This window comes from Ranitomeya imitator, chromosome 7 (assembly GCF_032444005.1).
Source record: "Ranitomeya imitator isolate aRanImi1 chromosome 7, aRanImi1.pri, whole genome shotgun sequence".
Lineage (NCBI taxonomy): Eukaryota > Metazoa > Chordata > Amphibia > Anura > Dendrobatidae > Ranitomeya > Ranitomeya imitator.
Window position 1 is genome coordinate 17,388,967 of NC_091288.1, and position 275,436 is coordinate 17,664,402.

At 45.3% G+C, this 275,436-nt stretch overlaps 5 protein-coding genes across 8 annotated transcripts in view; 2 read left to right on the forward strand and 3 right to left on the reverse strand.

Annotated features, from left to right (window-relative positions):
• Window positions 1–6,909: 6,909 nt before the first annotated feature.
• LOC138644457 (uncharacterized) lies at window positions 6,910–12,777 on the reverse strand. Of its 2 annotated transcripts, none has more exons than XM_069732847.1 (7): window positions 12,635–12,777; window positions 10,555–10,714; window positions 9,943–10,020; window positions 9,651–9,734; window positions 9,456–9,569; window positions 9,299–9,379; window positions 6,910–7,148 (listed from the first exon to the last, which is right to left on the reverse strand). In XM_069732847.1, exons 2-7 carry the CDS (start codon window positions 10,670–10,672, stop codon window positions 7,015–7,017), a joined length of 609 nt encoding a protein of 202 aa, XP_069588948.1. In that variant the 5' UTR covers window positions 10,673–10,714; window positions 12,635–12,777; the 3' UTR covers window positions 6,910–7,014. The 2 variants fall into 2 exon arrangements, with proteins under 2 accessions (XP_069588948.1, XP_069588949.1); XM_069732848.1 differs by lacking the exon at window positions 12,635–12,777 and adding an exon at window positions 12,370–12,567.
• Window positions 12,778–12,906: 129 nt separating this feature from the next.
• On the forward strand, window positions 12,907–52,931 carry CCNT2 (cyclin T2). Of its 3 annotated transcripts, XM_069732845.1 has the most exons (11): window positions 12,907–13,064; window positions 17,062–17,143; window positions 19,435–19,563; window positions 21,386–21,446; window positions 21,714–21,776; window positions 21,858–21,903; window positions 26,003–26,166; window positions 27,123–27,193; window positions 28,117–29,245; window positions 47,758–47,816; window positions 52,451–52,931. In XM_069732845.1, exons 1-11 carry the CDS (start codon window positions 12,907–12,909, stop codon window positions 52,577–52,579), a joined length of 2,091 nt encoding a protein of 696 aa, XP_069588946.1. In that variant the 3' UTR covers window positions 52,580–52,931. The 3 variants fall into 3 exon arrangements, with proteins under 3 accessions (XP_069588946.1, XP_069588947.1, XP_069588944.1); XM_069732846.1 differs by lacking the exons at window positions 47,758–47,816; window positions 52,451–52,931 and adding an exon at window positions 29,338–29,540; XM_069732843.1 differs by lacking the exons at window positions 47,758–47,816; window positions 52,451–52,931 and having other exon boundaries at window positions 28,117–30,528.
• On the reverse strand, window positions 40,581–79,731 carry MAP3K19 (mitogen-activated protein kinase kinase kinase 19). Its single transcript, XM_069732842.1, has 14 exons — window positions 79,555–79,731; window positions 76,826–77,017; window positions 73,814–74,005; window positions 73,183–73,337; window positions 69,178–69,293; window positions 68,978–69,090; window positions 64,230–64,287; window positions 63,138–63,195; window positions 62,634–62,878; window positions 57,911–57,945; window positions 54,129–56,189; window positions 51,768–51,908; window positions 50,639–51,336; window positions 40,581–40,721 (listed from the first exon to the last, which is right to left on the reverse strand). Exons 2-14 carry the CDS (start codon window positions 77,006–77,008, stop codon window positions 40,655–40,657), a joined length of 4,122 nt encoding a protein of 1,373 aa, XP_069588943.1. The 5' UTR covers window positions 77,009–77,017; window positions 79,555–79,731; the 3' UTR covers window positions 40,581–40,654.
• A 16,551-nt stretch (window positions 79,732–96,282) lies between these two features.
• RAB3GAP1 (RAB3 GTPase activating protein catalytic subunit 1) lies at window positions 96,283–222,578 on the forward strand. The gene is made up of 24 exons (XM_069732849.1): window positions 96,283–96,341; window positions 99,426–99,481; window positions 101,611–101,686; window positions 104,636–104,768; window positions 106,165–106,243; window positions 124,007–124,123; window positions 143,922–144,087; window positions 145,306–145,405; window positions 153,297–153,378; window positions 157,211–157,279; window positions 157,784–157,857; window positions 158,658–158,750; window positions 160,333–160,502; window positions 164,627–164,722; window positions 168,122–168,294; window positions 169,756–169,810; window positions 169,888–170,247; window positions 199,615–199,752; window positions 201,462–201,689; window positions 213,556–213,652; window positions 213,742–213,845; window positions 213,933–214,048; window positions 216,496–216,598; window positions 220,701–222,578. The coding sequence occupies exons 1-24, from the start codon at window positions 96,324–96,326 to the stop codon at window positions 220,935–220,937; spliced, it is 2,940 nt and encodes a 979-aa protein (XP_069588950.1). The 5' UTR covers window positions 96,283–96,323; the 3' UTR covers window positions 220,938–222,578.
• A 7,854-nt stretch (window positions 222,579–230,432) lies between these two features.
• ZRANB3 (zinc finger RANBP2-type containing 3) overlaps window positions 230,433–275,436 on the reverse strand; it is a 182,395-nt gene continuing 137,391 nt past the window's right edge. Inside the window, exons 13-21 of the mRNA XM_069732850.1 lie at window positions 271,155–271,638; window positions 256,274–256,486; window positions 252,487–252,578; window positions 251,001–251,102; window positions 244,813–244,955; window positions 242,814–242,957; window positions 235,959–236,298; window positions 233,886–234,017; window positions 230,433–230,616 (exon numbers count right to left, since the gene is read on the reverse strand). Coding sequence (XP_069588951.1) covers window positions 230,518–230,616; window positions 233,886–234,017; window positions 235,959–236,298; window positions 242,814–242,957; window positions 244,813–244,955; window positions 251,001–251,102; window positions 252,487–252,578; window positions 256,274–256,486; window positions 271,155–271,638 — 1,749 coding nt within the window. The 3' untranslated portion in view covers window positions 230,433–230,517. The remainder of the gene's footprint in view (window positions 230,617–233,885; window positions 234,018–235,958; window positions 236,299–242,813; window positions 242,958–244,812; window positions 244,956–251,000; window positions 251,103–252,486; window positions 252,579–256,273; window positions 256,487–271,154; window positions 271,639–275,436) is intronic.

A 275,436-nucleotide genomic window follows, 5' to 3' on the forward strand; every position in this document is an offset into this window, starting at 1 on the left:
TGCCAGCAGCTCTCTCACGGTGGGCGGTTCTGTGGATAGAAGAGGTTGGAGAACGGACGGTGATTACGCTGCAAATACAGCATGTGTGAACATGCCCTGAGATTTACTACACACTCAATTTGGTCCTGTCCCAGAGGGCGAGAACGTTTTTTTTGACATCCCAACGATAACCATTCCCACTGTCTGTATACTTACGGAGAAGGGACGCCGATTCATCATCGCCGGAACAAGAGCTACTTAGTTCCCTGTCCCTCGCTCGGGCCACAGCTGCCGCAGCTAAAAGGAAACAAATACATATCTGGTTAACAATTGAACACGCCGTTGGGAAGCGCTCGCAGTTTTGTTCACTTACGAATGGTTGCCTCTGGGGAGAAGGCCGCCGACCCGGGGGAGGAAGATGAGTGGCGGAAGGGAGGTGTTGAGGATGGTGGAGGGGTGCTAGGGCGCCTGGTCCTTACCGCGCCTGTAATGTATACAATATTTCAGCTCCCCTCTAATGTCCCGTATGCATTAATTAAATTGCAATGAATGATGGTTAACTTACGTGACGTCCCGGGCTGTGGGCTGCCGCTGGCGGTGGAAGAAGGTGTGCTGGCAGGTGCTGGTGGGTGTTTTCGGCGCCGTTGTCTCCCTACACAAACATTAAAGAACTGCAATGTTTAGACAGCAAAAGTACAGGGCTCCATACTAAAAAAAATTAAATACCTAGGCCATTGGCGGCAAGGAGTAAAATAAAATTTTGAGTCGCCAAATGGATGTACATATATAGAAAATAGAGATCACACTTCCCAGTGATGCTATACTCTGCATTGTCTGTGGGCTCTGGTGTTCAATGGTCTGCCTGGCCTGGGACACGTATTGCATCACTACGAAGCGCCTCACGGCAGCGCGCCTCTCCTGATTCCCCCCTCCCGGCAATTGCAGACATCCCAAAATTGTATATGTTGGTGGAGATTCTGGAACTCCTGACCTGACCATTTTTCACATTCCCCCCTCCCAGCAGCGTGCGTCACCCGATTCCCCCATACTGGTACTTGCCTTGACTGGTATCCGCCCGTAACTCTGCCAGAAACTGTGGGGTTTTAAACTTTAGGTCCGCCCACTTTTTGCGCAGTTGGAGTGCACTGCGGCGGATGCCAAACCGCCTCTCCATGTGGAAAGCAATGCGGCGCAGCACCTCCTGCTTGTGCAGGTTGATGTGGGCAGGTGACGTCTGTTGACCTTCATAATCCCAGGCCATCATTTTATGGACGAAAAACCGCAACTCCGCCTGGCCTAATGGAGCGCAACGCTGTCTCGCCACCATTTTGCCTGAAATGACGCTGAAAGGCACCGCCTAACCACGCCCAGAGGAGCACCGCGATCCGCAACGCTATAGCGTCTCCCTTTTATGCACAGCGTCGCGGTTGTGACGCCGGCTCCTGAAATCACACTTGGGCATTCCCGGTTTCAAGCCGCAGCGCTTTTCGTCCTGGTATCAACGTTTCTACTGTGATTTTAGAGTATCTATGGGGTACGGCCGTTGCGTCAACGCAGCTTATTACGCAGGCCATAATCAACATTTGTGCAGCATTATATAGGCCACATATTTCTAATCCAAGCTGCTTGAGGTCAAATGTGAAGTTTCCACAATCAGTGATGGTTTGGGGAGCCATGTCATCTGCTGGTGTAGGTCCACTGTGTTTTATCAAGACCAAAGTCAGTGCAGTCGTCTACCAGGAAATTTTAGAGCACTTCATGCTTTTTTCTGCCGATAAATTTTTTGGAGATGGAATAACCGGATTACTTACGGTAATGCTCTTTTAATGAGTCCATGACAGCACCCACTGGAGAGATAGGGATCCGACCCAAGGAACAGGAAACCTACAGAGAAATAAAAGGGGGCGGTCCCCCTCTCCTCCTCAGTTTAATTTCAGAGTACCCGGAGGACCGCCAGTATTAGTTAAATATTACAATATATCATCAGGTTATAAACTTCATAGAAGTAATTACATTGGCTTTTATTTATTAGGGAGGGATGTGACTGGGTGCTGTCATGGACTCATTAAGAGCGTTATCGTAAGTAATCCGGTTATTTACCCTTCGCCATGACAGCACCCACTGGAGAGATTTCCAGAGACCAACACCTAGGGGGGGACCACCGTGCTGAGGATAGTCCTGCCAAAGTGTAGGTCAGAGTCTGATGAAAGATTAAAAGGTACCGTCACACTGAACGATATCGCTAGCGATCCGTGACGTTGCAGCGTCCTGGCTAGCGATATCGTCAGTTTGACACGCAGCAGCGATCTGGATCCTGCTGGGCCATCGTTGGTCGGAGCAGAAAGTCCAGAACTTTATTTCGTCGCTGGACCTCCTGCAGACATCGCTGAATCGGCGTGTGTGACGCCGATTCAGCGATGTCTTCATTGGTAACCAGGGTAAACATCGGGTTACTAAGCGCAGGGCCGCGCTTAGTAACCCGATGTTTACTCTGGTTACCAGCGTAAACGTAAAAAAACAAACACTACATACTTACCTTCCGCTGTCTGTTCTCCGGCGCTGTGCTCTCTGCACTGTGAGCGCCAGCCAGCCGTAAAGCATAGCACAGCGGTGACGTCACCGCTGTGCTTTCCGAGTTTGCATCTTGGCTTCAGGAAAATGGCCGCCTCGATCTCGATCTGCGCACGCGCGGCATCCCGCGGCCATTTTCCTGAAACCTGGTGCAGCAGAGCACTCCATCTGCGCACGCGCGGCCCCAGGAAGATGGCCTCCCCACCGATGACAAGGGTAATAGCGCAGATCGCGCGCTGTTTCTTCACGTGCGCGCAGTGGATTCGGCACTTGGACATGCGCACACCACCAACGGAAAGCTGGGGAAGAAACAGCGATGTCACCACGCCCACCTGACCTGACCAGCCTGATTGACAGGCGAAAACAGCGACTTTGGTAATGTATTTCGCAGCATAGGTGGGGAATCAGGGTACACTACATACACTATTGTAACGCACAGCGCAGGCCCTATTTAACAGTATTTTTATCTCAATCTGAAAAAACGGGGTGACAGGTTCCCTTTAAGGATGAGACAGTGTCAGCTAACCGTTCAGCACACTGAAGGGACGAATTTCCTACAACTAAAAAAATCATTAAATAGGGGATGATTAAGGTGTCCTTTTGGCGAAGGTAGGCCATCACCTCTAACATTACTTTGGTAAAGATCCTCGGTGCTGTGGAGAGACCAAAGGGCATGGTTGTGTACTGGAAATGATGAATCTCCCCCTCAAGAGTTACCGCCACTCTTCGGTATTTTTGATATGTTATGAATAGGGAGATGGTAGCAGGCATCCTTTAAATCAATGCCGCCCATTTTACAATTTGGATAAAGGAGCTTAATGGCAGATCTAATAGATTCCATTTTAAACGTATAATTTTTAATAAACGTATTGAGTTTTTTAAGATTTATAATTGTTCGAAATGAACCATCGGGTTTAGGGATTAAAAATAACGGAGAGTAGAACCCCTCTACCCTCTTGTCCCTTCGGCACCCTAACTAAGACATTTTTAACTATGAGACTTTGGATTTCCAGTTCAAGGGCCCTTTGTTGTATTGGTGAGGAAAGGGCTGTTAAAACAAAAGAATCATGGGGAATTTGGAGGAATTCTATTTTCATTCCTTCTTTAATAATATTTAGAATCCAGGAATTTGACGTAATTTTTTGCCATTGGGGAAAGAAAAATTTTAACCTACCCCCTACTGGGGTGACTGGTGCTTTAATATTTATTGTCTCTACGGAAGGGGGGCCCTTTAAACATAGTGCCATTCTGTTTTCCCTCTCTTATTGCCCACCGCGACGGTCTTTCATTTTGTGTTCTTTTCCCGAACGGTCTCCTCCTAGAGGTCTTCCTATAGAAAGGAATTGAGGGGTCAGGGAAGGCTTTTTTCCTCTTTTGCTTTTCTGAGGATCTCATCCAATGCTTTCCCGAATAGAAACTCACCCTGACACGGAATAGCACAGATCTTAGCTTTCGAATGTGTATCCCCCTTCCAGCTCTTCATCCACAACGCACGTCTGGCATTATTTACTAGGCCTGCCGACCTTGCTGCGAGGCGTAGCGAGTCAGCTGACGCATCGGCCATGAATGCTGCTGCTCCTCTAATTAATGGTATTGCATCCTGCAATTTTTGTCTGGAGACCCACTGTTCGATCTGTTGATCTAACTGATCAATCCAAACAAGCATGGATCTAGCTGTGCACGTGCTGGCAATTGTTGGTTTAAATATGCCCGTGGAAGGTTCCCATGATCTTTTCAGTGACGATTCCGCTTTCCGATCTAGAGGATCAGAAAGTAGGCCTGCATCCTCGACTGGTAAAGTTGACTGTTTTAAAGTGGAGGCCACTGCTGCGTCCACTTTAGTAATTTTAGTCCATGAAATTAATTCCTCGTCACTAAAGGGGTACTTCCTTTTGGAGGCTGATGGGAGAAAACCTCTCTGGTCCTGTTTTTCCCACTCCCTCTTTATCAATGCCTTAACGGCAGGAATTACTGGAAAGGCTCTTCTCTCTGCCAACATGATGTCTTGTGCAGTTTGGTCGTCTTTCGTATCCTCACAACCTATTGTATTCCTGATGGACTTTACTAGGTTGTTAACCCCATCAAGGGGAAAACAAGCCCGACCTTCAATGTCAGATTGTGCCGAGGAAGAGGATGATGTATGTGAGGAGTCTGAGTGGATGACACCTTCCTCATCGGACTCAGAGCTGGATACTGCCTTCTCTTTACTGGACTTCTTAGGGGGTGCACTGGCTTGTGTAATGGCCTGTAACTCTTCCCTAATTATGGCCCGTATATCTGTAACTGACATAGATGGACTCTGCATTGTTTCGGTAATACATTGGTTGCAGAGCTTTTTGGGGTGGGAATTTGGGAGAGGTTCGTCACACAATGCACACTGTGCTTAGGCTTTTGTCTCTTTTTGGCCTGGGTGAAGAAGATATTGTGGAAAAGAGTGTCAGCTTTATAGGCAGAGGGATTTTACACTCACCCAGTGAAGCTGTACAGTACCGAATCAGGTGGTTGAAGCGTCTTCCTGGATCTTGAATCCGTGGCATCGCTCCTGCGGCTGGCATCTGAGGACCTCCTGCTGGTTGGCTCACCTGCTGGGTCCACCGTCTTGCCTGGGGACGACATGTTGCATCGCCTGTGCGCTTGCAACCATCCCCCTTTTTATAAGCAAAGATCCGGTTCCTGTTTTTTTTTTCTTTTTTACTCTCACACAGCGGTGTACTGCGCATGCGCGAAATCGCGCTTTCCCTCACCGCTGTGTGAGTGACCCGGAAGTGCTCCAACACCTCCAGGTCAGTATGGGGAATCTTAGACAGCTCCCCCGCATGCGCGGCCGCCATTACCCCGGCCTGCGTCAAGGAGCGGTGTGCCGGCTGCCGCTGTGCCACAGATCGTGGACCCTTTACTTGCCGGTCCGCGTCCGGAGCCTTTCTCGGCTGCACCTCCGCAGCGTTGCTCCAAGGAATCGGGCGGCCCCCTTTGGACCCAGCCATCCCACATGCCGGACAGACGAGGGGGGAGCCGTCTAACGGAGTCTCCCCCGACGCTGCTTCTGGATCGCATCCCCTGCCGTTCCCACAGAGACGGATGCTTGTGGCCCAGGTATGCTGTTCTGTGGTTTCGGAGAATCCAGAGATCCTGTCCCCTGTGAACAGGAAACCTAAACTGAGGAGGAGAGGGGGACTGCCCCCTTTTATTTCTCTGTAGGTTTCCTGTTCCTTGGGGCGGATCCCTATCTCTCCAGTTGGTGCTGTCATGGCGAAGGGTAAAATTTCATTCTCAAGCAGGACTTGGCATCTGTTCACACTGCCAAAAGCACCAATACCTGATTTTAAAACATTATCACTGTGCTTGATTGGCCAGCAAACTCTCCTGACCTTAACCCATAGAGAATCTATGGGGTATTGTCAAGTGTAGAGACACCAGACCCAACAATACAGATGATCTGAAGGCTGCTATCAAAGCAACCTGGGCTTCCATAACACCTCAGCATTGCCACTGGCTGATCGCCTCCATGCCACGCCGCATTGATATAGCAATTTATGCAAAAGGATGCCTGACCAAGTATTGAGTGCATTTACTGAACATACATTTCAGTAAGCCAGCATTTTGAATTTTAAAATCATTTTTTCAAGCTGGTGTTATAAAGTATTCTAATTTACTGAGATAACTTTTGTGTTTTCATTGACTGTAAGCCATAATATTCAACATTAACAGAAATCAACACTTTAAATAGATGACTCTGTTTTTAAAGACTTTAAATAATATGTGAGATTCACTTTTTGTATTGAAGAATGGAAATAAATTTTTATGTGCCCCCTCCCCGCAGTCCCATAGTTCCACCCCCTACATTAAAAAAAAAAATGCCATTAAGCCACCCCTCATATTCCGATTAACCCTTACCTCTGTACCCCTTCTAAACTGCTCCAGCTCCCCCGGTCCCACATAACCCCATCATGGTGGCCTCCCCTTAAGTGCCGTGGGCCCCCCAGGATGGCCTTTCTGGGAGATGCTTGTTTTTTTCACATTCTGGAGTTTACTGGAAGTCAGGGATGGAAACAACACTGACCTCCAGGTAGTACATTGACTCATGTAGCCTGTGTGTAGTCATAGATATGGCATCACGTGATGCAGCAGCATGGAAGTAGGTGGACTTAAAGACAACTGGAAAAAAGTATAGTGATGCTTTAAACAGTGTGACTGTTTAAAGCATGAAAGGCTCCTTTAAGCTATGGAGGCACTTTAGGATGCGGTTGGCAAACTCTTTTGCGCTGGCTGCTTTTTTGTGCGCACACTATATGGAAAGCTAAACCAATACTCTTGGGTCAGCCTTGGCTGGCCCTGGCCTGTAAGTTAATTAAAACAGCACACACTTTTTTTCAAAAAACCTTTTCTTTTTTGAAAACTGGTAATATAAAGATGTATAACCTTATATATACTTTTTTTGTATTCCCCCCCCAACAACAAAACATTTTAATTCCTCCCACGGCGGTGGGCTAAGAGGTGTCGCAGCGTGCGGCCCTGCTGCTTCACTTGCTCCAGCAGGAGCGCAGCTGTCCTTTCCATTCTTCGCTGCTGGGCCAGCAGCTCTCTCAAGGTGGGTGATTCTGTGGATAGAAGAGGTCGGAGAACGGACGGTGATTAAGCTGCAAATACGGCATGTGTTAACATACCCTGAGATTTAAGGTACCGTCACAATGATTTCTGTAACAATATCGTTGCTTTTTGTGATGTAGAAACGAAATCGTTATGTGTGACAGCGACCAACGATCAGGCCCCTGCTGGGAGATCGTTGGTCGCTGAGAATGATCAGGACCTTTTTTTGGTCGCTGATCACCCGCTGTCATCGCTGAATCGGCATGTGTGACAAAAAAAATTAAACAGTACATACTCACATTCTGGTGTCGGTCAAGTCCTTCACCGTCAGCTTCCCGCACTGACTGAGCGCCGGCCGTAAAGCACAGCGGTGACGTCACCGCTGTGCTTTACGGCCAGCGCTCACCGTCAGTGCAGGAAGCTGACGGCGAGGGACGTGACAGACACCGGAATGTGAGTATGTACTGTTTTTATTTATTTATTTAATTTATTTAACATTTACAATGGTAACCAGGGCAAATATTGGGTTACTAAGCGCAGCCCTGCACTTAGTAACCCGATGTTTACCCTGGTTACCCGGGGACTTCGGCATCATTGGTCGCTGGAGAGCTGTGTGTGACAGCTCTCCAGCAACCACACAACATAGTTACATAGTTATTAAGGTTGAAGGAAGACTATATGTCCATCTAGTTCAACCCATAGCCTAACCTAACATGCCCTAACATGTTGATCCAGAGGAAGGCAAAAAAAACCCATGTGCAAAGAGTAAGCGCCACATTGGGGAAAAAAATTCCTTCCCGACTCCACATACGGCAATCAGACTAGTTCCCTGGATCAACGCCCTATCGAGGAATCTAGTGTATATACCCTGTAACATTATACTTTTCCAGAAAGGTATCCAGTCCCCTCTTAAATTTAAGTAATGAATCACTCATTACAACATCATACGGCAGAGAGTTCCATAGTCTCACTGCTCTTACAGTAAAGAATCCGCGTCTGTTCTTATGCTTAAACCTTTTTTCCTCCAACCGCAGAGGATGCCCCCTTGTCCCTGTTTCAGGTCTATGATTAAAAAGATCATCAGAAAGGTCTTTGTACTGTCCCCTCATATATTTATACATTAAAATAAGATCACCCCTTAGTCTTCGTTTTTCCAAACTAAATAGCCCCAAGTGTAATAACCTATCTTGGTATTGCAGACCCCCCAGTCCTCTAATAACCTTGGTCGCTCTTCTCTGCACCCGCTCCAGTTCAGCTATGTCTTTCTTAAACACCGGAGACCAGAACTGTGCACAGTATTCTAAGTGTGGTCGAACTAGTGACTTGTATAGAGGTAAAATTATGTTCTCCTCATGAGCATCTATGCCTCTTTTAATGCATCCCATTATTTTATTTGCCTTTGTAGCAGCTGCCTGACACTGGCCACTGAATTTAAGTTTGTCATCCACCCATACACCCAGGTCTTTTTCATTGACGGTTTTGCCCAGAGTTTTAGAATTAAGCACATAATTATACATCTTATTACTTCTACCCAAGTGCATGACCTTACATTTATCCCCATTAAAGCTCATTTGCCATTTATCAGCCCAAGCTTCTAGTTTACATAAATCATCCTGTAATATAAAATTGTCCTCCTCTGTATTGATTACCCTGCAGAGTTTAGTGTCATCTGCAAATATTGAAATTCTACTCTGAATGCCCCCTACAAGGTCATTAATAAATATGTTAAAAAGAAGAGGGCCCAATACTGACCCCTGTGGTACCCCACTGCTAACCGCTACCCAGTCCGAGTGTGCTCCATTAATAACCACCCTTTGTTTCCTATCCCTGAGCCAGCTCTCAACCCACTTGCACATATTTTCCCCTATCCCCATTATTCTCATTTTATGTATCAACCTTTTGTGTGGCACCGTATCAAAAGCTTTTGAAAAGTCCATATACACTACATCCACTGGGTTCCCTTGGTCCAACGACTTACCAATGATCACGGCCAGGTCATATCGCTGGTCCTGATCGTTGGTAAATCGTTTAGTGTAACAGTACCTTTACTACACACTCAATTTGGTCCTGTCCCAGAGGGCAAGAGCTTTTTTTTGGTTGTTTTTGTCGTTGTCAAATGTGACATCCCACCGATAACCCCTCCCACTGTCTGTATACTTACGGAGAAGGGACGCCTGTTGGTCATCCCCGGAGTAAGAGCTGCTGACCACCCATCCCCTCGCTCGGGCCACAGCTGCCGCAGCTAAAAGGAGGCAAATACATATCTGGTTAACAATTGAACTCGCTGTGGGGAAGCGCTTGCAGTTTTGGTCACTTACGAATGCTCGCCTCTGGGGAGAATGCCACCGACCCGAGGGAGGAAGATGGGTGGCGGAAGGGCGGTGTTGTGGCCTGCGGTGGGGTGCTAATGCTCCTGGCCCTTATTACTGCGTCTGTAATGTATACAATATTTCAGCTCCCCTCTTATGTCCCGTATGCAGTAATAAAATTGCAGTGACTGATGGTTAACTTACGTGACGTCCCGGGATGTGGGCTGCCGCTGTTGTCTGACGAAGCGCTACTGGCAATGGCAGGTGGCTGTTCTCGCCGCAGTCTCTCTACACAAAAATTAAAGAACCGCAATGTTTAGACAGCAAAAGAACAGGGATCCAGACTATAAAAAAAAAAAAATACCTAGGCGCCATTGGCGGAAAAAGTTTTGAGCCAATTGAAATTTGACTGCATCAATAACGTATTCAATATTTCAGCTCCCCTCTTCTGTCCCGTATGCAGTAATAAAATTGCAATGAATGATGGATAACATACGTGACATCCGAGGCTGTGGGCGGCTGCTGGTGGCGGATGAACCGGTGGCTGGAGCTGGTGGTGCCCGTTGCCGTCTCTCTACACAAACATTAAAGAACCGCAATGTTTACACAGCAAAAGTACAGGGCTCCAGACTAAAAAAAAAATAAAAATACCTAGGCCATTGGCGGCAAATGAAATTTTGAGTCACCAAATGTACGTACATATATAGAAAATAGAGATCACACTTCCCAGTGATGCTATACTCTGCATTGTCTGGGGGCTCTGGTGTTCAATGGTCTGCCTGGCACGTGACATGTATTTTTGCATCACTAGGAAGTGCCTCACGGCAGCGCGCGTCTCCTGATTCCCCCCTCCTGGCAGTGCGCAGAGGGTTGCCAACCACCTCCTAAATGATTTCTGGACAATTTGGATAAAAATTGCGGACATCCCAAAATTGTATATGTTGGTGTAGATTCTGGAACCCCTGACCTGACCATTTATCACGGACACCGCATTTTCCTCTTGGACAATACGGACATGAGAAAAAAAGTGACATGTTTTTCTGGGAATTCTAGGACAAGTTGGCAACCACGAGCGCGAGTCTCACGATTCCCCCATACTGGTACTTGCCTCGCCTTGTCTCCGCCCGCAACTCTGCCAGCTGCTGTGGCTTCTTGTAGCGGAGGTTGGCCCATTTTTTCCGAAGCTGCAGCGCACTGCAGCGGATGCCGGACCTCCTCTCCATCATGTGCCCGATGCGGTGCAGCACCTCCCGCTTGTGGATGTTCGGCTTTTAAGAAAAAAAAAAAAAAAAAAAAAACTGAGCATCAAACTTTATTTTTTTTTTTTTGGGGGGGGGGGGGGGTGGAGTGGGGAGGTTAAAAGTTTAAGAATTTTTTAACTAAATAAAACAGGAAAAGCAAAAAAATAAATACTCTGGGCTCCAGAGCAGCGCTGCTGAGAATCAAAGGTGGAAAAGCTACAAAAGTGTTTTCTTTATTGAAGCTATGAGTTTCAGCCCTGGTCTAGCTCCTTCCTCAGGCGAATAATACGCACTACATTTTTACGTAACCCACATTGATGTCACAAATCCGGTTAATTAGTTGCAGTGTGTAATACAATATACCGAAGAATAAAAAAAATAAAAATCAATGTTCTATTTATGTATCAAAAGAAATATAAAATACTTAAAGCTTATAGTAAAAAAAAAAAAAAAAAAAAAAAAAGTTGTCTGAAGAAATTCCCAAAATAATAACCCTGCACATGTTCCGGATTTTTTGTGGTTTGTTCGCTATAAAAACACTTAGGCTGTGTGCAGACGTTGCTGATTTTTAGTGCTTTTCTCGCTATAAAAACGCAAAAAACAGCATACATTATGCATCCCATCATTTAGAATGAATTCCGCAATTTTTGTGCACTTGATGGGCTTTTTATCCGTGAAAAAAAAGCATCGTGGTAAAAGACGCAGCATGTTCATTAATTATGTGGATTTTTGTGGATTTCCCACTATATAATGCATTGGGAAATGTCTGGAAAATCTGCAAAAAAAAAAAAAAAAAAGTAAAAACGTGCAAAAAAAAAAAAAGCATGCAGATTTCTTGCAGAAAATGTTTTTCCCCAGGAACTTTCTGAAATCCTGAACGTGCGCACATAGCCTTACACTATGCATACATATGCATCCCATCATTTATACTGCATTCCGCAATTTTCGTGCATATATTGCGTTTTTTCTGCAGGAAAAAAAAAACAACGCAGCATGTTCATTAATTGTGCGGATTTCCCGCTCTATTATTGCATCCTAGAACCTCCGGAAAAAAAACAAAAAAAAAAAAAAGAAAACGCAAAAAATCCACACAAAAAACGCGAAAAATCAGCATGCGGATTTCTTGCAGAAAATGTCCGGCTGTTACCTGCGGTGTGCACACCGCCATCAGTGATGTCTACCAGTGATCACCACCACTGAGAACATCACACCAGTCATCGCTTATCTGCAGCCGCTCATGATGGAGCCATCAGACGATTACAGCGCTATTCACGAGGTGTCACAGGCGTTATTCCGGGGGATTGCTTCCTTCAGACGAATTGATTTTTTTTTTTTTTTTTAGGAAGTTGTACTATAGGTGGCAGCTAATTAACCTGATTTGTGAAGTCACTGAGTAGAAAAGTTTAATGCCCCCCCCCCCTCCCCCAAGAAAAACAAACAACAGTGCAAGCTCCGGTTTTCCGCACCAAAATCCGATCTCTGGGGTTTTTTTTTTTTTTTTGCTAATTACTTTCTATGGGTGGAAAAAAACCCCGCTGAAAGTGACAGGAAAGTCCCACTAATGTGTGTGCAGGAGGTTTATGAAATAAACAGTGACAAATCTCATCCCTCAAAAAAAAAAACCTCCTAAGGGAAAGTAGCCAGAAAATTAATAACAATTAAAAAAAAAAAAAGATTCTGACTCTGGGAAGGAAGAGAACCCGGATGTGCCAGGACAGGACTTATTAGTCGGCAGGACACATAGGAGCCGGTGAGCAGAGATCACTCCGCCGCCGCCGGGACCTCCGGGGATGCAGCCGTCCCTGAGCAGGGGCATCCGAGGACACGCCGACGCCCCGCTGGGAGCGCGTGCAGCCGTGGCCGCTCAGTCACCGGCGTCCGCCCCCTCAGCGGTGACACAATGGCTTCACACCCGCCCGGCGCCATCTCCGCCACCTATCACCTCACCTTGATCCCTGAGACGATGGCGGCTGCGGCCGGAAGTCTTTTCTTATGTAAATGCTGAGGCGTGACTCCTCCCCGAGTGGGCGTGTTTTACTCCCCGTTGCTAGAGAGCGTTGCTATGTATCGGCCGGGCCGCACTGTCACTCACACAGTCGGCCGCAGACAGCGGAGCGGAGCACAGCAGCCATCCGAGTCACGTGAGGAGAAGCGGTTCCGGCTCAGGCGGACGTCAGTTCCGGTGATTGTGACGCACTGGGGTTCAGCGGCAGACGGTGATGGCGGACTGCCGAGAGCCGAATCCTTGCTGGTTCTTCACCCGGGAGCAGCTGGAGAGCAGCCCGTCCAGGCGCAGCGGAGTGGAGGCCGATAAGGAGCTGTCGTACCGGCAACAAGCTGCCAACCTCATCCAGGACATGGGGCAGCGACTCAACGTGTATCCTTTCCGTCAGTCACCTGCGGCCTAGTGCCGGCCGGGAAGCCTGCCATGCCGAGTGCTGAGGCGGCGGCTGGGGGAGGGAGGTTGGCGGCGGCGGCGGCCTGGTGAGGCCTCCGTGCTGCTCCTCGGCCCCGGCTCCTGCCGCTGGGAGTCCGGCCGAGAGTACCAGCAGCTGCGGCCTCCTCCCGGTCCTCAGCCTGCGCCACGTCCTGCCGTAAAGCGCGCCGGTCGTCTCTGCACGGTATTTCCGCTCTTATCTCCTCTTCCTTTTTAGTTCAGAAATGTGATTTATCAAATAGATTTTTATTATTTTAGTGTTTTTTTTGCTTAATATTTTCGTCTGATCCTGTATACGATACGATACACTTTATTGATCCCGTGGGAAATTATGGTATCACAGCAGCACAACTTAAATCATAAAAATCATAAAGGAATTACATAGTTGACATGACAGTTTGTTGACAGAAGAACATTATACATTAGAATAGGACATACACAACGAGTGAACTGAAATGTAGAGAAATAAGTAGACATTCACCTTGGTGGTTTAACCCTAATGTTATTGTTGTACATCCCCATAGCAGTTGGCACAAACGATTTCCTATATTTTTCCTTCTTACACCTCAGAAGTATTAGCCGGTTACTGAATATGGGGGGAGCTGCTGTGAATAGAGGGGGCACGGCTGCTTCCCCCCATTGTTTTGTGTGGACCCTGCTGTGTTTTTCCTGCAGTGTTTGGGGGTCTCGGAGTCTCCCCCGGTGGGTGATGGAGGTTGTGGCTCTTCCTGATCTCATTTTGCAGATTAGTTTTTTCTGTGTGTGAGGACGTACATGGTGGTCGTCTTTCACATCTGGTGTTTCTCATTTGTGCCCCCTTTTGCTGCTGTCCTATCTTTCTGGTTGGATGTAGGTAATTAACCTGTGAAGGGGTCTCCCACTGCCCCTCGCTTCAGATGAGTCGTGTCAGTGGCCACATAGCGGTTACGTGGGGCCTTTTTATGTGGCAGGCGGCCATTGACGCAACCTCTGCAGCACCTCCTGCGGAAGTGACAGGCGTGGGGGACCCCATTATGTTGCCCCTATATAGTGAAATGTGATGAGTAACAAGCTGCCGTCACACTGTCAGTATTTGGTCAGTATTGTACATCAGTATTTGTAGCCAAAACCAGGAGTGGGTGATAAATGCAGAAGTGGTGCAGATGTTTCTATTATACTTTTCCTCGAATTGTTCCACTCCTGGTTTTGGCTACAAATACTGATGTAAAATACTGACCACATACTGCTAGTGTGACGGCAGCCACAATGTGTGTGTAGCTCGCCTGTGATTCACCAACATGCTTATTCTAGAGCTGTGATTTTAGGATTTCATTAGATAAAATGTGATGTATGTCGCTCTGTAGCCCTAGACTAAATGGTGTGTTATTCTATGTATCCCTCCTGCACGGAGAAGAGGTAAAAATCCTGCTTTGTACATAGATGTTTTAGGTGGCTAAAAATGGAGTTTTCTTTTGGAAGTTGCTTCAGGGAACACTCCTTCTTTGGGGAGTCCATTTTATATATGCGTTATGCGTTTTTTGTTTCTTGAAATGGCATAGGAAACTTTTTCATGCTTTTTTTTTCTTTTTCCGTTTTTATTTTTTAATTTTTTTTGTGATGGACATTACCTGGTTGAGAGTGTTGTTGTTTTTTTATCAGGAGCGACATGCACTTTTTCTTCAGGCATTTTTCAAAACCTGAAGAAAAACACTCAAAATCCAAATTATCAAACAGCAAAGTGGTTTTATGATAGGATAACTTGCAAAAGTCTTTCAAGCGTTTGGGGGTGTATTTAGCTTTTTTTTTTTTTTAGTCTTCCACTACTGTGTTTTATGTATGAGATATTTTGAAAGTTTCTTTCCATAAACTCTGCCCGTCTTGTTCATAGTATGTGTCTAGTTCAAGGTCAGTGAGTATTGCACATGGACACAAGCCCTGATCTTATTGTAAAAGGATTTTTTTTTCTCTTAGTAAATTCTTAAGGGTTATTTTTGGTGTCTCAAAATGAATCCAATGAATATTTAGTAGTCTGATGGTAGAAATAAAGAGGCTGGCACTTGGATTTTTGCTGCAGGTCCTCACTAGAAATAGTCCACTTTGGTGGTTCCTATCTTTTGGTGCCTTAGCTGTGTAATAGCTAAGACACCAAAAGATAGGAACCACCGAAGTGGACTATTTCTAGTCATGGTTGCAAAGGCATGCTGGGGTTAGTAGTCAACACTCCATAGATATGTTCCCTGCCTGGCAGTTGTGGTCTATGTAGATTCTGTTAATTCTCATGTGAACGTTTCTAGGTTCCCTGGTTATGATTTCAGACTACAGTAGGTGGTTTCAGTGGGTTGTTGTTCCGGTAAGGCTCAGTTCAGACTGCTGTTCGGATACTTTGTGAGAAGGCATGTCACATTTGACTGGGAGTACTCAGTCAAAACTGAAATGTGAAGTTGTTCTGATATAAATGATATTAAACAGGTATATAAGGGCATATTCACACTGCGTTTTTGGTTCGTGTTGGCGCTATATTGCTGTAGGGTTACCCAACGGATTCTTCCAACATCAGTATATAAGTGTGAATCATCCCCTCTAAGGGCTCATGCAGACGTCCGTGGATTTCTGTGAGGCTGTAACGGTTTGGGTGACCCTCAGACAGTCCGTTCATTGCGGTCCCTGATCAGACCATAACCTGTGGACGTCTGCATGAGCTCTTAGTTTTATTGTCTGGTGTGGTTTTCAGGCCCAAGAAAGTTGTGCATCCACTCGTCTAAACTGTTAGTTATGGCTCATAAGGGTCTGTGCACACGTTGCGGATTCTACTCTGTGGATTCGCAGCAGTTTTCCATGCAGTGTACAGTGCCATGTAAACCTATGGAAAACCAAATCCGCAGTGCACATGATGCAGAAAATACAGCACGGAAACGCTGCGGTGTATTTTCTGCAGCATGTAAATTCTTTGTGCGGGTTCCGCAGCGTTTTACACCTGCTCCATAATAGGAATCCTCCACAGGTGTAAAAACGTAGGTGAAATCCGCACAAAAAACACGGAAAATCCGCAGGTAAAACGCAGGGTGTTTTACCTGCGAATTTTTCAGAATCTGCGCGGAAAAATCCACACACGAATCCGCAACGTGTGCACATACCCTAAGTTTGTGCGACCTATGCGTAATGGGGTTCCTTTTTAAAAGGGGTGCAATAATAGTCAGAAATACCCACAGGCTGTGATGTAGTGTCCTTTTGCTCTAGCTGCTCTGAGATGCCAGGGTGAGGCAGGAATCTGCGTGCACAGCTTACAGGAAAATTATCACGCTGTCACGTCTCTCCTACAATATGTGGAAATGCTGTGATTGACTTGTAATTTAAGGGGGCTTTTCCGTTTCTGAAAATCTCCGCCACCCGGCTGAAGTTTCTTAAAGAATAGTAAAAAAAAAGCATTTACTCCCCCTCCCCTGGTCCAACACTGAGTCTCCACTGCAGTTCCCGGTATCCGTTATTGTTTGCAGCGCTGACGTCACATCGCCAGCTCTTCACCCAATATCTGAGGTCTGCAGCACTAGCCGGTCTGAGCTCCATGATTGATTGTAGTGCTGATATCAGTGCTGCAGACAATATCAGACACTGGTCGATCAATGTTGGACCTGGGGAGGGTGAGTAAAGCCCTGTGTTTTTTTTTTTAGATTAACGGGGGTTTACAAAAACCTTTAATATTCAGTACTTTAATCAGTTCCCAATGTATTCTCTTCACTCATTGAATTAATTCAGTGTGCACTTTGTCTAAAGTGGTTATTTTGTATCCTGCAGTATCTGTGTGTGTGTTTGTATATATACATAATGTGTAAATAGTGATGTCTGGCTGCATTGAGGTCATCACTGGTCGTCTCATGCACCCTGCAGAGCGGGGTGTCCTTTATTATAATTGCTTTATTCCTTCCAAGTTGCTGTTAATTTCCTTAATCAGATTTCACAGATCCCAGCTCACCATCAACACTGCCATTGTTTACATGCACCGCTTCTATATGCATCATTCTTTTACCAAATACCACAGAAATGTAAGTACTCCTTGACTGTCTGCCTGCCTTTGTGTTGATGTAAATGTTTATTTGATTTTAATGTTAAAGAGATTATCTGGGGGAAGCATAAAGTGTGTGATCAGTAGGGGGCAGCTGCTAGAGAGGACATTATACCTGGGTTATCTCATCTTACACCTGTCCCCACTAGATTCACATTAATACAATGATCTTCTCGGAAAAAAAAAAACTGAATTCCGACAATAGCCTCGACATAGCCATTCAGCAGGATGAAGCCAGTGGAGTCGCTGTGGACATTATCTGCCCTCAGTCTTGCCAATATCCTTCTTTTTCACATATGCACAAAAAGGTGCCCGGCTGAGAGCATTGTATTAAGGCGAACATTTCCAAACAAATAGTTTCATAACCTTAGTGGAGGGTGAGGTGCAGTGATGTCCTCTAAATTTATAATGACCCTGGACCAAGCACTGTTAATTTACCAGTGTTTACCCTACCCACCTGCATCTGTGTAGGCTTTGTTAGGCAATGATCTAGACAATGTATGTAAATGCCCTACACTTTTCTTTTAGCTGCAGTGGAGCTCTACAATAGGGGTTTTCTGCTAAGAGGCGGAGAGATGACTGTATACCCCCCCAAAAAAAGACACCTGCAATATAAAGGGCGCCTCGGGTGTGAGCACATAATGTAACACTTGCACAAACTTTTTTTTTAATGTGTTTTGATTATTTTCCTTTAACATTTAAATCATTTGCTTCTTTCATTTGCCACCCTAGAAAAATAAAAAACCTAAGCTCATTAGATCATAAAGAGAAAGAAGAAAAAACATCACCAATTTTTAGGTTTTGTATGTAAGGCCATTTTTTGCACTACCACATTTCATAGTCTGTGTCCCTTCTGATCTGAACAAACAGCCTCATGGACGTTGATGATAACGTTAGGAAGAACAAATGGTGGTTTCCGGCACAACCATCCAGATAAAAAAAAAAGGATTTTATTTCAAAGGTTAAGAATCATAGGAAGCATTTTAAGGGCTTTTTGGTACCCTTAAAATGAGAGAGTACAAAGGAGGGCAACAAAATTAATAAAGGGGATGGGAGAACTACAATACCCCGATAGATTAGCGAAATTAGGATTATTTAGTCTAGAAAAAAGACGACTGAGGGGCGATCTAATAACCATGTATAAGTGTATAAGGGGACAATACAAATATCTCGCTGAGGATCTGTTTATACCAAGGAAGGTGACGGGCACAAGGGGGCATTCTTTGCGTCTGGAGGAGAGAAGGTTTTTCCACCAACATAGAAGAGGATTCTTTACTGTTAGGGCAGTGAGAATCTGGAATTGCTTGCCTGAGGAGGTGGTGATGGCGAACTCAGTCGAGGGGTTCAAGAGAGGCCTGGATGTCTTCCTGGAGCAGAACAATATTGTATCATACAATTAGGTTCTGTAGAAGGACGTAGATCTGGGGATTTATTATGATGGAATATAGGCTGAACTGGATGGACAAATGTCTTTTTTCGGCCTTACTAACTATGTTACTATGTTCCCCTAGAAACGCGTCAGGCTCTGAGGTTTCTGTTTTCAAACATTTTTTAACCTTTTGAAATAAAATCCATATTTTTTTATATGAATGGTTGTGCCATAAACTACCCTTTTGTTCCTCATATTAATAACACTTATTAATGCAACGGCTCTTCTTCCAACGTTTGAAGCATATCTTCCCTTACAAAGTGTGCTGGCTCTCCTGCCTGAAGTATGAGACCCAATTCGGACACCGGTGAAAAACTGTTTCTGTATGGACTGTGATTTATATACTTTTCGTGATTCTCCTAACCCAAACTCAACAGCCTCATATATGCCAGTGGTATAGTTCAGGTCAGGAGATCTGCAGCCCGTCCGTACACGCATCTGTGAGAGAAATGGACCGATGTTTTCTCAGGTGTCCTCCTAGTTGCTTCTGAAACAGACTGGGTGGAACACGGAAGTGCAAAGTCTGTATTCTGCATTCCTTCTGTGTTACACGCAACTCCATAGACTTCACAGGGGTGTTCTCAAGTTTTAAAGTCATCCTCTAGTCACAGCATAGGGGGCAACTTTCTAATCGCTGGGTGTCCGACTGCGATGGTCCACACTAATCCTGAGAACATAGGTTCTCTGCAATTCCCCAGACACGTGGCGAGGATACAGTGCACAATATTCAATGATTTCCTCTCTATTTTTTGTCTTCTTCATGCATGAATGACCTAAGTAATCACTTTATATCTTCTGATTTGCTTGCGTGTATATCATTTTATTTATTTTTTTCTTCTTAGATAATATCTCCTACTGCATTGTTCCTGGCTGCTAAAGTGGAGGAACAGCCACGAAAACTTGAACATGTCATTAAAGTATGTCATGCTTGTCTTAATCCAAACGATCCACAGCTGGATGCAAAAAGTGATGTAAGTGAGACCCTCTATATGATTGTTTGTGGTGTTAACCTCTGCCATGGAAAGCCCACTGAATGGGTTTGCTTTAATAAAATAGAAGTTTTGAATAATTTGGCATCTTATTTCTAAAATTATGGAAACGCCATCTTCTGTTTGCCTAGATACAATAATAGTCATTCAAATCCCTCTCAAGGGGTCATCATTTGAGGGGCTTTCCTGGGGTGACTCCCTATGCAAGTGGTGTAGTAAGGTTGGTTGTGTACTGATGTAAGCCGGCCTCGCGGTCTGCCTAGCTGCTGGTGTTTTCCGCTGCTCGGGTGACGCTCTGGACACACGGTTATGTCCCCTTCCATTGTCCTTATACTTTTATGCAGTTACATATGCCGCTATGTTTTTTTTTTTCTATATATTTTTTTTATTATAAGAAATTAAGACATTTGGAAAGTAGTAGAAAATTACTCAAAAACTTAGATGACATTGCGGACTCCTTGGCCTTGTCCTGCCCGGTGGGTTGTAGTTAGTGGATACTGAGGGTAAGCGGCTTTGTTCTGCAGACCAGATTTGCACAAGGCTGGTAATGCTCACTGACATCTTAGGAGTGCCCAGGAGCGCTTGCCAAAAGTCAGCCAAGGGACCCTTTAGGGTATGTGCACAAGTCAGGATTTCTGGCAGAACTTTTCCTGACAAAAACCTGACATTTCTGCCAGAAATCCGCATGCGTTTTTTTTCGCGTTTTTTGTGCGTTTTTTTCCCAAATGCATAGAATTGCGGGAAAAAACGCAGAAAATCAGCAAAAATAATGAACATGCTCATTTTTTTTTTACCGCGATGCGTTTTTTTCACGGAAAAAAACGCATCCATGTGCACAAAACATGCAGAATGCATTCTAAATGATAGAATGCATAATGTATGCGTTTTTAATACGTTTTTATAGCGTTTTTAGCATGAAAAAACCTGAACGTGTGCACATAGCCTGACTGCTCGTATGTACGAGACGGCCACCATCTGTGAGGGATTTTCCAACCTCACAATCTGCAACCAGTAATGAGATAATACAACACAGTTAAGTAGAAAAATAAATGAATACATGGTCCACAAAGATATCCATTGAGAAGTATTGATAAATCTTAGGCTCAGGCTTTGACTCTTAATTCAGTTTTATAGGGGGAAAAAAACACATTATTGGCCATTTAAATGTGTTGTCTGGTGAAAAGTGATAACTTTCTGAGCGGTGGGAGTCTGACCATTGGGATCCTCACCTAGCGAAAGAGCAAACAACTTTTACTTTGTCACAAAATGGAGAGTCAGGTTAAATATCCGATAGCCACTCCATTCGTTTCCCATGGGGCTGCTGGAGAATCAGAGTGCCCGGCTCCGCAGCCAAATGGGGAAGCAATGGAGCAGCAGTCAAGCGCACAGAACTGCTCCGCTTTAATGGGTATAAGTGTCCAAATCTGCTGATCATTGCAGGTTGGATACTGGACAACCCTTTCAATAAAACCACACTCCTATTCATTTTAAGTACATCAAGGCTCATTTTCTGCTGTATATTTTAGCGTTCTGTGCTCATACTGATAACAAAATCAGTACTGTCCTTGAGGAGCCTCGTCCTACATGCGAGAGAGCCAAACAACGATTCCAAAATTTGCCTTCTAGGTCATTCTAAGAAAACTATCTTTACCATGCAAAATGGAGAAAAGCACAATCATTAATTGAGTGGAGCAGTGTGACCAATTTATTAGTTTCCCCATTTGTGCTTTTTGAGTAATTTTTTTTTCCCCCTTCATTATTTGCTGAATAGTTGGTAAATTCTGTCTTTTTTTTTCTTTTCTAGATTTATCTACAGCAAGCTCAAGAGCTGGTTATACTTGAAACTGTTCTGCTACAGACCTTAGGTATTTATTATCCTCCCCGGTATTGATTTATGTGACACTCATATCATGTGCATTGCACCTCAATCTGACCATACGCCACCTGAAGATACTGCCCAGAGAATATCAACGGCGGTTTTAGTGAATGATTGTTGAAGTGCATAATAGTTGCTATTTCTGCATGACAGCGTCCTAGTAATGTCCGAGTGATAGACCTCTGGTTATGATAGGGCTCTTCCGTGTCAGTGTTCCGCCTATTCTTTCCTAATGTCCACCTTGTTGTCTCCACAGGCTTCGAGATCACTATCGAACATCCGCATACAGATGTCGTTAAATGCACCCAATTAGTGAGAGGTTTGTAATCCTGATTAACTCTGGTAGCACTGGATTATTTAATCATCAGATATGTAACTTTTCTTTTCTTTTGTTTTTCAGCAAGCAAGGATTTGGCACAGACATCCTATTTCATGGCTACCAACAGGTGGTTATCCGAACCTTTGTTGCACTGTCATAGCACACTATACCTTTCTTTACTGCAGGGTCCCCTTCCTGTGTCTTACTAGCCTATGTGCACGGGGGCCTAAGCCAGTGTTCCCAAACTCCAGTCCTCAAGGCCCACCAACAGGTCATGTTTTCAGGATTTCCTTTGTATTGCACAGGTGATGGAGTTATTGCCTGTGCAGGTGATGCAATTATCATCTGGGCAATACTAAGGAAATCCTGAAAACATGACCTGTTGGTGGGCCTTGAGGACTGGAGTTGGGGAGCACTGGTCTAGGCTGCCTCCATGGCCTGGTCTCTTTCCCTGTGTCTTAACGCTCTGTACTGTTTTTTGGCCTCTGACACACAGGGGAGAATTGCACAAGAAAATGTAGTGTTGCTTTCTGATCAGTTTCTTGATTCTGAGTGCATTTACTAAAACTGGTAGCCCCGAATAGCATCTAAAGAACTAAACTTACCTTAGCGCACCTTGGTAAGTATACACTAAAATTTCTTACCTAAAACCTAAAAAAAAAACCAACAAAAAACCCATCACTATAAATTCTCTACATTTATCCGATAATTTCTAAAGATGCAATATTTCATATAATACTGCACTTTTCAAACCAACTATACAGCGAAGATGAATCTTTTAAAATAGATCTGGTCATCTTTCACATATTTCACCTTGTGCTTGTAAAACAAGAGACTCAGAATCCAGATTCGGGAAAAGCAAAATTGATCCATAAAAAATAAATTGCAGAATGTTTTCATTGAGTTTGATAATGAGTCTTTGTGTTTCCAGGAGATTGGCTTTATGTTAAACAGCAGCCATTTTTCTTGTGTTCTTTTGTTTGTTTTTTATTTATTTGTCTTTAGCGGTGACTGATTCGTTTTCTCATTAGATGATATAGCCATTTTGTTCAGAGCTCGCAGAGGACAATAGTCTCCCTTTCGTGCTCAATGGGCACGGAGTCGTATTCACACACCGTGCCTATCCTGCAGCAGTTCGGGCACAGTTTTTTTTTTTTTGTTCTTTTTTTTTTTAAGCCCAGAGTTAATAATCATTGTCTACTCTTTGTTTATTAAGGCACCCCATCTACATCTGCGTTCTGTTCTCTTTGGGCTTTTTTTTTTAATATATATGTTTATGTCCTGAAATATGTTGGCTAATAGTGTTGGTTTAGTTGGTTTGAAAGGGTTTAATGTGTGTGTATATGTATATATGTGTGTATATATATATGTGTGTATATATATATATTGTTTTTGTACTTTTGATTCCATGTGATTTTAGCAGGACATCTGATTTAGAAAAGAGAAATTGTTTGTTATAATTCATACATTTATTTTCACGTAGGTCTTTTGAATGGGGTATTCTACCCAGGGGGATGTATCGTTTATCTGTTGGATTAGTGCTAAATCCTAGATCAGTACAGGACCAACCATCGTGACCCCCATTGAGTGGTGGGACCCCTGGTCTCCTGTGTACCCAAACAGCCCACAAGCCCTAGTGCTGAGAGAGTATGACAAGTAGGCGGTTTATTCAGAGTCTCTGGGTCTGAGCCCACCAGTTCTGTCTCCGCTTTGAGGCCTGGTGGACCCTGCTTTTTGCACTGGGTGACTATCCCCCAATGATCCAGCGTTTATTACCAATCCTCTGAATTAGTGATTAATGCTCCTGGCTGGAAAAAAAACCTTGTCTACTCACAGGCCATCCATTAGATACAGTTAGGTCCAGACCAAAACCAAATCTTTGTGATCTGAGCTCTGCAGGCCACTATTTTTTTTATTTATAATGAAACCACTGAAATGCTATTGAAGTGGAGACTTTTAGGTTTAATTAAATCAAAAATATCCTGTGAAAGGAATCGGGACCATTTCTCTGCAAAGCCTCTTCATGTCAGGAGCTCAGAAGTAATTGGATAAATTAACGTTATCAGAAATAAAATGCTCATTTTTAATAATCTGTAGAAAATGCTTTGCCAAATGACTACCTGAACAGTTACACGAGTATGATCAGAAACGATCTCCAAATCTGAATTTTCTATGTTTTCTATGTTCGTGCCATTTTTGTACCCTATGCATTCTGAGTCAGTCGATCGGTTCCGAACATATTCGCTTAACTCTAGTTCCATTGACTCCAATGACGTTCGTCTGTGTTGGGCAAATATTACAAATACAATATTCACCAGTGATCGTAATCCGAAGCGAATTTTGCAAAATTCGCTCAACTCTATAACTGAAGACTGCAAGTCATGGATGTCACCAGACGCTGGGTTTCGTCCTCTGAGGCTTTGCTTGTCTTTACCGGCTGATATAATTTGTTGCTGGTTTGTGGGTCTGTCTGCCTTTAAAGGGGTTGTTCTGTCTAAAATTAAAAGTCTGCAGTTACTCTGTGTGACTGCAGACTTTTGAAGCCCTGTCCCAACCCCCAGCACATACAACATACACTGCGAGAATTCGTCGGTTTATGCCCAGTTTATGCATACTCCTGGGCAGAAGCAGTCTAGTGGGCACAACCTCGCTCCATACAAGTGTTTTCTGCGGATGTCCAGGTCTTTTTGCGTTCCAAACTCTTAGGTACTTTTTTTTTTTTTTTTTTTTTTTGTACCAATCTGTTGATTTGGCCACCCGTAACATTTCTGCTATATCTGTGATGGATTTCTTCTATTTTTTTCAGCCTAATGATTATCTGTTTCTCTTCCATTGAGAGCTCCTTTGACCCGCATGTTGTGAGTTCACAGCAACAGTTTCCAAATGCAAATACCAGACCTGAAATCGGCTCCAGACCTTTTACCTGCTCAACTGATCATGGATTAAGGAGTGAATAGCCCATGCCTCCCAATGGAACAGCTTTTGAGATCATTGTCTAATTACTTTTGGTCCCTTGAAAAAGAGGCAGCTCCATAATAAAGAACTGTGTAATTCCTAAACCCTTACTAGAATAAGGATGTGGATCCCCCTCAAATTAAAGCTAAGAGTCGGCACTTTAAGCCCATATTGATCGTATAACTAACTATCTTGAACATCTTTTGGTAGACGGCTAAAACGTCATAACTTGTGTAAGCGTCGGGGACATAAAACTTCATCCATTGTGTAAACATAACAGTTTATTCTTCTCAACTTTGATCATGTCATAAATCACCTGAGAGTACTTGGAAAAAAAACAGATAAGTTTTACCACAAACTAAAGAAGACATATGGTGCAAAATTTGTAATGAAACCCAATTGCAAAAAATATATATATTTTTTTATTTAAGGGGAAAATGTATGCATTTAAGTAAAAAAAACCTGAAAATGTCCATATCCTTTAGAAGTCACAGAGCAAAACAAATGGACATATCCTTTACAAAATAGTTTTCCTGCAACAATAAACCCTCATATAACTATGTTATATGTCTGAGAATCTGGAATTGCTTGCCTGAGGAGGTGGTGATGGCGAACTCAGTCGAGGGGTTCAAGAGAGGCCTGGATGTCTTCCTGGAGCAGAACAATATTGTATCATACAATTATTAGGTTCTGTAGAGGGACGTAGATCTGGGTATTTATTATAATGGAATATAGGCTGAACTGGATGGACAAATGTCTTTTTTCGGCCTTACTAACTATGTTACTATGTTACTATGTTATGTTAAAAAACAAAACAAAAAAAAACAAAAAACGTTATGACTCTCAAAATGTCCAAAATGGACCTTTTAAATCCCTTTTTTCTAAATACTAAATAGAATTTGGCAAAAAAAGCCTCGATTCACTACAGATTTCTCTCACAGATGCAGATGGCTTTCCACTTGTGTTTGTGTTCTTGGATAGACATTTTAGGATCTCATTTGGCAATAATTTTGTTTATGTAATTTTGAGATTTTGCAGCTCTGTCTGATCTCTGATCATTCAGCATGTTACGTCTGTCGATAATTCACTCCCTTCTAACAGAATGCCAATAATTATCGATTTTTTTGCAAATATAACAGTTATAATGTCCCTTTAAATATTTTAACTTTTTTTTATGTATTTGCATTTAAGGGTCATGTTCACTAATGTTACCTTCTCTTTTATTTTTTTTCTCTCTTTCTATCCACCTTTCCTGTATTTGTTATTTGCAGCCTTCACCTCACAACGTTCTGCCTTCAGCATAAGCCTACAGTAATCGCCTGTGTGTGCATCCACCTTGCCTGCAAGTGGTCAAACTGGGAGATACCAGTATCTACAGACGGGAAGAACTGGTGGGAATATGTGGACCAGACGGTGACCCTGGAATTGTTGGATGGTAAGAATGCAGATTATTAGAAAGATACCTGATTGATTTGATAGGGTTTTTTTTTTGATAATATATGAAGTATTAACTTCACATAAACATTGAAAGTACAAAGTGTTTTAGCACCTTTCTCAGATCACTATACCCAATTTGCTATGGTGCTTTTAAAGAGAATTTGTCTTCAGAAATTGGCCTATCGTTTATATGTTGTCTGCGTTTTATTTTTTTGCCATATCACACTCAGAAATCTTACAATTTTCTTACTGGTTACTTAGTCTAATACGAGACTCCTATTTGCTCATTCTATTACTGCCAATCTGCACATGGCAGCTGAAAAGAACAGGAAGTTAGAGCCAAATATTAGGCCTAGCAGCCAGTGTGATAACTGCAAGGTTTCTGAATTTATTTTCTAAAAAAAAAAAAATGTATGTGCGATGTGAAAAATAAAGAAAAAAATCCTTTTATAATATTGAACATAAAAACTGATTTAAATAACAAGTTATTTTCTGATGACCTATTCCCTTTAAAGGGACCTCTCCACTTTCCTGACCTGTCTGTGTTGCTTCATATTTGTATCTCCACTGAAAATAATTTTGATAACTTTGGTAGGTTTATTGTACTGTTGATCTTTTATTTCTTATGTAAGTGTATGGAAATATAGATAACTGGGTCTTTCCTGCCTCCTTGTCAAGTCTCTACACACTAACACCCACTATTCGGATTTGGCTTGATGACCAGGAGGTATACAAATAGTCATCAGTTTATTAATACATTTCCAGGAGAGATGGCAGAGTAACAGCAAAATGCAGAGTTGTAAGATCCGATGTTCCAGAATTGACATTTTGTGGTGAATACATTGATTTAGTAAATTGTGCAAAAACAGACAAGTCGACAACTTGTCAAACAGATGAGCGTTTTTTTGTAATATCTGGCAGCATCTTTCATACAAGTGTGTTTACTCTTTCCAGAACTGACACATGAATTTCTGCAAATTCTTGAGAAGACGCCCAGTCGATTGAAGAAGATTCGAAACTGGAGGGTAAAGATGTTAAATAACGCTGCTAAGTGCATCCACTATGGCAGATGTTCCTTCATCCCAGTTATCCCAAGGCTTAAAGATTTAATTTATACATTTTGCATGTTTATTTGTCAAATCCTCTTAGATATATGACTGCATTGATCTACCTGCCTGGTTACCCATGGCTGACCGCGCTGATCTGCCTGGTTACCCATGGCTGACCGTGCTGATCTGCCTGGTTACCCATGGCTGACCGTGCTGATCTGCCTGGTTACCCATGGCTGACCGTGCTGATCTGCCTGGTTGCCCATGGCTGACCGCGCTGATCTGCCTGGTTGCCCATGGCTGACCGCGCTGATCTGCCTGGTTGCCCATGGCTGACCGCGCTGAACTGCCTGGTTGCCCATGGCTGACCGCGCTGAACTGCCTGATTGCCCATGGCTGACCGCGCTGAACTGCCTGGTTGCACATGGCTGACCGCGCTGAACTGCCTGGTTGCCCATGGCTGACCGCGCTGAACTGCCTCATTTCACCCTGTGTTTCAATACTATATTGAAAGTGGATTGTAGCACTTAATTGGCAGGAGCACCGCTCACTTGGCATATGTGGGCTTTATACACAAATATGTGCTTCATAGCAGCTTGTAAATAGAAGTAGAAACCAGCAAGACAAATCCCACAAAATGTGAGAATTCCTTGGCAAATAGTTGAAATCCCAAACAAATGCTGATAAATTGCCAGCTAACGCATTTCAGGCCTATGCGCTTATGAATGAAGGCTCAGAAATGTGCCATATTGGGCAGAAAAGTCTGGAAACCCCTCCATTTTTTTAAAAAGGGAGTCGGGAGGGTTGTACATGTGTTTGAGCGTACTGAAATCACATGTGACTCCAGATTGCCAGTTTTGTATGTGTAACTGGGGTATTTATTTATTTTTTTTATTTAGGCCAGTCAGGCGGCTAGTAGGAAATCCAAGTCTGACGGTCAGCTTGATGGCGCTCTACTGAATTCTTCGCTCAGCCACAACTCGATTTTGGTGGACCCCGTAGCTGGTATCCCTGCAAGTGCCAGTTTTCCAAAGGCTTCATCGTCTGCATTTCCTGCACCGGTAGCTCTGAACTCAGGAAGCATGCCAATCCAGGCATCCCACAACGCAGAGGAGCTGGCCATGTTGGCAATGCCTGGTACATCCTACACAATCGCATCTCATCACGAATGGCCTCAACATCCGGAGCAGCCTAGGACAGACCAAGTGTATGGCCATAAACAAGAGAGCTCCCTGCCATCTGCTCAGTACAATATGACGGCTCTCCAGCTCCACCCTGGCTTACAACATCGGCCCGAAAAGGGTTCTGAGCATTCGCTTAAGCCAGAACATGCTCATAAGTCATCTAGCGGCAAACATCACGGACAGATCTATGCCCCCCCTATGAACATGTCTCATAAAATGTCTTTGGACAAATATCGGGAAAAGCGCAAACTTGAAACTGTCGACGTGGATATTCGAGATCCAATTTCAACAGTCCACATAGACCATCAGCAACAGCATAAAAGGCATACCCAAGCGTCTGGCAGCGTTGCATCTCCTATCAAAATGAAAATTCCGCTTTCCAGCGGCGAAAAGACCGAAAAACTTTACTCGGAGAAAAAAGATAAGAGCGGTTCCCTGAAGCTGCGGATACCCATCCCTCCCACGGAGAGAACGTCCTGCAAAGATGACTTGAAAATGAAAATTAAGGTTTCTTCGGACAGACACAGCTCATCCGACGAGGGCAGCGGAAAGAGTAAGCACTCAAGTCCGCACGTGAGCAAAGAACACAAGGACAAGCACAATTCTTCCAATCGACACCACGGTAGCAGCCACAAGTATTCGCATTCACACTACAGCAGTGCGAGCAGCAACAACAGCAATAAGCTCTGTATGGACGGACTGCCTACAACTGTTTTACGGAGTCCCGTTAGGGTGCCCAACGATGGTGGTGCCCCGAGCTCCAGCTCTTCAAGAAAGAGGCCGCATTCCAATGACGCCTCTTACAACCACCACTCCAAAATGAGCAAAAGTTCCAAAAGTTCAGGTACTAGTTCTTCCTCTGTTAAGCAGTATATATCCTCTCACAACACTGTTCTTAACCATCCCTTACTCCCTCCTCCCCCTGTCACATACCAGGTGGGCTACGGGCATCTCAGCACCCTCGTGAAACTGGACAAGAAGCCAGTGGAGAGCAACGGCCCTGATGCCAGTCACGAGTACGGTGCAAACAGCCAGCATATGGACTACAAAGATACTTTTGACATGCTCGATTCGCTGTTAAGTGCCCAAGGAATGAACATGTGATTAGTGCTCTTAATTTTATGCCCCCCACACCCTCACACCTTTTCCCTCATCTCCCACCCTTTTAACTTGTATATATATTATATTTATATATTTTTTATTTAAAACAAGAGAAAAAAAGTTAGTATGGGGAAAAAACAAAGAAAAAACTTCCTTATCTAACCATGGTAACGCCCGTTGCCACAGTTTCAATACATTTATAAGTGCTGCTTTTATCCCTCGCTCTGAAAAAGAAGAGGTTTTCGTGAAATGTCTCTCTCCACATAATGATAGTGTTACGAAAAAAGAGAAAAAAAAAATACTGTCAATCGCATGGAAGGTGCAAAATCACAGTATATTGACCAATCTATGAACATAAAGAACGGATGTTTTGCTTTTAAACTTTTAGAGCCTCGGAAAGAGAGGTTGTTTGACGATTAGGTTTCCTGACAAGTGTCAATTTTTATTTCTAATTTTTTTTTTTTTGTATATTTAAGCTGTATGTATGATATGCATGTCTCATAGATAAAGGGATGAAAACGAATTCTACAGACAACTGTTTACATGACGGTGGAGAAGAAAATGTACATACATTTTTGTATGTTTAGATATAACCATACAATACTCAGGTTTGGAGCTGCTTGTAAAAATAACAATATACAGATTAACTTTATTTTATCTTCGGCAAAGCTCATCGATGTACTAAGCGAAAGCAAGGATGGCTTTGCCCACGTCTCCTTTCTGTGCTGCAGCGGTCTGCATGTCGTTTGCTGGGCTTATGTCGCACTAGAACGGTGAAACTGTAGGCCTTAATAGAGGAACAGCTGAAAAACCACTAAAAAAAACAAATTTGCAAAGAGGACATTTTATTGCTGACACCGTGGCAGGAAAATCCCCGTACTGGTCGTCCTGAATGGCAAAAGAGGGGAGTCTGTGCCTCCGAGTTTTAATTTGGCGACCACCTGCCCTCGTTAGTTTTGGTCCTCAGGCTTGCGAAAGGAAATGCGAAAGTAGTAGAAAAAAAAATGTTAGAAAAAAAAATACAAAGTTTACATAATCTTTTTGCTGTGAAGTGCATTTAAGTGTTCATTGGCTTGATGCAGTAATAGACAGAAAGTTGCTACTTAATAATGGTAATTGTAGATTCATGTAATTTAAAAAAACAAACAAACAAAAAAAAGCATTTAGATTTGTGAAAGGTAAAAGTATGAAAAACCATAAAAAAACACGTTTTTGAGTAGTGAACTTTTAAGTTAGTCTCTCTAATTTGTATTTTTTTTTTTTTGTTTGAGAACACCAGAAGTTATTTTGCTATCTGACGGGGATCACTGTTTCTATTAGTGTCAGAATGTACATGTCTATATGCCAATTTTATTTTTCCCTTTTTCAAATAAATGCAGTCTTCACACGAAGAGAACGAAATGGGCACCCTCTTTATTCCAACAGGGAAAAAATAAAATGTCGATGTTTTACTAAATGGAGAAAGCGCCCTCCGCTCCTCTCATGATGTCGCCTTTACGTTGTATGTGCCGCCTTTCCTCTCTACTGACACAACTGTAGCATTTTAATTTTTTTTTTCTATGAAAATCCTATTGCATCCTGAGCGTTCTCTCATGTTCACTGTAACCAGTCCTGTACCTGTACTCAGGGCTGAGCGAGCAGAAAATAAAGGGGCTATTTTTTATTCATGACTGTATACTGTATGCACTATTGTAAGTCACTTTTTACGGGACAGGGGAGAAACTGGAATATTTGGGCTCATATTTATGTCCTGGGTATGATCCTGGCTTCCTATTTGGGGTTGAGCAATATCAAAATTTTGCCATTGTATTGCCCAAGTAAGGTTTTGATCAAATGAAATTTATAGCCAGGGCGATCTCCTGACTTATATTCCCCCCCCCCCCATCCCCCCAATATTACTAGTCTGTTCTGCCCTATAATTCTCAGGTCGGTCAAGTCCACGAATTGTGGCTGCGTGCCCCCCTTGCCTGTATTTTGATGGAAAATCACTTACCTTAATTGTTTTTTTCCCCTTTCATGTGCATCTAGAGTAAAATTGTGCATTTCTGAATTGATCCATAAAATATATATGCATAATTTATATATAGCTATACCGGCCAAAAGAACAACTTATTTTTTTCTTTCTTTTGTATCCGTTGGTTAATTCATGTATATATCAGGATCTTTGCAGAAAATGAAAAAATGGTAATCTGCTCCCTTCCAGGTAGGACAATGCAGTGAGAAACAACCTGTCCTCACCTAGGGACCCTGGTAGACCGTGTTCGATCACAGTTTGGTGCAGGGAGCTTAGGAACACACCAGACTCATATCCAGGTCAGGAATGGAAGAAGGGTCCATAAGGAGTGGGCTCTAGCATTAATGACAATGATTAAGAAAAAAAACATTTTTACTGTACAAGATAAAAAATTAAGGATCCATAAAATCACGCGTTTTGGTTCACAGCTATGAATAAGTGTTGCTAACCTGAAATGTGTAAGCGTATGGATCCTTAATCATTTATTTAGCTTTTTCTCACCATGTTTGAATTTGTAAAGGAAGTTGCATTTTACACTTTCTCATCAGTGCTGGAGCCCAGTCCCTCATAGATCCTTCTTCCATCAGGGATTTGTACCATATAATACACTGCCTAACTGCCCGAAAATGGGAACGCCACTTTATGCCAGTTCTCGAGAGCTTTTGGCTGTGTCCCTTCTCACCGTCTACCCTGGGAGACTGGGCACAGCAGCCTCCATGTTGCTTTCCTGAAAAAGCTGCATCTGTCACGTGGGAATATTATTATTTTTATATAATGTTTTTTTAAACATTTAAAGTTCTCAAAGTTCCTGGACTGTAAACGAAAAAAAATTGTACTCTGGACCTACTCGTGCTCCACTTTAATGCTGTATTCCTGGACATTAATTTTTATTATTTGTGACTGTTGAACAGATGGAAAAGTATATCTATACACATAGAAAGATTTTACTGCGATTTGTTTTAATATTCAATTCCTGACGGTTTTTAGCCATCTCATCATTTCCCTCTTTTTGGCATTGTAGCTATGAACTAATGACTACTCTTGCCTTACAGTGTATACATAGATTATTCATATTGTAAGCCACATTAACAAATAAATGCAACATTGCGCGATAACCATGGAGCTGCGCTGTATGTGTTGATGCATTATTTCTGTTGACTTTTGTATAACGCAATCACTGACTGTATATTTTTAATTTGGGGTATTTCTTGTGTGTATGTATGTATGTGTGTGTGTGTATATATATGTATATATATATATATATATATATATATATATATATATATATATATATATATATATATATACACACATCTAGAAAAGTTGTATTAGAAAATCATGGCCATTTTCTTTCTAACCTGTCCACTGGTTGTATGAAGTATTACTTCTCCGTTCACTTCAATAAGACTGGCCCGCAATATTGATCACGGCTCGTAGACAAAGGCAGCCTCGTGTTTGTGAGCAAACCCTTAGGGTATGTGCACACGTAGGATGGATCTCTGTGGATTTTTCCGCTCTTGTTTTTGTAAATCCGCAAGTAAACCGCACTGCGGATTTACCGTGGATTTACTGCGTTTTTTGTGCGGATTCCACCTGCGGTTTTACACCTGTGGATCCCTATTGAGCAGGTTTAAACCGCTGCGGAATCCACACAAAGAATTGACATGCTGAGGAATAAACAACGCAGCGTTTCCGCGCATTTTTTTTTTTCCGCAGCATGTGCACTGCAGATTTTGTTTTCCATAGGGTTACATGGTACTGTAAACTCATGGAAAACTGCTGTGAATCCGCAGCGTCAAAACTGCGGATCTGCAGCAAAATCCGCAGCGTGTGCACATAGCCTTATAGGCTATAGCTGCCTTTTTATCCAATGCATCTAAAAAAAAATAAAAAATATAGAAACTTTGCAAATTGTTTAAAAAAAAATAAAAATCCTTTTTTTTTGTTTTTGTTTGCGTCGACAGATCTTTGTACCTCCAATGAGGCCAGCCCGTCTTTTGTCAAACCTGCCAGGGTCATGCTCCTTTTTGCATTAAATAGTTTAGAAAGAAAAGGGGTGCAGATGGAAAGGCAAAGGAGGATCAGACTACATCAGGCTTATTTGTAGTCTGTTACCTTTGAGATGCATAGATCTGCATAGAAGCTCTAGAGACAGTTTGTGTTTTTATTTTTTTTGTAACCATTTGCAAAGTTGTTCCACTTTTTTTTATTTTTGCATTCATTGGAGTAACAAAAATTGGTGGCAACAGGCAAGTGGCTGATTTTGAGACTTACGAGTAATTTCCTTATTCTAACAATGAATACCTTTCCCAAGAAAGGATACAGCAGCTGTGATTCAGTTATGCCCCAAACTCTCATTTTTGATTTCATGTTTAAGATCCAAAGGTAACTTGCCAATACACCTATAATACAGTTCTCATAGAATTCCACAGGGCTCTGAGACACATGGCCGCCTTTCCTATTAGATTCCGTATGAATCTTTAAAAAAACATGCCATGTCTTATTAGCCTCCTTGAGAATAATTCTTTGCACGGCCTTATAGCACCACCATATGGCGGCACACTGTGTACAGTGTGAATCGGGTCTGAATCTGTAAAGCTGTAAAAACATTCACATCCAGGAATTGAAAAAAAAACAAAAAACTTTCAAATTCTATGTACGGTATTTACTTCCTGCTTTGCACTTTTTAGTTTTGACTTGGTTTATCAGATCATGATGGATACTGGATGGCGGTAGTAATTGTTTGAAATATTGTAATTATTTGCTTTCTGTAAGGTGGTTTTTTTTTTTTTTTTTTTGTGCATGTCCTTATGTAGAGTCTATAGAAAGTGCTGGTCGTTGTATGTGTTTATACGAAGCAACAAATGGTTAATGTGCTTCTGGAGAAATGTAATAAGACGCAAAAAAAAAAAAAAATGATGACCCTTTACATGGCACAACATCAGTCTTTCTGGTGCCAAAGTTTAAGACCATGGGTTCCCACAGTGATGGGAATGGTGTGTGAGCACAAGATGTCGATCTCATGGATAGATATATATATATATATAATAATAATAATTTTTTTATACAATTGGTATATTCTTGGCGCCATTGTGTCCTTAGAGTATATTACACCCTAAATTTAAATCTCTGATTATGATTTTGATTTCTCTCCCTCTAGAAAAAAAACAAACAGATTTATAGTACATTTTTATGATTTTTACTTTTGCAGTCTGCAAGGTGATTTCGTACTGTATTTAAAAAAAAAAAGTGTGTGTGTGCGTATATATATATATATATATATATATATATATATATATATATATATATATATATATATATATATATATATATATATATATATATATATATATATATATATATATATATATAATATATCTATCTCTCCAATATCAAATCCCCTTATAGATTGCTACGGAGAAATGAAAAAAAAATGAACAGTTATAGTACATTTTAATTTTTTTTTTTTTTAAATAGAAAAATGGAAACTATAGTCTCAAACTGTGGCACCAGAATGTCTGATGTTAGAGAGGCCTGTGTTTTTTTTTTTTTTTTTGCAATTTTTTCTTTTTTTTCCGGAAGCACATTAATATTCCCCACCCCCTGTATATTTATTTATTGAGGCAGATGAGCCGCTTTTAAGATTGTGTTTTGTTTGTTTTTTTATATGTGTTTTCTAGTGGGTTTTTTCTTATTGCTACACTCGAGAGTATTAGTTTATTTTACAACCCATTTAAAGGTTTGGTTTTTTTTGTTTGTTTTTTTAATATATTTACTTTGTGGGGTGTCACACTAAAACACTAAATGGCAGCGAAAGATGCAGTACCACTTGGTGCCACCATACAATGTATGGCGCGGTGCCATTGCTGCATGCTAATACAATCTGCTGGTGGAGGTGATGGGCATTGGATCCCCATCAATCTGATATTGACGACCTATCGTCGTCTTCTGTTTCGTTTTAAAGTCCTGGAATATCGCTTTTAGGGATAAGTTGCCTCAATACAATTGTTGACTTTCACAGTGACAATTTAGCATAGATTTGGGACTTTCTACAACAATTGTTAAATGAAGAAAATTCTTTGAAGAATATTTGCAAAATGGTTTTGTATGTCAGGTATTATTAGGTTATCGTGCAGAAACCAAAAAAAGAAAGAATTAAAAAAAAAATTGCAAGTCGCTTTTTCTAAAAAAATTTTGCTTATTTTCGCATTTCAGCTTTTTAAACCTCCCAAACAAAGGAAATTTTGCATCTTAATTTTCAATTTTATTCTTTTTTTTTATGTAAAAGTTTTTTTAGTTTTTTTTTTTTTTGTTTAGTTTTCTAACCGCGTTATTCTTAATTTTTCCACTTTCGGTTTTGAAAAATGCCTGGTGGGGTGGTGTAAATGTAAATTTGTAAAGTCTGCTCAGAGCCGTACAATGTCGATACAAAGGGAGGGTGGGTGAAATGAGGGACCTCCTTACCTGCCATGTGTCTGATAGGTATTTGGGAGATCGTTTTTGTCTAAAACCACGCCATGTTCTGTGTTTTTTGTTTTTTTTTTATTTTGTAATTCAATTTTCAGATGTTTTTGTTTGGGTTTTTTTGCAATAAAAAGTTATATTTTTAAAAAATGACTTGTGAAATTACATTACTTTTCTGTTTTACTCCTTTTTATAGTGGTTCCTTGTCTTTTAGTAGATTATTATTATTTATTTATTTTTTTTGAAAGGCACGGTTCTGAGAAACCAAATTCCCAAATACATGATGGGAAAACACGCCTTTATAAATATTTATATGGGAATGGCCGCTTTTAAACATGTTTTATCTAAATAAAACTACGATACATTTTTGTTCTTATTTTGACAATATAGAATTATAGTAATGGATGTTTCTCTCGTTATTTTAATAATAATAATAATAATAATAAAAAAATAGCCCTAAACCGAGATGAAGTTCTAATTGCCAGCATGCAGCCACTATAGGGTGCTTACACATTGCGCTCAGTAGGTAAAGGGGGTTGCAACATTCTAATAAATCTTTGAATATTAGAAATATAGTTTAGCCATATGTTGCATTCACGTTTTACCCGATATCTGCACTGGCCATGAAAGTCTGGCCTTTCAGTGCTATAGTCTGCCCTCTTAACACAGCACTGATGACTTGTGAGAAATAACACTACTGGTCACATGACTTGTAACCTCTAATTTCACCAGTTTTCCCCTTTGCAAACACTTTAATTTTCAGTCGTCTCTGAGCTGGTGTGTATATACCAGCTGCTATTATGTCGCCCATACACACCGCACACAGACATGAGGGATTCCTGCTCTCTTGTCTCTATATAGAACATATTCAGAAGTAACATGGAGGACGTTATATAGCAGTACTGAGCAGTATAGCTGTGAATCCAGCTCTGAAGTGAGTTAGGCTATGTTCACACTTTGCGTTTTTTGCTGCAGGCGAAACCTGCTCTCTTGGCAGTAAAGAAACTGCTTACAAAAATTTTGGGGTGCATTTATGCTGCTGTTTTTGGGTGCAGATTACTTGTCATTTGTCTATAGTATATGTTTAATAAAGTTAGTTTTATTCACCAAAAACTGGGTTGCAGTTTTTCCAACGTTTTTGCACCGTCTCATTGATTTCCATGGTGAATAAATGCTGGGGGAAAAAAAATTGAAGTGCTGCAGATTTTAAATAAAGCTGCAGTTTTCCAATTCAGTCAAGCAAAAAAAGTAGGTGTGTGCATGACATTTCTACAATCTTTTAGCTTTTACTGGTACTGTAAAAAGTAGCTTTTAATTTGCATAAAAAAAAACACCCAAAAACGAAACGTGTATACATAGCATTAACAGACAGACTAAAAAGGGGCATCAGACATTATAGAGCAGCGCTGTAGCTGTGAATCCAGCTCAGAGGTAAGTAAATAAGAAAGCTGCAGCAGATCTGCCTCTATCACTCCTCTCCGTTGACTTTTAATAGGCAATATGTAGTGCAATATTTTACTTGTATTTTGAAGTGAATTATTACTTCAGAGAGGTGACTCATAAGTGGAGAAAGATGCAAATTTCTGTGATTTATTATGTTTGCTTGTATCACTGATTGATGCAGTTGGTTGACACATCGCTGTTTAATTGTTTATATGTGTTGAGGTGAGTGCAAAGTAAGTGTCAAGGATAAAGTTGGGAGCATGTAACGCTTTCAGTAACTCCTAATGGTATTTTTTAGAACTCAGACAAAAACTTGTGGTGGAAAATATTTCTTAGGGATTTTTTTTACCTTTTATTTCAAAATCCGCTCCAGCCTAATATGTGTTGATGAAGCTCATCCAGGGTGCTGCAGCTTTGCTTGAAGGTGTGTTCTTGATTCTTGCCTGCAGGAAGCCTGTGTGCTAATGAATGATTGACAGTTCGGCCCAGCAGCATTGGCTACAAGCAGAGGCCGCTTGGTCTCTGCAGCAATAGTGGAGCGCTGGGGCCAGATCTGCTGCTTTCCTTGCTTAGGAGACTGGCATCAGATCAGTTGCATCAGTGGCTGGAAAACCTAAGCAATGAGCGCAAACTAAAATACAAAATTCCTTCATTCTGGAGTCCAGAGAAGATATTAATTAATTGCAAAGGGTTTTTTTTGTTTGTTTTTTTCACAAGCACTTTTCAATTTTTCCAATAAAAAAAAAAACTTGAGCTTAAAGAATATCAATGCATTTTTTTTCTTAAGACTTTTGCCTTACAAGTTGCATCAAGTTGTTCGTTCTAGACGGGTGCTTTGCTACATAACAATCCTAATGTTCTACACAATTTTTTTTTTGCACTAAGAAATTCACTTTGCTGAAACTGCGTTATTTGGTAGTAAATAATGTGTTTTATTTTGTTTTTAAATGTTCCTTGTTAAATTTGTGTCCCGCTTACAGAAGAGTCGGGCAGCCGCGGCTAGCTTCTCTCTCCGTGAGTGCTAATGTGTATGGCATGGTTGCGAATAGATTGCTGAATGCCAAACAGACATTTGGCTGATTGCAATCTCGTGAATGACCAGTTTTACTTGCCGTCTGCCATGATGTTGAGCGGTACAATGAGTAGGACTCTTCCCTGCAGCTTTGTACCCCTCACCTCCCTTCCCTCTCCATCAACTGCTTAGAATGAAATGTCCTCTTCCCACCTCCCTGCTGGTGTGGAGTATCTCAGACCCACAATATGTGGAGTCCTCTGTTAATCCAATATTCGATGATCCGTTGTGGTAATTCGCTGATACTACAACCCCTGACAAAAATTATGGAATCACCGGCCTTGGAGGATGTTCATTCAATTGTTTAATTTTGTAGGAAAAAAGCAGATCACAGACATGGCACAAAACTAAAGTCATTTAAAATGGCAACTTTATGGCTTTAAGAAACACTAAAAATGGGGTAGTCAGTAATGGTTACTTTTTTTGACCAAGCATAGGGGAAAAATTATGGAATCACCCTGTAAGACTTGGATGAGTCTCACACGGCGATCCGGCACTCAGATCGGAGCGTGCGGCCGCATAGGAATACATGCAGCCACATGCTCCGCTCCTGAGTGCCGGGTGCAGTGCCGGATATTGCCGTGCGAGACTTTTCAGAGTCTCGCGCAAGTGAGTATGAGGAGTGATCACACCTTGGAGAGCTGTTGCACCAAGTGGACTGACATGAATCATGGCTCCAACACGAGATGTCAATTGAAACAAAGGAGAGGATTATCAAACTCTTAAAAGAGGGGAAATCATCACACAATGTTGCAAAAGATGTTGATTGTTCCCAGTCAGCTGTGTCTAAAATCTGGACCAAATACAAACAACATGGGAAGGTTGTTAAAGGCAAACATACTGGTAGACCAAGGAAGAAATCAAAGCGTCAAGACCGGAAACTTAAAGCAATATGTCTCCAAAACAGGAAATGCACAAGAAAACAAATGAGGAACGAATGGGTGGAAACTGGAGTCAATGTCTGTGACCGAACTGTAAGAAACCACCTAAAGGAAATGGGATTTACATACAGAAAAGCTAAACCAAAGCCATCATTAACACCTAAACAGATAAAAACTAAGTTACAATGGGCTAAGGAAAAGCAATCGTGGACTGTGGCTGACTGGATGAAAGTCATATTCAGTGATGAATCGCGAATCTGCATTGGGCAAGGTGATGATACCGGAACTTTTGTTTGGTGCCGTTCCAATGAGATTTATAAAGATGACTGCCTGAAGAGAACATGCAAATTTCCACAGTCATTGATGATATGGGGCTGCATGTCAGGTAAAGGCATCGGGGAGATGGCTGTCATTACATCTTCAATAAATGCACAAGTTTATGTTGATATTTTGGACACACTTCTTATCCCATCAATTGAAAGGATGTTTGGGGATGATGAAATCATTTTTCAAGATGATAATGCCTCCTGCCACAGAGCAAAAACTGTGCAAACATTCCTTGAAAAAAGACATATAAGGTCAATGTCATGGTCTGCAAATAGTCCGGACCTCAATCCAATTGAAAATCTTTGGTGGAAGTTGAAGAAAATGGTTGATGACAAGAATCCAACCTGCAAAGCTGATCTGGGGACAGTAATCAGAGGAAGTTGGAGCCAGAGTGATGAAGAGTCCTGTGTGACCCTCATTAAGTCCAGGCCTCAGAGACTGCAAGCTGTTATAAAAGCCAGTACTAGTGATGTTTTGGAGGGTTTTATTTTTTTTGTTTGGTCTTTCATGATTCCATAATCTTTTACTCAGAATTGAGTGATTCCATGTTTCCCCTATGCTTGGTTAAAAAACGTAACCATTACTGACTACCACATTTTCTCTTCTTGATTTCTTGTAGTGTTTCAAAGCAAGAAAGTTGCCATTTGAAATTACTTGGTGCCATGTCTGATTTTTTTATTTTTTTTTTCTCTACAAAATTAAACAACTGAATGAATGAACATACTCCAAGGCCGTTGATTCCATAATTTTTGCCAGGGGTTGTAATGAACGACTTGTGGTCGTCATTTCCATCTTGTTGCACGGTAACACTGGTGATAATGGTTGTTAATCTGTGATTCGGGTGCATAGGGACAAAGTACAAGCAGGAAACACATTTGTCAATGTCATTAATAATTTTATTTTCTATTTTTACACTTTATTTTGGTTGTGTTGATTCACATGGCACAAAAATTATGATGTCCAGCTAACAAAAGAGTGCTGACGGAGCTGCTCCGCTGATGGTCGCTTCTCCTGATCCCTGCCAAAAAAAAAACCAAATGCATAATTTTAGCTTTGATCTCAGAGTAAAGTATAATTCCAGTCTACAAGGCGACTTCCCTGGATGACTGCGATGGTCGAGGTTGCGTTGCAGCACTTCCCCCATTTACACTTTTCATGTGACCCCCCCCCCCCCAAGTTGCTTTGCATTTACTTCCTGAGTATTTTTTTTTTTTCTTGTAGTGGTATTGTTTATTTTTTTATTTTTATTTTTTTAAAGCTCCTATACAATGTAGCCTCATTGTACTACATATTGCTCTTGTACCACGTCATCACTGGTAATGATCGGCGAAGCTGAATGCTCTTTGCCCTACGCAGCCGAGAGATGGTCAAGCAAGTGGCTTCTACCAACCAGTACCACGGACAGTGTATTTATTCTGAAGGCTCCTGTATTCATGCACAGGTTTTTGTGTTTTGCAGTGCATGTCCAGGATATTTACATTAATAGGCTATCCTTTAGTATCGGATCGGTAGCGGTGCGACACCTGATACCCCCCTGCGGGGTCAGCTGTTTTCATCCCTTCCGGAAGTGATGGGTTGTAGAGCAGACCTGCAAAGCTCCGTCAACTGTATAGTGGCTGCAGGGGGGTACTACAAAGCTCCTTCAACTGTATAGTGGCTGCAGCGGGGTATTACAAAGCTCCTTCAACTGTATAGTGGCTGCAGCGGGGTATTACAAAGCTCCTTCAACTGTATAGTGGCTGCAGCGGGGTATTGCAAAGCTCCGTCAACTGTAGTGGCTGCAGCGGGGTATTGCAAAGCTCCGTCAACTGTAGTGGCCTCAGCAGGGTACTACAAAGCTCCGTCAACTGTTTAGTGGCTGCAGTGGGGTATTACAAAGCTCCGTCAACTATATAGTGGCTGCAGCGGGGTACTACAAAGCTCCGTCTACTGTACAGTGGCCGCAGCGGAGTATTACAAAGCTCCGTCAACTGTATAGAGGCTGCAGCGGGGTACTACAAAGCTCCGTCAACTGTATAGTGGCTGCAGCGGGGTACTGCAGACTAGAGTTGAGCGAATTTGTTCAGATTCGGACGCCGAATCTGAATTTGCCATATTTGTACCCTATTCGTGCTGAATGTGTTTTTGTTGATCGGTTCCGAACAGATTCGGTAATTTCTATTCCCATTGTTTCTAATGGTGTTCGGTTGTGTTCGATGAATATTGCAAAAATAATATTCGCTGCTGATCGTATTCAGAACAAATTCGAACAAATTTGCTCAACTCTACTGCAGACCCACCCATGGTTATTCCAATAGAGCCGGATGTGCAGTTCCCCAGTTGATTGAGCCCTGCAGTTCCACTCTGCAACCTATTCAGGATGGAATGAGAACAGTTCGTCCGTGGGGTGCCACCTGCTGCGCCCCACTGATCTGATATTGATAACCTATTTTAAAAGTAGGCCATCAATACAAAGTACTTTCTAATGTTCACCAAATCGGTCACTAATATTTTTACTGTTTTGCTTATGCCATAAGTTTGGAGGTAGTCCTACTGCCAGGACCTCCGCGAATAAAACAGTGCTGCTTTAACCTGCAGAGCAGCGCTCCTGGTCTCCTAGCTAGAGGGTATCTAAGCTAAGCCCATATTGAGAGCCCTATATGTTCAGGATCAGTTATGCTCCTTGAGGTCGGACCCCCATCTGTTATTTATGTTTAGGTTTTTTTTTTTTTAAGTTCCTATACAATGTAGCCTCACTGTACTACTTATTGCTCTTGTACCACGTCATCACTGGTAATGATCGGCGAAGCTGAATGCTCTTTGCGCTACACAGCGGAGAGATGGTCAGGTGAGTGGCTTCTACCAACCAGTACCACGGACAGCGTATGTATTCTGAAGGCTCCTGTATTCATGCACAGGTTTTTGTGTTTTGCAGTGCATGTCCAGGATATTTATATTAATGGGCTATCCTTTAATATCATATCGGTAGCATTGCGACACCCTGTACCCCCTGCGGGGTCAGCTGTTCTCCTCCCTTCCAGAAGTGATGGGTTGTGGAGCAGAACTGCAGAGCTCCGTCAACTGTATAGTGGCCGCAGCGGGGTACTACAAAGCTCCGTCAACTGTATAGTGCCTGCAGCGGGGTACTACAAAGCTCCGTCAACTGCAGCTGTATAGTGGCTGCAGCGGAGTACTACAAAGCTCTGTCAACTGTATAGTGGCCGCAGCGGAGTACTACAAAGCTCTGTACTGTATAGTGGTCGCAGTGGAGTACTACAAAGCTCCGGCAACTGTATAGTGGCTGCAGCGGAGTACTACAAAGCTCCGTCAACTGTATAGTGGCCGCAGCGGGGTACTACAAAGCTCCGTCAACTGTATAGTGGCTGCAGCGGAGTACTACAAAGCTCCGTCAACTGTATAGTGGCTGCAGCGGAGTACTACAAAGCTCCGTCAACTGTATAGTGGCTGCAGCGGGGTACTACAAAGCTCCGTCAACTGCAGCTGTTTAGTGGCTGCAGCGGAGTACTACAAAGCTCTGTCAACTGTATAGTGGCCGCAGCGGAGTACTACAAAGCTCTGTACTGTATAGTGGTCGCAGCGGAGTACTACAAAGCTCCGTCAACTGTATAGTCGCAGCGAAGTACTGCAAAGCTCCGTCAACTGTATAGTGGCTGCAGCGGGGTACTGCAAAACTCCCATCAACTGTATAGTGGCCGCAGTGGGGTATTACAAAGCTCCGTCAACTATAGTGGTGGCTGCAGCGGGTTACTACAAAGCTCCGACAACTGTACAGAGGCTGCAGCGGAGTACTGCAAAGCTCCGTAAACTGTACAGAGGCTGCAGCGGGGTACTACAAAGCTCCGTAAACTGTATAGTGGCTGCAGCGGGGTATTACAAAGCTCTGTCAGCTATATAGTGGCTGCAGCAGGATATTACAAAGCTCCGTCAACTGTATAGTGGCTGGAGCGGGGTACTGCAGACTAGAGTTGAACGAATTTGTTCGGATTCGGACGCCGAATCTGAATTTGCCATATTTGTACCCTATTCATGCTGAATGTGTTTTTGTTGATCGGTTCTGAACATTTTCGGTAATTTCTATTCCCATTGATTCTAATGATGATCGGCTGTGTTCGATGAATATTGCAAAAACAATATTCGCTGCCAATCGTATTCGGAACAAATTCGCTCAACTCTACTGCGGACCCACCCATAGTCATTCCAATAGAGCCTGATGTGCAGTTCTCCAGTTGATTGAGCCCTGCAGTTCTACTCTGCAACCTATTCAGGATGGAATGAGAACAGTTCGTCCGTGGGGTGCCACCTGCTGCGCCCCACTGATCTGATATTGATAACCTATTTTAAAAGTAGGCCATCAATACAAAGTACTTTCTAATGTTCACCAAATCGGTCAGTAATATTTTTACTGTTTTGCTTATGCCATAACTTTGGAGGTAGTCCTACTGCCAAGACCTCCGCCAATACGGAGAATACAACAGTGCTGCTTTAACCTGCAGAGCAGCGCTCCTGGTCTCCTAGCTAGAGGGTATCTAAGCTAAGCCCATATTGAGAGCCCTATATGTTCAGGATCAGTTATGCTCCTTGAGGTCGGACCCCCATCTATGTTATCACAAATCCTATTGATTAATGGAGCAATGACCGCTTAGACCTCTACGGTTTGGAGCGTCTCCTCAAGGGGGAATATTAGTGTGGATAAACCATTCTCCATAACTTAGGGCATGCTCAGTAATGGCACAAATAAAAAAGAAAATTGACTCTAGCAAATTTTTAATGTGGGCAATATTGGGTGCTAACATGAATACTGATTGACCTGGGGCGCAGGCCACGGAAGAGGAAAAAGATCAAAATTGACTTATTAATTTTCTTTCTAGTTGCATGTAGTCATAAATCCTCCCACAGAAACTGTGCAGGGTAGCTATCGGAAAATGACATACACATTTTTTACAATTTTCTGGCATTTTTTCTCTTTAAAAAAAAATAAAATAGAAATCTTGCAATTCTCAGATCGACCACTGGGGCATCTTTAGCACATTAGCCACAATGAACAGCCTCTGACCCTAAACTGCGCCACTCATGTCCAAGGAGAGCCTATCCTTAATTATGTGAATGGGGCTAAGCTGCAATAACAGATAAAGACCATGGGGAAAAATGCTGATTATATATTTAAAAAAAAATAATACAATATTCCCCCCCCCAATTTGGGACCCCTAGTTATATTAGCCTGAAGGACATACATTTTTGGATTCGCTGTGTGTGTCTTATTGGTAATACTTTTACTAATGATTATTCCAAAATCTCAACATTTTAATTTTTTTTTTTTTTTTTTTTTTTTAAATAATGCCAATTTAATAACTAAAAAAATCTGTAGTTTTCGCTGGTATCATTTTTGGGCAAATACAACTTTTTTTAATCATGTTTTGTTCAATCTTTTTGTACCAAGGATGCATTAAAAATTATTAAATCTGGAATTATTTTCTATTTATATTTTTCTTATGTTCAATCCGCAGCATAGTGAACGTGTTAACTTTTTATTCTACAGTTTGATACATTAACGGTGATACTAAATATACATAAATATTTCTCTTTAGAGTTTTTCTTATTTTTTTTCCCCCAGGTACGAGGGCTTGTTTTGTGTATCAAGCTTTTATTTTTAATATGTACCATTCTGAAGTCTTTTAAATCACTTTTTACTTATATTTTGTTTGTACATGATAAACCTAAAAAGTAATCTAGCCATTGCTCTATTTATTAATTTTTGCGCCATTCATTGCTCGGGTAAAATAAGGAACTAGTTTTATAATGTGAGTCCTTACGGATAAGGCAATAACAACATTTTTTTTTTTTTTTTAGTTAAGACATTGTTTTTGTTTTCCAAACAAAGTTTTTAATTGCTTTTACATTTGGGATTTTATTTTCTTTTTTACTTTACTTTTGGCATTTTTTGTTTTAATATTTTGTTTTCTTTATGATCCTTAATTTTTGCTGAACAACTTATGCTAAGTAAATATTTTATCCAGCCTGTCAGTGTTCGACTGACCGCTATCCTACCTGAATTTTTCAGCAGACCCGGAGGCCACTGATAAGTCTCAGGCTGACATGGTAGCCAGCGTTCTTATGGAGGAAATAATCGGACGTGTGCATGGCCGATAGTGCAATTCGATGTTTTGTCGGATCACACTCGGACCGATAATACGGTTGTCTGCGCTGGCCCTTATCCTGTATTTTTCACCAGTTTTCCCCTCTGAAGGCCCTATCTCTATAATTTTCAGTTGTCTCTGAGCTAGTGGGATGAGACAAGCTGCTATGATGATATCTCCCATAGACAGACATAAGGGATCCTGCTCCCCTGTCTCTCTAGCACATGTTCAGAATAAGCTGTCCCTTGTGTATAGGAGGAATATCCCTATTTCCGGACTTTATTATATGATCTGTATCCTGCAGTTTTCCGGGCTCCAGTTAAGTCTCTGCTTCTGTCTCCCTGCAGCTCCTTCCCTCTGCTTTTTGCATAGACCTCAGTAGGCAGCAGCAGTAATCTAATCCCTCAGTAAAGGCGGATCTGAGGAGGTTTTGAGCGTTGTGTGAGTGGAGGAAAGAAGCTGATTTCTTACGATATATTCCAAAGTTTCTCTTAAGCACTCATACTATTGATTTTATTAAAAGAAAAATTTACTAAAAAAAAAAAAAGTTTTATGTTTGCAGCGAATGTGAAATACTCTCAGCCGCAAGACATGCAGAGATTGCCTGTTTGTTAGGACAGCCGCGAGACATGCAGGGATTGCCTGTTAGGACAGCCGTGAGACATGCAGGGATTGCCTGTTTATTAGGACAGCCGCGAGACATGCAGAGATTGCCTGTTTGTTAGGACAGCCACGAGACATGCAGGGATTGCCTGTTTGTTAGGACAGCCGCGAGACATGCAGGGATTGCCTGTTTGTTAGGACAGCCGCGAGACATGCAGGGATTGCCTGTTTGTTAGGACAGCCGCGAGACATGCAGGGATTGCCTGTTTGTTAGGACAGCCGCGAGACATGCAGAGATTGCCTGTTTGTTAGGACAGCCGCGAGACATGCAGAGATTGCCTGTTTGTTAGGACAGCCGCGAGACATGCAGGGATTGCCTGTTTGTTAGGACAGCCGCGAGACATGCAGGGATTGCCTGTTTGTTAGGACAGCCGCGAGAAATGCAGGGATTGCCTGTTTGTTAGGACAGCCGCGAGACATGCAGAGATTGCCTGTTTGTTAGGACAGCCGCGAGACATGCAGGGATTGCCTGTTAGGACAGCCGCGAGACATGCAGGGATTGCCTGTTTGTTAGGACAGCCGCGAGACATGCAGAGATTGCCTGTTTGTTAGGACAGCCGCGAGACATGCAGGGATTGCCTGTTTGTTAGGACAGCCGCGAGACATGCAGGGATTGTCTGTTAGGACAGCCGCGAGACATGCAGGGATTGCCTGTTTGTTAGGACAGCCGCGAGACATGCAGGGATTGTCTGTTAGGACAGCCGCGAGACATGCAGGGATTGTCTGTTTGTTAGGACAGCCGCGAGACATGAAGCTGTGGGGAATTGAACCTAGTATTCGAGCACGCCGACGATACTTTACCACCCGAGCATGCTCGCTCATTGCTATTAATTAAACCTCTGAAATGGGTGGAATAAGACTGTGAGCCCCTCTGGGGTCAGGGACCTGATTTGCAGACTGTTTGGTGTGTCACTCGCTCTCTTGTACACTTTTCGCAGCCCAGCGCGTTTCCATCACTTTCTCTGGTGGTATAGGAATATAGAAGTCCAAGCTGTGACTTTACGCTGGTGTATACCTTGCCGAGCTAAAAAATAAATGATCTATAAGAAGTGACTGTCTAATGCTGCACTTACTTAAGGGTAATAATGTGCGGGCTGGCTGTATGTCCCGGCCGCCAACTCTGGCTCTTGGGGTAAAGTCTCTGCTCTGATCTTTACTGAAATCACTATGGGAAACGTTTTTTGGGGGGAAATTGTTCATCTCCACTGATCGTCTGGTCAACGGCTTTAATAATCCCTAATATTTTTTTCCCCTTAGATTATCTTGAAGTGTTTGATCCCCTGTCCTCCATGATGCTTCCTCCGCCATTACTCCCGGTAAGTATTGCCCCTCCATAGGATGATTAAACGTTGCACAGAAGTTGAAGCTTAATGTGAACACTCACGTTTAAAAAAAAAAAATATATATATATATATATATATACATACATACATACATACATACATACATACATACATACATACAGTGGGGCAAAAAAGTATTTAGTCAGTCAGCAATAGTGCAAGTTCCACCACTTAAAAAGATGAGAGGCGTCTGTAATTTACATCATAGGTAGACCTCAACTATGGGAGACAAACTGAGAGAAAAAAATCCAGAAAATCACATTGTCTGTTTTTTTTATCATTTTATTTGCATAGTATGGTGGAAAATAAGTATTTGGTCAGAAACAAAATTTCATCTCAATACTTTGTAATATATCCTTTGTTGGCAATGACAGAGGTCAAACGTTTTCTGTAAGTCTTCACAAGGTTGCCACACACTGTTGTTGGTATGTTGGCCCATTCCTCCATGCAGATCTCCTCTAGAGCAGTGATGTTTTCGGCTTTTCGCTTGGCAACACGTGCTTTCAACTCCCTCCAAAGGTTTTCTATAGGGTTGAGATCTGGAGACTGGCTAGGCCACTCCAGGACCTTGAAATGCTTCTTACGAAGCCACTCCTTCGTTGCCCTGGCGGTGTGCTTTGGATCATTGTCATGTTGAAAGACCCAGCCACGTTTCATCTTCAATGCCCTTGCTGATGGAAGGAGGTTTGCACTCAAAATCTCACGATACATGGCCCCATTCATTCTTTCATGTACCCGGATCAGTCGTCCTGGCCCCTTTGCAGAGAAACAGCCCCAAAGCATGATGTTTCCACCACCATGCTTTACAGTAGGTATGGTGTTTGATGGATGCAACTCAGTATTCTTTTTCCTCCAAACACGACAAGTTGTGTTTCTACCAAACAGTTCCAGTTTGGTTTCATCAGACCATAGGACATTCTCCCAAAACTCCTCTGGATCATCCAAATGCTCTCTAGCAAACTTCAGACGGGCCCGGACATGTACTGGCTTAAGCAGTGGGACACGTCTGGCACTGCAGGATCTGAGTCCATGGTGGCGTAGTGTGTTACTTATGGTAGGCCTTGTTACATTGGTCCCAGCTCTCTGCAGTTCATTCACTAGGTCCCCCCGCGTGGTTCTGTGATTTTTGCTCACCGTTCTTGTGATCATTCTGACCCCACGGGGTGGGATTTTGCGTGGAGCCCCAGATCGAGGGAGATTATCAGTGGTCTTGTATGTCTTCCATTTTCTAATTATTGCTCCCACTGTTGATTTCTTCACTCCAAGCTGGTTGGCTATTGCAGATTCAGTCTTCCCAGCCTGGTGCAGGGCTACAATTTTGTTTCTGGTGTCCTTTGACAGCTCTTTGGTCTTCACCATAGTGGAGTTTGGAGTCAGACTGTTTGAGGGTGTGCACAGGTGTCTTTTTATACTGATAACAAGTTTAAACAGGTGCCATTACTACAGGTAATGAGTGGAGGAAAGAGGAGACTCTTAAAGAAGAAGTTACAGGTCTGTGAGAGCCAGAAATCTTGATTGTTTGTTTCTGACCAAATACTTATTTTCCACTATAATATGCAAATAAAATGATAAAAAAACAGACAATGTGATTTTCTGGATTTTTTTTTCTCAGTTTGTCTCCCATAGTTGAGGTCTACCTATGATGTAAATTACAGACGCCTCTCATCTTTTTAAGTGGTGGAACTTGCACTATTGCTGACTGACTAAATACTTTTTTGCCCCACTGTATTTTTTTTATTTTTTTTTGGGGGGGGGCATAAATAAAACCAAATCACCCATAAGGGATCGTGAGGCCAACTAAAAATTAGTTTAGATGTTTTATACTGAAATTAAATCAATGTACTAATTTACTGCTGATTTTGAAAGCCGCATTGACTTCCGGATTGGGGCCACTACCTTTTGGGGCCACTTCTCCTCCACTGCCCTCTCTGCTGGTGATGTGGGGGCTTCTTCTGCGCCATGGCCAAATTACAAAAGCCGAATCGGGCTGATCTAGCTAATAAATGGAGCCAGACAGCCCTCTTCATACACAAGATCGGGGGAGGCTTTCTTCTGTATCACATGGAGCTGGATAAAATGTGGGAGCGATGTTGAAATTTGGATTTAAGGGCAGATATAATAGGTACAGTATAGTAACAAGTTAATTTCACACCAAAACCCCTCTTTATTTCACTGGACAATGCCCATTAGATCTAACACACAAAAGGTTTAGGCTGTCTTGATATCACGTTTTACCCTTGTCATCAGCGGCTCTGTCGGGGGCTTACGTCTGAAGCCCTTGAAAACTGAATTCTGACGTTTGCACTCTTGGGACTGTTGACTGTAATGATGTAGTGGCGGAGCCACTGTGTGCACTGTCGGACATCATTTTCAGCTGTATCCGCCTCTTAGAGGCAGGCTTGAAGATGTGGCAGACACAGCCGAAAATAATGTCTGACAGCACACGGTGACTCCATCTCCATCATTACAGTCAATGGCCCTTCAGTACAAATGTCCGATTCCTGTTTTCAGTTTTCCAGGACTTGACGTAAGCCCCGATGGAGCAGCTGATGTGAAGGGAAGCCACAATATGAACACAGCCTAATCCAACACCATTCACTGCTGCATCAGTAGGGGAGAGGCGTCAATCGGCCACTTGCCCGGTCTCTCACATGTCCTTCAGGCATTTTGCACCAGTCTTAATACGAGTGCACAATGCGGGTGAAGGCGACAAGGCTACCAAGTGGTAGGTTGCTCCTCTCCAAGGACATCGATCAGCCGCATGCTCTGCCTTGAAATCTAATCGTCTTACGTACCTGGTTAAGCACAGGTTGACAAACGCTCTTGCTCTCCTAGAGAAGTGATCTGGCAGGGTTGGCATAAGTCCCTTCTCTACACCAATATAGAACATGGCCGCCATCCTCTCCATGTGAGCCAGGGGTGGTTTTCCAGTCGCCATTTCAAATACTGTGCATCCAATACTCCAAATATCTGACTTCTCCCCATGTCCAGACTCGCTAATCACTTCTGGTGCCATCCAGTATGGCGTACCATGCATGGACTGGAGCAACTCTCCATGGGTCCCATTTATGCTGAGGCCATTGAGCCGTTTTGCACAACCAAAATCGATGAGTTTTATGACCCCGTTTGGCATCAGCATGACGTTGTTCCCTTTGATGTCTCTGTGCACCACTCTGTTCTTGTGCAAGTAGGCGATGCCCTGCAAGATGTGGCTTGTGTATCTGCTGATCACCACTTCTTGCAGCGGACCGAAATGACGTAAAATGCTGGATATAGAGCCTCCGGGGACATATTCCATGAAGATTGTCACCACCGTCTCGTCAAAGGATGTTCCCAAGTATCCGACTATATTGATGTGCTTCAGTGTTTTTAACAAGTCCACCTCCTCTTGCAACTTCTTATATTCCTTTTCGGCCACCGCGGGTTCTGAGCCATGTAACGTCACCTGCTTTGCAGCAATGAGCTCTCCTTGACTTGTGAGACCACGGTAGACCTAGAGCCAAACCATAAAACACTAGTTACACCCTGCACCTGGTATTTGGACCTCTGTCATGGCACAAGTCATGGGCGTGATTACTGGGGTAGCCGACAAAGCAGCTGCTGTATGGTCCGACATTTAAGTGGGACCCATTCCCAATGAGATAAATGGTGCAGATAATGATGGATGATGCAAATGGCCCCCATAGTTGCTCTGCGGGTGCAATACATTTTGCATTATTCCTGTGCCAAGGCATCATTGTGATGGCTATTATTTGGAAATTATAGCTCACGGGGGCTTCTAACATTTCTTCCCATACGATGAGTCTGGAGCTGAATTTGGCTCTCGGGGTAAGGTTGGGACCCCTAGATAAAAGCAATACTATAACTTCTAGTAAGATTTTCCTAGTAATTGCATACACTCCACAGTCGCGTGTCAGACATTACCGTGCCGTACGCCCCTCTCCCCAGCACTTCTCCTTTGATCCAGTGGATTGAGCGCTCGTGGTGCAGTCCTGAGTGATTGGCAGTCGGGTGGGAGTTGTTGAGGTCTGATTTTTGGTCCTTCAGACTTGGATTTGTAATAACCTAAAAGTAGAATATTATCTTGTCAATCAATATCCCACAACAAAGAGGAGGATAAAAATAATGTAACATTTCGATGCAGTTCTCGCCGTTTGGTGTATGCAGCTCTTTTCCAGACCTATGTATCTGCATGGCAACAGGACAAGGAGTAATGACTGCAGGATCAGATTGCTGTAGAGTTTGTAGTTTTACTATTGGTCTACAGACCCTGCAAGACTAATACAATTATATTGTCTTTCAATGATCTCCTGGTTTTCTCTTCTGGCGGGGAACGTCCGGTGACTGCGCAGACTTCTGTCCGAGCCAATCAGTAGCCTCTGATTGGCTGCATCGGTCACAAAATGTCCCTTGCCGGAAGAGGATGTCGGGAGAACCTCAGTGGCGACACAGGCAGCAGTGTGGTGGTCTGGTTGATCTTTTTTTTGTTGTTGTTAATTCATAGTTTTTATATTATGTCGATGTCTGTGGTTGTAGATCTTTTAAAGATTTTTTTGTTTTCATTGATTTTACATTTTTACTTATTTGTTTGTTCCTCTTTTTTTTAGCTGATTTGCACAGAAAGTTTCGATGGTAGCGAATCGCTTGCCATCCCAATGGAAGGACACAAATCAAACCTGGAACACTACCTCAGCATGGAAAGCCATAATTACTCCCACCAGCATGGACTACACTGATCAGAGTTTTGGATTTTATTTTAATTTTTTGCTTTTTTTTTTTTTATCCATTTATTAAGTCCAAAGAAAGACATTTGTGCGGCTAATTTATTTTTTTATATGCTTTCGACAGTCCTTGGAAGAAATAGAAGAAAAAAAAAAGAAGTACCGTTCAGTTACATTGCAGGTCGGACTGGGGGGGGGGAAATGCAAGAAACTGTATGTTTGTCTCAGGTTTTTTTCGGAACTGGTAACTTAAGGTACATATAATGTATATCCGTACTGGCGCAAGGGCCAGGATATGTGATCTAATATGTAAAATATCGCTGAGAAAATAATAACTGAAAAAAATAAATAAGATTCAGGGTACGGTCATCTTGCTTGTATTGGTCTGCTAGTGCACTCCTTGAAATAGCCTTTTTTGTGATTTATTTTTGTTTGTTTGTTTTCCATTAACCCTTTAATTCATCCACATCCAATTAATTCCGCTTGGTGACTACTGGATCTTTCTTATAATAAAAGATGACAAATTGCAGACCTATTCATTTTACCCCTCATTCCTTTGAATCATCACAGCATCGACATTATCTCATTTGTTTTGTTCCGCACGTTATTGTAGTCCACCACGTTAGCTAATGGCATGGGGAGGTAAAAAACAAAAACAAAAAAAAAACAATCATGCACCATCACAATCTGTTGCACGGATCCAAATTGAATAGCTTGAATTCTGCCAGACTGCGCAAAGCCATCTCCTTCCTCTGGACCATGGACACGTTAGTACAAGCTCAGGTGGTGGTGGGTTGTAGACCCCAGACTGTGACATTCAGAAATCCAGTATCGGCAACATTTTCGCATCCATACTCCTCCCTCGCACGGCTTCTAAACTAGGGTTCTATTATATTCTATGTTTTGGTTTAGTCTGACGCTTGCAATGAGCCTACGTGGGGTGCGTGTGTAATCCCTGGAGCCACAGGCACTGGGTGTACCGCCAAATGGTGCCTTCCTACAATATGATTTTATGTAGTCCTCCTCTAAAAAGCAATACTTTGAAATCCGGTATCTATTACACCTTGCCACAAATGGTTTTTCTGTAGGTTTCTTACAAAATTCGACAGGGAAAAAAAATCAGTCATATGGCAGTACAGGTGATAGGCGAGGGTGCTTGGATATATCGTATTATCCAAGCATGCCCGGGTGTCATTCGAGTGTCTTCGGTGTGCCGAGTAATATGTTCAAGTTCCCGCGGCTGCATCTTTTGCGGCTGTTAGGCAATCCTTGCATGTGTTGCGTCTGTCTAATGGGCAATCCCGGCATTTGTTGCACAGGAGAACAGCCACGAATTAAGTCGCTGCGGGGACTCGATCATATTACTTGAGCACGCGCGCTCATGCTCTATATCCGGGCATAGTCTCTCATCATTAATTTTTGTGGTTGCTGTATAGCAGTTACACTCAAGCCTGTATTATGGTAAGATGCATGAGAATGTGAGACTCTGTACTCAAATTTTAAGTACGGTATTTATTCTAAGTCTTTGACTATAAACTCTGACTCTAAAAAAACAACCACTTACCTGCGATTGATCGGTGTGCCCATCATCAGCTTGGTGCTCACGAAAGGTTGTACTATGGTCGCCATCTTTTCTGTCATCCACGACTGAACCAGTGAATTCTTCACTAATAATTAAGTTTTCCAGACAAGAAATAAGTTCGGCAGTTAGATGTTCACTGCCTACATAACTATGACACTCTTGGGTAGAATATGTAAAATCTGCATTGTTTTTAGTCTCCGTTGATGATCCTTTTTTACAACGGTCATCATGAACCCAATCCTCCAAGGCTTCAACTTTTGGGGTTCTCAACATCTCTACAGCTCGTGGTGAACTTCCAGTTTTCGGATCCTCTCCTTGGCAGCTGTTGTCGATGAGACTATTGTGCTGTTGAACACTGATCTCTTTTAGAAGACCTTGAACTACATTTTCAGGTTTATTGGATTCCATATTGATAGACCTTCTCTCCAGTTCTCTCAACATTTTAAGGTTTTCTTTGATGGTTTCATGAATGGTGATCGAGTTTTCTAAAGTGGCTTCCTTGATTGTGGGTAACTCAAAGATCGGATGCTTGGAGTCCATCTCATACGAAGGAAGTACAACATGGTCTTCCTCTTGTTTTTCAGTCTTAATTTCCCAGTCCACACCAGAAATTATGATAATGTTCTCTGTTTTGCTTTCTACTTTCTCCAACTTTGATGCTGATTTTTGGCGGCGATGGCTCGCAGCGGATGGACTCTTCTTGCCCTTTGCTTTAGTTCTTTTGGATCTTGCACTGTTGTCTCTTGAGGAACTTGAACGAGAACTTTTTGAGGAACAACTCCTAGTGGAAGAAGCGGAGTTGGTTTCTCTACCAGAGTTGGAAGCATTGACAAAGACAGAAGGTGGGAACATTTGATACATGACCGGACCAGCGCCTTGTTGTGATGTTATCTCCAAAAACATATCACTGTATTTTATATCTTGGAAATCATGGGAAGACTTTGATCTTGGCAAAATAGAAGTATTACTTGGAGAGTTTATTTGCTTCTGTGAGTAAATCGAGAGTTGGGTTTGAGATCGTTCGATATTTCTGTTTGAACTTCCTTGTGCAGAACCGACAACTCTTTTGGACACTTTCGAAGATGATGGCACCGATGAATATACCAGAGTTGGTAAAGGAACGCTTTTCCCATTGCATCGATTGCTGTTGGACAGAGGTCTTTGTTGTTTTGTGTTATCGGGAGCAGACATGATTCTGGTCTTTCTGCTTTTTTTAGTCTTTTCGTTCTCCTTTTGGGCAAGAATATTAAAACTGTGGTTCACGTTATGCAGTAGAGAGCCAGGCTTTGTTTTTCGTTTTGTAAAAAGAGGTTTGCTTGGGGAAGAGGAAATCTCTATCTCGGGCTCCTGCTCAGAAAATGTGATGTGAACAAACGGTATGAGACTTGTTCTGGGTGTCCTTGAGAGGTCGATGGTTTTGAGCTTGGATTTCTTCTTGGTGTCATCAGTGGTTGGTGTAGCTGTTCCCAAATTTTCTTCAGTTGTCTTGTTTTTGCCGTGTTTCTCCAGTTCTGTTTCTTCTCTTGTGCATGGCGGATCGTCCATCGCGCTCGCTTGGTTTTTCCTGAAGCTTTCATGTAATTGTAAGTGCTCAATGTGTAGAGATCCATCTGCCTCTACGCAGTTTGATTGTGCTTTGTCATTAGTATGCAGCAACGTTTTCGAGCCTCGGCAGCTTATGTGTATTCTTGCTATTTCCCCATTCTCCGTAGCCTCTCCTCTTCCAGATCCAGTCCTGCCTCTGTCCTCTGCATTTTTTGATGTGTGATCTTCCCTAGAACTTTGCTGATTTTCAGAACTAATGCAACTCTCCAAACTTATCTGCACCATCTCTCTGGACAAGACTAGGTCTTCTGCGTCTTGCATCGATTTCTGAAGCTTCAGCTCATTAGGAATCTTTTCACTTCTCAAATCTGCAAGGTGGTCAGAAGGTAGAGCTGTACTTGATCTAGTGGCTTCTTTGTGCCTTGAAATGATCTTTGACAAAGGTCTGAGTTTGGCAGGGATTGGAGATCGAAAGGAAGGTGTCAGTGGTGGAAAAGTCTAAAGTAGAAGAAAAATTCAGAACATTTCAAACGGTCTCAGAAAATAAGTCTTTAAATATAAATGCATCAGAACCTCCTTTCTTTTACAGCTCACTGTTCAGCTTTACTGTGTAAACCGATACATGGTCAGCAGAGTTATCTCGTTAAAAGCTAGAAATTTAATGACCGCTTAATTCTGCAGCTCTATAAAGTATATTAACACAATCGTCATAGACAGCTCCCATGTCACTTCTTAGTCTTTGTGCTCAATATTTCTTCTGTATATTAATCTGAAGTTTGCAGCTGCCTTAAACCCTTCACGACATATGCCGTATATGTATGGCGCAAGTCTCAAGTGGATGTATGGAGCAAGCTGTGAATTGCGCTAACAATCGTGGTGGAGCCGTTCTACTCCCACGATTGTTAACCTGTCAATCTGACAGCTGCATTTAACACAGGCCAGCATGGGTGTGCATCTTCCCTCTCCCCATCAGCGTGTCGGTTATGTGCTCACGGGTCGCCGATGGGTTGCTTATGATATCCTGGGGTCAGCTGTTGACCCCTGTGCCTGTTATTATGGATCTCGCTTGTAACCCTACCTGTGGCCAGGCTCCAAAGGAAACCGTGATTTCTGCTATATGCAGCGATGCTGTCACATCTCTGTATATAACACAACCGATTAGACAATCGCATCTTCAAGTTCCGTAAGGAGGCTAACAACAACAGTGAAAAGTATAAAAAAAATAAAAGTAAAAATAAATTTTAAAAGTTCAAATTGTCCACCTTTTCCCCCATTGAAAATAAATACATTTTTTTTATATATGTGGTACTGCCACATTCAGAAAAGTACTATCTATCAAAATATAAAAACTACTAACCCGATCAGTAAACACTTTAAACAGAAAAAATTCAAGAACGACAAAAATTACTTTTTCTTTTTTTGGTTGCCGCAATTCCACAAAAAAAACACTATAACAAGCGATCAAAAAGTCGCATCTGTTCCAAAATGATATTACTAAAAATGTCGTCTAGCCCTGCAAAAAATAAGCTATCATACAGCTTTATCAGCAGAAAAATAAAAATGTTAAGAGTCTCGGAAAATTGTGACAACCCCAAAAAATTTGGGGGCAAATTTCAGCTTGTGTTTGTTTTTTACCCTCACCACTAAAACAATAAAATTGGACATGTTCAGTACACTATGTGGCTAAATGAAATGCTGTCATTCAAAAGTACAACTCGTCCCGCAAAAAAACAAAACAAAAAAACAAGCCCTCAAAGGTCTACGTGAACAGAAAAATAAATGAGTTATGGCTCTGGGAGGAAGAAACGGAAACGCAAAAATGGAATTTGGCCCCGTCGTGAAGGGGTTGAAACATACAACCATTGTCGGTATCTGTGCAGGTAAACCATAAAGGAAGTGTATGCCTCCAGTATGGCCGCCCTATAAACAATATTTATAGAGGCAAAAATGCTTTTTTCTTTGACAGATTCCATTATAAAGAGATCGGTTTTCTTTCAGGAATAATCTGTTACCTTGAACGAACAACGTAACGTGTCTGACCTGTTGATAACCCAACATCTACTGGATGGAACACTGAAGGGTCTCCATACATACAAGGTCACAGGGAACTACCGGTATGTAATGTTTGGCAACTTTACAGTGTAAACGTGTACAAACATCGTACGAGACTTAGATGTGGCGTCCGCAGTCAACACATCGCTGTATGTAAGGAAACTTACCTTGCTCTCCCTAGAAGTTTCTGCTGAACCCAACCCTTAAAGACAAAAGAAAAGCATTAAGATTGGAAGTATAACCTGTCAAGTGAAGGCTGCCATGTGGCTTTCTGTATCTCGGCGCAGGGTTGCTCTCGCTTTTTCCTTTTCTGCTGTACCGTGTTAATAATAATATAATAATAATAATTTTTATTTATATAGCGCCAACATATTCCGCAGCGCTTTACAAATTATAGAGGGGACTTGTACATACAATAGACATTACAGCATAACAGAAATACAGTTCAAAACAGATACCAAGAGGAGTGAGGGCCCTGCTCGTAAGCTTACAAACTATGAGGAAAAGGGGAGACACGAGAGGTGGATGGTAACAATTGCTATAGTTATTCGGACCAGGCTTGGGTGTTCATGTAAAGCTGCATGAACCAGTTAATTAATTTTTTTTTTTTTTTTAATATAGGCCACACAGGGATCGTTAGGTTAATGCATTGAGGCGGTAGGCCAGTCTGAACAAAAGAGTTTTTAGGGCACGCTTAAAACTGTGGGGATTGGGGATTAATCGTATTATCCTAGGTAGTGCATTCCAAAGAATCGGCGCAGCACGTGTAAAGTCTTGGAGACGGGAGTGGGAGGTTCTGATTATTGAGGATGCTAACCTGAGGTCATCAGCGGAGCGGAGGGCACGGGTAGGGTGGTAGACTGAGACCAGAGAGGAGATGTAGGGTGGTGCTGAGCCATGGAGTGCTTTGTGGATGAGGGTAGTAGTTTTGTACTGGATTCTTGAGTGGATGGGTAACCAGTGTAATGACTGGCACAAGGTAGAGGCATCGGTGTAACGGTTGGTGAGGAATATGATCCTGGCAGCAGCATTCAGGACAGATTGGAGCGGGGAGAGTTTGGTAAGAGGGAGGCCGATTAGTAGAGAGTTACAATAGTCCAGACGAGAATGAATAAGTGAAACAGTAAGAGTTTTTGCAGAGTCGAAAGTAAGAAAAGGGCGAATTCTAGAAATGTTTTTGAGATGCAGGTAAGAAGAGCGAGCCAGTGATCGGATGTGGGGGGTGAATGAAAGGTCAGAATCAAGGATGACCCCAAGGCAGCGGGCATGTTGCTTTGGAGTAATGGTGGAACCGCAAACGGAGATGGCAATGTCAGGCAAAGGTAGGTTAGTAGAGGGAGAAAACACGAGGAGTTCAGTTTTTGACAGGTTTAGTTTCAGATAGAGGGAGGACATGATGCTAGAGACAGCGGTAAGACAATCACTGGTGTTTTCTAATAAGGCAGGCGTGAGATCAGGAGAAGAAGTGTATAGTTGGGTGTCGTCAGCATAGAGATGGTACTGGAAGCCAAATCTACTGATTGTTTGTCCAATAGGGGCAGTATACAAAGAGAAGAGGAGGGGGCCTAGGACTGATCCTTGAGGAACCCCAACAGTAAGGGGAAGGTGAGAGGAGGAGGAACCAGCGAAACATACAGTGAAGGATCGGTCAGAGAGATAGGAGGAGAACCAGGAGAGAACGGTGTCCTTGAGGCCGATGGAGCGGAGCATAGTGAGGAGGAGCTGATGATCCACAGTATCAAATGCTGCAGAGAGATCCAAGAGAATTAGCATGGAGTAGTGACCATTAGATTTAGCTGTTAGTAGGTCATTAGAGACTTTAGTGAGGGCAGTTTCAGTAGAGTGTAAAGAGCGGAAACCAGATTGAAGAGGGTCGAGAAGAGAGTTATCTGAGAGATAGCGGGTAAGACGGGAGTGGACCAGGCGTTCGAGGAGTTTAGAGATGAAGGGAAGATTAGAGACAGGTCTATAATTAGCGGCACAGTTTTGGTCGAGGGATGGTTTTTTAAGTAATGGATGTATGATGGCATGCTTAAATGAGGAGGGAAAAATACCGGAAGTGAGGGAAAGGTTGAATATTTTAGTTAGGTGAGAGGTGACAGCCGGGGAAAGGGACTGGAGGAAATGTGACGGAATGGGGTCACTGGTGCAAGTGGTCGGGCGAGAAGATGCAAGGAGCCTGCTTACTTCTTCTTCTGTAACTGGTTCAAAGTCAGAGAGTGAACTAGATGCAGTGGGGGAGGGAGGACAGTGCATGGTATGAAGAGATTGGGAGATGATTTCCTGTCGAATATGGTCAATTTTTTCTTTGAAGTAATTGGCCAGATTGTCAGCACGGAGATCCGTGGTTGGGGCCTGCGCTCTTGGGTTGAGTAGGGACTGGAACGTGTCAAAGAGACGTTTAGGGTTATTGGACAGGGAGGTGATGAGGGTGTTGAAGTAGGTTTGTTTGGAGAGGTGAAGGGCAGAATTGTATGTCTTTAGCATGAACTTATAATGGATGAAATCTTCGGGTAGATTAGATTTTCTCCACAGACGTTCTGCGCACCTGGAGCACCGCTGCAGGAAACGTGTTTGCAGCGTGTGCCACGGTTGTTGCCGTCTGTGCCGAGTTGTTTTATGTATAGGAGGAGCAGCTTCATCCAGGGCACTTTGCAGGGTTTCATTGTAATGCTTCAGAGCAGAATCAGGACATGAGATGGAGGAGATTGGGGCCAATGAGGACTGCAAGTTCTTCATAAGTTCCTGGGTGTTAATGGCCTGTATGTTTCTATAAGTGTGGAAAGTGGGGGTGACCTGAGCGGGATGGCAGTTCTTGATAGAGAATGAAAGAAGGTGGTGGTCAGAGAGTGGGAGAGGGGAGTTTGTGAAATCATCCACTGAGCAAAGCCGGGAGAAGACCAAGTCAAGGGAGTTTCCATCTTCATGTGTTGGCGAGTTAGTATGCTGCGAGAGGCCGAAAGAGGAGGTTAGAGCCAAAAGGTGAGAAGCAGATGGGGAGAGGGGAGAGGCAATAGGGATGTTGAAATCACCCATGATAAGGGTGGGGGTGTCACAGGAAAGAAAGTGTGGAAGCCAGGTGGCAAAATGATCCAGGAACTGATGAGAGGGGCCGGGAGGACGATACACCACCACCACTCGCATGGAGAAGGGGACGTAGAGTCTGACCACATGGACCTCAAAGGAAGGGAAGACAAGTGAGGGTACTTGGGGGATAACTTGGAAAGTACATTTTGGTGAAAGGAGCAGACCAACGCCTCCACCTGCTCTGTTGTCCGATCTTGGGGTATGAGAAAAGTGTAGTGCACCATATGAAAGAGCAGCAGCAGCGGTGGTGTCTGACTGCTGGATCCAGGTTTCAGTAAGAGCCAGGAGGTTAAGAGAATTAGAAAGGAAGAAGTCATGGATGAAGGAGAGTTTATTACACACAGAGCGAGAATTCCAAAGGGCACAATTCAAAGAGACAGAAGGCATGCAGGGAATATTAATAAGGTTAGAGGGGTTTCTGGGTGTAGCAATTGGGAGGTTTGACTGGCTATAACATGGGGGGCCGGGGTTTGGAGAGATGTCTCCAGCAACTAGGAGGAGGAGGATCGAAAGAGTGAGCAGATGGTTAAGTGATTTGTGAGAGCGTCTCTTGTGTTGGATGGTGGGACTGAATGGATCTGCGCTGCTAAGCAATGTGAACAGAGCATGAGTGCTATACATAGGAGAGGCAAGGACAGAGGGGCCGATATGGATGGAGTGTAGAGAGTTAATGCAAGGGCGGTGAATGTGAGTGAATGCGGCAGCCAGGATATAGAATATGCAAATAAATATGGTGAGTATTTGTGTTGTTTCAAGTGAATAGGGAATAGATTTAGTTTTTCTTACCTGTCTCCTGCCCTGTCTAACTGCCATGTTATAACTGCCGAGTACTTAGAAAAAAAAAGTACTTTGAATAAAAATACACGAATACAAGTGCACGAATGCACCCCTGCATGAATGCTTCCCCAAGCTAAGTCTACATTTATAGAAGGCTAGCCCTTAGATCTTCCTTTTTTTTTTTTTTTTTTTTTTTTTTGTGTTAAACTTTTTTTTCCTGTTTTTTCATCCTGTTTTCTGGTCCATTTCCTATCAAAATCTGCTCTTTGAAAGAGTTATCTAAAGCCCGTAGTTAGCCAGTAGATAGAAAAATATTGAGACATGAGAGTGGCTATCAACCACTGAGGACTCTCACGTCTAAATATTTTTGTATACCGTACGTACTGTCTTTTAAAAAACAAAACAAAACATTTAAACAGTATTTCTGAAGACTGAGATTGTGCGTCATTAGCTGCAATATCTTCACGCTATGGTGGCTACACAAGGTAAGGAGGCTTGTGTGGATTGGGGAAATAAAACGCTAAACTGTCTGGAGCTCCTGATACGGACTAACCATGTTACCCAAGACCTAGTCTGTGCACACGTTTGGGTTTTTGTAGCAGAAAAAATGCTGCATAAAATGTAAATTTTTATGTGGTTTTCAGACTCTGAAGAACAGATTCGAAACTACCATGGATACAGAGTACAAGGCGTACAGGGTTGTATCTGTGTTCCTGGACTATTTTATCCTCTGATGGATTCTTTTATGAGCCTTTTGGTTTCCATGTAATAACAGTTCTTGAGACTGTTCACTCATCTCTCGCTCTGTTGATTTTGTGACACTGGGAATAGCCTTATAACTCATAAGTCACTGAGAAATTTAAAAGGCTTATCAAGTTTAGAAAACCTATATTCCTAACTCCGCTAAACATTTTTTTTTTTTGCCTACACTATGGAAGGGGAATAGCGACCATATTATTCTTTAATCTTCATCATAACGCCACACAAGCCATTTACAGACAGTTGTATATCATGGTAAACACTTACTATGCCAAATTTGCCCCTTTATGTATTTGATGTCTCGGAGAGGGTTTGGACTTAGGTGATGCTGCAAGATGTTGGGTTCACAATAAGACTCCGGCACTAGGTAGCCGAGCCCCAGTCTTTCCAGCTTGCTGGCGTCTTTCCCCAGAAGCGGTGGAAGGTTTGGGAGCCTTGCAGTGGTTGATTGCTGAGGCTGGAGCTTGGCGGCAGGATCAGTGAGCCATTGTCTTGAGAAGGAAGGTCTTTTCCTGTAATACAGATTAATAATGTCAGCCTCATATTCTGTAGTCAGCAGGGTGCGCGGTAATCGTATTGGCCATTCTCTGTAGATTTAGGGCAGAATCTTACTAGATACTTTACACATCATTTTCATGAGCCTGAAAAAGCAGCGTACAGCGCTCAGCATCATATACTCGACCTCCACAATATTCAGTCTAATCTCTGTATCGGTGGAGGTCCCAACAATAAGTCTATTTACGTATCCCCATGGGCCGACTTTATTCTCACCGTTCTTGCGTTTGATAAAAGTTTTCCATTTCTTGGAAAGTAACTTCTTCTGCAAGATCTAGAACAAAGGAAAACGATGGGTGACATTGGTGGTAGTGCCCACACATACTGCAGTAGATGCCAGCGAGAGTGGGCACCGTATGGTATAAAAAACGGATGCAACTAAGGAAAAGGACATCCAACAGGGCTGCAACAAACGTTATAAGAAAGACGCAGATTAACTGCTGAAGATACGAGAAGAATCAGATGTGAAGCCACCAGCAGCCATTATCCTCCAGTGCTGCCATATTCCAGAATTATTACCTCCCTGGAGGCCAGGAGTACAAGGTATTCAATGTCCAGAGACACGGCCGAGGTGAGGAGGCCGAGCTCGACCACCACTGAGCAAGACACAAGCACAAGGTGTTCAGTGCTCAGAGACATGGCCAAAGTGAGGAGGGTGAGCCCGACCCCCACTGAGCAAAATACAGAAGAGAAATGTCAGGACTGTGACAAGAAATATCTGATAATTACAACAGTAATAAGGCAATAGAGAAAGAAATATGTGCAAAAAAATCCAGGTAATTTGCACTAAATCAGCAAAAAAATACAAAATCAGCAAATTTACAGTATGTACGGTCAAGTAAAAAATAAATAAAAAGGTAGCGCATACACAACCATATCGGAAAGATTAGCATGAGGGTCATAGCTTCTATTGGGCTACTATTAGAATGGCAGCATACAGAACAAAGTGGCAACACTCACCAGTCCAGGTGTGGTCTGAATCCTTTATTTAGACAATACAAAAAGACACCGTCATCTTCACGGCTCGGGAAACAAGCAGGGAAGGAGGTGAGCAGGATGTGACGACGGCCGTTTCGCGCCTACGATAGCGCTTCCACGGGTTCAGACCACACCTGGACCGGTAAGTGTTGCCGCTTTGTTTTGTATGCTGCCATTGGTTGTTAACCTCTTTTCTTTCGGGCACCACTACTTGGATATCGGGCTCCTGTGTAATATGCGTGGTACAGACCGCGGCTGATCTTGGTGAAAACAGCTGTGCGGCTCTACTATTTCTTCATGGACTTGTACGCTACTATTAGAATTCATTACCTGCTGCAGGATTCGGGGGCTCCTCTAAAATCTCTTGGAAAATCCCGTCACTGCTCAACTGGAATACAAACCGGAATACTAGTAAGTTATGGAAATAAAAAATGTCTTCTCAATTAAGGTGAGCAAAAAGATTCATGCTGCCCTGGTCCGATGTTCAATGCGGTTCTCCATTGCAGCCAGTCTTCATGTCTGTGGCATCCTGGGTTAGTAGACCCCAAAAACGCTCAAGATGCAAGACGCAGAATTGAAGACTGTGCTCAATTGACCAGTTTTCATTGGAAATAAGCACCTGCAAGAAATACTTGGTGCTGCTTATCTTCACGCCAAGACAGGGATCTAAATCTAGCTTCAGATGTTGAAGAACTGTTGCCATAGTACAAAAGACTTTGGCCTCAACTCAAATTTTTTTTTAAGGTTTTTTTTTGTCTCTTTTATGTTGCTGAATTTTATGACAAATTCTTCAATCTTGGTGCACAATATTTGATGAATTGGCTCAAATTCAAAAATTCTTATTTTTTGTCTCTAAAGGTCACACGATCCTTTCAATAAGCTTGAAAATATCATACTAGTCTTGAACTGTTAAAAAAAATATGCAAAATAGATCAGTAGGGTACTGAATTACAATTGCACAAAAGTGTGCGATAATTCGAAAAGTTGCAAATGATTTATTAGGTTAAAGCATCTGAGTAACCAAAACCACAGCCATGGTGGTAAAAAAAAAAAGAATAAGACAAAACAAAGTAAAGTTAAGGTATTAAAAGGCGCAAATTAAATGAACAAGGCGTGAATAAAAAATGTGAAAAATGTTTCCTACAGAGAAAAGGGCAAAAGCAATGATGATCCACCCAGTTTACAATAAAGGGATTGGCTGATGATCCAGTGAGATCTGCCATCTCCGCCGGCTCTAGCCATCGTTACCTTCCAGCAGTTCCCCAGTCCCAGCCTGCGGCTCTCGTCTTATCTCGTTACACAATTAGCCATTTTGTCATTGTAGTGAGAAAAATGTGAGGGAATGGTGCCAACCATCTGGTCACACATGATACGGCTGAGTGATTATTAGCCAAGAGGCAGGTGGTTCACCGTGATGGTGCTAACCGTGAAATACACACCAATGGTGGACAAAGGCGGCGCAATCCTACACCGCGTGGCTGCAGGCACACACAGGGCTTCATGTACTAAAACGAGTGCAAGAGCCCATGGTGCGGGAGCTTATGGTGTCATTAAATATTCTCTATGGTCGTCCATGACATCTGGATTCTCTCCGCACACGGCAGGCTGCTGTAAACTAACGTTTGTCGAAGGACAGAAGGAAAACTATTAACGGGACTTTGCAGATCTCTTGGACAGAATTGTGGTTTTACCTTAAGCAAAACCTGCTAACTGCTGCTTTAAACTTCCATGCTTTACACTACAGCTCTTTTTTTTCTTTTTCTCATTATAAATAAAGATTTAGGCTCCGATACATCATTTGCTGTTTTTTTTTTTTTTAATTACATTTTTTTTTTTATTTTGTGGTATTTGGTGATATTTTTTGCACCAAATTCACTAAAATGGTGCATGCGGGTTATGAATTTGGCCCAAAGTAAAAAAAAATAATGTTTTCTTTGCCTTTTAACCATTGTTGCAATTTTTTTAAATCAAAACCTCAAATGTTCTACAAAATGTTGTAAAGATTGCTTAATAAAAATCTGGCCTATGTAAAAAATCTTTTGGAGTGCATTTGCAACAAATTTTGAGATTTCTGATAATTTCTGTTTTCAAATGCAACGCCCATAGCGGAGAACAAAAAGAAAAAAAAAACACAGGTGATCGCATAGAACAGACTTCAGAAAAGGCACAAACGGAAAGATAAATTTGGCACAAATGACAAAAAAAGCTGTAAAAACAAACAAACAGAAACTTGACAGAAATAAGATTCCAATGCAATAATAAATTGGACCCTTAATACCTGGTATGGAGGAACTGTCATGACAGGCAATTTTCAGGCTCACTGTCCATTTTTAAATAGGGGGTAAAAAAGGAAATTTTCCAAATTTTCTACTAACCATTAAACAATAAATAACAGACAGTACTCAGATCACACATGGACTTATTCGCAAATTGGATCGAAATAAAAAAGTCTCTTTTTTTTTAGGACTATAGGTCACATCATGGACACGTATAAATGGCCATAGAATATAACGGGAACTTGTTCTATCTGTGAAAACCAGACGTCTGAATGAGGCCTAGCAGCGATATTGGCATATTTCTGATTTACCATGGTGGCGATCTTTTAATTTATTTTTTTTATAAAGCCGTTCTAGTTGTCACCTTTTCATGAACTGATGGTAAAACTTTCACTTTATTGAGAGAAATTACGGTTTTACTATCACTAGAGAGGAGATAAATTAAAGGTGACAGCCAATATGGCTGCAGTTCTTCTTGTCACTTTAAAAAAAAGTTTTAAAAAAAGGCCACTTCACGAAACATAAAAATAGTAATATTTCACCAGACATTAGGTATTGCGCAAATTTAACATTTTAGATGCAATTTTTTATTTAAGCCCTTCCAAGCAATCAGCCGCCTTCACCTGCATCAAAGTTCTGACTGACATCAAGTTCCAAAACAATGGCCGCCCATGGACACATTGATGGTCTGTCAGAGCAAGGGGTGACATTTCCTCGCTGTTTTCCACCCATATGGACAAATTCATCAAGCCTGTCATTTCATGACCCAATCTTGATGAAAAGCTTGCTGAAATAAGATTTAATGAATTTGTCGTGTCTTTAAGCCAAGAATCCGAAATCCATGCCAGCTAAGAGATGGGGTAGATTTCTGTTATAATTTAGGCACCTTTTTTGGCATAAAGTTAATCTGGCGGGCTGTAATAGGCCGGGACCACTTTCTAGACAAATGGAGACTCCCTCAGTGTAAAAACACCAAAGGCGGTAAGCGCCTTGATGAATTTCCACAACGTAGGGTGGTGTCATGCTGGAGTTTTATCTAATGAACTTAAGTATTTTTTTTGTTTAATGAAGAAACCACTTTAGGATAAGTAAAACAAGTAAAAGCCTAGTAGGCCTCATTTCTAAGAACTGTCCTTGTTGTCCATAGCAACCAATCAGAGCTCAGCTTTCATTTCCTAAACCGCTCTGATAAAATGAAAGCTGCTATGTGATTGGTTGCTATGGACAGCAAAAACAGCTATTCTTTTAGATAAGTTTTCCTAGAGTTGCTGCAGTATGGGCTCAATTCATGAGGCAAATTACACCAGAATTTTAGAGTAAAACTGCTCTAAATGTGGTTTCTGTTTGTTTTCGCAACTCGAAGTTATGCAAAAAAAAATTGTGACTTTGGCTATTTTTACGCCATCGACGGCCAATTCCTCCAACTTTTTATAAAAGTGGATGGCTCCATCGCAGCCCCCAGCCTAGTGTATACTTCAGGCGGCGGCACACAGCAATTGAAAAGATGTGCCAAATTCACTAAGAGGCCCCTGCATCTTCCTCCAGCGCGCCGTTCATTAAGACTGGCATTCAAAATGACACAACCATTTCCTACTCAGAAACACTATGGCCGCTAGTCTTTTTTTTTTTTTTAAAGTCACCTTTCTGTTTTGCCTTTTTTTTTTTTTTTTACCCAGGTGGATTTTCTACTAAAATTTGTGTGGATTCTTAGGCTACGTTCACATTTGCGTTGTGCGATGTTGCGTCGGAGATGCAACGCACAACGCAAACAAAAACGCACGCTAAAACGCAGCGTTTTGCGACGCATGCATCCTTTTTTGCCGAATTTTGGACGCAAAAAAAATGCAACTTGCTGCGTCCTCTGCGCCCTACGCTTGCGGCAAAAAAAATGCATGTGTCGCAAAATGCAGCACAACGCATGTCCATGCGCCCCCCATGTTAAATATAGGGGCGCATGACGCATGCGTCGCCGCGGCTGCACCCGACGCAACCCCGCAAAACACTAATGTGAACGTAGCCTTAGTTGTTTTGGTTTTATTGCTATTTTGTGTGATTTTGCACTTTTTTTTAGATTTATACGTTGCACAGTTCTTCTGTATGTTTCACATTAATCTTTAAATTAGTGAAAAACAAAAATACACCAGGAGTAGTGGAATAGATTTGCTTAAAAAAAAGATAGTGACTTGTTAAAAAGTTGCAATTCATGAATTTGTTGAACATAACTGGAACTCTTGCCGAGAAAAAAAGGAAAGCGGCAAAAAGCTTCAAAATGGATAATAAGGTAAAAATGCAAAAATCACTCCTAGAAAAAAGGCGCAAATTCAATGACCCATAAATGTACAAGGGTTCGTGTTTTTAAGGCATTGTCCATGATTTAAAAAAATAAATAAATAAAAAAAGGTTTGCTTTTTCTTCAGGAATTCGCACCACCAATATCCACGGATTGCACTTGATATTGCAGTTAATTTCCACTGGAGATAATTGGTTTGAGCTGCACTACCGCTTACAACCTGGGAATACATGTGGCGCTGTTTAAGAAACAAAGAAGTCATGTTTGCACAATCCTGTTGAGCCCCTTTAAGAAAAGCGCACAATGAATGCCCCATAAACGCCTAGGAGAGCTGTCGCAATACTTCAACTCCCAATGTGAGCTAACAGGATATCAGGATGTGCTGGGAGTTGCAGTTTTGCAAAAGCAGGAAAAACAGAGCTTGGAAAACATTGATGTAACCTAAATGTGGCTAAAAAGGAGCAATTTTGAAAATAAGAGGTAAAAGGAGGAGACGGCCGGGGGCATCTTACCTCCTCAGCGCTCTGGTCCTGAGTGGCAGCGCTCGGGAATCCATCTGGTGGACTGTCACATAAGGAAGGCTTTGTCCCAGGACACAAGTCACATGAGGCTTCATCATATGCGCCTGTGAACGGAAGAACAGACCTGTGAATGGTTTAGTCACTCAATGGTCTTGTCCCTCCTGCCCACACATCAGAACACAGATTTTTACCTGCCGGGGGCCCACACCTCTCCAGGGCATCTATCAGCTGCTGTCCCAGGGGACTCCTCACTTTTGACACATAGCTGACTGCTGACCGTCCTCCGTTATCCAAGAGCTCAGTGTCTCTGCAGAAAAAGACCTACGTAAACTAAAGGCTTTTCTCATAGCAATCACATTACATTACTGATCCTGAGTTACATCCTGTATTATACCCCAGAGCTGCACTCACTATTCTGCTGGTGCAGTCACTGTGTACATACATTACATTACTGATCCTGAGTTACATCGTGTATTATACTCCAGAGCTGCACTCACTATTCTGCTGGTGCAGTCACTGTGTACATACATTACATTACTGATCCTGAGTTACATCCTGTATCATACTCCAGAGCTGCACTCACTATTCTGCTGGTGCAGTCACTGTGTACATACATTACATTACTAATCCTGAGTTACATCCTGTATTATACTCCAGAGCTGCACTCACTATTCTGCTGGTGCAGTCACAGTGTACATACATTACATTACTGATCCTGAGTTACATCCTGTACTATACCCCAGAGCTGCACTCACTATTCTGCTGGTGCAGTCACTGTGTACATACATTACATTACTGATCCTGAGTTACATCCTGTATCATACTCCAGAGCTGCACTCACTATTCTGCTGGTGCAATCACTGTGTACATACATTACATTACTGATCCTGAGTTACATCCTGTATTATACTCCAGAGCTGCACTCACTATTCTGCTGGTGCAGTCACTGTGTACATACATTACATTACTGATCCTGAGTTACATCCTGTATTATACCCCAGAGCTGCACTCACTATTCTGCTGGTGCAGTCACTGTGTACATACATTACATTACTGATCCTGAGTTACATCCTGAATTATACCCCAGAGCTGCACTCACTATTCTGCTGGTGCAGTCACTGTGTACATACATTACATTACTGATCCTGAGTTACATCCTGTATCATACTCCAGAGCTGCACTCACTATTCTGCTGGTGCAGTCACTGTGTACATACATTACATTACTGATCCTGAGTTACCTCCTGTATTATACTCCAGAGCGGCACTCACTATTCTGCTGGTGCAGTCACTGTGTACATACATTACATTACTGATCCTGAGTTACATCCTGAATTATACCCCAGAGCTGCACTCACTATTCTGCTGGTGCAGTCACTGTGTACATACATTACATTACTGATCCTGAGTTACATCCTGTATCATACTCCAGAGCTGCACTCACTATTCTGCTGGTGCAGTCACTGTGTACATACATTAGATTACTGATCCTGAGTTACCTCCTGTATTATACTCCAGAGCGGCACTCACTATTCTGCTGGCGCAGTCACTGTGTACATACATTACATTACTGATCCTGGCTGAGTTACATCCTGTATTATACTCCAGAGCGGCACTCACTATTCTGCTGGTGCAGTCATTGTGTACATATATCACATTACTGATCCTGTACTGATCCTGAGTTACATCCTGTATTATACTCCAGAGCAGCACTCACTATTCTGCTGGTGCAGTCACTGTGTACATACATTACATTACTGATCCTGAGTTACATCCTGTATTATACTCCAGAGCTGCACTCACTATTCTGCTGGTGCAGTCACTGTGTACATACATTACATTACTGATCCCCAGTTACATCCTGTATTATACTCCAGAGCTGCACTCACTATTCTGCTGGTGCAGTCACTGTGTACATACATTACATTACTGATTCTGAGTTACATCCTGTATTATACTCCAGAGCTGCACTCACTATTCTGCTGGTGCAGTCACTGTGTACATACATTACTGGTCCTGAGTTACATCCTGTATTATACTCCAGAGCGGCACTCACTATTCTGCTGGTGCAGTCATTGTGTACATATATCACATTACTGATCCTGTACTGATCCTGAGTTACATCCTGTATTATACTCCAGAGCAGCACTCACTATTCTGCTGGTGCAGTCACTGTGTACATACATTACATTACTGATCCTGAGTTACATCCTGTATTATACTCCAGAGCTGCACTCACTATTCTGCTGGTGCAGTCACTGTGTACATACATTACATTACTGATCCCCAGTTACATCCTGTATTATACTCCAGAGCTGCACTCACTATTCTGCTGGTGCAGTCACTGTGTACATACATTACATTACTGATTCTGAGTTACATCCTGTATTATACTCCAGAGCTGCACTCACTATTCTGCTGGTGCAGTCACTGTGTACATACATTACTGGTCCTGAGTTACATCCTGTATTATACTCCAGAGCGGCACTCACTATTCTGCTGGTGCAGTCATTGTGTACATATATCACATTACTGATCCTGTACTGATCCTGAGTTACATCCTGTATTATACTCCAGAGCAGCACTCACTATTCTGCTGGTGCAGTCACTGTGTACATACATTACATTACTGATCCTGAGTTACATCCTGTATTATACCCTAGAGCTGCACTCACTATTCTGCTGGTGCAGTCACTGTGTACATACATTACATTACTGATCCTGAGTTACATCCTGTATTATACCCCAGAGCTGCACTCACTATTCTGCTGGTGCAGTCACTGTGTACATACATTACATTACTGATCCTGAGTTACCTCCTGTATTATACTCCAGAGCGGCACTCACTATTCTGCTGGCGCAGTCACTGTGTACATACATTACATTACTGATCCTGGCTGAGTTACATCCTGTATTATACTCCAGAGCGGCACTTACTATTCTGCTGGTGCAGTCATTGTGTACATATATCACATTACTGATCCTGTACTGATCCTGAGTTACATCCTGTATTATACTCCAGAGCAGCACTCACTATTCTGCTGGTGCAGTCACTGTGTACATACATTACATTACTGATCCTGAGTTACATCCTGTATTATACTCCAGAGCTGCACTCACTATTCTGCTGGTGCAGTCACTGTGTACATACATTACATTACTGATCCCCAGTTACATCCTGTATTATACTCCAGAGCTGCACTCACTATTCTGCTGGTGCAGTCACTGTGTACATACATTACATTACTGATCCCCAGTTACATCCTGTATTATACTCCAGAGCTGCACTCACTATTCTGCTGGTGCAGTCACTGTGTACATACATTACATTACTGATCCCCAGTTACATCCTGTATTATACTCCAGAGCTGCACTCACTATTCTGCTGGTGCAGTCACTGTGTACATACATTACATTACTGATTCTGAGTTACATCCTGTATTATACTCCAGAGCTGCACTCACTATTCTGCTGGTGCAGTCACTGTGTACATACATTACTGGTCCTGAGTTACATCCTGTATTATACTCCAGAGCGGCACTCACTATTCTGCTGGTGCAGTCATTGTGTACATATATCACATTACTGATCCTGTACTGATCCTGAGTTACATCCTGTATTATACTCCAGAGCAGCACTCACTATTCTGCTGGTGCAGTCACTGTGTACATACATTACATTACTGATCCTGAGTTACATCCTGTATTATACTCCAGAGCTGCACTCACTATTCTGCTGGTGCAGTCACTGTGTACATACATTACTGGTCCTGAGTTACATCCTGTATTATACTCCAGAGCGGCACTCACTATTCTGCTGGTGCAGTCATTGTGTACATATATCACATTACTGATCCTGTACTGATCCTGAGTTACATCCTGTATTATACTCCAGAGCAGCACTCACTATTCTGCTGGTGCAGTCACTGTGTACATACATTACATTACTGATCCTGAGTTACATCCTGTATTATACTCCAGAGCGGCACTCACTATTCTGCTGGTGGAGTCACCGTGTACCTGGTTGTTTAGTGGCCCCATTATGAGCAGCGAGGTTCTGACATAATCCCTTTCCTATAAACACTGGCAGAGAACGTATTTCCCCACTCTAGGCCTGTAAGTCTATGGGGAGTCCTGTGCGCTCCGCAGACATGATCACATTTTCCTTTTTTGCGTATTTATAGCTTAGTGAACTCACACATGGTGGTTGAGCAGTTCTTGCAGCACGGCGTCAGGTCTATAGTCAGATCCCATATTCAGGCTGTCAAACAGGTCTACGTCCCGCAGCACCAACATGACCGGGGTCAGGCCTTGTCCATTCCTGGAGTGCATATAACGAGCATGGCCTGCGGACTGGAAGAGAAAGCATCGATGTAAGGAAACAATGCAAACCTGGAGAGCAATGTGTTCAGATCATGAGAAGAATCCCGGTTCTGGAGCACATGTTCTCTTATGGTTGTGCTGTTCCCATTATTCCTCCTGGAAGCTATCACTGGGTTTTTCCTTCTCCGATCATCATAGGGCTGTGTGTCCTTCTACAATCAGCACCGAGTGAACGCCGTCAGTGCATTTAGTGATTATTTATACATTTCCAAGAGGAATAACAGAGGATCAGTACAGTGGGAATAACAAGAAATTATGCTTCATTGTTATTTTATGGGACATTATCATACAATTATTAACTAAAGTAGGCAGAGAAGAGGGGCCCGATCTAAGACAGCGGGTCTCCAGCCAACTGGGAAACCACAACTCCCAGCAAGCTCTAACAGCTAGGACATGCTTGGGGTTATTCCAGCCTGGATGCTATGTATCTCTAGTAGGTCACTGACCAATAGGTGCTGAATTCTCTCCAGATCTCCTTGCCATGCGGCCTGCATCATCGATAGCTGCGGAAATGAGATCCGTGTGACCGCGGCCAGCAGCTGCGCCCGGGTGTCAGCGTCAGCCACATGCACAGCCGTCTGGTTCGCAAAATTGCAGAAGGTGACGTCAGCCCCATGTTCCAGAAGAATCGCAATCACCTGCAGGACAGAGCAATGATGAAGAGCGATTTCCCTCAACTCCATGAGTCACCAATGTCTGTCCTCCTTATTGACGATGTTACCTGACTGTCGGCCAACGTGGACAATACCACCCAACAATGGTCATCAGATGTAGCAGAGCTGAACAGGTCATTTAGCTTTTAGGGGATGACCCCCTGAGTCAAGCACTATGCAAAACCACAAGCACGGTAAAACATGCTAATATAGAAATTTTGACAAATTTCAGACTCAACCCTGCTATATATACACTATATGGAGAAAAGTATGTGCCCCCTCCACATCCGTACTCCAGGGGTCCCATTCTACATCCATAGACATTTATATTGAGTCGCCACTCTCCAGATATAATGACTCCCGCTCTTCTGGGAGGGATTTTGAAGGCGTCCGTGGGAATTTTTTCCCTTCCATTTATGAGGTCGGACCCTGATGTTGGGGAGAGGCCGGGCTCATAACCTTCATTATAGGTGTTGGATGGGGCTGAGGTCATGTTCCAAACTCCCCCCCTCCATGTCTGTATGGAGCTTGTGCCCTGGGCACAGTCATGGGGGGGCAGATAAGGGTCTTCCCCAAACTGTTCCTACAAAGATGGCAGCTACAATTGTCCACAATGTCTTATGCTGAAGATTAAGATTTCCCATCACTGGAGTTGAGGGTCCGAGGCCGCCCCCTGATAACAGCACATAGCATTATTATTATTATTTATTTATATAGCACCATTAATTCCATGGTGCTGTACATGAGAAGGGGTTACATCAAAATACAAATATCACTTACAATAAACAAAACTAACAATGACAGACTGGTAGAGAGAGGCGAGGACCCTGCCCCCGCGGGCTTACATTCTACAGTATTATGGGGAAGGAGACAGTAGGTCGGGGGTTGCAGTAGCTCCGATGGTGTTGAGGTGGCCGTGTGGTCTTTACAGGCTGTAAGCTTCCTTGAAGAGGTGGGTATTCAGGTTTCTTTTGAAGGATCCAAAAGTAGTGGATAACAGGATATTTTGGGGCACAGAATTCCAGAGGATGGGGGGATATTCGGGAGAAATCTTGGAGGCGATTGAGTGAGGAGCGAATAAGCGTGGAGGAGAGGAGGAGGTCTTGGGGGACCGGAGATTACGTGAGGGAAGATATTAAGAGATTAGTGTGGAAATATACGGAGGAGAAAGGTTATGGATGGCTTTGTAGGTCAGTACTAGTAGTTTGAACTGGATAAGCTGGGAAATTGGGAGCCAGTGAAGGGATTTGCAAAGAGGTGAAGCAGGAGTGTAGCGAGGAGAGAGATTAATTAGTCGGGCAGCAGAGTTAAGGATGGACTGGAGAGGTGCGAGAGTGTTAGAAGGTAGGCCACAGAGGAGGATGTTGCAGTAGTCGAGGCGGGAGATGATTAGGACATGCACAAGCATTTTGATAGAGTGAGGGTTGAGGAAAGGACGGATTCTGGAAATATTTTTGAGCTGGAGGCGACAGGAGGTGGCGAGAGCTTGGATGTGCGGTTTGAAGGACAGGGCAGAGTCAAGGGTTACTCCGAGGCAGCGGATTTTGGGGACAGGGGAAAGTGTGATTTCATTTATTTTGATAGATAGATCAGGTAGGGAAGATATGCGAGATGGAGGAAAGATAATGAGTTCAGATTTGTCCACATTGAGCTTGAGGAAGCGAGAGGAGAAGAAGGAGGATATGGCAGATAGACACTCAGGGATTCTGGAGAGCAGAGAGGTGACATCTGGGCCAGAGAGGTAGATCTGAGTGTCATCAGCATATAGGTGGTACTGGAAGCCATAGGACCTTATGAGTTGAGTGTATAGATTGAGAAGAGTAAGGGTCCTAGGACAGAGCCTTGGGGGACTCCAACAGAGAGGGGGTGAGATGAGGAGGTAGTATGGGAGTAGGAAACGCTAAATGTGCGGTTAGCAAGGTATGAGGAGATCCAAGATAGGGCAACGTCTTTGACACCAAAAGAAGAGAGGATTTGTAGTAGGAGGCAGTGGTCAACTGTGTCGAAGGCAGAGGACCGGTCTAGGAGGAGGAGTATAGAGAAGCCAGATTGTAGGTTGTCGAAGAGAGAGTTAGATGCAAAGTGAGAGGAAAGTTCAGCATGGATATGCATTATCCTCCTCCACCCTCTGTACAGGGGGCACAATGCAGTCAGGGGGTTACCGTAACGTCCTCCTGGAATCACCAAACCTAGAGTCCTCCATCAGATGCAGATAGAGAAGTGTGATCCGTCACTGCACAGAACACGTCTCCTCCAGAGTCCAGTGGTGGCGGCTTCACACCACTCCATCCGACGCTCGGCATTGTGTTTGGTGATCTATGGCTGCATGCAGCTGCTCGGCCATGAAGCTCCCAGCGGAGGAACAGTCTTTGTGCTGATACCAGGGGAAGACTGCACTCTGCCGTTTTGGGGTCAGTAGAGCACTGGTGACTTTTCTGCCCTCTGCTTTCTTAACACTCAGCCCCCGCTCTGTAACGTTACGGGGTCTCCATTTCATTTTTGTGGCTGAGTTGCTGCGGTTCCTTCCACTTCTCAATAATATCGCTGACAAGTAATGGGGGAAGAGTCAGGAAGACGAAATGTCATGGACGGACGTGTTACCCCAATGGCCGGGAGCACTGCACCACCGGCCACCCTGCCACAAGTTAGTATAGGCTGATGGCATGGTGGGGGGCCGGAGGTTATAACCTTGGTGGTCAGATGTTATACACCGGGGGGCAATAGGTCTGAATGAGGACCAAGAATGCAATGATTACGACGTCTGGCTCAGGACACTAGCAGGATATACCGTATATACAGACTCACCTCTGTGCGGTTTTCTCCTGCAGCCGCTATTAGTGCCGTGTTCCCAGTCTGTGGATGGGGAGTATTTATAAGTCTGGGGTCATTACTGAGACTTGTGGTGATTACTTGCATGTCGCCCCTTGCTGCAGCCTCCAGGAATAGCAAAATCGATTCTCCATTGTGTCCGTCCTCCTCCTCCATCATCAGCAGCTTCTAGGGAATAATAAGACGTGAACCTTCCATTTTCTTTTGGCGCCTTTGGACAGGAAACATAAACTGAGCTTATGGCAGCCGGGGTCTGATACCGAGCTTTCTGAATGTAACACTTGCCACGCAGTAAGATTTTGATAATCTGATTCCTTTTTTTTTTTTTTTTTTATTTAGCTCATCAGAGGTTTCATTACGACCGATCCTAATCCTCAGCTAGACGGTCAGTGGGTCACCGATGAGACATCTCCAGGCTCTTCATACACATGGCCCTTGCTGCCGACATACCCTGCAGACACACCATACAGGTCCTTCTCAAAAAATTAGCATATAGTGTTAAATTTCATTATTTACCATAATGTAATGATTACAATTAAACTTTCATATATTATAGATTCATTATCTACCAACTGAAATTTGTCAGGTCTTTTATTGTTTTAATACTGATGATTTTGGCATACAACTCCTGATAACCCAAAAAACCTGTCTCAATAAATTAGCATATTTCACCCATCCAATCAAATAAAAGTGTTTTTTAATAACAAACAAAAAACCCATCAAATAATAATGTTCAGTTATGCAGTCAATACTTGGTGGGGAATCCTTTGGCAGAAATGACTGCTTCAATGCGGCGTGGCATGGAGGCAATCAGCCTGTGACACTGCTGAGATGTTATGGAGGCCCAGGATGCTTCAATAGCGGCCTTAAGCTCATCCAGAGTGTTGGGTCTTGCGTCTCTCAACTTTCTCTTCACAATATCCCACAGATTCTCTATGGGGTTCAGGTCAGGAGAGTTGGCAGGCCAATTGAGCACAGTAATACCATGGTCAGTAAACCATTTACCAGTGGTTTTGGCACTGTGAGCAGGTGCCAGGTCGTGCTGAAAAATGAAATCTTCATCTCCATAAAGCATTTCAGCCGATGGAAGCATGAAGTGCTCCAAAATCTCCTGATAGCTAGCTGCATTGACCCTGCCCTTGATGAAACACAGTGGACCAACACCAGCAGCTGACATGGCACCCCACACCATCACTGACTGTGGGTACTTGACACTGGACTTCAGGCATTTTGGCATTTCCTTCTCCCCAGTCTTCCTCCAGACTCTGGCACCTTGATTTCCGAATGACATGCAAAATTTGCTTTCATCAGAAAAAAGTACTTGGGACCACTTAGCAACAGTCCAGTGCTGCTTCTCTGTAGCCCAGGTCAGGCGCCTCTGCCGCTGTTTATGGTTCAAAAGTGGCTTTACCTGGGGAATGCGGCACCTGTAGCCCATTTCCTGCACACGCCTGTGCACGGTGGCTCTGGATGTTTCCACACCAGACTCAGTCCACTGCTTCCTCAGGTTCCCCAAGGTCTGGAATCGGTCCTTCTCCACAATCTTCCTCAGGGTCCGGTCTCCTCTTCTCGTTGTACAGCGTTTTCTGCCACATTGTTTCCTTCCAACAGACTTACCATTGAGGTGCCTTGATACAGCACTCTGGGAACAGCCTATTTGTTGAGAAATTTCTTTCTGGGTCTTACCCTCTTGCTTGAGGGTGTCAATGATGGCCTTCTTGACATCTGTCAGGTCGCTAGTCTTACCCATGATGGGGGTTTTGAGTAATGAACCAGGCAGGGAGTTTATAAAAGCCTCAGGTATCTTTTGCATGTGTTTAGAGTTAATTAGTTGATTCAGAAGATTAGGGTAATAGGTCGTTTAGAGAACCTTTTCTTGATATGCTAATTTATTGAGACAGGTTTTTTGGGTTATCAGGAGTTGTATGCCAAAATCATCAGTATTAAAACAATAAAAGACCTGACAAATTTCAGTTGGTGGATAATGAATCTATAATATATGAAAGTTTAATTGTAATCATTACATTATGGTAAATAATGAAATTTAACACTATATGCTAATTTTTTGAGAAGGACCTGTAACTCCTCGCCAAATCATGAGATTTGGGGGAAAGAACCTTTAACCTATGTTTTTCCCAGCTTGCCAGGCGATGCCTCAAGAAAATATTAGGGTGGAATTTTGACAACAGCGCCAACTGCAAGGATTCTACGTCGGTGCCAGTCACAGTGCGGCCGAACAATATCAACCTGTTTACCCATGACAGTGCCAATCGCAGTGTTCCCGGTACCAGTGCCTGGTGATTGCCCAGGTCCCCGGGCAACCACTTACACACCTCCTCCGGTTATCTATGCCGCTGACCAGTCCAGATTGCTGCCATGATGGCGGTTGTCACTGACAGCTTGACCTGTCACCTGATTCCCAACATCCCATCTTGGAAGACCACGAAGACTTATACTGTCCAGCTTCTTCCTCCACCATTCCAAAAACGTGCACATTTATTAAGAATTTAGATTGTGCGTCCCCCGGTGTAAGTGCCGGCAATATGAGTACTGCGCTACGGAATATGTAATCGCCATTCAAATACAATGAATGACTTGTGACCAATGGAGGAGACCTGGAAGCCGTCCTGACTACTTCACACGTCTGCGTAATGTGACCCGACTGTGAAACCCAAGAACAGTGCGAGAAAAGAGCGAGCAGTCACCTGCGTGTGATCACAGCGGAGCGGACGTGGCCGACCATGGCAGGTGCGAGGGTCTTCTCCAGATGGCACCCTCTCTCAGAGCCGGGCGTTAGACGTGGTCCATGTTCAGTGGAAGCCGACAGCGGGAGCCTGCGGCCAGTGAATGGAAGCCTTCAGTTTACAGATCGCTGCTAAGACAACCAGCAGTCAGCAGAGTGTTTGGGATTGTCCCCTCGGAGAGGAGGAGGAGGGTGGTGGAGGAAGCAGGCTGCGACTCCATTGTACACACCAACAGGCACGCATCATGTATGCAATCCATGACATGTCAGCATGTTGGGAGTTGTAGTTTCCCACCTGACACTAAGGCTATGTGCACACATTGCAGATTAGGCTTAGGAATTTCTGGTGTGGATTCTGCCTAAAATACTAACTGAAAAATAAAGTTATGGTTGAGTTATCAGTTATAAGATCTCTGCTGGCTGTCAGTGAATGGGGACAGAGTTCTTTACATCAGGCTGTGATCCTGTGCTGCTGACACCAGTGCACGGGGCGTCACAGTGTACCAGAGGCCTTTCTTGTAAAAAAAACACCAGAGAACTGGAGCACCGAGAATTTAGGAAGTTGTGGACCTTTATTGAAGGCTGCGCTGCCCGTCCCCTGAGAAGAGTCCCCAGATGATGAACTGACTATGGGGCCTACTGTTTCTGAGACTACAGTGATCAGATGTGATCTGATGAGGAGCCTGGCAGTGTTCATCCTTCCTGCAGCGCCTCCACAGGAGACATGAAGCATTACATGACGTGTGTTGATGCTGGTGGGCTATGTGTCTAATATAGCAGCATGCCGGGTCCTCCAGAGCCAATGAAGAGCTGTTTGGATGAGTGTTCAGTGGGGAGAGCGTCCCAGTGCCTGACTGTAATTAAGCTGCCTGATTTCCCACCCGCCATCATCCATCTCGGGAGATTCAGCAGATGGTTGGTTAATCCCCCTGAAATTGGTGGTTTATGGCCCATTAATAGTACGAAAAAAAGAAATCTAAATACAGAGCAGAAATCAGAGGGTTAATAAATACATTTTAATATTTTTGTTGGTGGGACAAAACCAGGAAATGAGATCAAAAGACACGGCACTCATACAGTATGGCTATGTGCCCACGTTGCGTTTTTTAAGCATTTTTACTGCGATTTTCCGAGGCGGAAATACTTAAAAAACACTTACAAAGAGTATCCCATTATTTTCCAATGCATTCCGCAATTTATGTGCCCATGATGCGTTTTTTTCCGCAGCGAAACGCATCTCGGTAAAAAAACGCAGCATGTTCGTTATTTTTGCGGAATCGCAGCAATTCCGCACCCATAGACATGTATTAGAAAATCGATTGTAAAACACGTCTAAAATGCGAATGAATCCGCATGCGTTTTTCAAGCGAAGGGTATGCAGAATTGAAGCAGAAAATTCTGCATCAATACTGCAACGTGGGCACATAGCCTTAATGTTAAAGGTGCTCAAGTAGGGTGTCCAACCCGTAATGTCCAATATAGAAAAAACGTGGCTCTCAAAGAAGCAAATCGGAGTGAAAAGAAAAGCCCTTTTATTGCACATCCAATGATCAAATAGTTAAACGTTTTCAGTCCACACTCGGACCTTCATCAGAACTGGTTCTGTAGAGAAAATTCTATGTCCCAATACAGATGTCCCGTCCTCTTTTGATATCCCAGGGAGGGTTTCAGGACCCATGGATACCGGAAGGAGCCCACGCCGAACAGCGCGTTGAGGTATGCGATCGTGTCAATTGTCTCAGCTGTCAGTGGTAATCCATGGTAAACACATCACAGTCACTGCTGACATCTCTGTGTTATTGTTTTGTTTCCTGGAAAAGACTCTGTACCTTGTTACTATGACAAACGGCAATTCTAGAAAAGTGTTCTCTCTCCTCACTGCAGGAAGGATCTTATCCTCTATCTGTATATACAGGGAGCTCCCCCTAGTGGTGTCTGCAGCCAGGATCTTACCATGTATCTCTGTATACAGGGAGCTCCCCCTAGTGGTGGCTGCAGACAGGATATTATCATGTATCTCTGTATACAGGGAGCTCCCCCTAGTGGTGTCTGCAGCCAGGATCTTATCATGTATCTCTGTATACAGGGAGCTCCCCCTAGTGGTGTCTGCAGCCAGGATCTTACCATGTATCTCTGTATACAGGGAGCTCCCCCTAGTGGTGGCTGCAGACAGGATATTATCATGTATCTGTGTATACAGGGAGCTCCCCCTAGTGATGGCTGCAGACAGGATCTTATCATGTATCTCTGTATACAGGGAGCTCCCCCTAGTGGTGGCTGCAGACAGGATCTTATCATGTATCTCTGTATACAAGGAGCTCCCCCTAGTGGTGGCTGCAGACAGGATCTTATCATGTATCTCTGTATACAGGGAGCTCCCCCTAGTGGTGACTGCAGACAGAATCTTATCATGTATCTGTGTATACAGGGAGCTCTCCCTAGTGGTGGCTGCAGACAGAATCTTATCATGTATCTCTGTATACAGGGAGCTCCCCCTAGTGGTGACTGCAGACAGGATCTCATCATGTATCTCTGTATACAGGGAGCTCCCCCTAGTGGTGGCTGCACATAGGATCTTATCATGTATCTATGTATACAGGGAGCTCCCCCTAGTGGTGGCTGCAGACAGAATCTTATCATGTATCTCTGTATACAGGGAGCTCTCCCTAGTGGTGGCTGCAGACAGGATCTTATCATGTATCTCTGTATACAGGGAGCTCTCCCTAGTGGTGGCTGCAGACAGGATTTTATCATGTATCTCTGTATACAGGGAGCTCCCCCTAGTGGTGACTGCAGACAGGATCTCATCATGTATCTGTATACAGGGAGCTCCCCCTAGTGGTGGGTGCAGACAGGATCTTATCATGTATCTCTGTATACAGGGAGCTCCCCCTAGTGGTGGCTGCAGACAGGATCTTATCATGTATCTCTGTATATAGGGAGCTCCCCCTAGTGGTGGCTCCAGACAGAATCTTATCATGTATCTCTGTATACAGGGAGCTCCCCCTAGTGGTGGCTGCAGACAGAATCTTATCATGTATCTCTGTATACAGGGAGCTCCCCCTAGTGGCGGCTGCAGACAGAATCTTATGTTTCTCTGTATACAGGGAGCTCCCCCTAGTGGTGGCTGCAGACAGGATTTTATCATGTATCTCTGTATACAGGGAGCTCCCCCTAGTGGTGACTGCAGACAGGATCTTATCATGTATCTCTGTATACAGGGAGCTCCCCCTAGTGGTGGCTGCAGACAGGATTTTATCATGTATCTCTGTGTACAGGTAGCTCCCCCTAGTGGTGGCTGCAGACAGGATCTTATCATGTATCTCTGTATACAGGGAGCTCCCCCTAGTGGTGGCTGCAGACAGGATCTTATCATGTATCTCTCTATACAGGGAGATCCCCCTAGTGGTGGCTGCAGACAGGATCTTATCATGTATCTCTGTATACAGGGAGCTCCCCCTAGTGGTGGCTGCAGACAGGATCTTATCATGTATCTCTGTATACAGGGAGCTCTCCCTAGTGGTGGCTGGAGACAGGATCTTATCATGTATCTGTGTATACAGGGAGCTCCCCCTAGTGGTGGCTGCAGACAGGATCTTATCATGTATCTCTGTATACAGGGAGCTCCCCCTAGTGGTGGCTGCAGACAGGACCTTATCATGTATCTCTGTATACAGGGAGCTCCCCCTAGTGGTGGCTGCAGACAGGATTTTATCATGTATCTCTGTATACAGGGAGCTCCCCCTAGTGGTGGCTGCAGACAGGATCTTATCATGTATCTGTGTATACAGGGAGCTCTCCCTAGTGGTGGCTGCAGACAGGATCTTATCATGTATCTGTGTATACAGGGAGCTCCCCCTAGTGGTGGCTGCAGACAGGATCTTATCGTGTATCTCTGTATACAGGGGGCTCCCCCTAGTGGTGGCTGCAGACAGGATCTTATCATGTATCTCTGTATACAGGGAGCTCTCCCTAGTGGTGGCTGGAGACAGGATCTTATCATGTATCTGTGTATACAGGGAGCTCCCCCTAGTGGTGGCTGCAGACAGGATCTTATCATGTATCTCTGTATACAGGGAGCTCCCCCTAGTGGTGGCTGCAGACAGGACCTTATCATGTATCTCTGTATACAGGGAGCTCCCCCTAGTGGTGGCTGCAGACAGGATCTTATCATGTCAGAGAAACGTAGAAAGAACAGCGCTCCATCCGGGTGTAGAATTTCTTAGAACAAATTTATTAAAGCCATAATCAAGCAACGTTTCGACCGGTATACGGTCTTTGTCAAGCATAAAACACAACAGGGGCAGCCATCTTAAATAGCAAGGGTGCCACACAGTGCACCAATCACCATCGATCACCTCCCCCACATATAATACATAACATCTAGAAAAAAACAGACATCAATATTCAATATCTACATGTATCACAAATGAACCATCTTATAATATAAAAAACACCACAAAACGCCGTACAGATGCAGAGTTACTCCCATATTCATCCTGGATTCATACGGTGTTCTTTCCTGTATATCCGTTTCCATAGGGACACTCAGCCAATCATAGGATCCGTTGTCGATGTGTCCATGTCTCCAGGGGCGATCAACCAATAATGTCCTCCGATCTATGCAGTCTCACAGAGGTCACCCAACCCAGCGCCAGTCATTGGGGCAATATCCTATCCAGGTCAATCAACTCACCAAACAGAGCGCATAGATCCGCGCAGCCGCACAGGCAATGAATAGGACACCGCTCACGGCCGTGACCGCGATCCGCCCACCACGCATACCGCGCGTGCGCAACACAGGCACCCAGAACCCAAGTGCCGCATGTATGCGCAGGCGCGCCACACCGATGTTCGGACACCGCCACAGATCCGAAGACGCCGCCCCCTCATATGTCCTGAGAGCGCAACGGCCACCAAGTGTGCGGACTGCCAGCAGGAACATAGAAGGCACTAGTAGTGATGCACTAACGCATCACTATCAGGGTGATCTACACACGAGTCCTCGATCTGTAAATCAAATACAAAAAGCACAACCCACATATAGGACACTAAAAAAGCCCCCCTCATATATAACGATCAAAACAGAGGTAACATATGAACAACACTACCACAGAACATATGGAGAACCCCATCCGTCCCATCACATAAAAGCATCATACCAATAGATTTGCACGGCTACACATGTGAAAAAAACCACCAAACCATATAGACACTGAGGCAATCAAATAGCACAACGAAGACAGGAATAGCTATAAATATCCATTCATTCATATTTCTCACAAAGGAAATCCTTCCGATACTAGAAGATCCATCTCCATCACCCTATGATCGTCCCAGTGTCTACAAAATATAAATAAAATCATAACATAAAAAATGTCAAATGAACAAATGTCTATTAAAAGCAAACATCTACTGACGAATACCCTGCACAAGGGAATAGAACCAGATTAAACACAAGATAACAGATTGAAATCCAAATTTAAACCCTTAGGCTGTAACGTACCCAATGTGTAAATCCATCTCATCTCTTTTTTCTTTAATATTTGCACCCTATCACCACCTCTCCTTAACACGGGGACACTATCAATGACCCGGAAGCGAAGTTGATTCACAGAGTGTCTCATTTCCATAAAATGCTTAGGGATTGGTAAGTCTGTTAGGCCTGTTCTGATCGTACTTTTATGCTTGCTAATACGAATTTTGACTGCTGTAGTTGTCTCGCCTATATACGCCAGGCCACATGGGCAAACAATCATGTATATTACATAACTGGACAAGCAAGTATACCTTTCTTTCAAACTGATTTTTCTACCAGTATGAGGGTGATGAAAAACATCACCTTTCAGCATGTTGTTGCAACAGGCACAACCCAGACACGGAAAATTACCGAGCCTGGTTGTGCCCAAAAGTTGTTGTACCGGGGTTCTCTCAGATCCGACATCAGACCTTACTAATTTGTCCTTTAGATTCCGCCCCCTTCTGAACGACATCATCGGTGGTGACCTAAAGCCATCAATGGCCGGCAGGCCACGTTGGAGAAACGACCAGTGTTTTTTCAAGACCCATCCAATCTGGTTACTGGCAGAGTTATAAGTAGACACAAAGGGGATGCGCACATCAGGTGGTCTACTAAGTGGTTTCTTACCGATCCCGTCTCGTGCTATACCGCGGGCCTTAATCCTAAACCCATCCACCACCGTCCTTGGGTATCCCCTTTGTAAAAATTTTTTACACATCTCCTCCAGTCTTTGGTCGACTTTCTCCTCATCAGACACGATGCGTCTAACACGTATGAGTTGACTCCATGGCAGAGAACCCACCATTCTCCTAGGGTGATTACTATCAAACAATAAAAGGCTATTCCTATCAGTCCCCTTGATGTAAATGTCAGTCCTCAACATGCCTCCCTCTTTATAGACCAAGGTGTCCAAAAACTGTATCTGAGTGACAGAATGGGTAAGGGTAAACTGCAATTCGGGGTACACACTGTTGATCTCCCCCCAAAATTCCTCCAGTTCTTTCAACTCCCCATCCCATACAACAAAAATATCATCAATGTACCGCCACCAGGCTCTGACGTGGCGCCAGAAGATGGAATTGTACACGAACCTGTCCTCGAATACCGCCATATAGATGTTAGCATAAGTAGGGGCCACATTGGACCCCATGGCGGTACCCCTCAGCTGCTGGAAATGTGAATGAATATGAATATGAATATGAATGAATGGATATTTATAGCTATTCCTGTCTCCGTTGTGCTATTTGATTGCCTCAGTGTCTATATGGTTTGGTGGTTTTTTTCACATGTGTAGCCGTGCAAATCTATTGGTATGATGCTTTTATGTGATGGGACGGATGGGGTTCTCCATATGTTCTGTGGTAGTGTTGTTCATATGTTACCTCTGTTTTGATCGTTATATATGAGGGGGGCTTTTTTAGTGTCCTATATGTGGGTTGTGCTTTTTGTATTTGATTTACAGATCGAGGACTCGTGTGTAGATCACCCTGATAGTGATGCGTTAGTGCATCACTACTAGTGCCTTCTATGTTCCTGCTGGCAGTCCGCACACTTGGTGGCCGTTGCGCTCTCAGGACATATGAGGGGGCGGCGTCTTCGGATCTGTGGCGGTGTCCGAACATCGGTGTGGCGCGCCTGCGCATACATGCGGCACTTGGGTTCTGGGTGCCTGTGTTGCGCACGCGCGGTATGCGTGGTGGGCGGATCGCGGTCACGGCCGTGAGCGGTGTCCTATTCATTGCCTGTGCGGCTGCGCGGATCTATGCGCTCTGTTTGGTGAGTTGATTGACCTGGATAGGATATTGCCCCAATGACTGGCGCTGGGTTGGGTGACCTCTGTGAGACTGCATAGATCGGAGGACATTATTGGTTGATCGCCCCTGGAGACATGGACACATCGACAACGGATCCTATGATTGGTTGAGTGTCCCTATGGAAACGGATATACAGGAAAGAACACCGTATGAATCCAGGATGAATATGGGAGTAACTCTGCATCTGTACGGCGTTTTGTGGTGTTTTTTATATTATAAGATGGTTCATTTGTGATACATGTAGATATTGAATATTGATGTCTGTTTTTTTCTAGATGTTATGTATTATATGTGGGGGAGGTGATCGATGGTGATTGGTGCACTGTGTGGCACCCTTGCTATTTAAGATGGCTGCCCCTGTTGTGTTTTATGCTTGACAAAGACCGTATACCGGTCGAAACGTTGCTTGATTATGGCTTTAATAAATTTGTTCTAAGAAATTCTACACCCGGATGGAGCGCTGTTCTTTCTACGTTTCTCTGACTACATTGGATCCGGGACGGTTCCCTGGATGGTGAACGGGCGCTCCGATGTAGAGTGCTGTCAGCCGCTATTTACTCTTTAGGATCTTATCATGTATCTCTGTATACAGGGAGCTCCCCCTAGTGGTGGCTGCAGACAGGATTTTATCATGTATCTCTATACAGGGAGCTCCCCCTAGTGGTGGCTGCAGACAGGATCTTATCATGTATCTCTGTATACAGGGAGCTCCCCCTAGTGGTGGCTGCAGACAGGATCTTATCATGTATCTGTGTATACAGGGAGCTCCCCCTAGTGGTGGCTGGAGACAGGATCTTATCATGTATCTGTGTATACAGGGAGCTCCCCCTAGTGGTGGCTGGAGACAGGATCTTATCATGTATCTGTGTATACAGGGAGCTCCCCCTACTGGTGACTGCAGAAAGGATCTTATCCTCTATCTGTGTATACAGGGAGCTCCCCCTAGTGGTGGCTGCAGACAGGATCTTATCATGTATCTCTGTATACAGGGAGCTCCCCCTAGTGGTGGCTGCAGACAGGATCTTATCATGTATCTCTGTATACAGGGAGCTCCCACTAGTGGTGACTGCAGACAGGATCTTATCATGTATCTCTGTATACAGGGAGCTCCCCCTAGTGGTGGCTGCAGACAGGATCTTATCATGTATCTCTGTATACAGGGAGCTCCCCCTAGTGGTGGCTGCAGACAGGATCTTATCATGTATCTCTGTATACAGGGAGCTCCCCCTAGTGGTGGCTGCAGACAGGATCTTATCATGTATCTCTGTATACAGGGAGCTCCCCCTAGTGGTGACTGCAGACAAGATCTTATCATGTATCTCTGTATACAGGGAGCTCCCCCTAGTGGTGACTGCAGACAGGATGTTATCATGTATCTCTGTATACAGGGAGCTCCCCCTAGTGGTGGCTGCAGACAGGATCTTATCATGTATCTCTGTATACAGGGAGCTCCCCCTAGTGGTGGCTGCAGACAGGATCTTATCATGTATCTCTACAGGGAGCTCCCCCCAGTGGTGGCTGCAGACAGAATCTTATCATGTATCTCTGTATACAGAGAGCTCCCCCTAGTGGTGGCTGCAGACAGGATCTTATCATGTATCTCTGTATACAGGGAGCTCCCCCTAGTGGTGACTGCAGACAGGATCTTATCATGTATCTCTGTATACAGGGAGCTCCCCCTAGTGGTGACTGCAGACAGGATCTTATCATGTATCTCTGTATACAGGGAGCTCCCCCTAGTGGTGGCTGCAGACAGGATCTTATCATGTATCTCTGTATACAGGGAGCTCCCCCTAGTGGTGACTGCAGACAGGATCTTATCATGTGTCTCTGTATACAGGGAGCTCCCCCTAGTGGTGGCTGCAGACAGGATCTTATCATGTATCTCTGTATACAGGGAGCTCCCCCTAGTGGTGACTGCAGACAGGATCTTATCATGTATCTCTGTATACAGGGAGCTCCCCCTAGTGGTGACTGCAGACAGGATCTTATCATGTATCTCTGTATACAGGGAGCTCCCCCTAGTGGTGGCTGCAGACAGGCTCTTATCATGTATCTCTGTATACAGGGAGCTCCCCCTAGTGGTGACTGCAGACAGGATCTTATGTATCTCTGTATACAGGGAGCTCCCCCTAGTGGTGGCTGCAGACAGGATCTTATGTATCTCTGTATACAGGGAGCTCCCCCTAGTGGTGGCTGCAGACAGGATCTTATCATGTATCTGTGTATACAGGGAGCTCCCCCTAGTGGTGGCTGGAGACAGGATCTTATCATGTATCTGTGTATACAGGGAGCTCCCCCTAGTGGTGGCTGGAGACAGGATCTTATCATGTATCTGTGTATACAGGGAGCTCCCCCTACTGGTGACTGCAGAAAGGATCTTATCCTCTATCTGTGTATACAGGGAGCTCCCCCTAGTGGTGGCTGCAGACAGGATCTTATCATGTATCTCTATACAAGGAGCTCCCCCTAGTGGTGGCTGCAGACAGGATCTTATCATGTATCTCTGTATACAGGGAGCTCCCCCTAGTGGTGGCTGCAGACAGGATCTTATCATGTATCTCTGTATACAGGGAGCTCCCCCTAGTGGTGGCTGCAGACAGGATCTTATCATGTATCTCTGTATACAGGGAGCTCCCACTAGTGGTGGCTGCAGACAGGATAGTATCATGTATCTCTGTATACAGGGAGCTCCCCCTAGTGGTGGCTGCAGACAGGACTTTATCATGTATCTCTGTATACAGGGAGCTCCCCCTAGTGGTGGCTGCAGACAGGATCTTATCATATATCTCTGTATACAGGGAGCTCCCCCTAGTGGTGGCTGCAGACAGGATCTTATCATGTATCTCTGTATACAGGGAGCTCCCACTAGTGGTGACTGCAGACAGGATCTTATCATGTATCTCTGTATACAGGGAGCTCCCCCTAGTGGTGGCTGCAGACAGGATCTTATCATGTATCTCTGTATACAGGGAGCTCCCCCTAGTGGTGGCTGCAGACAGGATCTTATCATGTATCTCTGTATACAGGGAGCTTCCCCTAGTGGTGACTGCAGACAGGATCTTATCATGTATCTCTGTATACAGGGAGCTCCCCCTAGTGGTGACTGCAGACAGGATGTTATCATGTATCTCTGTATACAGGGAGCTCCCCCTAGTGGTGGCTGCAGACAGGATCTTATCATGTATCTCTGTATACAGGGAGCTCCCCCTAGTGGTGGCTGCAGACAGGATCTTATCATGTATCTCTACAGGGAGCTCCCCCCAGTGGTGGCTGCAGACAGAATCTTATCATGTATCTCTGTATACAGAGAGCTCCCCCTAGTGGTGGCTGCAGACAGGATCTTATCATGTATCTCTGTATACAGGGAGCTCCCCCTAGTGGTGACTGCAGACAGGATCTTATCATGTATCTCTGTATACAGGGAGCTCCCCCTAGTGGTGACTGCAGACAGGATCTTATCATGTATCTCTGTATACAGGGAGCTCCCCCTAGTGGTGGCTGCAGACAGGATCTTATCATGTATCTCTGTATACAGGGAGCTCCCCCTAGTGGTGACTGCAGACAGGATCTTATCATGTGTCTCTGTATACAGGGAGCTCCCCCTAGTGGTGGCTGCAGACAGGATCTTATCATGTATCTCTGTATACAGGGAGCTCCCCCTAGTGGTGACTGCAGACAGGATCTTATCATGTATCTCTGTATACAGGGAGCTCCCCCTAGTGGTGACTGCAGACAGGATCTTATCATGTATCTCTGTATACAGGGAGCTCCCCCTAGTGGTGGCTGCAGACAGGCTCTTATCATGTATCTCTGTATACAGGGAGCTCCCCCTAGTGGTGACTGCAGACAGGATCTTATGTATCTCTGTATACAGGGAGCTCCCCCTAGTGGTGGCTGCAGACAGGATCTTATGTATCTCTGTATACAGGGAGCTCCCCCTAGTGGTGGCTGCAGACAGGATCTTATCGTGTATCTCTGTATACAGGGGGCTCCCCCTAGTGGTGGCTGCAGACAGGATCTTATCATGTATCTCTGTATACAGGGAGCTCTCCCTAGTGGTGGCTGGAGACAGGATCTTATCATGTATCTGTGTATACAGGGAGCTCCCCCTAGTGGTGGCTGCAGACAGGATCTTATCATGTATCTCTGTATACAGGGAGCTCCCCCTAGTGGTGGCTGCAGACAGGACCTTATCATGTATCTCTGTATACAGGGAGCTCCCCCTAGTGGTGGCTGCAGACAGGATCTTATCATGTATCTCTGTATACAGGGAGCTCCCCCTAGTGGTGGCTGCAGACAGGATCTTATCATGTATCTCTATACAGGGAGCTCCCCCTAGTGGTGGCTGCAGACAGGATCTTATCATGTATCTCTGTATACAGGGAGCTCCCCCTAGTGATGGCTGCAGACAGGATCTTATCATGTATCTGTGTATACAGGGAGCTCCCCCTAGTGGTGGCTGGAGACAGGATCTTATCATGTATCTGTGTATACAGGGAGCTCCCCCTAGTGGTGGCTGGAGACAGGATCTTATCATGTATCTGTGTATACAGGGAGCTCCCCCTACTGGTGACTGCAGAAAGGATCTTATCCTCTATCTGTGTATACAGGGAGCTCCCCCTAGTGGTGGCTGCAGACAGGATCTTATCATGTATCTCTATACAAGGAGCTCCCCCTAGTGGTGGCTGCAGACAGGATCTTATCATGTATCTCTGTATACAGGGAGCTCCCCCTAGTGGTGGCTGCAGACAGGATCTTATCATGTATCTCTGTATACAGGGAGCTCCCCCTAGTGGTGGCTGCAGACAGGATCTTATCATGTATCTCTGTATACAGGGAGCTCCCACTAGTGGTGGCTGCAGACAGGATAGTATCATGTATCTCTGTATACAGGGAGCTCCCCCTAGTGGTGGCTGCAGACAGGACCTTATCATGTATCTCTGTATACAGGGAGCTCCCCCTAGTGGTGGCTGCAGACAGGATCTTATCATGTATCTCTGTATACAGGGAGCTCCCCCTAGTGGTGGCTGCAGACAGGATCTTATCATGTATCTCTGTATACAGGGAGCTCCCACTAGTGGTGACTGCAGACAGGATCTTATCATGTATCTCTGTATACAGGGAGCTCCCCCTAGTGGTGGCTGCAGACAGGATCTTATCATGTATCTCTGTATACAGGGAGCTCCCCCTAGTGGTGGCTGCAGACAGGATCTTATCATGTATCTCTGTATACAGGGAGCTCCCCCTAGTGGTGACTGCAGACAGGATCTTATCATGTATCTCTGTATACAGGGAGCTCCCCCTAGTGGTGACTGCAGACAGGATGTTATCATGTATCTCTGTATACAGGGAGCTCCCCCTAGTGGTGGCTGCAGACAGGATCTTATCATGTATCTCTGTATACAGGGAGCTCCCCCTAGTGGTGACTGCAGACAGGATCTTATCATGTATCTCTGTATACAGGGAGCTCCCCCTAGTGGTGGCTGCAGACAGGATCTTATCATGTATCTCTGTATACAGGGAGCTCCCCCTAGTGGTGACTGCAGACAGGATCTTATCATGTATTTCTACAGGGAGCTCCCCCCAGTGGTGGCTGCAGACAGAATCTTATCATGTATCTCTGTATACAGGGAGCTCCCCCTAGTGGTGACTGCAGACAGGATCTTATCATGTATCTCTGTATACAGGGAGCTCCCCCTAGTGGTGGCTGCAGACAGGATCTTATCATGTATCTCTGTATACAGGGAGCTCCCCCTAGTGGTGGCTGCAGACAGGATCTTATCATGTATCTCTGTATACAGGGAGCTCCCCCTAGTGGTGACTGCAGACAGGATCTTATCATGTATCTCTGTATACAGGGAGCTCCCCCTAGTGGTGACTGCAGACAGGATCTTATCATGTATCTCTGTATACAGGGAGCTCCCCCTAGTGGTGACTGCAGACAGGATCTTATCATGTATCTCTGTATACAGGGAGCTCCCCCTAGTGGTGGCTGCAGACAGGATCTTATCATGTATCTCTGTATACAGGGAGCTCCCCCTAGTGGTGGCTGCAGACAGGATCTTATCATGTATCTCTGTATACAGGGAGCTCCCCCTAGTGGTGGCTGCAGACAGGATCTTATCATGTATCTCTACAGGGAGCTCCCCCCAGTGGTGGCTGCAGACAGAATCTTATCATGTATCTCTGTATACAGGGAGCTCCCCCTAGTGGTGACTGCAGACAGGATCTTATCATGTATCTCTGTATACAGGGAGCTCCCCCTAGTGGTGGCTGCAGACAGGATCTTATCATGTATCTCTGTATACAGGGAGCTCCCCCTAGTGGTGGCTGCAGACAGGATCTTATCATGTATCTCTGTATACAGGGAGCTCCCCCTAGTGGTGGCTGGAGACAGGATCTTATCATGTATCTGTGTATACAGGGAGCTCCCCCTAGTGGTGGCTGCAGACAGGATCTTATCCTCTATCTGTGTATACAGGGAGCTCCCCCTAGTGGTGGCTGCAGACAGGATCTTATCATGTATCTCTGTATACAGGGAGCTCCCCCTAGTGGTGACTGCAGACAGGATCTTATCATGTATCTCTGTATACAGGGAGCTCCCCCTAGTGGTGGCTGCAGACAGGATCTTATCATGTATCTCTGTATACAGGGAGCTCCCCCTAGTGGTGGCTGCAGACAGGATCTTATCATGTATCTCTGTATACAGGGAGCTCCCCCTAGTGGTGGCTGCAGACAGGATCTTATCATGTATCTCTACAGGGAGCTCCCCCCAGTGGTGGCTGCAGACAGAATCTTATCATGTATCTCTGTATACAGGGAGCTCCCCCTAGTGGTGACTGCAGACAGGATCTTATCATGTATCTCTGTATACAGGGAGCTCCCCCTAGTGGTGGCTGCAGACAGGATCTTATCATGTATCTCTGTATACAGGGAGCTCCCCCTAGTGGTGGCTGCAGACAGGATCTTATCATGTATCTCTGTATACAGGGAGCTCCCCCTAGTGGTGGCTGCAGACAGGATCTTATCATGTATCTGTGTATACAGGGAGCTCCCCCTAGTGGTGGCTGCAGACAGGATCTTATCCTCTATCTGTGTATACAGGGAGCTCCCCCTAGTGGTGGCTGCAGACAGGATCTTATCATGTATCTCTGTATACAGGGAGCTCCCACTAGTGGTGGCTGCAGACAGGATCTTATCATGTATCTCTGTATACAGGGAGCTCCCACTAGTGGTGACTGCAGACAGGATCTTATCATGTATCTCTGTATACAGGGAGCTCCCACTAGTGGGGCTGCAGACAGGATGTTATCATGTATCTCTGTATACAGGGAGCTCCCCCTAGTGGTGGCTGCAGACAGGACCTTATCATGTATCTCTGTATACAGGGAGCTCCCTCTAGTGGTGACTGCAGACAGGATCTTATCATGTATCTCTGTATACAGGGAGCTCCCCCTAGTGGTGGCTGCAGACAGGATCTTATCATGTATCTCTGTATACAGGGAGCTCCCACTAGTGGTGGCTGCAGACAGGATAGTATCATGTATCTCTGTATACAGGGAGCTCCCCCTAGTGGTGGCTGCAGACAGGACCTTATCATGTATCTCTGTATACAGGGAGCTCCCCCTAGTGGTGGCTGCAGACAGGATCTTATCATGTATCTCTGTATACAGGGAGCTCCCCCTAGTGGTGGCTGCAGACAGGATCTTATCATGTATCTCTGTATACAGGGAGCTCCCCCTAGTGGTGGCTGCAGACAGGATCTTATCATGTATCTCTGTATACAGGGAGCTCCCCCTAGTGGTGGCTGCAGACAGGATCTTATCATGTATCTCTGTATACAGGGAGCTCCCCCTAGTGGTGACTGCAGACAGGATCTTATCATGTATCTCTGTATACAGGGAGCTCCCCCTAGTGGTGACTGCAGACAGGATGTTATCATGTATCTCTGTATACAGGGAGCTCCCCCTAGTGGTGGCTGCAGACAGGATCTTATCATGTATCTCTGTATACAGGGAGCTCCCCCTAGTGGTGGCTGCAGACAGGATCTTATCATGTATCTCTACAGGGAGCTCCCCCTAGTGGTGACTGCAGACAGGATCTTATCATGTATCTCTGTATACAGGGAGCTCCCCCTAGTGGTGACTGCAGACAGGATCTTATCATGTATCTCTGTATACAGGGAGCTCCCCCTAGTGGTGGCTGCAGACAGGATCTTATCATGTATCTCTGTATACAGGGAGCTCCCCCTAGTGGTGGTTGCAGACAGGATCTTATCATGTATCTCTGTATACAGGGAGCTCCCCCTAGTGGTGACTGCAGACAGGATCTTATCATGTATCTCTGTATACAGGGAGCTCCCCCTAGTGGTGACTGCAGACAGGATCTTATCATGTATCTCTGTATACAGGGAGCTCCCCCTAGTGGTGGCTGCAGACAGGATCTTATCATGTATCTCTGTATACAGGGAGCTCCCCCTAGTGGTGACTGCAGACAGGATCTTATCATGTATCTCTGTATACAGGGAGCTCCCCCTAGTGGTGGCTGCAGACAGGATCTTATCATGTATCTCTGTATACAGGGAGCTCCCCCTAGTGGTGGCTGCAGACAGGATCTTATCATGTATCTCTGTATACAGGGAGCTCCCCCTAGTGGTGGCTGCAGACAGGATCTTATCATGTATCTCTGTATACAGGGAGCTCCCCCTAGTGGTGGCTGCAGACAGAATCTTATCATGTATCTCTGTATACAGGGAGCTCCCCCTAGTGGTGGCTGCAGACAGGATCTTATCATGTATCTCTGTATACAGGGAGCTCCCCCTAGTGGTGGCTGCAGACAGGATCTTATCATGTATCTCTGTATACAGGGAGCTCCCCCTAGTGGTGACTGCAGACAGGATCTTATCATGTATCTCTGTATACAGGGAGCTCCCCCTAGTGGTGGCTGCAGACAGGATCTTATCATGTATCTCTGTACACAGGGAGCTCCCCCTAGTGGTGGCTGCAGACAGGATCTTATGTATCTCTGTATACAGGGAGCTCCCCCTAGTGGTGGACCCCATGACTTCTATGTACGCCCATGAAGCTCCTTCTCGCAGCTTCGTCTTTATTGTTTACAAAAGGTAATAGTTCCCAATCCCCTGTAGTGTGAAGGGTTAACAACTGTCTATGTCACCGGTCACTCTCGTTGCTGTGTGACATTTAGCCGGTTACAGCCGATAATTACAGAGCCCTAATGATGGTCTATTCCGCACACAGACCCCGGGCCGCAGTCTCCCCGCCGTCCCCGGTGTCCGCTCCCCGCCGTCCTGCGGCCGCTCTCAGGGTTACAGCTGTTTCGCTCCGTCCACTTCCGGCTTCCCGGCATGCATCGCTGACGTCACCAGTTTCCACGATGGCGGCGGACAGTGATGTGAGTACAGCGGATCCTGTCATCTGTCATTGCCGGTGTGAGTGTGTTGTGTTGTGTTGTGAGTGTGGTGTGTTCAGTCACTAGTGCGGCCCGTGTATGCAAAACGTGTATAATGTATCCACTAAATATGTATACACCGTGCACCCTGTATACACCGTACACCCTGTATATATACACCGTGCACCCTGTATGTATACACCGTGCACCCTGTATATATACACCGTGCACCCTGTATGTATACACCGTACACCCTGTATGTATACACCGTACATCCTGTATACACCGTACACCCTGTATACACCGTTCACCCTGTATGTATACACCGTACACCCTGTATGTATACACCGTACACCCTGTATATATACACCGTACACCCTGTATGTATACACCGTACACCCTGTATGTATACACCGTACACCCTGTATATACCTTACACCCTGTATGTATACACCGTACACCCTGTATGTATACACCGCACACCCTTTATATATACACCGTACACCCTGTATGTATACACCGTACACCCTGTATATACCTTACACCCTGTATGTATACACCGCACACCCTGTATGTATACACCGTACACCCTGTATGTATACACCGTACACCCTGTATGTATACACCGTACACCCTGTATGTATACACCGTACACCCTGTATGTATACACCGTACACCCTGTATGTATACACCGTACACCCTGTATGTATACACCGTACACCCTGTATGTATACACCGTACACCCTGTATGTATACACCGTACACCCTGTATGTATACACCGTACACCCTGTATATACCTTACACCCTGTATGTATACACCGCACACCCTGTATGTATACACCGTACACCCTGTATGTATACACCGTACACCCTGTATGTATACACCGTACACCCTGTATGTATACACCGTACACCCTGTATGTATACACCGTACACCCTGTATGTATACACCGTACACCCTGTATGTATACACCGTACACCCTGTATGTATACACCGTACACCCTGTATGTATACACCGTACACCCTGTATGTATACACCGTACACCCTGTATGTATACACCGTACACCCTGTATGTATACACCGTACACCCTGTATGTATACACCGTACACCCTGTATATACCTTACACCCTGTATGTATACACCGCACACCCTGTATGTATACACCGTACACCCTGTATGTATACACCGTACACCCTGTATATACCTTACACCCTGTATGTATACACCGCACACCCTGTATGTATACACCGTACACCCTGTATGTATACACCGTACACCCTGTATGTATACACCGTGCACCCTGTATGTATACACCGTACTCCCTGTATATATACACCGTACTCCCTGTATATATACACCGTGCACCCTGTATATACCTTACACCCTGTATGTATATACCGTACACCCTGTATATATACACCGTACACCCTGTAGATACCGTACACCCTGTATGTATACACCGTACACCCTGTATGTATACACCGTACTCCCTGTATATATACACCGTGCACCCTGTATATACCTTACACCCTGTATGTATATACCGTACACCCTGTACATATATATACACCGTACACCCTGTATGTATACACCGTACTCCCTGTATATATACACCGTACTCCCTGTATATATACACCGTGCACCCTGTATATATACACCGTACACCCTGTATGTATACACCGTACACTCTGTAGATACCGTACACCCTGTATGTATACACCGTACACCCTGTATGTATACACCGTACAGCCTGTATGTATACACCGTACACCCTGTATATATACACCGTGCACCCTGTATATATACACCGTGCACCCTGTATGTATACACCGTACTCCCTGTATATATACACCGTGCACCCTGTATATACCTTACACCCTGTATGTATACACCGTACACCCTGTATATATACACCGTACACCCTGTAGATACCGTACACCCTGTATGTATACACCGTACACCCTGTATGTATACACCGTACTCCCTGTATATATACAAGGGCACCCTGTATATACCTTACACCCTGTATGTATATACCGTACACCCTGTATATATACACCGTACACCCTGTATGTATACACCGTACACCCCTTATACACTGTACGCCCTGTATGAATACACCGTACACCCTGTATATATACACTGTACACCCTGTATGTATATACCGTGCACCCTGTATGTATATACTGTGCACCCTGTATGTATATACCGTAACCCTGTATGTATATACCGAACACCCTGTATGTATATACCGTACACCCTGTATGTATATACCGTACACCCTGTGTGTATATACCGTACACCCTGTGTGTATATACCGTACACCCTGTGTGTATATACCGTACACCCTGTGTGTATATACCGTACACCCTGTGTGTATATACCGTACACCCTGTGTGTATATACCGTACACCCTGTGTGTATATACCGTACACCCTGTGTGTATATACCGTACACCCTGTGTGTATATACCGTACACCCTGTGTGTATATACCGTACACCCTGTGTGTATATACCGTACACCCTGTGTGTATATACCGTACACCCTGTGTGTATATACCGTACACCCTGTGTGTATATACCGTACACCCTGTGTGTATATACCGTACACCCTGTATGTATATACCGTACACCCTGTATATACCGTACACCCTGTATACACAGTACATCCTGTATGTATTGTCATGATTAAGGGAGCTTAGTCTCCAGAAACACGTAGAGATTCTTACCCATATGGTTAGTGCTGAAGTCTGTATCCTCTATGCTTAAAGTTTGTGAATAAAGAAAACTCTTTTTTACGGATTCAGTGAAGCTGGACATTCTCTTCTTGTTTTACCCTGTATGTATACCCCGCACACCCTGTATGTATACGTCGTACACCCTGTATGTATATGCTGTACACCATGTATGTATGCGCCATACACCCTGTATGTATGTTGTACACCCTGTATATACTGTATCCCTGTATGTATATACTTATCTGTGCAGTATATACCCTGGGTATGGATGCTGGACACTTTTCTGTTCTCCAGTCTCTTTTTCCTGCCTCTGTACTATAACATTACAGTCTCTTTCTATTACAGCCCGAGTCCGAGGTCTTTGAGATCACCGACTTCACGACGGCCTCTGAGTGGGAGAGGTGAGTCCTCACTGCAGACTTCACCCTTGTACATAGTGGAAGCTTATCTGCATATACAAATATGGGAGCACTACAACTCCCAGCATGGCCTGATGTGATGAAATAGACAAACATCCTAGTATATGTGTTTCCGCTTCTAGTTCCAGGATTTCTGCTTTGTCATGTTTCTTACAGCTGATGATTTGTTACAATTGCATCCAGCGTGGTCAACACTGGGTCAGATAACCACATCAACAGCACAAGCCTCACTATGGTTTACATACTTTGTTACAATGTATCAGTGCAGGTGGAATCTATCTGCCTGGAGTCAAGACTATTAGTTACAAAGCTTGGTTGAGACTGGATACAATTGATGCAAACCCTCAGCTGCAGACATGCTAAACCAGATTTTCTAGAATCATGGGTCTTGTCACATTGTCAGCCACCCGGTCTCCAACTGTGCAATGATGAGGGACAAGAAACCCCGAAACAGGTGTCTGCAAGTGGAGATTCGGATTTAGCTGTATATCCTCGGTCACTTGATTAGGCCCTTTAACCCCTTAAGAGCTGGACTAGTTTTAATTTTTGTGACTCCATTTTTCTCTCATTGTCTTCTGAGACCCATAACTTTATTTTTCCGTCGCTGGTGCTGTTAGGGCTTCTTTTCTGCGTGGTAAGCTGTCATTTTTAATTGCAAAACATACAACGCCCCCCTATGGCATACATACATTATTTTCATTACTTTTTATTGAGAGTTTTTTTTTTTGTTGTTGGGAAAATGTTGCAATAAAAAAAATTGCAATTTTGTTACTTTGATTTTTTTTTGTTGCTTTCATCAGTATAGGATAGAAAATGTTCAATTTTTGTACATCGGACTTTTACAGACACAGGGATGCTGAATATATTTAATTTTTTATTTTAAATGGGGATACAGAGGGGTGATTCAAATTTTAATTTTTTATATTTTTGAAAACTTAAAAAAAAAAAAAATAGTAAAAAATTGCATCTCTACTTTCATAAGGGATCTGATTCTGCAATCGTTTGATCACAGTATTGCAGTATATAGTCTCCTAAAATACGAGCAGTAGCCAAGGGCGCCTTTAGCAAGCCCCTTGCTGCAAAGGCAACCCATCAGCACCCCATAATTGCGACACAGTGAGGGCCAGGCCCCATCTTTCTCGCACCACTTCAGTGCAGCTGCCGGCCAGTGACATTTATGGGGTTATCAGAGCTTGCTCCAGTTTTTCCTTTTAGAGGTAGGTGATGGCTGTATAAAACAGCCAGCAGCTGCACAGTTATGAAGCGCCGAGCGGCCTCAGCTCCTGAGCCCGCTCTATACACCTGCACCCACTCTATGAAATAATGAGGCGTCATGGATCGGAGAGAGGTTAAAGGGTCAATATTGGCTTTTAGGATTGTGATTTTTACTAGGTGGCACCATTCTCTTCCTCTCTAAAGAGGGTTTTTGTATTGTCACACTGCTTGTGTGGTTAGTGCAGCATAGTTTTGCAGACAGGTTTTTTAACCCTTTATTGACTTCCATCCTACATCTATGGCGGGTGTGCACACTCACAGCACGGCTTTTAGGTGTTGTTATTCAGTCGGCACCTGAGAGTAACGGCTGCGATTGAACTACAACAGGAACCAAAAAAAAAAAACATGTCGGAATTGCGCTATTTTTATCAGTTTCACCCCACCTGGACTTTTTCCTCTGTTTTTTAGTACAATAAATATGAAGTGAATGGAGTCATTCAATACTGCTGCTCATCCCACGAAAAAAGAAAAAAAATGGAACAATAATAACTAAAATATTTCTGGCTCTTGGTAGACTAGGAAGAAGGGACAAAAATGTAAAAATGAAGACTGATTGTGTCTCCAAGAGTGTAAATAGTAATTATTATCAGGCGTGAGTGTTCTCAGTATCTGCATGAATAATCCAAACAAATAAAAGTTTAGGTTCCCCTAAATTAGTCTGAATAAACCTCGCACTACATTTCATGTTTTTCTGTGCACTTTTCCCCCTTATTTCATCCATTATTGGGGGTCTTGGCTCTCAGAACGTAAACTTGGATCTAATCTTCTGACAGCTTATAAGTTTTCTGAATATTTAGGTAGGCTTTATTTTCTCTTAACTTTCTCTGTAATCTCAGGTTTATTTCAAAAGTCGAAGAAGTTCTGAATGACTGGAAGCTGATAGGAGTGTCCACCAAAAAGACCCCAGAGAAGGTGAGTCCAAGGTCCATAGCATGAAATATAGCGCAAGCATACAGGGGAAAACCGCTGCATGTGGTCAGAGGGCGCAGAAGCCAAGCTCCCATCACACACGGTGCATATGCGCTACATATTACATAGCCAGCATCTATGTCTAACAGCAGCGGCGGGAGCCCAGCTCTGATCGCTGTTATTTATTTAGATGGGCAATCTCTGAGCTGCATTAGTTCCCATCGCCCTCTCCCCTACCATGTGATATATACCGTACACCCAGGGGTTCCAATGGATTAGCATGGCGTCCGGACCCTTCTGAAAGCCCCCATATCTGCCATCTTGGTACTCCTGTGATAATAAGCCACAGATGAGCTTCTTAAGAGACCGAGATTTACACTATATGCTGCAATACTATCAGAGAATCACATAAAAAAATAAAGTAAAAAAAGTTTGTTTGTTTTTTATGTGAAAATATTAACAAACAATAAACTGCTCAAAAAAATAAAAGGGAGAAAGAAAATCCCACATCCTAGATATCACTGAATTAAATATTCCAGTTGCAAATCTTTATTCATTACATAGTGGAATGAATTGAGAACAATAAAACATAAAAATTATCAGTGTAAATCAAAATTAATATCCCACGGAGATCTGGAGTTGCAATCAAAATCAAAGTGGAAAATCAAATTGCAGGCTGATCCAACATCAGTGGAAATTCCTCAAGACAAGGAAATGATGCTCAGTAGTGTGTGTGGCCTCCACGTGCCTGTATAACCTCCCTACAATGCCTGGGCATGCTCCTGATAAGGCGGCAGATGGTCTCCTGAGGGATCTCCTCCCAGACCTGGACTAAAGCATTAGACAGCTCCTGGACAGTCTGTGGTCCAGCGTGGTGTATGTGGATGGAGCGAGACATGATGTCCCAGATGTGCTCGATTGGATTCATGTCTGGGGAACGGGCGGGCCAGTCCATAGCTTCAATGGCTTCATTCTGCAGGAACTGCTGACACACCCCAGCCACATGAGGTCTGGCATTGTCCTGCATTAGGAGGAACCTAGGACCCAGTCACCTGCATATGGTCTCACAAGAGGTCTGAGGGTCTCATCCTGGTATCTACTAGCAGTCAGGCTACCTCTGGTGAGCACATGGAGGGCTGTGCGACCCTCCGAAGAAATACCTTCACACACCATTACTGACCCACTGCCAAACCGGTCATTCTGGAGGATGTTGCAGGCAGCATAACGTTCTCCACGGCGTCTCCAGACTCTGTCACGTCTGTCACATGTGTCTCCGTGTGAACCTGCTTTCATCCGTGAAGAGCACAGGGCGCCAGTGGTAAATCTGCTAATAGTGGTGTTCTCTGGCAAATGCCAATCGCCCTGCACGGTGTTGGGCTGTAATTACAATACCCACTTCTGGACATTGGGGCCTCAGTCCATCCTCATGGAGTCTGTTTCTGACAGTTTGAATAGACACATTAGTGCTAGTGGCCTGCTGGAGGTCATTTTGCAGGGCTCTGGCAGTTCTCCTCCTGTTCCTCCTTGCACAAAGGCTGAGGTAGCGATCCTGCTGCTGGGTTGTTGCCCTCCTACGGCCCCCTCCACGTCTCCTGGTGTACTGGCCTGTCTCCTAGTATCTGCTCCATGCTCTGGACACTGTATTGACAGGCACAGCTACCCTTCATGCCACATTGATGTACCATTCTGGATGAGTTGATGTACCTGAGCAACTTCTGTGGGTTGTAGACATCGCCTCATGCTACTGTACAGTACCTAAGATGTGGAAAATTGCTACAGAATGGGAATGCTGTCAAAAATAGACGTTATTATTTATTTTATCAATTAACATAATGCAGAGTGAATTAACAAAAGATAAATCTAAATCGCCAGTATTTGGTGGCCGCCCGTCACCTTCATCGAGTCATTTAGGTCACTTGCACAAAGTCAGGGATTTTGTAGGATTATAGTTGGGAGTATGAGTAACCAGTTATACCAAACAGGTGATAATAATCATCATTTTTATATGGAGGGTGAAACAGAAGCAAGTGTTTTGGAGGCTTTAAACTGGGTGAGGAACAACCAAACTCTGCTGCAAAGGTGAGGTTGTTGAAGACAGTTTCATGTCACCAGACATAAGGTAGTTACACTGCATCACCAAGGGCTGTCCCACGGAAAGACTTCACAGCAGACTGGGGGATTCATGATGTGCTGATCAAGCTCTTTTGAAGAAGCACAAGAAATGGGCAACATTGTGGACCATGGAGGTAGTAGTCTTCTGTAGAAACTTAGTGCATCAGATGAAAGACATGTTCTGATTACTTCCCTTCGAATTCGGAAGATGTCCAGCAGTGCCATCACCTCAGAACTGGCAACAACCAATGGGACCCAGTTACACCCATCTAGTGTATGGAGGAGTCTGGTGAGAAGTAGTCTTTGTGAACAAGGTGCAACCAAAAGCCAGACCTTCCACACGGAAGCAAGGTCAAGTGACCCAACTCTGCATTAAAGCATAGGAACTGGGGTGCAGAAAAATGGCAGCAGGTCTCTGGACCAAGGAGTCACAATGTGAACTGTTTGGCTGTAGCAGAAGCAGAATGTTCCCAGGGGCTGGAGAGCGGCACAATAATGAGGGTCTGCAGGAGCAGTGACGCCCGGTGCAGGGTCCGGCAAGATCGTGGCTGCATTGTCAGCACGTGGAGTTGTGGATTTGGTCAGGATTAGTGGGGTCCTCAATGCTGAGAAATCCAGGAGATACTTTTCCATCATGCAAACTATTAACACTTCTATTTCTGAAAGCGTTTTTACATTGCAGACTGTTCTTTCACTCCTGCCTAACACTTTAGCACAGTACAGTATACTTAGATCTAAGCAGTTTAAAAATAAATCCCAATGCATCACAAAAACTACATATATATATATATATATATATATATATATATACATACATATATATTGTGCTCTGTCTTCTAGGGAGAGTACACAAGCGGCGTCTGGGAAGAGAAAGGAGATGAAGTTTTATTTGCCGACTTCAAGTTCTGCATAAAACACCATTATTTTGTGCAAGACTCCGGCGAAAGAGAAGAAAAGGACGATGAAGTGGAAGGTATGGTGTATATAATGTATGTATACTGACCTATGAAATAAGTTGTTTTTCTGATATATATGTGGGTGCTTAAAAGTGCTGCCTCCATTGCCCTGAATGCAGCCCGCTGGTATGGTCTCGTCAGTGCTGGGCGCCATCTGGTGGTTATTGCAGTGATAACACGCAGCCTATGTAATCTTTGGGTTGAGCTGCAACAAAGGAGTGTATCCAGTAGGGGGCGACCTGTAATGACAGAGAGTTACCTGGACGTCATTATATTCTGCCGCTCCCATCCTGGCATCAGAAATGAAGAGGTTATGCAACATATGAAATTCCAGTGTAGGTAGTGATAAACAATGCCTGAGAGCCTGCGGCTGTGCTTCTGCTATTACACCTGCTCTGGATAGTAAGATGGTCTTCCTTTTGGCACCTACTTTCTATCGTTCAACCACCCACTTTGCGTCATGCCCATTTTCAGACACCAATTTGGTTTGTTATGGGAGACCTTAAAGAAATACTGAACTCCCTGATTGTCAGTTTTTTGTGTGCACTGTGCATAGGCAGAAATCTGCCAATCAGTAATGATCGGGCGGGGTTATACAGAGCTCATGAATATGGAGGACTACATGGCAGCGGTCTACTAGTCCTCCAGTGATAATCTGCTGCTCTTAGACCACACCACCAGCACAAGAGACTACAAAAATGTCTAAAACACATGGATGGCATAAGAGACTATTTTTGGGGCACAAATTGTGGCTTTTTCCCATAACCTGAATCCTTATCTTCTACATCCGTATACATGTTCTGCCCGGCTTGTATAGCGGTAGCCATTGCTTTGTATAAATGTGATATCAGAGCAGGAGGTGTTGACATGGGATCACCCCAGCACGGCAGCCTTGGCATAGAAGTAAGAGTCATTTTTCTTATTTTTTTTACATCTGCGGTCTCCAACTTTTCCAGCTGTTGCAGAACTACTGCTCCCAGCATCACCTGGACGGGCATGCTGGCTTTTGCGGTTTTGCAAAAATCTAGAAAGTCACAGAATTAAGTATTTTCAACTCCCTGAGGATGCAGATATTTTGCATTTTTATTTTTTAACTTTATTTTGTGGGACATACAATGTATTGGAAAACTTATTTTTTTAGAGGTTTGGGAGGCAGAAGGTGGAAAAATCAGCAGTTTCACAACTTAGTTTTTTTTTTTTTTTAAGGATTTTACATTGTTCACAATAGAATGGTTCAGGGTTCTTTTTGTCTTTTTTTTCCTAGAATAAATCATTTATATTTTTAGCCCTACTTTCATTTCATTTTTAGTGCAGTGTGTAATTCCCCCTCCTTCAGTTTATCCACTTAGACGTTGATCTGTCCTATTCTTGTGTATTCTTTTTTTCTGATTTTCTTACTTTTTTTCTTCCCAGACTCACTCCCTGTCTGCATGCAAGATTTACTGTGCACCAACAATGACTTCCCTCCAATCGCCCACTGCCTCGTCCGATGGTAAGTACCAAATATCTATCTATCTATCTATCTATCTATCTATCTATCTATCTATCTATCTATCTATCTATCTATCTATCTATCTATCTATCTATCTATCCACCTGCTATCTATCCACCTGCTATAGGGACTGGACTTTTAATAGAAAATATTCAGTAATAGTAGAGATTAAAGAAGCCTCTGATCTCTACATTTAACCCCCTTAAGTGCCACGATTAACCCTGATTGAGGCATACAAAGGGGAAAGCAAAATCAGATCATTACTTTTTTTGTTTTATTTTTAGATAAAATTTTTGAAAAATTAAAAATAACTCTAACGAGGTTGAAGGAGTTGGTCAGTGGTCACTTTTTGGTAAAATGTATAATAAGCCATGAATGATTGTGTTGCCTGCTATGAAACTCTATGCCAGGTCAGTGCCGCCCATGTAGGATGCAGACTGCAGGTAGTGGCAGCCATGTGATGGGACCGCTTTCTGGGCCATTTCCTCAACCTTGTCCCTATTTAGCTCATGAACAGATACAGGCAGCAACTTCTCTTGTATCAGCGCCTGTTCAGAGGTGAACCTAGTCGGTGAAATGCTCATTAAGGGGACACATGACGTGATGGCCGCCATCTTTTGTGAATTTCCCACTTTAGAACTGTATTCAGAGACGACCTGAACTTTTTTTTGTAGTCGGAGTTTTGAGTTTCTGATACAGAACGCCAAATTCAAAGACATAAAGCTTTTAACTTATAGAGAAACTGTCACCAGGCTTTTGCCACCTAATCTGAGAGCATGATAATGTAGAGACGGAGACCCTGATCCCAGCGATGTGTCACTTATTGGGCTGCTTGCGGTAGTTTTGATAAAATCACTGTTTTATCAGCAGGAGATTATTACTGGAGGACTAGTAGGAAATACGGTTTTATTGAGGTTTAAACATAACATTATAGTAATGTAGTGGAGGGGGAACTCCAATATCTCCCACACACCCTGAACATAAGATTTGGCATTCAGAGGCAGTCGAATATTATATACCTCTCCGACCAGCCTACCCACATTGTCCCATAGTTCCCCAAGTCTGGGACATGACCAGAACATATGGACTAAATCTCTCCATTCTTCACTAGATCTTAGACATTGATCATCCAATCTGAGGTTAATTTTTTGGCATAATTTTTGGAGTTCTATGAGTAAGAAATAATTGGGATCTTCTCTGTGCCACATTGATAGACACCATTCCAGGGGATTCCAAAATATCTTCCCATTTTTCCGGGGAAATGTTTCTTATATCTTTTACTAGATGGTAGCCCGATTTTAACGCATTGGGTATTCTAGAATATGTATGTAGTTTGTTTATGAAGATTTTAGAATAATACATTGAATACACAGGATTCGGCCAACCGCGACCAATTAGAGAAGCGTGGTTCAAATCCCGCGCCAATTCGCGGCCGGACTGCGCCTGTCGCTGATTGTTCGCGGCCGGCCACGTAGTTTATAGCACCGCCACGTAGTATATAACAGCCCAAGTAGTAAATAGCACAGCCACGTAGTATATTGCACAGCCCACATAGTATATTGCACAGTTCACATAGTATATTGCACAGCCCACGTAGTATATTGCACAGCCCACGTAGTATATAGCAATGTGGGCATCATATCCCTGTTAAAAAAAGAATTAAAATAAAAAATAGTTATATACTCACCTTCCGTTGGCACCCGGATCCAGGCGAAGCGGTTACCGATGCTCCTCGCGCGCTCCGGTCCCAAGAGTGCATTGCGGTCTCACGAGATGATGACGTAGTGGTCTTGCGAGACCGCTACGTCATCATCTCGCGAGATCGCAATGCATGGAGCGGTCACCGGCGCGTCGCGAGGAGCGGTAAAGGCCTGTTCTGGATCCAAGAGGCCGATGGACGGTGAGTATATAACTATGCATAGGCAGCATCAATAGTAAAAAGTTGGTCACACAGGGTTAATAGCAGCCGTAACGGAGTGCGTTACACCGCGGCATAACACGGTCTGTTAACGCTGCCATTAACCCTGTGTGAGCGCTGACTGGAGGGGAGTATGGAGCGGGCACTGACTGCGAGGAGTAAGGAGTGGCCATTTTGCCGCCGGACTGTGCCCGTCGCTGATTGGTCGTGGCTGTTTTGCCGCGACCAATCAGCGACTTGGGATTTCCATTACAGACAGACGGAAGTGACCCTTAGACAATTATATAGTAGATATCTTTTTCCCATCCACACTTGGTCAAAACCATAGGATTCCCTAAAATATTAGATAGCAAAGATTTGTACAGGGGCTTGCGAAACTATTCAACCTCTTGTTATTTTTTTGTGTTTTGCTACACCACAACCTGGAATTTCACTGTGTTTTTTTTTTGTTGAGGATTTGCATCAGTTCATGTAAAGAACGTGTCTACCACTGTGAACATTTGGTTTTCTTTTTACTGTGTTCTTTGGAGATCTCCTTGGTCTTCTTGGTGGTGTTTGGAGATCTCCTTGGTCTTCATGGTGGTGTTTGGAGATCTCCTTGGTCTTCATGGTGGTGTTTGGAGATCTCCTTGGTCTTCATGGTGGTGTTTGGAGATCTCCTTTGTCTTCATGGTGGTGTTTGGAGATCTCCTTTGTCTTCATGGTGGTGTTTGGAGATCCCCTTGGTCTTCTTGGTGGTGTTTGGAGATCTCCTTGGTCTTCATGGTGGTGTTTGGAGATCTCCTTGGTCTTCATGGTGGTGTTTGGAGATCTCCTTAGTCTTCATGGTATTGTTTGGAGGTCTCCTTGGTCTTCATGGTGGTGTTTGGAGCTCTCCTTAGTCTTCATGGTGGCGTTTGGAGATCTCCTTGGTCTTCATGGTGGCGTTTAGAGCTCTCCTTGGTCTTCATGGTGGTGTTTGGAGATCTCCTTGGTCTTCATTGTGGTGTTTGGAGATCTCCTTGGTCTTCATGGTATTTGATTAGTGGTGCCTCTTGTCAATGGTGTTGCAGCCTCTGTGACCTTTCAGAAAAGGTAAAGTGTATATAGTGACAGACATGTGACCCTTAGGGTACCGTCACACTATACGATTTACCTACGATCACGACCAGCGATATGACCTGGCCGTGATCGTAGGTAAATCGTAGTGTGGTCGCTGGGGAGCTGTCACACAGACCGCTCTCCAGCGACCAAGATGCCGAGGTCCCTGGGTAACCAGGGTAAACATCGGGTAACTAAGCGCAGGACCGCGCTTAGTTACCCGATGTTTACCCTGGTTACAAGCGTTAAACTAAAAAAAAACAAACAGCACATACTTACATTCTGGTGTCCGTCAGGTCCCTTGCAGTCTCTGCTTCCCGCACTCACTGACTGCTGGCCGTAAAGTGAAAGTGAAAGCACAGCCGCTGTGCTCTGCTTTCACTTTACGGCCGGCAGTCACAGTGCTGGAAGCAGACTGCAAGGGACCTGACGGACACCAGAATGTAAGTATGTGCTGTTTGTTTTTTTTTTAGTTTAACGCTTGTAACCAGGGTAAACATCGGGTAACTAAGCGCGGTCCTGCACTTAGTTACCCGATGTTTACCCTGGTTACAAGCGAACGCATCGCTAGATCGCATCGCTAGATCGCTAGATCGGTGTCACACACACCGATCTAGCGATGACAGCGGGAGATCCAGCGATGAAAGAAAGTTCTAAACGATCTGCTACGACGTACGATTCTCAGCAGGATCCCTGATCGCTGCTGCGTGTCAGACACAGCGATATCGTAACGATATCGCTGGAACGTCACGAATCGTACCGTCGTAGCGATCGAAATGTTATAGTGTGACGGTACCCTTAGATTGCACACAGGTGGGCGTCCTGTCACTAAGCATGGGACTTGTGAAGGGAATTGCTTACACCAGGGGCTTCATAGGGTGAATACATATGCACATGCCAATTTTTAGTTATTTGATCCCATAAATGTAATTTATGCCTATATTTTTCACACTCCACTTCACCAACTTAGATTATTTAGTGCTGATGCATCACACACATCGGATTACAAAAATATTTACACACAGGTTGTAATGTAACAAATTAGGTAAAAAGGCAGGGGGTGAATACTTTCACAAGCCATTGTACATTAATGTTCGTAGTACAACATAGTCCAGATGCGGTTGGAAGAAATGGTGACATCGGAGGCGTCTTCACTGTAGATACTTGTAGAGTTCCGTAGCTGGAACGTCTATATTAGGTGATCAAACCCACAAATATAACTGGTATAAATATTTCAGCCCTTGTTTCCTCCATCCTCCAAACCCTTCCACATGACAGAGCCCCCTCAAGCCTGGATAATTCCATGTAGGAGTATATTTAGTATGGGCCCCAATACCCCACAGCTTTTTACAGGACCACCACACTTTATGTATCAGCGCCAAGGTCATTATTAAATTATTTAACTCTTGGAGTTTCAAAATATTATCCCCCCCCCCCAGATATTTCAGTACCACGTCCATAGTCTTCTCCAAAGCCAATCCCCTGAAATCAACCCCATGCTAAACGGCCCTGATCCTTGGACAACTGTCATTTTTCCAGCTTTATTCTAGGAACGCCATTTTTCCAGACCAGGTCCCGGGGGATATTGTAGGGTATGGAGGGCATGGAGCACATTTTATAATAAAAATATTATTTAGTCCAGAAGAGATCCTTTATTAACGGGAGGGAGGTATTCAAGTTATCAACAAATGACAACAAATCATCCGCCTTCCACGGCGATCCGTTCCTCTTTCCCACCATATTTAAAGCCCCTGTTGTCTAATGCTCCCCTAAAAAGATTAAACGTATCCCTGACGACTCTTATTTTAGCTGTCGGGGTTTTACAGTAGCATTACCCATTTGATAAAATTAGTCCCAAATCCCATTTTCCTCAGCACTGCCCACTCCACACTATCCAAACTCTTGTGACATGCAAGGAGAGATTGGCTTTATTTTTGGGATCAGGCTATACCACCTGCAAATGCAAAAACGACCTTTGTAGGTTAATGTCTGACGACTTGGATAGCGTGATCCGGTGACGTTATCACAGAGCGCAACCTATTTGCCAGGATTTTTGCCAGAATCTTGACCTCTGATGTTAGTAGTGAGATGGGTCTGTAGGATTCTGATAATTCCTTATCAATCTCTTCCTTGGGTAAGACGACTATTATAGCCCCAAGTAGCGATGCTAGCAGTGTTCCCTCGGAGAATTCACCATTAACCATGTACAAATAGTGCGAGAAAAACTCCTCCTCAGATATCTTCTAGATCTCTACTGAGAGGCCGTCAGACAAAGGGCTTTACCATTTCGCATTTCCCCTACCGCTCGGTGAATCTCCTCTAGGTAAATCGGCGAATCTAAAACTCATCACTTTCACCCAAAGTTGGAAGTTTAATCCTAGTTGGGTAATCTGCTAATTGTTCTCACGAGTAATTCACCCCAGATGAATACAAATTGGTATAAAAACTATATAAAGTCTGTTGAATTGCAGGAGTTTGGGTGTTAATCCTTCCCTCTCTATAAAGGCACTAGATGGTGGCCCCATGCTAACGCATCGGGTATTCTGGAATATGTATGTAGTTTATTTATGAAGTTTTCAGAATAATGCAATTTATACACAGGATTCGGCAGGCCGGGCGTGACCAATTAGCGAAGCATGGTTTAAATTCCGTGCCAATTTGCGGCCGGACTGCTTCTGTTGCTGATTGTTCGCGGCCGGCCGAGCGTGATCAATCAGTGAAGCTAGGGCCTGCTCCAGGTTTTTGAGGGCCCCGGGCGAAAGAGTCTCAGTGGGCCCCCTTCTTTAACACATACCACGATTCATGATGCACAGATACAGCAGAGAAATATAGCACAGCCACGTAGCATATAACACAGCCCACGTAGCATATAACACAGCCCACGTAGCATATAACAGCCCACGTAGCATATAACAGCCCACGTAGCACATAGCACAGCCCACGTAGTATATAGCACAGCCCACGTAGTATATAGCACAGCGCATGCAGTATATAGCACAGCCCACGCAGTGTATAACACAGCCCACACAGTATATAACACAGGCCACGTAGTATATAACGCTGCCCACGTAGTATATAGCACAGCCACATAGTATATAACACAGCCCACGTAGTATATAACACAGCCACGTAGTATATAGCACAGCCCACATAGTATATAACACAGCCCATGTAGTATATAACACAGCTCACGCAGTATATAACACAGCCACGTAGTATATTGCCCAGCCACGTATATTGCACAGCTGCGTAGTATATAGCACAGCCCATGTAGTATATAGCACAGCTCACGCAGTATATAACACAGCCACATAGTATATTGCCCAGCCACGTAGTATATAGCACAGCCCACGTAGTTTATAACACAGTCCACGTAGTATATAACACAGTCCACGTAGTATATAGCACAGTCACGTAGTATATAGCACAGCCCACGTAGTATATAACATAGAGACGTAGTGTATAGCACAGCCCACGTAGTATATAGCAATGTGAGCACCATATTCCTGTTAAAAAAAATAATTAAAATAAAAAATAGTTATATACTCACCTTCCGGCGGCCCCCGGATCGAGGTCAGGCGCAGTGCGTTTTACCTGCGGATTTTTAAAAAACGGTGCTGAAAAATTCGCACATGAATCCGCAACGTGGGCATATAGCCTTAGGGTTAGGGTTGGAATTAGAGTTAGGGTTGGGGTTGGAATTAGGGATAAGATTAGGATTAGTGGTGTGTTGGGGTTATGGTTAAGGTTGGGATTAGGGTTATGGTTAGGGTTGGGATTAGGGTTATGGTTAGGGTTGGGATTAGGGTTAGGGGTGTGTTGGGGTTAATGTTTGAGTTAGAATTGAGGGGTTTCTACTGTTTAGGCACATCAGGGATCTCCAAACGTGACATGGCGCCACCATTGATTCCAGCCAATCATGTGTTCAAAAAGTCAAATGGTGCTCCCTCCCTTCCGAGCCACGACGTGTGCCCAAACAGTGGTTTACCCCCACATATGGGGTACCAGCGTACTCAGGACAAATTGGACAACAACTTTCGCAGTCCACTTTCTCCTTTTACCATTGGGAAAATAAATAAATTGTTGCTAAAATATCAGTTTTGTAACTAAAAAGTTAAATGTTCATTTTTTCCTTCCATGTTGCTTCTGCTGTTTTGAAACGCCTGAAGGGTTAATAAACTTCTTGAATGTGGTTTTGAGCACCTTGAGGGGTGCAGTTTTTAGAATGGTGTCACTTTTGGGTATTTTCAGCCATACAGACCCCTCAAAGTGACTTCAAATGTGAGGTGGTCCCTAAAAAAATGGTTTTGTAAATTTTGTTGTAAAAATGAGAAATCGCTGGTCAAATGTTAACCCTTAAAACTTCCTAGCAAAAAAAAATGTTGTTTCCAAAATTGTGCTGATGTAAAATAGAAATGTGGGAAATGTTATTCATTAACTATTTTGTGTCACATAACTCTCTGGTTTAACAGAATAAAAATTCAAAATTTGAAAATTGCTAAATTTTTGCCAAATTTCCGTTTTTTTTTTTTAACAAATAAACACAAATTATTGACCTAAATTTACCACTAACATGAAGCCCAATATGTCACAAAAAAAAATCTCAGAATCGCTAGGATCCGTTGAAGCGTTCCTGAGTTATTAGCTCATAGAGGAACACTGGTCAGAATTGCAAAAAATGGCCAGGTCATTAAGGTCAAAATAGGCTGGGTCATGAAGGGGTTAAGAAATGAAGGTCAGTCAGTCCGAAAAATTGGGAAAACTTTGAAAGTGTCCCCAAGTGCAGTGGCAAAAACCATCAAGCGCTACAAAGAAACTGGCTCACATGAGGACCACCACAGGAAAGGAAGACCAAGAGTCACCTCTGCTTCTGAGGATAAGTTTATCCGAGTCACCAGCCTCAGAAATCGCAGGTTAACAGCAGCTCAGATTAGAGACCAGGTCAATGCCACACAGAGTTCTAGCAGCAGACACATCTCTACAACAGCTGTTAAGAGGAGACTTTGTGCAGCAGGCCTTCATGGTAAAATAGCTGCTAGGAAACCACTGCTAAGGACAGGCAACAAGCAGAAGAGACTTGTTTGGGCTAAAGAACACAAGGAATGGACATCAGACCAGTGGAAATCTGTGCTTTGGTCCGATGAGTACAAATTTGAGATCTTTGGTTCCAACCTCCATGTCTTTGTGCGAAGCAGAAAAGGTGAACGGATGGACTCTACATGCCTGGTTCCCACCGTGAAGCATGGAGGAGGAGGTGTGATGGTGTGGGGGGGCTTTGCTGGTGACACTGTTGGGGATTTATTCAAAATTGAAGGCATACTGAACCAGCATGGCTACCACTGCATCTTGCAGCGGCATGCTATTCCATCCGGTTTGCGTTTAGTTGGACCATCATTTATTTTTCAACAGGACAGTGACCCCAAACACACCTCCAGGCTGTGTGAGGGCTATTTGACCAAGAAGGAGAGTGATGGGGGGCTACGCCAGATGACCTGGCCTCCACAGTCACCAGACCTGAACCCAATCGAGATGGTTTGGGGTGAGCTGGACCGCAGAGTGAAGGCAAAAGGGCCAACAAGTGCTAAGCATCTCTGGGAATTCCTTCAAGATTGTTGGAAGACCATTCCCGGTGACTACCTCTTGAAGCTCATCAAGAGAATGCCAAGAGTGTGCAAAGCAGTCATCAAAGCAAAAGGTGGCTACTTTGAAGAACCTAGAATATAAGACATATTTTCAGTTGTTTCGCACTTTTTTGTTAAGTATATATATATACTAGATGGTGGCCCGATTCTAACGCATCGGGTATTCTAGAATATGCATGTCCACGTAGTATATTGCCCAGCCACGTAGTATATTGCCCAGCCACGTAGTATATTGCCCAGCTATGTAGTATATTGCCCAGTCACGTAGTATATTACCCAGTCACGTAGTATATTACCCAGTCACGTAGTATATTGCCCAGTTACGTAGTATATTGCGCAGCCACGTAGTATATTGCGCAGCCACGTAGTATATTGCCCTGTGACGTAGTATATTGCCCAGTGACATAGTATACAGCACAGAGTCACATAGTATATTGCCCAGTCACATAGTATATTGCCCAGTCACATAGTATATTGTCCAGAGTCACGTAGTATATTGCCCAGAGTCACGTAGTATATTGCCCAGTCACGTATATTGCCCAGTCACGTAGTATATTGCCCAGTCACGTAGTATATTGCCCAGTCATGTAGTATATTGCCCAGACACGTAGTATATTGCCCAGTGACGTAGTATATTGCCCAGTCATGTAGTATATTGCCCAGACACGTAGTATATTGCCCAGTCACGTAGTATATTGCCCAGTCACGTAGTATATTGCCCAGCCACGTAGTATATTGTGCAGCCACGTATTATATAGCAGAGCCACGTAGTATATTGTCCAGCCACATAGTATATACCAGAGCCAAGTAGTATATTGCCCAGGCACGTAGTATATTGCCCAGCACAGAGCCACGTAGTATAGAGACAAAAAATAAACATATACTCACCTTCCGAAGGCCTGTTGGAAGTCCTGCTATACTCACCATCCGCCGCCTTTGCCGCTCCTCGCCACGCTCCCAGGACCGCTCCATTGCATGCGGCAGCTTCCGCTCCCAGGGCTGGTGTGAGCAGGACCTATGATGACGTCGCGGTCACATGCCCTGGGAGCGGAAGATGCCGCTTGCAATGGAGCGGTCCTGGGAGCGTGGCGAGGAGCAAGAAAGGCGGCGGAGGGTGAGTATAGCAGGTTTTTTGTTTTTTTTATAATTTTTAACATGACCTATTTTTACTATTGATGCTGCATAGGCAGCATCAATAGTAAATAGTTGGGGACACACAGGGTTAATAGCAGCGGTAATGGAGTGCGTTACACCGCGGGCCGTTACCGCTGCCATTAACCCTGTGTGAGCGGTGAGTGGAGGGGATTACGGAGCGGGCGCCGGGCAGTGAGTGCAGGGGAGTAGGGGAGGGACTAATCGGACTGTGCCCGTCGCTGATTGGTCGCGGCAGCCATGACAGGCAGCTGCCGAGACCAATCAGCAAACGAATAACCGTGACAGAAGGACAGACAGACAGACGGAAGTGACCCTTAGACAATTATGTATATAGATATAGATATATATATATATATATATATATATACAAGCCCATGTACTTTTCTCCCCCACCTCATTGTAGATTGTAAGCTCTCACGAGCAGGGGCGTCATTATTTTGCTTTAATTATTGTATTATCTTTAATGTTGTTACTTATGACTTGTATATGAACTATTGAATTGTAAAACGCTGCGGAATATGTTGGCGCTATATAAATAAAGATTATTGTTATTATTTATGTACAATTATTCTAACTCCTCTTGAAAAATTTAAGGAATGTAAGGTAAACCCCATCCAGCACCCGTGTATCTGATTGATGGTGGTGTTTGTTACGTGATTCTCCTGCAGCTCTGTCATTGCGGGTTTGAATCTTTTTATATAGTCGAGGATTGCAAATCTTTTGTAATCATTACTAAACCCAAGAATATTCCTAGAAATAAAATCAATCATAGTATCCCTCTTTAAGAACGTCCATGAAAGAAGATTAACCATGTGAGTTTACCGTTCTCCTGGCTGTGCTAAGTATGTAGGGAACTGATGATAAATTAATCAGATTTGCAGATGATGCAAAGCTAGGATGGATAGTTAACACTAAAGAAGACAGAGAAAGGATGCAGAAGGATCCAAATAAGCTTCAACAATAAACAGCGACTAATAGAATGATAGTTAACAGATAGAAATGCAAGATTCTACATCTGGGCAAGAAAAACCAAAATTACATCTACAGAATGAGAGGAACAGCACGTGTGAGAAGCAACAGCACGTGTGCACATGAGTCAACAGTGTGATGTAGCAGCAAAAAAGGCAAACACAGTTCTTGGATTTATTAAGAGAAGCAATGAGTCTAGATCACGTGAAGTAATTATCCCCCTCTACTCCTCCTTGGTCAGACCTCACCTGGAATACTGTGTCCAGTTCTGGGCATCACATGTTAAAAAAGACATTGAAAAACTGGAGCAAGTTAAGAGAAGAGCTATCAGGATGGTGAGCGGACTGCAAAGTATGTCCTACGAGGAACTGTTAAAGGATCTGGGAATGTTTAGATGCAAAAAAGAAGGCTAAAAGGAGGCTAGCTGTCTACAAATATCTGAAGGGCTGTCACAGTGTAGAGGGATCATCCTTATTCTCATTTGCACATGGAAACACGAGAACTAATGGAATGAAACTAAAAGGGAGAAGATACAGATTAGATATTAGGAAAAACTTCTTGACAGTGAGGGAAATTAATGAGTGAAACAGGCGGCCCCGAGAGGCGGTGAGTTCTCCATCAGTGGAAGTCTTCAGAGGCTGGACAGACATCTGTCTGAGATGGTTTAGTGACTCCTGCATTGAGCAGGGGGTTGGACACGATGACCCTGGAGGTCCCTTCCAACTCTAACATTCTAGGATTCTATAAGTATCCAAATTTTTATTCAGAAGCATTCCACCCCTCCCTTCCCCGTCTCCATCTACCCCCAGGTCATGGAGACCCCTGTGAGCTCTCTCCAAAAAAAAAAAGGAGTCAGGGTATCTTTGGCAAAGATATCCAGTAGATGTTTTTCAAAGAAGTCATCTGGGTCGTTCCCCTCAGCTTTTTAAGGGACCCCACCAGTCTAATATTATTGTGTCTCTGATGATTTTCCAGTTCATCAGCTTATGTTTATCTCTGTGGCCTGTCGAGGAGACTCTATATATCTCTGCGGACTAGCAGGAGATTCCGTATATCTCTGCGGACTGGCAGGAGACTCTGTATATCTCTGCGAACTGGCAGGAGACTCTGTATATCTCTTCGGACCGGCAGGAGACTCTGTATATCTCTGCGGACTGGCAGGAGACTCTGTATATCTCTGCGGACTAGCAGGAGACTCCGTTTATCTCTGCGGCTGGCAGGAGACTCTGTATATCTCTGCGGACTGGCAGGAGACTCTGCATATCTCTGCGGACTGGCAGGAGACTCTGTATATCTCTGCGGACTGGCAGGAGACTCTGTATATCTCTGTGGACTGGCAGGAGACTCTGTATATCTCTGCGGACTGGCAGGAGACTCTGTATATCTCTGCGGACTGGCAGGAGACTCTGTATATCTCTGCAGACTGGCAGGAGACTCTGCATATCTCTGCAGACTGGCAGGAGACTGTATGTCTCTGCGGATTGGAGGGAGACTCTGTATATCTCTGCGGACTGGCAGGAGACTGTATATCTCTGCAGACTGGCAGGAGACTCTGTATATCTCTGCAGACTGGCAGGAGACTCTGCATATCTCTGCAGACTGGCAGGAGACTGTATGTCTCTGCGGATTGGCGGGAGACTCTGTATATCTCTGCGGACTGGCAGGAGACTCTGTATATCTCTGCGGGCTGGCAGGAGACTCTGTATATCACTGCGGACTGGCAGGAGACTGTATGTCTCTGCAGATTGGTCGGAGACTCTGTATATCTCTGCGGACTGGAAGGAGACTCTGTATATCTCTGCGGGCTGGCAGGAGACTCTGTATATCTCTGCGGACTTGCAGGAGACTCTGTATATCTCTGCGGACTTGCAGGAGACTCTATATCTCTGCGGACTGGCAGGAGACTCTGTATATCTCTGCAGACTGGCAGGAGACTCTGTATATCTCTGCAGACTGGCAGGAGACTCTGTATATCTCTGCAGACTGGCAGGAGACTCTGCATATCTCTGCGGGCTGGCAGGAGACTCTGTATATCTCTACGGACTGGCGGGAGACTGTATATCTCTGCGGATTGGTGTGAGACTCTGTATGTCTCTGCGGACTGGCGGGAGAGCATCCTCCAACTCATTAACTCTGCTTTCAAGTCGTGTGGTGTGTTCTTCCCCTTTCTTCACTTCAGGACGTATTATAGGAACAGATTCCTGTATATGTCTGACTTGTCCCATCAGAGTAAGGTTCCATTTATTAACTGCATTGAGGACATCTTGCAGGGAAGGGGGGACCCCTGAGAAATCTCTTCAAGGATACAATTTTTTAGGAGCTCGAGTGGATCCATTATGCCCATGAGGGGTTACTCCTCGCTCAGGGGTCTCCATCTCCTCCCCCTCCAATTCCATAAATCGGGACCCTTCACCATGTGTTCCTCTCTTACCCTGTGTGGCAGACTCTGACCTCTGGAGCGGGATACTAAAGGATGGAGGCCTGTGGGCAAACTGCTCCACCCCTGCAGCCACATCTCCGGTCACATCTCTCTTCCTCCACCCGCCAGCAGTGACCACACCGTCTTGGATTTTGGCCAACACTGCTTCTTCGCCTCTCCCTCTCTACTTGGAGCGCATCATGAGACCTTGACAGCCCAGTGATCGCCGGGAAAAAAAATATTGCCCTCCAAGGTGTCTATACCTGTTAGTAATAAAACTATTCAGTGCGCTCTCCCTGATTAAGTGATTACATATCGCTAACATAGGCCATTTATTTGTGGTCTGTAGGCATCCGGCCTCTGAGACCCCCCCAACATCCTTATAGGGGGCGCGTGCATTCTGGGCAGGGAAGAGGGCTGAAGAAGACACAGCAGTGGGCTCCCATCTAACTCGGGAGTGTTGGGGGATGCAGTCGTCGGACCCCAAAGCTCGTCCTTTACCAGCCTCAGTTACTGGTTCCAGCGGTGAGTAGTTAAACTGCGCGGCAACATTCTGATTTTACTCCACGAACCTGGCGTCCTCGCCGAATCCTACAGAGAGGAGTCAGTGAAATTGTTCCATATGCCTGGTGTCTATTCCTAAAAGGAACATCCTGACATCTCACCCTGATCCTAAGTGCAATACTACCCGAGGCGATCGGTTACCAGCGCCTGCAGCAGTGCGCTATAATGAGTCTGGACAGGAGCGCAGGTTCTGCATCAGGTCATTTGGCAAATTACGTCTCATTAATGCTGCACTTGACAGTCGTTGGCTCGTCTCCTCGTTACTCTGCAGCCGGAATAGGAAAAGTGTCCTTTTTTCCTTTGCTTCTTTGCATTTTCAGATAGACCCGCCATCTGCACCCCTCAATGCCGCAACTAATGTGCTTTGCATTGTGGCACGGGCCGGCTGAGCACCTTGTGCCATGTGCTGCCACCTCTTACTCTGCTCCTTGCAGATTGTGGCGCGAGACACATGGGATCCGGGACTAATGTATGCAGTATACACAACTCCGGGGCAATATGAGGTGACAGAGGGCACAACTGGATCAGCCATGAAGATTGGGACCAGCCCGGCATAGTGGGACCAGCGAATTAACTCCTTAACGTCCAGAATGTGTTGGTTCTAAGAGACTTTTTGCACACACGGGCCAAAATTAATCTAGACGTGTGTGTTGCACGCCCGTCTTGAAGAAAATAGCGCCGGAGCAAGATGCACCAAATTTATTAAGCATTTGCCTACTAAAGAATTTGGTGCATCCCCCCAAAAATCTAGTAGAGACAGGGGCTGGCATATTTTGTGTGGACTAAATTATAATGATTTTGTCACACCAAGTTCTGCCCACTTGTCCAAAAAGTTGGCGTAATTGGCCAGGACTGGCGTAAAAATGGCACTAAAGTTTCACTAAACTTTTGAGTTGCATACATTTTTTTTTCAAGGTTTCAATCAGTTTTTCTTCAGAATTCTGACTCATACTGTTTGATGAACGGGGACTATGGTGTTTCTATTTCCTTAACGTTTTATTTATTGCGTCACCAAGAAAATATTTCCTCTTTTATTTCCTTTCGGGATATTTTAAAAATATAATTATACTTTTTCTTATACTTTATTTTAGTTTTAAAAGTGCACTAAATGTAAAATAAAGAAGAAAAAGAGTTATAGTTCTTATATAAATGTATTTGCAAATTCACATAAGAATATACACTAGCATTAGAATATTAGTATATGTATAGTCTTGAGTAAATGTAGCATCCACATATACATAAATTATTACTTTTACTAATATATGGGTAATTTATTTATTTTTTAACATACTGTAATATTCCTCCACAAGGTCATAAAACACCTCTAGGGGCATTCACTCTTCAAAGAGTCTATAAACTGATCAGTGGGCACCCGACCTGCTCTTGCCAGATTGCGGGAGCCTTAAACGGAATGTATCATCAGAAAATGATCTATTTACTTCGGTTTTTGTGTTATATTAATTTTTTTTTTTTTTTTACAAATTTGGGACTTTTTTTTTCATACCAAAGATTTTTTATTAAAATACACAATTACTAATCTTGCCATTTCTATATACAGCGATAACACAGGATCCACCATTCACAGTAGGTGATGTCACAGCTCACAACCTCCTCCTGTACAATGACTGATAACACCTCTATATACAGTAGATAACACAGGATCCACCATTCACAATAGGTGTTGTCACAGCTCACCTCCTCCTGTACAATGACTGATAACACCTCTATATACAGTAGATAACACAGGATCCACCATTCACAATAGGTGATGTCACAGCTCACCTCTTCCTCCTGTACAAGGACTGATAACACCTCTATATACAGTAGATAACACAGGATCCACCATTCACAATTATGTCACAGCTCACCTCTTCCTCCTGTACAATGACTGGTAACACCTCTATATACAGTAGATAACACAGGATCCACCATTCACAGTAGGTGATGTCACAGCTCACCTCCTCCTGTACAATGACTGATAACACCTCTATATACAGTAGATAACACAGAATCCACCATTCATAATGGGTGATATCACAGCTCACCTCCTCCTCCTGTACAATGACTGATAACACCTCTATATACAGTAGATAACACAGGATCCACCATTCACAATAGATGATGTCACAGCTCACCTCCTCCTGTACAATGACTGATAACACCTCTATATACAGTAGATAACACATGATCCACCATTCACAATAGGAGATATCACAGCTCACCTCCTCCTCCTGTATAATGACTGATAACACCTCTATATACAGTAGATAACACAGAATCCACCATTCACAATAGATGATATCACAGCTCACCTCCTCCTCCTGTACAATGACTGATAACACCTCTATATACAGTAGATAACACAGGATCCACCATTCACAATAGATGATGTCACAGCTCACCTCCTCCTCCTGTACAATGACTGATAACACCTCTATATACAGTAGATAACACAGGATCCACCATTCACAATAGGAGATATCACAGCTCACCTCCTCCTCCTGTATAATGACTGATAACACCTCTATATACAGTAGATAACACAGGATCCACCATTCACAATAGGTGATGTCACAGCTCACCTCCTCCTCCTGTGCAATGTCTGATAACACCTCTATATACAGTAGATGACACAGGATCCACCATTCACAATAGATGTCACAGCTCACCCCCTCCACCTCATGTTCAATGTCTGATAACACCTCTATATACAGTAGATAACACAGGATCCACCATTCACAATAGGTGATGTCACAGCTCACTTCCTCCTGTACAATGACTGATAACACCTCTATATACAGTAGATAACACAGGATCCACCATTCACAATAGGTGATATCACAGTTCACCTCCTCCTCCTGTACAATGACTGATATCACCTATAGTGAATGATGGATCCTGTGTTACCTCCTGTATATAGAGGTGTTATCAGTCATTGTACAGGAGGAGGTGAGCTGTGACATCACCTATTGTGAATGGTGGATCCTGTGTTATCTACTGTATATAGAGGTGTTATCAGTCATTGTACAGGAGGAGGTGAGCTGTGACATCACCTATTGTGAATGGTGGATCCTGTGTTATCTACTGTATATAGAGGTGTTATCAGTCATTGTATAGGAGGAGGAGGTGAGCTGTGACATCACCTATAGTGAATGATGGATCCTGTGTTACCTCCTGTATATAGAGGTGTTGTCACAATGCTTATCCTCCTCCCTTCACAATGAGGTTTGCACACGCTGATTAGATGCTTCAGTACAAATGTTGGGGTCAGCAAAAAAGTGTTTGAGTTAGCAAACAAAACCCAACTTTTTTATATTGCAAGTTTCAACAAATGTTTTTTTTATCTTTGCCTAACCCCGTCATCCCTTTTCCTTGCATTGGCCTTGCTGTGAAATATATTGGTGTTGAATGCGGTCTCTACATTGAAATTCAGTCACCCGCAAGTCGCCCAAATAACTATTCTGACACGGTCACCTGCAGGGTTGTCTCTTCAAAGGAAAATGTTGAGGTTGAGTCGATGCCACAATTTTAATGCACATTAGGGGTGACCCAATGTTACTGTGGAGCCCTAATCTGCAGAGCCGGGTGCTGAACGCTCCACTGGCCTGTAGGGGGCAGTGTTAATATAATTTTTATTTCTTCTGTCCACTTTAATGGCCGGGATTATCAGCAGCCGCTGGGACGCTTTATGACAACTCATTGATCTTTTTACATAACGCTTCCGCCATTATTACCATTGTAAGTGGTACAGGTGATGCGTATAACATGTATGTGATTGTCAAAAGCCGATAATTTCCGCATGAGATCACAAACCAGCGCAGGGAAACAGGGAGAGAAAAAAAAAATCACTATTCATGAAATCCAATGCTGTAATGATCTAATCACTCGACATTTTACTGGAGAGAGAGAAAAAACTGGGCCAGTATGATTAATGAGCCCTGATGCCGCGGAGCTGCCTCCGAGGCATAAGAATGACACGGATCCTGTCGTTAATTAGTATTATGCATCTTTTCCAGGTACGGGCTGCGTGAGTTTGTAGTCATTTCTCCAGCTGCTAATGATGCCGTTATCAGTGAATCCAAGTGCAATCTGCTCCTCAGCTCCGTGTCTATTGCTCTCGGAAATACCGGCTGGTGAGTACTAATACTAGCCAAATTAATAAGCCTGCTAGCCGCCATCACACATTGAATTATTTTAGTTGTACGTGACTGATCTTACCTGCTGGTCGGCAGCTTTGAGTTATACAGGTCTGTATAAGATCCACACTATAAGGATGAAAACTTAGGAATTACAGACATGGCCGAAAGTGCAGAAGCCCTTGAAATTGTATTTCTCCTAGGAAATTATTGAAATTACATGTTTTGTTATACACGTGTTTATTTCATTTGTGTGTATTGTAACAATACAAAAAAAATGAGAGAAAAAAAAGGAAAATTGGACATAATTTCACACAAAACTCAAAAGAATTGACTGGACAAAATTGTTGGCACCTTCCCAAAATTGTGGCTAAACAACTTTGTTTCATGCATGTGATGCTCATTCAATCTCGCCTGTGGCAAGTAACAGGTGTGGGCGATATGAAAATCACACCTGAAACCAGAAAATAGGGGGAGACTCCGTCTTTGCATCGTGTGTCTGTGTGTGCCACGCTAAGCTTGGAGAACAGAAAGAGGAGAAGAGCACTGTATGAAGACTTGAGAATCAAAATTGTTGAACGATATCAACAATTTCAAAGTTACAAGTCCATCTCCAGGGATCTTGATGTTCCTCTGTCCTTGATGTGCATCATAATCAATACGTTTACAACCCATGGAACTGTAATCTCACTGGATGTGGATGGCAGAGAAAAATTAATGAAAAGTTGCAACGCTTCGTAGTCTGGATGGAGGCTCAGGGTGCATCAGCGCGAGCTATCCGTCAACAATTGAATTAAATTAAGCACAATGGCAGGAGACCCAGGAGGACCCAACTTCTGACACAGAGCTATAAAAACGCTAGACTGCAGTTTCAGTAAACCAAAATCCTTCTTGTAGATAGATGAGCCCAAGATAGAGCTTTGTGGTAAAGCACATAGTAACATAGTTAGTAAGGCCGAAAAAAGACATTTGTCCATCCAGTTCAGCCTATATTCCATCATAATAAATACCCAGATCTACGTCCTTCTACAGAACCTAATAATTGTATGATACAATATTGTTCTGCTCCAGGAAGACATCCAGGCCTCTCTTGAACCCCTCGACTGAGTTCGCCATCACCACCTCCTCAGGCAAGCAATTCCAGATTCTCACTGCCCTAACAGTAAAGAATCCTCTTCTATGTTGGTGGAAAAACCTTCTCTCCTCCAGACGCAAAGAATGCCCCCTTGTGCCCGTCACCTTCCTTGGTATAAACAGATCCTCAGCGAGATATTTGTATTGTCCCCTTATATACTTATACATGGTTATTAGATCGCCCCTCAGTCGTCTTTTTTCTAGACTAAATAATCCTAATTTCGCTAATCTATCTGGGTATTGTAGTTCTCCCATCCCCTTTATTAATTTTGTTGCCCTCCTTTGTACTCTCTCTAGTTCCATTATATCCTTCCTGAGCACCGGTGCCCAAAACTGGACACAGTACTCCATGTGCGGTCTAACTAGGGATTTGTACAGAGGCAGTATAATGCTCTCATCATGTGTATCCAGACCTCTTTTAATGCACCCCATGATCCTGTTTGCCTTGGCAGCTGCTGCCTGGCACTGGCTGCTCCAGGTAAGTTTATCATTAACTAGGATCCCCAAGTCCTTCTCCCTGTCAGATTTACCCAGTGGTTTCCCGTTCAGTGTGTAATGGTGATATTGATTCCCTCTTCCCATGTGTATAACCTTACATTTATCATTGTTAAACCTCATCTGCCACCTTTCAGCCCAAGTTTCCAACTTATCCAGATCCATCTGTAGCAGAATACTATCTTCTCTTGTATTAACTGCTTTACATAGTTTTGTATCATCTGCAAATATCGATATTTTACTGTGTAAACCTTCTACCAGATCATTAATGAATATGTTGAAGAGAACAGGTCCCAATACTGACCCCTGTGGTACCCCACTGGTCACAGCGACCCAGTTAGAGACTATACCATTTATAACCACCCTCTGCTTTCTATCACTAAGCCAGTTACTAACCCATTTACACACATTTTCCCCCAGACCAAGCATTCTCATTTTGTGTACCAACCTCTTGTGCGGCACGGTATCAAACGCTTTGGAAAAATCGAGATATACCACGTCCAATGACTCACCGTGGTCCAGCCTATAGCTTACCTCTTCATAAAAACTGATTAGATTGGTTTGACAGGAGCGATTTCTCATAAACCCATGCTGATATGGAGTTAAACAGTTATTCTCATTGAGATAATCCAGAATAACATCCCTCAGAAACCCTTCAAATATTTTACCAACAATAGAGGTTAGACTTACTGGCCTATAATTTCCAGGTTCACTTTTAGAGCCCTTTTTGAATATTGGCACCACATTTGCTATGCGCCAGTCCTGCGGAACAGACCCTGTCGCTATAGAGTCACTAAAAATAAGAAATAATGGTTTATCTATTACATTACTTAGTTCTCTTAGTACTCGTGGGTGTATGCCATCCGGACCCGGAGATTTATCTATTTTAATCTTATTTAGCCGGTTTCGCACCTCTTCTTGGGTTAGATTGGTGACCCTTAATATAGGGTTTTCATTGTTTCTTGGGATTTCACCTAGCATTTCATTTTCCACCGTGAATACCGTGGAGAAGAAGGTGTTTAATATGTTAGCTTTTTCCTCGTCATCTACAACCATTCTTTCCTCACTATTTTTTAAGGGGCCTACATTTTCAGTTTTTATTCTTTTACTATTGATATAGTTGAAGAACAGTTTGGGATTAGTTTTACTCTCCTTAGCAATGTGCTTCTCTGTTTCCTTTTTGGCAGCTTTAATTAGTTTTTTAGATAAAGTATTTTTCTCCCTATAGTTTTTTAGAGCTTCAATGGTGCCATCCTGCTTTAGTAGTGCAAATGCTTTCTTTTTACTGTTAATTGCCTGTCTTACTTCTTTGTTTAGCCACATTGGGTTTTTCCTATTTCTAGTCCTTTTATTCCCACAAGGTATAAACCGCTTACACTGCCTATTTAGGATGTTCTTAAACATTTCCCATTTATTATCTGTATTCTCATTTTTGAGGATATTGTCCCAGTCTACCAGATTAAGGGCATCTCTAAGCTGTTCAAACTTTGCCTTCCTAAAGTTCAATGTTTTTGTGACTCCCTGACAAGTCCCCCTAGTGAAAGACAGGTGAAACTGCACAATATTGTGGTCGCTATTTCCTAAATGCCCAACCACCTGCAGATTTGTTATTCTGTCAGGTCTATTAGATAGTATTAGGTCTAAAAGTGCTGCTCCTCTGGTTGGATTCTGCACCAATTGTGAAAGATAATTTTTCTTGGTTATTAGCAGAAACCTGTTGCCTTTATGGGTTTCACAGGTTTCTGTTTCCCAGTTAATATCCGGGTAGTTAAAGTCCCCCATAACCAGGACCTCATTATGGGTTGCAGCTTCATCTATCTGCTTTAGAAGTAGACTTTCCATGCTTTCTGTTATATTTGGGGGTTTGTAACAGACCCCAATGAGAATTTTGTTACCATTTTTCCCTCCATGAATTTCAACCCATATGGACTCGACATCCTCATTCCCTTCGCTAATATCCTCCCTTAAAGTGGACTTTAGACAAGACTTTACATAGAGACAAACCCCTCCTCCTCTCCGATTTTTACGATCCTTTCTAAACAGACTGTAACCCTGTAAGTTAACTGCCCAGTCATAGCTTTCATCTAACCATGTCTCGGTTATTCCCACTATGTCAGTTACCTGTAGATATTTCTGCTTCTAGTTCTTCCATCTTGTTTGTCAGGCTTCTGGCGTTTGCGAGCATGCAGTTTAGAGGATTTTGTTTTGTTCCAATCTCCTCACTGTGGATTGTTTTAGAAATGTTCTTACCTCCCTTCTGAGTATGTTTTCCTGGGTCGTCTTTGTTCGAGTCTAATGTTTTTCTTCCCGTCCCCTCTTCTTCTAGTTTAACGCCCTCCTGATGAGTGTAGCGAGTCTTCTGGCGAATGTGTGTTTCCCAGGTTTGTTGAGGTGTAGTCCGTCTCTGGCGAGGAGTCCATCATACCAGTAATTCACACCGTGGTCCAGGAATCCAAATCCTTGTTGTCTGCACCATCGTCTTAGCCAGTTGTTTGCATCAAGGATCCTGTTCCATCTCCTGGTGCCATGCCCGTCTACTGGAAGGATAGAAGAAAAAACTACCTGTGCATCCAGTTCCTTTACTTTCTTCCCCAACTCTTCAAAGTCCTTGCAGATTGTCGGTAGGTCCTTCCTTGCCGTGTCATTGGTGCCAACATGTATCAGAAGAAATGGGTGGACGTCCTTGGAGCTGAAGAGCTTTGGTATCCTATCGGTCACATCCTTGATCATCGCACCTGGAAGGCAGCATACTTCTCTTGCAGTTATGTCCGGTCTGCAGATGGCTGCTTCGGTGCCTCTCAGTAGTGAGTCTCCCACCACCACCACTCTTCGTTGCTTCTTGGCTGTACTTTTTGCTGTCACTTGTTGCTGTGTGCCCTTTTCTTTTTTGCTTGCTGGTATTGCTTCATTCTTAGGTGTGCCATCTTCATCCTCTACAAAGATTTGATATCGGTTCTTCAGTTGTGTGGTTGGTGATTTCTCCATGGTCTTCTTGCTTCTTTTGGTCACATGCTTCCACTCATCTGCTTTTGGAGGTTCTCTGACACTTTTTGCACCTTCTGTGACCAGTAGAGATGCTTCTGTTCTGTCTAGAAAGTCTTCATTCTCTTTGATGAGTTTCAAAGTTGCTATTCTTTCTTCCAGACCCCGCACCTTTTCTTCTAAAAGGGCCACTAGTCTACACTTCTGACAGGTGAAATTGGATTCTTCTTCTGGTCGATCTGTGAACATGTAGCACATGCTGCAGCTCACCATGTAGGTTGTCACATCTGCCATGTTGCTCCTAGATCCTGCTGACTTGCTGTGTGTTTTCCTTCTTGTGTAATCTACTCAGCCAAGCTCTCTTGCAATAATGTCCTACAGGCAAAAATTCGGTTTGGTGATGCTTTCGAAGCAGCTGGTCCCGGCTGTACCCAACGATCTTCTAGCTTAGGGAGACTTCGCTTCTCCCAGAAGGCACCTGGAATATGCAAATTAGCCTCCTGAAGCTTGAATCCCTGGTTTGGTGATGCTTTCGAAGCAGCTGGTCCCGGCTGTACCCAACGATCTTCTAGCTTAGGGAGACTTCGCTTCTCCCAGAAGGCACCTGGAATATGCAAATTAGCCTCCTGAAGCTTGAATCCCTGGTTTGGTGATGCTTTCGAAGCAGCTGGTCCCGGCTGTACCCAACGATCTTCTAGCTTAGGGAGACTTCGCTTCTCCCAGAAGGCACCTGGAATATGCAAATTAGCCTCCTGAAGCTTGAATCCCTGGTTTGGTGATGCTTTCGAAGCAGCTGGTCCCGGCTGTACCCAACGATCTTCTAGCTTAGGGAGACTTCGCTTCTCCCAGAAGGCACCTGGAATATGCAAATTAGCCTCCTGAAGCTTGAATCCCTGGTTTGGTGATGCTTTCGAAGCAGCTGGTCCCGGCTGTACCCAACGATCTTCTAGCTTAGGGAGACTTCGCTTCTCCCAGAAGGCACCTGGAATATGCAAATTAGCCTCCTGAAGCTTGAATCCCTGGTTTGGTGATGCTTTCGAAGCAGCTGGTCCCGGCTGTACCCAACGATCTTCTAGCTTAGGGAGACTTCGCTTCTCCCAGAAGGCACCTGGAATATGCAAATTAGCCTCCTGAAGCTTGAATCCCTGGTTTGGTGATGCTTTCGAAGCAGCTGGTCCCGGCTGTACCCAACGATCTTCTAGCTTAGGGAGACTTCGCTTCTCCCAGAAGGCACCTGGAATATGCAAATTAGCCTCCTGAAGCTTGAATCCCTGGTTTGGTGATGCTTTCGAAGCAGCTGGTCCCGGCTGTACCCAACGATCTTCTAGCTTAGGGAGACTTCGCTTCTCCCAGAAGGCACCTGGAATATGCAAATTAGCCTCCTGAAGCTTGAATCCCTGGTTTGGTGATGCTTTCGAAGCAGCTGGTCCCGGCTGTACCCAACGATCTTCTAGCTTAGGGAGACTTCGCTTCTCCCAGAAGGCACCTGGAATATGCAAATTAGCCTCCTGAAGCTTGAATCCCTGGTTTGGTGATGCTTTCGAAGCAGCTGGTCCCGGCTGTACCCAACGATCTTCTAGCTTAGGGAGACTTCGCTTCTCCCAGAAGGCACCTGGAATATGCAAATTAGCCTCCTGAAGCTTGAATCCCTGGTTTGGTGATGCTTTCGAAGCAGCTGGTCCCGGCTGTACCCAACGATCTTCTAGCTTAGGGAGACTTCGCTTCTCCCAGAAGGCACCTGGAATATGCAAATTAGCCTCCTGAAGCTTGAATCCCTGGTTTGGTGATGCTTTCGAAGCAGCTGGTCCCGGCTGTACCCAACGATCTTCTAGCTTAGGGAGACTTCGCTTCTCCCAGAAGGCACCTGGAATATGCAAATTAGCCTCCTGAAGCTTGAATCCCTGGTTTGGTGATGCTTTCGAAGCAGCTGGTCCCGGCTGTACCCAACGATCTTCTAGCTTAGGGAGACTTCGCTTCTCCCAGAAGGCACCTGGAATATGCAAATTAGCCTCCTGAAGCTTGAATCCCTGGTTTGGTGATGCTTTCGAAGCAGCTGGTCCCGGCTGTACCCAACGATCTTCTAGCTTAGGGAGACTTCGCTTCTCCCAGAAGGCACCTGGAATATGCAAATTAGCCTCCTGAAGCTTGAATCCCTGGTTTGGTGATGCTTTCGAAGCAGCTGGTCCCGGCTGTACCCAACGATCTTCTAGCTTAGGGAGACTTCGCTTCTCCCAGAAGGCACCTGGAATATGCAAATTAGCCTCCTGAAGCTTGAATCCCTGGTTTGGTGATGCTTTCGAAGCAGCTGGTCCCGGCTGTACCCAACGATCTTCTAGCTTAGGGAGACTTCGCTTCTCCCAGAAGGCACCTGGAATATGCAAATTAGCCTCCTGAAGCTTGAATCCCTGGTTTGGTGATGCTTTCGAAGCAGCTGGTCCCGGCTGTACCCAACGATCTTCTAGCTTAGGGAGACTTCGCTTCTCCCAGAAGGCACCTGGAATATGCAAATTAGCCTCCTGAAGCTTGAATCCCTGGTTTGGTGATGCTTTCGAAGCAGCTGGTCCCGGCTGTACCCAACGATCTTCTAGCTTAGGGAGACTTCGCTTCTCCCAGAAGGCACCTGGAATATGCAAATTAGCCTCCTGAAGCTTGAATCCCTGGTTTGGTGATGCTTTCGAAGCAGCTGGTCCCGGCTGTACCCAACGATCTTCTAGCTTAGGGAGACTTCGCTTCTCCCAGAAGGCACCTGGAATATGCAAATTAGCCTCCTGAAGCTTGAATCCCTGGTTTGGTGATGCTTTCGAAGCAGCTGGTCCCGGCTGTACCCAACGATCTTCTAGCTTAGGGAGACTTCGCTTCTCCCAGAAGGCACCTGGAATATGCAAATTAGCCTCCTGAAGCTTGAATCCCTGGTTTGGTGATGCTTTCGAAGCAGCTGGTCCCGGCTGTACCCAACGATCTTCTAGCTTAGGGAGACTTCGCTTCTCCCAGAAGGCACCTGGAATATGCAAATTAGCCTCCTGAAGCTTGAATCCCTGGTTTGGTGATGCTTTCGAAGCAGCTGGTCCCGGCTGTACCCAACGATCTTCTAGCTTAGGGAGACTTCGCTTCTCCCAGAAGGCACCTGGAATATGCAAATTAGCCTCCTGAAGCTTGAATCCCTGGTTTGGTGATGCTTTCGAAGCAGCTGGTCCCGGCTGTACCCAACGATCTTCTAGCTTAGGGAGACTTCGCTTCTCCCAGAAGGCACCTGGAATATGCAAATTAGCCTCCTGAAGCTTGAATCCCTGGTTTGGTGATGCTTTCGAAGCAGCTGGTCCCGGCTGTACCCAACGATCTTCTAGCTTAGGGAGACTTCGCTTCTCCCAGAAGGCACCTGGAATATGCAAATTAGCCTCCTGAAGCTTGAATCCCTGGTTTGGTGATGCTTTCGAAGCAGCTGGTCCCGGCTGTACCCAACGATCTTCTAGCTTAGGGAGACTTCGCTTCTCCCAGAAGGCACCTGGAATATGCAAATTAGCCTCCTGAAGCTTGAATCCCTGGTTTGGTGATGCTTTCGAAGCAGCTGGTCCCGGCTGTACCCAACGATCTTCTAGCTTAGGGAGACTTCGCTTCTCCCAGAAGGCACCTGGAATATGCAAATTAGCCTCCTGAAGCTTGAATCCCTGGTTTGGTGATGCTTTCGAAGCAGCTGGTCCCGGCTGTACCCAACGATCTTCTAGCTTAGGGAGACTTCGCTTCTCCCAGAAGGCACCTGGAATATGCAAATTAGCCTCCTGAAGCTTGAATCCCTGGTTTGGTGATGCTTTCGAAGCAGCTGGTCCCGGCTGTACCCAACGATCTTCTAGCTTAGGGAGACTTCGCTTCTCCCAGAAGGCACCTGGAATATGCAAATTAGCCTCCTGAAGCTTGAATCCCTGGTTTGGTGATGCTTTCGAAGCAGCTGGTCCCGGCTGTACCCAACGATCTTCTAGCTTAGGGAGACTTCGCTTCTCCCAGAAGGCACCTGGAATATGCAAATTAGCCTCCTGAAGCTTGAATCCCTGGTTTGGTGATGCTTTCGAAGCAGCTGGTCCCGGCTGTACCCAACGATCTTCTAGCTTAGGGAGACTTCGCTTCTCCCAGAAGGCACCTGGAATATGCAAATTAGCCTCCTGAAGCTTGAATCCCTGGTTTGGTGATGCTTTCGAAGCAGCTGGTCCCGGCTGTACCCAACGATCTTCTAGCTTAGGGAGACTTCGCTTCTCCCAGAAGGCACCTGGAATATGCAAATTAGCCTCCTGAAGCTTGAATCCCTGGTTTGGTGATGCTTTCGAAGCAGCTGGTCCCGGCTGTACCCAACGATCTTCTAGCTTAGGGAGACTTCGCTTCTCCCAGAAGGCACCTGGAATATGCAAATTAGCCTCCTGAAGCTTGAATCCCTGGTTTGGTGATGCTTTCGAAGCAGCTGGTCCCGGCTGTACCCAACGATCTTCTAGCTTAGGGAGACTTCGCTTCTCCCAGAAGGCACCTGGAATATGCAAATTAGCCTCCTGAAGCTTGAATCCCTGGTTTGGTGATGCTTTCGAAGCAGCTGGTCCCGGCTGTACCCAACGATCTTCTAGCTTAGGGAGACTTCGCTTCTCCCAGAAGGCACCTGGAATATGCAAATTAGCCTCCTGAAGCTTGAATCCCTGGTTTGGTGATGCTTTCGAAGCAGCTGGTCCCGGCTGTACCCAACGATCTTCTAGCTTAGGGAGACTTCGCTTCTCCCAGAAGGCACCTGGAATATGCAAATTAGCCTCCTGAAGCTTGAATCCCTGGTTTGGTGATGCTTTCGAAGCAGCTGGTCCCGGCTGTACCCAACGATCTTCTAGCTTAGGGAGACTTCGCTTCTCCCAGAAGGCACCTGGAATATGCAAATTAGCCTCCTGAAGCTTGAATCCCTGGTTTGGTGATGCTTTCGAAGCAGCTGGTCCCGGCTGTACCCAACGATCTTCTAGCTTAGGGAGACTTCGCTTCTCCCAGAAGGCACCTGGAATATGCAAATTAGCCTCCTGAAGCTTGAATCCCTGGTTTGGTGATGCTTTCGAAGCAGCTGGTCCCGGCTGTACCCAACGATCTTCTAGCTTAGGGAGACTTCGCTTCTCCCAGAAGGCACCTGGAATATGCAAATTAGCCTCCTGAAGCTTGAATCCCTGGTTTGGTGATGCTTTCGAAGCAGCTGGTCCCGGCTGTACCCAACGATCTTCTAGCTTAGGGAGACTTCGCTTCTCCCAGAAGGCACCTGGAATATGCAAATTAGCCTCCTGAAGCTTGAATCCCTGGTTTGGTGATGCTTTCGAAGCAGCTGGTCCCGGCTGTACCCAACGATCTTCTAGCTTAGGGAGACTTCGCTTCTCCCAGAAGGCACCTGGAATATGCAAATTAGCCTCCTGAAGCTTGAATCCCTGGTTTGGTGATGCTTTCGAAGCAGCTGGTCCCGGCTGTACCCAACGATCTTCTAGCTTAGGGAGACTTCGCTTCTCCCAGAAGGCACCTGGAATATGCAAATTAGCCTCCTGAAGCTTGAATCCCTGGTTTGGTGATGCTTTCGAAGCAGCTGGTCCCGGCTGTACCCAACGATCTTCTAGCTTAGGGAGACTTCGCTTCTCCCAGAAGGCACCTGGAATATGCAAATTAGCCTCCTGAAGCTTGAATCCCTGGTTTGGTGATGCTTTCGAAGCAGCTGGTCCCGGCTGTACCCAACGATCTTCTAGCTTAGGGAGACTTCGCTTCTCCCAGAAGGCACCTGGAATATGCAAATTAGCCTCCTGAAGCTTGAATCCCTGGTTTGGTGATGCTTTCGAAGCAGCTGGTCCCGGCTGTACCCAACGATCTTCTAGCTTAGGGAGACTTCGCTTCTCCCAGAAGGCACCTGGAATATGCAAATTAGCCTCCTGAAGCTTGAATCCCTGGTTTGGTGATGCTTTCGAAGCAGCTGGTCCCGGCTGTACCCAACGATCTTCTAGCTTAGGGAGACTTCGCTTCTCCCAGAAGGCACCTGGAATATGCAAATTAGCCTCCTGAAGCTTGAATCCCTGGTTTGGTGATGCTTTCGAAGCAGCTGGTCCCGGCTGTACCCAACGATCTTCTAGCTTAGGGAGACTTCGCTTCTCCCAGAAGGCACCTGGAATATGCAAATTAGCCTCCTGAAGCTTGAATCCCTGGTTTGGTGATGCTTTCGAAGCAGCTGGTCCCGGCTGTACCCAACGATCTTCTAGCTTAGGGAGACTTCGCTTCTCCCAGAAGGCACCTGGAATATGCAAATTAGCCTCCTGAAGCTTGAATCCCTGGTTTGGTGATGCTTTCGAAGCAGCTGGTCCCGGCTGTACCCAACGATCTTCTAGCTTAGGGAGACTTCGCTTCTCCCAGAAGGCACCTGGAATATGCAAATTAGCCTCCTGAAGCTTGAATCCCTGGTTTGGTGATGCTTTCGAAGCAGCTGGTCCCGGCTGTACCCAACGATCTTCTAGCTTAGGGAGACTTCGCTTCTCCCAGAAGGCACCTGGAATATGCAAATTAGCCTCCTGAAGCTTGAATCCCTGGTTTGGTGATGCTTTCGAAGCAGCTGGTCCCGGCTGTACCCAACGATCTTCTAGCTTAGGGAGACTTCGCTTCTCCCAGAAGGCACCTGGAATATGCAAATTAGCCTCCTGAAGCTTGAATCCCTGGTTTGGTGATGCTTTCGAAGCAGCTGGTCCCGGCTGTACCCAACGATCTTCTAGCTTAGGGAGACTTCGCTTCTCCCAGAAGGCACCTGGAATATGCAAATTAGCCTCCTGAAGCTTGAATCCCTGGTTTGGTGATGCTTTCGAAGCAGCTGGTCCCGGCTGTACCCAACGATCTTCTAGCTTAGGGAGACTTCGCTTCTCCCAGAAGGCACCTGGAATATGCAAATTAGCCTCCTGAAGCTTGAATCCCTGGTTTGGTGATGCTTTCGAAGCAGCTGGTCCCGGCTGTACCCAACGATCTTCTAGCTTAGGGAGACTTCGCTTCTCCCAGAAGGCACCTGGAATATGCAAATTAGCCTCCTGAAGCTTGAATCCCTGGTTTGGTGATGCTTTCGAAGCAGCTGGTCCCGGCTGTACCCAACGATCTTCTAGCTTAGGGAGACTTCGCTTCTCCCAGAAGGCACCTGGAATATGCAAATTAGCCTCCTGAAGCTTGAATCCCTGGTTTGGTGATGCTTTCGAAGCAGCTGGTCCCGGCTGTACCCAACGATCTTCTAGCTTAGGGAGACTTCGCTTCTCCCAGAAGGCACCTGGAATATGCAAATTAGCCTCCTGAAGCTTGAATCCCTGGTTTGGTGATGCTTTCGAAGCAGCTGGTCCCGGCTGTACCCAACGATCTTCTAGCTTAGGGAGACTTCGCTTCTCCCAGAAGGCACCTGGAATATGCAAATTAGCCTCCTGAAGCTTGAATCCCTGGTTTGGTGATGCTTTCGAAGCAGCTGGTCCCGGCTGTACCCAACGATCTTCTAGCTTAGGGAGACTTCGCTTCTCCCAGAAGGCACCTGGAATATGCAAATTAGCCTCCTGAAGCTTGAATCCCTGGTTTGGTGATGCTTTCGAAGCAGCTGGTCCCGGCTGTACCCAACGATCTTCTAGCTTAGGGAGACTTCGCTTCTCCCAGAAGGCACCTGGAATATGCAAATTAGCCTCCTGAAGCTTGAATCCCTGGTTTGGTGATGCTTTCGAAGCAGCTGGTCCCGGCTGTACCCAACGATCTTCTAGCTTAGGGAGACTTCGCTTCTCCCAGAAGGCACCTGGAATATGCAAATTAGCCTCCTGAAGCTTGAATCCCTGGTTTGGTGATGCTTTCGAAGCAGCTGGTCCCGGCTGTACCCAACGATCTTCTAGCTTAGGGAGACTTCGCTTCTCCCAGAAGGCACCTGGAATATGCAAATTAGCCTCCTGAAGCTTGAATCCCTGGTTTGGTGATGCTTTCGAAGCAGCTGGTCCCGGCTGTACCCAACGATCTTCTAGCTTAGGGAGACTTCGCTTCTCCCAGAAGGCACCTGGAATATGCAAATTAGCCTCCTGAAGCTTGAATCCCTGGTTTGGTGATGCTTTCGAAGCAGCTGGTCCCGGCTGTACCCAACGATCTTCTAGCTTAGGGAGACTTCGCTTCTCCCAGAAGGCACCTGGAATATGCAAATTAGCCTCCTGAAGCTTGAATCCCTGGTTTGGTGATGCTTTCGAAGCAGCTGGTCCCGGCTGTACCCAACGATCTTCTAGCTTAGGGAGACTTCGCTTCTCCCAGAAGGCACCTGGAATATGCAAATTAGCCTCCTGAAGCTTGAATCCCTGGTTTGGTGATGCTTTCGAAGCAGCTGGTCCCGGCTGTACCCAACGATCTTCTAGCTTAGGGAGACTTCGCTTCTCCCAGAAGGCACCTGGAATATGCAAATTAGCCTCCTGAAGCTTGAATCCCTGGTTTGGTGATGCTTTCGAAGCAGCTGGTCCCGGCTGTACCCAACGATCTTCTAGCTTAGGGAGACTTCGCTTCTCCCAGAAGGCACCTGGAATATGCAAATTAGCCTCCTGAAGCTTGAATCCCTGGTTTGGTGATGCTTTCGAAGCAGCTGGTCCCGGCTGTACCCAACGATCTTCTAGCTTAGGGAGACTTCGCTTCTCCCAGAAGGCACCTGGAATATGCAAATTAGCCTCCTGAAGCTTGAATCCCTGGTTTGGTGATGCTTTCGAAGCAGCTGGTCCCGGCTGTACCCAACGATCTTCTAGCTTAGGGAGACTTCGCTTCTCCCAGAAGGCACCTGGAATATGCAAATTAGCCTCCTGAAGCTTGAATCCCTGGTTTGGTGATGCTTTCGAAGCAGCTGGTCCCGGCTGTACCCAACGATCTTCTAGCTTAGGGAGACTTCGCTTCTCCCAGAAGGCACCTGGAATATGCAAATTAGCCTCCTGAAGCTTGAATCCCTGGTTTGGTGATGCTTTCGAAGCAGCTGGTCCCGGCTGTACCCAACGATCTTCTAGCTTAGGGAGACTTCGCTTCTCCCAGAAGGCACCTGGAATATGCAAATTAGCCTCCTGAAGCTTGAATCCCTGGTTTGGTGATGCTTTCGAAGCAGCTGGTCCCGGCTGTACCCAACGATCTTCTAGCTTAGGGAGACTTCGCTTCTCCCAGAAGGCACCTGGAATATGCAAATTAGCCTCCTGAAGCTTGAATCCCTGGTTTGGTGATGCTTTCGAAGCAGCTGGTCCCGGCTGTACCCAACGATCTTCTAGCTTAGGGAGACTTCGCTTCTCCCAGAAGGCACCTGGAATATGCAAATTAGCCTCCTGAAGCTTGAATCCCTGGTTTGGTGATGCTTTCGAAGCAGCTGGTCCCGGCTGTACCCAACGATCTTCTAGCTTAGGGAGACTTCGCTTCTCCCAGAAGGCACCTGGAATATGCAAATTAGCCTCCTGAAGCTTGAATCCCTGGTTTGGTGATGCTTTCGAAGCAGCTGGTCCCGGCTGTACCCAACGATCTTCTAGCTTAGGGAGACTTCGCTTCTCCCAGAAGGCACCTGGAATATGCAAATTAGCCTCCTGAAGCTTGAATCCCTGGTTTGGTGATGTTTTCGAAGCAGCTGGTCCCGGCTGTACCCAACGATCTTCTAGCTTAGGGAGACTTCGCTTCTCCCAGAAGGCACCTGGAATATGCAAATTAGCCTCCTGAAGCTTGAATCCCTGGTTTGGTGATGCTTTCGAAGCAGCTGGTCCCGGCTGTACCCAACGATCTTCTAGCTTAGGGAGACTTCGCTTCTCCCAGAAGGCACCTGGAATATGCAAATTAGCCTCCTGAAGCTTGAATTCCTGGTTTACCGAAAATGGAATGAGGCCTACAAAGGAAAAAACACAGAACCTACAGTCAAATATGGTGGAGGCTCAGAGATGTTTGGGGGTTGTTTTGCTGCCTCTGGCACTGGACTCCTTGAGTGTATGCAAGGCTTCATGAAATCTGAAGATTTCCAAAGATTATTGGGTCACAATGTAGTGCTCAGTGTCAGAAAGCTGGGTTTGCGTCCTATGTCTTGGTTCTTCTGGAACAATGACCTGAAACCTAATTCAAGAAGCCCCCAGAAATGGATGAAAACAAAGCACTGGAGAGTTTTGAAGTGGCAGAGAGATCTTAAAATTGCTGTTGGAAGAAAGTGAAATATGAGAGACCTGGAGTAGTTTACAAAAGAAGAGTCCTCCAAAATTCCAGGCGAGAGGTGTAAGAAGCTTGTGGATGGTTACAGGACGCGATTGATTGCAGTTATTTATTCCCATGGGTGTGTAAGCAAATATTAAGTTGAGGGTGTCTGGCCCATTTTGGGGGTTTTGTGTGAAATTATGTCCAATATGTCTTTTTTTTTTCTCTGTTTTCGTGTTGCTCCAACAAACGACAAAGGAAATAAACAAGTGTATAACAAAACATGTGTAATTGGAATAATTTTCTGGGAGAAATAATTCATTTTCTGGAACAATTTCAAGGGTGCCAACACTTTCAGCCATAACACTTTCAGCCAACACTTTCAGCCCTCACTTTTCCACTTTTCAGGCTGGCTCCCGCTTCTTCACAATTTTATTAATGTTTTACTGTGGTATGACTATCTGGATTAAAGGGATAATCATTCAAGTATTGAAAATTTGCTGATTTTTTTTTAACATTTTTCTCAAATTTCTGATAGGTTTTGTGTTTATTTATAAAAAAAATATCGACCTAAATTTACCGTTATCATAAAGTATAATATGTCTCAAAATCACTGGGATTTGTTGAAGCGTTCCAGAGTTATTAACATATAAAGTGACAGACACTGGTCAGATTTAAAAAATTTGGCTCAGTCACTAAGGGGTTAAAGTATAAAATAATCTCTACCTCCAGCCACCACTAGAGGGAGCAGTGTATACAATGAGCTCCGTATGAAGACCGTGCAGTGAGCTCCCTCTAGTGGTGGCTACAGGCAGCCAAAATCTTATCACTTAAGGCACTGTTCACATGTCCGTTTGTAATGGATCCAGTAGGAAAATAAAAACATTAAAAAAATGATCATACCTGGCCTAGTAATAAACTGTCATGAGAAATCTAATGTAAAACCCATGCAAATCAGGGGCGATTCAGACTGCTTCTTCCACACCCACAGTGCACTCCCAGACTGATTTGCACATGGCTTCTTCATTGGATTTCTTAGGACTAACACATCGGATCTTGACAAAAACGGTATAATTTTTATAGGGACATCATCGCCACTCCATATGCAAAAAAACGGCTTACAGGTTCCCCTTTAATATGATAAGAATGACAGAAGTAGAGATCCCTTTTAAGATAGAATCGAAGAAAGGTTGTAATTTGTTAGTCTCCAGTCGTTTGTGATAACTACAACCCCCAGCATGCCTTTGTAGGACTGTAGTCCATACGTACGTCATTACTATAGGGCTCCCGCCTGATCTCTGTAATATTGACCTTCCCACGTGTTCCACCTGCCCGGATGGGCGTCCGCTCGCTGGTACGACATAACCGCAGCGGAGCCTGATGGTGATTTGTGGATGAACTAAATACCGTACGCAGATCCCGGGGACTATAAATAACGCGGATACATTATTCTTTATTACGACAGCCTCTTGAATACCCCCGGGATCTGTGCGGATGGCTGTCGCCCAGGGGCTGCTCCGTGTCCAAGTTAAATATGCACATATATTATGGTGTGAAAAGTTCCAGTATGGCGATGTCACAGGCAATTGTCACGCAATGCATCACTTTACTTCCCTTAGTTTCCAAATTTACCGCATCCTCGCTCCACGTTTATTAACCCTCCGAGCAATCCGTGAATTTTAATTCTGATGGAACGGAAGTGGTTAACACATTTTACTTTTAAATAGTTTCCAATTCAAAGCTTTAAACCCTTTCCCAAAATGTTCTGTACGTGTTCTCAAGATGTGGGGTGAGGATGTAAAAAACGGGGGCTCAGGAGCTGAGCACACACCATTCGTGGCGGTTGTTGGCTGCGGCATACAGCTAGCACCTGCCTGTGATAGCTGCTATCGCTGCAGCATAATTCCCTGACTGCTACATTTCAGGGAATGTGTATCAGTAAGGGTTCCTATTGTTTAATTTGGGTTTTTAATCTTGAATGGGATTTTTATTTATTTTTTGACATTTTTTATTTTTTTTACCGTATCACAATCATAATTAAAAATGAGAAATCTTGCAATTTTACACACTGGCCAATGGGGATATTTAAACTTCTAACTTCGTGATATTTCAGGCAATGCACATGTACATTAGCAGCAATGGTCAGCTCCCGACCCTATATTTTGCACCGAAGCATCTGAGCATGTGCAAAAGTCTTTGTGAAGGGAGGGAGAGCAGGTGAGCTGTGACATTGACTGTTGCAATTGGTTTACCCGGAATTATCGGCTGTGTATGGAGCTGTTACCAGTCATTGTAATCCTGCCTCTGCTGATAAGGAAACTGCTGAAAATTCTCTCTGAAAGTAAGAGTCTAAAATAGCTCCAGTGACCACTGTGAAAACTGCAAGATTACTCATTTTATTTTTTTAATTAAGAATTGTGATGTGGGAAAAAAAATATTGCCAAATTAGAAAAATAAACTATTGAGCAATAGGTCATTTTCTGATGACACATTCCCTTTAAGGCTCCTGTTGCTGATGTGCACTTCTCACGTGTGGGAGAAATCATTACACCTGTTCATCCTGAGCCTCCTGGTTCACGATTAGACTCCCAGAATCGTAGATAGAGAAGTAGGATAAATGTATCTGTGGAAGTTGAGAAAAGTTATAAACTTTGTGACAAACCCCCTGTGGGCACTAATGGTTGTCAGCGAGGGTTTTCTCCCTGCAGTGAAGGGACCTTCATAAGTCAAACACAAATGATCGGGATAATGAGAGATTCTGGTTATTTTGAGGATTTTATTTCCAGGTAATCTGTATATTTTTAGGGTAAATTGCTCTTTAATCTCTAAAATGTTATCTTCCACAAAGCGGAATGATTATCTCCTGTAGAAATTGATGTAAAGTGCTCGGGCTGCGCTGACGTCTCGCCACTGACACGTTCTATTCTTTAAAGACCGGGGGTTTTAGGAGCCACCAGAGCATGGGAATGTGCCTGACAGTGAAATTACAGCGTGCCCATCGCTACTGCTCAGCTTCTAATGAGGCAGCATTTCCACTTAAGCTTTACATTGCAATGTTCAAAGCTCTGCAGATTTACATTTTACCCCCCTAGAAGTGACGTCATCACATGCCGATCAACTAACACTTCTCATAATTAATCATTAAAGGGATTTTCATTCAATAAGAAGTGATGATTTAATTCTAGGTTTGCTATCACTTCCTAATTAGTGGGAATCCCATTGACAAAATTGTTGATGATCCTCAGACTGAAGGGGACCCAGGGCTGGTTAACGGGGTTGTCAACCCCTGTATATATGCCATATTAGGGTGAAAGGAGCTCTCTAAGGGGGGGCACCTTTGCTCGGGAATGCTAGTTTCCCCACCTTCTCCTTTCCTAACTTAACATGAGACCCACATAGAACCTGAGAGAGAGATCCTGCTGCAGCTTCCCTCCCTCCTTCACTCACAGCATGAGTCTCACAGAAACTGAGAGAGAGATCCTGCTGCAGCTTCCCTCCCTCCTTCACTCACAGCATGAGTCTCACAGAAACTGAGAGAGAGATCCTGCTGCAGCTTCCCTCCCTCCTTCACTCACAGCATGAGTCTCACAGAAACTGAGAGAGAGATCCTGCTGCAGCTTCCCTCCCTCCTTCACTCACAGCATGAGTCTCACAGAAACTGAGAGAGAGATCCTGCTGCAGCTTCCCTCCCTCCTTCACTCACAGCATGAGTCTCACAGAAACTGAGAGAGAGATCCTGCTGCAGCTTCCCTCCCTCCTTCACTCACAGCATGAGTCTCGCAGAAACAGATAGAGATCCTGCTGCAGCTTCCCTCCCTCCTTCACTCACAGCATGAGTCTCACAGAAACTGAGGAAGAGATTCTGCTGCAGCTTCCCACCCTCCTTCTCTCACAACATGAGTCTCACAGAAACTGAGAGAGAGATCCTGCTGCAGCTTCCCTCCCTCCTTCACTCACAGCATGAGTCTCGCAGAAACAGAGAGAGATCCTGCTGCAGCTTCCCTCCCTCCTTCACTCACAGCATGAGTCTCACAGAAACTGAGGAAGAGATTCTGCTGCAGCTTCCCACCCTCCTTCTCTCACAACATGAGTCTTGCAGTAACTAACGGAGAGATCCTGCTGTAGCTTCCCACCCTCCTCTGGCAGCATGAGTCTCACATAAACTGAGGAAGAGATTCTGCTGCAACGTCACTCCCTCTTCTTCTCACAGCATGAGTCTCATAGAAGCTGAGGAAGAGATTCTGCTGCTGCTTCCTCTCTTTTCCATGGCGTGAGTCTCATAGAAACAGGAAAGGATTCTGCTGCAGCTTCCCTCTCTTCTTCTCACAGCATGAGTCTCTCCGAAACCGAGGGAGAGATTCTGCTGCAGCTTCTCTTCTCTCCTTCACTCAGCATAAGTCTCATAGAACTGAGGAAGACGTTCTGCTGCAGCTTCTCTCCTCTCCCTTTCACATCACGAGTCTCACACAGAAGGGGGAGATTCTGCTGCAAATATAACAACTCAAAAATTAGTGTTTTCTTGCGGCTTTTTGGTTTTCTAGGTGAATTGCTCTTTCAATTGCTAACCCTCTTTCCTTATGCTGTGGTTTTTTGGCAGTGAGATTTCTGGACACCTGAATATTACCTCTTTATTGCAACCCAAGGAGCTGCCCTTTTCTCCTAGATGCTGCATTGCCCTACCATAATATTTGCAGAATAAGCGTCTAGTTATTTTTTCATCGCCTGCTGGGCTCTTTTGCTGCAATATTCTGCTTCATTCCCAACACGAGTGAGATCGTAGTACCTGGTGCTTCCACCTCGTATTGAGAAATCAAGAAAACTGACGAGGGGACCTGGGGGACATCGCTTATAGAAGTGACAGTAGTGGGCTGTCATTGCTATTCTGTGATGAGAGGCAGCTGCAAGCGAGACCCCTCTACTGAAAATAGCAGCGCGGCCCGGGGGGAGTCACCCGTATCTATTATATCCTGCAAAACGTCATGGTTCAGAATGCAGAATAATTAGAGCAATGTTGTTTTTACAGCCAGGTCCCAATCTTTGTGCAAATTCATCAGAAATGGAGGAAACTTTACGTGGGCGAGTGCCAAGGACCGAGTGTACGCACCGACTTTGAGACGGTGCATCTACGGAAAGTGCCGAATCAGTACACCCATCTATCAGGACTTCTGGACATCTTCAAATCCAAAATTGTATGTATGGGGTTGATCCCTCTCATCTGAAAGAAAATGAATAAAGCCTCGCCTTGTACTCAGGAGAGTTGCAGCAGTTTGTGCTCCAGTGCTGCGCTTCCTACAGCAAATAAGGACTGGAAGGTGCAGCTATTATCAGCCATTTGGTCACCCGGTCACAGGTTTCATTGCTGTATACTGACTCCTGTATATGACCACTTGGATTAATACATAAGAGATAGACGCCCCCTACTCTGCAAGAGACGTTTGTCCAGTGTCCCCCGTTCTTGGCCAGTGGAGAGAACAGTTATAGAGAGCGTCTCTGTCTGGAGGACTCATCTTGTCCTCTATGTCACAGAATAGCCCATTGATTGGAATGGGTCATGTGTAATTGTTAATTTCCCCTGGGGTGGCGCTGCGTGAATATTGAACACTTTTTGTTAAGCTTCCACCACAGATTACAGCTGATCGCTGAGGGTCCCTATAGGGGGACACTTTGGGATCTGCGTTTTGTCAAGGGACTTCTCTAGTAACTATGGAGTAGAGAACTGCTTGAAAAATGTTTTCTCAATAGATTCCACTAGTTATGTGTTGGGGGATGACTGATGCCATCATCACTGCTGTCTTAAAAAATTAGCATTTTTGGACAATAGATGACCCTCCCAGTAACAGGCACAACTACTGAAAATAGCACAGGATTGATCTGTTAGCTAATGGCCATTTTATTAAATTGTTATCACATGTCCTTGCTTTGAAGGGGACCGGCGACCAGGATAAAAGTGGCCAGATTTTGCTCTTATTTTATTCCCACTTTTCCTCTTAGTAATCTATTCTTTGTTTGTTTGTTTTTTGTAGATGCGCCATACGGTTCCAGAGATATGGGCAGTTTTATTTAGTGCTAATTTTTCGTGGCTCACAGAGTCCTCTGGGGCGTTGCTCAGACTCCTCTGGGGCGTGTCTTTAGGCTACTCTGCATAATTACTTTGAGAGCCACGCCCTTTTTGGTAGAGAACCGAAAAGTTGGCCCTAAATAAAAAGGCCCATATCTCTGTAACCGTATAGCGGATTTACAAAAAACAAAGTATAGAATACTCAGGGGAACAGTGTGAATAAAATAAGCGCAGAATCTGGTCACTTTTGACCTCAGGACAGGTCCTTTTTAAGTTATGCTGGACTTATATGTAATCAGTGTATCCGCTTCTCCTAAGGGAATCCCATGTATGTCTCTTTTATTTGTAGGGATGTCCACTTACGGCATTGCCACCCGTAAACATCGCCATCCGCTTCACATACGTCCTGCAGGACTGGCAGCAGCATTTCTGGCCCCAGCAGCCCCCAGGTAAGAGAACCTCCAGCGTCGCGGCTGAACAGTCTCTTCCTGTACCTTTTTAAACATGTTAAAGGGGTCCTCCCATCTAGGATGTATATGCCCTTGTCCTCTCCGCCTGTGAGAAGAGCAGAGGTTCCGCTATCTCCGACCTATGCGCCATAAGATACTTAAAATCCAAAGTTTTTAGAAATGTACGGTACTTGTTTGAGCTCGTTAGTAAAGTAAGAATAGCCTGGACCTCTGCTCCCTCATTTTCTCTTATTACGGAGTGTTCTTTTCTTTTTGTCTTTTTCTTTGTTTGCGTGATCTGAGTAGACATTTCATCTGCAAAGAAATAAAAAAAACAAACAAAGAAACTGATTAGCATCATTACTAAACTTGCTGGCTGTCAGGTTGTATGAGTTTTGTTAAGTGGGTTGTCAGGTTGCATGCTGCCTATCTTAATTATTAGTGGGCTTTTTTTTGCGGTAATAGTAGAAGTAGTCGTTGTCGTGTGTTTTTAAAACTGAATCTTTGTTACCGCATATTTCTTTCTAGAAGTAAGTGTCATTTTCCTCATTTACCAGCAGCCTGCAGTGCTTTCCTTGTCTGCACACTCCTCTATAGTGAAAAAAAAGTTAATTCTATATGTTTTGGATGGGTATGAAGCTGCAGCAGTAAGCTCTTCCTCAGTGTCTGTTGTAAGAAAGCTGGGGGAGGAGGGGGATGCAACTGCAACAGTATCTCTCCCTCAGTGTCTGTGTGGTGTAAAAATGTAGAGGCAGAGGGCATACATCTGTAGCATTATCTCTTCCTCAGTGTCTGGTGTAAGAAAGCTGGGGGAGGAAGGGGATGCAGCTGCAGCAGTATCTCTTCCTCAGTGTCTGGTGTAAGAAAGCTGGGGGAGGAAGGGGATGCAACTGAAGCAGTATCTCTTGCTCAGTGTCTGTGTTGTGTGGTGTAAGAAAGCTGGGGGAGGAGGGGTATGCAGCTGCAGCAGTATCTCTTCCTCAGTGTCTGTGTGGTGTAAGAAAGCTGGGGGAGGAGGGGGATGCAGCTGCAGCAGTTTCTTTTCCTCAGTGTCTGTGTAGTGTAAGAAAGCTGGGGGAGGAAGGGGATGCAGCTGCAGCAGTATCTCTTCCTCAGTGTCTTTGTGGTGTAAGAAAGCGGGGGGAGGAAGGGGATGCAACTGCAGCAGTATCTCTTGCTCAGTGTCTGTGTGGTGTAAGACAGCTGGGGGAGGAAGGGGATGCAACTGCAGCAGTATCTCTTGCTCAGTGTCTGTGTGGTGTAAGACAGCTGGGGGAGGAAGGGGATGCAACTGCAGCAGTATCTCTTGCTCAGTGTCTGTGTGGTGTAAGACAGCTGGGGGAGGAAGGGGATGCAACTGCAGCAGTATCTCTTGCTCAGTGTCTGTGTGGTGTAAGAAAGCTGGGGGAGGAGGGGGATGCAGCTGCAGCAGTATCTCTTCCTCAGTGACTGTGTGGTGTAAGACAGCTGGGGGAGGAAGGGGATGCAACTGCAGCAGTATCTCTTCCTCAGTGTCTGTGTGGTGTAAGAAAGCTGGGGGAGGAGGGGGATGCAACTGCAGCAGCATCTTTCCCTCAGTGTCTGTGCTGTAAGGAAGATGGGGGCTGTAGATTCAGCAGTATAACTCACTAAGTGTCACTTTACTGTAAGAATGATTGACCTGGTGAAAGATCCTCTTCAAGCTTGCTTTGCTTCCCTGCGCATAATCATTCTCCTTCTCCCTCTGGCAGCCAACAGTATAGTCCCTCCTATTGGTCTCTCTTGGATTTTAGTAGGTGTTACCTGTAATAAAACCACCCTGTGGGACATAGCATTGACTATCTTGTCGTCGATATTCCTTCAGCTCGAGATTCTTTTGCTGCTGAATCAGTATTTTACATGGGAATACATTATTTATAGTGGATTCCTATGTTGCTATTGTGCAGCTTTTGCTTTTTACCTGTTAACTTTTTTCTGGACTTGTAGCTGATTCAACACATCACAGAATTTTTCAGGCATTTCACAAACAATACATTAACAAGACACGAGTTTACCAAGGTCTCACTTTTCTTCAGTGTAGGTGACAGCTTGGAGCAGAGGTGATATCTGGTTTTATCAGCAGCGGAATTGTATTTTTATGGTAACTGCAGAGAAAATAAATAAATATATACGGTATATATGCTCCAACTATATATGATGACCTAAACCCACTAGGCGTCACCTCCACAGTGCGCTGAAGGTCAGAGCATAGGTCTTGTGAAGCGTGGTCGCCATATATGTGGTCATACCGTCATCTATGTCTTGAGGTTTCTGCTTCGGATACTCACTTTTTATTATAAGGTTCCTTAGTTCATAGTGTTTCCCGCTGCGGATCGATCCCAGCGATTAAAATGACCCTTTTCTGCAGCGCCCCCACAGGAGATCTGCAGAGTTGTTCTCAGCACAAGCTGTAAGACAAGGGAAATCACTATCTACTAACATACTAGAACATTACATTAATGAGTTTATGAGCCCCCAGATTGTGATAGGATCCCCTAGATGAGAAATTGCAGCCGCAAGTTTCAAGATCCATATACTATAGATTGGACATCACTTCCCACGAGACAGGAGATCACCGCTCACAGGTTGAAAATAACACCCTTCAGAGTGGAAATCGCCCCTTCCCCAGGGTGGAGATCGCCCCTTCGCCAGGGTGGAGATCGCCCCTTCGCCAGGGTGGAGAGCGCCCCTTCGCCAGGACGGAGATCGCCCCTTCGCCAGGGTGGAGATCGCTCCTTCGCCAGGACGGAGATTGCCCGCCCCTTCGCCAGGGCGGGCAGCACCCGCCCCTTCGCCAGGGCAGGCAGCACCCGCCCCTTCGCCAGGGCGGGCAGCACCCGCCCCTTCGCCAGGGCGGGCAGCACCCGCCCCTTCGCCAGGGCGGGCAGCACCCGCCCCTTCGCCAGGGCGGACAGGGCCTTTTCCCCAGGGCGGACAGCGCCCCTTCCCCAGGGCGGACAGCGCCCCTTCCCCAGGGCGGACAGCGCCCCTTCCCCAGGGCGGACAGCGCCCCTTCCCCAGGGCGGACAGCGCCCCTTCCCCAGGGCGGACAGCGCCCCTTCCCCAGGGCGGACAGCGCCCCTTCCCCAGGGCGGACAGCGCCCCTTCCCCAGGGCGGACAGCGCCCCTTCCCCAGGGCGGACAGCGCCTTTTCCCCAGGGCGGACAGCGCCCCTTCCCCAGGGCGGACAGCGCCCCTTCCCCAGGGCGGACAGCGCCCCTTCCCCAGGGCGGACAGCGCCCCTTCCCCAGGGCGGACAGCGCCCCTTCCCCAGGGCGGACAGCGCCCCTTCCCCAGGGCGGACAGCGCCCCTTCCCCAGGGCGGACAGCGCCCCTTCCCCAGGGCGGACAGCGCCCCTTCCCCAGGGCGGACAGCGCCCCTTCCCCAGGGCGGACAGCGCCCCTTCGCCAGGGCGGACAGCGCCCCTTCGCCAGGGCGGACAGCGCCCCTTTCCCAGGGCGGAGAGCGCCCCTTCCCCAGGGCGAGATCGCCCCTTCCCCAGGGCGGAGAGCCCCCTTTTCTCCTCGATATCTGCATTCTCCAACCAGTGGGGTGGCAGTGGGGTAAGGCAATCTCCATCCCGGGGGCCAGGTGATCTCCACCCCGGGGGCCAGGTGATCTCCACCTCGGGGGCCAGGTGATCTCCACCCCGGGGGCCAGGTGATCTCCACCCCGGGGGCCAGGTGATCTCCACCCCGGGGGCCAGGTGATCTCCACCCCGGGGGCCAGGTGATCTCCACCCCGGGGGCCAGGTGATCTCCACCCCGGGGGCCAGGTGATCTCCACCCCGGGGGCCAGGTGATCTCCACCCCGGGGGCCAGGTGATCTCCACCCCGGGGGCCAGGTGATCTCCACCCCGGGGGCCAGGTGATCTCCACCCCGGGGGCCAGGTGATCTCCACCCCGGGGGGGAAGGCGATTCCCACCATGGGGCCGGTCGATTTCCACCACGGGGGCCGGTCGATTTCCACCCCGGGGGCCAGGTGATCTCCACCCCGGGGGCCAGGTGATCTCCACCCCGGGGGCCAGGTGATCTCCACCCCGGGGGCCAGGTGATCTCCACCTCGGGGGGGAAGGCGATTCCCACCATGGGGCCGGTCGATTTCCACCACGGGGGCGGGGCAGTCTCCACCTCGAGGATGGGGCGACCTCCCCATACTATAGATCTCCCTACTCCACACATCGGAGAATTTGCCCTTCCATTCGCCTCCTACCCTATAGGTTGGAGATCAAACCTCCCAGTTTAGAAGCCACAGCCCCCAGATTGCAGCTCACTACCCTTCCCACTGTGTCGAAACTACAATCATCAACATGTTAAAAGTTGTAGTTTTGCTATAGCTGAAGGGTCACGGGTTTGGAGACCACTGGGATAGTGCCCAAATTTATTGGACAGAAAGGGATCATTGGAGAACTACATGCTCTCAAGTGAGAAAAGTAAATTCTAAAAAAAAAGCAAAAAACCCGATACAATTGGAAATTAAAATAAAATAATGCAATATTAATTGGATGAGAGGAATGTGAGAACTAGCTTTTCATTTTTTATTACCGTAGCAGTGAACTCGTGCGTCCTGTTAATCAGCCAGTATCAGACTGTGATTATATTTTAAATAGATTTAATAAAACCATATTGCTAAGTGCAAAAATACTTATTGGAATTAGACACTACCTGCACTGTATATCGGTATGGTGGGAGTTGTAGTTTCACAACAGCTGGGGAGCCGCAGCATTTAGAACACCGCGGTAATGTAGCAAAGTGGGGACAGTCCTGCACCCCAAATATGAAAATACCATTCCTAACCTGTAAACAAAACTGTGCTACATCTACAACAAAAATCATATACAGAGCAGACTGTGGTGTCGAAATTTGCTGTTCAAGCTCTTTTAAGAAAACACCAAGAAGTGGACAGCGTGGAAGACCATAGACGCAGGGGTCAGCCAGGAAAACTTAGTGCAGCAGATGAAAGACGCTTTATATTTACCGTACTTGTTATTGAAATGGGCAGATGTCCAGCAGTGCCATCAGCTCAGGACTGGCGGCCACCAGTGACACCCAGCTGCATCCATCTACTGATCGGAGAACTGTGGCCAAAAGTCATCTTCATGGAAGAATTACGGACAGAAAATAATACTTTCCACAAGGAAACAAAGCCAAGTGACTCGACTGTACACGAAAACACAGGAGCTGGGTACAGAAAGATGGCAGCAGGTGCTCTGGCCTGAGGAGTCACAATGTGAAATATTTGGATGTAACAGAAGCAGTTTGTATCTGAAAGTCTGGAGAGCGGCACAATAATGAGCGTCGGCAGGAGCAGTGACGCCCGGCAGAGGGTCCCGCAAGTGTGGGGCTGCATTTAATTAATAAGAGATTGGGAGTTGGTCAGGAATAATGCTGAGAAATCCAGGCAGACACTTATCCACCATGTAATACCATCAGGAGGCGTCTGATTGGCTCCAAATTTATTCTCCAGCCGGACAATGACCCCCAACATCCAGCCAGTGTCATTAAGAACGAGGAGTCCTGGAGGTGATCTAGTCCCAACAGATCCCTGATCTCTCATCATCCCTCTGTCTGGGATCACATAAAGAGACAGAAGGATCCGCACAAGCCTCATACACAGAAGATCTGTGGTCAGGTCTCCAAGATGTTTAGAACAAACTTCTGCCGAGATCCTCCATAACCTGTGTGACGAGACGAAGTGATGGAGGCGACGAGTGGTCACCAGACACTGGTGATGGAGGCGACGGGAAGTCACCAGATATTGATGATGAAGGCGACAGGCGGTCACCAGATACTGATGATGGAGGCTACGGGCAGTCACCAGATACTGATGATGGAGGTGATGGGCGGTCACCAGATGCTGATGATGGAGGCGACGGGCAGTCACCAGATGCTGATGATGGAGGAGACAGTCAGTCACCAGATACTGATGACGGAGGCTACAGGCAGTCACCAGATACTGATGACGGAGGCTACGGGCGGTCACCAGATACTGATGACGGAGGCTACGGGCAGTCACCAGATACTGATGACGGAGGCTACGGGCGGTCACCAGATACTGATGATGGAGGCTACACTCAGTCACCAGATACTGATGATGGAGGCTACACTCAGTCACCAGATACTGATGACGGAGGCTACGGGCAGTCACCAGATACTGATGACGGAGGCTACGGGTGGTCACCAGATACTGATGATGGAGGTGATGAGCAGTCACCAGATACTGATGACGGAGGCTACGGGCAGTCACCAGATACTGATGATGGAGGTGATGAGCAGTCACCAGATACTGATGACGGAGGCTACGGGCAGTCACCAGATACTGATGAAGGAGGCTACACTCAGTCACCAGATACTGATGATGGAGGCTACACTCAGTCACCAGATACTGATGACGGAGGCTACGGGCAGTCACCAGATACTGATGACGGAGGCTACGGGTGGTCACCAGATACTGATGATGGAGGTGATGAGCAGTCACCAGATACTGATGACGGAGGCTACGGGCAGTCACCAGATACTGATGATGGAGGTGATGAGCAGTCACCAGATACTGATGACGGAGGCTACGGGCAGTCACCAGATACTGATGAAGGAGGCTACACTCAGTCACCAGATACTGATGATGGAGGCTACACTCAGTCACCAGATACTGATGACGGAGGCTACGGGCAGTCACCAGATACTGATGACGGAGGCTACGGGTGGTCACCAGATACTGATGATGGAGGTGATGAGCAGTCACCAGATACTGATGACGGAGGCTACGGGTGGTCACCAGATACTGATGATGGAGGTGATGAGCAGTCACCAGATACTGATGATGGAGGCTACACTCAGTCACCAGATACTGATGATGGAGGCTACGGGCAGTCACCAGATACTGATGAAGGAGGCTACGGGCAGTCACCAGATACTGATGATGGAGGCTACAGGCAGTCACCAGATACTGATGATGGAGGTGATGGGCAGTCACCAGATACTGATGATGAAGGTGACAGGCAGTCACCAGATACTGATGACGGAGGCTACAGGCAGTCACCAGATACTGATGATGGAGGTGATGGGCAGTCACCAGATACTGATGACGGAGGCTACAGGCAGTCACCAGATACTGATGATGGAGGTGATGGGCAGTCACCAGATACTGATGACTGAGGCGACGGGCAGTCACCAGATACTGATGACGGAGGCTACGGGCAATCACCAAATATTGATGATGGAGGTGATGGGCAGTCACCAGATACTGATGACGGAGGCGACGGGCAGTCACCAGATACTGATGACGGAGGCTACAGGCAGTCACCAGATACTGATGACGGAGGCGACGGGAAGTCACCAGATACTGATGATGGAGGCGACAGGCAGTCACCAGATATTGATGATGGAGGTGATGGGCAGTCACCAGATACTGATGACGGAGGTGACGGGCAGTCATCAGATACTGATAGGATTTAGATTTCTTTTTTTGACAATAACCTATTAACATTTCTGTTACTCAGGGCTTCTTACTCTGCAGCATTTTTTCCACCCCTGCCTATCACTTTTGCACAATCCTGTATGTGTCTTAGTAAAAAAAAATTGGAGAGCCCCCACTTTCCTCTGTATAAATTAGATCAGCTCTGTTTTCGGTATGTTATCTGACTGAAGCAGGAGCCTCCCCCCACTACATTCTAAACCCCACCCTCAACTGTCTGTATGACACTTGTGTTACATGCAAGATTTCAGTTTTTTTCCTTCTGTCTGCTTCTATCATTTATTTCTAGGTTAACTGTTACTTTTAAGACAAGTCAGCTCCATTTTCCTGTATATTCAACAGTTTTGATGAACTTCTGTGTACCAAATGTTGTTATTGTCTTTTTATTTTTCTTATAGACATCGATGCTGTGGTGGGAGGAGAAGTGGGGGGTCTGGAGTTTGGAAAACTTCCTTTTGGCGCCTGTGAAGATCCAATAAGGTTAGAATCTGAATCGTGTATTATTACAATAGGAGATCTTATATGTGTTGTATGGGAATAGATAATGGGGTCTTTCTTTTAGTCTTCCCACCCAAAGTGAGTGCAGCTCTGGAGTATAATACAGGATTTAACTCAGGATCAGTAATGTAATGTATGTACACAGTGACTGCACCAGCAGAATAGTGAGTGCAGCTCTGGGGTATAATACAGGAGGTAATTCAGGATCAGTAATGTAATGTATGTACACAGTGACTGCACCAGCAGAATAGTGAGTGCAGCTCTGGGGTATAATACAAGATGTAACTCAGGAGCAGTAATGTAATGTATGTACACAGTGACTGCACCAGCAGAATAGTGAGTGCAGCTCTGGGGTATAATACAGAAGGTAACTCAGGATCAGTAATGTAATGTATGTACACAGTGACTGCACCAGCAGAATAGTGAGTGCAGCTCTGGGGTATAATACAGAAGGTAACTCAGGATCAGTAATGTAATGTATGTACACAGTGACTGCACCAGCAGAATAGTGAGTGCAGCTCTGGGGTATAATACAGGATGTAACTCAGGATCAGTAATGTAATGTATGTGCACAGTGACTGCACCAGCAGAATAGTGAGTGCCGCTCTGGGGTATAATACAGGATGTAACTCAGGATCAGTAATGTAATGTATGTACACAGTGACTGCACCAGCAGAATAGTGAGTGCAGCTCTGGAGTATAATACAGGACATAACTGAGGATCAGTAATGTAATGTATGTACACAGTGACTGCACCAGCAGAATAGTGAGTGCAGCTCTGGGGTATAATACAGGATGTAACTCAGGATCAGTAATGTAATGTATGTACACAGTGACTGCACCAGCAGAATAGTGAGTGCAGCTCTGGAGTATAATACATGATGTAACTCAGAATCAGTAATGTAATGTATGTACACAGTGACTGCACCAGCAGAATAGTGAGTGCCGCTCTGGGGTATAATACAGGATGTAACTCAGGATCAGTAATGTAATGTATGTACACAGTGACTGCACCAGCAGAATAGTGAGTGCAGCTCTGGGGTATAATACATGATGTAACTCAGGATCAGTAATGTAATGTATGTACACAGTGATCGGACCAGCAGAATAGTGAGTGCTGCTCTGAGGTATAATATAGGAGGTAATTCTAGATTGTATGCTAACATTCATCATCTGACATTATTAATATTTATGCACAGAACGTTGTGTTGGTGATCCATCTTGTCACTCCTCTCTCTTATTTATCTTACAAAGAATCTCTCAGTAACATTTGCTGTAGGCAAACTGAATTACTGCAGTAAAGGGCAGTATAAATTATTTCCATAAATGCCTGTGTCTCTGCTCTCCTTTTCTCTGAAATTCGTCTTTTCTTTGTATGCAAATAAGCTTCCCAAGTAGTGGGCGTATCGGCGCTGTTGCGGTCCTCCGCTCCACTTGAGTTCTCCTCGCCAGCGCTGCCTTCCATTTCTTGAGTGACAGTAGAGACAGAGTCTTGTGCATAACATCACCTGTGCTGTCCGCTGTCAATCAACAAGTGGGGAAATGAAGACGACCCGAGGATTCTGGAAGATATGAAGATGTGTTCTATGTCTTGGCTCAGTGCTGCCCTCTGTTGGCAGCTGCAGATATACTACATACATGGATGGATAGAAGGATAAATAGATTGATAGAAATCTGCTAGATGTAATGTAATGTGGCGTTGATATCTGAGATGAGATAGACCCTTCAATGTATATCCCATGAGATATTGCAGATGCTGCAATTTAATGGCTTTTATTCTGAAACTCTTAAACGTTCGTTGAGGAAATGACACGGTTGCACTCGCCGGGGGTAATCATGCAGTATAAGTGCACAATTTCATAGAACACTGACCTTTTTTACAGCTTAAATTGCTCATTTCTGCTCATAAGATGAAATGACACGGTGTACGCAGTAAATTGTGCAATCTACAGGTGAGCTTCCAGCGCAGAATGACAGGGTAGGCTCCCGAATGGACGATTGAGGCTCGGGGAAAAAGCAGAAATGACTGCGCTTTACAAGAATCACCGGCGGCTTCAGCTTTAGCTTAACTATTATGGATACACAGACTAATATTCAAAGCAGTTCTGGATGTAGATCGAGATTTGGGACCACGCATTGTCCCTATGTCAGGAAGTGTTGTCATGGGGCAAAGCAAAAAGTTCATAGGGAAAAAAGTGTTTCTTTTTAGTGATGAGCGAATAGTGAAATATTCGGATTCGGGAAAATCGACACAAATACTCTCTAATTTCCGTGTATTAGTACCGAATAACCAATCCAATGCAAGTCAATGGGAAAACTGAATATTTTTTCTGCTGGACCCAACAAACAGGTCTGGGGGCCTGAGAAAAAAAGCTGAAATGGATGGGATAGATATAGATGAAAAGCCTTCAATTCATCTGCTGCGTACAGTAAAATCACAGAGTGACAGGTTAGAATAGATAGAATAGACATATATATATATATATTACATCGATAGAAGAATAGCCTGTAATTCATCTGCCATGTACAGAAATATGACAGTGTGACAGGTTAGAATAGAACAGATAGCATATATACACATAAAATACATAGATATATAGATGTCAGTGACACACACACACACACACACACACACACACACACATATATATATATACACATATATATATATATATATATATATATATATATACATATATATGTTACATCTATCTATCTAAGAAATGCCAGCAATTCAGCAGCCGCTTAGTGTAAAATCACAGCAGGAACCAACAGCATAGAATAAATGTATTACATACAGTATATACACAAAGAATAGATAGATATACAGATGTCAGTGACAATTACAATTAGTGCAGTATGTGAGCAGCTTACTGTACATGTATTTAATTATTAAAAGATTATTTTTCAGAAAAAAATGTTGTGGGCTCTCGCGTAATTTTCTTAACCAGCAGAGGGAAAGCGGGGGCAGATGTGTATAGCCTGGGAAGGGGGTAGTACCCATGGAGCTTCTCAGGCTATTAATATCAGCTCACAACTGTATACTTAGCCTTTACTGGCTATTAAAATGTGGGACCGCCCCCCCCCCAAAAAAAAAATGACATAGGGTCCCCTATAAATAACCACCAGCAAAGGCTATGCTGACAGCTGTGGGCTGATAGTAATAGCCTAGGAAGGGCCATGGATACTGCCCCACCTCCAGGCTAAAAACATCAGCTCTCATCTCCCCCAGAAAAGGAATTTTTTTTTCTCCACTTAAATAAAAGTAAACTATCCATGTTTGCGTACTTGTACTGACTTGGAAGACCATATTGTCAGATCAGTTTTACCCTATATTGAACATAGTAAATAAAAAACAAAGAAAAAAACAATTGTGGAATTGCACTTTTTTATGCTATTTCACGTCACTTGGAATTGGAATTTTTTGCCCATTTTCCAGTAACACTATGTGGCTGAATGAATAGTGTCACTCAAAAGTACCACTCATCATGCAAAAAACAAGTCCTAGTACAGCTATGTGGCTGGAAAAATAAAAAAAAAGTTATGGTTCTTGGAAAAAGGGGAGGAAAATAACGAAAAACTGAAATTGATTGACTTTAATTAATAATTAAACAGCAGCGATGAGAGCGATGTGGGCAATGTAACACAGCCCCTAAGAGGACCCGATGGAGGATGTGCTGCTATGTCCTATGCTGGTAAGGGGTTAATATCAAGTGTAGGAATTGTCTTTCAAATGAATGCATGTGTTCCGAAGCTTTCCTCCCTTTTATGTCATTTTGCTCGCTCTCCCGGTAACTCCATTCTCTGCTCCTAGTGAGTTGCACTTGGCCACCACTTGGCCTTGTCTGACTGAGGGCATCATCGTGGACAACGACGTGTACTCGTAAGTAACATCCACAGGGCGGGGTATAGCCGATCCACAATATCACTGAAAGTAATCAATGCAGAATAAGCAAACTGAGGATCGGTCAGTGAGCTCATTCTAACGGGGAGCTTGTAACTGTTTTATTTGTATTTATTTTAGCAGATTTGTGACCACAGACCACATCAAAGTTGAGCTGCACTTTCATATGGTCATACATTAGTGAGAGGAGTTCAGAAAAAAAAGCCAAATAAAAAAAGCTGCAAATTTACAGTTGGACCGAGCTCGCTGACTGCTTCTCATTCTGCAGCCACCAAGCGTGTAGCAGCCAAATAATGCAAACTGTTTAATGAAACCCAATTCCAAAATACAAATATTTATATAAAAAAAAAAATATAAAAAAGTTCCTGAAAGTGTCCAGATGTTTTAATTGGATCTTTTAATATCCCCTCTTTAGCATTGTACGTATAGTTGACTACCTTTTCCATTTATGGTGAGAAAGTTGAGTTTTGCTGTGATTTTCAGGGATTTGGATCCATTACAAGCTCCGCAGTGGTCGGTCCGGGTGAGAAAAGCGGATAACCCTCAGTGTATGTTAGGTAAGCGCTAGGTGAAAGGTTTTCATTAAGTTTCTTTCCTAAGTGACACGGAAACTGGATAATTACTTAAATTGCTCCATTGCATCTAAAATGGCAAAATAAGAAAGGTTTTCATAATTCTTCACTGTTTTGTGTCTACATCTCCAATACAAACCTATGTGTCTCCATGGCAACAGACTACAATAAAACCTCTGTGCAGTCTGATCCTACAGTCATACTCCCATCCACATCTCCTCTCCTGTCAGTAGTTTAGTAGAAGGTAGGAGACCGAGGGAGTCTGCTTGCAGGTTTGTTTGTACTCTGTAACCATGGAGACGCATAGTTCCGTATTGGAGCTGTAAACATTAAACCATTGAAGTTGTTTTAAAATGAACGCTATTTCTAAAGCTTCTGTCTTGTAGGAGGGCACGGCTTTCTGATCCTTTGTTTTTGCTTTCTGGGGGTATCTCAGAACCTGGACCCCCAACATTCAATTTCAGGATCAGTGAGGGCCCAATGATCTCTAACCTCCACTGATCATTAAGGGTTGGCATATCCCAGCAGTTACTTTTATAAAGTGTTTTCCGGGACATGATTTCATCCTTTGCTCAATATTCTGTAAAGGCAGTTTCCTACATAAACTATAGGGGGCGCTATTCTATCCTGCAGTTGGATTGGAAATACCCAGGGTGTTTTCCATCTACTCAATAGTTTTTTTTTTTTTGCTCATTACGATTTGCTGCTCGTTTTCCGCAGACATTGTCCAGGATAACCAGGGCGTCCCGATGCTTCACAACTAATACATTATCTCTTCTTTCTAGGGGATTTTATTTCAGAGTTTTTTAGACTTTGCCGTCGTAAAGAATCCACAGACGAACTTCTCGGCAAATCTGCCTTCGATGAGAATGGAAAAGGTAATCATTGGCAAATTAATGGGCGCTCAACGACCCTGGTGCCACATGGGCCATTCTCCGTAAGATGATTCTCAGCGTGATATTTTTATTACATTTTATTATTCTATAATTTACTGCTCGTTGCTTTGGTTGCCGGTTACCTCTGCAGTCTATCAGTGGTGGCCGGTCTCCTAGGTAATGAGAGCATCACTGGCACGTTCTCTGGATTTGGACAGCTGCGGTGCCGCTGTACTCCTCCAAGGCTGCAGAGGTGAAGCTGCTTCCATGGCTTCATGGGAGAGCGCACAATTTCGTGACTATCTGGCTGTTCGAAGCTGTCCATCTTCAGGAGCACACCGCCACTAGAAAGCAGGAAGCAGTGAGGAAGAGGAGCAGTGCGCTCCTGAAGAAAGGTCTTGAGATAACCCCTTGAAAAAGGGTGCTTATAATAGGCTGAGTGACCATTAGCCCTGGGCTACCACATGAGTTGGCCCTATGCAAATAATGATCTGAAGAGCTTAAAGAGGCAATTTAATTTTTTTATTTCTTTACTTAAATGCATGTATTTGGGGGTAAAAATCATTTTTGCAATTGGGTTTCAGCAAAAAAATACTTTCATTTAAGTAAGAAAAAAAAATGTTACTAAAGGTGGACAACCCCTTTAAGGCTTGTATACCATTGAAAGGCAAGAATGAGGATATTGGCAGATATTTCAGATTCTTTGCAGTGCCTCTGCAGGTGGAAAGAGGAATTGCAATTCTTATGGATCACTGGGCTGACCCTTGGAGGTCTTCTCTTTGCTCGTGTTAAAGGGAATCTGTTACCCCCAAAATCGAGGGTGAAGTAAGCCCACCGGCATCAGGGGCTTATCGACAGCATTCTTTAATGCATTCTGGAATGATGTAGATAAGCCCCGTTGTATCCTGAAAGATGAGAAAAGGAGGTTAGATTATACTCACCCAGGGTCGGTCCCGGTATGATGGTCGTCGGGGTCCGGGGCCTCCCATCTTACGATGAAGTGATGATGAGGGCAGAGCAAAGTACTGCAGTGCGCAGGTGCTGGGCCTCTCTGACCTTTCCCAGCGCCTGTGCACTGCAGTACTTTACTCTGCCCTCAACAGGGCAGACAAAGTACGGCTGTGCCGGAGCCGCAGCGTGCAGACCAGAAGAGGACGTCATCTGATGAAGATAGGAGGCACCGGACCGGACCAGCAGCAGGACCGCCCCTGGGTGAGTATAATCTAACCTCTTTTTCTCATCTTTCAGGATACATCGGGGGCTTATCTACAGCATTACAGAATGCATTACAGAATACTGTAGATAAGCCCCTGATGCCGGTGGGCTTAGCTCATCTTCGATTTTGGGGGTGACAGGTTCCCTTTAATAGATAGATGAGGAAGTGGGTTTTCTAGGCTGCACACTTTTCCGGTCAGGCTATTTATGTATATTTTTACCCCCGGTCACTGGAGGAATTGTATTAAATGTGATAAAAAAAAATATTAGTGAGATGTCAGGATTTAGTGTCAGGCAGAATGATCGGGTTGCTAAACATTTCTGTGCCGTCGGGCTCCGCATTCAGCGTCCTCTGTGTCTCTCCTTACAGACGCCGCTGACATTGGCCAGGCTCTCTCCAAGCTCACCGAGCCGGCACCAGTCCCCATACACAAGCTGTCCGTCACCGGCATGGTCAGCAGCGCCAGGAAGAAGATCCGCAAGCACCGAGGGGCAGACGAGACCCCTCTGAGCAACGATGTCCTGAACGCTATTTTATTTGTAGGTTTCGCACTGAACTTTCATAAATTTAGTTTTTATTTTTAGATGTTTTTTTTTTTAATTCCTCTACTTTACTCAGCGTGACCCTAATTTACCAAATCCATCTTCACAGCTAATACATGTGTTAATTAGGAGGTGCTGTAGTGTTGCTTGAGCGCGAATTAATCATATCTGTTGTTTACCTTGTTAACGGCTCTGCCTCCCGAATATATCGGGAATGTGATGGCGCGAGAAACGTTTCTCTCCGCTTCTGAAATCTGGCAAATGCGTAAGAAAGTTATTTATACCCGACGCGTATCTGTCACCGTAACATCAGCGAGAAGGCAGAGAGCCGATTACAGGGAAGGCCGTGTATCTATCATCTATCCATTATCTATCTATCTATCATCTATCCTCTATCTATCTATCTATCTATTATCTATCTATTATCTATCATCTATCCTCTATCTATCTATCTATCTATCTATCTATCTATTATCTATCTATTATCTATCTATCATCTATCTATCAATTATCTATCTATTTATCTATTAATCTATCTATTATCTATCATCGATCTATCATCTATCTATCTATCTATCTATCTATCTATCTATCTATCTATCTATCTATCTATCTATCATCTATCATTTATCTATCAATTATCTATCTATTTATCTATTAATCTATCTATTATCTATCATCGATCTATCATCTATCTATCTATTAATCTATCATCTATCTATCATCTATCTATTATCTATCTATCTATTAATCTGTCTGTCATTTATCTATTATCTATCATTTATCTATTATCTATCTATCTATTAATGTTTCTATCATCTATATCTATTATCTATATATATCTATCATCTATCTATTATCTATCATCTATCTATTATCTATCTATCTATTATCTATCAATTATCTATTAATCTATCTATCATCTATCTATCTATCTATTATCTATCATCGATCTATCATCTATCTATCTATCTATCTATCTATTAATCTGTCTGTCATCTATCTATTATCTATCATTTATTATCTATCATCTATCTATCTGTCTATTATCTATCTATCATCTATTATCTATCTATCTATTATCTATCTATTTATTTGTTATCAATCTATTATCTATCATCTATCTATTATCTATCTATCTATCATCTATCTAGCTATCATCTATCTATTATCTTTCTATCATAATAATGCCCCGCAGTCACTGGGAGAGTCAGTGCTGACATCGCTGGAACGACGCCGGTACCGGAAATGAGTATAGATGTTATTATTTTGCTGGGAGGAAACTTAGCGATTGTGAAGCGGTTGTTTGAGTAGTGGACAGCTCCTTTAAGAAAACCTGAATATGTAAGAAAGTAAAAGTGCATTTTTATCTTTCTTAAGAGAATATGTCTGTGTGCAGAATTATCATGTAACTAAATGAAAAATGTAAATTTTCCATCTCAATTGTTAAATTTTCATCTGATAAAGTGAGAATAAGAGCCAAATGGGCATCAGGGGGCCATGAAATGTAGCATGGGGGGATTCATAGTTGCGTATGTCTGCAGAACAGTAATCTGAAATCTAGAAGTAACGGAAGCCGAAAACGTAAAAGGTTCTGTAAGAGGACGGCAACACTTAAAGGGAAGCTATCGTCGGAAAATGACTTATTGTTTAAATCAGATTTTTATCTTACTTTTTTTTTAATATTATGGTCTTTATTAAAAAAAAAAGCCACTTGGGCTTATTTAGACTTTAGCTTCATGTACTTGCAGAAAGAGTTTACAGGAGCTTATTATCAGTAGAGGCGGAATTCCAATGACTGATAACATCTGTGTACACAGCTGATAACACAGGATCTGCCAATCACAATAGGCGACATCACAGCTCATCTCGTTTACATTGAGTGACATCACCTCTATATTCAGCAGATAACACAGGATCCACCATTCACAATATGTAATGTCACAGCTCACCTCCCCCTCCTGTACAATGACTGATAACACCTCTATATACAGTAGATAACACAGGATCCACCATTCACAATAGGTGATGTCACAGCTCACCTCCCCCTCCTGTACAATGACTGATAACACCTCTATATACAGTAGATAACACAGGATCCACCATTCACAATAGGTGATATCACAGCTCACCTCCACCTCCTGTACAATGACTGATAACACCTCTATGTACAGTAGATAACACAGGATCCACCATTCACAATAGGTGATGTCACAGCTCACCTCCCCCTCCTGTACAATGACTGATAACACCTTTATATACAGTAGATAACACAGGATCCACCATTCACAATAGGTGATGTCACAGCTCACCTCCTCCCCCTCCTGAACAATGACTGATAACACCTCTCTATACAGTAGACAACACAGGAGCCACCATTGACAGTAGGTGATGTCACAGCTCACCTCCTCCTCCTGTACAATGACTGATAACACCTCTATATACAGTAGATAACACAGGATCCACCATTCACAACAGGTGATGTCACAACTCACCTCCTACTGTACAATGACTGATAACACCTCTATATACAGTAGATAACAGACTCCACCATTCACAATAGGTGATGTCACAGCTCACCTCCTCCTCCTGTACAATGACTGATAACACCTCTGCATACAGTAGATAAAACAGACTCCACCATTCACAATAGGTGATGTCACAGCTCACCTCCTCCTCCTGTACAATGACTGATAACACCTCTACATACAGCTGATAACACAGGATCCACCATTCACATTAGGTGATGTCACAGCTCACCTCCTCCCCCTCCTGAACAATGACTGATAACACCTCCTCTATACAGTAGATAACACAAGATCCACCATTCACAATAGGTGATGTCACAACTCACCTCCTCCTGTACAATGACTGATAACACCTCTATATACAGTAGATAACACAGGATCCACCAATCACAATAGGTGATGTCACAGCTCACCTCCTCCTGTATAATGACTGATAACACCTCTATATACAGTAGATAACACAGGATCCACCATTCACAATAGGTGATGTCACAGCTCACCTCCTCCTCCTGTACAATGACTGATAACACCTCTATATACAGTAGATAACAAAGGATCCACCAATCACAATAGGTGATGTCACAGCTCACCTCCACCTCCTGTACAATAACTGATAACACCTCTATATACAGTAGATAACACAGGATCTATCATTCACAAAAGGTGATGTCACAGCTCACCTCCTCCTGTACAATGACTGATAACACCTCTATATACAGTAGATAACACAGGATCCACCATTCACAATAGGTGATGTCACAGCTCACCTCCTCCTCCTGTACAATGACTGATAACACCTCTATATACAGTATATAACACAGGATCTATCATTCACAAAAGGTGATGCCACAACTCACCTCCTCCTCCTGTACAATGACTGATATCACCTCTATATACAGTAGATAACACAAGATCCACCATTCACAATAGGTGATGTCACAGCTCACCTCCTCCTGTACAATGACTGATAACACCTCTATATACAGTAGATAACACAGGATCCACCAATCACAATAGGTGATGTCACAGCTCACCTCCACCTCCTGTACATTAACTGATATCACCTCTATATACAGTAGATAACACAGTATCCACCATTCACAATAAACAATGTCACAGCTCTCCTCCTCCGAGCACACTACGTTCTACAATTCTATATACAGTAGATAACACAGACTCCGACAATCACAGTATGTGATGTCACAGCTCACCTCCTCCCCCTCCATTCTCAATGACCTTTGCACATGTTCTTTAGATGCTTAAATACAAAAGATAGGCTCTGTATCCGACCATTGTGGCAAACAATAATACGTTTAAGTGGTCAATATGAGAATTACAAGATGACACATTTTTATTTTTAGTACAGACTGTGCTATGTGAAAAAAAGCCAAAATAAAAAAATGCATTTAACATAAAAATCTGATTTTATCAATAGGTGATTTTCTGATGATCACTTTTTCTGGAGTGCATGTTTGCAGTTCTTTTCCATTCTTCATACTGTTGCATATCACAGATCTCAAATTGAAGAAACTGTAATTGGGACAGACTTGCACAGTCTTGTGAATACTGAAATATTTGCTTTTTTTCTTGAAGTTTCTATTTCCAGATGCAAAATCCCTTGATGGAGCAGAGTCCAGGACCAGTGTCTCCAATAGTGATACTGCAGCACAGGCAGAGAGCGAGGACTATGTAAGTCATGTTGTAGGGAAGTGTCATCATTACATTTCTCATATGCAAAGAAAGTGTATAACGTAGTGTATGCGCTAGGGACAAAAAAATATATTTTTAAAAAATCTAGTAAATTCCATTAAGGCTACATAGGAAGCAATTTTCCAAATTTTGTGCATTAGGTGTTCTGTCCTAATCCTGAGTTATATCCTCTATTACACTCCAAATCTGCACTCACAATTGTGCTAGTACAGTCACTGTGTACATACATTACATTACTGATCCTGAGTTACATCCTGTATTATACTCCAGAGCTGCACTCACTATTCTGCTGGTGCAGTCACTGTGTACATACATTACATTACTGATCCTGAGTTACATCCTGTATTATACTCCAGAGCTGCACTCACTATTCTGCTGGTGCAGTCACTGTGTACATACATTACATTACTGATCCTGAGTTACATCCTGTATTATACCCCAGAGCTGCACTCACTATTCTGCTGGTGCAGTCACTGTGTACATACATTACATTACTGATCCTGAGTTACATCCTGTATTATACTCCAGAGCTGCACTCACTATTCTGCTGGTACAGTCACTGTGTACATACATTACATTACTGATCCTGAGTTACATCCTGTATTATACTCCAGAGCTGCACTCACTATTCTGCTGGTGCAGTCACTGTGTACATACATTACATTACTGATCCTGAGTTACATCCTGTATTATACTCCAGAGCTGCACTCACTATTCTGCTGGTACAGTCACTGTGTACATACATTACATTACTGATCCTGAGTTACATCCTGTATTATACTCCAGAGCTGCACTCACTATTCTGCTGGTGCAGTCACTGTGTACATACATTACATTACTGATCCTGAGTTACATCCTGTATTATACCCCAGAGCTGCACTCACTATTCTGCTGGTGCAGTCACTGTGTACATACATTACATTACTGATCCTGAGTTACATCCTGTATTATACTCCAGAGCTGCACTCACTATTCTGCTGGTGCAGTCACTGTGTACATACATTACATTACTGATCCTGAGTTACATCCTGTATTATACTCCAGAGCTGCACTCACTATTCTGCTGGTGCAGTCACTGTGTACATACATTACATTACTGATCCTGAGTTACATCCTGTATTATACCCCAGAGCTGCACTCACTATTCTGCTGGTGCAGTCACTGTGTACATAAATTACATTACTGATCCTGAGCTATATCCTGTATTATACCCCAGAGCTGTACTCACTATTCTGCTGGTGCAGTCACTGTGTACATACATTACATTACTGATCCTGAGTTACATCCTGTATTATACTCCAGAGCTGCACTCACTATTCTGCTGGTGCAGTCACTGTGTACATACATTACTGATCCTGAGTTACATCCTGTATTATACTATAGAGCTAAACTCACTATTCTGCTGGTGCAGTCACTGTGTACATACATTACATTACTGATCCTGAGTTGCCTCCTGCATTATATTCCAGAGCTGCACTCACTATTCTGCTGGTGCCGTCACTGTGTACATACATTACATTACTTATCATATACTGCAGAATAGTGAGTGCAGCTCTGGGGTATAATACAGGAGGTAACTCAGGATCAGTAATGTAATGTATGTACACAGTGACTGCACTAGCAGAATAGTGAGTGCAGCTCTGGAGTATAATAAAGGATGTAACTCAGAATCAGTAATGTAATGTATGTACACAGTGACTGCACCAGCAGAATATTGAGTGCAGCTCTGGGGTATAATACAGGATGTAACTCAGGATCAGTAATGTAATGTATGTACACAGTGACTGCACCAGCAGAATAGTGAGTGCAGCTCTGGAGTATAATACAGGGTGTAACTCAGGATCAGTAATGTAATGTATGTACACAGTGACTGCACCAGCAGAATAGTGAGTGCAGCTCTGGAGTATAATACAGGAAGTAACTCAGGATCAGTAATGTAATGTATGTATACAGTGACTGCACCAGCAGAATAGTGAGTGCAGCTCTGGAGTGTAATACAAGATGTTACTCAGGATCAGTAATGTAATGTATGTACACAGTGACTGCACCAGCAGAATAGTGCGTGCAGCTCTGGAGTATAATACAGGATGTAACTCAGGATCAGTAATGTATGTACACAGTGACTGCACCAGCAGAATAGTGAGTGCAGCTCTGGGGTATAATACAGGATGTAACTCAGGATCAGTAATATAATGTATGTACACAGTGACTGCACCAGCAGAATAGTGAGTGCAGCTCTGGAGTATAATACAGGATGTAACTCAGGATCAGTAATGTAATGTATGTACACAGTGACTGCACCAGCAGAATAGTGAGTGCAGCTCTGGGGTATAATACAGGATGTAACTCAGGATCAGTAATGTAATGTATGTACACAGTGACTGCACCAGCAGAATAGTGAGTGCAGCTCTGGGGTATAATACAGGATGTAACTCAGGATCAGTAATGTAATGTATGTACACAGTGACTGCACCAGCAGAATAGTGAGTGCAGCTCTGGAGTATAATACAGGATGTAACTCAGGATCAGTAATGTAATGTATGTACACAGTGACTGCACCAGCAGAATAGTGAGTGCAGCTCTGGGGTATAATACAGGATGTAACTCAGGATCAGTAATGTAATGTGTGTACACAGTGACTGCACCAGCAGAATAGTGAGTGCAGCTCTGGGGTATAATACAGGATGTAACTCAGGATCAGTAATGTAATGTATGTACACAGTGACTGCACCAGCAGAATAGTGAGTGCAGCTCTGGAGTATAATACAGGATGTAACTCAGGATCAGTAATGTAATGTATGTACACAGTGACTGCACCAGCAGAATAGTGAGTGCAGCTCTGGGGTATAATACAGGATGTAACTCAGGATCAGTAATGTAATGTATGTACACAGTGACTGCACCAGCAGAATAGTGAGTGCAGCTCTGGGGTATAATACAGGATGTAACTCAGGATCAGTAATGTAATGTATGTACACAGTGACTGCACTAGCAGAATAGTGAGTGCAGCTCTGGAGTATGTAATGTAAAAAATAAAAGTGCACTTTCTTAGCCTTTTGCTAAATACTTTCGGTATTGCTGAGGAAGTTGAAAACAGTGTCTAAACCCCTCAATAAATTTGTCTCGCCCCACATTCACAGTTCCTTGCCTCCATTATGTCCTCCATTATCTGGTATTTAGATTAGATGAATATCTCCCTACTGTCACTATAAATGAGATGCGGATTTTGTTTTGCCGGCGCTTGGTTCTGATGTTCTGAATATTCCCGGCCATCTGTCCTCCGCTATCAGACGGACTCATTTGTAATGCAACAATGCTGGAATCATTGTGAAGTGCGTGAATTATGTATGTCTGGTGTAATCGCTTCTCTGTGCGCAGAACCTGTACAGCCAGCTGAAGTCGGCGCCGTCCGACAGCCTGACCTACAAGCTGGCGCTGTGTCTCTGTATGGTCAACTTCTACCACGGAGGGGTGCGAGGGGTGGCGCACCTGTGGCAAGAGTTTGTGCTGGAGATGCGCTATCGGTGGGAGAACAATCACCTGGTCCCGGGGTGCGTATATTAATCACCGCCTCGTCTTCTGCTTTGTGCAGAGGAGTTGTGTCGCTGTGAATAGTCCCAGCACGTCACGGTTATGTAGGTTATACATATGCAACGCTATGAAAAGTGCAGCAACATTATAAGAGCAGCTGCTAAAATCGCCCACACAAATGTACGTGGATAGTCCGAAATGTTCCTAGTGCTGGAGATATGCGAGCGAGCAGTCATCCATTCTTAAAGGGGTATTACTGTCTTAAAAATAGGATGTCTAGAGCTGTCACCTGATGATCGGTGGGGATCCACGTCCTTGGACCTGCACTCGTCATGTAAACAGTGCCCTTGGGCTCTCGGACCTTATGGGCTCGTGAAGATCAGACCCTCACCAATCATAAAGTGAAGGCATATCCTCGCGACCCTGCCATTTTTTAATTTTGTCCTCTCGTTATTTTTCACCTTTCCCTTCTTCCAAGAGCCATAACTTTTTAAATTTTTCCATCCAAGTCGCCATACGAGAACTTGTTTTCTGCGAGAGAATTTGTAGTTTTGAGTGACGCCATTCACTTTACCATAAAATTTGCTGAAGTAAAACATTTTTAAAAAATTCCAAGTCGTTTGAAATGGGGAATAAAATGCAATTCAGCTATTGTTTTTTGAGTTTTGTTTTATATGGTGGTCATTGTGCGATAATAGAGATGTCAGAATGTTTCTACAACTACGTATAATTAGAGCAGTGCCAAATTTGTAGTTTTATTAGCTCCTTTGAATGGTTGGATCCGTGGCATGAAAAGCTGCACATCCGTGGCGTGAAAAGCTCCACATCCGTGGCGTGAAAAGCTACACATCCGCGGTGCTTTTTGCAGCAAAAAAAATTCTAACTATTTTTGCTGCAAAGTGATCAGCAGATGTGCAGTTTTCACAGCCATCAATAATTTCAGTTAATCTGTTATCCTTTCCTTTTAGAATCTGAGGATTACGTAGCAGGATACATATACTCAATATATATTCCCTTGCACAAAGTTTTTGATGCTTGTGAACGGGGTCGCCAATACTTGCTCAGATCTCGGGTTGAATTTTCTTTCCTATGTGAACAAAACCTCACAATTTCCTATAGTTTTGTTTATACAGCTCCTATTTAAACCTAGATGTCTCCATGGTAACAGACAACAAACAAAGCCTTCGTAGTCTGGGTCCGCAGTTATACTTTCTTCCATCTGTTCTCTTCTTCTTGGTAACCTGACAGCGTAAAGTTGGGAACTGATGAAAGAACCTATGTCGGCAGGATCAGACTACACATAGTTGGTTTCTTGTATCTTCCCGTGGAGACGCAGAGGTCTGCATTGGAGCTGTAGACACAGAACGACGTGATATTTTTAATTGAGTTCCTTTATTATTGATTTTTAGATAAGCCTCAGAATATATCAGTAATGTGAGCGGTGCCACATGAGGCTTAACGTCACTTTTCACCATCTGTAGGTTAACTAGCGGACCCCCAGATCTGAAGTGCTGCCTGCTCCACCAGAAGCTCCAGGTAAGCGCTTTCCATTTCCCACCTGTTGACAGATATTTTTGGCCTCGTACGTGTAAAACTTTCTCCCTGCTTTTCAGATGCTGAACTGCTGCATCGAAAGGAAGAAGGCAAGAGACAACGTCAAAAAGGGGGGTACTCCCGACTCCTCGAATTCTGCCACACACCGGCTGGCAAATGATTCCATAAACTCCGCAGCAGAGTCGGAGAAAAATAAGTATGAGGTGGGCAAATCCTGGGACTCCTGGAGCGACAGCGAGGACGAGTTTTTTGAGTGTCACAGCGACACGGAGGAAATGAAGGAAAGCAGCCAGGAAGAAGCAAAGAAAAAGTCCAAAGAGGAAGTGAAGGAGCTGCTGAAACCAGATGGTCGCCTACACCAGTCCGGAAACCTGACCTTACTGCAGTCCGCAGAGCCGCTCTACGTCCCCATCACACAGGTAACATCAGAACCTCATTATGCTTTTACTTACCTGCCCTTCCTGCGGGAACGAACGGTCATTCAGGAGTTAAAAATCCACCCTGGTTACATCCTATGTGTCCTATTACAGAACGTTGTGCTGTTACATTGCACCAAGTCCTGCAGCTGCGTGTACGGGACACGATCAGCACAGGTTTTCAGCCTATGGATTTAATCAATAATGTTTTCATTCACTGGCAGCCAGCGGAGATGTGGAAATGGTGAGAAAATGGAGCAGCGAGTATATCAGAAAGTTGTGTTCATCAGTGCAGATACAGAATCAGTCAGTAAATCAGTGCATAAGTGATCATCGGACATTCCGTCACTTGCAGCCTCTATGGGGGAAATCTTCTGCTTTTTCCCTCAGTGATATCAACTGATCTTGGGGGGATGTCGGTCGCCACCTGAGTTAAGACTACTCTCTTAAAGTTTTTTTCCTTCTAAATACATTTATTACTTTTTCACCGTATAAGTTGTGATTCCTGGCGGTCTCCACTGCTTCCGGTGACCCAAAGTGTGAATAAAGATCTCCTCCACATGCACCGTCAGTAGCTCTGCATTCACTTCTATGGGTCTAATGGAGATGGCAGTTTCATGGAAGGGAATAAAGTGATGAGCGAGCCTGGGAAACGTTACTGCATTCAGATAGGGAACTTGAGACCCCCTTCTCGGGATTCGTGGGGCTCCCATATGTCAGAGCCCTAGTGCTACCTATCCAGTGGCTGGAGAATAAATGTATTTAGTGTGTAAATCCGTGTTATCCCAGTGGGACAAATACTGTAGCGACCCCCCAACATCAAATGTTGGTTCCTTAAAGGGTATTCTCAGATTTAAAATTTATCCTCTATCCATAGGCCGGGGCCTGACTTCTGCCGTAGTGAGGACGGGGCGTTACAAATCCAGATTCTCCACCTTCGCTCCATTCATTGACTGCGAGAATGATGGAATCATCAGTACACGGCTTCCTCGGTCAGTCCCGTAGACAATGAATGGAGCAGACGTATCTCCGCTTCATTTTCTGTTCTTGGGGTCACTGAGCGGTCCCAATGGTCAGACCTCAGCGATCACAGAGGTTTCTTCTACCCTATGGATGGGGATGACTTTTGATTCTGCGAATATCTTTTTAAGATTAAAGAATCTGCCCTTTTCGTCCTCAGTGAGCCTCGTATACAGCGGATCCGTCATTGGGACTTCTGAAGTTCCCCTTTAAGATTTTGCATCTTGCCTTTAGAACATTTTCTACCTCGAGGCGATAAATAATATATTTCCGTAGACTCGCAGTCTCTCCTAATGAACCTCTGATAATCTCAGCTCGTTTTTTTTCCTATGCAGACAGAATAGGTTTTTACTGAAATTTCTGATCTATAAATCCATTATTCTCTCTGAACGGCAGAAGACCAGTGGTGGTAATTATTAATAAAGCAGATTTATTTTCTGTACTTTATTGAAGCTGAGCGTCTGTGCGCAATGTATTATCCTCTCTTCTTTCAGAGAGATTCCATTATGTGGCTGGAAACCAAGAGAAGACGTGGCTTCTCCTCGGCTGATGTGACGCCGCAGACGTCTCCTGTATTGTGCTGCCTTACACTTAGCAGACAATAGGAAAGTTTCTCAAAGAGCCGTCACCCACGTACTGACTCCCCCATAAACAATCACTGAGAGATCTGTTAGTTGTGTCATGGGAGGAAGAATCCTAAATGTAAGAAATGATTGTAATCCGTGTGACAGAGGAAGGAGACAGGTGCCAACCATTACCGTAGTGTCCTTACTGAACATTATTATACTAAACCCAATGTATGCCACTCATATACTACCTATCCTGTACTGATCGTGAGTTACCTCCTGTATTATACCCCAGAGCTGCACTCACTATTCTGCTGGTACAGTCACTGTGTACATACATTACATTTCTGATCCTGAGTTACATCCTGTATTATACCCCAGAGCTGCACTCACTATTCTGCTGGTGCAGTCACTGTGTTCATACATTACATTACTGATCCTGAGTTACATCCTGTATTATACCCCAGAGCTGCACTCACTATTCTGCTGGTGCAGTCACTGTGTACATACATTACATTACTGATCCTGAGTTACATCCTGTATTATATCCCAGAGCTGCACTCACTATTCTGCTGGTGCAGTCACTGTGTACATACATTACATTACTGATCCTGAGTTACATCCTGTATTATACTCCAGAGCTGCACTCACTATTCTGCTGGTGCAGTCACTGTGTACATACATTACTGATCCTGAGTTACATCCTGTATTACACTCCAGAGCTGCACTCACTATTCTGCTGGTGCAGTCACTGTGTACATACATTACATTACTGATCCTGGGTTACATACTGTATTATTGTATTATACTGCAGAGCTGCACTCACTATTCTGCTGGTGCAGTCACTGTGTACATACATTACATTACTGATCCGGAGTTACATCCTGTATTATTGTATTATACTGCAGAGCTGCACTCACTATTCTGCTGGTGCAGTCACTGTGTACATACGTTACATTACTGATCCTGGGTTACATACTGTATTATACCCCAGAGCTGCACTCACTATTCTGCTGGTGCAGTCACTGTGCACATACATTACATTACTGATCCGGAGTTACATCCTGTTTTATACCCCAGAGCTGCACTCACTATTCTGTTGGTGCAGTCACTGTGTACATACATTACATTACTGATCCTGAGTTACATCCTGTATTATACCCCAGAGCTGCACTCACTATTCTGTTGGTGCAGTCACTGTGTACATACATTACATTACTGATCCTGAGTTACATCCTGTATTATACCCCAGAGCTGCACTCACTATTCTGCTGGTGCAGTCACTGTGTACATACATTACATTACTGATCCTGGGTTACATACTGTATTATTGTATTATACTGCAGAGCTGCACTCACTATTCTGCTGGTGCATTCACTGTGTACATACATTACATTACTGATCCGGAGTTACAGCCTGTATTATTGTATTATACTGCAGAGCTGCACTCACTATTCTGCTGGTGCAGTCACTGTGTACATACATTACATTACTGATCCTGGGTTACATACTGTATTATACCCCAGAGCTGCACTCACTATTCTGCTGGTGCAGTCACTGTGCACATACATTACATTACTGATCCGGAGTTACATCCTGTTTTATACCCCAGAGCTGCACTCACTATTCTGTTGGTGCAGTCACTGTGCACATACATTACATTACTGATCCTGAGTTACATCCTGTATTATACCCCAGAGCTGCACTCACTATTCTGTTGGTGCAGTCACTGTGTACATACATTACATTACTGATCCTGTACTGATCCTGAGTTACATCTTGTATTATACTCCAGAGCTGCACTCACTATTCTGCTGGTGCAGTCACTGTGTACATACATTACATTACTGATCCTGAGTTACATCCTGCATTATACTCCAGAGCTGCACTCACTATTCTGCTGGTGCAGTCACTGTGTACATACATTACATTACTGATCCTGAGTTACATCCTGTATTATACTCCAGAGCTGCACTCACTATTCTGCTGGTGCAGTCACTGTGTACCTACATTACATTACTGATCCTGTATTGATCCTTAGTGAGTGCAGCTCTGGAGTATAATGCAGGATGTAACTCAGGATCCGTAATTTAATGTATGTACACAGTGACTGCACCAGCAGAATAGTGAGTGCAGCTCTGGAGTATAATATAGGATGCAACTCAGGATCAGTAATGTAATGTATGTACACAGTGACTGCACCAGCAGAATAGTGAGTGCAGCTCTGAAGTATAATACAAGTACCACTTATTACGGCAGTAATGATCACGGCCCCGTACAATATTTGATGGATCACTCGCGTGATAAGATGGCCTGGGAGGATTCGCGCGCTGTGATCAGACGATAGATATGACACTTTTCACCTTCTGCCTCCAGATTTATTTGCAGCGGGGGGACAAAGTGCGGATCTTCGGAGAAGTTGTTGTCAACACTGTTGACTCGTGTTGGTGCGGCGGCGTTGGATAACCTCATCCATTTTCAGCTTCGTCGCTCCTAATTGGTTTCAGCCATTATGTAAAATCATTTCGTTGATCGGTTCGTTTTAATGTGACAGCGACATCTCGTTTAAGTGCTGGAATTAAAGGGCGATAATTTCATGTTATTGCGGCGCCGCATGGGAACTGTTTAATGTAAAGATTTCCAAACAAGAGGAATAAAACTGCAGATTTTCCGAGGTGGCTGGAAATGGATTAGTGAATTAAGAGAAAATTATAAGCTGTGTAACGCTAATTTCTCTTCTATGAAACAAAAGATCCTCAGCGTAGACACGCGTCAACCGAGCGCCGGCAAGTGTGCGAAAGCGTCGTACAGAGTGAAATCTGCACTGTCTCGTCAAATTAGTTGTCGTGCTTCATCACAAATCTGTTAAAGGGGCCGTCCACATTATGGTAAAAGTTTGTTTTTTGTTTTCTTACTTTTGATCATGAATAACAAAAAAAGTAAAAAATAAAAATTGATATTGCATGCAAGTTTTTAGACATCCGTCTGACCATTACATAAAAATCTTTTATAGACGGGAGCGTGCGGGTGACAGATGAGACTACACGGCCTCTGTCGGTTACATACGTCAGGACCCTTTGCAATGCTGAGATGTAACCAAGTGACATGATCGGGCTTTGTCCTCCGATCACCGGGCTTTGTCCTCCGATCACCGGGCTTTGTCCTCCGATCACCGCCGTCCAGTTTCCAGTGATCTCATTCACTTCTTCCGTAGTATTTGTCAGGGCAAATTTTTTGCTAAACTGGATAAATCTCCATTTGCTTCTCCCCTGGTTCGTGTAGTAATGGCACTGCTGGGTGTAATCAGCTCCTATTTAAAACTCACCCCGAAACAAAAGTTTTTCCTCCTGCATTACCGAAGCCCCGTGGTGCGTAATTCTTGATTTGCGGCGTCTGCAGTTCCGTCCTTTTGCAGCTCCACCTCGTATTTAGTGGTGGCGGCGGCGGCACACAATCCTTCGCTGATTTTTATCCTAATGTCATCTGGTCTATGAACATAGTCCTCCCAGGTTACATCCCCGGAGGTCTCACCGTCGGTCCGCACGGCATGGCTGTAATCTGTGTTGATTATTTTATCACAAATTGAACAGTTTTTTTTTTTTATTTTGCAGCTTCCAGTGTCGAATAATTCACACGTCAAGTCACAAAAACATTAAAATATAAGTGGGGGAAAAAAAGTTTCATATAAAAGACCTCAGTCTCTTAGCAAACAGGCTCCTTAGGTACATAAAGGGGTTTCTGCTCCTCAAATTCTGAAGACACGTCCTGAGGATGGCTTTGGCTTTGGGACACTCTCTGCCATGGTCTATGTCTGAGATACACCTGATGGGGCTGGCTGTGACGGGCCGCTCTCTGCCATGGTCTATGTCTGAGATACACCTGATGGGGCTGGCTGTGACGGGCCGCTCTCTGCCATAGTCTATGTCTGAGATACACCTGATGGGGCTGGCTGTGACCGGGCCGCTCTCTGCCATGGTCTATGTCTGAGATACACCTGATGGGGCTGGCTGTGACGGGCCGCTCTCTGCCATGGTCTATGTCTGAGATACACCTGATGGGGCTGAGCTGCAATACCCAGCACAGCCTGTAGATAAGAGTGGTGCTGTGCCTCGAAATTAAACAAAAATGCTTTTTATTTTTTAGGTTTTAATCATGCATGTGTCTCAGTGATATTCTTAATGCCATAGTGTTCGTCACCTTTTAATACCCTTCACATTGCTGAGAAAGACAAGCCTATGTCATCCGAGATGCCGGGACCTTTGTGCCATATTGACAGAGCTTTTAAATCCAAATATATGAATATTACGAGTCCCGGCGCTGAATATTAATCTGTCGTGATGGCTGCAGTACAAGCCGCGGCCCCGTGGTGCTAAGGCCATGCTGTTTGAGCCCCTCCGTGCCGCATCCGTGGGTCATTTCTCACTCCGGCTACAGGAACTATGACTTCATTTGAGTCACATCCCTGCGGCCACCGGAGAGGAGGATGCGTGAGTTTTATTATAGGTGACATTGCTGTTACACGCGGGCATCGTGGTCAGTTGGGGATAGTATAGGAATGACATGAAGGGTGCATTTGTGTAAATCGGACTGTAATGCACGGAGAGGCCGATGGGTCTATAGCGTGACAGCGTCATAGAAATATATGAAGCAGTCACGCTCCGGTCTGGAGACCCCCGGCCTCTCCATGCATTACAGTCTGATTTTTACGGTCGTCTGAATGCACCCTTAAAGGGCTATACAGAACCAGGGTGTATAACCAGATATTATTCAGAGCCGCTCGAGGCAAGAAAAAGGGAATATGAGGTTAAATGATCACTATCGGCAAAGAAACAGCCATGACAAAAGCCATGCCATGTGTCAGGGATAACTTTCTTGCTTTTGAAGAACTGCAAGTTGCAGAATTGCAGAAATGCTAAGAAATATTATGACCACATGGAAAGTCCATTACTTTTATATAGATCATGAAACGTCACTCTGGTGCCCCCATAACAGTACCAGCCAGTGCCTCCAGACAAGTGCCCCATAACAGTGCCAGCCAGAGTCCCATAATGGTGCCAGCCAGTGCCTTCAAAGCAGTGCCCTATAACAGAGCCAGCCAGTTCCCCCATACCAGTGCCAGCCAGTGCCTCCATACCAGAGCCAGCCAGTACCCCATACCAGTGCCAGCCAGTGCCTCCATACCAGTGACAGCTAGTGCCCCCATAACAGTGCCAGCCAGTGCCCCATAACAGTGCCAGCCAGTGCCTCCATAACAGTACCAGCCAGTGCCTCCAGACAAGTGCCCCATAACAGTGCCAGCCAGAGTCCCATAATGGTGCCAGCCAGTGCCTTCATAGCAGTGCCCTATAACAGAGCCAGCCAGTTCCCCCATGCCAGTGCCAGCCAGTGCCTCCATACCAGAGCCAGCCAGTACCCCATACCAGTGCCAGCCAGTGCCTCCATACCAGTGACAGCTAGTGCCCCATAACAGTGCCAGCCAGTGCCCCATAACAGTGCCAGCCAGTGCCTCCATAACAGTACCAGCCAGTGCCTCCATACCAGTGACAGCTAGTGCCCCCATAACAGTGCCAGCCAGTGCCCCATAACAGTGCCAGCCAGAGTCCCATAACAGTGCCAGCCAGTGCCTCCATACCAGTGACAGCTAGAACCCCCATGCCAGTGCCCCATAACAGTGCCAGCCAGTGCCTCCATAACAGGCCAGCCAGTGCCTTCATAGCAGTGCCCCTATAAGAGAGCCAGCCAGTTCCCCTATACCAGTGCCAGCCAGTGCCTCCATTCCAGAGCCAGCTAGTGCCCCCATAACAGTGCCAGCCAGTGCCTCCATACCAGTGACAGCTAGTGCCCCATAACAGTGCCACCCAGTGCCTCCATAACAGTGCCAGCCAGTTTTAGCTAGTCCCCCATAACAATGCCACATGTTTCTGATACAATGCCATCCACAGTGCCTCATAACAGCATCAGATAATGCCTTAATATATAATGCAAGCCCCATCTGCATCTTTTACAGTGCCAATACCATGTGCCCAGATACCATTCTTTCATTGCTATTACCTGCAGTTATCAACCAGTCTGCAGTCATTGAACGTAGTGGGAGCGTCCACAGCACTGGGCTTCGGTTTGGCATTTTTTTGCCGCACTATAGGGAGAAGCATGAATCCGACTGATTGGCCTGAGGGCCGCTGTGTGACGTATGTTATAGAGTGTAAGCTCAGATGGCGGGAGGACCAATATGCGGAGGAGTCAGACGGGCCAGATTTATAAGGAGGTGATCGCCTTTTTCCTCAGCGGTCCGTGCACCTGACTTGTGAAATTTCTGGGCAATATCAGCACGTTTTACTATGCGCTATGATTTATGAAAATTTCTGGCTTAAGCGAAAGTCTATAGTTCAGACTATGGTCATGTCTCTGTCTCCATAAGGCCCCTCATCCTTTTGCAAAGTGGTTAGAGGGGTACATAGTTGCAGCTGAAAAACAAGATATACCAAAATTTGTGCTTTTTTTGCCATAAAAGTGGCGTAAAGCCCAGACGGCTCCAGACGCCCAGTGCAGACCCGTCATATTTTCTCCTGTTCTTCCCATGTAATATAATCTATAAATTTGTAATTATCTCCGATCCTAACACCTCAAGTCTTCAGACTCCTTCCTAAAACGTCTTCCACAGTAAAATCATTATCTTCACAGCCCGTCAGGATTTTACCTTGGGGAAAACAATAGGCTGCAGGTAATGGAGAGAGTCAATACTGCCTCCCTCGCTCCGTCCCAGAGTGGGACCCACTATAAATGCTTATTGTGCCCCGTCTTCAGCTCCGTCCCTCCGGCTCCTCATGCGTTGTAAATGTCAGTGTGTTTCCAGGCTCTAATGATTCCTGCTGGAGAGATGCCTTAAAATCCATGCACATTGTGTTTGTCTTTTATCCTATTAATCTGCAGTAATAGTTGACCCGCGTCTGTCCTTCCTCCCAGGGCCAATCAATACCTCTATTTAGAATCCTGACCCCTTCCTGCACATAACACTCCTGCAGCCAGAGGGCCCTATATAGCGTCTCCTGGCATCTCATGGGGCGAATATCACCTTCATCAGCTACCAAACCTTTCTCTTCCCCCTTCTCTGTTATGTCTGGGACACTGAAAGCACATATATCTACCGTTACAATCTCATCTACTTCTTGTAGAATTCAGATTCTTTAGTATATCAGGAGTAGCTACAATAATACTGCCCCTATGTACAAGAATATAACTACTATAATACTGCCCCTATGTACAAGAATATAACTACTATAATACTGCCCCCTATGTACAAGAATATAACTACTATAATACTGCCACTATGTACAAGAATATAACTACTATAGTACTGCTCCTATGTACAAGAATATATCTACTATAATACTGCTCCTATGTACAAGAATATAACTACTATAATACTGCTCCTATGTACAAGAATATAACTACTATAATACTGCCCATATGTACAAGAATATAACTACTATAATACTGCTCCCTATGTACAAGAATATAACTATTATAATACTGCCCCTATGTACAAGAATATAACTACTATAATACTGCTACTATGTACAAGAATATAACTACTATAATACTGCTACTATGTACAAGAATATAACTACTATAATACTGCTCCTATGTACAGGAATATAACTACGATAATACTGCCCCTATGTACAAGAATATAACTACTATAATAATGCCCCTATGTACAAGAATATAACTACTATAATACTGCTCCTATGTACTAGAATATAACTACTATAATACTACCCCTATTGTCATGATCCCAATGGCAGGGGATCACAAAAGGACAAGCACACAAAAAACAGAACAAGCTCTAGGGTGATGGAAACTGAGCTGACCGCGATCCTGAACCTAATTCACAACACTAGCAGTAGCCGGGGAACGTGCCTACGATGATTCTAGACGTCTCGCGCCAGCCGAAGGACTAGCTTCCCCTATTAGAAGAAACAAAGACCTCTCTTGCCTCCAGAGAAACACCCCACAGAAATAGCAGCCCCCCACATGTAATGACGGTGAAATGAGAGGAAAGCACATACGTAGTAATGAAAACAGATTCAGCAAAATGAGGCCCGCTAAAACTAGATAGCAGAGGATACAAAAGTGAACTGCGCGGTCAGCGAAAAACCCTACAAAAAACCATCCTGAAATTACCTGAACTCATGTGCCAACTTATGGAACATGAGGAGTAATATCAGCCCACTAGAGCAACCAGCAACAAGGAATCACATAACTGCAAGCTGGACTAAAACAAAAATAAAGCAAAACGTGGAACAAGAAAATCAAAAACTTAGCTTGTCCTGAAGATTACTGAAGCGGAAAGCAGAGGTAACAAGACACACTGATTACATTGATCGCCGGCGAGGAAATGACGAGAAAGCCAGGTTAAATAGGAAACTCCCATATCCTGATAGAACAGGTGGACACCAGAGACCGCAGAGAACACAAGTCACCCAGTACCATCTGTAACCACCAGAGGGAGCCCAAAAACAGAATCCACAACAGTACCCCCCCCCTTGAGGAGGGGTCACCGAACCCTCACGAGAACCACCAGGGCGACCAGGATGAGCCCTATGAAATGCACGGACCAAATCAGCAGCATGAACATCAGAGGCAACCACCCAAGAATTATCCTCCTGACCATAACCCTTCCACTTGACCAAATACTGAAGTTTCCGTCTGGAAACACGAGAATCCAAGATCTTCTCCACAACATACTCCAATTCTCCCTCCACCAGCACCGGAGCAGGAGGCTCAAGCGAAGGAACAACAGGCACCTCATACTTCCGCAACAACGACCGATGGAACACATTATGAATAGCAAACGATGCCGGGAGATCCAAACGAAACGACACAGGGTTAAGAATTTCCAAGATCCTATAGGGACCGATGAACCGAGGCTTGAACTTAGGAGAAGAGACCTTCATAGGAACAAAACGAGAAGACAACCACACCAAGTCCCCAACACGAAGTCGAGGACCCACGCGGCGACGGCGATTAGCAAACTGCTGAGCCCTCTCCTGGGACAACTTCAAATTGTCCACCACATGACTCCAAATCTGATGCAACCTATCCACCACCATGTCCACTCCAGGACAATCAGAAGGCTCCACCTGACCAGAGGAAAAACGAGGATGAAACCCCGAATTACAAAAGAAAGGAGAAACCAAGGTAGCAGAACTAGCCCGATTATTAAGGGCAAATTCGGCAAGCGGCAAAAAGGTAACCCAGTCATCTTGATCAGCAGAAACAAAACACCTTAAATAAGTTTCCAAGGTCTGATTAGTTCGTTCCGTCTGGCCATTCGTCTGAGGATGGAATGCAGACGAAAAGGACAAATCAATGCCCATCTTAGCACAGAACGTCCGCCAAAATCTAGACACAAACTGGGATCCCCTGTCAGAAACAATGTTCTCCGGAATCCCATGCAAACGAACCACGTTCTGAAAAAACAGAGGGACCAACTCAGAGGAGGAAGGTAACTTAGGCAAGGGTACCAGATGAACCATCTTAGAAAAGCGGTCACACACAACCCAGATGACGGACATTTTTTGAGAGACAGGGAGATCCGAAATAAAGTCCATGGAAATGTGCGTCCAAGGCCTCTTCGGGATAGGCAAAGGTGACAACAATCCACTGGCCCGAGAACAGCAAGGCTTAGCCCGAGCGCAAACCTCACAAGACTGCACAAAAGAACGCACATCCCTCGACAAGGAAGGCCACCAAAAAGACCTGGCCACCAAGTCTCTAGTACCAAATATTCCAGGATGACCTGCCAACACAGAAGAATGGACCTCGGAGATGACTCTACTGGTCCAATTATCCGGAACAAACAGTCTTTCAGGCGGACAATGATCAGGTTTATCCGCCTGAAACTCCTGCAAAGCACGTCGCAAGTCTGGGAAGACAGCCGACAAAATCACCCCATCCCTAAGGATACCAGTGGGCTCAGAATTTCCAGGGGAATCAGGCACAAAACTCCTAGAAAGAGCATCCGCCTTCACATTCTTTGAACCTGGCAGGTATGAAACCACAAAATCGAAACGGGAGAAAAACAGTGACCAACGAGCCTGTCTAGGATTCAGACGCTTGGCAGACTCAAGGTAAATCAGATTTTTGTGATCAGTCAAGACCACCACACGATGTCTAGCACCCTCAAGCCAATGACGCCACTCCTCAAATGCCCACTTCATGGCCAAAAGCTCCGGATTACCAACATCATAATTCCGCTCAGTGGGCGAAAACTTTCTAGAAAAGAACGCACATGGCTTCATCACCGAGCAATCGGAGCTTCTCTGTGACAAAACCGCCCCCGCTCCAATCTCAGAAGCATCAACCTCAACCTGAAAAGGAAGAGAAACATCTGGGTGACGCAACACAGGAGCAGAAGAAAACCGGCGCTTAAGTTCCTGAAAGGCCTCCACAGCCGCAGGAGACCAATCAGCAACATCAGCACCCTTCTTAGTCAGATCCGTCAAAGGCTTAACAACACTAGAAAAATTAGTTATGAAACGACGATAGAAATTAGCAAAGCCCAAGAACTTCTGTAGACTCTTAAGAGATGTAGGCTGCGTCCAGTCACAAATAGCTTGAACCTTGACGGGATCCATCTCAATAGTAGAAGGGGAAAAAATATACCCCAAAAAAGAAATCTTCTGGACTCCAAAGAGACACTTTGAACCTTTTACAAACAAAGAATTGTCCCGCAGGACCTGAAACACCTTCCTGACCTGCTGAACATGGGACTCCCAGTCATCAGAAAAAACCAAAACATCATCCAAATACACAATCATAAATTTATCCAGATATTCACGGAAAATATCGTGCATAAAGGACTGGAAGACAGAAGGAGCATTAGAAAGTCCAAAAGGCATCACCAAATACTCAAAATGGCCCTCAGGCGTATTAAATGCGGTTTTCCACTCATCGCCCTGCTTAATCCGCACAAGATTATACGCACCCCGAAGATCAATCTTAGTGAACCATTTAGCCCCCTTAATGCGAGCGAACAAATCAGTCAACAATGGCAAAGGATACTGATATTTGACCGTAATCTTATTCAAAAGATGGTAATCTATACAAGGCCTCAAGGAACCATCTTTTTTGGCCACGAAAAAAAAACCTGCTCCCAAAGGAGACGAAGATGGACGGATATGTCCCTTTTCCAAGGACTCCTTAACATAATCCCGCATAGCAGTATGCTCTGGCACTGACAGATTGAGCAAACGACCTTTAGGAAATTTACTGCCAGGAATCAAATCTATAGCACAATCGCAATCCCTGTGAGGAGGAAGCGAATTGAGCTTAGGCTCCTCAAAAACATCCCGATAATCAGACAAAAATACAGGAACCTCAGAAGGAGTAGATGAAGCGATAGAAATCGGAGGTGCATCATCATGAACCCCCTGACATCCCCAGCTTAACACAGACATCGTTTTCCAGTCCAAGACTGGGTTATGAGTTTGTAACCATGGCAGACCAAGCACTAAGACATCATGTAAATTATACAGTACCAGGAAGCGAATCACCTCCTGATGAACGGGAGTCATACGCATGGTCACGTGTGTCCAGTACTGAGGTTTATTCATAGCCAAAGGTGTAGAGTCAATTCCTTTCAAAGGAATAGGGACTTCCAGAGGCTCCAGACTAAACCCACAGCGGTTGGCAAATGACCAATCCATAAGACTCAGGGCAGCGCCTGAATCCACATAGGCATCGACGGAAATGGCTGATAATGAACAAATCAGAGTCACAGACAGAATGAACTTAGACTGTAAAGTACTAATGGCAACAAACTTATCAACCTTTTTTGTGCGTTTAGAGCATGCTGATATAACATGAGCTGAATCACCACAATAAAAACACAACCCATTTTTCCGCCTATAGTTTTGCCGTTCACTTCTGGACTGGATTCTATCACATTGCATTGTCTCAAGTGCCTGTTCAGAAGACACCGCCAAATGGTGCACAGGTTTGCGCTCCCGTAAACGCCGATCAATCTGAATAGCCATAGTCATAGACTCATTCAGACCTGTAGGCGCAGGGAACCCCACCATAACATCTTTAATGGCCTCAGAAAGGCCATCTCTGAATCTTGCAGCCAGGGCGCACTCATTCCACTGAGTAAGCACCGACCATTTCCGAAATTTCTGACAATATAATTCTGCTTCATCTTGCCCCTGAGAGAGAGCCAATAAAGCTTTTTCAGCCTGAATCTCTAGGTTAGGTTCCTCATAGAGCAAACCCAATGCCAGAAAAAACGCATCCACATTGAGCAACGCAGGATCCCCTGGTGCCAATGCAAATGCCCAATTCTGAGGGTCACCCCGCAGAAAAGATATTACAATCTTGACTTGCTGAGCAGGGTCTCCAGAGGAGCGAGATTTCAAAGAAAGAAACAACTTGCAATTGTTCCTAAAATTCAGAAAACTAGATCTATCTCCAGAAAAAAACTCTGGGATAGGAATTCTAGGTTCAGACATAGGAGCATATACAACAAAATCTTGTATATTTTGAACCTTAGCAGCAAGATTATTCAGGCTGGAAGCCAAACTCTGGACGTCCATGATAAACAGCTGAGGTCAGAGCCATTCAAGGATTAAGAGGAGGTAAGATGCAGCAAACTCTGAGGGAAGGAAAAAAAAAAAAAAACTTCCTCAGACTACTTTTCCTCCTACTTCAGCCAATATGATTACCACTTTTCGGGCCGGCGATACGGTCATGATCCCAATGGCAGGGGATCACAAAAGGACAAGCACACAAAAAACAGAACAAGCTCTAGGGTGATGGAAACTGAGCTGACCGCGATCCTGAACCTAATTCACAACACTAGCAGTAGCCGGGGAACGTTCCTACGATGATTCTAGACGTCTCGCGCCAGCCGAAGGACTAGCTTCCCCTATTAGAAGAAACAAAGACCTCTCTTGCCTCCAGAGAAACACCCCACAGAAATAGCAGCCCCCCACATGTAATGACGGTGAAATGAGAGGAAAGCATATACGTAGTAATGAAAACAGATTCAGCAAAATGAGGCCCGCTAAAACTAGATAGCAGAGGATACAAAAGTGAACTGCGAGGTCAGCGAAAAACCCTACAAAAAACCATCCTGAAATTACCTGACCTCATGTGCCAACTCATGGAACATGAGGAGTAATATCAGCCCACTAGAGCAACCAGCAACAAGGAATCACATAACTGCAAGCTGAACTAAAACAAAAATAAAGCAAAACGTGGAACAAGAAAATCAAAAACTTAGCTTGTCCTGAAGATTACTGAAGCGGAAAGCAGAGGTAACAAGACACACTGATTACATTGATCGCCGGCGAGGAAATGACAAGAAAGCCAGGTTAAATAGGAAACTCCCATATCCTGATAGAACAGGTGGACACCAGAGACCGCAGAGAACACAAGTCACCCAGTACCATCTGTAACCACCAGAGGGAGCCCAAAAACAGAATCCACAACACCCTATGTCCAAGAATATAACTACTATAATCCTGCTCCTATGTACAACAATACAGTCATGGCCAAAAGTATTGACACCCCTGCAATTCTGTCAGATAATACTCAGTTTCTTCCTGAAAATGATTGCAATCACAAATTCTTTGGTATTATTATCTTCATTTAATTTGTCTTAAATGAAAAAACACAAAAGAGAATGAAGCAAAACGCAAAACATTGATCATTTCACACAAAACTCCAAAAATGGGCCAGACAAAAGTATTGGCACCCTCAGCCTAATACTTGGTTGCACAACCTATAGCCAAAATAACTGCGACCAACCGCTTCCGGTAACCATCAGTGAGTTTCTTACAATGCTCTGCTGGAATTTTAGACCATTCTTCTTTGGCAAACTGCTCCAGGTCCCTGATATTTGAAGGGAGCCTTCTCCAAACTGCCATTTTTAGATCCCTCCACAGGTTTTCTATGGGATTCAGGTCTGGACTCATTGCTGGCCACCTTAGAAGTCTCCAGTGCTTTCTCTCAAACCATTTTCTAGTGCTTTTTGAAGTGTGTTTTGGGTCATTGTTCTGCTGGAAGACCCATGACCTCGAGGGAGACCCGGCTTTCTCACACTGGGCCCTACATTATGCTGCAAAATTTGTTGGTAGTCTTCAGACTTCATAATGCCATGCACACGGTCAAGCAGTCCAGTGCCAGAGGCAGCAAAGCAACCCCAAAACATCAGGGAACCTCTGCCATGTTTGACTGTAGGGACCGTGTTCTTTTCTTTGAATGCCTCTTTTTTTCTCCTGTAAACTCTATGTTGATGCCTTTGCCCAAAAAGCTCTACTTTTGTCTCATCTGACCAGAGAACATTCTTCCAAAATGTTTTAGGCTTTTTCAGGTAAGTTTTGGCAAACTCCAGCCTGGCTTTTTTGTCTCGGGGTAAGAAGTGGGGTCTTCCTGGGTCTCCTACCATACAGTCCCTTTTCATTCAGATGCCGACGGATAGTACGGGTTGACACTGTTGTACCCTCGGACTGCAGGGCAGCTTGAACTTGTTTGGATGTCAGTCGAGGTTCTTTATCCAACATCTGCACAATCTTGCGTTGAAATCTCTTGTCAATTTTTCTTTTTCGTCCACATCTAGGTAGGTTAGCCACAGTGCCATGGGCTTTACACTTCTTGATGACACTGCGCACGGTAGACACAGGAACATTCAGGTCTTTGGAGATGGACTTGTAGCCTTGAGATTGCTCATGCTTCCTCACAATTTGGTTTCTCAAGTCCTCAGACAGTTCTTTGGTCTTCTTTCTTTTCTCCATGCTCAATGTGGTTCACACAAGGACACAGGACAGAGGTTGAGTCAACTTTAATCCATGTCAACTGGCTGCAAGTGTGATTTAGTTATTGCCAACACCTGTTAGGTGCCACAGGTAAGTTACAGCTGCTGTTAATTACACTAATTAGAGAAGCATCCATCCCCTTTTTTATGTTTAGTGTGGAATTATATCCAATTTGGCTTTAGGACAATTCTTTTTGTGTTTTTTCATTTAAGACAAATTAAATGAAGATAATAATACCAAATAATTTGCGTTTGCAATCATTTTCAGGAAGAAAATGAGTATTATCTGACAGAATTTCAGGGGTGTCAATACTTTTGGCCATGACTGTATAACTACCGTACTATAATACTTCTCCTATATACAAGAATATAACTACTATAATAGTGCCCCTATGTACAAGAATATAACTACTATAATACTGCTCTTATGTACATGAATATAACTACTATAATACTGCCCCCTATGTACAAGAATATAACTACTATAATACTGCTCTTATGTACATGAATATAACTACTATAATACTGCTCCTATGTACAAGAATATAACTACTATAATACTGCTCCTATGTACAAGAGTATAACTACTATAATACTGCTCCTATGTACAAGAATATAACTACTATAATACTGCCTCTATGTACAGGAATATAACTACTATAATACTGCTCTTATGTACAAGAATATAACTACTATAATACTGCTCTTATGTACAAGAATATAACTACTATAATACTGCCCCTATGTACAAGAATATAACTACTATAATACTGCCTCTATGTACAGGAATATAACTACTATAATACTGCTCTTTTGTACATGAATATAACTACTATAATACTGCCCCTATGTACAGGAATATAACTACTATAATACTGCTCTTATGTACATGAATATAACTACTATAATACTGCCCCATGTGCAAGAATATAACTACTATAATACTGCCCCTATGTACAGGAATATAACTACTATAATACTGCCCCTATGTACAAGAATATAACTACTATAATACTGCCCCCTATGTACAAGAATATAACTACTATAATACTGCCCCTATGTACAGGAATATAACTACTATAATACTGCTCTTATGTACATGAATATAACTACTATAATACTGCCCCATGTGCAAGAATATAACTACTATAATACTACCCTTATGTACAAGAATATAACTACTATAATACTACCCTTATGTACAAGAATATAACTACTATAATACTGCCCCTATGTACAAGAATATAACTACTATAATACTGCCCCTATGTACATGAATATAACTATTATAATAGTGTCCCCCATGTACAGTAATATACGGACACATTGGCCCCAATTCATCTTTGTCTGTTATTATGGAGTAATATTGGTTGTAGGAGTGCCTTTTATGTTTGCTCCTTAACCATTAACGACCTTGGTTTACATTCTCCAGATGTTTTAGCTGAATACATTGTTTGCGATTTTCTAAACTTTTTGCTCATTTTTACTCCAGTATCTAATTAGAGCCGTAAAACTGCATTTTTTTTTTTTGCTTAGTTGAAGACTAATGTTCAATATTTTAAAGAATCATGTGACTTTTTTCTCTACAAAAGAGCAAAAAAAAACCCCCCTAAAGTTGGGAGAGGAAAAAAAAAACTTTGTCACTTTGCGAAAAAAAAAAAAAATGTTTGAACCTGCATGTGACGTTATGAAGAATGCAACAAATACAAGAAGGCGAAAAAAGAAAAGTCGTTTAAAAAATCAAAAATTCAAATGAATTGTCCAGAATATTATTTTTGTGCTGCGCTCTTGTATTTTAGTCTATGGGTGGGAGTTACAGCATCCGGACCCTCGCCGGCGAGCTGTAATCCTTATGAAGCTGCAGTGAATGTTACAATGTAACCACGAGATTGTACATCAGTCCTGTGTGATGGCTGCGTCTCTGCAGCTCGCCTGCTCACCGTATGGACGGTCTATGTGTAGTTTTGGGGGGGTCACACAACTTTTCCTGGAGACTTTTACTTTCTGACCCCCAGTGAATCAGTTCCCTGAATGCTGTCATTACATTGTGGGGAGAGGTGGAATTGATGCAGCAGCTGGGAACCTGTCTTCAGCACCGCTTTATCGCCGGGATCCAGGTGCTCTCCACGACGCTATTTACAACCTATAGATTTTTTTCCCTCCTTTTTAGCTGTATCGAGCACTTAATCAGAGAAGCTTCTTGCGCCCCCTCGGCCCCTGCTGACGTCTCGGCTCTGCTCCCCTCCACCGGAGTGTGTCATTGTGACCCCTGTTCCAGGAGGTTAGACTTACAATTACGGATCAATAACTGGATTTTTCCTGTTGCGCTGTATTATATTATCATCGCCTCTTTTCCTCGCCAGCGGGAAGACCGACCTCTAAGCTGCGATCTGTTGCCGGCTCGCTTAACCCAACACGTCGTAAAAATACTTTGTTTAATTCTTCTCTTCCATCTCATGTTAAGGAATTTATCGTAACCCGGATCACATCACGTTTTTTTTCTGTGTTGTAGAACATGAGCTGCTATTCTCTGTTATCAGCCATTTCAGAGAGCGGAGAGAAGATGCAAACAAAAAATCCCTTTTCTCCTTGATTAGTACTGTATCTCAGCTGCTAAGAACCTTTAATAAAGGATGAGGATATTACCATTCAAAAAGTGGTGGCTCATCACTAGGAGACGCCATCATTTTATGATCATTAGTGATCGGCACCGATTCGGGAAAGAAAAAAAGAGTCCACAGGGCTGCTCCTTGCTGTGCAGGGGAATCACAGCCACATTGAAGTGAATGGCTGCAGCTCCATGCACAGCCAAGTGGGCGGAAGCAGCACTGCGCCACTGGGAAAAACTAGTAAAGATGGACCTTTCACCAAATTTAACATGTTTGGTCCCATCACTGGCTTCTGAGCTCAATGAAACTTATTTTTTAATTTCTCTTCTCTATTGCAGATATGTTTTCTTGTAAAGTTTAGGTTATAACTTGTGCTAAACCCAACGGGGCATTACCAGAATTCTTTTTGTGGGCTTAGATTTCTTCCCATGCATGACACTGACCAATCATAAGCAGGAGGCATCATGCAGCTGAAAAGAAAGGACACGCCCCTAGATAAGTTTAGAGTCCGCGTTCTCGGTTGTGAGACGTGATGACACACAGCCCTGCTCTCACTGATCTCTGCACCTACTATGTAGAATAAAGCAGAGCTGAGTTTCATCACAAACACCTCCATCTTTCATCGCATGTCAGTCAGTGGTGGTGGGGGAGTACTGACTGCTGTGAGAGGATAACTGGAAGTGTTTCTAATCACTCAGCTGTGCTGCATCGCCCTCACGCCACACTGACCACCATGAGAGATCTGAAGGCGTTTGTAATCACGCTCAGCTCTGCTCTGTCCTCCCCAGTTGGTGCAGAGGTCAGGGCTGTTTGTTATTACATATCTTCAGCTGAGGGCATGTTCTTGTAGCTCTTATCCCCTGCATGAGGCCTCCTGCTTATGATTCGTCCACGTCATGCAGGGGAAGAAGTACACGACTCCCCCAGAAACAAATCTCACCCCGTTGGAGTTATCTTAAATTATAACCAAAATATTACAAGCTGATATCTCTGCAACAGAGAGGAAAATGTTTTAAAATAAAACCTGTATTTTACTCAGGTCTGCAGCCCCTTTTCTATGACATGGCCTGTATGACATGCACAGTCTGGTGACCGGTCCGCTTGCTTTGGGTCAGTATTCAGACAACCTTTAAATATAGCGCTCCCAGCAGTCAGACCGCCACCGATCATAAAGTGATGGCATTCTCTTCGGGTAGTAATATCCCTTTAGGAAGAAAAAAATGTGGAAAGAATTCCATGAATGTTATCCTACATCCAAAATAATGACCTTCTTTATTAGTAGATAGATAAGTTCTAGACTTGTTTTTGGAAACACTGGGATATTATGGATGTCCCCTTTAATTTTGCTTTTTTTTAATCTACTCGTGATTATAGACGGTCAGTCGGGGAGACAGTTTAGCTAAGGCATTTAAGGGAATTGTACAGGAGTAGAAAGTCATGGCTGCTTTCTGTCCAAAACAGCGCCACCTTTGTCCATGTGTTGTGCCTGGTATTGCAGCTCACTTCCTTTCTTTTTAAAGGGTACCTACACTTTATTTTGCAAATATTTGACTGGAGATGGGTGGGAGTTCGGGCCCTGAGACCCCTCACTGATTGCTGGACACACTTGTTACATGTGCCCAAGTGTCCGGAGCGCTGTACTCCTGCACAGAGCGGTGTACAATAGACTTTCCATGGCGCTTGTACGCCGCTCTGTGCGCTCTCCTGCTTCCTCGGCAGCACACATATGACAAGTGTTTTCAGCGACTGTTGGGGATCCGGGTCAACATTTCAACTCTGCTAAATTTAAAAAAGAAAGTCTACGTACCCTTTAATGGAGCTGGGCTGCAATACCAGACATAACCTGCAGACGAGGGTGGCGCTGTTTCCTAAAGAAAGCAGCCCTCTGTTTCTAGCCAGGCCCAAAGATCCTTCTGTCACGGTTCTAGATAAAAGTTTTGCACATTTTTAATATAATTAATGGTTCAATTCCTCCACTTCTTCAAATCTCTGCTTGGTGTCAGTGAGTGGAAATAACAGGATTTTTGGTTGCTTACCGTAAAATCTGTTTCTCGGAGCCTTCATTGGGGGACACAGGAACCATGGGTGTATGCTGCTGCCACTAGGAGGCTGACACTATGCAAATAAAAAAGTTAGCTCCTCCTCTGCAGTGTACACCCTACCGACAGGAAGTAGGATATTCAGTTAGTGAGAAAGCAGTAGGAGAAGCAACGTGTAAAAGAGAAAGAATAATAATATAATAAACTTTATTTATATAGCGCCAACAAATTCCACGGCGCTTCACAGATCAACAGTTTCAAACACTCAAAGAGTGTTCAAAGAACTCAAACGTATACAGTAAACAGAGCTGTTCAACTTGGGAGGGTGCTGTGTCCCCCAATGAAGGCTCCGAGAAACAGATTTTACGGTAAGCAACCAAAAATCCTGTTTTCTCTATCGCCTTTCATTGGGGGACACAGGAACCATGGGACGTCCCAAAGTAGTCCCTGGGGTGGGAACAGCTGAAAAACTCCCTTCAGGTCGGAGGAATCACCACTGCCGCCTGCAAGATCCTTCCGCCTAGGCCGGCAACTGCCGAAGCGTAGGTATGGAGCTTATAACCCCTTGGCAAAGGAGTGACCGGAACACTAGGTTGCCACCTAGCAAAGATGTAGGGCGGATGCCCCATGGTGTACCGCCCAGGAGGCGCCAACTGCCCGGAGCAGAGGGAGGAGTCACTCTGTTCTTGATCCGATGAGCCTCCAGAATGGCAGGTCTGATCCAGAGAACAATCGTAACCTTGGAAGCCGGCAGGCCTCTTGGCGTACCGTCTGGAATGACAAAAAGACAGTCCGTCTTCCTAAAGAAGGCGGCCCTAGACAAATAGATCCTCACCGCCCTGACCAGGTCTAGCCTGTTCAGAGAACGCCCCAGAGAATCGATCGGAGCAGGACAAAGGTGGGAAGGACGATCTTATTCAAGTAAAAGGAGGACACCACCCTGGGAAGAAAAGGCGACGAAGGCCGTAAAACTACCCTATCCTGATGAAAAACCAAGGGGCGACAGGAGAGAGCCACCAACTCCGAGATGCGTGGAGATGGCCACCAGCAAAGCCACCTTGCAGGACAGAGCAGACAGTGAGGCTCATGGAGAGGCTCAAGGGAGAAAGTCCACCGAGCCTCCAGAACAAGACTGAGGTCCCAGGGATCCACGGAAGTGTGGTACGAGGGAGCCGCATGCGCTACTGAAGAAAGGTTCTGATCTGAGGACGGGACGGATATAAATCTTCGTACCGTGATAGCCAGTAGCGAAGGACCTCTGAAAAGGGACTTCAGAAAAAGGATGGAAAGGGTTGCTATCTGACCCTTTAGAAAACTAAGGGCAAGGCCAGCATCAAGTCCCGCCTAGAGAGAACGGCCAAAAAGGAAGGTTTCGACAGCAAAGCTGTTAACTTGAGACACCAAGAACTCTGCGGCAGATGGGTCCCTAGTACAGAAGATCTGACCTGACTGGGGCCTCCAGTGAGAGTCCGCGAGGAGACAAACGATCTCAGCGAACCAGAACCTTCTGGGCCAATCTGGTGCGGTCAGAATGACCGGCACCCCCTCCGCATAGATCTTCAACAGTCTGGGAAGAAAGGGGAGGGAGGAACAGAAAGGTAAGTACAAATGGCGACCCAGGAATGGTCAAGGTATCGGTATCCACAACAAGAGGATCGCGGACTTGGAAACAAAACGGTGGACCCTTCCTAAGCAGTCGGGCCGCCAGGAGATCCGTGTCCGGAGTTCCTCATCCAAGGAAAATTTGAAGGAAGACCTCCTGAGTCGGGACCCCTGTCCTGCCGCAAGACCCTCGCGGCAGAGAAAACACTGCGGCCTAGTTGTCCACGCCGGGGATATGCACTGCGGATAGTGCTGAAACCGTCACCTCTGCCCAGAGGATCCTGGATACCTCCGCCATTGCCAAGAGACTGATTCCCTCCCTGGTGATTGACATAAGCCACAGCCGAGGCATTGGACGTCTGGATTCTGACTGGCAGACCTCTGAGAAGCCTTACCCAGGGACTCAGGGATAGAAGAAAGGCCCCTCGATCGGCCGAGAGGACCCTTGCTCCGACCAACGCCCCCTTCAATGACGGATGGCGAGAAAACGCACCCCAGCAGGGAAGGCTGGTGACCGTCGTCACCACCTGCCTTGGGGAGGACCGGACATGAGGAATGAGAGGGGATGACAGCCACCAGTTGAGAGGCTATTAGAATCGGATGGAAAGTCGGATTGGAGGGTCCAGAGACAGTACAGACGTGTCCCACTGAGGAAGGATGGCCTGCTGAAGTGGTCTCAAGTGGAACCGCGCAAAAGAGAACGCTTACGGAGCTGTCACCATGCATCACAGGACCGTCGTAGCTGAACGGAAGGAAGGCAGCCGAGGGCCCTGCAGAGAGCGAACTCCGTATGGAGAATTGCCCGCTTCTCAAGAAGAAAAAACCCCGGCGATGTCGAACAACATGCCTAAGAGGACGAGACGCTGACTCGGAACAAGACAAGACTTTGTTCTGTTGGCCAGCCACCAGAAACAGGACAGGGAGTCTAGGACGATGGTCAGACCCTCAGGGCCTGAGAGAGGGGCAGAGGCTTGATGAGGAATACTTCAAGGTATGTAATGAGCACTAAGGACCCTGATCAACAAGGAAAATCAGGACATGGAGCAAGGCCTCTTGGATATCCATGTAGCACAGGAATTCCCGTGGGTCCATGGAAGCCAGGACTGAACAGAGGAACTTCATCCTGAAATGCCGCATGCGGAACCTTCTGTTCACTAAGTTCAGAGACAGAAAGGGTCGAACTGCGCCGCTCTTCTTCGGCACTACAAGCAGGTTTGGATAGAAACCTGGGAAGCGTACCTGCTGTGGGACGGAAACAATAACCTCCGAACAAGGAAGGAAGGAAGGTAATGGATGCAAAGAAACCTGAGATCAGAGGAGGATTTTTAGAAGGCGGGATTCAAAGAAGCGATTCCGGGCCGCTAAGCGAACCCTATCTTGTATCCAGAGGATACCACCTCCCTGATCTAGGCGTCCTCCACCGAAGCCAGCCAAGCATCCAAACATCCCTTAAAAAGGCAGGAGATGCCCACCCAAACGGGGAGAAACGCTGGGCCGTTAGCACGAGTTATTATGCCGAAGAAGATCTGCCAGGTCTAGGCCTGGTGGACCAACCCTGGGAGTTGCGGGCACACCGGGAAGGGATAGGCTTAAAGGAAGCCTTTTCTCTAGCCAGACGAAATTGCAGTCTGTGTTAGCTAGAGGAATCTTCCGACGCCGTAAAACAGCGAAGGGACAAAGGGAACTCGTGCTTCCCGTGGCGTCATTAATAATTTGTTCCCTCATGTAAACAGGCCCCCTGGAAGGGCTGTGTGTAGAGCCGAATATTCCGTCGGATGGCCACCATAATGTTGGATGTGTGAGCTGCACAAGCTGCGCATCTAGGGAGGCAGATACCAAATATTTCCCTGCATAGGAAATCCGGTCCGTCAGGTCGGCTAGCTCCCCCGGAGGAGCTCCAGGCGGGGTGCTCTTATAAGGCTGTTTGGTCCATCTATCTATGGTCCCTGAGACCCAGGTAGAGGTAATGGCCAAGGCACAAAGTAGAAGCAGCCGTTACAAAAGGCTGATTTTTCCAGCGGTTCTATAAAAGTATCCTTGGAACCCGTGCCAAGCTGGTAGACAGTCTGGGAACTGACGCACTTCCTGCCGAGGAATCAGTCCAGTTAGCGATAAGCTCAGGAGAGAAGGAATATAGGATGCCGAGACGCTTCCCTGTCTGCAAGCATCTGGTATGGCTCGCATTTCTCCTGGGAAGTACCACCACATATTCAGTGTGTGTGGGGCAAAGATCCTGGAAGGTAGTTTGACCGTCTAAACGAAAACCGCCTATTCTGCGGGTTCCGTAGAGGTATCCATGATGCTTAGGGTCTGGTTGATCGCAACAATAAGGCTATCCAAGTCTGAAACTTCCTCTGCAAACCTGACCGAGGAAGCCCGTCTCTCTCTCTCGATAGAGAGGAGGATCAGGAAGAGGGATCTCACCGGTCCAGACCGGAGGGCAAGATGGAGCGGGAAAGACAGGTGTCAGACGTTCATGGGGCTGATGGTGGATGTCCTGGTCTCCTCCAACCGACAGGCTCTGGGGGGCGAGTGGGTGGGGAATGGAGCTGGGACCGAACATCTAAGCACGCTTGTGTGCTAGGATCATGGTCCTGCCGTCGGATCTATGAGGATACGGGGTGGCAGTACACGCCGTACTCATAGTCAATAATGTGGGATTGCAGGTGTGACTGTTCACCCTGTATCCCTCTGTTCTGTATCTCTTGTGGCCCAAGTTGAACAAGGCTGGACGGAGAATCCTGTGACCCACTAGTGATTGCGGACAGGCACGAATACCAAGGTCGTGACATCCTGGTGAGGTCCGCCCCAGACTGAGACAGAAGGAAAGCCCACCCAGGGATAGGGGTCTCGGCCTCACCTGGGTTAGGGACTCCTGGACAGGGAGTTGCTGCAGAAGAGGAAGCAGGAGGACGGGGACGCTCTCCTTATAGGGGTAGGCCTGGGAGCAGACCCACTAAATGATGCCCGAAGGTTAGGGGAACAGGAGAGGGGAGTAATAGGCTGCATAGCAGAGCTACTCACAGTAATAGTAGAGTCCTGTAGACTGCTCCTGGCTGTAGCTGCGACCGGCATCATGGCACAGGTCCAGGGCACCAGCGATGAGATGGCAACCTAAGGAGGATGCAGGGGACCCCGCCGGAGAAAATAAATCATCCAGATTATTACTCCAACAGCAATATTTAACCCTTTGTTTTTGAACCATCAGCTATAAAGTGGCAGTGGTACCACACACTGGGATTGAACCTGCGACGTCTCGGTTAGTTGCTGGATTCTTGACCGCTGGGCCAGACACTGGGCTTGAAAAGGGCGCTGGAACGTGCGCCCTGCTGCGATGTGGCGCTAAGCAGCGGCGTAGAAATCAGGGGCCCAGGAGCACCAAGATGGTGCCGGTGGGCGGGGAGTAAAGAGATTGTCGGGCGGGAGAAAGCCCGCCCGATGAAAGCGGAAGTGGACGGAGCGCGGCACCGGAAGTAGGCCCGGGCAGAAGCCGGGGCCTAAATTACCGGCCAGCGACCGCCGGAGGAGAGCCGCGGCGCCGGATCAGTGCACCGAAGGTAGAAAAGCAGCGCGGCAGCCTGCCAAGGCTGCCACGCTGGAGAGGATGGAGCGGCTGCTATGAGACACCCGCGGCGCCAGAGCAGTGCGCCGCAGGGAGAAGCGGCGCGGCAGCCTGAGAGGGCTGTCGCGCTGGAGAAAGAAGTGTGGCCCCATTAAAACCCCGGCGCCGGGGAAGCGCGCCGCAGAAAGAAGGGCAGGACAGCTAGTCAGGGCTGTCTCACTGGGGGGAGTGGAGGAAGCGGCGCGGCAGGCTGTAAAGGCCCTGTGCCGGAATAGAAGGCAGAGGGGGCTGCGTGGGAACAGTAATCCCGGGCCGTGCTGCGCAATCTGGGAGCAAGCGACGACCAGGTAATCTGGGAGCCCTAGCCAGAACCCCCCTTGAAAGATTTGGGATGGGAAATACTCACCTCAACTTCCCACGTCGATACTAACCTGAAGAGGAATGAGACGTCCAGGAAGCTGTGATGGACGTCCTCGTCTCCTCCAACCGACAGGCTCTGGAAGGCGAGTGGGTGGGGGACGGAGCCAGGACCGGACTTCTGAGCACGCTGGTGTGCCAGGATCATGGTCCTGCTAAGGGATCTATGAGGATACGGGGTGGCAGTACACGCCGTACTCATAGTCCGTATTGTGGGACTACAGGTGTGACTGTTCACCCTGTATCCCCTTTGAAAACCTGAAAAAGAAACGACGCACATTGAGGTAGATATGGGTCTAATGAAAGACCCGTGTCCACCTCCTACTGACACTAAGCTAAACTGAATATCCTACTTCCTGTCGGTGGGGTGTACACTGCAGAGGAGGAGCTAACTTTTTTATTTGCATAGTGTCAGCCTCCTAGTGGCAGCAGCATACACCCATGGTTCCTGTGTCCCCCAATGAAAGGCGATAGAGAAATTCTTGTTTACACCAAGAGGCTGAAAATCTGTCGGGGTCACACAGGGGCCTGGAGTGTCTGAGAGTCTGACCTTCGGCCACATCTATACCCAGACTTCATGTTCACCCCCAATGTGTGGGTCGTCTGGAAGAAGAAAAACATTGATGCTTCCATGTGAGAACAGCACCACCCCTGTGCGTGGATGAGTCTGGTATTACAGCTCAGCTCTATAGAAGTGCAGGGGCTAAACTGCATTACCACACGCAACCTGTAGACTGGGGGGGCGCTTGTCATGTTTTTCTAATTTTGGAAAAACCCTTTGAATGTCTCATCTGTGCTCGTAGCGCTGATGGCCGCGTGTGCACAGCGCTGACATACACATGTGTATATATATATCCTCGCTCTCTGATTTGCTTTTCCTCCTCCAGAATTTTCTGCTGCTGTGGAAACACGAGACTTTGTCAGTTTCTATGGTAAAATCCGACTTCTCTGAGACATGCGCTTTTCTTCCCTCTACTCCTGCTTAATATAGTGCCTAGGTCTCGCCCCCCACCCTGCCGTGCGTAGACCACCCACCCACCTGCCAGGTAGTGTCAGTAGTGGTAGATGCTTTTAAATGGGGAATTCATATCCACTACATATCACATATATGGGGTGGAGGGTGGTCCTGAACTGTCTGACAATTAGGCTATGTTCACACTTTGCATTGTCCTTCTGCGGGTTCTCACGCAGCGGATTTGATAAATCTGCAGGGCAAAACAACTGCGGTTCTCCCTGCAGATTTATCGCGGTTTGTTCCGCGTTTTCCGCTGCGGGTTTCCGCCTATACTATTGATGCTGCATATGCAGCAATATGCAGTATCAATAGTAATGTTAAAAATAATAAAAATTGGTTATACTCACCCTCTGACGTCCCGATCTCCTCGACGCTGCACCCGGCGGTCCGGTTCCAAAGATGCTGTGCGAGAAGGACCCTTCGTGACGTCACGGTCATGTGACCGCGACGTCACCGCAGGTCCTGGTCGCACAGCAACTCTGACCGGACGGCCGCGTGCAGCGCTGAAGACTTCAGAGGGTGAGTATAACATGATTTTTTATTTTTTAACCCCAAATATGGTTCCCAGGGCCTGGAGGAGAGTCTCCTCTCCTCCACCCCGGGTAGGAACCGCACATTATCCGCTTACTTCCCGCAACGTGGGCACAGCCCCATGCGGGAAGTAAGCGGTTCAATGTATTCCTATGGGTGCAGAATCGCAGCGATTCTGCACAAAGAAGTGACATGCTGCGGGTTGTAAACCGCTGCGTTCCCGCGTGGTTTTTCCCGCAGCATGTGCACAGCGGTTTGCGGTTTCCATAGGGTTTACATGTTACTGTAAACGCTATGGAAACTGCTGCGGACCCGCAGCATCAAAATCGCGGCGGTTCCGCGGTAAAAACCGCAAAGTGTGAATATAGCCTTATTCCATTGAAGACCTCCACCGTCAGCCTCTCCATAAACCTTTTGTGGCTGATAACAGGGAGCAATGGAGTATAAAAGTGTATTCCAACAGTAGGTGTATTCTGAGACATCACATCAGATGATAACATTCTCGGGGGGCTCGTTGAGCTGGAGGCGGAGGACCCTCTATCACTAAAACATCTGCAGCTTTCCAGGATAATAAGTTGTGCATCACTTTCCCTGTATTGCTTGTAAATCTCCGCTTGCTGTCAGTGAATGGAAAGTAGAAGCTGGAAATCTGCCCAGATCCAAACTTTAGGCAATACACTGAGATAATCCGTAGTGGTCCTGAGCGACGGACCCCTCCAACGTGCCCCACAAGGGTGGTTAGTATTTGGTTATTACCCCGGACGTCCCAGGTAGCCCCATTACACTCCGCAGACCAGTCTGCACCATACACATCCTATCCTGGATAGCTCTCCAGCCTGTGACTCTGGGCTGTCAGGACATGCTGGGAGTTGTAGTTTTGCACCACCATCCTATGATTTCCTCTGTATTGTCCTGGACGGCTGAGACCACCCTACATATCAGACCGTACTGTGGAATTACAGACTGCGGCCCCAGATCTATCGGGGGCCGTGCACTTTTTGGAAAGGCTGCGTGCCGTCGCACTCATCCATCACTCACAATGGCGAGCCTTTTGTTAGCGTTTCCCCAGCCGCCTAATTTGAGATTTGCCAATGCCTCAAGTTACCAGGCGTAAAAAATCCTCCGGGAGCGCAGGTCGCAGAAAATGCTGCCGCAGCAAGCACTCAGTTCTGCTTATTTCGGCTGTTTCAGGAGCCAGCGCCTATGACAGAAGACCTGCTCGAGGAACAGTCTGAAGTCCTGGCTAAACTGGGAACCTCAGCGGAAGGGGCGCACCTCCGGGCTCGGATGCAGAGCGCCTGCTTGCTGTCAGACATGGAATCGTTTAAGGTATTTCTGATGTGTCCGGTGCGTTGCGAGGAGCGGGATATAATGTAACGTGTCAATATGTGCGACCCTACGTGTCAGGACAGAATAAAAACCTGCACATCCTTCCCCAGATGCCCCGAGGTGGAGAATTTTAGGGGCTCTCATTCTTGGCCACTGGGGGTGCTGTTTAATTGGAGATTATGGATATGGTTATGGCTTTAATGCCTGATGATTGTCGGTGTGACCGTAAACACTTCTTACACCATGCACCCCCCAAATCAGCTGTCACCGGATGTATATCCATGCCCCGGAGCCCCCTACAGATATCGCCCTGCCCCGGAGCCCCCTACAGATATCGCCCTGCCCCGGAGCCCCCTGCAGATATCACCCAGCCCCGGAGCCCCCTACAGATATCGCCCTGCCCCAGAGCCCCCTTCAGATATCGCCCTGCCCCGGAGCCCCCTGCAGATATCGCCCAGCCCCGGAGCCCCCTGCAGATATCGCCCTGCCCCGGAGCCTCCTGCAGATATCGCCCTGCCCCGGAGCCCCCTGCAGATATCGCCCTGCCCCGGAGCCCCCTGCAGATATCGCCCTGCCCCGGAGCCCCCTGCAGATATCGCCCTGCCCCGGAGCCCCCTGCAGATATCGCCCTGCCCCGGAGCCTCCTGCAGATATCGCCCTGCCCCGGAGCCCCCTGCAGATATCACCCTGCCCCAGAGCCCCCTGCAGATATCGCCCTGCCCCGGAGCCCCCTGCAAATATCGCCCTGCCCCGGAGCCTCCTGCAGATATCGCCCTGCCCCAGAGCCCCCTGCAGATATCGCCCTGCCCCGGAGCCCCCTGCAGATATCACCCTGCCCCAGAGCCGCTTGCAGATATTACCCTGCCCCAGAGCCCCCTGCAGATATCATCCTTCCCTGGAGCCCCCTGCAGATATCACCCTGCCCCAGAGCCCCCTGCATATATTACCCTGCCCCAGAGCCCCCTGCAGATATCATCCTTCCCTGGAGCCCCCTGCAGATATCACCCTGCCCGGAGCCCCCTGCAGGTATCACTCTGCCCCAGAGCCCCCTGTAGAAATTACTCTCTTCCGGAGCCCCCTGCAAATATCACCCTGCCCCGGAGCCCCCTGCAGATATTGCCCTGCCCTGGAGCCCCCTGCAGGTATCACCCTGCCCCGGAGCTCCCTGCAGATATTGCCCTGCCCTGGAGCCCCCTGCAGGTATCACCCTGCCCCGGGGCCCCCTGCAGATATCACCCTGCCCCGGAGCCCCCTGCAGATATCGCCCTGCCCCGGAGCCCCCTGCAGATATCGACCTGCCCCGGAGCCCTCTGCAGATATCGCCCTGCCCTGGAGCCCCCTGCAGATATCGACCTGCCCCGGAGCCCTCTGCAGATATCGCCCTGCCCTGGAGCCCCCTGCAGATATCGCCCTGCCCTGGAGCCCCCTGCAGATATCAACCTGCCCCGGAGCCCCCTGCAGACATCGCCCTGCCCTGGAGCCCCCTGCAGATATCGCCCTGCCCCGGAGCCCCCTGCAGATATCACCGTGCCCCGGAGCCCCCTGCATATATCGTCCCGGAGCCCCCTGCAGTTATCGCCCTGCCCCAGAGCCCCCTGCAGGTATCACCCTGCCCCGGAGCCCCCTGCAGGTATCACCCTGCCCCGGAGCCCCCTACAGATGTGCTGCCATTTTCCTCCCCAGTGATTTGTATGGCTGCTCTTCCGCAGGCTGCCAACCCCGGCTGCTGTCTGGAGGACTTCGTCAGGTGGTACTCCCCGCGGGATTACATCGAGGAGGAAGCGGAGGACGAAAGTGGCAACAGAGTCATCAAAGGGGAACTGAGCGCCAGGATGAAAATCCCCAATAACATGTGGGTGGAAGCCTGGGAGACGGCCCGACCGACGCCTGCACGCCGGCAGCGCAGATTATTCGATGACACGAAGGAGGCAGAAAAGGTGAGAAGTCAGAGGTCTGATTCTTGTTAAAGTGACTTTACTTAAAGTGGGAATTAAAGGGATTGTCCATGATTTAAAGATAGATGAACTATGCTAAGGATAGGAAATCGGCATCAGATCAGTGGGGTCCAACACCCGGCAGCTCGGGAACTGCAAACAGCTGATCAATGGGGGGCCGAGTGTCTGACCCCCAACAATCTGACATTGATGACCTATTCTAGCGATATAAATCTATGGATAACCCCTTTAAGAATGGTGAACACCTTGTGATTTTGGGGCTCTGTCCCCTGCTATTACTCAGACATATCTCGCTGCACGTAGAGGTGGTGACTCGGGATCAGTGGTGCAGGGATGTTACTGTGTATGAGGGGAAGGATTCCCAGTAAGGGCTCGTGTGGCCGCTGGTTCCATCAGCATTGATTTCTGTAACCAGTGACTTCTGTAAAGCGGCCGGTGAGTGCTCCTCTCCTGTGATAACCAGGACCGACCTTCATCTTAGGCTACTTTCACACTAGCGTTAACTGCAATCCGTCACAATGCGTCGTTTTGCAGAAAAAACGCATCCTGCAAAAGTGCTTGCAGGATGCGTTTTTTGCCCATAGACTTGTATTGACGACACATTGCGACGGATTACCACACGTCGCATACGTCGTGCTACGGATGCGTCGTTCTTTGGCGGACCGTCGGTACAAAAAAACGCTACATGTAACGTTTTTTTCTCTATCGCCTTTCATTGGGGGACACAGGAACCATGGGTGTATGCTGCTGCTGCCACTAGGAGGCTGACACTATGCAAATAAAAAAGTTAGCTCCTCCTCTGCAGTGTACACCCCACCGACAGGAAGCAGGATATTCAGTTTAGCTTAGTGTCAGTAGGAGGTGGACACGGGTCTTTCATTGGACCCTTATCTACCTCAATGTGCGTCGTTTCTTTTCAGGTTTCTCCGGAGGGATACAGGGTGAACAGTCACACCTGTACTCCCACAATGCGGACTATGAGTACGGTGTGTACTGCCACCCCGTATCCTCATAGATCCCTCTCCAGGACCAAGATCCTAGCACACAAGCGTGCTTAGAAGTCCGGTCCTGGCTCCGTCCCCCACCCACTCACCCACCAGAGCCTGTCGGTTGGAGGAGACGAGGACGTCCATCACAGCTCCGTGGACGTCTCTTCCCCTCAGGTTAGTAGCAGACTAGGTGAGTATTTTCCCTATATCCCCCAGACCTTTCCCTGCCCACCCTCAGTGTGGGGGAGTAGAGGTTCCTAAGGCGCGCTGCACGACCCTTTATGGCGGCGCTGACCTTATTTTAATAGGGATCCCAGGGGCCCCTAGATGAGCTTATCTTGCGCGGTGGTGCCGCCGCACTTCCCCCCTTAGCTAATCCCCCTCATCCCTGCGGCCGCTCTTTTCGGCAGCCGCTATGTCACCTCTTACAGGGGCACCGCTTCCCCTGCGGCTGCAATGTATCCTGTGCCTGCGCGGCGGCCTTGGCAGGCTGCTGCGCTACTTACTTCCTACGGGCTTGGCGCTGCGAGGCGGCGTCTCCTCTATCCAGCGGCACTGACCTAATTTAGGCCCCGGCTTCGGCCGGGGCCTACTTCGGCGCCGCGACCCTGGCAATTTCGGTCCCTCTGGTGGCCCTGGCAGGCGGCCGTGCTGCTCTGCGGCGCTCTGCTCCAGGACCGCGGTCTCTTTTCCGGCGGCGCCGGCCTCTAATTTAGGTCCTGGCTTCTGCCGGGGCCTACTTCCGGTACCGCGCTCCTTCACTTCCGCTTTTTTCGGGCGGGCTTTCTCCCGCCCGACAATCTCTTTACTCCCCGCCCACCGGCGCCATCTTGGTACACCCGGGCCCATGACTTCTTTGCCGCTGCTTGGCGCCACATCGCAGCAGGGCGCACGCTCCAGTGCCCTTTCAGCGGTCACCATCGGCAGTTCATCCAGACTGCAGCCGAGTCCAGCACACGCTTTCTCCGGCGGGGTCCCCTGCAGCCTCCTTAGGTTGCCGTCTCATCGCTGGTGCCCTGGACCTGTGCCATGTTGCCGGTCGCAGCTACAGCTGGGAGCAGTCTACAGGACTCTACTATTTTTGTGAGTAGCTCTGCTATGCAGTCTATTACTCCCCTCTCCTGTTCCCCTAACCTTCGGGCATCATTTAATGGGTCTGCTCCTAGTCCTATCCTATAAGGAGAGCGTTCCCGTCCTCCTGCTTCCTCTTGTCAGCTGCAGCAACTCCCTGTCCAGGAGTCCCTACCCCGGGTGAGACCGAGATCCATGGCTATCCCTGGGTGGGCTTTTCCCTTTGTCTCAGTCTGGGGCGGACCTCACCAGGATGTCACGTACTTGGTGTCCGTGCCCGACCGCAATTTCTAGTGGGTCACAGGATTCTCTGTCCAGCCCTGTTCAACTCAGGCTACAAGAGCACCCACATTATGGACTATGAGTACGCCATGTACTGCCACCCCGTATCCTCATAGATCCGACAGTAGGACCATGATCCTAGCACACAAGCGTGCTTAGAGGTTCGGTCCCAGCTCCATTCCCCACCCACTCGCCCTCCAGAGCCTGTCGGTTGGAGGAGACCAGGACGTCCACCATCAGCCCCATGGACGTCTGACACCTTTCTTTCCTGCTCCATCTTGCCCTCTGGTCTGGACCTGTGAGATCCCTCTTCCTGATCCTCCTCTCTCGAGAGAGAGAGAGGGAGAAGGGCTTCCTCGGTCATGTTTGCAGAGGAAGTTTCAGATGCGATCAACCAGACCCTAAGCATCATGGATACCTCTACGGAACCCGCAGAACAGGCAGTTTTCGTTTAGACGGTCAAACCACCTTCCAAGGTCTTTGCCCCACACACTGAATTTGTAGTAGTACTTGCCAGGGGAAATGCGAGCCATACCAGATGCTGTCAGACAGGGAAGCATCTCGGCATCCTATATTCCTTCTCTCCTGAGCTCATCGCTAACTGGACTGATTCCTCGGCAATTCTGGACTCGTCACTTCCCAGACTGTCTACCAACTCGGCATGGGTTCAAAGGATATAATTTTAGATCCGCTGGATAAATCAGCCTTTGAAACGGCTGCTTCTACTTTGTACCTCGGCTATTGCCTCTACCTGGGTCTCAGGGACCATAGATAGATGGACCAAACAGCCTTGTAAGAGCACCCCGGCTGGAGCTCCTCCGGGGGAGCTAGCTGGCCTGACAGACCAAATTTCCTATGCAGGTAAATATTTGGTATCTGCCTCCCTAGATGCGCGGCTTGTGCAGTTCACGCGTCCAGCAATATGGTGGCCATCCGACGCAGCAGGTGGACTTGTCTTCAAGAAGTCCCTTACCGGCCTCCCCTTCCAGGGGGCCTGTCTCTTTGGCTACATGCTGGAACAAAGTATTAATGACGCCACGGGAGGCACGGGTTCCCTTTGTCCTTTCGCTGTTTTGCGGCGTCGGAAGATTCTTCTAGCTAACACACACTGCGATTTCGTCTGGCTAGAGAAAAGGCTTTACGCCTATCCCTTCCCGGCGTTCCCGCAACTCCCATGGTTGGTCCACCAGGCCTAGACCTGGCAGATCTTCCTCGGCATAATTCGTGCTAACGGCCCAGCGTTTCTTCCAGTTTGGGCAGGCATCCCCTGCCTTCTTCAGGGATGTTTGGTTGGCTTCGGTGGAGGACGCTTAGATCAGGGAGGTGGTATCCTCCGGATACAGGATACGGTTCGCTTCGCGGCCCGGAATTGCTTCTTCGAATCCCGCCCTCTGAAAATCCTCCTCTGATCCCAGATTTCTTTGCGTCCATTTCCTTCTTTGTTTGTTCGGAGGTTATTGTTTCCGTCCTACAGCTGGTACGCTTCTCAGGTTTCTATTCAAACCTGCTTGTAGTGCCGAAGAAGAGCTGCGCTGTTCGACCCATTCTGTCTCTGAAGTTAGTGAACAGAAGGTTCCGCCTGCGGCATTTCAAGATGAAGTTCCTCTGTTCAGTCCTGGCTTCCATGGATCCACAGGAATTCCTGTGCTCCATGGATATTCAAGAAGCCTTGCTCCATGTCCTGTTTTTCCTTGAGTATCAGGGGCCTAGTGCTCATTCCATACCTTGTTGTCATCCTCATCAAGCCTCAGGCCCAGAAGAGTCTGACCATCGTCCTCGTCTCCCTGTCCCGTTTCTGGTGACTGGCCAACAGAACAAAGTCTTGTCTCGTTCCGAGTCAGCGTCTCGTACTCTTAGGCATGTTCTTCGACACCGCCGGGGGTTTATCCTCGCGAGAAGCAGGCAATTCTCCACACGGAGCTCGCTCTCTGCAGGGCCCTCGGCTGCCTTCCTTCCGTTCAGCTACGACGTTTCTGTGATGCATGGTGACAGCTCCGTAAGCGTTCTCTTTTGCGCGGTTCCACGTGAGACCAATTCAGCAGGCCATCCTTCCTCAGTGGGACACGTCTGTACTGTCTCTGGATCCTCCAGTCCGACCGATTCTAATAGCCTCTCAACTGGTAGCTGTCATCCCCTCTCATTCCCCAGGTCCGGTCCTCCCAAGGCAGGTGGTGACGACGGTCACCAGCCTTCCTGGCTGGGGTTCATTTTCTCGCCATCCGTCATTGAAGGGGGCGTTGGTCAGAGCAAGAGTCCTCTCCGCCGTTCGATACCCTTGAGATAGGGGCCTTTCTTCTATCCCTGAGTCTCTGGGAAAGGCTTCTCAGAGGTCTGCCAGTCAGAATCCAGACGTCCAATGCCTCAGCTGTGACTTACGTCATCCGCCAGGGAGGGAATCAGTCTCTTGGCAATGACGGAGGTATCTATTATCCTCCTCTGGGCAGAGGCGACTGTCTCTGCACTATCTGCAGTGCTTATCCCCGGCGTGGTTTACTAGGCCGCAGTGTTTTCTCTGCCGCGACGGTCTTGCGGCAGGACAGGGGTCCCTGATTCAGGAGGTCTTCCTTCAAATTTGCCTTGGATGAGGAACTCTGGACACGGATCTCCTGTTTAGGAAGGTTCCACCGTTTGTTTCCAAGTCCGCGATCCTCTTGTTGTGGATACCGATACTTTGACCATTCCTGTGTCGCAATTTGTACTTCCCTTTCTGTTCCTCCCTTCCCTTTCTTACCAGGCTGTTGGAGATCAAGGCGGAGGGGGTGCCGGTCATTCTGACCGCACCACATTGGCCCAGAAGGGTCTGGTTCGCTGAGATCGCCCATCTCCTCGCGAACTCCCACTGGAGGCCCCCAGTCTGGTCAGATCTTCTGTACCAGGGACCCATCTGCCACAGAATTCTTGGTGGCTCAAGTTAACAGCTTTGCAGTTGAAACCTTCCATTTTGGCCGTTTTCTCTAGACAGAACTTGATGCCGGTCTTGCCCTTAGTTCTCTGAAGGGTCAGATGCAACCCTTTCCATCCTTTTTCTGAAGTCCCTTTCAGAGGTCCTTAGCTACTGGCTATCACGGTACAAAGATTTATATACGTCCCGTTCTCAGATCAGACCTTTTTCTCCAAGGTGTGGCGCATGCGGCTCTCCCGTACCAGACTCCCGCGGATCCCAGGGACCTCAATCTTGTTTCTGGAGGCTCAGTGAGGTTCCCCCTTTGAACCTCCCCATGAGGCCTCACTGTCTGTTCTGTCCCGCAAGGTGGTGTTTCTGGGGCCCATCACCTCCATTAGGCGCGCCTCGGAGTTGGTGGCTCTCCTGTCGCCCCATTTCTTGGTTCTTCACCGGGATAAGGTAGTTTTACGGCCTTCGTCACCTTTTCTTCCCAGGTTGGTGTCCTCCTTTTACTTGCATAAAACCGTACTTCCCACCTTTTGTCCTGCTCTGATCGATTCTCTGGGGCATTCGCTGAACAGGCTAGACCTGGTCATGGCGGTGAGGATCTATTTGTCTAGGACCGCCTTCTTTAGGAATACGGACTGTCTTTTGTCATTCCAGACGGTACGCCAAGAGGCCTGCCGGCCTCCAAGGTTACGATTGTTCTCTGGATCAGACCTGACATTCAGGAGGCTCACCGGGTCAAGACCAGAGTGATTCCTCTTGGTGTTAAGACTCACTCTGCCCCGAGCAATGGGCACCTCCTGGGCGGTACTCCATGGGGCATCCCCATTACAACTTTGCTTGGCGGCAACCTGGTGTCGACAGTTGCCAGTTTAGGCGGAAGGATCTTGCAGGCGGCAGTGGTGATTCTTCCGACCTGAATGGAGTTTTTCTGCTGTTCCCACCCCAGGGACTGCTTTGGGACGTCCCATGGTTCCTGTGTCCCCCAATGAAAGGCGATAGAGAAAACAGGATTTTTGGTTGCTTACCGTAAAATCTGTTTCTCGGAGCCTTCATTGGGGGACACAGCACCCTCCCAAGTTGAACAGCTCTGTTTATTGTGTTATACTGTTAAGGTTTGTGTTCTTTGAACGCTCTTTGAGTGTTTGAAGCTGTTAGACTGTAAAGCGCTGCTTAAGTTGGTTGGCGCTGTATAAATGAAGATTATTATTATTCTTTCTCTTCTACACGTTGCTTCTCCTACTGCTTTCTCACTAACTGAATATCCTGCTTCCTGTCGGTAGGGTGTACACTGCAGAGGAGGAGCTAACTTTTTTATTTCCATAGTGTCAGCCTCCTAGTGGCAGCAGCATACACCCATGGTTCCTGTGTCCCCCAATGAAGGCTCCGAGAAACAGATTTTACGGTAAGCAACCAAAAATCCTGTTTTGTGCGACGTGTCCGTCTTTTCCTCCGCCCCCTCCTCCCCGCACCTCACAATGGGGCAGCGGATGCGCTGAAAAGCAGCATCCGCTGCACCCGTTGTGCGGCGGAGACAACGCTAGCGTCGGTAACCTCGGCCCGACGCACTCGGACCTCCCCTCCCCCAGTCGGATCAGTAATTAATTATCTGGATGTCGCCGGATTTCTCCATTTTTCATCTCAGAGATTTATAGCACAGGAAAGATATGAACATAACAAGTAATGTCGGCCAACAGCCGCTCCTCCCGTCCTTCCCCGTCCACGTGCACACCTCATAGAGGCAGAACAGTAAGCTGCAGCAGAATAGTGAGTGCAGCTCTGGAGTATAATACAGGAGGTAACTCAGGATCAGTAATGTAATATATGTACACAGTGACTGCACCAGCAGAATAGTGAGTGCGGCTCTGGAGTATAATACAGGATGTAACTCAGGATCAGTAATACACAGTGACTGCACCAGCAGAATAGTGAGTGCAGCTCTGGAGTATTATACAGGATGTAACTCAGGATCAGTAATGTAATGTATGTACCCAGTGACTGCACCAGCAGAATAGTGAGTGCAGCTCTGGGGTATAATACAGGATGTAACTCAGGATCAGTAATGTAATGTATGTACACAGTGACTGCACCAGCAGAATAGTGAGTGCAGCTCTGGAGTATAATCCAGGATGTAACTCAGGATCAGTAATGTAATGTATGTACCCAGTGACTGCACCAGCAGAATAGTGAGTGCAGCTCTGGGGTATAATACAGGATGTAACTCAGGATCAGTAATGTAATGTATGTACACAGTGACTGCACCAGCAGAATAGTGAGTGCAGCTCTGGAGTATAATACAGGATGTAACTCAGGATCAGTAATACACAGTGACTGCACCAGCAGAATAGTGAGTGCAGCTCTGGGGTACAATACAGGAGGTAACTCAGGATCAGTAATGTAATGTATGTACACAGTGACTGCACCAGCAGAATAGTGAGTGCAGCTCTGGAGTATAATACAGGATGTAACTCAGGATCAGTAATGTATGTACACAGTGACTGCACCAGCAGAATAGTGAGTGCAGCTCTGAAGTATAATACAGGATGTAACTCAGGATCAGTAATGTAATGTATGTACACAGTGACTGCACCAGCAGAATAGTGAGTGCAGCTCTGGGGTACAATACAGGATGTAACTCATGATCAGTAATGTAATGTATGTACACAGTGACTGCACCAGCAGAATAGTGAGTGCAGCTCTGGGGTATAATACAGGATGTAACTCAGGATCAGTAATGTAATGTATGTACACAGTGACTGCACCAGCAGAATAGTGAGTGCAGCTCTGGGGTATAATACAGGATGTAACTCAGGATCAGTAATGTAATGTATGTACACAGTGACTGCACCAGCAGAATAGTGAGTTCAGCTCTGGAGTATAATACAGGATGTAACTCAGGATCAGTAATACACAGTGACTGCACCAGCAGAATAGTGAGTGCAGCTCTGCGGTACAATACAGGAGGTAACTCAGGATCAGTAATGTAATGTATGTACACAGTGACTGCACCAGCAGAATAGTGAGTGCAGCTCTGGGGTATAATACAGGATGTAACTCAGGATCAGTAATGTAATGTATGTACACAGTGACTGCACCAGCAGAATAGTGAGTGCAGCTCTGGAGTATAATACAGGATGTAACTCAGGATCAGTAATGTAATGTATGTACACAGTGACTGCACCAGCAGAATAGTGAGTGCAGCTCTGGGATATAATCCAGGATGTAACTCAGGATCAGTAATGTAATGTATGTACATAGTGACTGCACCAGCAGAATAGTGAGTGCAGCTCTGGAGTATAATACAGGATGTAACTCAGGATCAGTAATGTAATGTATGTACACAGTGACTGCACCAGCAGAATAGTGAGTGCAGCTCTGGAGTATAATACAGGATGTAACTCAGGATCAGTAATGTAATGTATGTACACAGTGACTGCACCAGCAGAATAGTGAGTGCAGCTCTGGGGTATAATACAGGAGGTAACTCAGGATCAGTAATGTAATGTATGTACACAGTGACTGCAGCAGCAGAATAGTGAGTGCAGCTCTGGAGTATAATACAGGAGGTAACTCAGGATCAGTAATGTAATGTATGTACCCAGTGACTGCACCAGCAGAATAGTGAGTGCAGCTCTGGGGTATAATACAGGATGTAACTCAGGATCAGTAATGTAATGTATGTACACAGTGACTGCACCAGCAGAATAGTGAGTGCAGCTCTGGAGTATAATACAGGATGTAACTCAGGATCAGTAATGTAATGTATGTACACAGTGACTGCACCAGCAGAATAGTGAGTGCAGCTCTGGGATATAATACAGGATGTAACTCAGGATCAGTAATGTAATGTATGTACATAGTGACTGCACCAACAGAATAGTGAGTGCAGCTCTGGAGTATAATACAGGATGTAACTCAGGATCAGTAATGTAATGTATGTACACAGTGACTGCACCAGCAGAATAGTGAGTGCAGCTCTGGGGTATAATACAGGATGTAACTCAGGATCAGTAATGTAATGTATGTACACAGTGACTGCACCAGCAGAATAGTGAGTGCTGCTCTGGAGTATAATACAGGATGTAACTCAGGATCAGTAATGTAATGTATGTACACAGTGACTGCACCAGCAGAATAGTGAGTGCAGCTCTGGAGTATAATGCAGGATGTAACTCAGGATCAGTAATGTATGTACACAGTGACTGCACCAGCAGAATAGTGAGTGCAGCTCTGGGGTATAATACAGGATGTAACTCAGGATCAGTAATGTAATGTATGTACACAGTGACTGCACCAGCAGAATAGTGAGTGCTGCTCTGGAGTATAATACAGGATGTAACTCAGGATCAGTAATGTAATGTATGTACACAGTGACTGCAGCAGCAGAATAGTGAGTGCTGCTCTGGAGTATAATACAGGATGTAACTCAGGATCAGTAATGTAATGTATGTACATAGTGACTGCACCAACAGAATAGTGAGTGCAGCTCTGGAGTATAATACAGGATGTAACTCAGGATCAGTAATGTAATGTATGTACACAGTGACTGCACCAGCAGAATAGTGAGTGCAGCTCTGGGGTATAATACAGGATGTAACTCAGGATCAGTAATGTAATGTATGTACACAGTGACTGCACCAGCAGAATAGTGAGTGCTGCTCTGGAGTATAATACAGGATGTAACTCAGGATCAGTAATGTAATGTATGTACACAGTGACTGCACCAGCAGAATAGTGAGTGCAGCTCTGGAGTATAATGCAGGATGTAACTCAGGATCAGTAATGTATGTACACAGTGACTGCACCAGCAGAATAGTGAGTGCAGCTCTGGGGTATAATACAGGATGTAACTCAGGATCAGTAATGTAATGTATGTACACAGTGACTGCAGCAGCAGAATAGTGAGTGCTGCTCTGGAGTATAATACAGGATGTAACTCAGGATCAGTAATGTAATGTATGTACACAGTGACTGCACCAGCAGAATAGTGAGTGCAGCTCTGGAGTATAATGCAGGATGTAACTCAGGATCAGTAATGTATGTACACAGTGACTGCACCAGCAGAATAGTGAGTGCAGCTCTGGGGTATAACACAGGATGTAACTCAGGATCAGTAATGTAATGTATGTACACAGTGACTGCAGCAGCAGAATAGTGAGTGCAGCTCTGGGGTATAATACAGGATGTAACTCAGGATCAGTAATGTAATGTATGTACACAGTGACTGCAGCAGCAGAATAGTGAGTGCTGCTCTGGAGTATAATACAGGATGTAACTCAGGATCAGTAATGTAATGTATGTACACAGTGACTGCACCAGCAGAATAGTGAGTGCAGCTCTGGGGTATAATACAGGATGTAACTCAGGATCAGTAATGTAATGTATGTACACAGTGACTGCACCAGCAGAATAGTGAGTGCAGCTCTGGGGTATAACACAGGATGTAATGTGGTCGGCTTCTTTTCTAGGACACTTCTGGTTAGTGCGGTGTCGCTCCCGTTTGTGTCTGATTTCTTCTTCAGTGAATTTCCCATTCTTGCTCCCTCCCAGTTTACGCTGGTGCAGTCTCCGGTATTTCTGCCGCTTCATCTTTATTTCCTTTATTTATAGTTTGTTTTTGTAAAGCAATAAATACAAATGTACTTAAGAAAATACAGCCGTCCGCTCTGGTTTCCATGGCAGCGACATGCGGAGAATGTGGCCGCATTGTTCAGGCTCTTATTCTGCAGTATGGGCATTAGCCGCGTTTCGTCCTCACTTTCTCCCGTGTGTACGGAGCGGTGGCACAATGAGCAGCGGTCGGCCCCGGCACTCCAGGCCTCTGCTCTCGCCCGATTCTCATCTACTTTGTACTTTGTATTTGTCTGGAAACTTGAGGATTCTCTGACTTGATCTTTGGCTACTAAAATGCATGAACTAATTAAAATACAGAATCACAAAAAGGGCAAAGTAACGAACATAAGAAAATCTGAAAAGCATTTTTTTTTTAAACAGTTGTTCTGTAAAAAAAATAAATAAGATCAATCTAGCCCCAATCTATCAGATGAAGCATAACTTACTGGGGGTCTGATAGCGATCCTGAGATCGGGGCTTTCTAGCCTCATCCTGAATGGAGCGGAGGCGCACGAGCTCGATTTCACTGTGTTTATTGTCTATAGGACTGCTGGAAATAGCACTGCACGAGGGCGTCGCATCGCCCGGCAGTCCCATCAGGCGGCAGTCGCGTCGCCCCGCAGTCCCATCACGCAGCCGTCTCATCCCGCGGCAGTCCCATCGCCCGGCAGTCCCATCAGGTGGCAGTCCCATCACGAGGTCATCCCATCGCCCTGTAGTCCCATCACATGCCAGTCTCATAGTCAGTGAATGCAGAGGAGGCCGGTCATGCGCCTCTGCTCCTTCGTGCAGGCCGGGGTTGCTGTGCTGTTCATAGGCCTCCAGAGCTCCAATCTCAGGCTCAGTCGAACCCCCGGTGATCAGCAAGATCCTGAGGGAAGAGGATGCCATGATTTTGTGGGAATCACCCTATAATATCTTTCCCCCGTATGTTGGAGATGACTTGTGGGAGTATGGCCTTCTTTAGGGACCTGAGATGACCATTTCACCCTCTACACTTTAGGTTCTCCATTACTTGGCCGTCCAGAAACCCGCAGACCTGACCCGCCATCTCCTCCCATGCGTCATCCATGCTGCTCTTCTCAAGGTCAAAGAAGAAGGTGACTCCACTCCTCACCCCATATTACACGACATCGTACCTTCCTATAGACGATGGTGGTTGTACTCACGTCCTCTGCTCTTTCTACAGAAATAGGGGAAGATATTCCTTCTGTGAAGTCTTCGATAAAACGCATCATCTCGCATTCCAGTAAAGTTCTGCGCTTCCCTGGGCCCGAAGACAAGAAGTTGGAGGTGAGGGGCCGGGTGTCCATGAACGGGTGGCGAAGTCTCGGCAGATTTTTATGGGGTTCATGAGTTCCCTCTCTTTTTGTTTCCCAGGATATAATCAACCAAATCATTAATGTGGAGGCCACCATCGCCAGAGCTCGGTCGCTCAAGGTCAAGTTCGGGACGGACCGATGTGACGACGCAGAGGGAAAGGAAGATCTAGAGAAGTATTTATGATGCAGAGCGCCATCTGCAGTGATGGACGAGGCAGTGCAGATCCTCGATGCTGGTCGTAGACATAAGATAAAAGGGTCCATCCTACATGAAGAACTGCCAAAACAATTTGCAGGACCATGGTCCAGTGGCCACGTTGGTAGCCCAGAGCCCTGCAAAACTCCTTCTACCTGCTTGTATCCTATTAGTAGGCCCTGCGACCACAGCAAAACGCACGTCATAATATCGTAGGGGCCACTAGTGATTCGTGGGCCCACATCATAACATCATGGGCGCCACTAGTGATTCATGGGCCCACATCATAACATCGTGGGGGCCACTAGTGATTCATGGGCCCACATCATAACATCGTGGGGGTCACTAGTGATTCGTGGGCCCACATCATAACATCGTGGGGTCACTAGTGATTCCTTGGCCCACATCATAACATCGTGGGGCCACTAGTGATTCATGGGCCCACATCATAACATCGTGGGGGCCACTAGTGATTCATGGGCCCACATCATAACATCGTGGGGGCCACTAGTGATTCATGGGCCCACATCATAACATCGTGGGGGCCACTAGTGATTCATGGGCCCACATCATTGTGGGGGCCACTAGTGATTCGTGGGCCCACATCATATCGTGGGGGCCACTAGTGATTCATGGGCCCACATCATAACATCATGGGGTCCACTAGTGATTCATGGGCCCACATCATAACATCGTGGGGGCCACTAGTGATTCATGGGCCCACATCATAACATCGTGGGGGCCACTAGTGATTCATGGGCCCACATCATAACATCGTGGGGTCCACTAGTGATTCATGGGCCCACATCATAACATCGTGGGGGCCACTAGTGATTCATGGGCCCACATCATAACATCGTGGGGGCCACTAGTGATTCATGGGCCCACATCATAACATCGTGGGGGCCACTAGTGATTCATGGGCCCACATCATAACATCGTGGGGGCCACTAGTGATTCATGGGCCCACATCATAACATCGTGGGGGCCACTAGTGATTCATGGGCCCACATCATAACATCGTGGGGTCCACTAGTGATTCGTGGGCCCACATCATAACATCGTGGGGGCCACTAGTGATTCGTGGGCCCACATCATAACATCGTGGGGGCCACTAGTGATTCGTGGGCCCACATCATAACATCGTGGGGGCCACTAGTGATTCGTGGGCCCACATCATAACATCGTGGGGGCCACTAGTGATTCGTGGGCCCACATCATAACATCGTGGGGGCCACTAGTGATTCATGGGCCCACATCATAACATCGTGGGGGCCACTAGTGATTCATGGGCCCACATCATAACATCATGGGGTCCACTAGTGATTCATGGGCCCACATCATAACATCGTGGGGGCCACTAGTGATTCATGGGCCCACATCATAACATCGTGGGGTCCACTAGTGATTCATGGGCCCACATCATAACATCGTGGGGGCCACTAGTGATTCATGGGCCCACATCATAACATCGTGGGGGCCACTAGTGATTCATGGGCCCACATCATAACATCGTGGGGGCCACTAGTGATTTGTGGGCCCTGCGACGCCAGTGAGACGTAAATCGTAACATCGGTGGGGGAGCACAAATCCGAAAGGCACCCAGGATGCCGACAGGTAGAAGGAGCATAACAGGTCTCCGGTCTGGTGATAACGGACCACCATTGTGGCCGCTGGATCAGGGTCCTACAAATCTTTTTCCTGATTTCAAGGTCTGAGGTCTAAATGCCCTTAACAGGCCGATCTTCATTTATTGCATCTGGAATAAGAAATACGTGGAAACTTCCTTCCAAAGACAGCGCCATACCGATCTATAGGTTGAAAAAAGAACCAACATGCAATACCACAGGCAAACTGTGGACGAGAATGGCGCTGTTTTAAAAGGAAACCGCATCAAAAGCCCAGGATATTTTGGTGCAGATTTTGACACTTTTTTTATGTGTATTGTTTTTTTTCAAGTAGAAATCAAGCCTCAAGAATCGACATGTTTCTTTTCTGCATGCGTAAATAACAGCACCGTGTGCACTGTGGGCGAGATTCCCTATTGAAATGAACAGGACAAAGAGGATTTGTAGCGATTTTTCATGTGCCGATTCTGCTCCAAAATGCACATTAAAAACTGCTGTGTGAACGTACCCCAACTCCCCCATTACACAGGAGATCTGAATACATAGCTGTTTGTCACTCAGGAGTGTAGGAAAGCTGTGGCGTACACTTAGCGGCCATATTAGGGCTCACCCAGCTTTCCCAGGAACAGATATAACTGAATATTTATTTTTGGAGGGTGGTGGGGTTTGTATTGCCCCTTTCTGGGACGGATGTGTACGGGCAGGGTGATGATGATGATGATGGTCTCCGGTCCTGTCATCATCCGTACGTTCCTCTCTTCTGTCATCGCTGATCTCTGATCTCTTCTCGGTGACAGGTTTGTGGGTTTGCTCCTGGAGCAGCCTGAGGTGCCCATCATCGGAGCGTGCAGGGGTCCGGCCGGAAGCATCATCCACAAGATGTTTGTCAACGCTCAGCGGGTGAGTCCGGGCTTTAATAACGGAGAACATGGGAGGAATGGCGCTTGTAATGACTCGCTCCTCGCCGCCGTGCAGTACACGCTCCTCCGAGGTGACGGCAGATCAGGACACCTTGTTTTCTGTGTTTGATTAATGTCCTCTCATTATCTGGCACTGCGGGGCCGGGCGCAGACATCCTGCCTTGTCGCAGACAGGGAGATACAAGGAACAGGCAGCGGCTTTTGTCTCCATTCCGCACTCAGGACAAACATGCAAGAAGGAAAACAAGCCTCCTCGATCGGTTCATGTCAGAGTGCGATTATCTGCTGTACAGATAGTGGGGTCTCGTGGACAAGCCTCCTCGATCGGTTCATGTCAGAGTGTGATTATCTGCTGTACAGATAGTGGGGTCTCGTGGACAAGGCTCCGTGATCGGTTCATGTCAGAGTGTGATTATCTGCTGTACAGATAGTGGGGTCTCGTGGACAAGCCTCCTCGATCGGTTCATGTCAGAGTGTGATTATCTGCTGTACAGATAGTGGGGTCTCGTGGACAAGCCTCCTCGATCGGTTCATGTCAGAGTGCGATTATCTGCTGTACAGATAGTGGGGTCTCGTGGACAAGCCTCCTCAATCGGTTCATGTCAGAGTGCGATTATCTGCTGCACATATAGTGGGGTCTCGTGGACAAGGCTCCGTGATCGGTTCATGTCAGAGTGTGATTATCTGCTGTACAGATAGTGGGGTCTCGTGGACAAGTCTCCGTGATCGGTTCATGTCAGAGTGCGATTATCTGCTGTACAGATAGTGGGGTCTCGTGGACAAGCCTCCGCGATCGGTTCATGTCAGAGTGCGATTACCTGATATACTAATAGTGGGGTCTCGTGGACAAGCCTCCGTGATCGGTTCATGTCAGAGTGCGATTACCTGATATACTAATAGTGGGGTCTCGTGGACAAGCCTCCGTGATCGGTTCATGTCAGAGTGTGATTATCTGCTGTACAGATAGTGGGGTCTCGTGGACAAGCCTCCGTGATCGGTTCATGTCAGAGTGTGATTATCTGCTGTACTGATAGTGGGGTCTCGTGGACAAGCCTCCGCGATCGGTTCATGTCAGAGTGTGATTATCTGCTGTACTGATAGTGGGGTCTCGTGGACAAGCCTCCGTGATCGGTTCATGTCAGAGTGTGATTATCTGCTGTACAGATAGTGGGGTCTCGTGGACAAGCCTCCGCGATCGGTTCATGTCAGAGTGTGATTATCTGCTGCACATATAGTGGGGTCTCGTGGACAAGCCTCCGTGATCGGTTCATGTCAGAGTGTGATTATCTGCTGCACATATAGTGGGGTCTCGTGGACAAGCCTCCGCGATCGGTTCATGTCAGAGTGTGATTATCTGCTGTACTGATAGTGGGGTCTCGTGGACAAGCCTCCGTGATCGGTTCATGTCAGAGTGTGATTATCTGCTGTACAGATAGAGGGGGCCTCTGGACAAGCCTCCGAGCCCCATGTGTGAATATATGGGGGGCGATGAGCAACCGCCAGGCACCACTTATCACAGGGGAAACAAAACCCAACGTACTGAAACCTTATGGGAAAGGTCTGACAGCCCCCATAAATGTGTGACAGGACCCAATTGTGATTGTATGAGGAGCGGCCCCCAATGTGTGCTCAGTGGGGGTGTCACCTGTAGGAATCAGTGATCAGTGCTGTGGTCCGAACACCCCTCACTGTGCTGAGAATCTGTGGTCAGCATAACTGCATGTAACCCCCCTCAGGGGTGCGAGTGTGAGACCCCCACCGATCACACACTAACAATGATTATTATTATTTATTTATATAGCACCATTAATTCCATGGTGCTGTACATGAGAAGGGGTTACATCAAAATACAAATATCACTTACAGTAAACAAACTAACAATGACAGACTGATACAGAGGGGCGAGGACCCTGCCCCCGCGGGCTTACATTCTACAGGATTATGGGGAAGGAGACAATAGGTTGGGGGTTGCAGGAGCTCCGGTGTTGGTGAGGCGGTAGCTCCGGTGTTGGTGAGGCGGTAGCTCCGGTGTTGGTGAGGCGGTAGCTCCGGTGTTGGTGAGGAGGCAGCGCGGTCAGTGCAGGCTGTAGGCTTTCCTGAAGAGATGAGTTTTCAGGTTCCGCCTGAAGGATCCGAGGGTGGTGGATAATCGGATGTGTTGGGGCAGAGAATTCCAGAGGATGGGGGATATTCTGGAGAAGTCTTGGAGGCGGTTGGGTGAGGAGTGAATAAGTGTGGAGGAGAGAAGGAGGTCTTGGGAGGAGCGGAGATCACGTGAGGGAAGATATCAGGAGATTAGTTCAGAGATATATGGAGGAGACAGGTTATGGATGGCTTTGTAGGTCAGTATTAGTAACTTGAACTGGATACGCTGAGGGAACGGGAGCCAGTGAAGAGATTTGCAGAGGGAGAAGCGGAGGAGTAGCGAGGAGAGAGATGAATTAGTCGGGCAGCAGAGTTAAGGATGGACTGGAGAGGTGCAGGGGTGTTAGCAGGGAGGCTGCAGAGGAGGGTGTTGCAGTAGTCGAGGCGGGAGATGCTGAGGGCGTGCACAAGCATTTTAGTAGATTGACGGCTGAGGAAGGGACGGATTCTGGAGATATTTTTGAGCTGGAGGCGACAGGAGGTGGCGAGAGCTTGGATGTGCGGTTTGAAGGACAGGGCAGAGTCGAAGGTTACTCCGAGGCAGCGGCTTTCCGGTACGGGAGAAAGCATGAATGTCATTGATTGCGATAGGTCAGGTATGGAAGATGTATGAGATGGAAGAAAGATAATGAGTTCAGATTTGTCCACATTGAGTTTGAGGAATCGAGAGAAGAAGGAGGATATGGGTGATAGACACTCTGGGATTCTGGACAGCAGAGAGGTGACATCTGGACCAGAGAGGTAGATCTGAGTGTCATCACCATAAAGGTGGTACTGGAACCCATGGGACTTTATGAGTTGTCCCAAGCCAAGCGTGTAGATTGAGAAGAGTAGGGGTCCTAGAACAGAGCCTTGGGGGACTCCAACAGGGAGAGGGTGGGATGAGGAGGTAGTATGGGAGTGGGAGACGCTGAATGATGACATCACATCTGTGATGACTGGACAGACAGGTGGCATCACCGGGGAAGGGGCTTCTTGCAATGAACCCCCTCAATAGGTCTTGTAGTTCCTGCCACAACTTGGGTACTGCCGGGGGTCGCTGCACTGAGCCCCTTTATGAATGTCCGTTCCCCCTCCCTTCATCATCATGGCGTCCATACCTGTGCGTAATGTCTTGCTGCATGTACTAAACTGTTTGTCTAACCTCTCGTAGCCGTCCTCGGCTGACTGTCTCTATCTCTCACCCCGGTTTCCTTTCTCCAGCTGACTGAATCTTCTGATGAGGTAACATCCAGAATTTCTACCTCATTTCCTCACCCCATGACTTGTGTGTAATGAGCGGAGGACCCCCGGACCCCCTGCGCGTCACCTTAAGTCTCTCACTAACAGTTACTAACCCGCTCCATCCTAACACACAGATACAATGTAACCGCCACCACACAAGGCGCCACATCCCGCGACATCAAAGCGGCAGGTCCGGTGACCGCCAAGTCAAAGACCCATCCTAGCGCACCACTGTCCTCCCCCAATTTATCTACAGCTAAATGTTCATCTTACTCTGATAAGAGATTCGGCTAAATAGACCCTCCACCCCCCTCGGGATGAGGCAGAAATGTTTGATCAGTGGAGTCCTGATTTTTGAGACCCTCCAGTATTAGCAGAATGAAGGCGATAACCGCGTCCCCTTACACAGGCCATGAAAATACCCATCCCAGAACATCCCTTTAAGTCAAGAAGCTGCAATACCAGACATGGCCTGAAGAGAAAGGTGGCGCTATGTAGAACACGCAGGATGCAGCTTTATATCCCAGGACATTGAGCCCAATGTGTCACACCCAACCCCTCAAAAAAACAGCAGAATTGCCACAGACCCCCGATGTTTCACACCTGTACCCCTCTTGTGTCTCTCATGAGTGTAGACTGGCCATGACGCCCATGCTTGTCCCAAGTCCCAGCCATAGCAATGGTGCCTGTGACGATTATTGTCTTTGTTTCAGGTGGCAATGATGGCCCCGATGGACGAAGAGCCCAAGAGGTCTAGTACATCTGATGACAAGAAGCCGCTGTCCGGAACAGACTTCCCCTCCCCCGCTGGCCGAGAAGTCATCCTGCGGACCACCGTGTCCAGACCAGCCCCTTATTCCAAGGCCCTGCCCCAGCGCATGTACAGCGTCCTCACCAAGGATGACTTCAGACTCGCCGGAGCCTTCTCCTCGGACACATCCTTCTTCTAATGTCCTCATGCTAGTCCAGGGCGTAGACAGGTGATGGCTGCCGGGGCCCATAGTCATAGGGCCACTCCTCCGCTTGTTAGTGTAGTCCATTTCATCTGCGCCCCTCGATATTGAGGGGGATTATCATCTGGGCACTGAGCAGTCGCTGCGGGGTCTCAATTTAAGATGATCCGATCCATGTTTACTGTGAAGGAATCGTGGATTGTCCTTCCCAAATGTAAAGATGTTTCCTTAATGCTGGGAATAGGGGCGCGATGCTCTGCAGAGGCCAATGACCGCCCTGTGTCCGTCCAGCTTTGGTTATTGTGTTCACTGCCCATAGAGATCAACGACCGTTCTGTGCGCATTCGCTTCCCTCCATGTCCTCTACCAAAGTAGTGGATCCCCAGAGATGATGGTGATTGGTTTTTCCAGTATTTGGCTCCTTTAAATTTTATTAAAAGTGTTTGATGGGTATCTCACACCCCTTTAATATCCCCCGGAGTTGTCCGCTATTCCCGAAAATCCTTGTTAGGTTTATGTATTGTCCCTCATTTCCCTGTGTTTTTATAATTGAAGACTGAAATAGTGGTGTAAGCCCCCCGGGAAACTGATAGATTCAAACTGATAGATTCTTAGTAGATGCGGGGTCTTTTCTGGCTGCAGCAACAGCTGGAGATTGACCTCACTGCAGTGACATCTATGCACTCAGAGCCTGGGGTAATGTCTGTGTACAGACCAAGCGTGATAGTTGTCACAGGGTCCTGGGTCTCCGTGTCCCCGTACAGAGCTTGGGTCTTGGGGCGTGGTGTCCCTGTACGGAGCTTGGGTCTTGGGGCGTGGTGTCCCTGTACGGAGCTTGGGTTTTGGGGCGCGGTGTGTCTTCGTACGGGTCTTGGGGCGCAGTGTCCCCATACAGAGCTCGAGTCTTGGGGCGCGGTGTCTTCGTACGGAACTCGGGTCTTGGGGCACGGTGTCCCCGTACGGAACTCGGGTCTTGGGGCACGGTGTCCCCGTACGGAACTCGGGTCTTGGGGCGCGGTGTCTTCGTACGGAACTCGGGTCTTGGGGCGCGGTGTCTTCGTACGGAACTCGGGTCTTGGGGCGCGGTGTCTTCGTACGGAGCTCGGGTCTTGGGGCACGGTGTCCCCATACGGAACTCGGGTCTTGGGGCACGGTGTCCCCGTACGGAGCTCGGGTCTTGGGGCGCAGTGTCCCTGTACGGAGCTCTAATCTCAGTGTCCCCTAGGGGTCGTGGTGTCATTGTGCGGAGCTCATGTCTCGGTATGGAGCTCGGGTCTCGGGACGCATTGTACCATTACGGAGCTCAGGTCCCGGGGTGCAGTGTTAATGTGCTGCAGTGCTCGGGTCAGGCGCAGTGTCTAGATTACGGAGCGCGGGTCCTGCAGTCCCCGTGTGTCACAGGCAGGCGGTGCTGAGACATTCACAGCCTAGTCCTACTGATGATCTTATCCCCTGGCATTGGAGCGCTGCCCTTTGATCAGCACTGAACCTCATCTGGAACGTCCCGATATATTTCCTGTCCATGAACGGTTCCGGTGTGTCCCGTATATTCGTCAGTGTTCTGGCTCAGGACTTCGGTTCTGTATTATGTTGAACATTTATTGCCTTTCAAAATGCAAAATAAACCCTTCTGTGCGACGTGTGCTACATTGTCCATTATCCAGGCGACACGAGGCCTCCATCATTGTTATATTCTGTACAGCACAGAGCGCTGCGTCTCAATCCGGAGCCTCCTGGGAGCAGAACATAACGATGCGGCGTAGCCTGCCATTCTGGGTCTGTAGAAAGCTGGGAAAAAGCCGATTCTGGTGACCATGTGTCCCATGTAGAACGTAAGTCAGAAAACGCTGCAGGATAATGAGATGATGATATTATGAGCGTAAATCTCTGAGTTATTTTCTGCGGATTCTGCCTGTGGCTATGCTCTGCAGCGGGTGAGATGCTCTGCAGCGACGATTGCTGCAGATTTTATCTATGTGTTTCTCCGTTATCTCGGTCTCATTGCAGCTTTCGTCGATAGTTTATATTACAGGACCTGCTCCGTGCAGGATAGCGATCACAGAGCCTGATCCCCAGGTCTATAGCAGCTGTCAAGATTGTGGTTCTGGGCTACAGAACGAATGTGAGGATGGAAAGACTGACGAGAGCCGCCACTCATCTGTACACAGGCATGTAGAAGTATACAAGCACGCACGCAGCTGTGCACACCAGTCACCTCTTTGATTTGTAATGCAGCCATGACACCATGCAAGTACGGCGGAGCCACTGCTTGTGCCGACAGACCCTCATGACACCGATACAGACCCTCTTAGGTTATGGTGTTTTCAGTGCAAGGAAAGCGCTGCAGACTGAGCTGTACTAGATGTTTAAAAAAAAATAAAAAATCCAGAACCTGCTCTGTAAATGTGACCAGTGCCCTATTGTTCGCCACGGTCTGTGTGTGACTTGGTTGCTAATGCAGGGGCTCAAAAGTCTGAATCTTTTCCTATAAAAAGAAAAAAAAAGTAATATTCTCTGGGGTACGGCGTAGAGAAATAGTGCTCCTAATGTGCAAACAAAAAGTGGACACATCCAATAATAAAGTCTTCATGCTTTATTCCAAATACATATCTTTAAAAATCCACACAAGGATGATGTGGTGCAGGAACCGCGCCGGCACCTACTGCGCCTTTAGTCACTGAGCATCATCCTTGCATGGATTTTTATACATAGAATATATATGTATTCGGAATAAAGAGTGAAGATGTTCTATTGTTGGATGAGCCGGTCTACCTTTATTTTGCATTGGATACTTCCAGTCAGTCAGCAGCATTGGAATGGCACCCGGAGAATAAAGACAAGTGTTTCCTAAAATGTCAGAACGATGGAATCTATGAAGATGGGAAACGCTGCAGCCAATCACTGGCCTCAACAGTCTTGTGCTGTATATTCAATGGGACAATATTTAAACGGGTCCGCTATATAATCCCTTTATTCTTTTCTGTATTTTTGGGCCCCATTCCATCTATGTTCAAAAGTATAACGCAGATGTACTCCCGTTACCTGAATGTCTTTTTTCACGCAGTCGAAGACATTTTAAATGATCCTGCGACTCTTTGCTCTTAAGGCTGCCGTCACACTATCAGTATTTGGTCAGTATTTTACATCAGTATTTGTAGCCAAAACCAGGAGTGGAACAATTAGAGGAAAAGTATAATAGAAACATATTCACCACTTCTGTATTTATCACCCACTCCTGGTTTTGGCTACAAATACTGATGTAAAATACTGACCAAATACTGATAGTGTGACGGCAGCCTAAAACGGCACAAAAAAAAAAAAAGAGCATCTTTGTGCAAAATTCATCAACACGATAAAAAGGCAACGACCACCACAAGAAAAAAAACAAAAAATTGCTTCCAAAAATTACTAACAGGAATAATAAAGCAATTAAATATTTATTATTTTCATCTGTTTGATCCATTATAAACCCATTAATTGAGGTGGAAATGGCACAAAGGTTCATCTGATACGGGGTAGAAAGATTGACCTGCGTGTCTGAGATGAACCAAAAAGTAAAATTTGGGGCAAATCTCCAAAACGTTTGTGTAGTAAAAATCATTGGCAAGAATTTTATAGAAGGTTTCTGCCCCAAGACATGAAGCCTGCATTATGTTATGTTTCAGGTCTCCTGGGTATCGCGGTCGTGGCCATAAAGTTGCATGATTTTTACATCTCACCGATGTTGTCGGATTCCATCTTATGTCTATGGAGCAGCAACAATGTAACAATCCTGACTATATTAGAACTTCCAATAATAGAGGGGTTTTGGCCGCACGGCCGAGGTCGGGGGGTGCAGCAGCTGCATTGATCCTATATTATCAGCTCCAAGACAAGATCTTATAAATTCCTCAATTAAAAGGGCTGATGCCATCCCCCATCTCCCGGCCGGTGAGATCTTCCCATCCCCGCTTATGGCTATTGATAGATTTAACTGGACGGCGTATGCTGCCATGGAAACAAGTGGAAATATCTATTTTAAGGCTAGAATTGGCGCTGGGCGTCACACAGCTGAAATAATTTACTCTTTAACCACTTCTTCCACACGGACCAGCAGCGTTGCCATCTGCTCAATCTTTTTTTTTTGCTACATGTAAGAATATAAGTCATGATGCTGTCAGCGGGGCGTTAATGAACTTATAACGGCAGACGAAGGTGTCGTTAACATAAAATAAAAAAGTGGAAAATGTATCAAGAGAAGTGATGAAACGAACGGCGCCAGGTTCCAGTTCAGGAACCTTAAAGCCCTGTGCAAGGAATCGGAAAGCTGAAGAACAAGAGGGAAAGCCAGAAATAGACGAGTGCGGTCCGGGGTGTGAAACGTTGCGCACAATTTATACAGTGTCAGATTTAATTGGCCGCTCTGCACAAACGCCATTCACTTCGTTATCCCGCGAGCGCCATCTCTGGGGGCACTTTCCTTACATGCCCGGATTTGTGATCTGCGCTCACATCTGGATTTTCTTCTTCTAGAATATCAGACAAGATCTCAAAATACATTTATGTAATAAGAGTCCAAAAAAGCCACATTTTCCAGCATCAGTAAAGTCATGATGCATCTAAATAACCGCAAAGATCGGTACAGAAGTTCACCATTAGAGCTGTGAAATATTAAAGGGGTTCTCCACCTTTCCCTGGACAAAGATAAAAGAAAAAGACAAATTTACCACCGGAATCTTCCGATCTGTGAGGCCACCGATTGGTAGTTGGAGCTTTATCATAGCAGATTCTGCTCTTCGTCAAGTTTAATCCCTTTAGGAGGGATGTAGCAGAACAGTGGAATTTGTGAAAATGGGGTCAGTTTAAGGAGAAACCAGTACTTCCCATTGCAAAGGGTGAAAAGCATAATGGCATCTGCAGGATGGACGTGCGTCGAATTTACGCTGTGGACATTTTGTTTGCATCACGTTCAGGAAACTTCCTAAAATTTCATGCACAAAGTAGAAACAAAGTTTATCTGTAGCATTTACGCTGCGTGGGAACATTTCCTAAAGGTTCAGAGTACTGAGCCATCCGGTATTTGAGCACGAGTTTCTCTGGCTTTTGATGTATTTGGTCAGAGGTGATGACTTTTGCAGAAACAGACTTAATATAACTATACGCGGCTGATTGAATAGACTGTATATAACTATACGCGGCTGACGGAATAGACTGTATATAACTATACGCAGCTGACGGAATAGACTGTATATAACTATACGCGGCTGACGGAATAGACTGTATATAAACTATAGACTGTATATAACTATACGCGGCTGATTGAATAGACTGTATATAACTATACGCGGCTGACGGAATAGACTGTATATAACTATAGACTGTATATAACTATACGCGGCTGACGGAATAGACTGTATATAACTATAGACTGTATATAACTATACGCGGCTGACGGAATAGACTGTATATAACTATAGACTGTATATAACTATACGCGGCTGACGGAATAGACTGTATATAACTATAGACTGTATATAACTATACGCGGCTGACGGAATAGACTGTATATAACTATAGACTGTATATAACTATACGCGGCTGACGGAATAGACTGTATATAACTATACGCGGCTGACGGAATAGACTGTATATAACTATACGCGGCTGACGGAATAGACTGTATATAACTATACGCGGCTGACGGAATAGACTGTATATAACTATACGCGGCTGACGGAATAGACTGTATATAACTATAGACTGTATATAACTATACGCGGCTGACAGAATAGACTGTATATAACTATAGACTGTATATAACTATACGCGGCTGACGGAATAGACTGTATATAACTATACGCGGCTGACTGAATAGACTGTATATAACTATAGACTGTATATAACTATACGCGGCTGACGGAATAGACTGTATATAACTATACGCGGCTGACTGAATAGACTGTATATAACTATACGCGGCTGACTGAATAGACTGTATATAACTATACGCGGCTGACAGAATAGACTGTATATAACTATACGCGGCTGATAGAATAGTCTGTATATAACTATACTCGGCTGACGAAATAGACTGTATATAACTATAAAAGGCTGACTGAATAGACTGTATATAACTATACACGGCTGATAGAATAGACTGTATATAACTATACGCGGCTGACTGAATAGACTGTATATAACTATACGCGGCTGACGGAATAGACTGTATATAACTATAGACTGTATATAACTATACGCGGCTGACAGAATAGACTATATAACTATACGCGGCTGACAGAATAGACTATATAACTATACGCGGCTGACAGAATAGACTGTATATAACTATAGACTGTATATAACTATACGCGGCTGACGGAATAGACTGTATATAACTATACGCAGCTGACGGAATAGACTGTATATAACTATACGCGGCTGACGGAATAGACTGTATATAAACTATAGACTGTATATAACTATACGCGGCTGATTGAATAGACTGTATATAACTATACATGGCTGATTGAATAGACTGTATATAACTATACATGGCTGACGGAATAGACTGTATATAACTATACGTGGCTGACGGAATAGACTGTATATAACTATAGACTGTATATAACTATACGCGGCTGATTGAATAGACTGTATATAACTATACATGGCTGATTGAATAGACTGTATATAACTATACATGGCTGACGGAATAGACTGTATATAACTATACGCGGCTGACGGAATAGACTGTATATAACTATACGCGGCTGACAGAATAGACTGTATATAACTATAGACTGTATATAACTATACGCGGCTGACGGAATAGACTGTATATAACTATACGCGGCTGACAGAATAGACTGTATATAACTATACGCGGCTGACAGAATAGACTGTATATAACTATACGCGGCTGATAGAATAGTCTGTATATAACTATACTCGGCTGACGAAATAGACTGTATATAACTATAAAAGGCTGACTGAATAGACTGTATATAACTATACACGGCTGATAGAATAGACTGTATATAACTATACGCGGCTGACTGAATAGACTGTATATAACTATACGCGGCTGACGGAATAGACTGTATATAACTATACGCGGCTGACGGAATAGACTGTATATAACTATAGACTGTATATAACTATACGCGGCTGACGGAATAGACTGTATATAACTATACGCGGCTGACAGAATAGACTGTATATAACTATACGCGGCTGACAGAATAGACTGTATATAACTATACGCGGCTGACAGAATAGACTGTATATAACTATACGCGGCTGACAGAATAGACTGTATATAACTATACGCGGCTGACAGAATAGACTGTATATAACTATACGCGGCTGATAGAATAGTCTGTATATAACTATACTCGGCTGACGAAATAGACTATATAACTATAAAAGGCTGACTGAATAGACTGTATATAACTATACGCGGCTGACTGAATAGACAGTATATGACTACGCGGCTGACTGAATAGACTGTATATAGCTGTACACGGCTGACAGAATAGACTGTATAAAACTATACTCGGCTGATATACCGTACAGTCTATGTACAGTCTATTCTGTCAGCCGCGTATAGTTATATACAGTCTATTCTGTCAGCCGCGTATAGTTATATACAGTCTATTCTGTCAGCCGCGTATAGTTATATACAGTCTATTCTGTCAGCCGCGTATAGTTATATACAGTCTATTCTGTCAGCCGCGTATAGTTATATACAGTCTATTCTGTCAGCCGCGTATAGTTATATACAGTCTATTCTGTCAGCCGCGTATAGTTATATACAGTCTATTCTGTCAGCCGCATATAGTTATATACAGTCTATTCTGTCAGCCGCGTATAGTTATATATAGTCTATTCTATAACTATACACGGCTGATGAATAGACTGTATATAACTACGCAGCGGACAGAATTGACTGTATATAACTATACTTGGCTGACGGAATAGACTGTATATAACTATGCGGCTGACTGAATAGACTGTATATAGCTGTACACGGCTGACAGAATAGACTGTATAAAACTATACTCGGCTGATATACCGTACAGTCTATGTACAGTCTATTCTGTCAGCCGCGTATAGTTATATACAGTCTATTCTGTCAGCCGCGTATAGTTATATACAGTCTATTCTGTCAGCCGCGTATAGTTATATACAGTCTATTCTGTCAGCCGCGTATAGTTATATACAGTCTATTCTGTCAGCCGCGTATAGTTATATACAGTCTATTCTGTCAGCCGCGTATAGTTATATACAGTCTATTCTATAACTATACACGGCTGATGAATAGACTGTATATAACTACGCAGCGGACAGAATTTACTGTATATAACTATACTTGGCTGACGGAATAGACTGTATATAACTATATGCGGCTGATAGAATAGACTGTATATATCAGCCGCGTATAGTTATATACAGTCTATTGTCAATCAGCCGTGTACAGTTATATACAGTCTATTCTATCAGCAGCGTATAGTTAAATAGTCTATTGTCAGCCGTGTATAGTTATATACAGTCTATTCTGACAATAGACTAACTATACGCGGCTAATAGAATAGACTGTATATAACTATACGCGGCTGATATACAATCTATTCTATAACAAGTCAGGTGCTTTGTTCTGAATTTTCCCCTCTTTTTGTGATAATTGGCGCTGTGCTCGCCCTCCCCGTGTGCTGAGCGTCACCTCGGATATTCGGAGCATAGTAACAATAATTCTATGCCGCCGCGAACGTCCTGGAGATGAGGAATCTTCTCGTCGGGGCGTTTCTATTATTATCGCCTCCTTTCATCATTAGTGCTTTTTGTTCATTAATTATTTAGAGCATTTTATTAACTGAACATTTTTATTGCCGACGATTTTCTCTTCCGTTGTAAATGACGACGATCGTGTGTTATAGGTAATAGGGACAATATATTACAGGTTTTTAATATGATCCTTAAAGGAACAGATCCTCTTATCGCATAGGAGCTGATGCATTGTGAGACATCAGTCACGTATATCTCTGTCTATGGAGAGGAGGAAACACAGGACAGAGCCTGATCCCGGCCTAATGGCTGATGATCTCGCCCTTTGTGGGTCCCGGACGTCATTGGCACGAACATTACACTACCGACCATCTCAACTCCACTACCTTTAACTAGGAGATTGTGCTGGGATCCTGCTGGGAGAGGGGAAGGGAGAGCTGCTAGAAGCAGGGCATGGACGCAGAACACTTTCTAGGTCAGGGGTGTCAAACTGCATTCCTCGAGGGCTGCAAACAGGTCATGTTTTCAGGACTTCCTTGTACTGCACAGGTGATAATTTAATCACCAACTCATTATTTGTGTAGGTGATTAAATTATCACCTGTGCAGTACAAGGAAATCCTGAAAACATGACCTGTTTGCAGCCCTCCAGGAATGCAGTTTGACACCCCTGTTCTAGGTTTTCTTTGTGGGCCCAATGTTTTTTTTTATTTTATGAAATTCAATGTAATGTAATAAAACAAATCTCCTTTATTTTATCCATAATTTAGAAGTTGAGAAAAACAAGAATAAGATTGATACAACAAGGGGACACGTTAGACTTTGGTAAAGAATTTGGTGATATCAGATCCGTACTTGGAGGCCACGGAAAGTTTCTTGGAGCGACTCCTCTCTTTTGCTTGATGAGCTGTTCTCTGGAAAGACACAAAAGTTCTGATTATTATAGCGACCTGCACGGAGGTTTATTACTTCAACGAAGATTGATAGAACAAAAATATTTTTATTTTTTTTTCCCTCCCCGAAACAGCACCACTCTTCGCTATGGCTGTGTCTGGTATTGCACCTCAGCACCTTCACTTTAATGAGGCTCGGCTGCAAAACCTATTTCTAGAAAACAAAGGCAAATTTGTCCTAATCCTGAACAATCCAATCAGATTCCCCATATCGGCGCCTGTAGATTACACCCCGTTCTAGGCGACCATGTACCTCTCCTCTCCCCCGCCTCGTCGCACCCTGGGGCGCCTCGTCTCCTCGCCCCCGCCAGCTCACATGCACCGTTTAAGGTTTGTCTTTAAGGAAACTGTTTGATAAGGAAACGAGAAGAAGCTTCAAAGCCTCGAAATGCGCAACGATTCTAATGAGACAAACTAAAGATGAGCGGCTGAAGATAAATGTGTCGGCACCAAACCTGCCCCCAAATATCACATCCCCGCAGGTCTTGATATCTGCACGTAACCTGGATTTTGTGGCCATAATGTGAGCAAAGCGCGATGGCGATCTGTGCACTGCGCCATGGACTACGTCAGTGCTATAACCATAATGCAATATGAAGAGACGGAGGAGCCACAAGTGAGATGTTTCATGGAGGAAGTTGAACCGTGGAGCATTGCCGGTGACACTCGGGGAGAACCCTGTGATTCCGGCAGCGGAGGATCCATACATTGCAATAAGAGCGCGGGATCCTGTAATGACTTGTTCTGTAAAGTAGGATGAGCCGGCAGCTTTTGGCAGCGGCGTCCATCGAGTGCCTCATCAGCAGCTCCTCGGGAGCTTCTGAGGTTGTCATCAGGCCGTTATCTCGGCGGACACGCTGCTGCCGCTCACCCAAATTGCCTCATTAGTGATCGAGAATATCCAGAAATTAGAAAAAGGCAGATAATGAGGCGGCAGAAGAGCGGCCAGAAAAATATTAATAAAACACCCCAATTAGAGAGCGGAGACTTCACTCTAGCAGGGAATCCGAGGCGAGAACGACGGCCTCCACTTCTGGGGTGTAAATCGGTGGATAGGACGTAAAATACCTGAAGGATGATGATGGTGGTAGTAGTGGTGGTGGTTGCTGAGAGTGTGCTAATCTGCAGCGAGGGCGCAGCGCCCACGTCACCACCGGATCGCAGCGCTGTCACTGGAATGGACACGGGTGCAGAGCGATCGGCAATTCTGCTCCTTCACCACAACACGTCATTCTATGCCGCTTGTATATGGAGCATGTAGAAGAAGTGCCTAGTGACCCCCGGCAGCCCTCGCCTCTCCATGTGACTAAGGTCAGACCCCCGCTGAGCCAAGGAAATGAGTAAACCCCTTTAATTAAACTCTGTTTTAAAAGAGTTTTCCGATTTTAGATGAAAAGATTATATATATAATATATATATTACAATATATTTCCTTCATCAATAATAGGAAACCGCCATTGTTGACTTCCAGGGTGTGAGAATCAGTTCTAATCTTGTGATGGACACAGATCGGCAGGGCTCGTTACAGGCGACACACGGGGCTCAGGGGCTGCCGAAGTGCGTTATCTAACAAGCCCACCCTCGATGGGCCCAATTCATCCAACAAGCCCACCCTCGATGGGCCCAATTCATCCAACAAGCCCACCCTCTATGGGCCCCATTCATCCAACAAGCCCACCATAGATGGGCCCAATTCATCCAAGTCCACCATCGATGGGCCCAATTCATCCAACGAGCCCACCCTCGATGGGCCCAATTCATCTAACGAGCCCACCCTCGATGGGCCCAATTCATCCAACGAGCCCACCCTCTATGGGCCCAATTCATCCAACGAGCCCAGCCTCTATGGGCCCAATTCATCCAACGAGCCCACCGTCGATGGGCCCCATTCATCCAACGAGCCCACCATCGATGGGCCCCATTCATCCAACGAGCCCACCATCGATGGGCCCAATTCATCCAACGAGCCCACCCTCGATGGGCCCAATTCATCCAACGAGCCCACCCTCGATGGGCCCAATTCATCCAACGAGCCCACCGTCGATGGGCCCAATTCATCCAACGAGCCCACCGTCGATGGGCCCAATTCATCCAACGAGCCCACCGTCGATGGGCCCAATTCATCCAACGAGCCCACCGTCGATGGGCCCAATTCATCCAACGAGCCCACCGTCGATGGGCCCAATTCATCCAACGAGCCCACCATCGATGGGCCCAATTCATCCAACAAGCCCACCATCGATGGGCCCAATTCATCATCTGCAGGTTTTGTTTTTTTTGCCACGTCACTTTTCTTTTTTTGTCTTGTGCTGTTCGTTGCAGTTTTTAGTGCCAAATTCTTAAAAATGGCACAAGCACTTCATGAATTTTGCGCATAATAAAAAGCTCGTTATGGCTCTTTAACATTTCACAAATGGTAAGAGCAAGTGCCGCGAACGTTCACACCCAAATTTCTGGTTTACAGAAAACACTTCAGGAGTCGACTGGAAAACATTTGCATAGAAGTGCTGCGTCTTCTTCAAAGTTCACAAATACGGAATCGTCCGGGATCATCTGGATTACAATGGCGCAGGGATGACAGCAAGCAGAGGTCTTAAAGTGAGCAATGACTACACTGACGAGGATCGCCTGTACTTGTAGATTCTACAATACTCCCTGAACGCGCGGTTTCTTGGAAATCCTCAGACAGAGCCAAGAAGACAGGAGACGACTCCATCATTTCCCAGTACAGGAGCCGGCTCCGTCTCATCTACATCTTCCCGGCTGGGGGTCGTGTGTGCAAAGCGATATGGGGGTCACTGAACAATATTGACCCCGGGAAGCTCAGATTTCTTGACGGATAAATCAGAAATTCAATTTCAGGAGTTAATTAATTTTTATCATCCTGCAGATTAGCGCCCAACGGCGGGTCACGGGGGTCAGCGACTAATGACATTTCTAAAATGTCGGAGGAGTGTTCCTATGTTTTATACATCAGACACAGGGAGAGAAAATACCGACCATATAAGATAGAAAACCGTATTTACACTTAAGCGTATTGTTCTTACATTCGGTGACAGCGATGTAGCAGAGCAGAGTTTGTCATTAATCACTCAGAGCCGCATTGTTCTTACTGCTCAGAATGTAAGGGGTATTCCTGTCTGGAGAGAAGTCCCACCTAGTGCTCCTGTGAGTGCAGACCCGGCTCTGCTACATCTCTCCATAAGTGACACAACGCAGCAGGGCCTTACCTCTCGGTGACACACGGTGCACAGAGTCTGCAGGTTGTCCAGCGCACACTGTCCGCCCCCGCCATACACGGGTCTGATGTGGTCCACCTGCCAGAACTGCCCCTCCGTGGGGCTCCGGATCAGCTCATTTAACTGCGAGGAAAGATCAAGTAGTTACATGGTGAAACCTGGACGACTCGCGGCCGCGTCTCTGAATAAATGGATGTACTGCGGAGAGCTGACGGCCATTGCAATGCAAACATGAACGCGCTTTGTACAAGACCGAGGCGGCCGCAGAGAGGAAGCCGGGCCGAAACCAAGTATCGAGTAACTGATGATGAAATGCAAATCTGTCACTTTCCCGCAGAGGCCGAACTTTTCATTTTGTTCTTTTGCAATGAGTTATAGTGTGGCCACTAGAGGGCAGTGGAGTTCTAACAACGGCCCCCACCTTCCTGGTATAAACCCCCACCCCTCCCAAAAAAATAGCCTAAAAAGGGAAGCACTGAAGCAATGGGCTAATTCTTAGAATAACATCATTGGTGCTAATTTTATGTCAAATAGCGCCGCCCCTGTGCACAGGTTGTGTGTGGTATTGCAGCAGCTCAGCCCAACTCATACTTAAGGGGTTGTCTCATGTAGTGAAAACAACAATTCTTATTAAAAGTTCTTTCTTCACTCTGAAGTTGGCTGGATCGCTGCGCCCCTCCGATGCCGCAGGGGACGTCTCTTTTTGCAGCTTAGTATGGGAGAGCGCAATTTAGACCAGTGGCACAAACAACCCTCTTCTCTGAACGGTCAAAATTCAAGAGTGCACCGCTCCCCAGCAAGCAGAAGCCAAGAGGCGGGGGAGCGTTGTGCTCCTGAATCTAGAAGATGTGACAACGCCTTTAATGGATCTGAGCGGCAATCCTAGACACAACTGCACAGTTTTTTGGTTTGTGTCCCTTTAAAGGGAACCTGTCACCCCCAAAATGGAAGGTGAGTTAAGCCCACCGGCATCAGCGGCTCATCTACAGCATTCTGTAATGCATTCTGTAATGCTGTAGATAAGCCCCCAATGTATCCTGAAAGATGAGAAAAAGAGGTTAGATTATACTCACCCAGGGGCGGTACCACTGCGGTCCGGGGCCTCCCATCTTCATTCCATGACGTCCTCTTCTTGTATTCACGCTGCGGCTCAGCCGTACTTTATCTCCCTGTTGAGGGCAGAGCAAAGTACTGCAATGCGCAGGCGCCGGGAAAGGTCAGAGAGGCCCAGCGCCTGCGCACTGCAATACTTTGCTTTGCCCTCAACAGGGAGATAAAGTACGGCTGTGCCGGAGCCGCAGCGTGAAGATAAGAAGAGGACGTCATCCTATGAAGATGGGAGGCCCCGGACCGCAACACCCATCGTACCGGACCGCAGCAGGACCGCCCCTGGGTGAGTATAATCTAACCTCTTTTTCTCATCTTTCAGGTTACATCGGGGGCTTATCTACAGCATTACAGAATGCATTACAGAATGCTGTAGATCAGGGGTGTCAAACTGCATTCCTCGAGGGCTGCAAACAGGTCATGTTTTCAGGATTTCCTTGTACTGCACAGGTGATAATTTAATCACCTACACACATAATGAGTTTGTGATTAAATTATCACCTGTGCATTACAAGGAAATCCTGAAAACATCACCTGTTTGCAGCCCTCGAGGAATGCAGTTTGACACCCCTGCTGTAGATAAACCCCTGATGCCGGTGGGCTTAGCTCACCTTCGATTTTGGGGGTGACAGGTTCCCTTTAAGCAGTGCTCCTCAGCCTGGGGCTCTCTGAGTAAATGGAAACCTACAACTCCCAGCATTCCTGGGCAGCCGCCGTCTGGGAGTGGTAGTTTTGCTGTAGATCTGGTTGCTGCTTGCCATTTACAATCATGTCGGTTGCTGTTGAACAGGACACTCTGAGATGACAGATTGCTTTCATTCATGTGCGTAATCTGCTGCTGAAGAGCAACTGACAAAACTATGAGTAACCCTACAGCGGGCGAGAAAATCTACAAAGGAAGATGCGATGAGCTGCCTGCAACCACTGATCGCCCCGCCATGTTCTCGGCAGCTTTACCTGATCTATCGGAAGTTGTGCCATCCACGTGCTCTCCAGCAGTCCCTTCCGCTGACTCGGGGGGGCGTCCCGCACGCTCAGGAACAGCTCGTGTGCGTTCAGGCAGCACTGCTGGCACACCCCGTGCTCCGTCTCGAACACTTTCGCCCTCATGTAGCTCTGGCTGGAGCGGATCAGAAACTCGTCCTGACATTTGCGGCTGCAGAATCGATTGTCCCAGGTCGCCGACGCGTTTTCCTGGCAATAAACGCAGAGAGGGACTCCGGCGCTGTCCACCGCTTGCAGGTAGCCTTTACCTTCAGCGTCCGCCGCGGGCCCAGCGTCCTTCACATCTTTGCTCCTAATATTGGAAACATGATGGTAAGAGGCCGAGGCGGCAGAATAATCACTGTCTTATTACCACTTCACGCTGAGAAACTAATAAGAGGCAGAGCGTCGTTCAGGAAGTCGGGCCAGAAAGGAACGCTTCATTCTCCGACATTGTGCATATCGCCCATTGAGCGCCCTCCATTAAAGTCGCCATCCATTTGGCTTTAACCGCCGTCTGACTGCGAGCCCCCCGCAGATATCCCATCGCTCGTCGGCTATATTTACCCTCATATACCAGAACGCGGATGAATTATTTATTCACACCTCGTAAACAGTGAAAGAAGAGATGGACGGACGCAAAAATTTCATTTTAAGCGGCTCCTGGGTCTACGGTGATATGTGGAGGCGGGCGGGATATTCTGTAGAGACGCCACATAGCGGAGCGACACAGGAATATGACCCTGTACACCAGAGGGCGCCGTCCCTGCACCTCCTGCTCGGGACCCCCTCAACCATAAAATGACAAAGGGGACCCCCCGTCCTGGTGGTTCCATCCTGCCTCATTTATTACATATAAATGATACTTCTCATATCAGCCTTTTACTCCAGGTCCTCCGATCACCTGAAAAAGGTGAATATAAATCAGGGCTGATACACTGTAACGAGCACTGCACCAGTGTCGGGCAGACCTAATATAGACCTGGTTATCATCATCTGTAAATAAACAGGAACGCTTGCATTCACCGGCAGCAAGCGGAGATCTTGAAGAGTGAGAACAGATACAACAAAGGGCCAAGATTCATCATTTGCAGTTCTGCTGACATTTGGCACAATTTTTTTTTTCATTACTAGATTTTTTTATCTACTTAATTTATTTTTTGATTATTTTTTATGATAGAACATTCTGATTAAAAAAAAAACTGGAAAGAAGCAAAAAAATAAATAAAATGATATATTTTGCTATTCTAAGATATTTAATAATTTTTTTCCCGTTATAATTATTATTATGCCAGTGGCGAATCTGTCGCCATAACAGCACGTACGGGCGGCCATTAAGGGATTAGATTCCCATCAGCCGGAAGCAGCGGGGGACTCCGCTCTACAACATCCATCATCCCCTTTAAGAAGTCACATGTGAGGGCGACTCGGGGTCACTTTAGGGTGCCACGGTCGATAATCACGTCCTCTCCCCGCTGTGAATCATTTCTCTGGCAGCCATTGATTTTGTCTCGGTTTCTCGTCTTCATTACTTGGTCCAGAACAGGAAATTAAGCCGAAATTTGCGAGCGGTTTCATGTCGCCCGTCTGCTCGCCCGGTTGTTAATAATATAAAAAGCAAACTTCATTACACGGAGGACTGAGCAATTAAAGCGAAACCTGCGCGGCCGCAGCCTGCGCTCGCCACACTCCATAGCAACATTCCATAGATCTGTTGTCTCCGGAGACACGAACATAACAAGTTCATCCACACTAATGTATGCAAGTGGTGGAGCGCAGATCCCGCTGTGTCCCTCCACCGATATCTCCGCACACCCATCCCTAATTCACTGCCTCGTCCCCAAACAGCCAAAAGTTTCATTGGCTGCTCTCCCCAACACAAAAAAACACAAGTCAAATAAAGGGTTAATAAAAAAAAACTTTCTGGAACTTTTCCATGCATTGTGTGTTTATAAAGTGTTGATTTTTTTATTTTATTTTTTTTTAATATTTACTAGGGGTCAGTCTCAGCAGAAAGGATTTGTTGATCATCTCCACCTCCTAACATTGTGATGCTTAAGACTTGTAATGTGTCTTTATAGTGGTTAGAGCAACGTGTTTCCTTACAGACAGCTCCAAATCCCTTGCATGGAGATAAAGCATATTATTCTGTGTGCAGCCACCACTAGGGGGAGCTCCCTGTATACAGAGATACATGATAAGATCCTGTCTGCAGCCACCACTAGGGGGAGCTCCCTGTATACAGAGATACATGGTAAGATCCTGTCTGCAGTCACCACTAGGGGGAGCTCCCTGTATACAGAGATACATGATAAGATCCTGTCTGCAGTCACCACTAGGGGGAGCTCCCTATATACAGAGATACATGATAAGATCCTGTCTGCAGTCACCACTAGGGGGAGCTCCCTGTATACAGAGATACATGATAAGATCCTGTCTGCAGCCACCACTAGGGGGAGCTCTCTGTATACAGAGATACATGATAAGATCCTGTCTGCAGCCACCACTAGGAGGAGCTCCCTGTATACAGAGATACATGATAAGATCCTGTCTGTAGTCACCACTAGGGGGAGCTCTCTGTATACAGAGATACATGATAAGATCCTGTCTGCAGCCACCACTAGGGGGAGCTCCCTGTATACAGAGATACATGATAAGATCCTGTCTGTAGTCACCACTAGGGGGAGCTCTCTGTATACAGAGATACATGATAAGATCCTGTCTGCAGCCACCACTAGGGGGAGCTCCCTGTATACAGAGATACATGATAAGATCCTGTCTGTAGTCACCACTAGGGGGAGCTCTCTGTATACAGAGATACATGATAAGATCCTGTCTGCAGCCACCACTAGGGGGAGCTCCCTGTATACAGAGATACATGATAAGATCCTGTCTGCAGCCACCACTAGGGGGAGCTGCCTGTATACAGAGATACATGATAAGATCCTGTCTGCAGCCACCACTAGGGGGAGCTCCCTGTATACAGAGATACATGATAAGATCCTGTCTGTAGTCACCACTAGGGGGAGCTCTCTGTATACAGAGATACATGATAAGATCCTGTCTGCAGCCACCACTAGGGGGAGCTCTCTGTATACAGAGATACATGATAAGATCCTGTCTGCAGCCACCACTAGGGGGAGCTCCCTGTATACAGAGATACATGATAAGATCCTGTCTGCAGCCACCACTAGGGGGAGCTCCCTGTATACAGAGATACATGATAAGATCCTGTCTGCAGCCACCGCTAGGGGGAGCTCCCTGTATACAGAGATACATGATAAGATCCTGTCTGCAGCCACCACAAGGGGGAACTCCCTGTATACAGAGATACATGATAAGATCCTGTCTGCAGTCACCGCTAGGGGGAGCTCTCTGTATACAGAGATACATGATAAGATCCTGTCTGCAGCCACCGCTAGGGGGAGCTCCCTGTATACAGAGATACATGATAAGATCCTGTCTGCAGCCACCACTAGGGGGAGCTGCCTGTATACAGAGATACATGATAAGATCCTGTCTGCAGCCACCACTAGGGGGAGCTCCCTGTATACAGAGATACATGATAAGATCCTGTCTGTAGTCACCACTAGGGGGAGCTCCCTGTATATAGAGATACATGATAAGATCCTGTCTGCAGTCACCACTAGGGGGAGCTCCCTGTATACAGAGATACATGATAAGATCCTGTCTGCAGTCACCACTAGGGGGAGCTCCCTGTATACAGAGATACATGATAAGATCCTGTCTGCAGTCACCACTAGGGGGAGCTCCCTATATACAGAGATACATGATAAGATCCTGTCTGCAGTCACCACTAGGGGGAGCTCCCTGTATACAGAGATACATGATAAGATCCTGTCTGCAGTCACCACTAGGGGGAGCTCCCTATATACAGAGATACATGATAAGGTCCTGTCTGCAGTCACCACTAGGGGGAGCTCCCTATATACAGAGATACATGATAAGATCCTGTCTGCAGTCACCACTAGGGGGAGCTCCCTGTATAGAGATACATGATAAGATCCTGTCTGCAGTCACCACTAGGGGGAGCTCCCTATATACAGAGATACATGATAAGGTCCTGTCTGCAGCCACCACTAAGGAGAGCTCTCTGTATACAGAGCTACATGATAAGATCCTGTCTGCAGTCACCACTAGGGGGATCTCCCTGTATACAGAGATACATGATAAGATCCTGTCTGCAGTCACCACTAGGGGGAGCTCCCTGTATACAGAGATACATGATAAGATCCTGTCTGCAGCCACCACTAGGGGGAGCTCCCCGTATACAGAGATACATGATAAGATCCTGTCTGCAGCCACCACTAGGGGGAGCTCCCTGTATACAGAGATACATGATAAGATCCTGTCTGCAGCCCCCACTAGGGGGAGCTCCCTGTATACAGAGATACATGATAAGATCCTGTCTGCAGTCACCACTAGGGGGAGCTCCCTGTATACAGAGATACATGATAAGATCCTGTCTGCAGCCACCACTAGGGGGAGCTCCCTGTATACAGATACATGATAAGATCCTGTCTGCAGTCACCACTAGGGAGAGCTCCCTGTATACAGAGATACATGATAAGATCCTGTCTGCAGTCACCACTAGGGGGAGCTCCCTGTATACAGAGATACATGATAAGATCCTGTCTGCAGCCACCACTAGGGGGAGCTCCCTGTATACACAGATACATGATATGATCCTGTCTGCAGCCACCATTAAGGTACTGTCACACTAGACGATATCGCTAGCGATCCGTGACGTTGCAGCGTCCTCGCTAGCGATATCGTCCAGTGTGACAGGCAGCAGCGATCAGGCCCCTGCTGGGAGATCGCTGGTCGGGGAAGAAAGTCCAGAACTTTATTTCGTCGCTGGACTCCCCGTAGACATCGCTGAATCGGCGTGTGTGACACCGATTCAGCGATGTCTTCACTGGTAACCAGGGTAAACATCGGGTAACTAAGCGCAGGGCCGCGCTTAGTAACCCGATGTTTACCCTGGTTACCAGCGTAAAAAAACAAACAGTACATACTTACATTCAGCTGTCTGTCCCTTGCCGTCTGGTTCCTGCACTGACTGCTGGCCGTAAAGTGAAAGCAGAGCACAGCCACAGCGGTGAGTCACCGCTGTGTGACTCACCGCTGTGCTGTGCTTTCACTTTCACTTTACGGCCAGCAGTCAGTGCAGGAACCAGACGGCAAGGGACAGACAGCTGAATGTAAGTATGTACTGTTTGTTTTTTTACGCTGGTAACCAGGGTAAACATCGGGTTACTAAGCGCGGCCCTGCGCTTAGTTACCCGATGTTTACCCTGGTTACCGGGGACCTCGGGATCGTTGGTCGCTGGAGAGCTGTCTGTGTGACAGCTCTCCAGCGACCAAACAGCGACGCTGCAGCGATCCGGATCGTTGTCGGTATCGCTGCAGCGTCGCTAAGTGTGACGGTACCTTTAGGTGGAGCTCCCTGTATACAGAGATACATGATAAGATCCTATCTGCAGTCACCACTAGGGGGAGCTCCCTGTATACAGATACATGATAAGATCCTGTCTGCAGCCACCACTAGGGGGAGCTCCCTGTATACACAGATACATGATATGATCCTGTCTGCAGCTACCAATGATATATATGTATATGTTTGTTACATGCAGTCAGAATTGTATTTAAGGAGGAGCCCTTTTGCCTGTTTCAGTAAATACACTGCATTGTGCTCTCCCTCTGTTATTTCTTTTGGAAAAATAAGAATAAACAGCTGGGTGTTACTATTTCTTTACTCAAAAGGGGTTGTCTGGGCAAAATAAATCTTTGCCAAGGGGTTCAGATATGCAAAAAAATGACAAACTCACCTACTAGCACCCACCGGTATCCAGTGCAGGCTGCTCCGTGGTCTGCGCAGAGACAGGAAGAACTGATGTCACTGCTCCATCAGACCGCTGCAACCTGTGATTGGCTGCAGCACTCAGATGACTGAGCAATGCATAATAAAACATCTGATGATGCGCTGCTCACCTTACTGCTGCAGTCAATCACAGGCAGCAGTGGTCTCATGGAGCAACGACATCAGTTCTTCCTGTCTCTGCGCAGACCACGGAGCAGCCTGCACTGGACCCCGGTGTCTGCCGGCAGGCGAGTGTTATTTTTTTTACATTTCCTGCCCCTGGGCAATGCTTGATTAAGCCTGGACGACCCCTGTAATAGGTGTGTTCCTGCACAGTCCGACGCTAGGAGCGCTGCTTGGCCTCTGCTGGTTAGATGCGAGCACCCAGTGGCCACTTTTTGCAGACATTTCCAGGAGGAGCAATAGAGGGAGCACACAATGTGTTCTATGGATTGCTATATTTGGGGGAGGATGACTATTTACTAGATGTCAGGAGGGCAGAGAGGTCGTCTTCATATAGTATCGGAGGATGTGGAGTTAGGTCCGGCCGTCCCTCTTGGCCAGTTAGAGTGACCCCCTGCTTTGTTCCTAGGGTTATATCCCCTCTCATTGGGAGTCGGGGTCCTTTTTTTTTGCTCAGACTATAAATCCCCTTCACATGTAGATTCCGTGCTTCCCATTTTGCTGCGGAACACGAGCAATGGCAGAGGCAATCAGCGCAGGCGGCACAAGTTCAGTACGGCGGTAAACAAGCTTCTTGATTTATTTTTTTATTTTCTTACTATTTTTTCTGTTTTTCCGAAAAAATGACAAATTAAAGTGAATCTTTAAAAAGTCGATGTCGTCAACGAAAAAAAAAAAAATAGTGAAAAGTCAGAGGAATGATGAGAGCGGTGCAGAGGTTGGGGTTGATGGCTGCATCTGTCAGCCAGCGCTGCACTTACCGTGTGGGGGGTCCCGCAGCTGTACGCAGAGACACCTTTTCTCTGATGGAGGACGTGCGCTCCCTGCTGACAAGCCTCACACTTCCCCCGCTGCTCTGAACTTTGCTTAATGAGGCGGCAGCGACATCTTCTTTGGTCAGGTACCTGCGATCAAACAACAGCAGCATGTGTCACCCCATTACACTGAGCGATGTGGTGTGTGTGATACCGCGCCGGCACTCGATCATAGCTGCAGTGCCACGAGCGCTTGCTCGGCTCTGCCGCATATTCCTCTATTTAAATATTGATTTTTTTTCTGGTTTGTAAAATGTCGTCTTCAATTTTTAACTAAGGGGAGAAAATAGCGAAGAACGTGTTCTGCTAATTGGGAATAGAAGACGTGGACATTAGGGCCTGGAGAAAGATGTGCTATCTGCAAAGCGGCGCGGCGGGCAGTGAAAGCGCCACGAACACACGCTGGGAGCAGGGGGTCTGCATAGTGGAAACGCACAAAACAGACATCAGCTCCGAGTGTCTGACATGCGTGTGCGCGCAGAGGATTACAGACGTAGGTGAGCGGAGATTGTCATTTGGTACAACTCATCGATATCCACTTCATGAGTGATTCTTACATAGGACTGCAAGATCTAGATAGGGCAAGGTCGTCCTTGAGCAGATATGATGGCACCTGTCATCGCCAGATATCACAAAGGATCGGGTGTTGACTCTGTGACGCATAGCACTGACACCCTGGCTGATAACAGGGAGTAGTAGCTTTTATGATAGATATGATTTAGAAGCAGCATCCCTTTAAGAACTGCCCGCACGATACGTGTCAGTTTTGTGTGATTTTCCTGTACGTATAAAGTTCTGGTTATGTGCTGAGATTATCTGGGTTTTTTTTCAAGATTTTTCATTGGGTTTTTTATTATTTAATTTGTTTTTTCTTATTTTTAGCCCTGCTCTTCTTCGTCGCCACAAGTCTTGTGTTGCTTGGCAACAAGAAAATTTAATCAAAGCGTAAAAAAAAAAAAAGTGCGACACAAAAACCCCGGACAGGAAAGCGACACCTGCAGCAGCGGCGACATGCGCCGGCGAAGTAATAAAGTCTAATTGAAGATATTATTCGGTAAGACGGGAACCGACGCCTGATGGGTCTGCGGGACTAAAGATTCCCAATATAATAACTATTTCGGAGCCCTGCGCTCCACTGTCCCTCCTCCGGGAATAGTGGGTGTTACCGGTCTCCCAGTCAGCGGGGGCGTGTCCTTATACACTATGACTCCGTCCAATCAGGGCTGACCGTGTCAGACTGGGCGGGGACAAGCATTTCACAAGATGAATGGTGACGCCCAATTGTCACTTTTGAAGTGTGTTAGTCTCATGCAGCCCTGGAGCGGGTGTCCAAGGACAGCCGAGCTCCTACTCTAACTGGCTGGGATCGTTTGTCCTTCTGTCTCAGGGTCAAGGGAGACGGCGATATAACCAAAGGGGCCTCTGCTCTCAAATCAGCGGGGACCCCCGTGGATTCAGGCCTGGGGAACCTAGCAAGGATCTCATTGCTGTCTGTTTATTACACAGTGCACGGGAAGTGTTGTCATAGGGAGAAAAATCATAATGGAATGCAGTAGTAAGCAAATGGATAACAAATGCAAAAAAAACCCTAAAATCATCGATCCTTAAGATCAAAATAAGTGATAAAAAAAAGTTTAAAATATGATAAAAAAAATTCTTTAACAATAATAACCTGAACAATAAATTTAAAGGGGTTGTCCAAGCGACACAATCTGGTCAACTAACTGCTGCAGTCAATCACAAGCCTTCAGGTGACTGAAGAAAGCAGCGGCATCACTGAAGCGGGTTAGTAGCCATTATATTTAATATTTTTTCTTTGCTTCTATAAATTTTAAGTCTGACAACCGCCCCTTTAATGGGGGAGTTCCAAGTGATATATGCTTGCCATACCTGGCTTCTCCTGTAATGTCAGTACGCGCCCTGTGACCCCGCTGAAGCCTCGTACCTCTTGGTGCTGCTGTGTGCCGAGTGCTGCCTAGACAGCTCTCCTGCGGCCAGCACGGGGCTGCTGAACATCAGGCCGCTCTTACGGATCATCCGCTGCTTCATGGCCGTCAGGCTGCTCCATTCTCTGACGAACCGGAGGATCTGGGGCAGAAAAGTCGCAGGGTCAGGAAATCGGCGCCTGGACTCGCTTTTTCTATGGAGATCAGCGTTTTCCTGATGCCGCTTATCTCTGCGCAGGTAACAAGGAGAAACCGCTGCAACGGTCAAACTCCGCTACATTTACATCAGAAAAATTGAGCTCTGCTACATATAGACAAATGTGGAACAATAGAGTAGACTTAAAGGGACCAGTCATTTACTATAAATACGTCATTTTTTGTTTACTCTGTGTAAATGTCGCCATTCTCCTGAATCCGACGATGTTTTTCTCTTGTTTCTGCGCTTTTCCATTGCGGAGATATTTCCTTTTTATATAAATCTAGTCATTATCCAAATGGGCGTGGTGCTCAACTCTTCCCCATAGGCGTTTTCTTGAGGACCACGCCCAGTTGGCTGAATAGACTGGATTTATATATATAGGGAAGAAGGGGTCGTATCTCAGGAACGGAGAGGAGCAGGGACAAAAGAAAAACATCGCCGGATTCAGGAGAACAGCGGCATTTACACTGGGTAAAAACATGACAGATTTATGACAAGTGATGGGTCCAGCTGCACTGGATAATCTGAACCATGTTAATTAAAAAAAATGCATCTTTCAAAATTAAGAAGGAGTCAAACACAAGACTCGCACTGAGCTCTGCTACGCTGCACAATCTTGGCTCTGCTATGTTGCAGACATCATCCGTGCAACTTGCTGACAAACTCACCTCCGCTACATATCATAAACTCAGCGACGCAACATCTCCGGTTTCTAATGCAGAAACTGGCAAACTCAGCTCTGCCGTACCTGTAGAGCCGCAGTCCCATGTAAAGCCAGATTTAAGACCCCCATGATCTTACAAGGACACTAAATTGTAAAATCTGCTCCTACGTGAGACGTTCTCGGCTCTGCTACATCTCAAGGAGCGAATCCGGTAACAGAACTTTCTAAACCGAGTATTTATCACCGGGAGAGCAAGTGTTAATCGGGAGGCCATGAATATTGATGAATTATCACAGTTGGTAATTCTGCAAATGAGAAGGAGAAAAGAAAAAAAAAATAGACTTCTTGGCGTTTGCATCCGCAGAAACATGTAGGTGTGAGATTTGCAAAAGGAGCAGAACCCGGGTTTATTTTCGGCCTCAGCAGACGTTACCAGCACTTGTCTGAATCTGCTGCACCACCAGAAATCACTTCTCTATATATAGGAGCCTTAAAGGGACCCCCGGAATCTGCCGCAGAGATGAGCGGGGGAGGGGGATCGGCGTCTATTGCTGTTTATTGTGCTGCTCTCATTAGGCAATTAATTGTTCCCGGCACAGATGCCGGATCACTGGCGGCCATTACTCACGGCCGGGTCTGCTGGGACTGGCGACATTTATACTGGGATTGGCTTGGACGTGGCCTTTCACTGGTGGGAAATATAAAATGTTAGACGCGATTAATAATGCATCTGGGTGAAATCAATACTCCGCACATGTCTGCCCAGGACACGTGACGCCGCACCGAGGGGTCAGTGCTGACATCTAGACGATCACGTGTAATACCACACTTCTCCACTAGTGGCTGCTGCAGGCAAAGTGAGCAGCAAATGTCAACTTCCAATTTTACCCCAATTTAGTACGAGACCCCTGGAGAAAAAAACAAAATGGATTTTGCAGGGGTCTGTAATGAAACTCATCTGAACTATGATGTAAACACAATGGGGGTCGGAATCGCTTTAAGAGAGTCCAGCTGCAATACCGGACACAACCTGTGCACAGGTGCGGCGCTGCTTTTTTTAAAAATAATCTTAGACATTTTAAACTGAAATTCAGCAATGAACAGATCCAATATGCCGTGCCACACGACTGCACCCAACGCCCGGTGTGATGACCACTTTTGCTTTATTTTTTTTCTTTGTTTTTTTCGTGTTTCTTTCTTGTCAATCAAGTGACATTACCAGTTACAGTGACTTCCGAAGACTTGTCTTCTATCAGACTAAACGGTCGCGGTCACAGACAATAATCCTCGGGGATGTGGGAGGGAACGGCGGAAAAAGCGCCAGTTATGGAGAAGTTATGGAAGTTGGACCCCGATCCTGATCTCGACCCAGGGTGGGATGTAAAGAACTAGAGGGAGGCTCAATAAAACTTATTAAGGATGGGTGACGCCTTCCTGCCCTCCAGGACACCTTTAATAAAACAGTAAGTACTAGATGGGGGAGGAGGGGGATGGAGCTGCAGTTTCTCAGCCTTTCAGTGGCACAGCTGGAGGCTTCCATGCATTTTCTAACAATATTTCCTGTTTTTCTTGGGGGCAACCACAGGAGGCGTGGCTTCCGAAGTATGAAAGGGGCGTGGCTTATTTGCAAATTATTTACAAAAGTATCTAGCAACATATGGGGCAAGGTTACATGTTAGATCACGGATTTAGGGACTTTTATCAGGAACCCTGAGACTTTTTTGCTGGAGACATTGTTGAAATTAGTGGCATTTTTTGGCACAGAGTCCAGGTGACACCACTGACACATGGCGGCGGCGGATATACTGGAGCTCGACACACTGTAATAAACGGATGAGAAAGAGGTGTTGGATCAGATGATGCAAAATATCCCAAAAACTGAAAACCCCCTTTCAATGCTTGCTGCCCCGGGTGCCTCCTGTAGAAAGCATAAGGGTATGTGCACACGATGCAGATTTAGTGCAGAACTGCAGCAGATTTTTCTGCAGCAGAAACACTGCAGAACTGCACTGTGATCACAGTACAATGTAAATCAATGTGAAAAAAAAAAAGCTGTGCACATGGTGCAGAAAAATCTGCGCAGAAACGCTGCAGATTTCAAAGAAGTGCATGTCACTTCTTTTGTGCAGTTCTGCAGCGTTTCTGCACCCCTCCATAATAAAAATCTGCAGGTGCGTTTTTGATGCGTTTTTAATGCGTTTTTTATGCGTTTTTTGTGCAGATTTGTGCTCAAAAAACGCATCAAAAACGCATAAAAAACGCATAAAAAACGCACCTGCAGATTCTGCCAGGAGATGCAGATTTAGTGCAGAACTGCAGCAGATTTTTCTGCACCAAATCTGCATTGTGTGCACACAGCCTAAAAGTTGTATAAAAAATGCACAGGACTTGAGCAAAACATCTATAGATACTGTAAATATTTGTGCAACAGTTCTGATGCTGTAATAATAAAACAAAGTTGCATTTATGATGCCGCTGCAGGGTTGGGAGGAGAGGCACTAAGCAAACATTGCCAAAAATGGTTTTGCAAATAATATTTTGTTCCTGCCACTCTTCCACCCTCTTGGAACTCAGGTGCAAAATAGCTCTCCCCCAAAAGGAAAAAATCCCCCCGCACCACCTGGAGATAGTTACCCTATAAAGTAAAGCATCCGACCCTGTAGGAGACACGTGACTTATGGCATTTGGCCAAACCAGAGTCTTCTCCAAAAGAAAGAATGGGTGTCTTATTTTTTTTGGATGAGTCTCCTGATTTAGGAGTTGTCCCAACTTGCAGATTATTATCTGGTTATATAAAATAAGAGATAACTTGCCGATTACTGGGGGTCCAACATCTGGGACTTCTACTGATCCCAAGAATGGGGCTCTGGAATTCCTCCTTAGCAATTCCTACGCATGAGCGAAAGTGCTCTATTCATTCTGTATGGGACCACCAGGATCATCTGGGGTCCCAGCAGATAGACCCCTAATCACTTCTCCTGTGGACATGTTGGAAGACTGGATAAAGAATCGATCGCTGACTTGTAGGGTGGATACTTACAATAGTTTAGCTTTCTTCCTTCTGGGGGAGAACTAATCTGAAGACTTTTTTTTATTCCTCAGGTGACATTGTCTATAAGATGCTCCACACAAGGTGGGGGTCTCCAAAACTAGCAGAATTGCCCTTTAAATCTAGGTAGACCTTGGTAAGTGTCCGGGTGTTTGGTAATTTGGCACAGCCTCTCGGTAACTGCTTCTACTATATAGATCCATCTATAGGAATATCTGAGGATTGGGACATCCATGTAGGCAGAGAACCCCTTTATGGCAATGCTGATTGAGCCCCTTCATAGTAGACATCCCCGCATGGCACCTAAAATATGGACGTAGTTTACGACATCTTGACCTAATGTTGAATTATTATGATACTTTAGCTTATTGATGGTGCTGGATGGGGCGATACACCGGGAGGACGGGAGCACAACCCCGACGGCGGATCTATAGATTATAGGAGATCATGAATGGGCTCCATCCGTCTTTTAAATGTAGAGAATATATTCTCCATAGATAAGCCGCAATATATAGTTTCCATGGAAACAGAATATGGGCCACACAGGGAGATTCTGTAGATCTCCATCATCCTAATCTGCATCCATCTCTAGTGCACTGAGGTACAGAGGGGAAATAAGTATTTGATCCCTTGCTGATTTTGTAAGATTGCCCACTGATAAAGACATGAAGAGTTTATAATTTTAAGGGTAGGTTAATTTTAACATTGAGAGACAGAATATGAAAAATAAAATCCAGAAAATCACATTGTATAAATTATATAAATTTATTTGCATTTTGCATTGAGAAATAAGTATTTGATCCCCTATCAACCATTAAGAGTTCTGTCTAAGAGAGCTGTCTTACATAGTCACCGTTATAAAAGACTCCTGTCCAAAGACTCAATCAGTCAGACACTAACCTCTACAACATGGGTAAGACCAAAGAGCTCTATAAGGATGTCCGGGACAAGATCATAGACCTGCACAAAGCGGGAATGGGCTACAAAACCATAAGTAAGACGCTGGGTGAGAAGGAGACAACTGTTGGTGCAATAGTAAAAAAAATGAAAGAAATACAAAATGACTGTCAATCGACACTGATCTGGGGCACCATGCAAAATGTCACCTCGTGGGAGATCCTTGATCATGAGGAAGGTGAGAGATCAGCCTAAAACTACACGGGGGAACTTGTTGATGATCTGAAGGCAGCTGGGACCACAGTCACCAAGAAAACCACTGGTAACACATTACGCCATAAAGGTTTAAAATCCTGCACTGCCTGCAAGGTCCCCCTGCTCAAGAAGGCACATGTGCACCTGTCTGAAGTTTACCAATGAACACCTGGATGATTCTGTCAGTGATTGAGAGAAGGTGCTGTGGTCAGATGAGACAAAAATTGAGATTAACTCAACTCGCCATGTTTGGAGGAAGAGGAATGCGGCCTATGACCCAAAGAACACCATCCCCACTGTTAAGCATGGAGGTAAAAACATTATGTTTTGGGGGTGTTTCTCTGCTAAGAGCACAGGACTACTTCAGCGCATCAACGGGAGAATGGATGAGCCATGTACTGTAAAATCCTGAGTGACAACCTCCTTCCCTCAGCCAGGACATAAAAAATGGGTTGTGGCTGGGTCTTCCAGCAAGACAATGACCCAAAACATACAACCAAGGCAACAAAGAAGTGGCTCAAAAAGAAGCACTTTCAGGTCATGGAGTGGCCTAGCCAGTCTCCAGACCTTCATCCCATAGAAAACTTATGGAGGGAGGTGAAGCTCCAAATTGCTAAGCGACAGCCTCAAAATCTTACTGATTTAGAGACGATCTGCAAAGAGGAGTGGAGCAAAATTTCTCTTGACTTGTGCACAAACCTCATCAACTACAAGAAACGTCTGACTGCTGTGCTTGCCAACAAGGGTTTTGCCACCAAGTATTAAGTCTTGTTTGTCAGATCCCCTCCGATCTATTAAGGGGATAGGTGATCATGTCTTGTTACTGGAGATCCCCTTTAGAGCGATCTATCAGGCACATATGCTCAGAAATTAAGGATTTAGAGCTCCTGCGTCCTTAACGAACTTCGGTAAAGTAAGGATGCAGCACATCGCACCGCTCAGTCCATGCTCCGCAGAGATATGTATGAAGCTCAGAGATTAGGAGCAGAGGTGAAAAGTTTAATAAAAGTTAAAAACGACGGCTGCAGCGGACTTGTTACAGAGCCGAGGACTTGTCCGTCTCGTGGAGATAAAACTCCCGGGTGAGACGTCATTAACCCACTTTACAAACGATTCATCTTACCAGCGACCGGTTCGGCTTCTGCTGCATGGCTCCAGGTAAATCATCCCAGTTTTCCAATTTAATATCCAGAGGAATGAAATTGCAGATGAGCGGCTCTCCATCCTGATGGGATAAACACAGGGTCAGGGCTGTAATGAGGCACTGGGAGATAATGAAGAGGTTTGTCGCTACTTCTCCAGAGCGGAGACCCTTCTGCCCAGAGTCTGATGCTAATCATCAGGATGCCGGCCAGCCGCCATGACATCGGTGGGATCAGAGCAAGGAAATAACGGAAAAAAAACATCTAGAACATGGAGTAAAGCCTCATTCGTGGGAGGGGAGGTGCCAACTGCTCCAAGAACCAATTTAATGCCCTTGGGTGCAATAATGAGTTGAATGAACTGATAGGACCAGAGGTATAATCATTGGGTCCCAATGCAAAATCTGCACCAGGACCCCCACCTACCCTGGGCCATGTGCTGGTAACTGTATATGTGGCAGATGGACCCTTGGACCCCCTTTGACATGAAGTGTGAATGCTATTTGTGCCTCCTCAAAGCTGCGCCTCTTTGTAAAACAATATGTGGCAAAAGCCGACCAAGGAGAAGCTTGAAATACTTCCCAAGCCCCAAGATGAGACTAGCCATTTTGATATTAAAGGGGTTGTCCACTTCTTAAATAATCGATATCTGAGAGTTGGGGTCCGTCACCAATCTGCAATGTAATATGTGTCATGGCTGCTTTTGGGTACTGCGGCTCTGCTACTATTTATTTCAATAGGAGCTGCAGTACACGGTAACAGCCATGACACAGCGTACGGAGCCAGATCTTTACATCCGTCCACAATGTCGGAAGAATGGCTAATCGGTGGGGTCTAACACCCAGTAGCCCCCAAATACTGGCTGGATATACAGTGCAGTGGCAGTTTTCTAGTTCTGCAGCTCCTAGTGAAGTGAATAGTATCTGAGCCAGGGAACTTGAGTTCAGACACTACACAGAGTATGGTGCAGATCTGTACATCCGTCCACAATGTCGGAGGAATGGCTGATCAGTGGGGTCCGACACCCAGCAGCCCCATTATCGGCCAGATATACGGTGTAGTGGCCGTTTTCTGGTTCTGCCGTTCCTAGTGAAATGAATAGTATCTGAGCCAGAGAACCTGATATCGAACACTACACAATGCACGGTTTATTGGCCGTATATTTTGGGATTCTCGTACTTGAACCTCTCGTTAGCACGGGGCAGGGATTCCTTCTGACGACCTTGCAGGATTGGGGCAGAATCATGAACTCGGTGTTGTGAAGAGATGGCGGAAAGATTCCCGCTGATCACTATTAATCTCTTCTCTGGTGCAGGAGACAATACGGCTTTTTAATTCAATAAAGCTCAATCCCAGCTGGCACCGGAGGAGTGGAAATATCAGGCAGACAATAACCAGCTCTCCGATGCACGTCTTATTTTATTTCCTTGCAATCTGCTGGCCTCGTACACCGGGCCGAGTACATACCTTACTATATAAATAGATGCGGTCCGTGTGCCTGCTGGCACAGAACATTAATCCATCATACACCGGGAAACAAGTGGAGCTGTGACAATGATCTGCAATGAAGCACAATATGTAGGGCAGTGAGATGCAGGAGCTGTATACAGAGCGGGATGTCACCAGGGAAAACACTTCACCGGGAGAGGCGAGAGGGGCGAGCGGGGGAGCTCAGAACGAGAAAAGAGCCGAAATTTAAGTGTGAGCACAAATGGGGGAGCAAAGTAAGAGAACAAAAAGAGACAGCGAGGACAGGTAAAGAGTAATGCAAGGAGCAGTGCAAGGAGTAATGCAAGGAGCAATGCAAGGAGTAATCCGGGCAACAACCGAGGGATCAGAGGAAGAGAGCAGCAAAAGTGAGCAACACGAAGCAGGCGAAGAGGACTAAACACAATGCAATGGAAAGTAGAGGAAAGAAAGGAAAAATCCGTAAGATACAGCAAAATAAAAAAAACTATTAAGGTAAAAAGAGCACATGGTAAAACAGAGAGCTTAAGAAAGAGAGCAGGTGAAGGAGAGAGCACAATGACCGCAGCCAAAAGAGAGCACCATGAGAGCAAGTAATAGAGCAGCTGAAGGAGAGCGCACAAAAAGAGAGAGGCTGAAGGAGAGAGCGCAGTAAGAGAGAAGCCAGAGGAGAACTCACAGTGAGATTAGACAAAGGGGAGAGCCCAACAAGAGATCAGAAAGAGAGCACCTGAAGGAGAGAGTCTTATAAGAGAGCAAGTGAAGACAGCATAGTGAGAGAGCAACCGAAGGAGAGAGCGCAATGAGAGCAGCTGAAGGAGAGAGTGCAGTAATAGACCAAATAAAGGAGAGAACCGAAAAGGAGAGCACCCAAAAAAGGAGCTAAAAAACAGAGCAACGGAAGGAGAGAGCCAAGTAATAGAGCAACTGAAGGTGCGCCCAAATAGAGAGCAGCCGGAGAGAGCTCAGTAAGAAAGCACTCAAAAGAGAGACAAAAAAGAGAGCATCCAAAGCAGAGAGCCCAATAAAAGAATAGCCAAAGGAGAAGGCCCAGTAAGAGAACAGCCAAAGCAGAGAGCCAAGTAAGAGAGCAGCCATAGGAGAGAACTGAGTAATAGAGAAGCAGGAGAGAGACGGAATTAGAGTATCAGAAAGAGAGATCCAAGTAAAAAGCAGAAGGAGAGAGACTGTAAGAGATAACCTGAAAAAGAGTCTGATAAGAGAGCAACTGAAGGAGAGAGTCCTGTAAGAGAGCAACTGAAGGAGAGAGTCCTGTAAGAGAGCAACTGAAAGAGAGAGCCCTGTAAGACAGCAACTGAAGTAGAGAACCCTGTAAGAAAGCAACTGAAGGAGAGAACCCTATAAAGAGAGCAACTGAAGTAGAGAGCCCTGTAAAGAGCAACTGAAAGAGAGAGCCCTGTAAGACAGCAACTGAAGTAGAGAACCCTGTAAAGAGCAACCGAAAGAGAGAGCCCTGTAAGAAAGCAACTGAAGGAGAGAACCCTATAAAGAGCAACCGAAGGAGAGAACCCGGTAAAGAGAGCAACTGAAGGAGAGAAACCTGTAAGAGAACCTGAAGGAGAGAGTCTGATAAGAGAGCAACTGAAAGAGAGAGTCCTGTAAGAGAGCGACTGAAGGAGAGCCCTGTAAGAGAGCAACTGAAGTAGAGAGCAACTGAAGGAGAGAGCAACTGAAGGAGAGAGTACTGTAAGAGATCAACTGAAGAGAGCAACTGAAGGAGAGAGTCCGATAAGAGCAACTGAAGTAGAGAGCAACTGAAGTAGAGAGCCCTGTAAGAGAGGAACTGAAGGAGAATAGTCTGATATGAGAGCAGGTGAAAGAGAGCGAGTCCAACAAGAATGCAAGCAAAGGAGAGATGAAAAAGTGAAAAACATGGTAATAAAGAAAGCGGGTAAAGCAGAGAGAACAATGAAAGAGCTGGTGAAGACGAGAATCCAATAAAAGAGCAGCTAATGGAGAAAGCCCAAATGGCTATGTGAAGGAGAGATGCAATTAGAGAGCAGCTTTTGGAGAGAGCACGATAAGACAGCAGGTGAAAAACAAAGGTCTACAAGAGAACAGCAGGTGAAGGAAAAAAGCAGGATAACAAAGTAAGACAAAGAACAGAGGTGTTCTTACAGCTTTGTCCTATTGTGACAACTTTTATGGTTGATCTTGGGTTATATGAGCCAAATAATAGAGCCTGATAATTAAGCTCCATTGTGACGATTGTGGAGAAACACCTCCCAGATAAAAACCCCCTCAGAACGGCGGCCAGGGCAAGTGTAAGAATAAAAAGATCGCTTCACCGCTATCATGCAAAGAAGGAATAAAAATTAAAAATAAAAATAAAAAACGGAAGAAAAAAAGGCAGAAAAAAGATAGAAATAAAAAAAAAAAAGACATCACTTAATAAGGCAGCGAAGAAACCGAGAACAAAGCAAACAGAATAAAGAGAAGAAGAGTTTATACAGAAAAAAGATGGAGACAATAGAGCAAAGAGGGAACGAGAGATAAGAAAGAGCAAAACAACAAGAAAAAAAGCAAGATTCCTGCACCAAAGATAAAAGTGTCTACAAATGTCATTATTTGGGAACATCCCCTTTAGTTTGTGTCCTGGGTTATGTGGAAAACATTCAGGCAGCTGAGCCGGGTGATGTAGCTATAGCGTATACTGTACTTAGCGAGAAAACTAATAGCATAACAATAAAGGAGTACATTAATAAAATAAACCGCTTTCTAAATATGGAAATAGAGGCATATAAGGAAAAAGGGGCCATTCATAAATGATGGGCTTCGTGGACTGACGAGTCAGGGCTCGCGTCTAGGGAATGAATGGGACGGACTAGCCGCGATTCAGAGGACTCGGAGGTATTGGACCTGTGTGTACTTTAGGGATCATAGAAATGTATATACTGAAATGACACAAACGCTTTTGCTTTATGTTTCATCAGTAAGGTGACGACTATTTGTGTTGTGTTCTTGCCTTTCTTCGCCTTCTATGAAGCCTCTTGCTATAACCTGGTTTTGACTACGCATTGTACATGTTTAAAAACTGCTGGAAAAAAAGTCAATAAAAATACTTTATTTATAAAACAAAAAACAAAAATAGCATCACCATGACAGTGCCCAAAAAAAAAAGCCAGAAAGCTGCCTAAAACTATTGCCCAATCAAAGTATGGAAAAGCTGTGCAGGTGGTTTGGGTACTGGGGTGCAGTAACGGGTACAAGACCAGCGCCCTCTACAGCAATGACTGGTGATGTGCAGCTTGTGACTACACAAGTGCAATATGAGTGGGAAAAAAGCAAAAGAATGTAGGGGGAGAAGACATGAAAACCATGGAGGAGCACTGCACAGGACAGGTAGCCCAGACCGTGGGCAACAAGAGGAAAAATCCCAGCGCAGAGAAGAAAAAAAATCTGTGCAGAAATTGCAGGTGATGGAGCGAGGACCCCTCAGTGGGGAATAACAGGGTCAATGACACATGCAACGCTTTGCGCCGTCTTATCAGCGACCACAAGAGGACGACCCTGGTAGGACGGCGCAGGGGTCTAGAGCTACAATACCAGCGCCAATGTCCATCTACTGCTAAGTTACCTGAAGGGAAGCAAAGCTGCACGCACTGACAAAACCACATCTCAAAAAGGTTAATTAAACAGACCGAAAAACATTGCGAGTAATTCCCCAGCCCTAAAAAGAGGGCAGCGCGCCATCCAATCGCACGCAGCTCTGCCGATTACACAGTTTGTGGCAGTGGCCATGGAGGAAGTGTTCATTGCACATTACCTGCTTCAGTGGCTGCCGACTCCTCCCCTGGGGGGGCTTCCAAGTTGTCGTTTTGGACGCTTAGTAAATGATCCCCATGTAAATCTCTTTGTGGAGTGAGGGGCGCCTTCTGCGGAGCACAGGCCACAAGCTCATTGTCCTCCTCATACTGACTTTGATTTTCTTTCTCCTCTTGAACGCAGGATTCACTCGCTGCCTGAGTCTTCTCACCACCTGTTCTCAGAAAAGGGAGAAAAATAAGACCACAGCCTCATGTGAATAAATAATACTACAATCTCACTAATGGTGACAACTTCTAATAGTGTGTACAGGAGGCAATCACTAAACCTGCGTGCTGCAATAAGACCAGAAGCTAACGGAATTTGGGGGCATATTGCATTATTTTAGTAGTTACAGTCGTCTATATAGGGACAGTATTATAGTAGTTATAGTCTTGTACATAGGGGCAGTGTTATAGTAGTTATATTCCTGTACATAGGAGCAGTATTATAGTAGTTATATTCTTGTACATAGGAGCAGTATTATAGTAGTTATAGTCTTGTACATAGGGGCAGTATTATAGTAGTTATATTCTTGTACATAGGGGCAGTATTATAGTAGTTATATTCTTGTATATAGGGAGCAGTATTATAGTAGTTATATTCTTGTACATAGGAGCATTATTATAGTAGTTATAGTCTTGTACATAGGGGACAGTATTATAGTAGTTATATTCTTGTACACAGGGACAGTATTATAGTAGTTATATTCTTATACATAGGGGCAGTATTATAGTAGTTATATTCTTATACATAGGGGCAGTATTATAGTAGTTATAGTCTTGTACATAGGGGCAGTATTATAGTAGTTATATTCTTGTACATAGGGGCAGTATTATAGTAGTTATATTCTTGTACATAGGGGCAGTATTATAGTAGTTATATTCTTGTACATTAGAGGCAGTATTATAGTAGTTATATTCTTGTACATTAGAGCAGTATTATAGTAGTTATAGTCTTGTACATAAGAGCAGCATTATAGTAGTTATATTCTTGTATATAGGGGCAGTATTATAGTAGTTATATTCCTGTACATAGGAGCAGCATTATAGTAGTTATATTCTTGTATATAGAGCCAGTATTATAGTAGTTATATTCTTGTACATAGGGGCAGTATTATAGTAGTTATATTCTTGTACATAAGAGCAGTATTATAGTAGTTATATTCTTGTACATAGGGGCAGTATTATAGTAGTTATATTCTTGTACATAGAGGCAGTATTATAGTAGTTATATTCTTGTACATAAGAGCAGTATTATAGTAGTTATATTCTTGCACATTGGGGGCAGTATTATAGTAGTTATATTCTTGTACATAGAAGCAATATTATAGTAGTTATATTCTCGTACATAGGGGCAGTATTATAGTAGTAATATTCTTGTACATAAGAGCAGTATTATAGTAGTTATATTCTTGTACATAGGGGGCAGTATTATAGTAGTTATATTCTTGTACATAGGAGGCGGTAGAATAGTAGTTATATTCTTGTACACAGGAGCAGTAGTATAGTAGTTATATTCTTGTACATAGGAGCAGTATTATAGTAGTTATACTCTTGTACATAGGGGACAGTATTATAGTAGTTATATTCTTGTACATAGGAGCAGTATTATAGTAGTTATATTCTTGTACATAGGGGACAGTATTATAGTAGTTATATTCTTGTACATAGGGGACAGTATTATAGTAGTTATATTCCTGTACATAGGAGCAGTATTATAGTAGTTATATTCTTGTACATAGGAGGCGGTAGAATAGTAGTTATATTCTTGTACACAGGAGCAGTAGTATAGTAGTTATATTCTTGTACATAGGAGCAGTATTATAGTAGTTATACTCTTGTACATAGGGGACAGTATTATAGTAGTTATATTCTTGTACATAGGGGACAGTATTATAGTAGTTATATTCCTGTACATAGGAGCAGTATTATAGTAGTTATATTCTTGTACATAGGAGGCGGTAGAATAGTAGTTATATTCTTGTACACAGGAGCAGTAGTATAGTAGTTATATTCTTGTACATAGGAGCAGTATTATAGTAGTTATACTCTTGTACATAGGGGACAGTATTATAGTAGTTATATTCTTGTACATAGGAGCAGTATTATAGTAGTTATACTCTTGTACTTAGGGGACAGTATTACAGTAGTTATATTCTTGTACATTAGGGGCAGTATTATAATATACTGTATATATCCCTGTGCACAAGGGCAGTATTAAAGTAGTTATATTCTTGTACATAGGAGCAGTATTATACTAGTTATATTCTTGTACATAGGGACAGTATTCTAGTAGTTATATTCTTGTACATAGGGGCAGTATTATAGTAGTTATATTCTTGTACATAGGGGACAGTATTATAGTAGTTATATTCTTGTACATAGGGGACAGTATTATAGTAGTTATACTCTTGTACATAGGGAGCAGTATTACAGTAGTTATATTCTTTTACATATGGGGCAGTATTATAATATATATATTCCTGTGCACAAGGGCAGTATTATAGTAGTTATTTTCTTGTACATAGGTAGGGGGCAGTATTATAGTAGTTATAGTCTTGTACATAGGGGACAGTATTATAGTAGTTATATTCTTGTACATAGGGGCAGTATTATAGTAGTTATATTCATGTACATAGGGGCAGTATTATAGTAGTTATATTCTTGTACTTAGGAGACAGTATTATAGTAGTTATATTCTTGTACATAGGGGGCAGTATTATAGTAGTTATATTCATGTACATAGGGGCAGTATTATAGTAGTTATATTCATGTACATAGGGACATTATTATAGTAGTTATAGTCTTGTACATAGGGGCAGTATTATAGTAGTTATATTCTTGTACATAGGGGCAGTATTATAATAGTTATATTCTTGTACATAGGGGGCACTATTATAGTAGTTATATTCTTGTACATAGGAGCAGTATTCTAGTAGTTATATTCGTGTACATAGGGGCAGTATTATAGTAGTTATATTCTTGAACATAGGGGCAGTATTATAGTAGTTATATTCTTGTACATAGGAGGCATTATTATAGTAGTTATATTCTTGTACATAGGGGCAGTATTATAGTAGTTATATTCTTGTACATAGGGGACAGTATTATAATAGTTATATTCTTGCACATAGGGGACAGTATTATAATATATATATTCCTGTGCACAAGAGCAGTATAATAGTAGTTACTGTTAGGTCCATATATATTTGGACAGAGACAACATTTTTCTAATTTTGATTATAGACATTACCACAATGAATTTTTAACAAAACAATTCAGATGCAGTTGAAGTTCAGACTTTCAGCTTTCATTTGAGGGTATCCACATTAAAATTGGATGAAGGGTTTGGGAGTTTCAGCTTCTTAACATGTGCCACCCTGTGGAGTAATTGGACAATTGACTCCAAGGCTATTTCATGGACAGGTGTGGGCAATCCCTTCGTTAGGTCATTCTCAATTAAGCAGATAAAAGGCCTGGAGTTGATTTGAGGTGTGGTGCTTGCATTTGGAAGGTTTTGCTGTGAAGTAAACATGCGGTTAAAGGAGCTCTCCATGCAGGTGAAACAAGCCATCCTTAATCTGCGAAAACAGAAAAAAACCATCCCAGAAATTGCTACAATATTAGGAGTGGCAAAATCTACAGTTTGGTACATCCTGAGAAAGAAAGAAAAAGCACTGGTGAACTCATCAATGGAAAAAGACCTGGGCGCCCACGGAAGACAACAGTGGTGGATGATCGCAGAATAATCTCCATGGTGAAGAGAAACCCCTTCACAACAGCCAACCAAGTGACCAACACTCTCCAGGAGGTCGGCGGATCAATATCCAAATCTACCATAAAGAGAAGACTGCATGAAAGTAAATACAGAGGGTTCACTGCATGGTGCAGCCACTCATAAGCATCAAGAAGAAAAAGGCTAAAAAACATCTAAAAAAGCCGCACAGTTCTGGAAGAACATTCTTTGTATTATTATTATTATTATTATACATTTTTATAGCGCCATTTATTCCATGGCGCTTTACATGTGAATACGGGGCAAATATAGACAAATACATTAAACATGAGCAGATAACAAGGCACACGAGTACATAAGGAGGGAGGACCCTGCCCGCGAGGGCTCACAGTCTGCAGGGGGTGGGTGAGGATACACTAGGAGAGGGAAAAGCTGGCTGTGCGGCTGTTCAGTAGGTTGAGGATCACTGCAGGCTGTAGGCTTGTCGGAAGAGATGAGTCTTCAGGTTCTTTTTGAAGGTTTCTATGGTAGGCGCAAGTCTGATGTGTTGGGGTAGAGAGTTCCAGAGTATGGGGGAAGCACGGGAGAAGTCTTGGATGCGGTTATGGGAAGAAGAGATGAGAGGGGAGTAGAGAAGGAGGTCTTGGGAGGATCGGAGGTCGCGTGTAGGTAGGTACCGGGAGACCATGTCACAGATGTATGGAGGAGACAGGTTGTGGATGGCTTTGTATGTCAGTGTGAGGGTTTTGAACTGGAGTCTCTGGGCGATAGGAAGCCAGTGAAGGGCTTGACACAGGGGAGAGGCTGGGGAATAGCGGGGGGACAGGTGGATTAGTCGGGCAGCAGAGTGTAGGATGGATTGGAGTGGTGCCAGAGTGCTAGAGGGGAGTCCAGAGAGTAGGAGGTTGCAGTAGTCGAGGCGGGAGATGATAAGGGCATGCACTAGCGTTTTTGCAGTGTTGCGGTCAAGGAAAGCACGGATCCGGGAAATATTTTTGAGTTTGAGACGACAGGAGGAGGCAAGGGCTTGGATATGTGGCTTGAAAGAGAGGGCAGAGTCGAGGATCACCCCGAGACACCGGGCGTGTGGGACTGGGGATAGTGAGCAGCCATTGACATTGATGGATAGATGTGGTGGAGGGGTAGAGTGAGATGGGGGAAAGATGATGAATTCTGTTTTGTCCATGTTCAGTTGTAGAAAGCGAGCAGAAAAGAAGGCTGAAATGGCAGACAGACAGTGCGGGATTTTGGTAAGCAAGGAGGAGAGGTCCGGTCCGGAGAGGTAGATCTGCGTGTCGTCAGCGTAGAGATGGTACTGCATACCGTGGGATTCTATGAGCTGTCCCAGGCCGAAAGTGTAGATGGAGAAGAGTAGGGGTCCTAGAACAGAGCCTTGAGGAACACCGACTGACAAGGGGCGAAGTGAGGAGGTGGTGTGGGGGAGGGAGACACTGAATGTTCGGTCTGTCAGATATGACGAGATCCAGGAAAGGGCCAAGTCTGTGATGCCAAGGGATGAGAGGATTTGTAGCAAAAGGGAGTGGTCAACAGTGTCAAAGGCAGAAGACAAGTCCAGGAGAAGGAGGACAGAGTAGTGTCGCTTGCTCCTGGCAGTTAGTAGGTCATTGGTGACTTTAGTTAGGGCAGTTTCAGTTGAGTGATGGGAACGGAAGCCTGATTGTAACCGATCAAAGAGGGAGCAGGAGGAGAAGTGGGAGGACAGTTCAAGATGGACGTGTTGCTCCAGCAATTTGGAGGCATAAGGGAGAAGAGATATTGGGCGATAGCTAGACACAGAGGATGGGTCGAGGGAGGGCTTTTTGAGGATGGGTGTGATCTTGGCATGCTTGAAGGATGAGGGGAAGACACCTGTTGTGAGTGAGAGGTTGAAGAGGTGCGTTAGGGTTGGGATGAAGACCGTGGAAAGGTTAGGGATGAGGTGGGATGGGAGCGGGTCAAGCGTGCAGGTGGTGAGGTGTGATCTTGACAGGAGGGTGGAGAGCTGATCTTCTGTCATGGTGGAGAAGGTGGTTTTGGAGGAGCAGGGTTGAGCAGCTAAGAGGGGCAGTGGGCGCTGTGGGCCAAAGCTTTCTCTGATCGTATCGATCTTTTGTTTAAAGAAAGAGGCGAAGTCATCAGCAGAAATGAGGGGGGAGGGAGGAGGTGTGGGGGGACGGAGTAGAGAATTGAAAGTGTTGAAAAGCTGTTTAGGGTTGTGGGACAGGGAGGATATGAGGGATGAGAAGTAAGTTTGTTTTGCGGCAGTGAGCGCAGACTTGAAGCTGGCGAGGGACTGCTTGTATGCAGTGAAGTGGTCGGCAGAGTGGGATCGCTTCCATCTCCGCTCAGCAATCCTGGAAGCCCGTCTCAATTCTTTGGTCAGGCTGGTCAGCCAGGGCTGCCTGTTAATTGTACGAGTTTTACTATGCATGAGTGGGGCGGCCGAATCGAGTGTTGTTGTTATTGTGGTGTTATAAAAAGTGGCAGCAGCATCTGTGTCATGAAGGGAGGCTATGTCTGTGAGAGGGAGAAGGGACTCAGAGAGTGATTGTAAGTTGAGATGTTTGAGATTTCTGCGAGGGTGAGTGAGTTTGTGGAGTGGGGGTTGCACACTAGGAGAGGAGAGGGACGAGAATGTCAGTAGGTTGTGGTCAGACAGGGGGAGGGGTGTGTTAGTGAGATTAGTAAGGGAGCAGAGGCGGGTGAAGATGAGGTCCAGCGTGTGGCCATCTTTGTGAGTGGCCTCAGAGGACCATTGAGTGAGGCCAAAGGAGGCAGTCAGTGATAAAAGTTTAGAGGTAGCTGAGGTGAAAGTGTCAATGGGGACATTGAAATCACCCATGATGATAGTGGGGATGTCAACAGAGAGGAAATTAAGTAGCCAGGTGTACAGATGAAACCAAGATCAACCTCTACCAGAATGATGGAAAGAGAAAAGTATGGCGAAGGCGTGGTACAGCTCATGATCCAAAGCATACCACATCATCTGTAAAACACGGCGGAGGCAGTGTGATGGCGCGGGCATTCATGGCTGCCAGTGGCACTGGGTCACTAGTGTTTATTGATGATGTGACACAGGACAGAAGCAGCCGAATGAATTCTGAGGTATTCAGAGCCGCCATACTGTGTGCTCAGATCCAGCCAAATGCAGCCAAACTGATTGGTCGTTGTTTCTTACTACAGATGGACAATGACCCAAAACATAAAGCCAAAGCAACCCAGGAGTTTATTAAAGCAAAGAAGTGGAATATTCTTGAATGGCCAAGTCAGTCACCTGATCTCAACCCAATTGAGCAGCATTTCACTTGTTAAAGACTAAACTTCAGACAGAAAGGCCACAAACAAACAGCAACTGAAAACCACCGCAGTGAAGGCCTAGCAGAGCATCAAAAAGAAGGAAACACAGCGTCTGGTGATGTCCATGAGTTCAAGACTTTAGGCAGTCATTGCCAACAAAGGGTTTTCAGCCAAGTACTAGAAATTAACATGTTATTTACAATTATTTAATCTGTCCAATTACTTTTGGTCCCTCTAAAAACAGGGTGGCACATGTTAAGGAGCTGAAACTCCTAAACCCTTCATCCAATTTTAATGTGGATACCCTCAAATGAAAGCTGAAAGTCTGAACTTCAACTGCATCTGAATTGTTTTGTTTAAAATTCATTGTGGTAATATCTATAACCAAAATTAGAAAAAATGTTGTCTCTGTCCAAATATATATGGACCTAACTGTATATTCTTGTACATAGGGGCAGTATTATATTACCGTATATACTCGAGTATAAGCCGAGATTTTCAGCCCACTTTTTTGGGCTGAAAGTCCCCCTCTCGGCTTATACTCGAGTCATATACCCGGGGGTCGGCAGGTGAAGGGGAGCGGGGGCTGTGTAGTTATACTCACCTGCTGCGGCGCGGTCCCTGCAGTCCCTGGCTTCCCCGACGCTGCAGATTCTTCCTGTACTGAGTGGTCACATGGCACCGCTCATTGCAGAAATGAATAGGCGGCTCCACCTCCCATAGAGGAGGAGCCGCATATTCATTGCTGTAAATGATCGGTAACTGTGACCGCTCAATTACAGGAAGAAGCTGCAGCGCCGGGGAAGCCAGGGACTGCAGGGACCGCGCCAAGAGCAGGTAAGTATACGGGGAGCACTGCGCTGCGCGATATTTACCTGCTCCTCGCTCCGGTGCGGCTCCGTCTGCAGCGTCCTCTAGCAGTGACGCTCAGGTTAGAGGGCGTGGTGACGTAGTCAGTGCGCGCCCTCTGCTGAGCGTCAGTGTTGGAGACGGAGCCACACGAGGAGCAGGTAATTATTGAAAACGCCAACGTCCTGAGCGAAGAGAGGTGAGTATATGATTTATTTTTTTTATTGCAGCAGCATTATATATGGCACAGCTTTATAAGGAGCATCTATGGGGCCATAATCAACGGTGCAGAGCAATATACCGTATATGGGGCACAGCTTGATAAGGAGCATCTATGGGGCCATAATCAAAGGTGCAGAGCACATATATATATATATATATATATATATATATATATATATATGGGGCACAGCTTGATAAGGAGCATCTATGGGGCCATAATCAAAGGTGCAGAGCATATATATATATATATATATATATATATATATATGGGGCACAGCTTTATAAGGGGCATCTGTGGGGCCATAATCAACGGTGCAGAGCATTATATGTGGCAAAGCTTTATATGGAGCATCTATGGGGCTATAATGAACGGTGCAGAGCATTATATGTGGCACAGCTTTATATGGAGCATCTATGGGGCTATAATGAACGGTGCAGAGCATATATGGCACAGATTTAAATGGAGCATCTATGGGGCAATAATGAACGGTGCAGAGCATTGTATATAGCACAGTTTTATGTGGAGCATCTATGGGGCCATAATGAAATGTATGGAGCATTATTATGGCACAGCTTTATATGGAGCATCTATTTTTATTTTTGAAATTTACCAGTAGCTGCTGCATTTCCTACCCTAGGCTTATACTCGAGTCAATAAGTTTTCCCAGTTTTTTGTGGCAAAATTAGGGGGGTCAGCTTATACTCGGGTCGGCTTATACTCGAGTATATACGGTAGTTGTATCCTTTTACATAGGAGCAGTATTATAGTAGGTATATTCTTGTACATAGGGGGTAGTACTTTGAGCACTTGTCATGTCGCTTCCCTCCTTTCAGGTCCTATAAAATACATTGCTCAGCAGGGGTTGAGAAGTACAGAAGAACTGGAGAGAGAGGATCTGCAAGGAAGGATGGCCCAGGATCCCCAAATCCAGGAGTGAAAAACTTGTTGCATCATTCCCAGGAAGACTCATGGCTGTACTAGCTCAAAAGGTGCTTCTACTCAATACTGAGCACAAAGGGTCTGAATACTTATGACCATGTGATATTTCTGTTTTTCTTTTTTTTAATAAATTTGCAAAAATTTCTACATTTCAGTTTTTTTCAGACAAGATGGGATGCAGAGTGGACATTAATGAGAAAAAAAAGACATTTTTTGAATTTACCAAGTGGCTGCAATGAAACAAAGAGTGAAAAAGGGTCTGAATACATTCATACATTTCATTACATTTATTTTCATCTCTGTGCTCCACTATGAACGTATCAATCTTCCAAATACCAACTTGTCGTTACTAAATGTAAAGCACCACATGGGGAGCAGTGCTTCAAAGCTCACGTGAAAGGTAACACTTGTGGCACTGAGTCTTGGATTTCTAACCCAATCTGCTGGAATGATTAAACTATGTTCTCGCAGTGAAATTTATGCACCAATGTAGACAAACTGGCAGAACGTGATTATTATTGCACTCTTATAAACCAAGGGAACGGAATCATTTTGTATCAGTCTTAAAGGCAAAATAAAAATGGCACTTTAGATTAAAAAAATAGATCAGTTTTTTCTAACAGTCTTGGTAAAAAAATTCATTGTTTTGAATATAGTAGTATATAGGTGGGCTGAGAGGAGTGATGTTCTGCAGGAGGCTGTAGAGAGGGAGGCCAAGACCAGTAGTATATAGGTGGGCTGAGAGGAGTGCTGTACTGCTGGAGGCTGTATAGAGGAAGGTCAAGACCAGTAGTATATAGGTGGGCTGAGAGGAGTGCTGTACTGCTGGAGGCTGTATAGAGGAAGGCCAAGACCAGTAGTATATAGGTGGGCTGAGAGGAGTGATGTTCTGCAGGAGGCTGTATAGAGGAAGGCCAAGACAAGTAGTATATAGGTGGGCTGAGAGGAGTGCTGTACTGCTGGAGGCTGTATAGAGGAAGGCCAAGACCAGTAGTATATAGGTGGGCTGAGAGGAGTGATGTTCTGCAGGAGGCTGTATAGAGGAAGGCCAAGACAAGTAGTATATAGGTGGGCTGAGAGGAGTGATGTACTACAGGAGGCTGTATAGAGGAAGGCCAAGACAAGTAGTATATAGGTGGGCTGAGAGGAGTGATGTATTGCAGGATGGGGCTGTATATTGAGATGACAGAGCGGAGCAATTTACTACAGAATGGGGCTTTACATTGGGAGCGCTGACAAAAGCGATGTAGTGCATAACGGGGTTTTATATTGAGAGGGCTGATAGGTCCAATGTACTGCAGAATGGGGAAGTATATTGACATGGCTGAGGAGTGATGTGCTTCAGGATTGGATTGCATATACAGGTGCTGAAAAGAGTGATGTAAAGGAGGAGGGTGTAAATACAGAAGCTAAGAGAAACTATGTTCTGCAGGAGCGGGCTGAGTATAGTGCATAGATGGACTCAGAGGAATGAAGTACTGCAGGATGGGGCTGTATACTGGGGCTGAGAGGAATTATGTACAGCATAATGGGACTGTATAGTGGGGGAGATGAGAGGAACAATGCTTTGCATGATAGGGCTATATAATGAAGGGCTAAGAGGCGCAATGTACTGCAGGATGGGGTTGTATATTGAAGCAGCTGAGAGGAGCGATGTACTGCGGGATGAGTCTCATGGCGGACAGAAGTGGCAAGCTGCAGGTCACTGAGCAGGTGCAATTACCAATGTATTGGAACCATAATCTCGCAAAAAGTTGCTCACCCTTTCAGACAATGCAGAGGTGAGGAGAAACTAGATGAGTTATTTTCTGAAGGAGAAGGCTATGTATAATGTATAGATGGGCGTGATGAATAGTAGGATGGGGATGTATATTGAAAGGACCAAAAAAAAGCAATGTACTGCAGGACGGGCTTTATTGAGGTCATGAGAGGAGCGATGTACTGTAGGATGGAGTTGTATGTACAGGGGCTGAGAAGAGTGATGTACTGCAGGAGGCTGTTATATAGAACAGCTAAGAGAAGTTATGCTCTGCAGGAGAAGGTTGCATATAGTATATAGATGGACTAAGAAAAGCTGTATATTGTAGCACTGGGTTGTATACTGTCAGGACTGAGGAGATGCAGGGAAAATTAAGAATTGCTGCTCCGATCTTGCACTGATCACAGTTGATCACTGATAGTGCACATGCCCCGGTAAGAACATGTGAGCAAGATGCCATAGTCACCACCTGACGCAGAACTTGGTGGTGCCGGATGATCCTGTAGACCGGCTGTAGAAAGGGTGCTAAAATGTGCAATTTTCACACAAAAACGGCTTTTCAATACCAGAAAAATGGCGCAGCATCCTTTATAAATAATTTCCACTTGTTTTTTCACATTTCTGTAATTTCCAGTTTCTCAGGGGATTAAGAGCGATGATGGAGTTGCAGGTAAAATACTATAATTGGAGTGAACAGGCTGTATAACAATATCACACACAGGAGATTATCACAGTATTATCCTCTATTCTGCATTGCATCCCTATTACTTACAGCACGGGGGGATGATCCCTAGTAATGTACAGGCCGAGGTGTCTAATCATATGGCCACCAGTCCGTGTCATCGTCCTGATATCGGCAGTCACAGATGTTAACGAGTGCGATTATTGCTACCTGCACACCGCCGTAGGTAGAAAGCGATCGCCATGAACATCTCTATCTATGAGAGCGAGATACCGGTGATTTATATATATAGCTCGTGGACAAAAGGTCACAGCCATCGTCTGCAGTTTTCAGCATCAGAATTGACCCGCTGGGCTGAAGAATACTTAAAGGGGTTGTTCAGAATTAGGAAAAAATGGCTGCCTCCCTCCCCTCCCAAAACAGCACCCAATGTGCCTATTGACTGTCTGCTATTGCAAATTATTTCTATTTAAAGGGATAGTCTTGTATGATTTGTATCCTACATTATTCCCAGGATCTATCTATAATTTTCTCTTAAGTCTCTGAACTTGGATGGAAACCAGCTGCTATGATGTCTCCCATACACAGCACACACAGACATGAGGGATTCCTGCTCTCTTTTCTCTATGTAGCACATGATCTCTATTTTTCCCCTCTGTAGACCCTCTCTAATGTTCAGTTGTCTCTGAGCTTGTGGCTGTAAACTAGCTGTTATTATATCTCCTGTACACAGTCATGAAAGTTCTTCTCTCCTTTTTCTATGTATCCCATGTTCAAAAGCAGCATGGAGGAAATTATGCAGCTGTACTGAGCAATGTGGCTGTGAATCCAGCTCTGTGGTCTTACTAGAAAGCACCAGCACATGTCAGAGTATGTTTGCGTTAGAGCCCCATCTCTTCTCACGTTTTTCTCCCTCCTCTTCCCCTCTCCACAGAGAGATCCCTCAGTTCATCTGTCAGACGGATTTTGGCAACATTTCCGATTGAGTGGTGACTTCACAAGGTAGAGGGATGAAAAAAAAAGTGGCTCTTAAGTGGAGGATAATGAATATTTATCTGATCAGATATATTACAAGGTTTCTTATATTCACTTGTACGACTGATTTATGCAACGTTTTCTGAAACTCGCACGGACCATTCCGCCCTTTCTTGAGACGTCTATGAATATGGCAGCTCTACATTGAAGTGTTATTTTTTAATAATATAACTACACACATTTGTTTTCCTTGGAATACGCAGATTTTGTATGAAATGTAAGTGCACTTGCTGGAATATAACTATCCCCACAGTATCTCCGATTCTTACTGACCCCCGAGTTCTCCGGACATTTCTGCGCTGTCCAGAATGCCGCGGTCCACGGGTTCCGCGCCAATCTCACGTCGGGAATCCAAAAATAAGCAAATTACAACCGGTTTCATTTTTTTTTTTTTTGCAAACGAAGGAAAGTATCTCCGAATTCCAGAGTTCTAGAACAATGCAAACTTTAACAGAATGCAGGAAACTTTGTGGCCAGGTCCCGCGCACGCGGCGGCGAGTTGGAATGAAATGCAAACGCAGCATCATTAGTCTGTGAAAGAACTAAAAATCTATAATTTCATTGCCCTTTTGATCATAAATCTCCAGACGGGGAAAGAAAACAGCAGGGCGATGAATGTTAGGCTTATTTGCTGCCATGGAAACGGGACCTCCGCTCCTGCCCATTGAATTCGTGTCCCGCTGATATTAATCAGAAATGTCCATTTGTGCCAAGCCTAATGCCATGCCATAGCAGATCTCAACATACGTTCTTGACAGAAATTGGCACCTTTCACTTTCCGAGGAGACACATTCACAGATTGATGCTCAGGTAGGATTTTCGTCCCCTGTGCAGACGTCTGAAATGTGCTTAACCTCGTTTGCCTCCATCAGATTCGGCTTCTTAAAGGTGAATTTGCCATTGACCGCATTATATCATTTATAACGCTCCTATAATATGGGGGGATGGATAGAAGCTGCTTAAAGGGATATTCCCGCAATCATCCATCATCATCTTTCCTATTTCCGCTCACTGTGCAGCCGCAGTGAAAAAAAGAGTGTGGATCGGTGCTCAAAAAAGCGTGGTGCTGACAAAGACCCCCAAACACTCTGCAGTCTCTGAGGAAGAAGGAGGAGCAGCAAAAAGTAGGAGGAAGAAGGAAGGAGAAGGAAAAAAAAAACGAAGAAAAAGGAGGAAGGAAGACAGAAGAAAAAATGAAAAAGGAATAAAGGAAAAATGAAGGTAGAAAAACGGGAAAAAGGAAGTAATAAACAAAGAAGAAAAAACAAGAAAGCAGCAGGAAGAGGAATAATCACAAAAAAAGAAGGAAGAGGAAGAAGAAAGAAAGAAGCAAGAAGGAGGAAAAAGTGATAGGAGGAAGGAAGAAAGAAGGAGGAGGAAAAAAATGAAGAAAAAAAGATGAAGGAAGAGGCTAAAGGAAAAAGTAAAAAAAGGGAAGAAAGAAAAGGGGAAAAGGAAAGTAAGAATCAAGGAAGAAGAAAAAAGCAGGAAGAGGAAGTAAGGAAGAAAGAAGAAGTAAGAAAAGAAAGGAAGAAGAAGGGAAAAGGAGAAAAAGGGAAAAGGATAAAGGAGGCGGAAGGTAAAAAGAAAGAAGAAAAAGGAAAAAGAATGAAGAAAAGGGAGGACGGAAGAGGATCAAGGAGGATGAAATAAAAAGGACGAAGGAAAAAAGAAAAAACAGGAAGTTAGAAAAAACAAAGAAGAAGGGAGTAAGTAGAGGAAGAAGGACGAAGAGGAAAGGAAGGAAGAATCAAAGAAGAAAAAAGGAAGAAAGAAAAAGGAATAAAAAGAGGAACGAAGAAGGTAGAGGAAAAAATAAGATCTAGAATTAAAAAATAAAACTAATTGAAAAAAAATAAAAATTTAAGTAATACTAAAATAAAATAAAGTAATAATGTCCCTTAATTATCTTTTTAAGTGATAAAAATGAAAAAGAAACTTAATCATACACATAAAATAACCCTATCAAAATAAATAAAAAATTACATCCCCAAAACGCTCCTGTACACTAATCTAAACCCAACTAGGCTAAATTGGAAATGACAAACACTGACAAAAAATACATGTCTGGGGTAACACTAAATAATGACAAGAAAATGTAGACACTCTATAGTGGACAGAACTCTACTTTTAGGATACACAGCACCAAATCTCCATCTCTATAACCACTATAGAGTGCAATGACAAATTCTGCCTGCCTTCTGCCACCAGTGGGGGGCGCTTGTGAGCTTCCTGTATACTGAATTGGTGGAACTGATGGCAGAAGATGGACAGTCACAGTATCACTATAAGGACTTTTCGTTTCCTAATCTTACACCTACCTTTTCGGCTCCTAGGACTTTCACATATCTCGCAATACGGCAGTAAGGAGTTATTGGTGTATGTACAGGCCGGGCAGTTCCACTGCTTCTCCGAGAGGGCAGGTCTTGGAGGGGTAAGCAAAGCCCCTTCTGAAAGCCCCCGCGTCTTAGGTGAAGAAAACAAGGAATTAGGTTTGCCACTCCAAGACTTTCTCTTTCCACAGTTGGCACTTTTAGGGGTGGATTTAGGGGTCTGGCTGCCTGATGGTCGGAAACGTTTGGACTGATGTTCAAAGTCTTCATCAGGAAAGAGGGCGTCAACATCAACGACTTCACTGTCATCTGATGGGGCTTTGGCGGCAAACACTTCTTCTACAGCTTTGTCGTCTATCTCCCCAGCGACTTCTACACCTTCGTCTTCTCTAGAAATGTTCTTGCGCTTTTTCTCGGCCTCCGGCCTGGGTGAGAAGAAGGAGCGGATGTCGTGCTGCTTCTCTTTTTCGAACTGAGAAGAGACAGAATTTAACATGTAATAGAACTTAATTCACCTTAATAGAGCGGAGCTGCACATCCTCACACAGCCAGCTGTTATACCCACAAAATTAAAGGTTTATTTATTGGGATTTTATGCAACACCAACACAAAGATAGCAAGTATTTGTGACGTGTAAAGGAAATTATTTAGGGCATTCTAAATATTTTAAAAATATAAATCTGAAAATTGTGACATGCATTTGTATTCAGCCCCCTGGACCACCTTTCGCTGCAATTACTGCTGCAGTCTTTGGGGGTCTGTCTTTACTAGCTTTGCAGATCTTGATGTTGTAATTTCAGCCCCTTTTATACAAACGCACCATGGCTCGGTGAGGTTGGATGGAGACGTCTGTGATCAGCAATTTTCACTTCTTGTCAGAGATTCTCAATGGGATTTAGGACTGGACAGTGACTGGGGCGTTCATAGACACAAATGTTCTAAACCATCCATTGTAGCTCTGGCAGGATGTTTAGGGTCGCTGTCCTGCTGGAAGGTGAACCTACGCCCCAGTCTCAAGTCTTTTACAGCCTCGAACAGGTTGTCCTCCAGGAATGCCCTGTATGTAGGTCCATCCATCTTACCAGCTTCCCTGCCCCTGATCAAGAAAAGCCTCCACACAGCATGATGCTGCCACCACCATGTGTGACTGTGGGGATGGTGTTTTCAGGGTGATGTGCAGTGTTAGTTTTCCGTCACAAATTTCATTTAGCCCAATAAGTTCTACTTTGGTCTCATCTGACCAGAGCCCGTTCTTCCACTTGCCATTTGGTCCCCTACATGGCTTTTTGTAAATGAGACATCTTATGGCTTTAGTAAATGGCTTTTTTCTTGCCACTCTTCCATAAAGTCCAGATTGTAGAGTATATGATTGATATTTGTCCTGTTGACACCTGAGCTGTGGATCTCTGGAGCTCCTCTGGAGTGACTGCGGGCATTTTGGCTGCTTCTCTAATTAGTGCTCTCCTTGATTGATATGTTAGTTTAGATGGACAGCCATGTCTCGGTAGGTTTGCAAGTTGTGCCATACTCCTTCCATTTTTTGGTGATGGATAGAACCAGTGGTCCGTAAAATGTTCAGAGCTTGGGCTATTTTTTTTTTTAAATTTTAACCCTAACCCTACTTTATCCTTCTCTATACCGTTATCCCTGACCTGTCTGGTGGGCTCCTTGGATTTCATGATACTATTTGATCCCTAATGTTCTCCAACAAACCTCTGAGGCCTTCACAGAGCAGCTGTAGTTATAGTGATAAGAAATCACACACAAGCGGACGCAATATACTATTTAACTTCTGCAGGCGATTGGTCACTCAGGATTTTATTTGGGAGTATCAGACTACAAAGGGCTGAATACAAACGCACCTCACAATTTTCACATTTATATTTTTAAAATAATTAGAAAACCCTGTATCATTTCCTTTACACATCACAAACAGTTGCTACTTTGCATTGGTATAGCACATAAAATCACAACAAAAAACATTTACCTTTGTGGGTTTAACGTGAAAAAATGTGGAAAAGTTCACGCAGTAGGAATACTTTTTCAAGGCACTGTATATACCGTAAGACGGATTTAATTTCCGCACAAATTGACCAATGTGTGTGCGCCCCTTGCACTTGTTCACACTTGCTTCACTCTATTAGGAGGTGCGGGTTAGATTTCTTTTTGGTTGCATACATTTGGAGGTGGCGACTGCCTCCTTCTCCGCAGACGGCGGTGGCCGCGCAGGCAGCTGTCATTCCCCAGCAGAGAGCCGCCGTCTCGAGCAATGCAAAGTTAATAACAGTTTGTGATGACCTTTGCAGAGTTAATTTCTCAGGATGGTGCACAATAGTTTTGCAATTAACATATACACAATAAACTGAAAATAGAATGTATTTATTACAGATCCAGGGCCCCCAGAGGTGCGGGGGAGGGGGCCGCAGTCATTTATAAAAGTTGCTAGGATGGCTTCGCTCCTCGCGGTAACCACTGGTTATTAATAAGGGAGAAGGGGCGCTTTCTCCAGAGCTCTCTTTCGGAGCAGTCACCGATCAGTGTCATCGCGCCTCAGATTAGACTGAGATTCTCTTGCACATAGTAATTAAACCTCCGCGTCTCCTGGCTGAACTGTCCAAAGTCAAAAAATATAACAAAAGCTCAATGGCACCTCCACAACTCTGCAAAGTCATGTAAAAAGGGGCGCAGAGCAGATCTGCAAGTATCTGACTATACGATACACAGGGGTAGATCATGTAGTGACCAATAGAGTGGTAACGAGCTGTGTGATCCGACCAATGATCCGTCCCGTCACCCGCCCCGAAGAGATCACACTTCTGGAACTGTCTGAACACAGACAGACATATTACGGGAGCGCTGCCTTTTACCATGTATGCGCTTGGTGAGGTTTTGGCCGAGGATCCGGAGGATTGTACCCAGGATGGTGTTTAGTGATAATGCAATTTATTATTAAATTATATTTATTATTGCTACTTTATGTCTGACTTTTTATCTATCTCATACATATCTATCCATCGTTTATGTATTTTATATTTCTATCCATCTAATATACCTACTCTTTCATCACATTATCTACTTTATATCTATTTCTCTCCTTTATATCTATTTATCTATATCTGTGCCTCAATCTCTACATCCGTGCCTTGATCACTCCATATAGCTCTTCATCTATCTACCCATCTATCCCTCCATCTACCCATCCATCCCTCCATCTACCCATCCATCCCTCCATCTACCCATCCATCCATCCCTCCCTCCATACACCCATCCATCCCTCAATCCATCTACCCATCCATCCCTCCATCTACCCATCCATCCCTCCATCTACCCATCCCTCCCTCCATACACCCATCCATCCCTCAATCCATCTACCCATCCATCCCTCCATCTACTCATCCATCCCTCCATCTACCCATCCATCCCTCCATCTACCCATCCATCCCTCCCTCCATACACCCATCCATCCCTCAATCCATCTACCCATCCATCCCACAATCCATCTACCCATCCATCCCTCCATCCATCTACCCATCCATCCCTCCATCCATCTACCCATCCATCCCTCCATCTACCCATCCATCCCTCCATCCATCTACCCATCCCTCCATCTACCCATCCCTCCCTCCATCTACCCATCCCTCCCTCCATCTACCCATCCCTCCCTCCATCTACCCATCCCTCCCTCCATCTACCCATCTCTCCCTCCATCTACCCATCCCTCCCTCCACCCATCCCTCCCTCCATCTACCCATCCCTCCATCTACCCATCCCTCCATCTACCCATCCATCCCTCCATCTACCCATCCATCCCTCCATCTACCCATCCATCCCTCCATCTACCCATCCATCCCTCCATCCATCTACCCATCCCTCCATCTACCCATCCCTCCCTCCATCTACCCATCCCTCCCTCCATCTACCCATCCCTCCCTCCATCTACCCATCCCTCCCTCCATCTACCCATCCCTCCATCTACCCATCCCTCCATCTACCCATCCCTCCATCTACCCATCCCTCCCTCCATTCACCCATCCCTCCATTCACCCATCCCTCCATCCATCTACCCATCCCTCCATCCATCCCTCCATCTACCCATCCATCCATCCATCGATCCATCCCTCCATCTACCCATTCATCCCTTCATCTACCTATCCATCTACCCATCCACCCATCCCTCATCTACCCATCCATCCCTTCTTCCTTCCATCCATCCTTTCTTCCCTCCATCCCCCTTCCCATTCCTCCTCTAGTCTTGGTGAGGTTTTGGCCG

Excerpts from the sequence above, each read along its gene's own strand:
- RAB3GAP1 (XM_069732849.1), top strand. Across the intron at positions 124,124-143,921 it reads GCTCTCGGAAATACCGGCTG|CCAGGTCCCAATCTTTGTGC; the intron begins GTGAGTACTAAT and ends TTGTTTTTACAG. Across the intron at positions 216,599-220,700 it reads TGTTTGTCAACGCTCAGCGG|GTGGCAATGATGGCCCCGAT; the intron begins GTGAGTCCGGGC and ends TCTTTGTTTCAG.
- LOC138644457 (XM_069732847.1), bottom strand. The coding sequence starts at position 10,672 with ATGATGGAGAGGAGGTCCGGCATCCGCTGCAGTGCGCTGCAGCTTCGG. Across the intron at positions 9,570-9,650 it reads CCCACATCCCGGGACGTCAC|ACGCAGTAATAAGGGCCAGG; the intron begins GTAAGTTAACCA and ends TATACATTACAG. Across the intron at positions 7,149-9,298 it reads CCAACAGGCGTCCCTTCTCC|AATCACCCACCTTGAGAGAG; the intron begins GTAAGTATACAG and ends TTCTATCCACAG.
- MAP3K19 (XM_069732842.1), bottom strand. The coding sequence starts at position 77,008 with ATGATGGAGGAGGAGGACGGACACAATGGAGAATCGATTTTGCTATTC. Across the intron at positions 64,288-68,977 it reads AGGACCAGAGCGCTGAGGAG|TTGAGCAGTGACGGGATTTT; the intron begins GTAAGATGCCCC and ends TTTGTATTCCAG. Across the intron at positions 63,196-64,229 it reads GCCCCCGAATCCTGCAGCAG|ATCTTGCAGAAGAAGTTACT; the intron begins GTAATGAATTCT and ends CCTTTGTTCTAG.
- CCNT2 (XM_069732843.1), top strand. The coding sequence starts at position 12,907 with ATGGCGGACTGCCGAGAGCCGAATCCTTGCTGGTTCTTCACCCGGGAG. Across the intron at positions 17,144-19,434 it reads TTACCAAATACCACAGAAAT|ATAATATCTCCTACTGCATT; the intron begins GTAAGTACTCCT and ends TTTTCTTCTTAG. Across the intron at positions 27,194-28,116 it reads AGAAGATTCGAAACTGGAGG|GCCAGTCAGGCGGCTAGTAG; the intron begins GTAAAGATGTTA and ends TTTTTTATTTAG.